Consider the following 288,358-nt stretch of genomic DNA (forward strand, 5'->3'; position numbering starts at 1 on the left):
TATTTAAAATAAAAGGTAAACATATATGCGTTTTCCTGAAATATGTAAAATAATGTACTACAGCCGGATATATGTAGAAATGTGGAAAATTTAAATTTATTTTCAGTCACTCCAAATTTCTCAATTCGAAAACATCTGAATAACATGACTATAGCTAATGAACAAACGAGGTATTTACATAGAAATCAGTCCTGGTAATAACGGCATGCATAGGACTTGCACAGCTTAAAACGTGGTACGAGAAACCACAGCTCTAAAACCATCGCACAGTCTTCATTGAAAGTTCAGAAGCTCTCACGTCACACTGACTCATGAATTAGCTTATTTCTTGGTTTAATGTGAACATGAACTTCTTTTGGGTTTTTTCTTTTCGGTGGTAATGAGGGCCCGGAATTTTACATGATATCAAAGTGCAAAACATGTACATAAATATGTAATAAAATATCAGTTAAATATGTCATTAAATACATAATATTCCTAAACTATGTTATAGTATTAGTTCACTAAATTTACAAACTTTTCTTACATTACTTTTACTATGACTTACGGTTGTGATATGAGACAGGGAAATTGTTTTAAATACCTCCGTACGTAGTGAAAAAGTCATCGTAGTTGCATTAAATAGTTTATACAGACTACTGCTTTCTAATTTTGACAGTATTAAATAATAATCAAATTAAGGCATAATAAAATACTTCAAATATTTAAAAACAATGATAAGCAGGGTATTTTACACTATGTATTGTTATAAGTAATTTCCTATTGCCCTCATGCCCTGTACATGAAACAAATAAATGTTACTAAATAAAGTTAATATAGAATCTGTCTTTGGACCTCTATAATAAATAGTACAGTAACTTTATTTTATCGTGATGCGCTCTGTGTCACCAAGTATTTTTCCATGTTTTCTACTGTGATGTTCAACATGGCAGGAAGTCACCGCTGCATGTTTTAAAAGATAAAACTAGCTGGGTGAAATATCTTCTGGGGGCTCTTCTTGTTCGGGGGACTCTTCCTGTTAGCCAATAATGATTTTATAAACACAGAGCTTGAATAACCTAGATTTGTTATAAACTTTGACCAAGTAGAGGCATCTAGCCATCCCAGATTCTGAAATAGGATTATGCAGTCGAGACACTAGGACCTACTATATTTTACAGACGATGCCAATTTTAAAGCCATCTTTTACAGTTGAAATATGTTGTAATATATGCGATTAAATTCGCCAATTATTTTACTACGCCTGTAATCTGAAAATTAAACGATCTGACCCAATTCTTACATCTTTTTTAATAATTACGTAAACATGCACAAAAATGTTGCATTCTTAACATTTTCTTATTTCTTAATTCCTTTACCCACTAGGGCCGGTTTTTTCTCTACCGCCTCAAAGGCAGTGTCCTGGAGCGTGAGACGTTTCACTCGGGGATACAACTGCGAAGGAGGACCAGTACCTCACCCAGCCGTCCTCACCTGCTATGCTGAACAAGAGATGGGAATATTGGAAGGGACAGACAAGGAAGAGGGAAGGAAGCGGTCGTGTCCTTAAGTTAGATACCATCCCGGCATTTGCCTAGAGGAGATGTGGGAAACCATAGAAAACACTTCAAGGATGGCCGAGGTGGAAATAGAAACCCGCCCTCTAGACAGCTGACCTCCCGTGGCTGAGTGGACCCCGTTCAAGCCCTCGTACAACTTTTCAAATTTCGTGGCTGAGCCGGCAATCGAACCCGGGCCTCCGGGGGTGGCAGCTAATCGCGCTAACCACTACACCACAGAGGCGGACATATTCTTCACATAATATGTAAAAATACATAATATTACCAAGAATATGTAAAAATATGTCAAATGAAACACAAGTATAACCATACAACCACAATTCGCCGACATTCTACTTTCAGTTGTCTACAAGTAAAGGAATATGTGATTAATAATTATATATGAATATGGATCCTAATAGTAAGTCTCCTGTCTCTCGTGCAACCCGCTTCATCAACTTGCAGACATGCCGTTATCGTGGTGAGACAGTAGATAGATTATAGACAACGCACGCAGCCTATACGCTTTGCCTTGTTCAGCTGTATTACGACTGTAAGGACAGCAGTGCAAATCCTAGCAATAATTTTCCTTCTTGACCATTAGTGTCTACATAAGCTCGTCGTAGGGGGGCAGTCCCTTGTAGAGTACTTTTAAATGGAGCACGTTATGTTTCTTGTAAGTGGGAATCGACGATGGGTAAAGGAAGCACTCACAGCTAAGATTACAGTCAGCTTAACGACCAGCTTGCATGTCTGGAAAAAACCGCGGTATCACAACAGTGCGTCATGCCGTGTGCTTCGCTATCTTCGCAACAGTGCTATCACAATCTTCTGAGATATATATCATTTTTATTCCTCCAGAGAAACAAGTTTCAGAAGCCATTATTTACCACTGTTCTGCGTACAAGCAAAGTCATCTCCGTACAGTCCATGAAGGGCCTTGGAAGGGTGGAAGGTAAAGGCTTCCACTATCCGTAACCTCGGCACTTGGTGGGGGGTTGTGTCCCATTTGCGGACAGTCCCATTTGCGGTCACAGCAAAATTTGTCCCATTTGCGGTCACTTCCAGTTCGGAAGTAAAAAGGAATGCGAAGAAAGACCAGTTCGTGTCCCATTTGCAATCACTTTAAAGTTATCAGCAGCTTGCTGGGGTTTTCCAACGTCCATGCAGCAGGGAGACTGCTAATTAGGCTAGACTCAGGGATTCGTGTATGTGGGGCTATGACCTTCGTGTATGTGGGGCTATGACCTTTCGCCATTCACCATCCCTCAATTGTACCTACAATTTGAGGAAAATAAATAAATAAATAAATAAATAAATAAATAAATAAATAAATAAATAAATAAATAAATAAATAAATACCGGTAATAATAATAATAATAATAATAATAATAATAATAATAATAATAATAATAATAATAATAAAAATATAACAGTAGTAGTACGGTCTCAACTATCATGCGCAGACATTCTGATTTGATGCTAATTAGGTTGCTTGAGTGTTATCCTGACGTTACATGTTACTCTGCCAGAAGGTAAAGAAACCTCTCAAGGGCGATCTATGGCTGATTTTTTAAAATTATGTTGGATAAACACTACATGGTCCGCCTCTGTGGTGTAGTGGTTAGTGTGATAAGTTGCCACCCCTGGAGGCCCGAGTTCGAATTCCCGGTCTGCCACGAAATTTGAAAATTGGTACGAGGGCTGGAACGGGGTCCACACAGCCTCCGGAGGTCAACTGAGTAGAGGGGGGTTCGATTCCCTCCTCAACCACCCTCAAAGTGGTTTTCCGTGGTTTCCCACTTCTCCTCCAGGCAAATGCCGCGATGGTACCTAACTTAAGGCCACGGCCGCCTCCTTCCCTCTTCCTTGCCTATCCCTTGCAATCTTCCCATCCCCCCCCCCCACAAGCCCCTGTTCGGCATAGGAGGTGAGGCCACCTAGGCGAGGTACTGGTCATCCTCCGCAGTTGTATCCACCAACCCAAAGTCTCACTCTCCAGGACACTGCCCTTGAGACGATAGAGGTGGGATCCCTCGCTGAGTCCGAGGGAAAAAACAACCCTGGACTGTAAACGGATTAAGAAAGAGAGAAAGAAAGAAAGAAAGAAAGACTTATTTTACTTTTAGGATCTGCTTTACGTCGTACCGACACCGATAGGTCTTATGGCGACGATGGGATAGGAAAGGGCTAGGAGTGGGAAAGAAGCGGACGTGGCCTTAATTAAGGTACAGCCCCAGCATTTGCCTGGTATGAAATTGGGAAATCACGGTAGACCATCTTCAGGGCTGCTGACACTGGGGTTCGAACCCACTATCTCCCGGATGTAAGCTCACACCTGCGCGCCTCTAACCGCACGGCCAATTCGCTCGGTAACCCTAAATGTATAACCAAAGAATTTTTACATGGGATACGAAGACAGACGCTGCCAATGGTCTACAAAAGGAGCGTATTTTAGCAAATACACCTATCTTCATAGCTGTGCGCGTGTTGAGGTGTCGAAGCGCCCGAGTAGCGTTTCGTCCGAATTCCAGGAACACCATAAGACCTAGTAGCAAAAAAGATAATAATAATAATAATAATAATAATAATAATAATAATAATAATAATAATAATAATCTATTAATAATACAACTCTCACTAATTCACCATAAACAAATGCCCCTCTAGTTATGTTATACAATAAAAAGGATATTCTAAATCATAAGATTACCCCAAACTAAATTATTAAACATTTTCAATAAGAAAAATATTTTTATAAATATTGTTAGGTTATCTAAAACATCCCAATGTACCAGTTAATGTTACTACTACTAGAACAAAAATTTCATATGAGACTGTTTTGAAAATTGTATCTGTGTTATGTATCCCACGTCAACACTAATCTCTTGTTCGCAATCTGGACAGGGTATATTTAGTTGTTCGTAATCTGGACTGTTTTCGCCTTGTCCGCAATCAAGATACAACCCAAAAAGGGTCGCAATGTCGAGGAAGTAGAGTGTTACAGCAAAACATTTATTTTGAATTTGAAGAAGTTTAACGGTTTAATACGCCCTGCTTTTGTCCTGCATTTCAAAACTCATTTGATTACACCCATAACCATCTGCTAACCCTAAATAAAAGGTACAAATAAGTCCTATTTAGTCTCCTTGTCCCGATATTAACGCATCGTACTCAAGCGGTAAACATAATTAATTTAATGAGTTTCAGCATCCGAATCCTAGCACGCAGCTATCGCCAGTTATTTAAAAGGCTGTCTGCTTGTACCAGTCCTTGCGTAGGGAATTCCATATCCCCACTGATAAGAGTGATCGCAAATGGGACAATGTCTCACCAGTCAAAACTAGTTTATTTTTGCATTCTACCTGAGTGACCGCAAATGAGACTGACCGCAAATGGGACGACACCTGGTGGGGTAGAGTGGTTAGCTTTACGCCCGGCCGCCTTTGCCGCAGGAATTATCCTGGTACTCATTTTTGGTGTAGGCTGACTGAACCTCAGGGCCATATCCCCCTCCGAAAGTGGAAATCTCGTTTCTTAAATTTTACGACTTCCTTCAAGGGCTGTAGTGCCATGGGGTATGGTTTGGTTTGGTTTGGTTTGGTTTGGTTTGGTTTGGTTTGGTTTGGTTTGGTTTGGTTTGGTTTGGTTTGGTTTGGTTTGGTTTGGTTGTACGTATAGGACAATTATTTTTCCTTCGATTTTACCAGGAAGATCTCGTATTCAGGGCTTGTATTGATAATAATGTCTAGTATTTCTGCAAAATGACAAACTGTGGCTAGGAATTCCTTTGCTATTGGCTTTACGTCGCACCGACACAGACAGCTCTTATGGCGACGATGGGACAAGAAAGGGATAGGACTGGGAAGGAAGCGGTCGTGGCCTTAATTAAGGTACAGTCCCAGCATTTGCCTGGTTGAAAATGGGAAAACACGGAAAACCATCTTCAGGGCTGCCGACAGTGGGGTTCGAACCTACTATCTCCCGACTGTAGCTATCGAGCTCGGTACTGTGGCTACGCAGAGCCTCAGTAGTGCCATTCAAGGTAGACTTCACAATTTCTACGAAACTCTATCACGTGTTATGAAATCACTATTTTCTGTTCTTGAGCTTTTCAAACCATAGGTGCTGTCGGTAAAAAATGCAAAGCAAAAAGCGATTGAAACTGAAAAGAGTTGCCTGAGGTATGCGAAGCAAGTACAGCACGACCGTGTTCAAGATTTCCCTTGCGTGAGCTGTGCGTGTATAGATTAAATATTGCTAAGATGGTGCCTGGAAGCAAGCGGAGTGAAGAGCAGAAAATTAAATCTGTGCAGCTGCAAAAAGTAGAATTAGTTTTGTGGAAAGTTAGCTTTTATGTTTACAACAATAAATATGCTAGGACCCGCCTCTGTGGTGTAGTGGTTAGTGTGATTAGCTTCCACTCCCCTACGCCCGCGTTCGATTCCCGGTTCTGCCATGAAATTGGAAAATTGGTACGAGGGCTGGAACGGGGTCCAATCAGCCTCCGGGGGTCAAATGAGTACAGAAGGCTTCGATTCCGTCATCAGCCATCCTCGAAGTGGTTTTCCGTGGTTTCCCACTTCTCCTCCAGGCAAAACGCCGGGATGGTATCTAACCTAAGACCACGGCCACTTTCTTCCCTCTTCCTTGTCTATATCTTCCAATCTTCCCATTCCCTAACAAGGCCCCTGTTCAGCATAACAGGTGAGGCCACCTTGGTGAGGTAATGGTCCTTCTCCTCAGTTGTATCCCCGACCCAATGCCTGACGCTCCAGGACACTGCCCTTGAGGCGGTAGAGGTGGGATCCCTCACTGAGTCCGAGGGAAATGCCAACCCTTGAGATTAAACGGATTAAGAAAGAAAGAAAGAAAGAAAGAAAGAAAGAAAGAAAGAAAGAAAGAAAGAAAGAAAGAAATATAGCAGGATAGCGGATAAAATTAATATTCATGGTGTGGACGCTGATTTAATCAACAGGGAAATTAAGAAATTTGTAGTAGCCAAAGCACAAACAGCAAATTGTGAAAATTTAAATGTCGAAGTAGTCAGGCACATAACTTAAAATAATTAATTCATCGACTGACAGATTACTGAGTGGAGTATTAAGCGAACTGGATATCTGCGAGTCTAAGATGATCATGTGCTATAACTCGCATAACGTCACGTCAAAATACTGCCGAAGCACTTAATGCATTGCAACTTAAAATCCATTCCCGATGCCACGTTCTCCTTTTCCTTATTATTTTCCCAACATTAAACTCAGTAAGCAAACAACATATTAGCAACAGATGATATGCCTCCACGCCCGAGATCTGCCATCTTCGTCAGGCGCGAATGCAGCTCATGGCATATGAGTGGTCGATGCAAGTATAATCACATCGTGCCAAACAAGTATACTCGCACCGTGTCAACGTGGCTTAAGTACTGCCAGATGGATTATTAAGTATATCTGCAATTAATTAGGTTGCTGAGTGGCAGACAAAGTCGAGTGGTTAATAAACTAACTTCAAATACCAAAAATTACGGACATTTTCCCGTTGGAATATTTCCAAACAGTGAAATTCGCACAAAGTCATATAGCTCATGGCTGTATACCCTAATACTACTATGGTGAACACACAAGGTTTTAATCCAACAAAATTTCTACACAGAGATTTTGGGTTTCTCACTACAGTCAACTTCTGTTGGCAAAAACAGTGAGAACAGAGCGGTTAATTCACAAGAAAGCTATGCAAACGGTGATAGACCTAACTCAGAATATCAACACTTTAGTCACCGTGGCCATTTAATAATAATAATAATAATAATAATAATAATAATAATAATAATAATAATAATAATAATACAATTGCATATATTAATTAATTTCGAGTGTCTGTCTCTAGCCGGGTGCAAGCCCTTGAAAGGCAGACCCTCCGATGAGGGTGGGCTGCATCTGCCGTGTGTAGGTAAATGCGTGTTATTGTGGTGAAGGATAGTGTTATGTGTGGTGTGTCAGTCGCAGGGATGTTGGGGACAGCACAAACACCCAGGCCCCGAGCCACTGGAATTAACCAATGAAAGTTAAAATCCCCGTCCCGGCTAGGAATCGAACTCGGGACCCTCTGAACCGAAGTCCAGTACGCTGACCATACATCCAACGAGTCGGACATTGCAGACATTGAAAACATGAACGTAAAATTCTTAGAAAAATTTTCCACCCAATACAAGAAAATGGAATTAGGATCAAAATGCGAACTGCAGACCTCAAATAGTTTCATCAATACTGTACGGAGGAGGCGTTTGAAATTTTTGGACACATTTTTAGAATTTACTCAGAAAAATATTGTTCAATGTAATAAATTCTCAAAACAGGGAGAATAAATTGGCTGGAGGAAACTTTTCTTTTTTTCTATTTGCTTTACGACGCACCGATAAAGATAGGTCTTGTGGCGACGATGGAATAGGAAAGGTCTAGGAATGGAAAGGAAGCGACCGTGGCCTTAATTACGGTACAGCCCCAGGATTTGCCTGGTGTAAAATTGGGAAACCACGGAAAACCATCTTCAGGGCTGCCGACAGTGGGGTTCGAACCCACTATCTCCCGGATGCAAGCTCACAGCTGCACGCCCCTAACCGCACTACCAACTCGCCCGGTACTGGAGGAAACAAGAGGGGACCTGAATGAATTGAACATCAGGGAAGAAATCATGAAAAATCGCAAAATCTTCATGACCTCAGTAATTATACACACATTTGTGGTGAAAACTAGCAACAGGACTGGTACGAAGTGCGCAGAACGGAAAAGGCAACACAGTGAGTTCATGAAGAGATTTTGGAAGAATAGGAACGCGAAAGTCATCAAGTCAAATAACAAGTTCCAACGCGCTCTGTGAAAGGGTATTTCGAAATAAGAAGAAGAGGTGGTGAAATCCTCAACGCCTTCGTATTCGGCCCTTGGGTGTCGGAGTTCGATTCCGGGCTGGGTCGAGGAAATATAATAGTAAAAGTTTAATTTCCTTGGCTCGGGGGCTGAGTACTTCTCTTATATCTGCATGGCTGCTGACAGTGGAATTCGAACCCACCATCTCCCGAATGCAAAATCACAGCTATGCTACCCTAACCGCATGGTTAACTTGTTCGGTTGGCATTTTTATGTTGTTGATGATGTTGTTGCTATTATTATTATTATTATTATTTCAAGGGACCTAAATTCTAGATCGTAAGCCCTAAACGTAGTAGTAGTAGTAGTAGTAGTAGTAGTAGTTAAGCAAGCTTTTAGTTTCACGGGACTAACGTAATCATATTCTCGGGATCTTCGAACCACAAAGACGTGAAGTTTTCGTTTAAAAATCCCAAAAACATTGATCGCAATCAAAACCATGATAACCTGATGAGATGGCTACGATGTCATCTGCTAACATGATCCATTAATGAATTATACATCATCATCATCATCATCATCATCAGAAGCCAACTGCCCAAAACTGTAAAAGACATGTTTGGTTCTTCCTGGAAGGCATAGGTTCGTTTCATCATCAGGCTTTCCAGAAATTTAAAAGCAATATTTCACCTCCTGGGTGGCCCTATGAAATGAGTATGATGTTAATTGGTGGAGGGTAAACACTTTTTTCCTAATTGTTTAACCTCGGACTAACACATCAAAGGTTTTCGACGTCGCAAGGATTGTAAAGGGCTAGAATTGGGAAGGTAGCGGCCGTGGCCTTAAGGTACAGCCCCAGCATTTCCCTGGTGTGAAAATGGGAAACCACGGAAAACCATCTTCAGGGCTGACGACAGTGCGCTTCGAACTTACTCTCTACAGAACGCAAGCTCACCAGACGGTTAACTTGTTCGGCATTGACGGCCTTAATTAATGCGCGCTGGGCTGAGTAGCTCAGCTGATAGAACGTTGGCCCTCTGAGCTCAAGTTGGTAGGTTCGATCCTGGGTCTTTCCAGTGGTACTTGAAGGTGCTTAAAATCAATACCAGACCCGTGTTGGCAGGCTTACGGGCACGTAAACGAACTCCTGCGGGACAAAATTCCGACACTAGGGAGTCTCCAAAAACCGTAAAAGTAGATAGTGGGATTTAAAACCAATAAAAGTATTGTTAATTAATTAATAATTCTCCATGGCTAAATGGTTAGCGTTCTGGCCTTTGTTCACAGGGGTCCCGGGTTCGATTCCCGGCAGGTTCGGGAATTTTAACCACAATTGGTTAATTCCGCTGGCACGGGGGCTGGGTGTATGTGTCGTCTTCATCATCATTTCAACTTCACCACGACGCGCAGGTCGCCTACGGGAGTCTAATCAAAAGACCTGCATCTGGCGAGCCGAACTTGTCCTCTGACACTCCCAGCACTAAAAGCCATACGCCATTTCCATTTCAGTTAATTAATTAATTCGATGGTATGGATAGAAAAATCTTTACCTTACAAACTTCTAGGACAAAGCCCCTATTAAAGTACCTAGTATTAATAACAATGTTATTGGATTACGAGCCATAAATTCTTAAGACGGTTTTTTAGATAATGAGACACCGGAATTTCATTCTGAAGGAGTTCCTTTTCATGCTGGTAAATCCATCGGCGTCCGCCTCTGTGGTGTTGTGGTTATAATAGTGTGATTAGCTGCTACCCCGGGAGGCTCGGGTTCGAATCCCGGCTCCGCCACGAAATTTGAGAAGTTGTACGAGGGTTGGAATCGGATCCGCTCAGCCTCGGGGGATCAACTGAGTAGAGGGGGGATGTTCGATTCCCACGTAAGTCATCCTCGAAGTGGTTTTCTGTGGTTTCCCATTTCTCCTCGAGGCAAATGCCGGGATAGTACCTAACTTAAGGCCATGACCATTTCATTCCCACTTACTTGTCTATCCCTTCCAATCTCACCATCCCAATCTCACCATCCTCCACAAGGCCCCTGTTCAGCATAGCAGGTGAGGTACTGGTCTTCCTCTCCAGTTGTATCTCCCCGACCCAAAGTCTCACGCTCCAGGATACTGCCCTTGAGGCGGTAGATTTAGATCTCTCGCTGAGTCCGATAGAAAATTCAATCCTGGAGGGTAAAATGATTTAAGAAGAAAAGAAAGAAAGAAAGAAAGAAAGAAAGTACCATCAAATACCGCTGAACTTAGCCGGAAACCAACCCACTAACCTGACATCTGAAGGTCAGTGCTTTACCGCCTGAGCTACTTTGACCGGCCATATAAAGGCGTGTATTATTATTATTATTATTATTATTATTATTATTATTATTTATTATTATTATTATTATTATTATTATTAAAAATACATATTTTTTCCTCACAGTGCACGAATATATCAAGTGGCTTATTTGAGTCGAATGGACAATTCTCTCAATTATTCCGAACGTAAGCGACTTTTAATTTTGTCAACAGTTCAAAAAATTACTTCATGCATTTGTCTAATAGGAAAGTGAAGGAAAATACTTGACGATCAACAGCAATTAATTTCACTCGGGAGATAGTGTGTTCGAACCCCACTGTCGGCATCCCTGATGATAGTTTCCGTCGTTTCCCATTTTCACACCAGGCAAATGCTGGGGCTGTACATTAATTAAGGTCACGGTCATTTCCTTTCCATCCTTATCACTTTCCTCTTCCATAATCGCCATAAGATCTATCTGTGTCGGTGGGATATAAACAAATTGAAAAATCAACTAAAATATCTCTGCAGAATATATGTTTATATAATAAGAGAATTGAGTTGCAGTTAAACTAATTCATACCGTTTCTTGAAGTATGTAACGTGCAACAATTAATACATATATAGCAGTCTTAAGCTGATTACCTCATGATTAGGATTTCGAGGTCCAAAATTTAAAATTAAGTGAAATTTGAATTTGTTGTCAGTGTTTTATTGGTATGAAGATACGATGAAATGAAATATACTGTATCTTGAAACACTCTGTCTGATATTATTTTTTAATGAATCATTCAATTAAACATGAATACAGAATGTTACTGAAAAGAATAACCCCTTAAGCATTGCAAAACTTGGTTACACCTTGAAATTATACTTTGAGAAAACTTGTACTGCCGACAGAATCTTGGAGTTGTTGATAGTATGTTTGACAAAATCACAGCACCACTTGTGGAAAGTAATGACTACGAGAAGTTCATCTCTGACGAATGAAAGTTTAATTCTGTTCCAAACAGAAGTTTCAGAAAATATCTGTGATGATTTAGGGGTTTTCTGCCGACATAATGTGTGAATAGTGTTTTCTGAACCATCTCTGTGTAGGAATCGCCCGGAGAACTCTTACGTTTGACATCACAGAATATTTTGGTAATGGTCCAATTTTAACACACATATAAACTACACTTCACATTTGAAGTACATCTCCTCGTAACCAGAAATGTCCTATTTGGTTTAAGTTTATAGCCAGAGACCGAGCAACTGCCTTAAAAATAGGAATCTCCTTTTTAAAATACGACAGTCCGAAACCCTATTCACTTTATCGAGTGTAAATTAAATAATATTTATAATTAACAGTTCTAAAATTTCGTAAATAAACGTAAATTACTAGGGTCTTAATTACTTTATTCTTGTGCTATTTTAAGAGTAATATGCTTTCTAAAAGTAAGCAAAGACAACATAGCAGAGTTTTCGAAACACAGTTTCCACTTCACTACGCATGTTTATCACATTACAATATCTAGGCTACTGCATGTGGTAGCAGTATGTCCTATACAATATTATGAATCTTGTAAACGCATTTACGAACTTCAAGTCTGTTTAATATGTTTATAGTCCACCTATAAATGCTACAGCAAAAAAAAAGAAAAGAATCGTAGAAATTTCTGAAGAATATACAAATGAAATGGTGATAAGATTAAGTTAAATTTAAACGAATTGTAAATAGTTTCTCCTCTTGAATATATAACAGAAAGAATACAAAATCAACAATTATTAAGAGACGTTCATGACATGAATACACAGAAGTGTTTCGTATTTACCTTGTCCAAGTAACAGCTCTTCATTTTGTTCACTGTACACTGTACACGAAGCATTTTGGTGTCTTATACTGGCTGTTAGCTGGAGACACACCGGTATATTGCCTGCACGAAGGAATGGAACTGTAGGGGTAGCTTACGTCATCTGTTTACAAGATTCAACAGTAGGGAGTTAACTTGGAACGTAGGGGCAAAAGATCTTTCTAGGTCGACGCCCTGAATAAATAGCATTTGAAAACCAAAAAAAAACTAACTTGAAACGTGGAATATTCGTTTTACTTTCAGATATTATTCGATTTTGCATAAATTCGTGGGCCAAAAACCCCAACCGCCAAGACATCAACTTCAGCGATAAGTCACTTTAGTTTTGGGAAATTAAGGGTTCTCATTTTATGTTTCCTCACTAAATAATGTTCACAAATTGTTATATGCATTTGTTTTACAAGTTGCTTTACGTCACATCGACACAGATAGATCTTATGGCGACGATGGGACAGGAAAGAGCTAGGAGTGGGAAGGTAGCGGCCGTAGCGTTAATTAAGGTACAGTCCCATCATTTGCCTGGTGTGAAAATGGGAAACCATGGAAAACCATCTTCAGGGCTGCCGACAGTAGAGATCAAACCTACTATCTCCCGGATGCAAGTTTGAAAAGCGCATTTCCAAGGGTAAATTATTCCAGTTCCCAATTCACCTTTCCCTATGCAAATATTTTTCGAAATGTGTCCCCGTTTTTTTTGCATTTTTTTCTAGGGGCTTTACGTCGCGCCGACACAGATAGGTCTTATGGCGACGAAAATGTGTCCCCTTGAATTCCAACTTTATCTCCATATCATGATCTCTCTTGCGAGCCTCCGTGGCTCAGGCGGCAGTGGGCCGGGTTCTCACCGCTGGGTTCCGAGGTTCAAATCCCAGTCAATCCATGTGAGATTTGCGCTAGAAAGCGAAAGTGGGTCAGGTTTTTCTGTAATCTTTCATTTCAGTAACACTCTCCAGTATCGTTTCATTTCATCTGTCAGTCATCATTGCCCCAGAGGAGTGCGACGGGCTTTGTCAGCCACCACAATTCCTGTTCTCGCCGCTAGATGGGGGCTGCATTCATGCCATTCCTGACCTGGTCGAATGACTGAAATCAGGCTGTGGAATTTCATTTCACCATGATCTTTCCTGCTTTTATAAACTCACCTCAAGTTCGTTCGTATACTGCCATTCCACGCCATCTCTCCACTGACAGCTCGGAACGTACCGCGTAGTCGAGCGCCTCGTCTCCTTGCTCCTGATTCTTACCAGTCCAAAGTTTGAAATAAATTTTCGTAACCGTACTCTTTCATCGAAAATCACTCAGAAGTATAATGCAGTCCGATAGCAAGCACAGGCGTTTCTGCAACGTGCCTACATTCTTCTGCATTGATTGTGGTCCCATTCTCGAAATGAAATAAGATATGCATGAACATCGGTTTGCATCAGACGACGACGAGTGTATCTGAGAACGGATGTGGTTTCGTCGATAGCCCGCCAGCTTTGTCAAGCATGAGTTTGATCAGTTAGATAAATGTCTTAACAGTTCTGGCGATTCCTTTCGATTTACGAAATATTCTAATACACATTTTTGGCAGGTAACCCGTTTTCGTTTAACTTCCCTCCTTATAATATCACAGTTTAATGACAATACTTTGAGCACCGATTACCATGCGACAGAAAATATATTATTATTATTCGTTTAGGGCCAATAAAGACCATATTAAATAAATGTTAAACATAATTAGAAGTCTTTTTTGCAGCCCAGAATCGCTGCGTTCTTCTCTTGGCAGCCTTCCGACTTTCCATCATTCAACCACTGTTCTGCTTTCGTTCTTCATGGGAGCCCTTGAAGCTGTTGATTTGTAACCGGTACTGTGTTCGATTTAAGAAGTCCTCTCACCTTAGACCAGTCTTGTTGAAGTCCTTTCTCACCTCCTGGAAAACCATTTGTCAAAAACATCTTCAGGGCTAACTAAACAAATCTTCAACTATCTGAATAATTTATTTTAAATCACTTTCATTCATTCTGATGGGGTGTCCATAGAATCTCAGTCTTCTTTTCTTCATTTTCCGGATACAGTGGCCCAGACAGAAATTTTAACTGCAGCATAAACTCTTAACCTTACAAGAATCGGGGATCTTGAAAAATTACAAGAAGTTGAAAGAATAATTTTGAGGAAAATACTGGGACCTGTAAGAAACAACAATGTCGAATTTAGACTGCGATTTTTGGACACATTTATAGAATGAATAACAATAGACTAACTAAATAAATCATCAACTATCTGAAAGATTTGTTTTGTAAATCACGTTCATTCATTCTGATGAAGTGTCCATAGAATTTCAGTCTTCTTTTCCTTCATTTTCCGGATACAGTTCTTCTTGTCCACTTACCCTATATTGCCCATTTAAAATTTTTCCACCCATTATCTTGCGAAGACCGGGTGAGTTGGCCGTGTGGTTAGGAGTTCGCAGCTGTGAGCTTGCATCCGGGAGATAGTGGGTTCGAACCCCGCTGTCGGCAGCCCTGAAGATGGTTTTCCGTGGTTTCCCATTTTCACACCAGGAAAATGCTGGGGCTCTACTTTAATTAAGGCCACGGTTGCTTCCTTCTCACTCCTGGCCCTATCCTATCCCATCGTCGCCATAAGACCTACCTGTATCGGTGTGACGTAAAGCCTATTGTAAAGTATATATCTTGTGAAGAATTTTTCTCTCAACTTTCTCAGCGTCTCTTAGACCAGCCTTTTCAGCCATTCGGAAGTATTCACTGGCATATAGACATTCTGCTTTGGCAGGCTGCCGAGAGAAGAACGCAGCGATTCCCCATCTTTTCTTGCCTGCTGTTGTTGGCTTCCCTTTCACATGTTTTAATTTCATGATTGCTATTCATTATTTTTTTTGTTTGTTTTTCGAACTGAACCTCTATGGACTGCGTGTTAACAACCAATCTCTTTTTCAGTGTCTGTGTCTTGTGCGTCTTCCGATCAGCACTTTCTTCCGCTCCTCTAATAAAAGGCCTCTCCGTTATCTGGGTTCTGTCTCCACCGTGAAACCCTTACAGCTTTTCACCATCCTTCAGAAATTAAGCCTGTCATTGACTTTATCCTCCGTAATGCCCACCTCTCTCAGATCCTTCTCACACTCTAGGAACCATCTCAACATAGATGTCTCAGATTTTAGAAAATTCTAGACTCTTTGTGAGCCGGGTCATTATGCATACGGAATATGTACCCATAAAACAGCAATCTTCTCTTTCCGATTGTTGTTGTTATCGGTTCCATCTTGCTGTATACTTGTTTATTGGATATCAGTCCAACCTGCCCGTCAACTCATCTGTTGCCCAAGATCTTCCACAGTAGCCTGCGTTCTCTTTAAAGTAGTTGATTGACTTGTCCTTTTCGATTCATGCACAGGGTCTCCGAAGCACATAAGCCTTCTATAATTATTATTGTTATTATTGTTATTATTATTATTTTTATTATTATTATTAAATATCAATTTTTGTCCTACGTGGTGCAACTCTTTCAGACACACCCCCAATGGAGGCATACACATATTGCGCTTTTACCAATCTTTAATTTCTGTCTATCCAGGGAATTGAACCCGCAACCCCGTGGATGGCAGCTAAATGTTACACTACAAAGGCGGATATTAATAACAATACTACTACTACTACTACTACTTCTAATAATAATAATAATAATAATAATAATAATAATGATAATGATGAAAATGAAAATCCGCAGCCTGTTTCCAGTTATTCGACCGGGACAGAGATGGAATGAATGGAGCCCCCCACCTACTGTAGCGGCGAGGATAGGAATTGTGCCGGCTACCGAAGCCTGTCGCACTCTCTGGGACAATGATAAATGACTCACAGATGAAATGATATTGGAGAGTGGTGCTGGAATAAAAGATGACAGGTAAAACCGGAGTATCCGGAGAAAATCCTGTTCCGCTTCCTCTTTGTCCAGCACAAATATCACATGGAGTCACCGGGATTTGAACCACGGAACTCAGCGGTGAGGGGCCGGCGCGTTTCCGCCTGAGCCACGGAGGCTCAATAACAACAACAATAATAATAATAATAATAATAATAATAATAATAATAATAATAATAATAATAATAATAATAATAAATGAATGAATGAAATTATATTGGAGAGTGTTGCTGGAATGAAAGATGACAGGGTGTAACGGTTCAAATCCCGTTACAAGATGATATCTGTATTTTATTATTTTATCTGTATTATTATTATTATTATTATTATTATTATTATTATTATTATTATTATTATTATTATTATTATTATTATTATGTCAGTATTATGATTTCATCTGTGAGATTACTATTATTTTGTTATAATTATTATTCAATTCCAGTACGCAAAGCTTGTCGCATGCGTATTTGTAATTGAGTGTATGCATATATACGTATATGTAGATTATCATTAAATACCTGTACAGTTAGAGTTTCGATGTATCAGATGTGGATGTGACGTCGTGATATTGCTGGCATTTCTGCCAAGTCATCGCCATGTCATGGCTACGTCATCGTATTTAGTTAGCACTGAGCTCACTTTCTTTGAGAAACCCAACGAGCCGGCGGCCGTTTCACAACTGTATGTAATATTTGCCGCGTTGTGGGAGTATGTCATTGTTATTTCTGGAGATTACGTAGCTGTGTCAACCAACCTCTATAAAAGGTGGGTGCATATTGTAGCGTCAGTCATTAGTTAAACGGAAGCTGAACAGTGAAGTAGTCTACTAGATGAAGAGGCCTCAGTCGGTCAGTCAAAGAGTGTGAACGAGAGAATGGAGAAGACTCAGTGAGCCATTAATCATTGGTCATTGAGATAGTGAGACCAAAGGTTGGTCGGTCACTTAGTTGAAGACACGGACGCAAGGGCTTACCATGGAGTCAGAGAGGGCAACCCTGGACCTGCCATGAGGTGATACCATATTGACTTACAAAGAAGTCAGATGATATGGAGAAGAAGCAGTCACAAGGATGTATCACCAAGTTAGGCGTGACACATCTACAGTAAACACCAGATCAAAGGAATACGTCGTAATTACACTATAAGTGTTGAAGGTACAGTCAAGTGAATCAGTGAGGGAAATATTTCGTATAAATTGTTAAATGTCCGGCCAAGAAGAATTCAAATTCATGCCTAGTTTCTTTCAGTTGCAATGTCATAATTTCATATTCTCATCTGTTTTATCGCAACAAGACTCACTATTTTTTATATATTATTTAAAGAATATATTTTGTTCTATCAAACGAATTCATAGTTTTATTTCAATGACAGTAAAATATCTTAACCTCAAAATTAATGGGGAAACCGAACGCCAATTTCCTTTTCCCAGAACTTATATGGTATGTTGTCAAAAGTAAGCTTATTACCCCACACCCTAGAGATGGTCAAGAGTCTCATTCTATTATTGCTGCACTGACTGGCAGCTGGCGCCCTTCAAATAACGTATGTGTAAGTAAGCAGGTAACAAGTAAGTGTGAGTACAAGGTCTGACGAGTGTGTATTTTATTGAATGAATATTTATTTTCATATTTTCCATTTTAAATGCAGATATTTCAGATTTTTCAATATAAATGCAGTTTTATATGTTTGTGAAATTAGTCAGCGACTTTAGGAAACTTACAAGGGAAAACCGGAGTACCTGGAAAAACACCTGTCCCACCTCCGCTTTGTCGAGCACAAATATAACATGGAGTGACCGGAATTTGAACCACGGAACTCAGCGGTAAGAATGGATAACAAAAGAAAAGGTAGCTATACATATATGAGAGAAAACAAAATGGAAAGGATGTTTCATATGACAAAAAATATATACAATAAGAAATCTCTGTCCTGGAACTTGAAATTAAGACATTATCAAACAGTGGCCCGGACAGAAATGTTATATGCAGCAGAAACTCTTAAACTTACAGAATTGGGGATGTTGAAAAATTAGAAAAAGTTGAAAGAATAATTTTGAGGAAAATACTGGGACCTGTAAGAAACAACAATGTCGAATTTAGACTACGATCAAACAGATCTATATTTAAAAGTTGAAAAATTAAAAGTGTAATGAAGAAAGAAGACTTCAGATTTTTGGACACATTTATAGAACGAATAACAATAGACTAACTAAACAAATCTCCAACTTATTGAACAGTTACATATCCAAGCCAACGTGGTTGCTTAAAATTGAAAAGGATATGAAAAACGCTGGAATTAAAATAGATACGATAGAAAACAGAACACGTTTCAGAGAAGTAACATGAAAGGCAGGATTTCAAGAGAGAAAGAAATTAACAACTGGAAGAAAATGGACTCAAGAGGAACAGGAACAACATTCTCAGAAAATGAAGGAAGGTTGGAAACGAAAAAAGTTAAATGCAAAGAAAAGTAACCAAGGTTGATTTAACGTATCCTCAAAAGGGTTATCCAAAGAAGAAGAAGAAGAAGAAGAAGAAATGAATACTGGCTACATCACACTAACTTCTTTTTATGATTTGAGGTGACAGCTGGGTGCCAAACTTCTCGTGCTAATCAGTGCAGTACTTGCAGTGAGTTGTCGCATGAGATGTTCAACATGATCCTGTTCCATCTCCAGACATACAGTGGGTGAATCCGACGTGCAACAACTTACGTCGTCCGTAGCAACTGCTCGTTACTGATTTTAGTGGCAGTCTCATGCAGTCAGACAACAAAATACCTCGGCGCTGACCAATCCATCAGTGCTGAAATTGGTGTGTCAATTCCCATCGAGCCGTATCGCTGAAATGTGGTTGAGTCCCATCACACTGGTACCACTTGCTCCGTCGAACGGCAATAACACTGCGAGAGGCTGGCATAGAAACAAGGTATACATCCGTCCGTCGAGGCATTCCGAGGCCCTAAATTCAACAGCCGATGATCCTGGCCCACACATCTGCCTGGTGTTCTAGTTATTCATGTAATTTTCCGGGAATTTCTGTGTTTCAGCACTCATATTTCGAACATATCACATTCAGTTCATTTGCATTACCCTTTTCTTACAAACTAACGCTAATTAAGGCCTAAAACCTTTAAGTCATTTACAGGAAAAGAATAACAGCATATTCGTACCGAAAGGAGAAGGGTCGTACAACGTCTTCAGCTTAGGGATTCGTACACTAAAATCCGGATCTGGGTGTTTGATTGCTGATGTTGAGGGCAGCTGAAGAAGGTTCTTTTGCAACTTTGCAGTAGTTATTCCGTCCGACCTTCCGTGTTCAACTCTGGGATTTTTCCTACCCTAAAGGTATGTTAGCCTAGTTTGCAAGACCTAAGAGGTTTTCCATTTTCATGCCTTTCATTGTTCATTCATTCCTTAGTTGATGGATGGCGATTATTGTTTTAAGGGGTTGAATAACTGGGCAACCATTTCCTCTCAACACTAATCAGAGGAAAATATGGCAGAGGTCTTTCGGAGAAAGAGTGTATGGGCCAAGAGAGGAAAGGAAAGGGCCATAAAATCGAAAAGCGCTACATGTTTCGTCAGTCTAATACTATTGGGGTCGGAAGAGAACAATAAGAATAGCAAACATCCTCAGTCCATTTCCAGTCATACGACTGGGTCAGGAATGAAGCTATCATCTAGCCTCCAGGATCAGTAGCGGAGGTTGGGAATTAGAAATAGGGACAAAAAAACGGTACATACAGCAGGAACTACCCGGGTGTATGGAATATAGCGGTGGAGGGGACGGGGGGACTATATACTGTACATCAAAACTGAAAGGAAAAAGCTACAAAATGGGTTTTAATGCTCTCTGAGCAAATTTCGGCAGAGAGGTAAAGCTGACAATTTACTAACTGAAGTGCAGTAATAACAGCTTTCTGAGATTTTGATTCAGGACTTATACAATAAAACTTTTATCAAAGGAACCATATTACACTTGTATAACAATTAAATAGACGTACGGTGTGATTGTATAATTAAAAATCATTTAGTATTTGACTACACACTAATAATAATTTCGTGTGCCTATTTCTAGCCGAGTGCAGCCCTTGTTAGGCAGACCCTCCAATGAGGGTGGGCGGTATCTGCCATGTGTAAGTAACTCCCTGTTATTGTGGTAGAAGATAGTGTTATGTGTGGTGTGTGAGTTGCAGGGATGTTGGGGAAAGCGCAAACACCCAGCCCGCGGGCCAGTGGAATTAACCAATGAAGGTTAAAATCCCCGACCCTGCCAGGAATCGAACCCTGGACCCGCTGAACCGAAGGCCAGTACGCTGACCATTCAGCCGACGAGTCATCTAGCCTCCAGCCCTAAGAAACTAACAGACACTAAAGAGACTGCCAGAGTGAAGTATGCGCGAGGCAAGGGGAATCATACCTCAGTGTCGATGACCTTGGCAAAAATATATCCCTGCTATCCTTCCTCACAGCAAAGTGTCCACTACTTGCTGTGGTGCTATACAAATCTGTAAGCCGCGACGTACATTTTTTGGGTGTTTTCGCAACTAATTTTTTTAATTAGCTGATAAGCTTATTTTAATAATTCCTAGTTTCGACCGGCTAAATTGGAATAAAAATACAATGGTTTATCCACTAAGTGGGGGAGGAGGCGACCCCCGCCCCCAATCGCCGGTACTGCCGAGAATAAGGACTGCGCCGGCTGGTGAAGTCTGTCGCACTCCTCTGGGGCAATGGTTAATGACTGACAGATGGCATTAAATGATATTGGAAAGTGTTGGTGGAATGTCGATGGCAGGGAAGGCCAGAGTACCTGGAGAACAATCTACCCCGTCTCCGCTTTGTCCAGCACAAATCTCATATGGAGTAACCGGAATTTGAACCACGGAACCCAGCGGTGAGAGGCCAGTGTGCTGCCGCTTGAGCCACGGAGTCTATGAGAACAAGAAGAAAATATTTAGAAAGGGAGGAGACTTGTCGAAGCAATGCAAAACTTACCGAGGGTTCTCGTTGTTTCCAGACCGAGCTCGATAGCTGCAGTCGCTTAAGTGCGGCCAGTATCCAGTATTCGAGAGATAGTGGGTTCGAACCCCACTGTCGGCAGCCCTCAAGATGGTTTTCCGTGGTTTCCCATTTTCACACCAGGCAAATGCTGGAGTTGTACCTTAATTAAGGCCACGGCCGCTTCCTTACCACTGCTAGCCCTTTCCTGACCTATCGTCGCTGTAAGACCCATCTTTGTCGGTGCGACGTAAAGCCAATAGCAAAATAGCGTTGTTTCCAGTCCACGGTCTGAAGCCCCTTACAAATGTAAGTTACCTCTTACGACAAGAACAAGAAGAGAAGTATGTGATATATGTTTGATATATAATTTAAGGAAATATTAGATAAATAAACCGCTAGGGAATCTGCCACATGAATAATATCCCTAAATGCAGATGATTGATTGATTGATTGATTGATTGATTGATTGATTGATTGATTGATTGATTGATTGATTGATTGAAGTCAGGTTTTGTCTTAAGTGTATTTTGATCATGACTGTTAATTATATTAGTACCAGCTGATTCCGTATTTACTCTTTGAGCATATACGTGAAAGAACGATGTAATAATTCTTCACTGATAATTGACAATATCAAATGTAGTACAAATACAATAAATGTTAAAGTGACGTAAAATCTGATTACATCTATCACATTCAATCAAAGTGTTCGTGGATGAAGGCAAACATGGTCTCATTGTCGTTATTCAAGAGATTGTGTTTATCGCATTACAGCTGAATGAACATCGCCGAACAAAAATTTAATTTCCCGTATAAAATAGAATTTATAGCATCCCTCTATGGATCTGACGTTTATGTATTCACACCGACGGCGTTAAATGGCAGGTTAAAGAGAGAGAAATGTTGCGGCAGCATGAAGAATATTTGCGGTAAGAGAGCCAAGGAAACAACATAAAGAGCAGATATATTGATTGTTGACCTTGGTTGGGATACGTTCAAATCGAACGAGTTGGCCGTGCGGTTACGGTCGCGCAGTTGTGAGTTTGCATTCAGCAGGAAGTAGGTTGGAATCCCACTGTGGGCAGCCCTGAAGATGATTTTCCGTTGTTGCCCTTTTTCACTTCAAGAAAATGCTACGGCTGTACCTTAATCAAGACCATTGCCGCTTTCTTCCCAATCTTTGCCCTTTCCTATCCCATAGTCACCATAAGACCTATCTGTGTTGGTGTGAAGTAATGCAAAGATGAACATACAAAAAGCGTTCAAATATACTGTAGTATACAATAGTTAGGGTTGTGAAGTCACGCATTCCACATAATACCGTTGTCATAAACAGTTACTCTTCAGATAATGTTGTACAGTCAGTGAGTTGTCCTATTCCTAAGATCGCCGACTCGATTCTGGCTTAGGTTACTGGTACCTCAGGGAATTTAAAGGCCATCTACGTGCGTGTCGTTAACTTCGAAACGTTAAATTACCTACGTGGTATGTTGATAAACGGGGTTAAAAGTCAGGTTGTGAGTTTCACAAATAGGGAAAGTCCTCTCAGTTTTAATTACTGCGTTGATGGGGTGAAAGTTCCTTTTGGGGATCATTGTATGTATCCAGGTGTTAATATAAGGAAAGATCTTCATTGGGGTAATCACATAAATATGATTGTAAATAAAGGGTACAGATCTCTGCACATGGTTATGAGGGTGTTTAGGGGTTGTAGTAAGGTTGTAAAGGGGAGGGCATATAAGTCTCTGGTAAGACCCCAACTAGAGTATGGTTCCAGTGTATGGGACCCTCACCAAGAATATTTGATTCAGGAACTGGAAAAAACAAAAGGAAAGCAGCTCGATTTGTTCTGGGTGATTTCCGACAAAAGAGTAGCGTTATAAAAATGTTGCAAAGTTTAGGTTGGGAAGAATTGAGAGAAAGAAGAAGAGCTGCTCGACTAAGTGGTATGTTCCGAGCTGTCAGCGGAGAGATGGCGTGGAATGACATTAGTAGACGAATAAGCTTGAATGGCGTTTATAAAAGTAGGAAAGATCACAATATGAAGATTAAGTTGGAATTCAAGAGGACAAACTGGGGCAAATATTCATTTATAGGAAGGGGAGTGAGGGACTGGAATAACTTACCAAGGGAGACGTTCAATAAATTTCCAATTTCTTTGAAATCATTTAGGAAAAGGCTAGGAAAGCAACAGATAGAGAATCTGCCACCTGGGCGACTGCCCTAAATGCACATCAGTATTGATTGATTGATGGATTGATTCCAGCATAACCCAGCATCACTTAAGAAGTGCAGCAATAATGATGGTATGCTAAGCAATTATTATTATCAACAAGAAATTAGAACGTCACCAGTGATTAATGCAAACTTAAGAGATATTTAAAAAAAGAGTTGAATTTATAGGAATCTTTCTTATGTCAGACATGTTAAACATATGTTTTATGGATGTGAATTCTCAGTCACTGTACTGTTTTAAGTGAACTCTTTAATGCTTTTCTTACTAGTATCGCTGCATTTGAATCGTTTATAGGTATATTTAAAACCCTTGAAGTCAAGAATAGTAAATTTGTGGGAAAATGAGGAAAACTGAATAATGAATTACGTAGAAAATTTTTACAAGATGCTTTACGATGCTTCTGAAACTCAAACCTCCATTCAGCATGCCGTGGAGGTATGTAACCTGCTTGTATTAATATTAACATTGTTGCTAGACTGGTTTAAAGTTCATGACTTACGGGATTTCAGAAAATAATGAAGATTTTTTTTTATCATCACAAGGCACATGTTGAACCACAATATTCATCTAGAAAAGAAACGTGTCAATTAGTCAAATAATTGCTGAAACTTAAGAAAATTGTGTTTTTATAAAAGTACACACCGTTGAATTGATTTTGAAATGAATGTACTTTTAACCAGTCAGTGATATCCCAGTCATACACGCTTTCCCAAAATCTTTGAACTTCGCCTTCATTCGGTATGTGTCCCACCAATTTTTCAAATCCTCCATTTTCTTTATATTCATTGAAATATTCTGTTTGCACGCTCCTTTCTCTGGCATCACAATGGTGCTGGGAGTACTGTTAAGAAGCTTGAGGTTGTAACTTTTAAGACCATTAATGTACTGGCTAGTATTAACTATACCAAAGTATTCCCTAGAATAGACAAAATATTTATACTGTGACGCCTCTTATCGATGATGATGATGATGATGATGATGCTTGTTGTTTTAAGGGGCCTAACATCGAAGGTCATCGGCCCCTAATGGAACGAAATGAACGACGTGAGATGTGAAGTTAAAATTTTAAGAACTATCCACTGACTAGAGTTTTTAAAAAAGGGTGATGAAGAAAAATGTGGGTGAGATTAAAACAATCAGTGGATCTAATACGCAATGCCTTATTTTCTAATAAAATAAGAGAAAATACAGGAAAACGAAGGAATAAGGCATTGCCCAGTAGTACAGATATTAACACATAATGTACGTTAGACGCTAAAATAACACATTAAAATGCTCAACACAAACTAAAATGAAGTCAATGGGATAAAATCGCAACTGACACAAAAAACACTAGGACAAAGGACATCATCACACACGAGAAAACAGACCACTATCCCTCATAAAGCGGATGACGAAGTCTACTGACTGCTCGTCATCGCGCACGCCTCTTATCAAGAGGCACTCCCTTCCCCTGAGATTCAATGAGCTGAACGTACTTCTTGAAATGTGGAGGCCACCAGGATTTATAATCAACAATACACACGTTGAGAAACCCCACAAATCAATGATTTACAGATTTTAAAACCAGACCAAAAGTTCCCAGTATCTTCATACCTATTCTTTTCATCAGACTTACGGGATTCATAGTCCGACTCGTTGGCTGAACGGTCAGCGTACTGGTCTTCGGTTCAGAGGGTCCCGGGTTCGATTCCCGTTCGGGTCGGGGATTTTAACCTTCATATTATAATTCCAATGGCGCGGGGGCTGGGTGCATGTGTTGTCTTCATCATCATTTCATCCTCATCACGACGCGCAGGTCGCCTACGGGAGTCAAATAGAAAAACCTATGTTGCAGCATTAATTTTCTCTCATACTGTGACAACGAGGAAAAGAGTGACTTAAGGAATTTTAAAATAACCGATTCATTTATCACTAATTGTGGAATTCTACAGGGGGACTAAAGTATGTCAAAATCTCAACAGATCTAATTGGTGGAGCTGGTGATTATTGAACTATCCTCTCTTGACATTAATAAGAGTACTGTAAAATGTGGAAGAAACTTCGAAGAATAAGGGTGTCAAGAGAAGAAATGAAATGTCCACAAAGGGCTTGAAAATAAAAGACATTCTAAGCCTTACAAACCTAAATATATCGGGGACGGAAGAGAAAAAAAAAGTTGACCAAGGAAGATCTGATAGAAAAGATGAAAGTCAGGAGCCTGGAATAAGTGGAAGCAATATCGCTCGTGGTAGGGCTAGGGACCCTACGGTCACTAACCCACATTCTCAAGATGAGAGCGCAAGGGGAATCCCCATTTAATCACCTCATCACATACTGTAGACGTTATACTGTACATTTATACTGACCACCCCCCCCCCCACCTTCCCCTACAGGGGGCTTAGATCAAATTGACCTTTGGTTGTGCAGCGACCTCACTCTTTCAACCTAGCCAGGCTGAGTAGCTCAGGCGGTAGAGCGCTGGTCTTCTGGGCTCAAATTAGTGGGTTCGATTCCGGTTCAGTCCAGAGCTAGTTGAACGTCAGCCTCGTGTCAGTAGATTTATCGAAATTGAAAAGAACTCATGTGAGATGAATTTCCACCACTTCGACGTCTCCGAAAACTGTAGAAGCAGCTAGTGGGACTGAAACCAATTATTATTATTATTATTATTATTATTATTATTATTATTATTATTATTTATTACGTGTAACCTAACTCACTCAGCCTAAATGATTATAATTTACTGCGGAGCTGTCTGACGGTGAGATGGTGGCCTAGAAAGACAAGCATAACGGCTGGGAGGATTTGTCGTGCTGACCACACGACACCTCGTAATCTGCAGGCTTTCGGGCTCAGCCACTATCGCTTGGTGGTCCATGGCCTTTTGAGGATGTTTCGCCATGTGGTTTGGTTTTTGGTAACCTAACCAAATCCAAATGATCCTCTCACACTGTTGCACAATGAATTGATCTTGTGCCAGATCTACGAACATTTGTGGTTTCATTTGACCACACACATTATCAATCAATCAATACTGATTTCCATTTAGGGCAGTCGCCCAGATGGCAGATTCCCTATCTGTTATTTTCCTAGCCTTTTGCTGAATGATTTCAAAGAAATTGGAAATTTATTAAACGTCTCCCGTGGTAAGTTATTCCAATCCCTAACTCTCCTTCCTATAAATGAATATTTGCCTCAGTTTGTCCTCTTGAATTCCAACTTTATCTTCATATTGTGATATTTCCTACTTTTATAAACGCCACTCAAACTTATTCGTCTACTAATGTCATTCCACGCCATCTCTCCACTGACAGCTCGGAACATACCACTTAGTCGAGCAGCTCTTCTTCTTTCTCTCAATTCTTCCCAACCCAAACTTTGCAACATTTTTATAACGCTACTCTTTTGTCGGAAATCGCCCAGAACAAATCGAGCTGCTTTTCTTTGGATTTTTTTCCAATTCTTGAATCAGGTACTCTTGGTGAGGGTCCCATACACTGGAACCATACTCTAGTTGGGGTCTTACCAGAGATTTATATGCCCTCTCCTTTACATCCTTACTACAACCCCTAAACACCCTCATAACCATGTGCAGAGATCTGTACCCTTTATTTACAATCCCATTTATGTGATTACCCCAATGAAGGTATTTCCTTATATTAACACCTAGATACTTACAATGATCCCCAACAGGATCTTTCACCCCATTAACGCAGTAATTAAAACTGAGAGGACTGTCAATTATCTGAGTCCTCAAGAACTGCGACACTTGTTGATATTATGATCTCCTCTGTCTTGATATCATTGTCTTCTCTCTATGAGTGCGTACATTATTACCACAAAATATTCACCGAAACATTTGAAACCCTTGATCTAGAGATTTTTGTCGCTGTCTAATCGAGAACAGAGGTCGAATTTGGGAAAATGAGCAAATAAAACAGGTGTAGACCTTAGAGTACTGCAATGATATATTCGAAACCGAGAAATTTAGAATGTTCTGTCAGTAATTACATTATTGTTACAACCCAGAACGCCATAAGACAAATCTGTGTCGGTGCGACGTAAAGCAAATAGCAAAAAAAATGTCTTGGAATTTGAAAATACGTGCGGTGAATATGATATTAAAATTAGCTTTTCCAAGACTAATGTGATGTTGGTAGGGAAGAACGCGGAGATTTCAATGTCAGGTTGCAAATACAGAGTTAGAACAGGTAGATCACTTCAAGTATTAGGATGTGGTTGATAGTATTGTAAGTATGATTGAATCAAGTTGCAGCAAAGCTAACGCAGAGAGCTCGCAGTTGCGATCAACAGTATTCTGTAAGGAAGACGTCAATTCCCAGACGAAACCGTCTTTACACTGGTATGCTTTCAGAAGAATTTTGCTGTACAGGAGTTAAAGTTGGGTTTCTTCGGGGTATTTTATTCATTACTTAGAAGTAACAGTCGCGAAAGTAGCAAGAATGATTGCTGGTAAAATCAGCACACGGAATGTGGATATGAAGACTAAAAAGAGAATGAAGAATGAACTTGTACGCATACACTAGTTTCGATGCGAGGACATGTGAGGCAAATAGAGGAGGAGAGGCTACCTAGGAGAATAATGGATTGGGTCATGTAAGGTAAGAAATGTAGAGGGAGACCAAGAGGACGATGGTTAGATTCAGTTTCTAATTATTTAAATATAATATGTATGGTATTAAACTCTGCCACAGTGCTAGTTACAAATAGAGGATTGTGGAGGCGTTTAGTACATTCAAAAAGTATTGCAGACTAAACGCTGAAAAGCATAATCATCTATAATGAAGATATATGTATGACTGCAACGTTGCTGGGAATCATGATTGCATTTTGAACGCATGAGTATGAAATCTCGTCACTAACAGTGCCACAGATATTGATGAGGGATTTTAGGATTAAGATTGGCGACAGACTTCTGGAACCGTTGGGAATTACTCCGATTGCTCCTTCTATCAGGAGAAAACTCTCTGCACTAAAGAAGACGTGTCAGGCGAAGGGAACGTCTAATACAGCTATAAAACTGTAACTGAGGAAGCAAGGCGATCCATTCTAGTGCAGAAAGTATCTACTACGAGTCAACATTTTCTTATTCGTGCACTCGTGAAGTTGATGTACAAATTAGAGGGCACATATTTGACATGTAAGCTAATTCAAGTGCCATAACAGAGTCTAGAAACCCAAGTTACAATATTTGATTAGCCGACGAGGATTTCTTCTATTTGCTTCAGATAAATGTTGAAACTGTCGCGGTCCCTTATTTCTTTAGCTACAGATACCATGACAGGTACTACAATGGCATGGTTAACAAACAGCAAACACTTGGAGATAATGATACATCAGATCGGGTATTTATTATATCCTAAGCACCAAAAATAAAGACTAACTTCAGTTTGCAACTGCCACCAGCATACTTAATAGACACAGGGTGGGGGTGGTGGAATAACACCCACAGAAAAGCTCTTATCGCCAACTATTCGTAATATTAGTAGCATAGAATTGAGAACGCAACTTAAGAATTTTGCTATAGTTTGCTGTAGTTCGAGGAAGATTATACAGGGCACCAATAATTAAAATGATCATCATATGCAGATAACAATGTTTTCTGTTGTCTATTTCTTTGACTATTTCCACACTTCTTCAATAAGTGGAGTGAGGAGTCACCATTTTTTGTCTAGATGTTGCAGCTATGCATTAGGACAACAAGCAAATTAAGGATTGTATTATACACTGCCTGACAAAAAGTTGAAGCACCCAGAAGAAATAGTCGGATGTCAATGATACCTCGTACCCGTACGCATCAGCGGCGGGTATGTAAATGAATAAGTTTTAATTCTCTGTGACAAAATAAAGACAAACAGTGTGCATTAGTGTTTTCGTGTTTAGTGTTGTTACCAGTCCTGGTAAGGTATATATGGGGCGTGAACTGCGACAGATGTTGAGCGATCACTATGAAGGACGCGGAGATGCCGCGTACTCGTATGAGATAGCGTTGGCAGCACCTGAGAGAGTTTACAAGGGGTATCATTATGGATCTCCACTAGGCCGGCTGGTCTAATCGTGCAATATCCAGTTTTGTGAGGCATTCGGACGTGACAGTGGCCCGATGTTGGACTGCATGGGAAAGTGAGGGCAGGCATACTCGTCGTCAAGGTTCCGGTCGAACACGTCTAACCATCACAAAGGAGGTACGCCGTATATTGCACCAAGCATATGGTAATCCCTTCACATCTGCACCTGCCATCCGAGAACAAGTAATGGGCTCCCAGCAACATTTTGTGTCGTCCCGTACCATTAGTCGGAGACTACCAGAAGCCGGACCAGGGAATTACCGTCCCATGCGTAGACTGCCCTTAAAAATATAACTCGAACAGCTACGTTTGGGGTGGTGCCGTGAGCGGAAAGCATTGACTGCTGATGAATGGCCTCGCACTGTGTTCAGCGATTTGATTGGCAGAAGTCAAAACCGATTGTGTTTAGGAATAGGCAAGTGTGTCCGCCATTATAAACAAATTTAGCCATCTAAACTGTGACCGGCATTAGGCATCGTGGCCTTGCTATTATAATGGAAACTCACCAACTCGGTGCGACTGACATTAAGAAAAGGGGCCTGTCATTATAATGATAACAGTACAACTCAATTGTGACTGGCATTAGGCATAGTGGCCCTGCTATTATAATGGAAACTCACCAACTCGGTGTGACTGACATTAAGAAAAGGGGCCTGTCATTATCATGATAACAGCACAACTCAATTGTGATTGACTATAGGAAAGGTACGTGTCATTACAATAAAAACTCCTCAACTGTAATCTGTCTGGAAGTAGGAAGGGGGCCTTACATTGTAACGAAAACTCCCCAAATCGATTGTGACCATGCTGTAGGTAATGGGGCCTGCCACCATAATGAAAATTCCCTACTCGATTGAGAATGGCAGTAGGCAACTGAGCCTGCCGTTATCATCACAACTCCGCAACTCGCACTTTACACTGGAAACAACGTATGGGAATGTTCCCTGCTGTTTCTGGATAACGCTAAGGGACATGCAATTTAAAAAATTATTATTCACTGCATGTGCAGTAATTTACTTCGATATCCGTATACAGTGTAGGTTAGTCCCTCCTTACTAATTCCAGATATACAGGAGTTGGAGAAGGATCCCATTCCTACTGTCAGTTAAAGTCGATGTGGAGAGTAATGATTACAATAGCAGACGCTCTCCTGCTGAGAGTCACTATCGATTTGTAAAATATTAATTATAATGGCAGGCACACCCTTTCTACATTGTTACAAATCGACTTCACTGAATATATATAGATCGACATACGAAGTATATGCATGTTTACAATATTGCAATCCTTCATTTACAGATTAATTGCTGCTAATCGATACATCATATGGACAAATGGATTGAAGCATAAGACGCCTCATTTAGCGGTCTAAATGGCTGGTCTTATGATATTTTCTCCTGTCTCATCTATTTATGTGTAAGAGTGAGTTAGATACATTGAATAGGGTGAAATTGGGGTAAGGTTTTATCACAGTGCATTACTTTTGGATACTTATGTGAAAACTACAAATATAGAATTTGGCTCACATATGGATACAGGGTGGGCCAATGTTCGTGTAGAATTATATGATTTTATCTTTCGTACAAGTGATTCAAACTGCGAGTTATGCGTGTACAAAGTGCAAAATGTATGCACCATCGAGAAATAGAGAGAAATCTAACGTATAAGGAATAGAGATACGACAAAACGTCATAGGACCAGAGATGCAGATCACTCCAAATTGAACTGAGATTGTGCCATCCGTTTCGTGATACGACTTACCGTTTAGCCACGAAATACCTCGAAAAGAAGGTCTGCACCACTCTAAAACTGCCTCAATATTTCGACATTTATCGGGGGTAAAAATGAAATATTTTAATATCTTGGAAGCTTTCCGTCGGTTACAGACTAAGACATATAATTTTGCAAAATTTCAATATTCTAGGTCGACAGGCAGATTATGCCACAATCTTGCTTTGGGAGGAGAGGGGGAGTTAAAATGAGGACTTTCCGGAAACTCTAGCTAACAAATATGCAGATGGTCATTATTACACCTGAAACGGATAACCATGCGAAAATTTCGCCAAACTAGTAAATGTACGAACACACGGTCATTACTATTTTATTTATATAGAAGATAGATAAGGGATCTGTTCCACATACAACACCTTATAGGCTATGTCCGCTGGACTACCAGCAGCCTCCTATCGAAAAAATGCATGTGAGAAAAAATGTAAATAGATTTCCATCGAGGTTGGGCGATTTCCAGTCAGGTTTGTCTTGTATATATTGTGGGAGAGTAAAATCACTGTTTCGGTTCCCTAAAAAGCTGCAGTCCATTCCGTCAATTTGCCATGGTATGGACCTAAAAACCTACTTTTGGATAGGTGGATACTAAATATGAATTTTGGTTGAAATATCTCCAGTAGTTTTCAAGTTATAATAAATAGGCTTTACACGCACCCGCTCTTGTGTTAAGTCCGGTGGGACTTTGACTGAAAAACATTATGTTGCTGACGCAAATGTCACACTCCATCCTCTCTACAAAAACAAGAACCAAGTACCCACAAATTAGAACTTGATTTTGTGTTTCTGGACTCAGTTTCTAGATTAACATTTGGATATTTGAGATTGTCCAAAAGGCCTAAACATGAAGACATTTTTTGGCATTGTCCGTCACAATTCTCATCACAATGAATCCACTATCATCCACGGCTTAATCACCTTTGTAAAGGCTACAGATGTGAGAACAATCTGAGAATATCCTTTATTAGCATCTTGGCTAGATATAGCTGACAGCCAACTTCCCTCTTAATTCCCTTCATGGAATCGTATCTCTTCTAGCTGCTAACAACCTTGCCAAGATTTTCAAAGTGGTACATAATTTGGGAGAAGATCTGTTTTCAGTTCTACAATATATATATAACTTGCAAAAATGGAAAAAACAAATACCATTTTAAATATCTACAGTATAAGCACATGATTAATTCGTTTCACAGTTCTATACAAAATATCACTTGTACAAACGGAATTGAACAGGCAAGTGCACTCATTGTACGAAATAACTCAGCTTTTCACACAAAAGCATGCATCAAGAGGATTGCGCGTCTATGACTGCACTCTCAAGGCGACTTTAAGAAATATTGGTATTCGAGCCTTCCTGTGTTAAACCATTGCCTACGTAATACAATATATGTATATTACCTAGGCAATGGTTAAACTCGTTCCTTACGTTATTATACAAGGCTAGGAAATGAGCAATGAGAAGTGGGGTCACCGAATTTAGTTTTCAGTTCTCCCGCTAGGATCGCCTTTCTAAGACACAAGTTTTGAAAGTAGTCTTACATGTTCAGCATGTATCTCGTGACAAGTGCTTGTGAAAATTCACTAATGTATAACTAATTATGATACTTACGGAGAAATCACATGTTCTGAATGGTGCTTATGGCCCATTTTTGTTGTAGTGCAAATAAACCGTCAATGTGATGTTAACATGTCTTGTTGGAAACTTGTTTACATGAGTATCTTGAGGTTATGAGTCGTCGTAGTACAGTCAACGTTTATACATATTTGCAGAGGTGCTGTAAAGTGTTTGTGAGGATCTATAGTTAATTTTACACACGCAAAAGTTAATACTCAAAAAATAGTCTTTGTAGTTGGTTCCCAGTTCAGATTAGCCATTTGAATCTCACATCACTGCCCTGCCTAACTTAGCTTTAACACTTTTTTGTTCAAAGGTTCGCTGTGTGTAAAATAATATGACACAGGAATCCGGCAATGCGTGGGAAGACCTTTGAACAGAATGCAGAGCAGTGTATTAGAAAGCTTGTCTTCAATACCGACAGCATTTCTCTCTGTACAGTATATCAGTCATTCCAAGTAGGTTATTCAAATTTCTCTCATAGACTAGCCTTGATGTTATTGCCATCTCATCTATGAAGTCAGTAGCAACCTTTTCATTATCGTACTGTAAATATTTATTTTCTGAAGTCAGACGAGCTCGTTCCAAAGAACACTTCCTATCTCTCCTCTGGAATGGCCAGTGTAAGTTTTGAAGATATTTTGGTGTGGTAGGTGCAAAATATTAATAGATCTTAAGAACCTGTAGTCTGTGGATAGGCGTACCTTTATAGCATTCTCTCTGAATTTACACTTTTGTTTACAAAAAGCTTGAATCTACTCAATCAAGAAATGTGTTTCAAATCACCTTGTTCAGCTAGTTTTGCAATTTAATTTAGTTGATGCTCAAGTCCATGTTGATATTTTTCATTTTTGAGTTGATGCATCCTTTCTTTTAAAGTGGTAATATTATTTGTCTGCTTCACTATAAGAGCTGTTTGTTTCCAACATTATATAACTATTCTGTTCAGTTTTAAATCGACTTTAGTGCAGTATAGTTTAAGATTAATAGAACACTTCTGTAGTCTTCCTCTTATGTGGTCTTCCTGTATGTGACTGTGTTTGAGTCCGGAAAAAAATTGAAATACTGATTGAGTGACATTCGAAAGTAGGATTTATTGTACACTAATCTGATCCCTTAAAACGTCTACTGCAAACAGTGGAATGCACACTAGGTTTCCACAGAGTTCCCAGTCTATTTCCTTGGCGAGAAATTGCCAAACAGCATTTAGTTTTAAGTTCGTCGTCTTTCAAAAATCTGTGAAATGAAATACTACATCCCTTTGAGGTCTTTGATTTACAGTAGGGAACTCTACAAAACACTACGTTTTTTATGAATTATCCGATGTTCGCATGACGTAAAAACGATCATTAATTTCAGTCACTAAATTATGATCACCCTCATTAGCACAAGAAATCTCATAAAGTACAAAAATACGTCTTGACATGCTCGCGAATGTTTGAATGAGTACTCGAACCGCGCAATTTTATGACCAAGAAGAGCGCACCTAGCGGCAAAACGATGCATTTCACGAGCCCGAGCGGGAACCAGTTTCACGACCAGCGAGGCCTTGTATTTCCTAGTCTTGTATAATAGCGTAAGCAACGGTTAAACTCGTTGCCTGCGCTCAGGCAATGGTTAAACTAGTGTCATAGAGCAGGCAGTATAAGAGGATGGAGAAAGCGTGGATAACTGCACGGCCAATTTGATGCGTCGCTCTAAGGAGCGCAGCGAGGGATCCAGTCGGTCGTGATAACGGTAAACAGTTTCATATGAACATACACCAGAGTAGGTAATGTATAGGGTCGCCTAAACTCTTACAATAGTTAACTCGAAATAAGATTGAAGTATAATTTATTTCAAGTTTACGAACGTATCGAACATAAACAAAAAAATAAATCAATGGAGAACGTGTCAGCTGGAAGAATATAACTCGTAGCCTCAAAATTTCTACAAAAATGTAATAACGTGCGGATTCCTTGCCTGAAAGAAATTAATTCCAAGAACATTAAGAGAACAGTAGCATTCTGACTAAAGTATTCTTTTAAAAGTTGTTCTGAACTTTCGCAATAGTTCTGAATGAACACCAGCGCCATCTATTAGTAATGAACATAGTACATATAAGATAATTAACAAGGTATGTTGTTCTCAGTAGTTGACAGTGCCCCAACTCACCGCCTTCGTAATGTACAGGCCGTACTGTAGAAAGCGCGCCAAGCCAATCAGCTGATCAATTGAGGCGAGCTAAGCGAATGTTATAAATTGTACTAGTGAATGTAATCCTTAAGAATTCGGAGCATTCTTAGGATAATTGTGACCGTTGAGAGATAAAAACTCATATTTAAGTATATTGCATGTTTTTCTTTAAAGTTATCACATCAGGATTTACGTAAACAGCTGTTATTAAGATAATGAGTCCTCATAGTTTAGGTTAGATATGGTTCCTTCACGTGGTGAGTAATATACAGTAAATTCAAGGGATGTAATACTTCTCGTGTAATTTATTCATTTAATTGTTATGTATAACACGTTTTTCTGGAAATATAATGTGCTACAAATTTAAATACAGAGTTTGAAAGTTCGCATTTGCCACAATGTTATGAACTTGTGCGTACCACGGCGAAAATACAACTATACAAGTAAATAGACATTCATATTTTCATTTCCTTCGTATGGGGGCAGGTTACCTTTATGAAAAACGAAAATTCCAACTGAAGAAATACCTGTTACAAATAATAAAGGTGTGTGTGTTTCATTCATTTTCCAGAGCGGATGATGGGTTCTGCTTTTTACTTTCTTGTTACACAGATTTACAACAGAGCGTTTTATTGTTGATACAGAACAAGCATAAAAGTGGACAGTAACCAATGGAACCTACTAATGGTTATTTCTTGGGTTCGTAAAGTTGAGTACGCGCTGCATTTTCTCCACAAAATTAATGCAAATAAAAACCATTCCTCGGCAGTTTACGTGAATGTGGGAAGTAACTAATAGATCAGGCTGATTGGTGCATTCATATTTGGGAAAACATGGGCTATTCCTAAACAAAAAGAAATGATACAAATGTTTGTATATACGAAAGGGTCTCAAGAAAGTCTTCGAAGGTTAGTGCCACAAGTGTCAACAATAACAACAACAAAAACCAAGAAAGCTACTGTATTTATGGCCATCTAGAGGTATGGAAGTACAGTTTATTATTGCACGTTTGTTTTCTCCATATTTGTATTAATGCAAAATAATTATTTGTTGGATACATTGACGAGTAAAACACTGAAGCTTTGACCGCGTAGATCTCACTACAAGCCTACATCTCATAGACCTGACTTACGAGTTATGATGCGATTACAGGTTTTAGTGATCTCACCTGTAATATTAATACAACATTTGTAAATATTTCGTAATAACAAAAGGTACAGACGCATCATGTCCTTGCATCACACGGGTCGGACGGAGGAAACAATCCGCGTCTTTGTGTGACGTCATCGGAGCTACAATACGGCCTGTACATAACGAAGACAGTGCCCAACTACACCTTAATTCTGAGGTGAGAATGTTTATAAAATACATTCGAACCTTAGTGTAACGAATTCATAATGCTCACCCCCGGGCATTTAGCTCCGGAATTAACGATCCGATCTGAATGATTGAGGAACTATTTGATTGGAAATATGAGATATGAGATAAAATATGACACTCGGTGGTCTTCAGTTAGTGTCCCAATCTCTTAAAATAGTGATAATTTGTGCGTTTGCCATTAATAATTCCGAAACTAAAAGATACACGAGGGTGGATAATATAGAACATGAGATGCCTTACATTCGCAAAATAAAATGGTCAGAATTTCAAAAGAATAACAGGAAGGAGAAAAGCCCGAATTTTGAATATGGAAAATGTTTGGAATAATTGACGGTCTATAAATCCGAGATGATGGTATCATAACGGTTGTCCTACGACCCATGAGCAGGTCAAAAATGTGAGAATTTTTAACTTGCTTCCTGTCGACTTCCGAATGGAAATTCCGACTCTTTGTATGGGCATCACTGAATGGCGAATCTTACGGCCCTCATAGCGGTAACATTACGGTAGACTTATGATATCAGGGCGGATGTTACATGGTGTATGAAATTTCGAAAATTGCCAAATGTTTTTACATATTACATTGTTTTGTGTCTTGTAAAGGAGAATTCGAATGGTAATGAACTGTGCCATCTCAACATTTCTCTGAATTCAACTTCACAGATTATCACCTATACATACTGTAGTCATACGACTTACTTAAGCGCACACATCAACTCGTACTTAATGATACGGAGTGGTGCGTTTCGCTCATGCCTCGGTCCCCAACCGTATTCTTTTTTTTTCTTTCAGAAAGTATATCAAAATACGGATAAAATCACAGAGAAAACAGGAAATGGAATATACTTTCTTCTATGGAACCTCATGCTGGTACGCAGTGGTTATAGTACGTCTCTCAAGAAATAATTATCAGGTATGGGCAGAAGTGTTTTAATAATATGTCATAGACTACCGTGTGCATATCTTTCAATTTTAAGCCACTTAGACTGCCTACACGTCAGTTTCGACGTTCCGATTTATTCTACCAGTTGGCAGGGTAAACTGCAACGTTCTCCAACAGAGGGACAACCACTGTATTGAGTACCCTCTCAACATACTATCCAGCACTCAATTACTATCAATAATGACCAATTGTGGCTTCAGCTTAAAGCCAATAGCTTGGTGTTGATCCCGTGTGTCCCTCGACAATAATCAACTGTTGTCGTCGGACAGAATTTTCTCCAGAACAAACACATGGTGACACTATGCCACTAGTCGCCTCATTGTGTGTTTCCCAGGCCAGCATAGCTCGTCGTTATAGCAAGTTCAATAAAACACGTACTTCAGAGACAGGATCGTAAGAAGTAACGAAACTGCTTCTTACCCGAACGACTCTGGTTCGATTCATGGTTAGGTCAAGGAATTTTGCCTGGTTCTGAGGGATGGTTCGTGATCCACTTAGCCTACATGAAGCCCCTGTGGTTGGGGCCGTTAGAATAACACTCCCTTGCTTAACTCTTGTTCCTTTCCGACTCCGACGGTATTAGAGCATTCGAGGCATTCTCTCATTTTCTCGCCCTTCTTGGCCCTTGTCTTCCTTTGACCGATAGCTTCACTTTTTGATGTATCGGATGCCTTTTATCCCTCTTTGATTAGTGTTGTATAGAGGATGGTTGCCTAGTTGTACTTCTCCTTAAAACAATAATCACCACCACCACGACCACCACCATCTAGCCTACATTAGAACAATTGAGGAGCTATCCGGTGGTGAGAAAGCGGCCCCGGTCTAGAAAGCAAAGAATAACTGCCGAGACGTTTCTCAGCGCTGACCATATGTCACCCCATAATCCCGTCCGCCTGGTGGCAATGATAGTTAATGCGTCAAGTCTACATGATCTGACACCATGGTTAGCCGGTTCGAGTCCCGTTGGTGGAAACAATCACTATCAGGGTAGGAGAGGTGGTGGTAGAAAATTTATAATACTAGATTAAGTGCCAAAAGCCTGGATTCACTTCCAAACCTTTCCACAGTGATCATATGAAAAGAGGGCATTTAAAGCTGTCGATGGTGATTCGTCTGTCGATGGGAACGTTAAGGCTTAAGGAGACCCTTTGGTGTTATTCGACACGAGTAGGCTATGTGCTAGCACTAGGTTTCACCCTCTCCCTACGTCATTACCATCATCTTACCCACAGACACGCACTGAAAGCCATACGGTACGCTAAATAAGTCAATATGTATAACAATAAAAAATGTATGTATGTACAAAGGGCAATAGGAAAGTTTTGAAATGTGAGTGAACGCTTTAGACTTTTTCAAAATAATTTCCTCACACTCAATACACTTCACTATACGTCGAAACCAGTCACTGAACCAACTCTGCCACAGTTCTTCGGTTACATTTTCACACTCTTGATCCCATGTTGCCAGAAGCTCCTCATCGGATGCAAAACTCCGCCCTTTCAGCTTCATCTTCACTCCTGGGAAGAGTGCGAAGTCACATGGGGCAAGATCAGGACTGTATGGAGGGTGATCAAGCACAGTCAACCCTGATCTGGCAAGAAAATCCATTGTTACATTAGCACGATGTGCTGGAACATTGTCGTTATGCAAGAGCCAAGTGTTGAGCCGTGACCTTGGACGGAGCTGCTTGACAGCCTAGATGACCTGAGGCAGACAAGTCTCACTGGACCAATTCTGAGTAACTGTCCTTTGTGTTTCTAGCACAACCCGAGTCAGGATGTCCCGTTTAGTGAAGAATATTGCAATCATCCTTTTCTTCACTGACCTTGACTTTCGCACAGTCACAGGAGTACCCTCACCTTCAAACAGCCACACCTTGTTCTGGGATTTTGTTGGGACATCGTAATAATAAAGCCAAGTTTCGTTACCTGTAACGATGCTACTGACGTTACGCGAAGTCCCATTTTCAAACTGTTTGAGCATCTTCCGGCACCATTTCACTCGATGTGTCCTTTGTTCCTCTGATAGTGAATAGGGCACCCAAAGGGAACAAACCTTTCTAACATGGAGATGGTCATGTAGAAATGAATGAATAGCTGGTGCAGGGATGTGGAGGATCTCTGCTACCTGCCGATATGTCAACCGCCTCTCTTGCTGCAACATTTTCCTCACAGCTTCAATGTTCTCCTCAGTCAGTGATTCAGACGGTCGCCCAGAACGAGGATCGTCTTCAACCCCAAAATTTCTGGAACTGTTTGTACCAGCGGAAAATTGTTGTCCGATGTGGACATGGACAGTCTTTCCCCAGCACAGGAGTCATTTCCTCCAGGCACTGGTCAACAGTTAGTCCACGAGCAAAATTGTAGCAGATAATTGCGCGATATTCACCTTTAGACCAAACTGACATCTTAACTTGCTTTGAATCCCACTGGTGTGAAGGTCGCGCCTTGCTGACTTCTACACCGGTTTTCACCCCTCTTTTCATCACTCACCATAACAGGGGTGTCCAGCCAACCGTTTTTGCGTATTGCAAAACTTTCCTAGTGCCCTCTGTCTGTCTGTCTGTCTGTCTGTCTGTCTGTCTGTTCCACACCTCGTTAACCACTGAAACAATTTCAGACAAACTTGGTAAACATATTATCTACTACCTGAAAAAGAAATGCTGTAGCATGACACCCCTACAACCCCTAGTGGTAGGGTGTGCAGGGGTGACAGAAAATAATAAAAGAAAACGATCAATATTGATGCAGAATCCATAGTTTGAGGGATCGCTGAGATAAAGGGTGACACTCCTGATGCCGTTTAAGTCTCTCCTTTTTGTACGTGGCACCAACACAGATAGGTCTCATGGCGACGATGGGATAGGAGAATGCTAGGAATGGGAAGGAAGCCGCCATGGCCTTAATTAAGGTACATCCCCAGCAATTGCCGGGTGTGGAGATGGGAAACCACCGGAAACCTTTTTCAAGGATGCCGATTCGAACCCACTATCTCCCGGATACAAGCTCACAGATGCGCGGCCCTAATCACATGGCCAACTCGCCCGGTCCGTTTTATTTTTTTGTTGTTTTTTTTTTTGCTAGTTGTTTTACGTCGCACCGATGCAGATAGATCTTACGGCGACGATGGGACAGGAAAGGGCTAGGAGTGGGAAGGAAGCGGCCGTGGCCTTAATTAATGTACAGCCCCAGCATTTGCCTGGTGTTAAAATGGGAAACCACGGAAAACCATTTTCAGGGCTGCCTACAGTGGGGTTCGAACCTACTATCTCCCGAATACTGGATACTGGCCGCACTTAAGCGACTGCAGCTATCGAGCTCGGTCCCGGTCCGTTTAAGTCAAAGTTTATCCCCATTACTATAGGGAAGGGGGTTGAGGAGACATGAGAAAGAAAATATCCAAAATGGTCGAGATTATTAATTCACAGTTTTCGGGGTCGTTAGGCTGTCTGGTGACAGTTCTAGTGACAGTTGGAGTTGTGCTCGTCATACCTATAGCGCAACGCGTAAATACATAACTTACACCTATCACTCATTTGTATTATTTTTTGAAAGGTTCAAGTACTTCTCAGACAATCTGGGTTTCTGCAAGGGCAAAGTTCTACGCGTAAAATAAATAATATAAAACTCAAAATTAAACCCATTTTAACTCTAAAACTTCACACATAATTAATAGGCAATGTATAGTAATAATAAGAACAATGACAATATTGTTATTGTTTTTGCGTCCCAATAACTAATTTAATGGAGACTCTAAAGTGCCAAAGTTTTGTCCCGCAGGAGTTCTATTACGTGCCAGTAAATCCAACGACACGAGGCTGACTTATGTGAGCACCTTCAAATACCACAGGATTGAGCCAGGATCCCACCTGCTAAATTGGAGTCAGAAGGCCAACGCCTCAATCGTCTGAGCGCTCAGCCCGGCAGTTGTTACTATAAATCCTAAAAATAAACCCCATAGCAGAACAGCCCTTGAAGGGCCTTGGCCTACCAAGGGACCACTGCTCAGCTCAAAGGCCTGCAGGCCTGAAGATTACGAGGTGTCGCGTGGTCAGCACGACGAATCCTCTCGGCCGTTATTCTTGGGTTTCTAGGCCGAGGCCACCATCTCACCGTCAGATAGCTCCTCAATTCTAATCACGTAGGCTGCGTGGATTTCGAACCAGTCCTCAGGTCCAGGTAAAAATACCCGACCTGGGCGCGAATCGCACCCGGGGCCTCCGGGTAAGAGGCAGGCACGCTACCCCTACACCACGGGGCCGGCCCTAAAAGTAAACATTTAAAAAATCTATCCAGGCTGTGCCGGGTACTACAGCTAATAATCCCCCTGTGGGTGGGGGCGGTAGAATAACACCCTGCCTGTCGTAAGAGGCTACTAAAAGGGGCCCCAGGGGCTCTGAACTTCGGAGCGTGGGTTGGCAACCACGGGGTCCTCAGCTGAGTCCTGGCATTGCTTCCACTTACTTGTGCCAGGCTCCTCACTTTCATCTATCCTATCTGACCTCCCTTGGTCAACTCTTGTCCTTTTCCGACCCCGACGCTATTACGTTTGCGAGGCCTAGGGAGTCTTTCATTTTCACGCCCTTCGTGGCCCTTGTCTTTCTTTGGCCGATATCTTCATTTTTCGAAGTGTCGGACCCCTTACATTTTTCGCTCTGATTAGTGTTATATAGAGGATGTTTTTTTTTTTTTTGCTAGTTGTTTTACACAGATAGGTCTTCGGCGACGATGGGACAGGAAAGGGCTAGGAGTGGGAAGGAAGCGGCCGTGGCCTTAATTAAGGTACAGCCCCAGCATTTGCCTGGTGTCAAAATGGGAAACCACGGAAAACAATTTTCAGGGCTGCCGGCAGTGGGGTTCGAACCTACTATCTCCCGAATACTGGATACTGGCCGCACTTAAGCAACTGCAGCTATCGAGCTCGGTAGAGGATGGTTGCCTAGTTGTACTTCCTCTTAAAACAATAATCACCACCACCACCACTTACAGCTAATAATAAAATCCTTCGGGCTGAGCAGCATTTGCTTGGATGACCCAGGCCCATTTGGGCTGTAGTGCCATGTGGTTTGTTTATGTAGGCAGTAATAATAGATGGTGTAGATCATGACATTTGAAGAATCATAAAGCACCAGGAAGTGATGGCATCACTGAGGAAATGATTTAGGAAATGGGAGAAGAAGGGGTACGTTTAATGCACTTCATCTGTAACAAGATATGGGACAGTGGTGTATGGCCACAAGACTGGTTCATTTCCATCTTCATTCCACTTCACAAAAAAGGATCAACAAGGAACTGCGGGAATTATCGAACAATCTCACTAATATCACATGCAAGTAAAATATTATTGCATATCATAAATGAACGTTTGAAACCTTACATTAGATATCAGCTCTCGTCAGAATAGGCTGGCGTTGTCAAGGGAAGAGGAACTAGAGAACAGATTCTAAATATACGTCAGTTGGTTGAAAAGGCACACGAAATCAACATTCCTTTGTTTCTGTGCTTCATTGACTACCAAAAGTCCTTCGATTGTGTTTTGTGGCCGAAGTTGTGGTGTGTTCTAGAGGAAATAGGAATTCCATCTCATCTCATTTCACTTATAAAAGGCTTATACGATAACAACTTGGCCAAAGTCAGAGTTGATGGTGATCTATCATCAAGTTTCAAAGTCTCCAAAGGAGTGAGACAAGGATGCATCTTATCACCTCAACTGTTTAACATCTATGGTTGAATATATCATGAGGCATGCCCTCGACAGTTGGGAAGGAGGATTTTCGATTGGTGGGAAGAGAATTAATAACCTCCATTTTTCAGACGACACCACACTTGTAGCCAGCAGTGTACAGGAGCTTGTCGAGATAATGGATCGTGTACAACAGGAAAGTCACAAACTTGGTATGGAAATTAATTGGAACAAGACAAAACTAATGATTATCAACAAAGGTGCAGAAATTCAGCTGCCACAGCACCTTAGCAATCTCCAAAGAGTCTGTCAGTTTCCTTATCTTGGTTCAATAATCGAGAATAAAAGTAGCTGCCAAAAAAATCAAACGTCGCATCATTCTAGGTCGTACAGCTTTGGCAAAATTAAAGAAGATCTGGCAAGATAGAGCAATATCTATGAATACGAAAAAAAGATTAGTCCATTCGCTTGTGTTCTCGATCTTTCTGTATGGATGCGAAACTTGGACCATAAAAGCTGAAGACAGGAACCGAATCAACGCCTTTGAAATGTGGTGCTGGAGAAGGATGTTGCAAATACCGTAGACAGCCAGGCGAACAAATGATTCTGTCATCCGGGAAATTGGAATACAAGAAAGTTTATGCCAAGTTGCGTACCAGAGAATCCTGCAATTCTTTGGTCACATTATGAGAAGAGAGGATGACAACCTGGAAAAATTAATTGTCCAAGGAAAAGTTTCTGGCACAAGGAGACGAGGACGGGTCGCAAAAATATGGGTTGATCAAGTAAGAGAGATCATGGACTTACCCTGGAGAATTACTATCCGGAAAACGCAAGTACGTACAGAATGGTATCAGCGTATAAAAGAAACAACAAAGTCCTTGGGTCACGATACTCAGTCATGAGTGGAACGACTGAAGAGAGAGAGAGAGAGATCATGACATTAATGATAAGCAGCTTAGAGTACATGCTGGATGCAGGAGTTACGTAGAAATGAAAATTTAGCACTGAGCGGCATGGAGAGCTGTATCAAGCTTGTCAATGGATTATGACTCAAACAACAACAACAAATGCAATTGATCTAAATATCATCAAAGCTACACTCGTATCCCACACAAAACAGAGTGTACAGGAATAGCATTGCCTCTTTAATCTCCCAATTACTTTCAAGTTTGTACATAATCCACACCAGGAGTTTAAGAACACTCCTCGATGCAACGAAGTTTTTAGTATAACAAGATACAAGCAGCAGGGGTTGTGTAGTCGTTGATTGTGCGGACGTACTGTCATGTCTGACAGCTTGTTAAAGTGGATAACAAGAGGAAAATTACAGGGACAAACACTGCCCCATAATCAATTTTCTCAAATAAATTGAATTTTAGGAACCTCTTAATTAAACTGTGCTGGCACACAAAATATGGGACAAATAAGTTTTAACAGTGATAAAAATAAATAATAAATTGAGAGTCAGGGAACGACAGAAAAAAAATCGTGTAATTACATTTCTGAAATACGAACATCATCATCATCATCATCATCATCATCATCGTCTGTTTACCCTCCAGGTTCGGTTTTTCCCTCGGACTTAGCGAGGGATCCCACCTCTACCGCCTCAAGGGCAGTGTCCTGGAGCTTCAGACTCTTGGACGGGGGATACAACTGGGGAGTATGACCAGTACCTCGCCCAGGCGGCCTCACCTGCTATGCTGAAACAGGGGCCTTGTGGAGGGATGGGAAGATTGGAAGGGATAGGCAAGGAAGAGGGAAGGAAGCGGCCGTGGCCTTAAGTTAGGTACCATCCCGGCATTCGCCTGGAGGAGAAGTGGGAAACCACGGAAAACCACTTCCAGGATGGCTGAGATGGGAATCGAACCCACCTCTACTCAGTTGACCTCCCGAGGCTGAGTGGACCCCGTTCCAGCCCTCGTACCACTTTTCAAATTTCGTGGCAGAGCCGGGAATCGAACCCGAGCCTCCGGGGGTGGCAGCTAATCACACTAACCACTACACCACAGAGGCGGACGAAATACGAACATGCAATTTAAAAATAACATTGGGGGTCACGCGTAACAGATATTTTTTTTTTTTTGCTAGTGGCTGTACGTCGCACCGACACATTAAGGTCTTATGGCGACGATCGGATACGAAACGGCTAGGAGTTGGAAGGAAGCGACCGTGGCCTTAATTAAGATACAGCCCCAGCATTTAACTGGTGTGAAAATGGGAAACCACGGAAAACCCTCTTCAGGGCTGTAGAAAGTGGGATTCGAACCCACTATCTCCCGGATGCAAACTCACAGCTGCGTGCCCCTAACCGCACGGCCAACTCGCCCGGTAAGAATATATTAGTATGGCTATTAAAGTATACAGTAGTTACGGATTTACATTTCAAACTCTAGGCTGTGACTTGACGAGGAACAATGTAGAGTTTTGCAGAGTCCGCAGTGAAGGTTGTAACGACCCGATATTCTAAATTCGCCATCAACATGAATCATGTGTTATATAACCAGCTTTTACCCGCGACTCTGCCCGCATCGAACAGGTTTTGTGAGTCCCAAGGGATTGCGTCTTGTAAGTTACGTAAAAAATCCACAGTTCTGGCCCTTCAGGCAAGCAACTCTATCTTAAAAACATCCTAGAGTTGTGAGCTACGAATTTTAGGTAAATAAAATGTAATAAAATATGGTAATATATTATTTATTTATTTATTTATTCCTAAAAATTACAATCCTTTTCTTAATCATCGTTATCTGGTTGATTAGATTAGCAGTTTGCCTTTTTCTACCACTACGAGCGCTAATGTGAGTCAATGCATTGTTTCACTTAAGCACCGCTACGAGCGCTAATGTGAGGCAATGCACAGTTTCACTTAAGCCCTTATAACTACGGTACAGTCCGACTTCTCGGCTGAACGGTCAGCGTACTGGCCTTCGGTTCAGAGGGTTCCGGGTTCGATTCCCGCCCGGGTCGGTGATTTTAACCTTAATTGGTTAATTTCAATGGCACGGGGGCTGGGTGTATGTGTTGTCCTCATCATCATTTCATCCTCATCACGACGCGCAGGTTGCCTACGGGTGTCAAATAGAAAGACCTGCACCTGGCGAGCCGAACCCGTCCTGGGAAATCCCGGCACTAAAAGCCATACGACATTTCATTTACTATGGTACATTGAGTGAGGACATTTTTGAAAATAAAAGAAACGCCTGAGTGTAAAAACATTTCGGAAATAATTGTATGAAATTAATTTGGCTCAAATTTGAATAAAAAAGGAAAATGAGTAACTTGTAATAAGAGATTTTAGGCTGTTTTTCCGAAACTGCGTTCAGGCCGGAAGTGATTTCCGATTTTGTTTTGTGATATGGTGATATTTAATACTCATAAAACCTTTCCGGGCCCTTTAGCCCTTCAACTTTCTGCACAGTTGAGGAAATTGCTTAATATTTCGTTTTTCGCAGTATGTGGTCCCCTGCTTTGTCTGCTAAAAAATGTTTTCAACACTGGCAAGTCAGAAAGCGAAACAGAAAGTTCAGCAGTTGAAGCTATTACAGTGAAATGGATTTGAATAAACATTGTGTAAACCTTTACTGACAAATACTATACGAGACTTGCTGGGAGATAATGTTTGGGGCTATCAGGAAACTAATTATACCCCTTACAAGAGTAAAATTACAGACACAAACATCAATACTGTAATCAATTTTCTCATATGAATGGGGTAGTTCAAAAAAATGAGTAAAGCAGCGTGAAATTAACTTTAGCAAAAATGACCGACAATGTTTTATTAGAAATTCTAAGAGTAGTTGTACAACTGCACGGACACTTATAAATAAGGAAATAGACATGAAGTATAATAATAATAATAATAATAATAATAATAATAATAATAATAATAATAATAATAATAATAATGTTATTTGTTTTACGTCCCACTAACTACTCTTTTACGGTTTTCGGAGACGCCCTGGTGCCGGCATTTAGTCCCGTAGGAGATCTTTTACGTGCCAGTAAATCTACCGACACGGAGCTGTCGTATTTGAGCACCTTCAAATACCACCGGACTGAGCCAGGATCGAACCTGCCAAGTTGGGGTTAGAAGGCCAGCGCCTTAACTGTCTGAGCCACTCAGCCCGGCAAACAGGAAGTATTGAAAAGAACCAGTGTCCATTGAAACAGACGTCTTGAATCATTTTTCCGCCGTGGTAATCAATCTTTAGGGGCTGCCTGGCCGAGGCGGTAAAGCATGTTCGGCTCGCCCGGAAGGACGTGGGTTCGAATCCCCGTCAGGAAGTCGTAAGATTTACAAAAAAAGATTTCCACTTCCGGAGGTGCACATGGCCCTCAGGTTCACTCAGTCTGCACCAAAAATGAGTACCAGGTTAATTCCTGGGGGCAAAGGCGGCCGGGCGTAGAGCTAACCACTCTACCCTCATCAAGCCTGTACCTTCCACCCCTCCAAGGGCCTTCATGGCTGGTACGGAGATGACTTTGCTTTGCTTGCTTTGGTAATCAATCTTTAGACAGAGACAAGAATCGACCTCTACCTATGCCTTAAGTCGCACAAGAAACCATTTAAGGCCAATGGGTCATATACGACCCATAGTGCTTGGATCTTATTTCTCTCGCTTCACATTTATGATCACTCAGTAATACAAAAAGGGCATTCCGGAATGGATATACTGTTATTATTTTCAAGAAATGATCCCAAGCATGTAGGCTTTGGAAAGAACTGTATAAAACCTGTTTTGAGCTTACTGAAAGACAGAGTTTTGAAATTAATTCAATTCAGAATAAAATTCGAACGTATCACTTTTATTATCCTGTTGAAATAGAGACGAATTATCAATAAAGGTATGTCTCAGTGCTTTGGAAGTGATATTTGACGCGTAATTATGTCAGTAAACGTCAAACTGAATGCTGGGGTCGAAAACGACCCATGCTGTAAATACAACACTCTCTCAATTGTTTTCGAAATTCACTTTAATTTGTAGTAAATTACTCTTAAATGAATAGACAGTACCAAAAAACATGTATTTCTAACCTTGGTCTAAAATGGGTAACAAAATACTCGTAGTTACAGAACTAATTCTAAAATAGAGGACACATTGACGGGCTCAGAGATCGCTTTCTAACGGTATGCTACATTAGTGGTACGAACTGATGATGGTGAAATCGCCGAATTTTCAAAGAATTCTATATTCTATATTTTGGGCCGAACATTTTGTAAGGCGTCTGATGCTTTATCTTGATACATCCGTACGTGTCCGCTTCCGTAGCGTTATTAGCTGCCGTACTCGGAGGATCGGGTTGGACTCCCGGTACTACCAGGGATTTAAGAATGGCAGGCATACTGCTGTGTGGTTAAAAAGGTTCATGAAGCTCACCTTAATTGGAAATATGGTTTCAGAGATATTGATCGCAAACCAACTCATTTATCTCAAAAACTTAATTTTTTTAAGCCTACGTATTTAACTCAGGCCCATCGAGGGTCATATTTTCTTTCACGTTAAAAATTTCCTATCAAATGATACCTCAATCATTCGGATCGTATCTTTGGTTCCGGAGTTTCTGTCTCGAATGTGAGCACATAATTTCAATTAATCATGCAATAAATAAATAAATAAATAAATAAATAAATAAATAAATAAATAAATAAATAAATAAATAAATAAATAAATAAACAAATCAGTCATCAATGATCTGCATTTAGGATTATCGCCTAGATAGTAGATTCCCTATCAGTTGTTTACCTAGTCTTTCCTTAAATGTTTTCAAAGAACTTAGGAATTTCGGTACACTCCGGATTGCGCGCGGCTGTGAGCTTGCATCCGGGAGATAGTAGGTTAGAGTCCCACTATCGGCAGCCCTGAAGATGGTTTTCCGTGGTTTCCCATTTTCACACCAGGCAAATGCTGGGGTTGTACCTTAATTAAGGCCACGGCCGCTTCCTTCCAACTCCTAGGCTTTTCCTATCCCATCGTCGCCATAAGACCTATCTGTGTCGGTGCGACGTAAAGCCCCTAGCAACAAAAAAAAAAAACACTCCGGGTTGAACATATGTAGCTTGATTTTATACCACTTTTCCTACTCCTGTGGGGTCGCGGGTGCGAACTGTGTCACACATGTGGATAGCCTGTTTTAAGGCTAGATTGCCTTCCTGGCGCGAAAACTATATAGAGGGATGTAATCAATAATAATAATAATAATAATAATAATAATAATAATAATAATAATAATAATAATAATAGTTATTGGATTTACGTTCCACTAACCACTTATACTGTTTTCAGAGACGCCCAGGCGCCAGAATTTAGTCCCTCGTGAGTTATTTTACGTGCCAGAAAATCTACCAACACGAGGATAACATATTTGAGCACCTTCAGATATCACCGGACTGAGCCAGGATCGAACCTGCCAAGTTGGAGTCAGATAGCCAGCGCCTCAAAGGTCTGAGCCACTCAGCTCGGCAGATGTATTCACTACTGTGTGTTTCTATAGTGGTTGATAGTGTAGTGTGTCGTCTGAATATGATGAGGAATATGTCTGGGACAAACTCAAATACCCAGTCCCCGAGCCAGAAGAATTAATCAGACGCAATTTAAATCCTCAACCCGGCCGGGAATCGAACCTGGGGCCCTTTGAATCGAAGGCCTCAACGCGGACCATTCAGTCAAAGAGTCGGTCTATTTTCATAAATTTTAAAACAATGACACCGTCATTAGTACCTAGTATATCTGCGTCATTCGCGTAACGAAATAAATAAAATTACACGCATGCAAATAGTGCGATGATTAATTTATTTTATTAGTGTTTAAAGATAATGATTTAGAACACACCTTAAATGATATTTGTCGAGCTAGCAATATGAAAGTGACCGGGGTATGAGCGACGCTAGTAATGCCATTCCTCATGCAGCCAGTCCCTGCTGTGAATGGGGTAAAAATGTTGCTCATAGGGTCGGTTGGTGCATGCATTTCAGTGGGCTTGGCAGACTGATATGTAATAGCCACTTCTGGCTCAGTGAGGAAAGTAACGGGAAACTATCTCATTCCTCATTTCCATAGTACGCCTCTTCAGTGATGCCTAGGCAATCTATGACAGCTGATGGCAGAGCTTTTGGGCTGAGGACTGAACATACATACAAACACATCACTTAACTTACAAAATCAATATCATAACACTGTAGAAGTGAATAAGGAAAGTTACTCTTGTATTCTCGAAGTAGATTTGTAGCGAAGTTTACCTGCTACCTTTCATATTATAAGAGCACACTGAAGCTAGAGGAGTCCATACTCCAGCCTTCTACTTGTGTAAGTTTGTAATGGCCTCCGTGAAGTTTTGCTGTTATGAATGGCAGCTGGCATGTGCTTGTGAATGGTTCTCCCCTCGACCCCGAGTGTATCGGAGTCTGGCTGTTGCCATGGTAACCACAGCCGCGAGGAGGGCGCGGTCCTGCACACAGACTGCCAGCGGTAATCAAATATTCAAGCCGAGGGAAGTGGAGTTGTTGCTACCGAGTCTTACTAGGCCGCTAATTGTGTTATATTTATCTTCCTTCCGGTTGCTTTAATTTACCGGAAAACCTCTGCCACTTTCACTTTTTCTTCCCATTTCTTCAACAAAGTTTATGGACCAAAATCTCTTACCGAGAGACAAGTTATTTTAATGACATACCTACTGTACATTCAAGTCACTTTCAGATATCTTTTTAGAATGAAACGGATTACAGAGAAATACAACAAGTAAGTTACTCTATCTACAAACGATGATAATAATAATAATAATAATAATAATAATAATAATAATAATAATAATAATAATAATAATAATAATGTCCGCCTCTGCGGTGTAATGGTTAATGTGATTAGCTGCCACCCCCGGAGGCCCGGGTTCCACCCCCGGCTCTGCCACAACATTTGAAAAGTGGTGCGAGGGCTGGAACGGAATCCGCTCAGCCTCGGCAGGTCAACTGGATGGAGAGGTTTCGATTCCCATCTCAGCCATCCTCCAAGTGGTTTTCCGTGGTTTCCCACTTCTCCTCCAGGCAAATGCCGGGTTGGTACAGTACCTAACTTAAGGCGACGTCCAATTCCTTCCCTCTTCCTCTTCCCATCCACCCACAAGGCCCCTGTTCAATAAAGCAGGTGATGCCGCCTGGGCGAGATATTCGTCCACCTTCCCAGTTGTCTCCCCGAGCGAAAGTCTCACGCTCCAGGACACTGCCCTTGAAGTAGGAGAGGTGGGATCCCTCGCTGAGTCCGAGGGAAAAAAACCAATCCTGGAGGGTAAACGGATTAAGGAAAAAAAGACGGAAATAATAATAATAATAATAATTATTATTATTATTATTATTATTATTATTATTATTATTATTATAGTGATAATAATAATAATTGCATGGTCTCAGTGTGCAAGAATTTTGATCTGATACAACTAAGACCACCTGCTTGTCAATTTCGACTATCCGTTTTAAACCGCGAGATGGAAGGGATATGAATCTATAAAATAATGTTATTGGTTCTAACGTCCCACAAATTACTTTTACGGTTTTAGGAGACGCTGAGGTGCCAGAATTTAGTCCCGCAGGAATTATTTTGTGCGCCAGTAAATCTACTGACACGAGGCTGACGTATTTGAGCACCTTCCAATACCACTGAACTGAGTCAGGGTCAATTTAGTATCAGAAGGCCAGTGCCTTAACCGTCTGAGCCACTCAGCCTGGCAGGATATAAATCTCTGTTGGGCGATTTATAACTGAGTTTTAATGTTAATTTTATTGGGCAAACACGAACTGCACATACGGAGATCTTTTAAATGCCGACATCGTACAACAAGGATTGCCAGATGGATCTTTTTCTGCCCTTCAAAAATACAACTACTGACTCTGAACTGCAAACTTAGGCTCCAAAGACTGACACTTTACCACTGTTCCACATGCAGCAAACGATGCAATCAATAGGAACATCCCTTTTAGCATTTGTCAGTTTCCCTACAGTAAAGCTTCATTTGGATAATAATAATAATAATAATAATAATAATAATAATAATAATAATAATAATAATAATAATAATAATAATAATAATAACTTTTCTCCTAACATCAAAATCAATTCCATCTGAACAATTCTTCTTTCTCGGGGACTGGATTTTTATGTTTGTCCCAACACTCTTCTCTTCATATTCAGGCAACACATCACACTACCAACCACCAAAGAAACTCCCAGTAGTAACTACATCCTTCCACATAAGCTTGGCGTCTGAAAGGGTAAGCGTCCGTAAAACAGGGCCTAATCCACAAGTGCGACACAGTTCGCATCCGTGACCCCACAGGTGTGGGAAAAGCGGTGGAAGAAGAATGATGTTCATGTCCTGTGAATATCATTATGAAAAAGCTGTAAAAGGATCATCAGAAAGTGAAGATATAATATCCTGTGATACTTTTTCCTAAGAAGAAGTGCAGTTGTAAAATTTGTTGTCTAGATGGTAGCAAAATATTTATATTGGTACTTACCAGATAGTTCGAAAATAATTTCTAATTCATAACTCATACTGCTACTGAAAGTTTTGAGAAAAATGTCTACCTGTCTAACAATGTCATTCCTGAAATGATACGACTTCCATGAGGAAATGACGTTCCGCAAGGTATTTATTTCTATACCAAGCTTTGAATACCTCTTTTAGTCAATTCTTCGATAGATGAGAAATACCTTGGATGCATTCTACCACTCCCACCCGCAGGGGGTTTCAAAAATGTGACCATACGTTACCACGCTCTGAGGACAATTCTCTACAATCTAAACTACTTCCGTCCGTGTCAATTTATGCCCCGATGTTTAATTAGAATTTTTAATGTTGCTAGGGGTTCAACGTCTCACTAACACATCGAAGGTTTTGGCGAAGCAAGGATAGAAAGCGGTTAGGATTGGGAAGGAATCGGCTGTGGCGTTAACTTATTTTTACTATTGGCTTTACGTCGCACCGACACAGAGAGGTCTTATGGCGACGAAGGGATAGGAAAGGCCTGGCCGTGGCCTTATAATTAGGGTACAGCTCCAGCATTTGCCTGGTGTGAAAATGGCAAACCATGGAAAACCATCTTCAAGGCTGTCGACAGTGGGGTTCGAACCACTATCTCCCGGGTGTAAGCTTACAGCCGCGCGCACCTAACCGCACGGTTAACTCGCCCGGTTTGAGGTGGCCTTAATTAAGGTATAGCCTAGATGGTAGCAAAATATTTATATTGGTACTTACCAGATAGTTCGAAAATAATTTCTAATTCATAACTCATACTGCTACTGAAAGTTTTGAGAAAAGTGTCTACCTGTCTAACAATGTCATTCCTGAAATAATATGACTTCCATGAGGAAATGACGTTCCGCAAGGTATTTATTTCTATACCAAGCTTTGAATACCTCTTTTAGTCAATTCTTCGATAGATGAGAAATACCTTGGATGCATTCTACCTACTGCCTACTGTGAAAGTGGGAAACCATGAAATAACATCTTCAGGTCTGTCGACGGTGGGATTCGAATCCGCCGTCTCCCGAATGAAAGCTCACAGCTACGCGACTCTAACCACATGGCCACTTCATTCGGTATTTAATTAAAAATTGTTGTCCACAAGTTATCATGACACCTCGTTAGGATGAAACCTGCGAATAGATCCTTTACAAATCCATCAATAGCCTTAATTCATACAAACGGATGTCAGCTCTGTGCTGAAGTTGTAATTTATTTTCCTCCTTCCGAGAGGTCTCCGGTTCCATCTCGGTTTGTATATACACTGCCGGAAAAAGAACATGCAACATCCTCATATAATGTGTTCTTCTTCCAAGACTAACAGTAGGACCTACCTTTATACATTTTTAGCGCATTTTCTTCTCACGCGAGGAAATTATTTTTGTGTTTATTTGTAGAATTGGAATGGGCTTCGGCTGGTCCGACGGCCCTGCACTCCGACCGACTAACCGAGCAGAGGACGGGTGGCCGCGGCAGATATGCCTCTGTATTTCAGATACGGAGAGGGGCTGGTCCCCATAATCGGCTGTCCTGGGAATGATTTTTCCGTGGTTTTCCATTCTCCTGCGCTAAGTCGAATGCCCGGACAGTTGGCCACAGCCGCCAACCCTCTCACCTTCTCCAATACAAAACTCCTGGCCTGAGACACGGCGTCACCGTTTAGGAGGCCCGCCTGCCCCTTCAGGGGAAGAAAGAAAACACTTAGTACTAGTAGCACTCGAAACTATCGAAATATGTTCAATATTTTTTTGGAATATGCTGGCTTCTGTTGATTTGTTTCAAGTTAAATAATTTCAGAAAGACGAGAATGGGAGTGTAGAGAAAAATAATGTATTTCCATACAGCTTCATTAATTATTTCTGTAGTCACTATTATCGGTTTTATTCCCTTGCTACCTCTCGCTGGGGAGCTTCTTCATACACGGCAAGAATAGTTTAATTAGTTTTGTTTCCTATGCAAATGTAAATAATTTTATCTGTACTCACTCTAGAGCAAGCCGTTTGAAAACATTCAGTTCTGAGCTGCACATCTACTGAAACTCTGCCCTTGTGACTTACCGTATTCATTGTCATAGCAACGCAGAAATGCAGTCTTTTAAATTGGAACAGACAATTGTTAGATATTAGGGGAGTGGAAGATATAAACATACGTTCTCCTTTGTCACACCCTCAAAATAACGGGCACGAGAAGGGTCTTAACTTTTAGCCGTGTGTCCACTATCACTGGAGTCTCGAAGTGGTAGATCACTAGTACTGAAGTCTCACAACATCCGTGGCATTAGTGTAACAGTAGGTACAGCTATGTGAAAATCCATAGCCTGTTTCCAGTCATTTTGACCGGGTCAGGAATGGAATGAATGAAGCCCACATCTAGCGGCGAGGATAGGAATTGTGCCTGCTGCCTGCTCCTCTGGGGCAATGATTAATGAATGACAGATGAAATGAAATGATATTGGAGAGTGTTGCTGGAATGAAAAATGACAGGGAAAACCGGAATACCCGGAGAATAACCCAGCTTTTTCCAGCACAAATCTCACCTGGAGTGACCGGGATTTGAACCACAGGACCCAGCGGTGAGAGGCCGGCATGCTACCGCCTGAACCACGGAGGCTAGGTACGGCTATAATGAAATTTAATTCAGAGATCGCAGTAAAAGTAAAATCCGAAACGGCAGGTATTTTGTACTGTCTGTTTTATATCGCATCGACACAGACAGATCTTGTAGCGACGATGTGATATGAAAGGGCTAGCTAGGACTTGGAAGGAAGCAACCGTGGCCAAAGCGATGGTACAGAGAGAAAATGGGAAAACTTGAATGTGAGAAAGAGAGATCGCGAGAAAATGGGAAATATCAGAAAACCATCCTCACGGCTGTTAACGGTAGGAATCAAACCCACTATCTCTCGGATGCAGACTGGTAGCTATATGACCCTTACCGCGAAGCCAAATTGCTAGGTAAACAACATAATTTTGCATTCACTGCACATATGGAGGACTTTAAGGAATATAGTTCGAATGACTGCATTCTGCACTGCGAACAGTACCAATCACAAGCGCTATTGTTAACAAGACAGGAGGAAAAACCTGGGCATAATATCGATGGCCCGTGGGAGAAATCAGTGAAATTATTCGCTTCTTTCTGTCTGAGAAGTGGCATTCTCGAGGTTAAAACATTATATCTCAGATTCTGTTTAACGGACTGAGATAAAACCAAGTGTAGGAGAATTCTGAATATCTCTACTTTAGTATTGTACCAGTAACAATAGCCCGACTTTATCAATTATTCTTAAATTGGCATGAAGCATATCTCTCCGGACAATACTGGGTAATTTACATCTAGGGCTTGGCATTGGAGGAAGGGTCCTATCTACAAGAACTTTAAAATATATTGGAGAATAGAGTTTTATTCAGAAAATGCATGTTTGTAGTGCACATCACCTTACTGTAGATACTTGCTGTCTTCAATATCGCCTAGCGGATAACCCATGATCCCAGGTCACCGTGCTGAACTAGAATGGAACTCGTTCGGCAGGCTGCTCACGTTACGATGAGAAGGGGCTGGAACACCCGAGTCGGCTCGACATGGGATTGAGCTCGAATCTTTGATGTTCTGGATGGTCTCCGACGTTCTCCGACGTTCTCCGACGTTCTCCGACGATGTTGCGGGGTATTCACTCGTCACTTAACTCACACGAGTGTCCACAATTTCACAGTCCCACGACACATTTATTTAACAGCACTGTTTAATTTAATAATGTCGTGATGTGCAGTCGAATGATCCTAATCCCTTGTTCTTGTTTTTATTTTTGCTATTGGCTTTACGTCGCACCGACACAGATAGGTCTTATGGTGACGATGGGTCACGAAAGAGCTAGGACTGGGAAGGAAGCGGCCGTGGCCTTAATTAAGGTACAGCCCCAGCATTTGCCTGGTGTGAAAATGGGAAACCGCGGAAAAACATTTTCAGGGCTGCCGACAGTGGGGTTCGAACCACTTATCTCCCGAATACTGGATACTGGCCACACTTAAGGGACTGCAGCTATCGAGCTCGGTAGACAGAATTTATAAGTCCATTAAAGATGGAGATGCGGATAGCATCGAGTTTGGAAAGAAATAAAGCACAGTTCATGAATAGAAAAAAATGAAACTAAAATTGTTCACTCACTAGGCACAGTTCGTGGTGGCTTTCCACTAAATAAAAATCGCACTTGATATTTAAAGAAATGTATGACTGCTCTAGAGTTTATCAGAGATACTGCTGTCAGTCACGGAATAAAACAGTTTGAAAAATAAGATTGGAAATGATTAAGCACAGTCCGTGGCTACACTCCACGGAAAGAGGGTGCACTTGACATAAAGTAAAATATGCGACTGCTCAAGAGTTTATCAAAGACTGCTGACAGTAACGCACAAACAATTATCACTCTGAAGAAGAAATAATACACAGTTCAGAAGGTAGTTCTGTTTGAATCGTATAATATTCACTTCAATTCATAAACTGGAAAATGTGAAAGTTGGCAAGTGATGATGATGATGATGCTTGTTGTTTTAAGGGGCCTAACATCGAAGGTCATCGGCCCAAGTTGCCAAGTACCGTTGTACATTAACACAGTGTGAATTCAGGATAAACCACTTGTGTCGTAGTACACGAGTAAACCTCTTACACTAGATAATCACTTGCATTAACATAAGTGGTAAAGTTTGAACACGTTCATAAATATTCCTATTTAATTATGAAATTATGCTGACTGGAGTTTTAAAAGAACACAGTTCATAGTATATCGCAGTAGTGTCACATTGAAATTAATAATATCTGTTCAGAGACTAAGTTCCACAATGACAACGTGGTAATAAACTAAGTTCCACATTCACGAAGTAGGTCACATCGAGAAGTTTCTTCATCCGCACAGAATATAAGTTCAACTCGACTGTTAGCAGCTAAGTCCAATACATGATTCGTCACAATCAGAGTTCCAATACGCGCATAAATTCTAAGTACAACTTGACTGATAGACTCAATGTCCATTATAAAGACTTTGTTATATATTGGAGTTTAACACGCGCATAAATTATAAGTTCAACTCGACTGTCAGAGCTTAAGTTCCACACGAAGACTTTGAACAATTCGAATATAGACTCGGTCAGCACTTCGACATGGCAGCGTGGAGAGTCAGGCTGGACTCCCAGCTATGACTGTCTGATCTGGGTCAAATGAGCTCTCCTTATATTCAGGTTGGGTTCCTACGTCATCAGATAGCGTGATCCCTCGACGGATTTACTTGATATTCACAAACAGAGGCGTTTAGGTGATCCTCTTCAAAATGACGTATCTCTTGAGTCGCTGCGATTATTATAATACTTTTTTTTTTTTGCAACGAATGTTCGCGAAGGGGTGACGGTCATATCCAGAACATATCAGGTCAGGCAGGCTACACGTGGAGTCAGGCGGGTGGCCTATCTTGTTCCTGCACGTACGTCACTCACACAGCTGTCGCTGGTTCAAGACGGCTGGCTTCTCCGAGCGTAAACAAACCAAGTTCGCCGTGCATGTCTTGCGTGCAGATGGAATACAATTAATCATCAAAAATACGGCATGTACCGCTTGTAACCTGTACAGTATTTGCAAGTACAATCACGAAAAAATGAGTAACTTTAGCGTTTATTCAGCCCAAATAGAATGACAGAGAAATATGCCGAATTATTTTTTCAAAGAAAAGGATGTATATCGTCTCCGCACCGTGTATACTAATAATCATTTGGAAATTGCGACGACAAGACACGACATTCTTATTATACAGGCTGTTCCCAAAGAAGTGGGAGGTGTAGTACATGAGAAAACAACACAAGACATCTCCATGAACACATGCCCTCCGGCCGATCGTTTACGAGTTACGCCTGTTTTAGTTGTTAGTTAGAAATGGGGGTGGGATGAGGGGTGGCAATAGCTGTATTTAGGATTAACTTTGGAGTCAGTACTACCGTTGTGATCATTGCAACATTTTGCCAGCGTGTACGTAGAATAGGAGGTAAGTATGACGGAAGAGGTGCGCAGTAACGAAACAGAGGTGTGATATCACACGGCACCCTCATATTGAAGCTGCCCTAACGAGGTAGTGGTAGATCGAAGTGTACGTTCATGCTGCGCTTCGCTGCTGGCACATCGTCAGGCCTCGTTGCTCGATGTTAGGCGATGATGAAACAAACCAGTGGATCTCAATCGGTGTCTTTACTCTCGAGCCCGGCTTCTCGCTACGCTGCTGGCTGCTATCCTCGCCACATAGATGGTCGCAAACACGTTTGTTTCCCGAGCCTGCCTCATCCCCGTCTATCCTGTAACTTGAACTGTGATTGGTTCCTTCAAGGTCACCCGATCTCCCACAATTCCTCTCTCTGCACTCCACGACGATGTGTTGTGATCACCAGCAATCTGAACCTGATGCGGTGCTGTGTGATTCGTTTCTGCTATGGATGACGATTTTAAACAAATGCTGATACCAGCTATCTTCGAACGAAATGCGATTTGGAACCAGCAGTATGCGGATCGTCATAACAGCTTCAGACTGGATAAAGTATGGAATGACGAAAAGACGAGCAGTCAGTAGCCGTCGTCATCGGTTTTATGAGGGGTAGTGGCCCGTTTTATCGTGTTTTAAAGTGGAGTTTCCATTTGGTTTTCATTTTCATTTAATTTTAACTACGCTTTCATTTTATTGACTATGTTTTTACCTTTGTGTATTTTGAATATGTTTTTTCCTTTATTTTGAATTACATATATGATTTTAAAGATTTCATATTTAATTATCTCCCTTTTTGTCACGTTCCGCTGATGAATCGAAACTAACACTCTTAGAAGATGAATGACGTTGGAAGATGAATTTTCCACTGCAACTGAGAACTGCCAACAGCGTGAGCACAGGAATGCTGTAGGGTAAAAGCTCCATGGCGAGCAGACTGGCTATTGCCAGCAGCGAGGAGTTAGGGCGAGCATCCATATGCCAACAGCGAAGCTACAGCGTAAGCTTACCCTAACAGAATCGCTGTGCACGCAGAAACTAGGAGCTAATAATATAGGAGGAGTCACGAGCGAGATATCGGGAAGTGCGGACGTGTGAATGAGCTGAGGTGCGCAATATGGGAATAACGATACAGCAATACAGGCTAAGAATTGGAAGATGGCATGGTGCAAGGCAGTGTTGGAAGGAAGGTGGAGTTGAGAGAGGAAGAGAAATTAGTGGTTATAAAGGACTGTTGGAGATTATGTTGTGTGCGACGGTTATTGCGACGCTGCTGGTGGTAGGAGGTATAGAAAAGAATCCGGGTCCAAACCAGGGACCGTTCGGCTGGGAGGAGCTTGAAGAGATCAAGAGAGTGGTGAAGGAAGCAAGCTATATGTGCTATACTAGTTGCTTTACGTCGCACCGACACAGATAGGTCTTATGGCGACGATGGGACAGGGAAGGGTTAGGAGTGGGAAGGAAGCGGCCGTGGCCTTAATTAAGGGACAGCCCCAGCATTTGCCTGGTGTGAAAATGGGAAACCACGGAAAACCATTTTCAGGACTGCCGACAGTGGGGTTCGAACCTACTATCTCCCGAATACTGGATACTGGCCGCATTTAAGCGACTGCAGCTATCGAGCTCGGTTAAGGAAGCAAGCAAAGGAGAAGAAATTAAGGAAATGATGCAGGAACACTAGGCAACCCAAATAAAGGAGATGAAGGACTTAAAAAGTTTTATAAAAGAAGAAATTGGAGGTGTAAATGACAAGTTAGCGGAGATAGAAGATGAGGCAGGGAGCTTGAAAAAGAAGGTGGTGGTACTGGAAGAGGAATTAACAGCAATGAAGAGAGAAGTGAGGTTAGCGAGGAACGAATCAGCAAGAAAAAATGTGTTTGTGTGTGGTGTACCTGAGGAAGGAACAGAATCAAAAGTGGAAATAGTATTGAAAGTGGTGGAAATAGTTTCGAACAAAATGAAGATAAACTTTTCTGAAGTTGATATAGATGATATATATATAGAGTGGGAAGGAACAAGGGACATAGGCCGGTGAAGTTAAGATTAATATCAACCCTGATGGCTGATATACTTCTGAGGAATGCTGGAAATTTGAATGGATCGAACATTTATTTGAAGGCTGAGATAGAGAAAGAAGACAGGATGCGGTTGGATGTCTATAAGCGGCATATCGATGGCCTAGAATGAAAACCTCGTATCTCACAAAGTTCTTCCTGTCCATTATTTCCCTTAAGACTGGTTACGCCTCCCAGCCACACATGAATATGCAGTCCATCAGAACAATGTTCGTTGTGTTCTTTATTCCTATGCTGACGTGTGAAGGAAAATGAACCATACCGTACCGTACTACAGGAAAGTATATCTGCGTGACGTATTTATTAACTCCTAGAGTATAATTTTTATAAGGTTCATTTTCCTTTACGCGTCGGCATAGGAAAATAAACCCAACGAACATTGTTCTGATGGACTGCATATTCATGTGTGGCTGGGAGGTGTGACCAGTCTTAACGGAAATAATGGATAGGAAGAACTTTTTGAGATACGAGGTATTCAATCTAGGCCATCGATATGTGGCGTGCTAGAGCGCAGGGATTGCGAGTCAAGATAGTGGGGAGGTGTCTGGTTACTTCAAGCAGAAATTGGTCGCGATCGTGGACACAGGAGGAACTGCTGAGGATGGAAATATGTGAGGAAGAAATGAGTTGCAGAAATCGAGAGCAGGGCGACATCAGTACGGAGAAGGAAGAGAGAAGAGGGGACTGCGGTGTCAGCGGGCAGGTAGCGAAGACAGCAGAGTCCTTGGTGAGTCAGAACAGCCCAGGAAGGAGTGAATCAACAAGTAGGACACTAGACCGAAGTGAAGTGGATACAGGTAGTGAAGAGGTGACGGGAAGGGAAAGGAGTCAGGGTAGTGACTCAACCTCCCCGAATAGGAATAATGCAGAAATAAACCTGGAGAGAAAGCAGGCGTTAAATAAGGCGAGATCCTTAAGTTTAAAAGATCTATGGGGTGGGAAAAAAGGCTCTGGCACGGAAAAGGGGAAGGATGGGGGTGAGAAGAAAGAGAGGGATGGGGTGGAGCCAAAAGGAAGAATCACGAGAAGTAAGGGGGGAAGTGGTGAAATGCAGAAGTATAGGGAGGGAATTTCAGTATCTTATTTTTTCCTACTGGCTTTACGTCGCACCGACACAGATAGGTCTTATGGCGACGATGGAACAGGAAAGGGCTAGGAGTGGGAAGGAAGTGGCCGTGGCCTTAATTAAGGTACAGCACCAGCATTTGCCTGGTGTGAAAATGGGAAACCACGGAAAACCATTTTCAGGGCTGCCGACAGTGGGGTTCGAACCTACTATCTCCCGAACACTAGATACTGGCCGCACTTAAGCGACTGCAGCTATCGAACTCGGTACACACGGCTTAACTAGGTTCAATAGTTCATAGAATTTTTCTTGGGACATACGAAAGCAGTGGGAAAATTTACTTCGGTCCTTTAGTAGATCAGGAAATAAATGGTGAAACTCTCCGTACGTTTCCCTTTTCATACATGTTGTGCACCCTAACTTTGCTTTCGCGTTTTTCTTCTTCCTCATTTGCAAATATCGCAACCGCAAATAATAAGTCCTCCTCGGAACTGGAATTCATATTTCTGTGTGAGCTGCACTTCCCCAACTGGAGAGAGCGGCGCGGTGAGGTGTGCTGTATGGACGAAGTCTCGGAAAATGGCCCGTGGAATGTTCCACAAGCTTGTTCCGCGCGGCGCGGCGCAGTTCCCTGCAGTGGGCGATTACCTTTACTCTAACTACCTTGGAAAATAACAAGCTTACTATCGAATACGTGCAATGCCTTGAAAGTTCGAGCGTGTCCGACAGTAATTGAGATGGCTTGTTAAGGCGCATGATGGAAATTTTTAATGCAGTTTACCTGCTGGTACACCAATACGACCACAGCTACTCAGCATGGGACGTGGCGTGTAAGGTTATTACCAATACTTCCCGTACAAGGTAGGACAATCTATCTGTCTGTCTGTCTGTTAGGTCATCAGCCCAGAGACTGGTTGGATCCTCAAACAGCACCACCAAAGGTTATGCGGTTATAAGGAAACCCCAAAAACCAATGGCAGCACCAACATGAGACGTACTAGGCAAGATGAGGAGTGAGGTAGTTTGCCATTGCTTTCCTCAGTGGGTCAGAAACTACTATTGCAGCACGACTGACCCTATGAGCAGCACCTTTCATAACACTCAGATGCACCAGTCATGCTCTGAATGTCATTACTCAGCACTACCCATAACCCAGCAACTTCCATATTGTCACAGCCATGGATGTTGACTGGGACTGCGGTGGAAGCTACACTTTACTCTGGCCTGTGCCAAGAGATGGATGCAGAAGTACTGCATCCATCAAGAAATGACAGCAGGCAGAGGAAAATCTATAACTCATAAAATATCGGTCGTCTGGCATATGTTGATAGGAACTTTGTGGGTTTTTTTTTTTTTTTTTTTCGGAGTATTATCAACCCTTCTCCTCATTTCTTCCCACATATTTAGGAACACCCTGTATTAGACGATTTTGTTTCCTTGCTTCCTTCATTTAATATTCCACTATCAATTCTTCGGTTGGGAACTATTTTTATCCGTGGTTCTTTCCGTGTCATTAGCTAAACTCCGTATTATACCTAAGCTTAAAACGACTCCCTGGGGAAAATATTCGGCAAACTCTTTTCCTAATTGAACATTAGAATGGCTGTTCAGGTACGAATTCGGATCTATGATTTGAAAGGAAACGTCTGGCATCTATGAAAATCGCGAGACTATAAATTGTTGTAGGTCAACATATAATATTATGTCGATACTATGGATTTGTGCCCCATTTACTGAAAGAGTCGGACTGTATTCCTCTTTGGGCTTGACTAAATATCATGTATATCCTCCCCTAAAGCGGATTAAATTGACCTGCTCAGCCTTTGCTAACAAAGGGGACTCATTCGTGTACCGAACTATGCCAACATAAACCAGTAGCATTTCAAATGCTCTTACTGGACGGACAGTTATTGGATTACGAGTCCCGTTGAGTGTACCTCATGTGTGCTTGATTTTCCAGAATACCTGGAATTAACTGCACTCCCAAAGAGCAAGCGAATTTTCGTAGTTTATCAGTGACGTAATGTGTATACCTGAGATAATAATAATAATAATAATAATAATAATAATAATAATATGAGGCGATGACCTTAGATGTTAATCCCCTTAACAACAAGCATCACAAACAATACACAATATGTTTTAATATCCACGAAAGATTTTGTAATAACGCAGTTCATACATGTATGTATATATGTTGGGTATTCAGCCCGAAGGCTGGTTGGATCCTCAACAGGTTCACCATTAGCTGCCATAGATGGCCTAGGTGTCGCTGAAGAGGCGTATTAGGGAAATTAGGAGTGAAATAGTTCCCCGTTGCTTTCCTCACTGAGCCAGAAGTTGCTATTGCACATCAGTCTGCCAAGCCCACTGAAATGCGTGCTCCAACCGACCCTATGAGCGACATTTTCACACCATTCATAGCAGGGACTGGCTGCATAAGGAATGGCATTACTAGCGTCACTCATACCTCAGCCACTTTCATATTGTCAAAGCCAAGGATGAGACAGAGACAGATCAATGAAAGTAACAATTTTATTCTAGCCCATACCAAAAGACATAGTGCACTGTAAACACTACATCTTGCCAGCAAAGGTCTAGTTCATACATAATATCCTAAAAATTAGCCTTTAATTTATTTGGTTGGAAGGGAGCTGCCTCTCATCTCCACCACATTCTAACAGTTCGGAAACTAACACTGGTTGTTGAGAGTATTTCTTGTTTTTGGCTTGTGTTCAAGATATCAACTTATTGCAGGATCGGTACAAAGGATGAAATCATCCTCATTCAAAATGTCCCGTCTTCCTTAATCTCACGCCGACATTATTCGATGGATCGCAACTTCCTCAATTCATCCTACAATGGAATGATGATTTCGTAGCATTTGCCTATGAAACAACAACACCCCTTTAAAAAAAATACTTTCAGGAATATATCGTTTTGGAATCTGCTGCATTGTAATACTTGAGGTAATAACATGAATGGGATTGTAAATAAAGGGTACAGATGTCAGCACATGGTTATGAAGATATTTAGGGGTTGTAGCAACGATGTGATGGAGTCTCTGGTAAGACCCCAGTTAACTATTGACTTTACGTCGCACCGACACAGATATGTCTTATGGAGACGATGGGAAAGGAAAGGGCTAGGACTGGGAAGGAAGCAGCCGTCGCCTAATTAAGGTACAGCCCCAGCATTTGCCTGATGTGAAAATGGGAAACCACAGAAAACCATCTTCAGGGCTGCCGACAGTGGGGTTCAAACCCACTATCTCCCGAATACTAGATACTGGCCGCACTTAAGCGACTGCAGCTATCGAGCTCGGTAAGACCCCACTTAGAGTATGACTCCAGTGTATGGGACCCTCACAAGGATTGCTTGATCGAGAACTAGAAAAAAATCCGAACAACAGCTCGATTTGTTGTGGAAGGTTTCAAATAAAATAGTAGCGTTACGAAAATACTGCAAAGTTTGGGCTGGGAAGACTTGGGAGAAAGGAGACGAGCTATTCGACTTAGTGGTATGTTCCGAGCTGTCAGTGGAGAGATGGCGCGGAATGACATTAATAGACGAATAAGTATGAGTAGTGTTTTTAAAAGCAGGGAAGATCACAATACGAAGATCAAGTTGGAATCCAAGAGGAGGAATTGGGGCAAATATTCGTTTATGGGAGGGGGAGTTAGAGATTGGAATAATTTACCAAGGGTAATGTTCAACAAATTTCCAAATTATTTGCAAGTATTTAAGAAAAGACCAGGTGAACAACAGATAGGAAATATGCAACCTGAACTACTGCACTAAATGCAGATCAGTGGTGACTGATGACTTCCGTACTGGAATTCACATGTTTTGAATCAAGAAATAAAAGAATTTTGTCACATGTTAAGAGCAAGTTTAGAGCTGAGCTTGGATAGCATTTGCTAGTGGCTTTACGTCGGACTGACACAGATAAGTCTTATGGCGACGATGGGTTTGGAAAGGCCTAGGAGTTTGAAGGAAGCAACCATGGCCTTAATTAAGGCACAGCCCCAGCATTTGCCTGGTGTGAAAATGGGAAACCACGGAAAACCATCTTCAGGGCTGCCGACAGTGGGATTCGAACCCACTATCTCCCGGATGCAAGCTCACAGCCGCGTGCCCCTAACCGCATGGCCAACTCGCCTTGTGCATAGCATTCGGAACCAGGCCATCTCCATACGGGAGTAGTAGGGGATATCAATGCCTCCACTATCCGTAAAAACAGCATTAAGCGGAATAATCTGTTTGTTGACTGTACAATAGTGAAACGTACATTCCCTTGTAAGATGTTACGATAATGCCAATGTATAATTGAAATAAAATATTTCCATTAACTCTGTGTGGACAGGGATATGCAAGTAATGTGGTCAACCGCGTGTACCTTTTAAGCACATGCCAGCTTCCCTGTCTATCTTAAATTACTGGCAGTAATCTCGGGCCCCCGATGACGGCAGCTAATAGCACTAACCGTTATAGTATGGAGGTGGACAGAGGTGGGATGAACAGGTGGGATCATGACCTTGGAAATATTACATGAAACACATCACGTTGTGCAAGGAACACCTGTCTGTTCTTTTTAATTTTTACAATTTTACACGTAGGTCTTATGGCGACGATGGGACAGGAAAGCGCTACGAGTGGGAAGGAAGCATCCGCAGCTTCTGTCAGTATCTGCCTGGTGTGAAAATGGGAAGGTTATGAATTGCACACTACCGGCCAAGTCGTTCACATTGCGCGGAAGGTTCTATTGGTTCCAATTTGGATTGGGAATTCTCCTCTTATCACAGGAAGAATCCATTGTTTTATAAAAAGTCGCAAGGTTTTGCCCACATTTATTTTCTGTATCAGAAATATTGGACTTTAAGCAAGACAGACACCCTCTGTGCCAATGTTCAACACGCAAACATTCAATTTTCTACCTTCACTTGAAATAGGCCTATAGAATTCAATACTCGTAGAAGAAGCTGGACTTCGTATTCAGACCTGCATTTTATACTTTTGATGTGCAATTTTAATCTTCAATGTGCAAAACCGTTGTGATACTATTCTAACAGTCTAACCGAAAATTTTTATTTTTTATTGATCTGTACAATGTAATTTTATCTATCAACACTTCATACACTCCACCATTTTATATGTATATTACAGCACCACATACACAGTTCACTCTTCTCATTTTTAATTTTTATTCTACAACATAATTTTGCCTTAGGACTTCGGCAACTCAAAAGCATATCTTATTTAGGCTGATGATGACCCACATAGGGTCGAAACTAGTTCCTTGATAACATTTTGTAATGTATTTATAGACATTGCAATTATTGTATTGTATTGAGTAGGTGGAATAAACTTTGTAAAATTATATGTGAAAATGGGAACCCACGGAAAACCATCTTCAGGACTGCCGATAGTGGGGTTCGAACCCCTATCTTCCGAATGCAAGCTCACAACTGCGTGCCGCTAATCGCACTGCCATCTCGCTCGGTATACCTGTCAGTTGTTTGTTTTAATGTCAATAACACACACTGTCTTCAAGTTGAAACGTACTAATCAACTTGCATCTTGGTACAGGCAAGCTCTCGCACTGCCGTTTTGTATTAAGACCTGAAAAGACTCGGGATGACATTTAATGAAGTGCGTGTGTGTGCTGTAGACATTAGAACATACAATGAAGCATAAACGGTATTCCGCGTGCTACTTGATGGTCACTTTACGTCATAGTTTTAAGATCGAGAATTCAACCCGATCATCCCGCTAGAGCAGGGCCTCTCAAACGCCCAAAATCTCACGCGTGCAAGTCGAGGCGCAAGAGCTCCGTGCACTGTGCATCGCTCCCGCTCGGCACGGCTCGGACCAACGCTTCGTCTCTAGGCTACTCGGCTAAGCTCGGCGCAACTCGGCTCAAGTTGGCTCGGATTTGGAGCTCTACGCAGCAAGTGAGGAAGAGGGAGACAGGGGGGAGCGAGCGAGACAGGCGTGGGGAAAGAGAGACCGCGCTATTGCTCCAAATCGAGGAGTGGGGGTCTGCACTCTGGACAACCAAGCGAACTCGTCTTTTGCACCGTGCACATTGCATGCACCAAGCGCACTCTTACTGTGTGAGTTTTTAACGAATCCCCGTCTTACAACACAGCCACTCGTATATGGAAACTGAACGTCAATAATTTTTGTTCTAGTGGTTTTACGTCGCACCGACACAGATAGGTTTTATGGCGACGATGGGATAGGAAAGGCCTAGGAGTTTGAAGGAAGCGGCCGCGGCCTTAATTAAGGTACAGCCCCAGCATTTGCCTGGTGTGAAAATGGAAAAGCACGGAAAACCACCTTCAGGGCTACCGACAGTGGGATTCGAACCTACTATCTCCCGGATGCAAGTTCACAGCCGCACGCCTCTAACCGCACGTCCATCTCGCCCGGTTCAAGAAATGTTGTCCTCGGGCCCACGGCAATTACCCTTAAATAATAAACAGTGCTCTAGTGCACGAGTAAATGTATCAATGTATAGACCGGTTTTTTGGCAACATGCTCCATACATAATCTTATCACACTGACGTAATCAGGTCGCCGTGAAAGTACACCTCGAACCGCAGCAAGCTGGCGATTGGCACATCTGCTCGGAGAAATCGTGATGTCTTCTAAACCAATAACATATCCATAATTCTATGCTTTCCCGCAAAGTGAAGATATTTACATGCCTTTTTCGCAGACATTCTTCTTCTTCTACGTCTTCTTCCTCTTCTCCTTCTCCTTCTCCTTCTCCTTCTTTATCTGTTTACCCTCCACGGTCGGTTTTTCCCTCGGACTCAGCGAGAGATCCCACCTCTACCGCCTCAAGGCAGTGTCCTGGAGCTTCAGACATTGCGTCGGGGGATGGAACTGGGGAGGAGGACCAGTACCTCGCCCAAGCGGCCTCACCTGATGTGCTGAACAGGGGCCTTGCGGAGGGATGGTAAGATTGGAAGGGATAGGCAAGGGATAGACAAGGAAGCGGCCGTGGCCTTAAGTTAGGTACCATCCCGGCATTTGCCTGGAGGAGAAGTGGGAACCACGGAAAACCACTTCCAGGATGGCTGAGGTGGGAATCGAACCCACCTCTACTCAGTTGACCTCCCGAGGCTGAGTGTATCCCGTTCCAGCCCTTGTACCACTTTTCAAATTTAATGGCAGAGCCGGAAATCGAACCAGGTCCTCCCGGGGGTGGCAGCTAATCACACTAACCACTACACCACAGAGGTGGACAAGCCATTTTCTCATCCAGTTAAAAATGTTTAATAAATTACCATTAGATCTAAATGTGCTACAGTTCAGTAATATTAAGCTTAGCTAGTGTATAATCAATCATCCGGTGTCTCAGTTTAGGAATATTTTGAAATTCATAATTTCGTTAAATACTGAAATAACATAATTCTAAGTATGTGTAGGCGCATTAATGGTTTTATGATCTTTGACAACGTCTAACATACTTCATGACTGATTTAAGTTAAATTTTATTCTACCGGATGACTTGACCGTGCGGTTAGGGGCGCGCAGCTGTGAGCCTGTATGCAGGAGATAGTGGGGATCGAACCCCACTGTGGGCAGCCCTGAAGATGGCTTTCCACGGTTTCCCATTTTCACACCAGAGAAATGGTGGGGCTGTACCAATTAAGTCCATGGCCTCTTCCTTCTTACTCCTAGGTCTTTCCTATCCCATGTCGCCATAGGACCTATCTGTGTCAGTGGGACATAACTCAAAATTGTAAAAAAAGAAACAAAATATTATGTTTTGTCTAATAAAATACTTGAACACATTCACTGTACCCGAGTATATTAGTATCATTCTTAATTTAAAAAAGTACAGTATGAGGTGCACATCAAAGGATCATGTGACACTTCATTAGTTGAGTAGTTTCATTGAGTACATTGTGTTTGTCGTTCACGACTAGATGCTGTGCTTGATAGAGGGCTAATACGACAGTATAATAAGCGAGCGTCTATCTCTCACCTTCTCATACGGTCGTAACATTACTCCGATAAAGCGTTAATCCTCTGCATTCACTAGCTTCCCTCTGCGATTAAACTTTGCAGAGTTCTGTTAAGTAATGAAATGGCGTATGGCTTTTAGTGCAGGGAGTGTCCGAGGACAAGTTCGGCTCGCCAGATGTAGGTCTTTTGATTTGACTCCCGTAGGCGACCTGCGCGTCGTTATGAGGATGAAATGATGATGAAGACGACACATACACCCAGTCCCCGTGCCAGCGAAATTAACCAATTAAGGTTAAGATTCCCGACTCAGCCGGGAATCGAACCCGATACCCCTGTGAACAAAGACCAGCACACTAACCATTTATCCATTGCGCCGGACACTGTTTAGTAATGAACTGTCGTATATGGAAACTGAGTGACATAAATAGGCAATTACTGCTCGATCTCATTGAACGATATTTCTCTTCTAATCAAGAAAACATGAAAATATTCAAACTTTTTCAATGGCAAAATAACCTGCGTTTCAGCCCAGTGTGGCGGTGGGCTATCAGTTGCAATACCATCCTTCCTTAAGACACAAGCGAGTACACTACTGAGACACCACTGCAAGGAATGTATGTTTGCAAGACATATTTGCGCACGCCTACAGTACAATGTATTTATGGTTCATTTTCCTTTACACTAATACATAGGAAAATAAACATAAAGAACACCTTTCTGATGGACTGCATTTGTGGTTGGAAGGCGTAACCCAGTCGTAGAGATAATACTAGAGAGGAAGAGCAATTTGACATACAAGGTTTTGTTTCTTCATCGAAGATATGTTTCTGGCATATTCATAAAATGGGTAATAATCTTTTGTCGTGATGAACTGAACCTGCTTGATGACACAGTATTCCGCCACTGCCTCAAGAACATCGCATTAACAGCGTTAATCCGTGAATCCAAAAATCATGCATACGTAATTCGAATAGGCCCTGGTCCCAATTAGTCCGGGTTAACAGGACTCGAAAGTACTACTATGACGCTGTTGTCAACCTTGACAGAAGCACTACCGAAAGGGTTCATATTTCAAAAACTTAGGATATTGGCTAACGCAAGAATAGGATTTGGATGTAGAAAACAGAACAACGTCGTCGTTGTAAGAGTTGTGCTTCATAAAATTTAACATCTGACTGCGTCACCACCTAGGAGGTACTCAGTCGTATTGAAAAACCGTGAGAAGCGTCCGGCTCCATGGCTAAATGGTTAGCATGCTGTCCTTTGGTCACAAGGGTCCCGGGTTCGATTCCCGGCAGGATCGGTAATTTTAACCATCGTTGTTTAATTCCGCTGGCATGGAGGCTTGGTGTATATTACGTCGTCTTCATCATCATTTCATCCTCATCACGACGCGCAGGTCGCCTACGAGCGACAAATCAAAAGACATGCACCTGGCGAGCCGAACTTGTCCTCGGACACTCCCGGCTCTAAAAGCCATAAGTTATCTCAAAGCTATGTCAACACCCAGGAAAGCAGCCTATTTCGGCCATATTTTACAAAATTATAAATATGTCCAGATACCACTGATAATAGGAGTCCGACTCCTTGGCTGAATGGTCGTCAGCGCTGACGCCTTTGATGATAGCGTCCGATAGGGTTCGATTCCCAGGTATTTTAATGGCACCCGATTAATTCTTCTGTTTCGAGGACTGGTGTTTGTGTTCTTCCAATACTTTCCTCTTCATATTCAGACAACGCATTACACTACCAACGACAACAGAAACAGTGATTATATCCTCCAAATACAGTTGGAATCAGGAAGGGCATCCAGTCGTAAAACAGGATCAAATCTACATGTATCACACAGCTCGCACATGCGACCCCGATGGTGTGGGAAAAACGGTAGTGGTAGAAGAAGAAAAAGAAGAGGTATACTGACCACAGAAGGCAAGAGAGGAGGGAAACGAAGACGTGGACGGAAAAGATTATCTTGGACGCAGAACCTCTGACAATACGGGGGAGCAAAACAAGGAAAAATACACTGCCATGATCTTCAAAATTCCCTGAATAGAAGGCAGAAGAAGAATTAATGGTGGAGGTATATTTTAAGGGAAATCACAACCAGGCAACCCCTCTTAAAGTTAATCAGATGGGGGGGGGGGATAGTAGAGGTTCGATCCATCAAGGACATTAAGGTAAAGACAACAGAAAGAGAAAGGTCAATATCTTCAAGGATGAGACCCTGACTTTTTAATGAAATTACACCTACAGTAGCATTAGAATCACGGACTTGACAAATTCAGAGAGATAATGAAGTACATTTAGAGACATTCCATTTCGTCAAAAAGTACTTGTAGGATTTTGAAAAATATAAACACACATGGATTTTCAATGTCCATCGCTCCAATGCTAGTTGTATGAAATAAATTATTAATATTTAGGAAACAAAGTTAGGAACGTTATTTGTGCAAATATTTTCACCCTGGAGAAATATTGTAAATTCAGTTATGAGCCTCTGAGTAACGTTGACGAAAGAGAAAACATATTTTTGTTTTCTTAAATAGCTTGTGAGATAATTGAAGTAATCATTTAAATGGACATATCCTGTATACAAATGTATAATGAATATAATTACAAAATCATCCAATTAATACGAGACTAATTAATGTTACAGGTTATACTGTGAGGCCCCTTTAGACAACAAGCATCGTCATCATCATCATCGTCATCATCATCATCATCATCATCACAGGTTATACCCGTCCATTAATTTATACCGTTAGATTTTCTCACACCACTCAGTGAAGGGCAGCTGTTTTGAGCAGGTCGCTTGTGTAAGCCATCTCAAATTACGTAACAGAAATAACAGCTGTAATATTTGCAAGGAAGGAATTTCATCTTCTGTTTTGACAATACTACTTAGGACTGGCAGAATTTTACTGGAGATGATTATCACATCCAGTTCTTCCGTGAAATCATCTCTAAATCCATGTCTTCAGAAAAAAGGCGCCACTATCCAGACATTCGGTAATACCGTGAATTTCTACTTCCCTAGATCATCTTCCATTAACAAGTCATCCTTCCAGCTCTTATTAAAAGGACAAGTACAAATTCTCCTGGTAATGGCAGTTCGCCAGAAGAAAAAAGACTGGGAATAGAGAAAGAGACAGATGAGAACCTTATTTTTGGAGTAATTTTCCGTGTCTCACGCGAAACAAGTGGTCGTGCTCTTTCACTGCCCGTACTGAATGTATATTTATTTAATGAATCCTGGTCTCAACATCATTCAAGGCAGCCACTTTTTAAGTACACCGTCTAGGTTTCTGTATAAATATAATTTACTTTTTGTCTGCAATTACACTAAGAAGATCATTTCTTTTCGACTAAAATTCTTAGAGACCAACGGTTCAGTTACTGTCTGCTTCCCATATGTGTGTATGTGTAAGTAATATGAGAAAACGACAGGACGCACTTTCATGAAACTCCTCATTGTGTTACCTTAGATTATAATTATGATGGTGATGAAGATGATGATCTAGTTGTTTAAAGGGGCCTAAACTATAGGTCATCGGCCCCTAATGTTAAGAGGTAGGATGAAATGACATAATAATTAAAATTTTAAAATGTATACACCGACTACAATTTAAAATGAATGATGATGAAAAATGAGTATGAACTTTAAATAATGAGTTGATCTAATTCGCAATGCCTTATTTTCTGATAAAATGATACAAAATATAGGTTACGGTAGAATAAGGTATTGCTTTGATGTGCAGTCATACATATTATTCAAATTAAAAGTTAAAATAACACATTCAAATACACAAACAATAACTAAAACAGAGTCAACGTATATAACATTAAAAACTAATAGAAAATACACGTTATATACGATAAAATAGGCCACGATCCCCCATAAAACGGATGATGAGGTCTGCTGACTGCTCGACATCTCGTAGGAGGAGGGAGATGGTACTCGGAAGTTTCAGACTACGGGCACAGATCAGCCAGGTCCACGCACTCCGTAAGGATGTGTACCATGGTAAGTACACATCGGCGGGGGGAAGGGGGTTCTCCCTTCAGTACGTAGGAGTGCGTTGCTATACCGTGGCCGATCCGAAGACGACATAATACCACTGCTTCTCTCCAGAGAATCCCGAAGGGAAGTCAAGTGACCTTAGATGTTGGGCTAAACTCGCATCACGATACTCGAAGAAGAAAGAGATCCGGAAATGTTAGTGTACCGGGTGGTACACCTCTACTACGCACATTCGAATTTTCCGCCTTAAAGTACTCCTCTACAGGAGAAACAGTGAACTTAAAACTGGATCTACTTAAACCTTTCCTCTGAAGATGTCATTGTGTGAATTTCGACGTGTTTTTGTTTACTATTCTCTCATATATGTCACTGCCTAAAAACTGTGATCATGCACCCTGGTGCGAAGTGAAGGAACTTTCTTGAAGAAATGTTGTACTCATAAGTTCTTGTCCTTACTAAATTTCGTTCTTTCATTTGTGGATTGGCAATATCAATCTTTCCCTCCGCCAGTTTTGAACTTAGCCAATCCAGAATTTCTGTAATAAATTTTTGACCAATCGTGTCTTTCTTCGATTTTGATGTGTAACTGTAAGCTGCCCAATAAAAGCCTGTGGGTGTGTCTTAATTATTCATGAAAGGTCTCGAAACTTCCCCGAGGGTATAAAAACTGCTGATTTTCTTGTCTCTCGGCCACTTCATCAACATCTAATCTAGTGTATGGACGTGTAGCAGGAGGCGGGAAGCGCCTCTTTCATCAGGCAACTGCTCTTCTGTAAGGTAATGGCCGGTTAACATCTTTATTTCTTGCTAGCTCAGCAGTATAACCCGCGGGAAAGGTCCGAAACTTTTACAATGTAACCTACCTTTCTAAAAATGTAAATTTGTGCCGGCTTATGTAAAAACTTCATATATCTCTAACTGTAAATCGGGGATAGAGAGTGCTTTACCCTCTCGAGTTCCCCTTCATTTTGATTTGAGGTGACTACGATTTGGTAACTGATTTTCTTCTCTTCCTTAATGTGTTAAATGTATTCATTATAGGAGTCACCTCCATAGTCTGGGATTAGCCCCTGTTTCGTCGGCCTAGTGCCTCTTAGGTTTTAAGAATGTATGTGTAGGAGTGCAAGTACACGCCTCCATTCATTTTTGCATTTTGGGCCATTTACTTAACCTGTTCTTTTCTACTAAGGCCCAGGAGGTTAGGTACAAGATACCCCCCGTTTCATTTTGTGTAAGTTGTGCCTTGAAGGCAATTAAGTGTAAAGTCTGGTATTGCCTTTAGTAGGATTGAAAAACTGAGAGCTGGTCAGCTCTTTTCAGTATTGGAAATGTGCCTCTAGGAGGCTTGACATGGCAAGGTGAGAGCAAGTGCTCCAGGTTATTAGGGGATTTCTGCCCTTTGTAAAATTATGCTCCTCTGTAAGGTGGAATGTTCAAAAGTTGTAAAACTAGGAACTTGTTCCCAAAGTGTGTTATAAGTTGAAATCTTGCATTTTTCTAAGCTGGGTACCAATGTTATCTCAGCTAGTTGTTAAGTTTTGTTGCTACTTGTTGTTCTTTTAAAAGAGAGAAAAAATAAAATTTGTTACAGTTTTAAATTAACTTTAATTTTGTAGTTAGACCCATTCACCCCGGCACCTTCTTTCATCTCTGCTGATCCACCAAACCATGGTAACAGTTATTATTATTGTTATTATTATTGTTATTATTATTATTATTATTATTATTATTATTATTATTATTATTATTATTATTATTATTATTATTATTATTAACAGGAGAGCAAGGTAAAGGCTTTTACCATGCTTGTTGCTTGCTTGATGCTTCTACCATCAGTATACTCGACATTGGGTTGGTTAGTGCTGTGCCCACCACCTTTGCCTTCGGGAATTAATCGGACTTCTGATATAGGCTGAGTGAATCCCAGGATCATGTGCCACTTCAGAAGGGGACGTTGGTTTCTGTACTTTTCGACTTCCGAGAGTGTCTTTACCTAAGCATTCCGTCTATTATACGGTGTAGCTCGTCGAATATTAGTTCTTAGAGGTTTATACTTCCACAATGAACTGTGATGTGTACCTCATTCCTCCATTTTACTCTTCTTCACTTAACCTCGTGCGTGTTGCAGGCAGCATATTTTTTCGTCACACTCACCGGCTCTCTGGTCTCAAGTGCTTATCTGCTTGCTATATAATTTCTTAAATGACAGTCAGGAAGTAATCGAACATATGTGTTCTATGACATGCCAAGATCACGCCCAAATCAAGTATATCTCTTCTACATCGAGCTTTTGTTGAAGATTCCTACTATTGGAATTGGCTACCGGCTGTTGATAACGTTACTGTCGATGTAGTCGTAGTAGTAACCATTTTTGTACCTGTTATTTCACTGAGGGTATAATTGCGGATATTCATGAGGATATTGAGTTATGTGATTGAGTCTGGCTTAAGCCTCGCCAACCTTCCCGGAGAACTACTTTGAGGTTCATATCCAGTGGTTTCAACTCCAAAGTTTCTTGGATAACAGAATGGACTTCATCACCTGTAAGGAGCTTAATACAAGTTAGTAATCCCATTGTAAAACTTTCAGTGTTCGATCTTCCTCGTGCTACATGATGCAGACTAATCTTATTAGATGTGAGATGTGTAGAACTGCTTCTTCCCTCTACTGTTCGGGGTGGAGAGATTTTCCTAACTGTGACTGCGGTGAAGTGGTGGAGACAGTTTAGAATGTAATGCAGGAAAGCCCACAGCTTGCTTTCTCGAGATCCTTGACTGAATGATTAGAAAAATTTCCACTAAAGAAAATACGAGAAATTCGCCGTACGTCAGAACTATATCCCAGTCTCCGAAGTCAAGCAATTCACCTGAAGACGCCGTCACGATAACCACGTGTAACTCAAGTGTCTGCAGTCTACCTCATTGGTCGGATTGGTAGACCAAGATCCTTAGCGGTGTCATGGAGTCATGGCATCTAAACACTTTTCTTTATTTTCTTCTAGGGTATCCTTTCATTTTTCACGATCATACATTTGAGCTTATCCGTTCGATAACCTGAATCTCTGATCTAAGGAAAATCAATTCCCGTCTATTCTAAGACCATTCTTCAAAGCTAATAACAGTAATAACAATGTTATTTACCCATCGCCGTATTAACTAATTTTGCAATCTTTAGAGATGCGGAGGTGCCGGTATTTTTCCAACGGGATTTATTGCAAGAAATATATTATATTATTAAGCCCGTATTGTTGACCTTAACAGTGTTAGGGTACTGTTGGAAAAATTCCACCTTTACAATAAAATCTTCTTTCATTCCTCTTCAGAGTAACATTATCTTAATGGATTAGTACATTAATCGGCATATGGACAGAATAAATTAGGATCACCCATTGTCTTTTAACCTGTATATTTACATACATACATACATATCTTTATTACCCACCCTATTATACACCATCGGCTTACACGTAATAAAGACAAAACAGAAAAACAAATTTCCACTACATCTCTGTTAAAACTACTTAACTAAACTAACTACCTCTACGTCTACTCAGTAACACCCCACACGTACGCGGATAGCCAAAACACACGCAGGATGCCACCGCACTACAAACTACCCTAATCACCTACATTTACCCACCATCTAAAATTTTAGTAGACTGGTCGCTGCGTCACCCCCAGTATGTAACACAAGCCCGCGAACCCTTTGACGCAGTCACCAACTTCACCATTTCAACGTGTATTTATGTATCCGTCTTTAACAATGGCTGAAAATGTCCCTATGAGGACGAAAGATGTACCACTGCATGAATTTACCTTCGTACTGACAATGCATCATTAAAATATAGCTAGTACTGCGCACATCACTGGTATGTAGTACGTTTCAATAGGCATGCCTGTTGTGCAAAGTTATATTGCATAACAAGTTCTCCCCCACCGGAAATCCAAGCATTCCACGTTACTAGCAGAAAGTCTTAACTGGCATGCTAGGAATTATTAAAACGGAAAAGCTGGCTTCCTGGCGTAGTTTGCTAGTCATTCATCTTCCATACTCAAATTTGCGAGACTGAATCCCGACATAGAAGCTGGCATTTGGAAGTACAGCCCGATAAATTTGTGCCAGTTTGAATTTCTGATACTTTAAACAGACATCGTTACAGAACAAAATTCCACTCTGCGCGCTGTCGCCTAAAACCAGAGTTTGCAAGAAAAATACACTTCTTCTTGGTCTTTTCTCCCAAATTATTGGGGTTGGTACTCGATGTTGATTCGGCTGAGGTTTACGGCCAGATGCCCTTCCTGACTGCAACAATGTGTCGAGAAATGTATTCATGATTACGTGTTTTTACAATAGTTGCCAGTGCATCGTACTGCATGTAGATGAAGAGATGTGTATAGATGAACACAAATACACAGTCCTCGAATGAAATGAATTAATAACATGCAGTTAAAATCCTCGGCCTGGCCTTCTTAATCGAAGATCATTATGTTAACCATTCATTCAAGGAGATGGACTCGAAGATTTTTTTCTACTTGTTTAATGTAGCACTACACATTAAAGGTTTTAGGCGACGGAAGGATGGGAAAAAGCTAGTAGTGGGAAGGAAGCGGCCGTGGTCTCAATTATCGTACAACCTGTGTATTTGCCTGGAGTAAAAATGGGAAACCACTGAAATCCACCTTCAGGGCTGCCGACGGTGGGATTCGAACCAACTATCTCCGGAATGCAAGCTCACAGCGACGCGTCCTTAACCGCACGGCCAACTCGCTTGGTTTCTATGTCCTCTTAAAACGAATGTCACCATCACCACCGCCACCACCACAACCACCACCCCATTTATTCACTGTAGCGAATCCTACCACGTTGACTCTAATTAGCTTAAAATTCTACTGACCTCAGCGGGGATCGAACCGCAGAACAATAGAGTAACGACTAACGGACTGCACCTCTGAGATCGTCCATTACAACCTTACTCATTTTGCTTGATCTGTTATGTCCGACTCGTTGGCTGAATGGTCAGCTTACTGGCCTTCGGTTCAGAGGGTCCCGGGTTCGATTCCCGGCCGGGTAGGGGATTTTAACCTTCAATGGTTAATTCCAATGGCTCGGGGGCTGGGTGTTTGTGCTGTCCCCAACATCCCTGCAACTCACACACCACACATAACACTATCCTCCACCACAATAACACGCAGTTACCTACACATGGCAGATGCCGCCCACCCTCACCGGAGGGTCTGCCTTACAAGGGCTGCACTCGGCTAGAAATAGCCACACGAAATTATTATTATTACTTGATCTGTTAGAAAAAGACAACGTAGCTCCAGCTTCCATTATGACGATGATGGGTTTGAATCCCACTGTAACCCCTGCGGGGTGGTGTCGGTGGTAGAATAAATCGACGGTATCCCAAGCCTGTCGTAACAGGGGTTCTCAACCTGAGAGTGTGGGTTGATGACCACCACCACAAGCTCACGTCACGTCACAAGTACAACCCCTCCTTCTCGTGGTGGAAGACGGGCAACGGCGTGTGAAGTAGGGGATGGCCTGCATGGGCGAAGTACAGTGGGAACTTTGTGTGTCCCGGCACCGCCGCGGTAGCTGTAAAGGCCCTGGAGGAACCCTGAAAAGCGAAGACGAACGGGGTTCTGGTGAACTCTGCTGAAGTCCTCAATGGCAACGAAGGCGGAAAGAAGAGTTCTTGGAACGGTGGAACTGGCAGAAGAGGCAACCAAGCTTTCCGGGGTAAATAGTATTAGCAACCACTGCCTTGTGGGGAAGGGTAGGGATCCCTAAAGACTAAGGGAGAGAACCCCGACAGGAAACTCCCGCATGCCTGGAAGCGGAAAGGGTCAATTCCCCACCAGGCTAGCGCGCTTGGGCCGATAACTCATGCTAACCCGAATAAACCTAATCAAAGAAACCGAAAAAAAACTCGGCCCTATGCTCCTCAACAGGAGTTTAAGGAATTAAGTCAAGTTAGTCACCACAACCTCACCATAGGCAGATCTAAGAATGATATTTTTATGGTTTTCACATTCACACAAGATAAATCCACGGATATTATTTTAATTGAAGCCACTGTTGCTACTTTCCCCAACATAGACAGCTCTTTCGCAGATAAAAGTCGCCGAGAATGAAATTCTGACCCAAAATGAATTAATTTTAAAAAGATAAATTTACCATCCACTCGGACCATTTCCACCTAGATATATATATAGGCGAGTGGTTTAAAATCACTGTAGCACGATGACGCAACAATGGGAAAAGGCTAGGTTTGGGAAGGTAGCGGCCGTGGCCTTAATTAACGTACAGGATTTGTCTGGTGTGGAGATGAGGAAACAATTGAAAACCCTATTCAGAGCTCCCAGTGGTGATATTCTAACCTACTACCTCTAGAATGCAAACTCACAACTACGTGACCCGTACCGTGTGGGTGGGGGCGGTAGATTAACCCACGATATTCCCTGCCAGTCGTAACAGGCGACTAACAAAGATATCAAAGGGCTTTACCCTTGAAGCGTGGGTTATTAACCACGGCTCCCCTTGCTAAGTCTGCCATTGCTTTCACTTACTTGTATCAGGCTCTTCGTCTTCATCCCCCCTAACTGACCTCCCTTGATGAACTCTAGTTCTTTTCCAACGGTATTAAGTTTCCGAGGTCCTTCATTTTCACTTCCTTCGTTGCCCTTCCCTGTCTTTTGTCGATACCTTGATCCTTCGAAGTGTCGGACCTTTTACATTTTCATTCTGATTAGTGTTAATCACTCGGTGTCGTAGATGTGCAGTTTCTTTTCTCAAGAACAATACATCGTCGCGCGTACCAACCGTAGATCATCAAAATAATACGGAATATAGAAGTGTGATACACTTGAAGCTTGCTAAATTGCTATTTGCTTTACGTCGCGCCGACACAGATAGGTCTTATGGCGACGATGGAATTAGAAAAACCTAGGAGTGGGAAGGAAGCGGCCGTGTCCTTAATTAAGTTACAGCCCCAGCATTTGCCTGGTGTGAAAATGGGAAACCACGGAAAACCATCTTCAGGGCTGCTGACAGTGAGGCTCGAACCCACTATCTCCCGATTACTGGATACTGGCCGCACTTAAGCGACTGCAGCTATCGAGCTCGGTACTTGAAGCTTGAAGATATTGAATATCTTACCTCACAAAACGCAAATACAATGCAGACTAGTGATTATCTTGTAGAAAGACTGATATTCCTCTAGCTGAGTCTGGCATTTATTCAACTTATTTGTGTCAGACTCCTTACTTTAACCTTAAGCTGCCGCTGTGGATCAGCGGTAGAATGTCGGCCTCCGGATCGCAAGATAGCGGGTTCAAACCCGGCAGAGGTAGTGGTATTTTTCAAGGGCGGAAAAAAAGTCCATTCGACACTCCATGTCGTACGATGTCGGCATGTAAAAGATCTCTGGTGACACATTTGGTGTTTACCCGAAAAAATTCATTAAATCTCAGCCATAGACGCCCAAGAGAGTTTCAGTTTACTCGGTCTGCCATCTAGTGGGGGCCTAGAGTAAAATGGAACGTCGAAATTGACGAGCAGACAGCCAGATGGCGTCAAATTGAAATGTCTGCACACGGTAGCTGAGGCCATACGATTATTATTATATTATACTTTAACCTTCCCTATCCGACCTCTCTTGTTCAATTATTGTTCTTTCCGGCACCGACGGTATTAGGTTGCCGAGGCCTAGGGAGTCTCTAATTTCCATGTCCTTTGCAACCCTTGCCTTTCTTTTCTGATATCTTCAGTTTTCAAAGTGTCGGATCTCTTCCAATTTCCCTCTCATTAGTGTCATAGAGGATATTGTACTTCCTCTTGAAACATTAATCACCACCACCGCACCACCTCTCGAAGACAGAATAAACAAATAGTTGAACTAAAATATGGACGGGATAGATTAAAGTGAGGGTAAGTGGACACATTGCAAGGCTGAGTTAGGGTCTTAGTCATCGCGGGCCGATGACCTTAGATGTTAGGCCCCTTTAAACAACAAGCATCATCATCATCATCATCATCTTAGTCATCGCTACTCCATTCTCTAATAATTAGAGCCCCCAGTGTGTTACGATATTACGTGGAGCAAAGTGATTATATCAGCCACTGTACGTATCTCTATTCTGTAATATAAAATTAACAGGACATTTTAATTCCATTCCAGCATATATTTTTTTTTCCTTTTTATGAAGCAAAATAAGAAATAAAAGGACCATATAACAAACTACCGCCTCTGTGGTGTAGTGGTTAGCGTGATTAGCTGCCACCCCCGGAGATCCGGGTTCGATTCCCGGCTCTGCCAGTAAATTTGAAAAGTGGTACGAGGGCTGGAACGGGGTCCACTCAGCCTCGGGAGGTCAACTGAGTAGAGGTGGGTTCGATTCCCACCTCAGCCACCCTCGAAGTGGTTTTCCGTGGTTTCCCACTTCCTAACTTAAGGCCACGGCCGCTTCCTTCCCTCTTCCTTGCCTATCCCATCCGATGTTCCCATCCCTCCACAAGGCCCCTGTTCAGCATAGCAGGTGAGGCCGCCTGGGCGAGGTACTGGTCAATCTCCCCAGTTGTATCCCACGACCAAGAGTCTGAAGCTCCAGGACACTGCCCTTGAGGCGGTGGAGGTGTGATCCCTCGCTGAGTCCGAGGGAAAAACCGAACCTGGAGGGTAAACAGATGATGATGATGATGATGATGATAACAAACTAAACATGTCTGCGGCACAGTTTACAAATGACTAAACGCAGTTTTAATAAGTTTCACGTGTGGCTGGGTCAGCTTAATGTCATTCAAATGGAGTCAGGATCGGAGACCACAAGTGTGTGTGTAAACAGCGGTGCCTTTTTCCTGTCGCTCGCCTGAACGTTGCAGTGAACATCAATGAACCGTGTTTCGATGTTAAAGGGGAGAGGCCATTGCTCTACAGAGCTCGCTGTTTCACAAGAAAATCGAAGTTTATCGTCGTATTATCTGGATTACTTCCCGTATTTTATCGTGATTTGGTTCTACTGCACAGTATACGAACTTCGCGGATCTGTACAATCCCCGGCAGTAAAATCATGCTTAGTACACACAGAAACACGTGGATTCGATTCTCCACCTGAAAAATTGAATATTTAGAAACACAACTTTAACACCTGGATAGACATACGGCCTCAGGGTTCACTCACACTATAAGAGAAACGAATAAAACATTAACTCCAGAATAAAAGGTCGATTAGGCATAAACACTAATCACGTTATCCGACCTGATGCCGAGATGAAATGAAATGAAATGAAATGGCGTATGGCTTTTAGTGCCGGGAGTGTCCGAGGACATGTTCGGCTCGCCAGGTGCAGGTCTTTCGATCTGACACCCGTAGGTGACCTGCGCGTCGTGATGAGGATGAAATGACGATGAAGACGACACATACACCCAGCCCCAGTGCCAGTGAAATTAACCAATGATGGTTAAAATTCCCGACCCTGCCGGGAATCGAACCCGGGACCTCTGTGACCAAAGGCCAGCACGCTAACCATTTAGCCATGGAGCCGGACGATCCCGAGATAATATTGGAAGTTTCTACCTTCTAATAGTCCAGAAGACTTTCATGTTCTGGACAGATATGGATGCTTCATATTAATCCATTCATTTCAACCTATGGCCATAAGAGTTATGAAAAATTTTACTCATTGGCACCTACTTATGCAACCATTCCGTTCGAAATTTAAAACATGTGATTCGCGTGACAGACAAGAAATGGGTCAGACGGCGTTTCTAATTTTTCTGAAATATATTAAAGAACTTTCTAAATGCAAGTGATTTTCATCGATTAATGGTATAGCCACAAAATAATTAATTCATCCACTGTTTTAGATGTTCCTAATTACCGAGCTCCATAGCTGCAGTCGCTTAAGTACGACCAGTATCCAGTATTCGGGAGATAGTGGGTTCGAATCCCACCGTCGGCAGCTCTGAAGATGGTTTTCCCTGGTTTCCCATTTTCACACCAGGCAAATGCTGGAGCTGTACCCTAATTAAGGCCCCGGGTGCTTCCTTAACACTCCTAGGCCTTTCCTATCCCATCGTCGCCATAAGACCTACCTGTGTCGGTGCGACGTAAAGCAACTTGCAAAATAAAAAACGATATTCCTAATTACATTGTACGAAAGCATAGTGGGATGAGGATTGAACTATTACGGCAACTAACATGTCCTGCTTACATAACAGAGGTGTCCCACTGTCATCTGGATGTTGTGAAGTGTCAGTGTCAGTTCAAAATGCACAAGTGTCTCAATTCAAAGTGTGTGCGATGGTTGGTCTGTGTGGAGTGGAGTGTCTGTTATGGCTTAGCGTGCAGACTGACGTAGGCAACGAGGGAAGCAGTTACCATCGAAGGAAACCACTATTGCACTTGCACAGTTTCAAGAAAACTGCTCGTAGAGGTACGGTACCAGAATGCCAGCGGTTGCACAGGATACAGTTCGGTACCTGTCAGTGGCGGCGCGTGACTTTCGTCACTGGGGGTTCAACAGAAGAAACAATTGCACCCCCCCCCCCTCCACCTCTCCCGTCGTGGGCCGTAACCTCCCAAAATAAGATGATAGAAGTTTTGAAAATGTGATCGAATACGAGAGAAGCAGACAATACATGCCGATATTTACCACATGCAAAATTAGAAATGTTTCGCAATCGACTTACCCTATGTAGACAGCTTATACAAAAAATCCATCCTGCGCTCCTTGAGGGATGCAAATTTATCTATAACTGCTTCGTTGAAGTCCACAGAGTCTCGAACCAAGTCCTTTTCAATTGACAGCATAGCAAGAGCATTAAGTCTATCCTCGGTCATTGTGCTGCGCAAGAAAGTCTTTCTTCTTTTCAGGGTTGAGAAGCACCTTTCTGCTTCAGATGTCGTCATGGGAATAGTAATAACTATATTTAAAAGTTTTATGCTTTCACCAAAGACACTCTGCAACTTATTTTCTAAAAGAAACTGCAACAAAGTCGTAGCCCCAGAAACAGTTCGAAAATCATTTCTCATGTATAATATTTCAAGTTCGGTTCTCAGTTTCGGTTTGTCGAGAAATGGGTAGGCCTCACACGCTTTGTACAGAAGTGAGTGGGGAAACTGCTTCTCAAAGCTGCCGAAATTTTCAGCTTGAAACAAGTTTGCTGCAAGAAGGTGGTTTGTGAATTGAAACCGTTCCTTTGCTTGAAGAATGACTGTGTCACAAACTTCTTTTGCCGCAACTCGTTTCGAGGTACGCAGCGGCCCTCGTGATACCTTCACTGGCGGGGGCAGTATATCATGTTTGTCAGCGATGTGGTCAATTTTATTTTCCCGAACCATTTTTATAGCAGCCTCGAAACCTGAAAGTGCGCCTTTGACTTCCAACGGATCTGAATTTCGCTTTTGTAGCTGACTGTATAAAATGTCCACATGAGGCATTATCTGATGGAAAACAGCCAACCAGAACTGAAATAACGGGTGCTCCAATTTTAAACGCAAACCTCTTGCTTGCGATATGGTGTTAGGCTGTCGAGAGGTAGTTTCTAGTTGATCCAGGCATTCAATGAGGACATCTCTGTTCTCGTAAACTACTTCAACGGTCCTTGATTTAAAATTCCACCTTGTGTTTGAAGCATGAGGTACTCTTCTACCAACCACTTCGGTCAATACACCTGATCGCTGCGGGGAGTTATTAAAGAAGCTGGGGATTTCACTTAAATCTGCAAAAAATATACGGACATCCGTATTCTGGCTTGTCGCTTGTGCCATGACTATGTTCAAAGAATGGGCATAACAGTGAACATAATGTGCATGCTTAAAATCTTCCCTGATGAGAGCTTGCACTCCTGAATGGCGACCACTCATTACATTCGCCCCATCGTAACTTTGTGAAATTAACTTATCTGGGCTATCAACAACATCGCTCAAAGAAGATTTTAAACACTCTGCTATTGTCTTAGCATCATGACTAGCGGGTGAGAGGAAACCCCAAAATCTTTCAACTGGCTTACCGTTGGGAAGAACGTAGCGCAGTACAATAACTAATTGTGCTGTAGTTGATATATCGGTGGTCTCGTCTGCGATTACCGAAATGAAGGGCGCAGTTGTGATTTCTTTCTTTATTTTCTCGCGACAGATTTCAAACATGCACAAAAGCAGTTCATTCTGAATGTCTTTCGAGGTGCCTTTGAAAACAGTAGCTTTGGACAGATGGTCCTTTAATGCAACGTCAATTTCAGAACTAAAATTAACGAGGCCTCGGAATATGCCAGGATTCGACGATTCACTTGTTTCGTCATGCCCGCGCAATGCCAACTCAAACGCGCCACAGAACTTTACACAGTCGATAATTTTTGACAGCACATAACGATTTTTCCGTACTTGATCGTTGTGTCTTCCGACAGACTGCCTGTAAGCACAATCAAGTTGCTGCCGGATATCGTGTTTTCCCAGAAGATCGAATTCTAACTGGGCAAGCATATGAGATTTAGAACTTTCGTGTTTCTTTATTTTTTGGGACAAATGTCCTAAATCTACCACTCTGACTTTGGTCCAAGTCCCTTCGCTTTCATCACTCACGAAGCATAAACACGAAAAACAAAACAACCTGTTAGTAACTTCGCACCCACAGATCCACTCGGTTCTTTTGTATATATCCATTCTGAATTTACGCACGATTTCTTTACTTTTACTTTTAGTCTGCCTCGTTATAACAAGATCAGGCATTGGGCGCCCGGCATTCTTAATCTCAAGTTTTCGCTCAAGAGCGAACATCTGGACACTGTTCAAACTCATTATGTAGCTCCTTACCTTTCCGGGGCACAAAGATTGTGGACGTAACTACAACGCACAAACACACACACACGCGCGCGCGCACACGGACAAAAGATTGTAACTTCTTTATATCCTAAAAATTAAGTTTCAGAACGGCACAACGGTGCAGAAAAACACTCACACGCTTGCACAGCGTACAAAAATGTTACGAATTATGATAATTGCTAAGTACAAACGTTTACAAACACTAGTTTCACACTTGAAAAACACGAGGAAACTATAGGAATGAATGTTCGCACTTTTCACAATGTTGGTAACTTAATTTTAAGAACTAGTGTGAGCTGGTCAATTAGCATTTTCACTGGTATTACCTTCCCGCTACTCTTTGCCTCAATGATTTTTAAGCTATGTTTCTCTCCAAAAAAGTAATTATTCCAAAGAAGGCAAATGAATAGATGTTTAGTAAGTATTGATATATTTGGGACAAGGTATCAATTGGAATTTGGCAATTTAATATGACTTTTGGTAGTAATGATGCTGTTCAACACTAGCGCTAATTATGTGCACTATTCTCTGCTGCCTGGTTAAATTCCTGTAAGGGCAACAGATGGCAGGCACATACTATTACAGTTTTCTTACCCCAACAACACGACTTGCGACAAACTTGAGAGAGTGGCATACTGCGCATGCCTACACCACGGATATTCTTTTCTGCGATATCCAGGTCTTGCCTTAATGCTGACAGACTTCCCCCCGCACCTCACTGGTCCCTTCGCATAAGTACGGACGGAGATGCCGCCTTGTATGGGGGTTCATTCCAGACGAGTCTCCAGCCACAGACTATGCGCAGCTCACATGAATTAAAAGCCAGTACGAGTATATTACGGACAGATGGGCTTAGCACGAGCTTTGAGAATGACAAGGGAATCGTGAAAATTAAGTAGCTGAGTACAATTTGATATAAACTGGAGGTGCATTGCTCCATTGCGCTATACCAGAAACCGCCACTGGTACCTGTGGAAATGCTTCCAGGAGGCTGGAAGTGTTACCAGGCGCCCTGGCACTGGCCGCCAAAGGAAAACAACCCCAGGGCAGGATCGTTTTGTATGTTTTTCAAAACTTACAAGTTACTGTAAGAACACTCAGGTGGACCTACAACAGGCTTCAGGATTACGAGTTAGTGATCGGTTAGAAACAGGCTTTCAGAGCCCATTTTGAGATCCCGACGACTCGCTCGATTACCTGAACTAAACAGACGACATATTGGCAGATTACAACTGATTATTCACACCCCTGTCTGTGAGGGTGGTAGAATACATGCACGGATCGTCTCGCCTGTCGTAAGAGGCAACTAAAAGGGGAACCAGATGTTTTAATCTTGGGAGCGTAGGTTGGCGACCAAGGGCCCAACAGTTGAGTCTGTCATTGCTTCTGATTACTTGTGCCATCTTCCTCACCTGACCTCCTTTGGTAAACTCTTGTTATTTTTCGACCCGGCGGTATTAGGTTTGCGAGCACTCTCTACTCGTTAACCTACCGTAACCTTAAATCGTTATTCACATTCAGATCGAGGAATCTAAAATTCAGTTTCTGGAAAATTAAATAAATGAATGCAATAGATATACAGTATATCAAAACTATATTAATTGAGTGAAGGGAGAAAAATACTCGTTTGCATATAGCGGTTACGTGTTGTGTCCAGTCAAGGTTTTTGTCCAGTATTAATCCTAAATCTTTAACTTTGTTTTCAGAAGTGTTAATGATTCCATTTCATGTTTTGGGGGCATATCTACTTTCCTTAAGTGACAATGGGTCTTCGATGTACCTATCATTATAGCTTGAGATTTCACGGCCTTCATTCTGAGTCCGTTTAGTCTAGTCCGCATTTCCACACGCACTAGGTCTTGATTGATTAATTTTACATATTGCTTCGTGAATACCGGTTACTTTCGTGTGAGCATAGACCTGCAAATCATCTGCGTTTTCAATATTTGATTAAATACTATTAATATAAAGGGAAAAGAGGAGAAATTGTAGAATCCTGAGGCGTACCTGTCTCAATCTGCTTCCATGAGGATGTTCTTTCCGCGATGTAAACACACTGACTACAATTTGACAGAAGATTTTTTATCCGCGTTATTACATTGGATAAAAAATTCAACGATTCTAATTTTACCAGAAGTATTGCACCCTTTAGTCGATTTATCCACACAGTCGAAAGCTTTAGTCAGATCTATTAGTATTAAAATTGTTAGCTGACCATTGTCCATAGCACATTCGGTATCATTTATTACTTTCACCAGAGCTGTTGTAGTACTGTGGTTACCGCGAAATCCTGACTGATATTTACCGAGTAAATTGCCCTCATCTACGTACATCATAATTATCTTATGAACATTTTTTTTTTTGTATCGGACGAATAATAGCTTGCTTCCACTGCGAAGGAAAAATTCCAGTCATAAGGGATGTATTTATTATGTTAGTTAAGATAGGAAGGATGATATCTAGTATATCGTTCAACATCTTAAAACTAATACCATCACAGCCAGTAGCACGCGAGCTGATAGACAGGAAGGCTTGCTTCACCTGATTGGGTGAGACATAAGAGAAATATAGTTGTTCAGTATTTGGTTTCTGATCGCATTTAATTTTATGCAGATACTGTTTTTCACTTTGTTCTTCTATCGAACTCGGTCTTGTCACAAAGTGGCTGCTGAGCTCCTCAGTATATATATCATTAGGGCAAGGCATTTGATGATTTTGCATCTTTTTTATGAAGGCCAAAATATAGCTTGAGTATATGTACATGTGTTTCATGAATTGACTGATTAAATAAGGGCAATTTGTTAGGTCATTTTTTTTCATTTTTTGACGTTTACAAGAGATAGGTCATTTTTGGAGCAATTTATGGTCATTTTTGGCATTTTTAATTGTTTTCTGGGAAGTGTTATATTTCGTTATATTTGGATATTTAATTAATATTATTTATGTTTACAATACTTGTCTATTATGTTTAACTTAGACAAATAACTTGCTCAAGAAAGAACGTAGACTTGCAACATACCCTGCTGCCACCAGTTTTCAAGGAAAGAGTATTTTCAACTCGATTGCACTTCCAAGAAAACATACTATAAGCAGTACCTGCTTCCCCTATATGTAAGACGCATAATGGACTCGCCCAAGCTGGGCATTGCTCCTTACCTTCAGCTAGATAAGAAGGAAGTCAGTCGCCCGCGTGCTGAGATTCGAGTGAATTCTTTGTTGACAAGTACTGTAAGATGCCCAAAGTTAACGGAAGTACAATTGTTAAATTAAAACAATTTGTTACACAATATGGAGAAAATATATTTTCCACTGATGGGAAAATATTATTTTGCAAAGTGTGTGATGTGCGAGTTTCAGCAGAAAAGAAGTTTACAGTTGAACATGTGTAGCGAGAAAAACATAAACGTGGTGTGCAGCGACTTGAAGATAAAATAAACCGTGGCTTACACCAGACACTACTGGGTGAATCTTCAACATTTTCTCCATTTTGTGAGAAACTGTGTACGGCATTTTTATGCGCCGATATTCCACTGAACAAATTGAACCATCCAAAGCTGCGTACATTCTTAGAAGAGGAGACTGGAAAATCTATACCAGATCCCAGAACATTAAGAAGAACCTACGTTGGAAGATGCTATGACAAAACGTTACAAGAAATAAGGATAAGGGTAGGAGACGGAAACATATGGGTATGCATAGATGAAACAACAGACAGTATTGGACGATATATAGCCAACGTTATTGTAGGCGTCCTGGAAGCAGGGAATGCTGGAGAACCATTTCTACTACATTGTGAGCAATTGGACAAAGCTAACTTGTCAACAATTAGCAAACTGTTTGACCAGTCTTTGAGGCTATTGTGGCCCGATGGCATTCGGAATGACAATGTGCTGCTTTTAATAACAGATGCAGCACCATACATGGTAAAGGCTGCAAATTCGTTACAAGCGCTCTTCTCGAAAATGGTGCATGTCACATGCCTAGCCCATGCGTTACATCGGACCGCGGAAGAGGTACGACATAATTTTCCTGAAGTTTACAAGTTAATTGGGTGCATAAAGAGAGTGTTTTTAAAAGCCCCATCTAGAGTTCTAGCATTTAAAACAGAAGCTCTTGAAATTCCCTTGCCCTTTTCACCTGTTTTGACTAGATGGGGAACGTGGATTGAGGCTTGTTGTTATTACTGCGAGAACTTTGAAGTTGTAAAGAAAGTGGTCGATTCCTTCGACAAAACTGAGGCTGGATCAATAAAAACAGCCCAGAACTCTTGGCTGACAAAGAAATTGCGGGTAAACTTTCCTACATAAAAACAAATTTCGGATCCCTTCCTAATGCAATAGGTGCTCTAGAAAAATCCCAAGTGCCGCTAGTGGAGCAGCTGCAAATTGTGTATAAAGTTGTGAATGATCTGAATCGTGTGTGTGGTAAAGTGGGTGAAGTTGTATCCATGAAATTGAATAAGGTGTTGCAAAAGAACAGTGGGTATAAAACTTTGTGTTCTATTGGTAAAGCATTGTCGGGTGAAAATTTTTCTCTTACCGACTGTGAATTGAATCCGGGAGATATTGCTTGTTTTCAGTATGCACCAATTGTTTCAGTTGAGGTAGAGAGAAGTTTTTCCATGTACAAATCGTTACTTGCAGACAATAGGCAATCGTTTTCATTTGAGAACCTACGCAAAATTTTTATTGTGCATTTCAATTCGAATTTATTGTAAACAGCCACTGAAGTTTGTTTTCTTAAATATTCTTTGTTAATTAAATGACACCTATTTGCTAGGAGAGTATTTGAAGAATATGCCAGTTCTAAAATATTTCATTTTTTTCACCAGCGTTGCAAATTGGTATTTACTTTGTTAGTAACAAAAATAATTTAAACTTAATGCATTGTCATCCATTAAAATTCTCTCTCAAATCAGCTAATTGTTTCTTAAAGGATTAATAAATAAGTGACTTACGATTAATTTATTGATCATTTTTTTTCAAATTTTGTGTCATTTTTAAACCATTTTTAGGTCATAAATGCAGTTTTAATTTTGAATTTTCTTGCTATTTTTTGGTTATTAAATGCCTTGCCCTATATATCATTAATTAGTTCGCTGCTTTCAAGAGACTTAGCTAAACCTAGATCTTTAACTGATCTCCACAGCTTAACTATGTCGTTGGTATTTAGCTGAGAGTAAGCGAAGCGAATTTTAGCGTTACAAATCATTTGTGTTACTTTGTTCCTTATCTTTTGAAACACTCAAAATTTACAGTTGAACTATCTTTATAAGATATTTTACAGGCCTTACCTCTATGAGTCATCTGTTCACGAAAGCATGGACGCCCATATGACAGTTTGTATGGGGGGAGGGGGGGCAGACCTGGGGGTATGTAGTATTTTTAATATTTTTGAAGATAAATGGCGGTTTGTAGAATAACCCATGGTATCCCCTGCCTGTTGGCGGGGAACGGTACTACCACGTCTACGTAATACTGACTTTTAAATAATTTTCTTGAAAGCAACACACCTGACTACAAAAGATTTTTGCATTTCCCTATGAGCTTGGGGGGGGGGGGCGCGGCCCCACCTTGCCCCCGAGTATGGGCGCCTTTGCACGAAAGTATTGGTCTAGCCAAGGAGCTGCTGGGCGAGTGTCCCGTGATGATTTCAGTCGGGCATGTCTATCGTACAGTGAAAACAAAACGTAACAAGTGTTGAGCTTTATCATCATCATCATTAAGATGGCGTAGAAAAAGCAACCTCAATAAAGTTACCCATGATTTTAAAATCTCTGATAGTGATAGTTTTCGGTTTATAGTTGGGGATTTTGACTGAATATACAACAAAATTATACAGCGTCATGATGGGAAATTCCAGGAACAGGAAGTTGTCCATGTGCTATGATCTTGTCGGGATTGTTTGTTACTATCAGATCAAGTAAACTGTGGGAAGTATTTGTACACATGTCATAAATAATAGGTAATAATTACAGAAACTTAGGCTTTGAAGTATTTCCTGGACGGCTAAGTTATAGAGTCCAGGATACTTCCTCATGCATACCCTTACCTGTATGCATCTATTCTTTTTTCACACATTTATTTATCTGATTATTAGGTAGTTTTTCTTTTCCTCCTGATTTATTATTATAGTCTACGTTAAATAATTCAACACGAGTGTAAATTTCAGTTAATTTCCAATTTCACCTATCTCTCTCCGATCTAAACATTTTTCTCTGATATTTCTGGTTTCGTTGCTGTCTTTTAATAGGTGTGCAACTTCCGTGACTTTATGGCATTTTTTGTCTTAATGGCTTTATTCCTCATACACTCCACATGTTTAATTACACACGTACACTAATATTTTCATAAATTCCTGTGACCGTAGGTGTTTGTCTATCTCCTCGTTGCTATATATAACATCTCAACATGAAGTACTCGTATTATTTCATTATGTATAGAGTTTAAAATCGAATGGGATTGCATATACGTTATATTTGTATGCACTTTGAAATGATTCTACTTCATGTTGCGATCCTCGTGGGTGTGACGATGAAATATTCTGTTTCATGCTGTATCCTGTAATCTCGTACTAGACAGAACGGGGACATTTATCAACTTTTGTGTTATAGTTCATGTTTATTTAGGATCACCGAAAACAACACTTCATTTTTACAATATTTTTCTACGTTAAAAATTCATTCAAGCGTACATTTCTTGCATAATTTTCATATCTGATATATTTCATACGAGAGCTGGAACCTCAATAGTGATAACTAGAGAATGTCACAAATTAATGTTTACCTTTCTAAATTTTAATAACAGAGGAACTATTAAAACTAACCCGCGGGACTGAATCTATAATTACTACGTTTAAAGTGTGCGAACTAGAATAGCCATTCCGCTCTTTTTAGTTCAGTTTTCAATCACCAGCGATAGGCATTACTACTGTAGAGTAGAAAAGCTAATGGAAATAAGAGCTTGAGGCGCTGGCTTTCTGACCCCAACTTGGCAGGTTCGATCCTGGCTCAGTCCGGTGGTATTTGAAGGTGCTCAAATACGTCAGCCTCGTGTCGGTAAATTTATTGGCAGGTAAAAGAACTCCTGCGGGACTAAATTCCGGCACCTTGGTGTCTCCGAAAACCGTAAAAGTAGTTAGTGAGACGTCAAACCGTTAACATTGAGTAAATAAGAGCCAAAACGGGGATAAAAACCTGGTAGGCTGTACCCCAGCCACTGCAGTGACGTACGTAATTGAAACGTCGAAAGTGTATTGTAATAGCTGAACCTGTTGAAATACAACGGAATACTAAGTCCCTGGTTCGGTAAAGTATAGTTTTCTGGCACTTACAAACTTTTGAGTGACGGCATTTGCTACGTATTGTTTGCAGTGGCTAAATACAGACTCCAGAATTTAACTTACAGACTGAAGTGTGTAGTACCTATTTGCAAAGAAATTTAGATCCAATGACTCTGAAATATAGTCAAATTAGAGCAACTCCTTAAATGCTACATTTATTGTCCATTGGCACGCCGGCACTATTTGCACTTTCAAACTGCCAAATAATCGAACTCGAGACATTGCTAAGCACAGCTGGCCATGGATAAATACAGGCTGGGGTAAATACACACCAACACGCTCTTAAGTCTGTGCTTGGGCTTTGCTAATCGTCATACTGAATGCAAGGCGAATACGAAACTGGCGTCTTTAAAAATTAAATGGAGGAGTTGTGTCGGATAGTGTTAAATCAATTTTAGGATTCAAAACTCACTGTCCAACACATAACCCCCTAATGATTTCGAGATCCAAACAACTGTCATGCATTTTTCATACAATTAATCTTGTTCCATCTAAAAGTCCCTGTGTAGCATTTAAGTTCCTTAATAAGATGACAATCGCTCTAGGTTTAAATTTAAGGACGTGAGGAGGCAAGCCACTTAATTTTAAGCAGTTCAGAAACTCTGTGGGAAATTCGAGAATTTCATTTTTATCTTCAGTAATTAAGTTACTTACATTGATGTATGTTCTGACTGTTCCGGGTACAAGACCTATAATTTCAGAATTGATTTCATCAGAGTGTTCGTTTTCAGGGTCAAGAATGGCAATTTTGGACAAACTTATAGCATCTTCTTGTGACTTGAATTTATTCCCGTAAATTTCGGAAACGATGTCTTGATTCACGATGATAGAGGGTGGTAAATCAATAACAGATTGCTCTGGCGATTCATGATTCACTGAAGAATAATCTCCATTACCAAGTTTTAGCAACAAAATAAATCAGCAAATTCCAATTTTTTTGGCCTTGCCCGCATATGTTTAAACAGATGAAATACTTTACATTCTAAAAGAGGATATCATTTAATACAGTTCTGAATAACAGCTTCTTTGGAAGAATGCTGAACAACAGGCAAAATCAGCCTAAAATCTCCACCTAGAGCAATAACTTTCTCTCCAAAACGAGATGGAATTACCCTTGTTGACCTGACATCATCTGCGGCTTTACCGTTCATTTTTAAAGATGAGACAGAAGTTTCATGTAATCTCAGTGGACTTTTGTAATATATACGCTGAACTCCCCTTTCCCTCCGCCCGGTCAAGGACTTTTTTCCCTTTTTTGCTTTTTCATAATCACCTTCCACTCCCGTGGGCGCTATGTCTTGCACAGTATTAGACCTATGCATAGTTTTAGATTTGACACCTAAAAGGGGAGAATTCTGTCGCCGTTTAAATGTTAGACGTCGTTCTGCACTCTCCCTACAGCCAGCCAGTCTCTTATATTACATGTTTTCTGAACATTACCATTTACTACAACTGGTGGTGAACGTTGTAAAACATCAGAATGGAAATCCAAACACTACCAGGAAAAAATAAGTTGTAAATATTCTTTCCAGTACCACAGTCAAACCTTATGTTACTATCATCTCTGTAAGCCATGAATAAACAGGGAATAACTGACCAGTACAATGTAATTCAATATGACCACCATATTCACCGTCCAGAGATAACATATTTTCGTAGTCAGTTGAATTACTAACGGCCAGTCTATAGGATGGGTCACCTACAACAAAATCTTGATGATATTCCCATACCGTTTTAATTGTCTGAAAATCCTGTAAACGTATTTCACAATGATGTTCCTGAGTACCGTACAAACAATGTGATACAGACAGAAATAAACAATTTCCATCAGCGACCATTGGGATAATTCGGCGTTCCATGGTTATAACATCGTAATGAACACGGCGACGAAGAACTGGAAATGAAACATTGCATTCAGGAGACAGTGGGATCGAAACCCACTATCAGCAGCCCTGAAGATGGCTTTCCGTTTTATCCCATTTTCACAGTAGGCTCTACCTTAAGGCCATGATCGCTTCCTTCGTAATCTTTTCCTATCTCATCGTCACCGAAAGACCCGTCTGTGTGACGTAAAACCAATAGCAAAAGGATGATTTTTCTCTGTTTTCCACTACAATTTAGCTCTTAATAAGCTGGCTCTATTACGCAGCTTGAGTGCGGAAGATTATCACCTAAATCAATTACATTATGCAGTCGAATGGTGTATGAACTTAGACCATTTTTCTAGGTTATCTATTTACGTTTCAAAGGATTAAAACTATTTCCACACAGGCTGGTGAGGAATCTCGCAGAACTCTTTTGTATCCTTGTTTATAATTTATTAGTTCGTAAGAGAATGGAGACGAGTGTAGTTTAATATTGACTACATAAGAGGATTTTATGAGATTGTCCCTCATGTGTGATTTTGACCGAGCAAGTTGGCTGCTGTGTTTGTGTCACATAGCTGTGAGCTTCAATTCCAGAAAATGTCGGGCGTTCGCTATTTTTATTTTTTTGCTATTTGCTTTACGTCGCACCGACACAGATATGTCTTATGGTGACGATGGGATAGGAAAGGCCTAGGAATTGGAAGGAAGCGGCCCTGGCCTTAATTAAGGTACAGCCCCGGCATTTGCCTGGTGCGAAAATGGGAAACCACGGAAAACCTTCTTCAGGGCTGCCGACAGTGGAGCTCGAACCCACTATCTCCCGATTACTGGATAATGGCCGCACTTAAGCAACTGCAGCTATCGAGCTTGGTATCGGGCGTTCGAACCGCATTGTTGGCAGCCTCGAAGACTAGTCTCCCCTCTATACACGATGCAGGATGAGTCTCTCCTCAATGGCAAAACTCAAATTTAAATTTCACTCCTCTCTATTCCCTTACGAACTAATAAATTATAAACAAGAATACAAAAGAGTTCTGGAGCGATGATAAGGAGGATATTAAAGCCAAAATTTACACAGTACAGGCCATGAAGGCCCTTGGAGGAGTGGAAGGTAAAGGCTTCCACCATTTTAACCTCGGCACGTGATGGGGTAGAGTGGTTAGCTCTACGCCCGGCCTTCTTTGCCCCCAGGAATTAAACTGGTACTCATTTTTGGTGTAGGCTGAGTGAACCTCAGGGCCATATGCACCTCCGGAAGTGGAAATCTCGTTTCTTAAATTTTACGACTTCCTGACGGGGATTCGAACCCACATCCTTCCGGGCGAACCGATCACGCCTTTACCGCCTCGGCCAGGCTGCCCCTAAAATTTACACAGTACTGTTTTTTAATTTCAGTTCATCAAAATGAAGGAGAACGCGTATCGTATTTCGTTGCCCCTAGCGTGCCAACCGAAGTCACTTCGAGGAACTGTTGTATCGTTATTTTTCTCTCAGCCCAGGGAAGAGACTGTTACACAACGCGCTCTCATGATCAGTCTGGCTGCAGACTGAAGTAGAAAAAGGTCTCGTACACGCCCACTACTCACACTTGCGCCTAAATTGAGTATGTTATGAGTGTTAACAAGTATTGACAGGATGCCTATATGCCTTCGTTTTGTTATCTTGTTTAGCACCTCCCTAATCAATTCCTTGCATTCCTTTGCGTTAAAGAACCGATAAAATTTTGTTTCCATCGTATATAAAGGCGTTCAAGAAAAGTCCTTCCTCATTGCCGATATATTTCCTCCATTTTTCTTCAGTACTTTCTAGAAATGCCTGTTTCTATTTCTTGATGGATACAGTATTTTTGCACCTACATCATAGCTTAGGCCCCAGTCAAATGTAGCTTCCACTGAAGTCTCATTCTCACCTAAGCTTAAGATAAAACAGAAGTTGATGAGGTATGAGTAATGCAGAGTAATGAAACTCGAAACACGATTAGTGCGTCAGAGTATTATGATAGCTGTCACTCACAGGGTCACTCGTGCTGCAATACCAATTTCTGGTCCAGTTAGAAAAGCAACGGAAACTTATTTTATAAGTTGTTTTACATCGCACCGACAGAGATATGTCTTATGGCACCGATGGGATAGGCAAGGAAGAGACCGTGGCTTTAATTAAGGTACAGCACGGCATTTGCTTGGTTTGGAAATGGTAAACCACGGGAAACCATCTTAAGGGCTGCCGACAGTGGGATTCGAACCTACCATCTCCAGAAAGCAAGCTCAGAGCTACGCGACCCTAACCGCATCGCCAAAACGCTCGGTTTGAAAACTTTGAAAACTTTAAAAACTGAGTCTAAGCATACACTATCTGACCATAATTTTTGTTGGATAGGATTGAGGTCAGTGCTATGGGCTGTCCAATCCATTATATCACGGATAATGATCACGCTGATACACACAGCCATCATCTTCAAACTGGCCTCCAACCGTACACAGTAAGCAGATGGTCAAAAGGCCCTTACATCCTTCCATCTTTAACGCACTTCTTGGTAGAATACCAAGCAGGAAAAATATCCCCGATACTGCCAATTCACCTCCGTAAAATCTGGATGGTACCTCTCCCAAGGCCACGGCCACCTCCTTCAAATTCCTATCCCGTACAATAACACCAACACTCACAGACAACACCCTCACACAGACGCACATTTAATACACCTCGCATGGGGTGCACTGGAAGAAGCAGCTACAGAACTTGTGAGCAGAGCTTGCCCGCGGACACTCCCGGCACTAAAGACCATACGCTAAAAAAATGAATATATCCCGCCGGTTTATTTGAGACTAGTTGTTTTACTCATTTTGAACGTGTTAGTCTTTGTACAATTGCAACAGTAATTTAATCGGGGGGAAATTAGTGACAGCTGAGGAGGAAGAGCACATGTCAATTAGCCACAGTCAGTCTCTTTAATGTTTCTGTTAATTAATTAATTAATTTTAAGAGCTAATCACCCGTGGCAGAATGTAAGCCTCGCAGGAAACACTAATTTGCTCCGTTACATCCAGAATAGACAAACAAACATACTACTGGACAAACATTGGTTAAAATAAATAGATGTTTAACAAATAGCCTGCACAAAAACATTTATTATTACTATTATTATTATTACTATTATTAATATTGGCCCGACTCTTTGTCTGAATGGTCAGCGATGAGGCCTTCGATTCAGAGGGTCCCAGGTTCTATTCCCAGCCGGATCGGGGATTTTATTCGCGTTTGATTAATTCCTCTGGCTCGGGGACTAGGTGTTTGTGTTTGTCCAACACTTTCATCTTCATATTCAAACAATATACTAAACTACCAACCACCACAGGAACACGCAATAGTGATTACATCCCTCCATCTAGGATTGGCGTCAGCAAGGGTATCCGGCCGTAAATCAGGGTCAAATCCACATGTGCAACACAGTTGGCACCCGCGATCCCACAAGTGTGATAAAAGCGGTAGAAAAATATTATTATTATTATTATTATTATTATTATTATTATTATTATTATTATTATTATTATTATTATTACTATTATTATTATTATTATTATTATTATTATTATTATTATTAATATTATTTTGTCATTGGCTTTACGTTGCACGGAAATATATAGATCTTATGGCGACGATGGGATAGAAAAGGGCTAGGAGTGGGAAGAAAGCAGCCGTGGCCTTCGCTAAGGTACGGTCCCAACATTTGCCTGGTGTAAAATGGGGAACCACAGAAAACCATCTTCAGAGCTGCCGACAGTGGGGTCGCTCGGTTGGCTTCATCGTGCTGCTGGAGCAAACAAATAAATAAGGAAAGTGACGGTGGGGATGATGACGGGTGTTTTAATGGGCAAAATATTGACCCCATTAACGAAGTTTAAGGTTACTTTCCATGTCCAGGTCAAGTCAATATTTTCCAAAGCCTTTGCAGACACAATGGCTTTGTCGCTGGCTTAAAAGAGATATTGGACAGAACAGAGTTCACTTGGTGTGCTGAAAACAAAGAGATGTGTGGTCATCGAATTTGCACTGTGTGCTTCACCTCTTAGTTGTCCTGTTCCATGGCTAGATGACCTTTGGTCCAGGGGTCCCAAGTGCGATTCCCGGCCAGGTCTGGGATTTTGACCTTCATTGGTTAATTCCGATGGTTCTGGGACTGCGTGTGTTTGTCGTCTTGAACACTGGAATTCATCATAGGTAAGGCTCCATCCTCGCAGACGCGCATGACGCATGTGCAGCGTCAACTCGGAACAACAGAACCAGGCCCCTTCGGAGGCCATATGCCTTTACTATTACCCAATAATCAAAATTTACCTCTTCTTAAGGTTATTTTACACCTTGAGATCCATACTCCCAGTTGATTTAATGATATCCATAATGGGTAAGTGTTGTCTTTCCCAGGGGAAGTTGTTCTTTGATATCCTATTACATGTCTGTAGTTTCGGCCTTCTATTTAGTAACGCGGCTTGTTTCACGTGGGCCTTGGAGGGATTGTTGTGACCTTGATCTGAAATTCCTCCTCATTCTTAGAATATAATCTGGTGGGTGGTGGCTCTGTGATGGGTGATGAGGGTGTTCTTCTTGTTTTTTTTAACATGGATATGTTATTGGGCAGGGGTCCATCTAGAATTAGCGTCATCAATTTCCTTACACTATTGTAACCATGGCAACAACTGTTCGTCTATGTGTAGTAGATCAGTAGCGTTATCTTCTCATTGTGCACATTCTTCCTGTAACTAATAGCATGAGAATATCTCTTATCAAGTCAACCCTTTTTTACTCCTCGGCCAGAAAACATTGAAATGGCCGGAAAACGAACCTAGGGCCTTGGAATTCACATTGTACGCCTTTTTCCTGTAAATATGAGTTTGAAAAAATCTCGTATCAGGTGGTGGTGGCGATTATTGTTTTAAGAGGAAGTACAGCTAGGCAACCCATCACCAATCTCGTATCAACCGAACCCACTTCTATTCCCCACTCCAGAATAAACATCTTTGAACTGGCCGGAAAACGAACCCAGGAGCTTGGAATAAGAGCCAGTCACGCTACCTCCACATCTTAGGGATGATTAATAACAATAATAATAAGAAGAAGATTAGTATTACATTTATATATACACGAGGTCTTTTTTTTTTTTTTTGCTTTACGTCGCACCGACACAGATAGGTCTTATGGCGACGATGGGACAGGAAAGGGCTAGGAGTGGGAAGGAAGCGGCCGTAGCCTTAATTAAGGTACAGTCCCAGCATTGCCTGGTGTGAAAATGGGAAACCACGGAAAACCATTTTCAGGGCTGACGACAGTGGGGTTCGAACCTACTATCTCCCGAATAGTGGATACTGGCCGCACTTAAGTGACTGCAGCTATCGAGCTCGGTACACACGAGGTCTAGTAGGTCGTTCATTTTCTCACAATTCATGGGCTTTACTATTCCTCTATGATTGCACTCAGTTTTTTTTTTCATTTATTGGAGTTCTTCATATCCCCTGACAGAGCTCGATAGCTGTAGTCGCTTAAGTGCGCCCAGTATCCAGTATTCAGGAGATCGTGGGTTCGAACCCCACTGTCGACAGCCCTGAATATGTTTTTCCGTGGCTTCCCATTTCCACACCAGTCAATTTCTGGGGCTGTACCTCAATTAAGGCCATGGCCGCCTCCTTCCCACTCCTAGCTCTTTCCTGCTCCATCGTCTCCATAAGACTTAGCTGTGTCGGTGCGACGCAAAGCAATCGGTAAAAAAGTCATCATCATCATCATCATCAATTGAATAGCCTCAGCTGCCATGTGCACTCATATCGATTTGATATCATTTAGACTGTCTTAGCTTTTATTCCGAAGTTCCGTTTTCCTGTACCAGATAGCAGAGAAACCTGAATCGTACTGTGCGCCATAGTCCGTATTTTAATTAATTTTGTCGCGTAAACACTAATACTGCATGTCACCAGAGATCTTCCACATGCCGACTTCGTAAGATACAGAGTGTCGAAAGTAATGTTTTTCATAGTTTCTAAAATTTTACTACCTCTGACGGGTTTGAATCCCTCGTTTCGTAGGCTGACGCTCTCACACTGGTCCTCAGAGAGAGATAGGTAATGATTCCAGTTATAGTTTAAAAAAAAAGACTTTTGCTTCTACACTGTATGGAAAAAAGGAACCAACTGTAACACTTGAATATTTTACGCTTTTGAGGTTCTGAACTACCAATATCTGTCTTACCTGCATATCTATGAACATTCGTTCTAAGGGAGTGACCACTCTGTCAGTGAGATTTCCCTCAGGACTTAAATCCCGGCGGTCCTCCACGGCTATGGCTATATGTCTTCATCGATTCAGATCGCCTCGCCGTGTGTAAGTTTATCGCAAACTCTGGTTCATATTTCACGACTTGGAAACTATTTGAGATCCCTTAAAAATCTCATGAGGTGTACACATTACATCAAGAGTAAGGAAAAGAATTCTTCCTCGAACTACTATCTTCTACTTGCTTCAAATACAACGTGTCTACGAACAAATTTATTGTGTTAAAATATTCTTCTTTTTCTTCCTCTTTCACACGCTGGTGAGGTCATGGGTATGAAATATAAGGTGGGGGAGTAAACTTCGTCTCCGCACCTAATTTCGTCCCCCTACGGATTTCAGATTTGCACGCTTGGTAGCTAATGTTTAGTCACGTGCACACGCGTAGCCTCATCCAGTTGTCTTGTTGTGAGAGATGGTTGTGTGCACCACGTTTAGTTTACGTGCAGAAGGAGGATTCATTTTTCATGCTGAGCTGAGTTAGTACAACATTCAAATTAAGAGTCTGTTATTCCTAGAGTGAGCGCTGATATGTGTATGAAATACTGGACTGCATTTCAGTCGTGTGGAGTAGTTCCTGGCGTGTAATCGCTACAGTGAGGTGTTTGGAATGAGTTACAGTAACGGCCATTGTAATAAATTAGGGAATGTTCGTAATTTCGTCCCCCTTCATTTTATTTGTTATTTATTCATTTTTTATTATTTTCAGATGAGAAAACGCAAGGAGGCTATGAAAAAGGCTATTAAGGCACTGAGGGACAAGATGATGGGAGTAGTATAATAGACGGGTTCTGGCGCCTCCTCCTCCTCCGGCTCTCGGAAGAGGCCTCCTCCTCAGCCAGTGGCCTCCTCCTCCTCCTCAGCCAGTGGCCTCCCAGTGGCCACCTCCTCCTCCTCCTCAGCCAGTGGCCTCCCAGTGGCCTCCTCCACCTCAGCCAGAGGCCTCTTCCAGTGCTGCCAACTTAACCTAACTAGCGCGAGATAAACAAAGCCACGTGCTTTTTGACAGACAACAACGCACCGCTAACCTCAGTACTGCCATCTTGACGGGCCTAAACCTCAGTAGTGCCAACTTAACCTCACAAGCGCGAGGTAAACAAAGCCACGTGCTTTTTGACAGCCACGTGCTTTTTGACAGATTTGTAAACAAAGCCACGTGCTTTTTGACAGCTGTCATCGACAACAACGCATCGCAAACCTCAGTACTACCATCTTGACGGGCCTAAACCCCAGTAGTGCCAACTTAACCTAACTAGCATGAGGTAAACAAAGCCACGTGTTTTTTGACAGCCACGTGCTTTTTGACAGACAACAACGCATCGCAAACCTCAGTACTACCATCTTGACGGGCCTAAACCCCAGTAGTGCCAACTTAACCTAACTAGCATGAGGTAAACAAAGCCACGTGTTTTTTGACAGCCACGTGCTTTTTGACAGACAACAACGCATCGCTAACCCCAGTACTGCCATCTTGACGGGAATAAACCTCAGTAGTGCCAACTTAACCTAACTAGCTCGAGATAAACAAAGCCACGTGCTTTTTGACAGCCACATGCTTTTTGACAGCTGCCATCCGCCATCTTTAAACTACAGAGCGCTGTGCTGCCCTCTTGCGTCACCTGTCATCGGCAGTGCTGCCATCTTGGCGGGCCTAAACCTTAGTGCTACCAACTTAACCTCACTAGCTCGAGATAAATCCACGTGCTTTTTGACAGCCACGTGCTTTTTTGACAGCTGTCATCCACCATCTTTAATCCATAGAGCACAGTGCTGCCCTCTTTAGCTACTTACCTTTGAAATGTGGTGGCGGATAATTTGAAAAATGCTTTTTGACAGCAGCCATCTTGCATCGCAAACCTCAGTGCTGCCCTCTTTAGCTAGATACCTGTGGTAGCAGACAATTCCACGTGACAGCAGCCATCTTTAATCAAGAGAGCACCGTGCTGCCCTCTATGTGGTGGCGGCAAATTGAAAAATTCCACGTGCTCTTGTTTGGAAACAAACTCACGTGCTTTTTTGACAGCTACCATCCACCATCTTTAATCAACAGAGCACAGTGCTGTACTCTTTAGCTAGATACCTTTGAAATGTGGTGGCGGCAATTTGAAAAATTCTATGTGCTCTTGTTGGGAAACAAAGCCACGTGCTTTTTTGACAGCTGTCATCCGCCATCTTTAATCAATAGAGCACCGTGCTGCTATCATGCGGGCAATTTCATCACCTATCACCCGCCATCTTTAATCTACAGAACACCGTGCTGCCCTCTTTATGGCTACTACCTTAAGCATGTAGTAGCGGGCAATTTGAAAAGTTCTGTTAGCTATCATCCGCCATCTTTAATCAAGAGAGCACCGTGCTGCCATCTTTAGCTAGATACCTTTGAAATGTGGTGGCGGCAAATTGAAAAATTCCACATGCTCTTGTTTGGAAACAAACTCACGTGCTTTTTGACAGCTACCATCCGCCATCTTTAATCAACAGAGCATAGTGCTGCCCTCTTTAGTTTGAAATGTGGTGGCGGCAAATTCCACATGCTCTTGTTTGGTAAACATAGCCACGTGCTTTTTTGACAGCTATCATCCGCCATCTTTAATCCAGAGAGCACCGTGCTGCCCTCTTTATCGCAGTAGATGTAAATACGTCACCTGTCATACGCAGTGCTGCTATCTTTAGCTAGATACCTTTGAAATGTGGTGGTGGATAATTTAAAAAGAAAAATTCTACAGCAGTCCTCTCTCGACGCTAATTGCATAAGATGGCGGCTATACATGACTCCTTAAGGGTGCTTACGCAAGATGGCTGCTATACACAGGTTCTTATGAGACGCCCTTGGGATGCTTGCGCAAGATGGTGGTTATACAAGGCTCCTTATGAGACACCCTAGTGATGCTTGCGCAAGATGGCGGTTGCTCTTATGAGGCGGCTTAAGGGTCCTTGCACAAGATGGCTAGAGACGCCCTAAGGATGCTTGCGCAAGATGGCGGACACAAGATGGCGGCTATACACGTCTCCTTATGAGACGCCTTAAGGGTGCTTGCGCAAGATGGCTGCTGCTCTTAGCTTAGAGGCTAACGTGTCGTGCTAGTTCGATTCATTAAATTTAGGGCTTAAATGCAAAATGTTAAATATCTCGAAAGCAGTGCACCGTAGAGCAAAACGGACAAACTTTTTCTGCCTAATACCTAGGTTCGCAGTATGAGGAACAAGAAAATCATAGTCTAATGATGGGATCAACGGTTCGGTTCCTACTTAGGCCCTTTGGCATTTGCTCTGTTTTAGCTTGTATTGAAGCGAGTCTTCGTAACATGATCAGGTTTAGCTATGGTAGAGAGTATAACGTGCCGTGCAGGTTCGATTCATTAAATTTGGAGGCTTAAATGCAAAATGTTAAATATCTCGAAAACGATGCATCGTAGAGCAAAACGGACAAAATTTTTCCGCCTAATACGTAGGTTCGTAGTATCAGGAACAAGAAAAAACATAGTCTAATGATGAGATCAACGGTTCGATTCCTACTTAAGCCCTTTGCCATTCGCAGCTATCTATTTCTACAAGATGGTGGCTGCTCTTATGAGAAACAAGATGCCTTGAGACGTCCCAGGGATGCTTACGCAAGATGGCAGACACAAAATGGTGACTATACATAGCTCCTTATGAGACGGCCTAGGGGTGCTCGCACAAGATGGCGGCTACTCTTATGAAGAAAGCTAGCTTAGAGGCTACTGCGCAAGATAACAGCTGCTGTTATGCATGTGGTGGAGGGCAATTTGAAATTCTATGTGCTTAATCAACAGAGCACCCTGCTGCCCTCTTTAGCTGAAATGTGGTGGTGGATAATTTGAAAAATTCTTTTGACAGCTATCATCTTTAAACAAAGGCGACTATACATAGGCTGTTAAGGCCTTATCATTCTCCTCCTCCTCCTCCTCCTTCTCTACCTCCTCCTCCGCCTCTTATGTCAAGGCATAGCTTTATATCGAACAAGTTTAAACCTGCATCGCGAAGGCAAGCGTGTGCAGCGATAACATTATTGTGCATGTTTAGACTTTCGAAACATAAGAAGAGTAGAATCAAACGCTGTACTCGATACGACATGTGATCAGAACATTGATTGATGCGTTCAGAAAACAAAATAAGTGATCAAGACTAGAATCGAACAATGTACTCAATACATCATGTGTTTAGAATATGTCAGGGGATACGCTTGTTCTAAGAAGATCAGATTGAAACATAACAAGACTAGAATAGAACACTGTAATCGATGTTGTTAACTTCAACATGTGATCAGAACATTGATTGATGTGTTCAGAACACAAAATAAGTGATCATGACTAGAATCGAACACTGTACTCGATACAACATGTGATCAGAACATTGATCGATGTGTTCAGAACACGAAATAAGTGATCAAGACTAGAATCGAACACTGTACTCAATACAACATGTGTTTAGAACATGTTAGGGGGTACCCTCGTTCTAAGAAGATCAGAATGAAACATAACAAGACTAGAATCGAACACTGTAATCGATGTTGTTAACCTCAACATATGATCAGAACATTGTTTGATGTGTTCAGAGCAAAAGTACAATTTTGATGATTTGCGCAGCTAACTCGCTCGGTAAACGATATAGCCAAAGTATAACTTCAAATTATTTACCTTCCATCATTCGTCTTGTGTGTAAAAATCAGTCGAACAAGTTATCGCATAAACATGGCTGAAAAAAAATCGTGATAGGGTATGGAACCCAGGGGTTACATCTTATCAGAAGGGCAAAAAGGATGAAAGGACTCTTCCTCCTCCTTACCGCACATTCCTTGGCTAAAGGGCTAATGGGCTAAAGGGCTAATGGGCTAAAGGGCTAAAGGGCTAATGGGCTAAAGGGCTAAAGGGCTAAAGGTGCAACAACCTCATCGATCGCTATCAGCAAGAACGCTTGTACTTTGTTAAGTGTAGAAAATTAATCTTTATTGGTAAATGGTTTTATGTTCAGAACAAGGAATGGAACCTAGGGGTTACGTCTTACCTAATAAAATCCCCGAGGTGCGATGAGTTACGTTTTTCGAACTAGTGTTTGGAACACTGAACTTTTCAAGATGGCAAGAGTGAGGTTAGCAATGTTCTGTTGTTGGATTTTAAATTCCGCGCTACAACATGCATAAGGTGGCAGCCCTTGAGGTTTACTCCCGTAAAGATGGCAAGAGTGAGGTTAGCAATGTTCCGTTGTTGGATTTTTAAAATTCCCCGCTATAACATGCAAAAGGTGGCAGCCTTGAGGTTTACCGCCGTAAAGATGGCAGCAGTGAGGTTAACGACGCTCCATTGTCCTTCAAAGTGAGGTTAGGGTTCGTCAAGAAGACAGCTGTCAAAAAAGCACGTGGCTATGTTTACCAAACAAGAGCACGTGGTCGTGACGTCACGGTCACGTAATCAATCCTTAGCTCGACGTCGCTAAGAGCAGCATTAGGATTAGCTATTCTTAAAAGTCTTGGGAACAGAGCAGCAGTATGAATTGCTATGTTTCAAAGCGTGTACACATCACCTATCGATTTTACATACATCGACCATCGAACTAAACTTCATCCGCTAGATCGTGCTGCTATCTTAGCATGACTTTAAAGTACAATGAATAGCCATGTTTCAAAGCGTGTACACATTACCTATCGATTTTGCACGCATCGACTCTCGTACTAAACTTCTTCCGCTAGATTGTGCTGCTATCTTAGCATGACTAAGATGCATGAACTGAAAGTACGAAGAATAACCATGTTTTAAAGCGTGTACACATTACCTATCGACTTTGCATGTATCGACTCTCGTACTAAACTTCTGCAGGAAGATTGTGCTGCTATCTTAGCATAACTTATACGCATGAACTTAAAGTACAGAGAATAGCTATGTGTCAAAGCGTGTACACATTACTTATTGATTTTGCATGCAACAAATATCGTACTAAACTTCTTCCTCTAGATTGTACTGCTATCTTAGCATAACTTATACACATGAACTTAAAAGTAGAAAGAATAGCCATGTTTCAAAGCGTGTACACATTACTTATTGATTTTGCATGCATCAAATATCGTACTAAACTCCTTCCGCTAGATTGTGCTGCTATCTTAACACAACCTATACGCATGACCTTAAAGTAAAAAGGTGTGTACACATCACCTATCGATTTTGCATGCATCGAATCTCGTACTGAACTTCGTCCGCTAGATTGTGCTGGTATCTTAGCATAACTTATACACATGAACTTAAAAGTACAAAGAATAGCCATGTTTCAAAGCGTGTACACATCAACTATCGAATTTGCATGTATTGACTCTCATACTAAACTCCTTCCGCTAGATCGTGCTGCTATCTTAGCATAACCAATACGCATGACCTTAAAGTAAAAAGAATAGCCATGTTTCAAAGCATGTACACATTACCTATCGATTTTACAAGCATCGACTCTCGTACTAAACTTCTTCCGCTAGGTTGTGCTGCTATCTTAGCATAACCTATACGCATGGCCTTAAGGTACAAAGAATAGCCATGTTTCAAAGCGTGTACACATTACCTATCGATTTTGCATGCATTGACTCTCGTACTAAACTTCTTCCGCTAGATTGTGCTGACATCTTAGCATAACTTATACACATGAACTTAAAAGTACAAAGAATAGCCATGTTTCAAAGCATGTACACGTTACCTATGGATTTTGCATGCATTGACTCTCGTACTAATCTCCTCCCGCTAGATTGTGCTGCTATCCTAGCATAACCTATACGCATGACCTTAAAGTAAAAAGAATAGCCATGTTTCAAAGTGTGTACACATCACCTATCGATTTGCATGCAACAAATATCGTACTAAACTTCTTCCGCTAGATTGTGCTGCTATCTTAGCATAACTAAGATGCATGAACTGAAAGTAAGAAGAATAACCATGTTTTAAAGCGTGTACTCATTACTTATCGATTTTACATACATCGACTCTCGTACTAAACTTCTTGCGCTAGATTGTGCCGCTATCTTAGCATAACCTGTACGCATGAACTTAAAGTACAAAGAATAGCCTTGTTTCGAAGCGTTTACACATTACCTAATGATTTTGCACGAAACGACTATCATACTAAACATTTCCCACTAGATTGTGCTAAAATCATGTAAGTGTGCTGCTATCTTAGCATAACCTATCGATTTTACATGCATCTACTATCGTACTAGACTTCTTCCGCTAGAGCATGTAGCAATCGCTTTTGAGTATCCATAACCCATGTGCATGAACTTAAAGCATAAAGATGAGCTATGTTCTAAAGCGTGTACACATCACCTATCGATAATGTATGTATCGAATATCGTACTAAACTTCTCCTGCTAGAGCGTACGAGTATCGCTTGTGCGTGCACGAACTTAAAGCATAAAGAATAGCAATGTATAAAAATCTTGTAAACAAAGCAGCAGCATTACGTATAGTTAAGATTAAATGCGTGCACACATCATGTATCCATGACGCACACAGTACTAAACTTATTCCATTAGAATGTACAAAGTTCGCATGTGTTTGTGCTGCTATCTTAGCATAGCCTATGTGAATGAACTTAAAGCTTGAAGAATAGTGATGTATAAAAATCTTGTGAACATAGCAGAGTGTTAACTACGTAGGTGTAGACATTGAACTTTACATGCTGAGGCAGCATACTACGTGACCGTGACGTCACGACCACGTGCTCTTGTTTGGTAAACATAGCCACGTGCTTTTTTGACAGCTGTCTTCTTGACGAACCCTAACCTCACTTTGAAGGACAATGGAGCGTCGTTAACCTCACTGCTGCCATCTTTACGGCGGTAAACCTCAAGGCTGCCACCTTTTGCATGTTATAGCGGGGAATTTTAAAAATCCAACAACGGAACATTGCTAACCTCACTCTTGCCATCTTTACGGGAGTAAACCTCAAGGGCTGCCACCTTATGCATGTTGTAGCGCGGAATTTAAAATCCAACAACAGAACATTGCTAACCTCACTCTTGCCATCTTGAAAAGTTCAGTGTTCCAAACACTAGTTCGAAAAACGTAACTCATCGCACCTCGGGGATTTTATTAGGTAAGACGTAACCCCTAGGTTCCATTCCTTGTTCTGAACATAAAACCATTTACCAATAAAGATTAATTTTCTACACTTAACAAAGTACAAGCGTTCTTGCTGATAGCGATCGATGAGGTTGTTGCACCTTTAGCCCTTTAGCCCTTTAGCCCATTAGCCCTTTAGCCCTTTAGCCCATTAGCCCTTTAGCCCATTAGCCCTTTAGCCAAGGAATGTGCGGTAAGGAGGAGGAAGAGTCCTTTCATCCTTTTTGCCCTTCTGATAAGATGTAACCCCTGGGTTCCATACCCTATCACGATTTTTTTTCAGCCATGTTTATGCGATAACTTGTTCGACTGATTTTTACACACAAGACGAATGATGGAAGGTAAATAATTTGAAGTTATACTTTGGCTATATCGTTTACCGAGCGAGTTAGCTGCGCAAATCATCAAAATTGTACTTTTGCTCTGAACACATCAAACAATGTTCTGATCATATGTTGAGGTTAACAACATCGATTACAGTGTTCGATTCTAGTCTTGTTATGTTTCATTCTGATCTTCTTAGAACGAGGGTACCCCCTAACATGTTCTAAACACATGTTGTATTGAGTACAGTGTTCGATTCTAGTCTTGATCACTTATTTCGTGTTCTGAACACATCGATCAATGTTCTGATCACATGTTGTATCGAGTACAGTGTTCGATTCTAGTCATGATCACTTATTTTGTGTTCTGAACACATCAATCAATGTTCTGATCACATGTTGAAGTTAACAACATCGATTACAGTGTTCTATTCTAGTCTTGTTATGTTTCAATCTGATCTTCTTAGAACAAGCGTATCCCCTGACATATTCTAAACACATGATGTATTGAGTACATTGTTCGATTCTAGTCTTGATCACTTATTTTGTTTTCTGAACGCATCAATCAATGTTCTGATCACATGTCGTATCGAGTACAGCGTTTGATTCTACTCTTCTTATGTTTCGAAAGTCTAAACATGCACAATAATGTTATCGCTGCACACGCTTGCCTTCGCGATGCAGGTTTAAACTTGTTCGATATAAAGCTATGCCTTGACATAAGAGGCGGAGGAGGAGGTAGAGAAGGAGGAGGAGGAGGAGGAGAATGATAAGGCCTTAACAGCCTATGTATAGTCGCCTTTGTTTAAAGATGATAGCTGTCAAAAGAATTTTTCAAATTATCCACCACCACATTTCAGCTAAAGAGGGCAGCAGGGTGCTCTGTTGATTAAGCACATAGAATTTCAAATTGCCCTCCACCACATGCATAACAGCAGCTGTTATCTTGCGCAGTAGCCTCTAAGCTAGCTTTCTTCATAAGAGTAGCCGCCATCTTGTGCGAGCACCCCTAGGCCGTCTCATAAGGAGCTATGTATAGTCACCATTTTGTGTCTGCCATCTTGCGTAAGCATCCCTGGGACGTCTCAAGGCATCTTGTTTCTCATAAGAGCAGCCACCATCTTGTAGAAATAGATAGCTGCGAATGGCAAAGGGCTTAAGTAGGAATCGAACCGTTGATCTCATCATTAGACTATGTTTTTTCTTGTTCCTGATACTACGAACCTACGTATTAGGCGGAAAAATTTTGTCCGTTTTGCTCTACGATGCATCGTTTTCGAGATATTTAACATTTTGCATTTAAGCCTCCAAATTTAATGAATCGAACCTGCACGGCACGTTATACTCTCTACCATAGCTAAACCTGATCATGTTACGAAGACTCGCTTCAATACAAGCTAAAACAGAGCAAATGCCAAAGGGCCTAAGTAGGAACCGAACCGTTGATCCCATCATTAGACTATGATTTTCTTGTTCCTCATACTGCGAACCTAGGTATTAGGCAGAAAAAGTTTGTCCGTTTTGCTCTACGGTGCACTGCTTTCGAGATATTTAACATTTTGCATTTAAGCCCTAAATTTAATGAATCGAACTAGCACGACACGTTAGCCTCTAAGCTAAGAGCAGCAGCCATCTTGCGCAAGCACCCTTAAGGCGTCTCATAAGGAGACGTGTATAGCCGCCATCTTGTGTCCGCCATCTTGCGCAAGCATCCTTAGGGCGTCTCTAGCCATCTTGTGCAAGGACCCTTAAGCCGCCTCATAAGAGCAACCGCCATCTTGCGCAAGCATCACTAGGGTGTCTCATAAGGAGCCTTGTATAACCACCATCTTGCGCAAGCATCCCAAGGGCGTCTCATAAGAACCTGTGTATAGCAGCCATCTTGCGTAAGCACCCTTAAGGAGTCATGTATAGCCGCCATCTTATGCAATTAGCGTCGAGAGAGGACTGCTGTAGAATTTTTCTTTTTAAATTATCCACCACCACATTTCAAAGGTATCTAGCTAAAGATAGCAGCACTGCGTATGACAGGTGACGTATTTACATCTACTGCGATAAAGAGGGCAGCACGGTGCTCTCTGGATTAAAGATGGCGGATGATAGCTGTCAAAAAAGCACGTGGCTATGTTTACCAAACAAGAGCATGTGGAATTTGCCGCCACCACATTTCAAACTAAAGAGGGCAGCACTATGCTCTGTTGATTAAAGATGGCGGATGGTAGCTGTCAAAAAGCACGTGAGTTTGTTTCCAAACAAGAGCATGTGGAATTTTTCAATTTGCCGCCACCACATTTCAAAGGTATCTAGCTAAAGATGGCAGCACGGTGCTCTCTTGATTAAAGATGGCGGATGATAGCTAACAGAACTTTTCAAATTGCCCGCTACTACATGCTTAAGGTAGTAGCCATAAAGAGGGCAGCACGGTGTTCTGTAGATTAAAGATGGCGGGTGATAGGTGATGAAATTGCCCGCATGATAGCAGCACGGTGCTCTATTGATTAAAGATGGCGGATGACAGCTGTCAAAAAAGCACGTGGCTTTGTTTCCCAACAAGAGCACATAGAATTTTTCAAATTGCCGCCACCACATTTCAAAGGTATCTAGCTAAAGAGTACAGCACTGTGCTCTGTTGATTAAAGATGGTGGATGGTAGCTGTCAAAAAAGCACGTGAGTTTGTTTCCAAACAAGAGCACGTGGAATTTTTCAATTTGCCGCCACCACATAGAGGGCAGCACGGTGCTCTCTTGATTAAAGATGGCTGCTGTCACGTGGAATTGTCTGCTACCACAGGTATCTAGCTAAAGAGGGCAGCACTGAGGTTTGCGATGCAAGATGGCTGCTGTCAAAAAGCATTTTTCAAATTATCCGCCACCACATTTCAAAGGTAAGTAGCTAAAGAGGGCAGCACTGTGCTCTATGGATTAAAGATGGTGGATGACAGCTGTCAAAAAAGCACGTGGCTGTCAAAAAGCACGTGGATTTGTTTATCTCGAGCTAGTGAGGTTAAGTTGGTAGCACTAAGGTTTAGGCCCGCCAAGATGGCAGCACTGCCGATGACAGGTGACGCAAGAGGGCAGCACAGCGCTCTGTAGTTTAAAGATGGCGGATGGCAGCTGTCAAAAAGCATGTGGCTGTCAAAAAGCACGTGGCTTTGTTTATCTCGAGCTAGTTAGGTTAAGTTGGCACTACTGAGGTTTATTCCCGTCAAGATGGCAGTACTGGGGTTAGCGATGCGTTGTTGTCTGTCAAAAAGCACGTGGCTGTCAAAAAACACGTGGCTTTGTTTACCTCATGCTAGTTAGGTTAAGTTGGCACTACTGGGGTTTAGGCCCGTCAAGATGGTAGTACTGAGGTTTGCGATGCGTTGTTGTCTGTCAAAAAGCACGTGGCTGTCAAAAAACACGTGGCTTTGTTTACCTCATGCTAGTTAGGTTAAGTTGGCACTACTGGGGTTTAGGCCCGTCAAGATGGTAGTACTGAGGTTTGCGATGCGTTGTTGTCGATGACAGCTGTCAAAAAGCACGTGGCTTTGTTTACAAATCTGTCAAAAAGCACGTGGCTGTCAAAAAGCACGTGGCTTTGTTTACCTCGCGCTTGTGAGGTTAAGTTGGCACTACTGAGGTTTAGGCCCGTCAAGATGGCAGTACTGAGGTTAGCGGTGCGTTGTTGTCTGTCAAAAAGCACGTGGCTTTGTTTATCTCGCGCTAGTTAGGTTAAGTTGGCAGCACTGGAAGAGGCCTCTGGCTGAGGTGGAGGAGGCCACTGGGAGGCCACTGGCTGAGGAGGAGGAGGAGGTGGCCACTGGGAGGCCACTGGCTGAGGAGGAGGAGGAGGCCACTGGCTGAGGAGGAGGCCTCTTCCGAGAGCCGGAGGAGGAGGAGGCGCCAGAACCCGTCTATTATACTACTGATGGGTTTAACATCGCACGAGCATCGCTGAAAGTCGATGTGAAAAAGAATACCAAGAAAATATTTTTCATAAATGACCTTCATGCAATTCATCATAGGAAAATTATTTGATAAGGTTAGAAAGGAAAAATATTTTAAAAGTAATTGTACTTTTCATCAGTTTGCTGGGGGACGATATTACGAACACAGTTTTGGTATTTTAGTTGTTGTAGTGGTCATGTTTATGTCAAATATTGACTACCTTACGTTATAACAGTTTCATTGTAACTTACCCGTAAGTGGAGAATACAGTATACAATACCCATTTCTAGCCTTGTCCATAATATTCCTGAATTTCTACAAGTCCCAATCTTCTAAGGGGGCGAAATATGGGCCCTTATGACATATGTGGACTTGACCATTTGTTACGTCCTAATGATCTTTCTATATGTGTTTCTGTGGTGGCTGGTAGTGTAATGTGTTTTGTGTTGATGACGAGGTTTGAATTTGAACGAACAAAAGCTCTAGGAATTAACCCGACGCAGTCAAAAATCGCAGTCTACCTGGTAACCGAACCCGAAGACCTCTGAACTGAAGGCTATTCACGCTGTCCATTCATCCAAGGAACCAATTAATAATAATAATAATAATAATAATAATAATAATAATAATAATAATAATAATAATAATACATTGTTTAGGATCACTGAGGTGTCAGAATATTAGCCCGCAGGAGACTTTTTAACTCCATCAGACACATTATCCATTATAGGCCTAATAATCATGGCATTTTCTAACGTGCTATCACAGTTTACAAATTCTAAAACAGTTTTAAAATCTCCTTAAATGTACCTGTTTATATTTTTATAACACCGGGACGTACAGCATATCAGTATACGGTGAAAGTAGAAAAATAAACTAACAACAGGATGCAAATATGGTTGAGGATTCACCAAATAACGCAATTCAAAGGTTAAAGGTTTATTATTTAGATTTCAACTGCATGAATTAGTTCATTTGAAAGAATAAATATCAAAGTCATGACTGAACAGTTAAGTGCGCACTTATCAGCTGGGGTATATCAAGCTCCGTGGCTAACTGGATAGAATGTTGGGTTTTATTCCAAGGGGATCACGGGTTCAATTTCCGGCTGGATTGAGGACTTTTAGCCTTAAGTAGTTAATGTTACTTGGTCGGAGGCTGTGTGTGTGTGTGTGTGTGTGTGTGTGTGTGTGTGTGTGTGTGTGTGTGACTTATTTAACATTACATTTCATTCTAGGATGGGGCACAATCTCTCAAACGTGCGGGCTATCCACGGCGTCAACTCGAAAGACTTGCACCAGGCCTCTCCGGGGTCCATTTGTCATTAATTATCTGCGATGTTATTCTGTCTGAGAAAGAAGAAAGAAAAAATCTTATATTTTTCCTCAGGATATTATCACGCAATGGCGACAAAGAATTGAATGTGGGTGAAACATTTTTGGAGGTTAGTTCTAATGATACAACATAAACTTGCCTGCTAAGAGATAACAGAAGCGACCATACTGCTGGAGAGTTGTTCTATTTCCACCAACTGTCAACAACAAAAGCATGTCACACTTGCGATGCAGTGCTGGCGAGAGATAAAAGTTAATGTACCGAAAGGCGCCATCAATTCGAAGAAGTTGGATATAGTTGTAAAACACCACGCTGTTTATGATTCAATCTGAATACGTGTTTATTTCGTACATCTTCTTCTCTTCATGCTACTAATGAGGAAGTACCTCATTGAGGTGATCATCTGGACTGAGGGCAACTACAATTTTAATCGTTTCTCAGAGTATAATTGGTCACCCGGCTATTTAGGAGTAGAACTCTGGCTTCCTGGGCTCAGAGACTGAACGGTTTCCAAATGAAGTGGTAACTGTTCTAGAAAGCATCATATTACATTCCATCTTCTGCTGCCTCAAAGCAACCCTTCGGAAAAAAATAATATGTTATTGAGCACACAGCTATCTCTCCTTCAACTCAGCTTTTCTGAAATTGTACTTAATAATAAATGTCGTATGGCTTTTAGTGCCGGGATATCCCAGGACGGGTTCGGCTCGCCAGTTGGAGTTCTTTCTATTTGACTCCCGTAGGCGACCTGCGCATCGTGATGAGGATGAAATGATGATGAAGACAACACATACACCCAGCCCCCAAGCCGTAGGAATTAACTAATTAAGGTTAAAATCCCCGACCCGGCCGGGAATCGAACCCGGGACCCTCTGAACCGAAGGCCAGACCGTTCAGCCAACGAGTCGAAATTGTACTTAAACGGTTGTAATACGGTCAAGATACTTTTCAGTGACTTAAACATTTTTGTACAATTTGATTTACGTTGCACCGACACAGATAGGTCTTACGACGACGATGTGACATAAAAGGCCTAGGAGTGGGAAGGAAGAGGCCGTGGCCTTAATTACGGTACAGCCCCAGCATTTGTCAGGTATGAAAATGGGAAACCACGGAAAACCATCTTCAGGGATGCCAACAGTAAGGGTTCAAACCCACTATCTCCCGGATGCAAGCTCACAGCTGCGCGGCCCTAACCGCACGGCCAACTCGCCCGGTAAACATCCCATAAATATCAATATACTTAATTGAAAACGTTATCATCATATATGGTTCACAGTGTGCATCCTTTCAGAAGGCCTTATTTCTTCAAAATAATTTTCTACTAGAAGGAAATATTCACGTCTGGGTTGAGGTATCGGGAAACATCATGTGGGATTGAACATGTTATCTTCAGTGCAGAAAAACAACTAATCGACTAGGACATTGAAGTAGGTCGCATATTCTTAACAAAGAATTATCTCGAATAACATTCCAGAAATACTTCAAATATAAGCCTCTTGAAAATAAAGAATAGACAATATAAATAAATAATATCTTCCTTGCTTCCTTCTTCCCTGGTTTTTGGAACTAGTTTCTTAAATAATTTAGGAACAGCATTTTGGAACATTCCAATATATTTCAGCTCTAGGTCTTAAAATTATCTTTATGATCGGTCTAAAGCACTTTGTTTTGTTTCTTGAGCGTTCCTGGGATTCCATTCCCGGTCAGATCAGGGATTTTACCTGTATCTGAGGAATGGTTCGGGGTCCACTCAGACTATGTGATTACAATTGAGGAGCTATCTGACGGTGAGATGGTGGACCCGTTCAAGAAAGCCAAGAATAACGGCCGAGAAGATTGATCGCACTGACCACACGACACCTCGTAATCTGCAGACCTTCGGGTTGAGCAGCGGTCGCTTGGTAGGCCATGGCCCTTCGATCGATACAGTTCGACTTCCATTTATGACTAGATTATGTCTCCTTACCCCTTCTTCTTCTTCCTCCACTGCCGCTTTTCCCACACCTGTAGAGTCACGGGTACAAACTGTGTCGCAGTATGGAATTGGCCCAGTTTTACGGCCGGGTGCCCTTCCTGGCGCCAAACCTACGTAGAGGTATGTAGTCACTATTGCGTGTTTCTGTGATGGTTGGTAGTGTGCTGTTTTGTCTGAATATGAAGAAGAGAGTGTTGGGACAAACACAAACAGCCAATCCTCGGGCCATAAGAATTAATCAGACTCGACTAAAATCTCCGATCCGGCTGCGAATTGAACGCAGGATCCTCTGAAACGTAGGCCACAACACTGACCATTCAGCCAAGGAGTCGGACGACTCCTTACCACCCTGATACTTCAAAATTTACCAAAACTGAGGTTTTCTGTTAAAAGCTAATCTTAAATTTCAGCAAACCTTTAGGTCTATGAAAACTTTAAGTGATCACTTTGGGGGTACGTAGTGTTCCTCACTGTTTTGCTTCTGAGATCCAATTTCGAACCGTCCCCCTTCTACTCTTCCCCCCAAGCTTGGTTCAGCAAATTTTAGATGTTTTTCTCTGGGGTCTTGGTCGCGTGAACTTATCTAATACCATGATGTAAGTTTCTAGGATACATATTCTCTATCTATCGGGTAGAATATTAATGTATTCTTTTTACAGACAATTCATTCTTCATCCAATGTCCGCGATTTAATTTCACTTGTACATTTAATGTTAACTAAAATCCATTGTATATCACACTTTAAAATAATACACTACGAATAAAACTGAATATCAGCACGTTAATTCTAGGTTGTGAAGCTTCTCAATGTAGCCGTCACACTAGACTGACAGTATCCAGTAAGCAAGTGTGTGTAGCGAGGTGAACGGGAGTGTAGTCACATGGAATGTTACTTTTCTTTTAAAGAAAAAAAATTCACAAAAATTATTTTTAGGTACCAAATAAGCACACTGTCTTGTCCGATCTTGGAAGAATATGACCCTGTCAAGCCAGAAGGCCACTAATGTGACGGAATGATGGTGATTATTATTTATTAATAACGGTATTTTCTTTACGACTCACTAACTAGTTTTACGGTTTTCGAAGACGCCGAAGTGGCGGAATTTTGCACCGCAGCAGTTCCTTTACGTGTCAGTAAATCTACCGACACAAGGCTGACGTATTTGAGCACCTTCAAATAACACCGGAATGAGCCAGGATCGAACCCGCCAAGCCTGAACCACTCAGCCCGGCGATTATTTTTAAGAGGGGTCATACACTAGCCATGCCATGTTTAGTTACCACTTGACAAAAATATGACTATTTCCTACATTATTTCAAGTAGGACATTAAAAATCAATATGATGACATATAACATCCTAACCTATGGTTAGATATACAACTAATAAAAATTTAATGTAAAGTAGCCACATTATTAATCAATAAATTGTGATATAATTATTAACCACATTCTTCTGAATTCAAACTGACAGAATATTATAGAGGATGGACTAAGATGAAATCTCCAAGTGCATTCAAATTGCTTTGGAAGATTTAAAAAATATACATATAACTTTTACATTTTCATGACCTGTTTATATCATTATATTAAGCCTAATTTTGTCGCAGGTCCGTTATTTTAGTTCATCCTCTACAGAATTCACAATTGACCAACTGTGCAAAGTTTCATTTCGATCAGACAACTGGTTCTTGTGATATCACGTGTCTTGTTTGAAAAAAATAAGTTTTTAGGAAATCGCATGTAAAGTTGTCACACACAGTTCTACTCACTGTTCGCCTTAGAAGGCTCCAGCACCTTATATTATACCCTCTGTATGGATGTTCTTGGATTATTCTTCCAGTCTTAGTCTTCGCCTAGTTCTTCTAGCCTCCAAAGTTGAGGGTTTTTTTTTTTCAGCTGAATCTATACGTACCTTGTCAAACTTGCTCAATGCGTCCACAGTTTTCTTCCCAAATTTGATTCCCAATGCCTTCAGTACTTGTAGGCTACTGCTAATTCCATCATTAAAACTGGCCACTGCACTGTAGGTTGCTATTTGAATAATTGTATTACAATTACATGATGTTTTGGGACAAATGGACCAAACTTTACAGTCGAATGACTCATTTGCATTTTAGTTTCTCCCTTTTACATCTTCTCAGTAACTCTGTTTTGCCAACCCACATATATTACTTCCAGATAATTTCACATTTCCGTGACACAATTTGCAACACTAATGTTCACTTACATTATCCACTAAAGTAGAAAAATCTATAATCCTATATGACACGCTCTCAGTATTGTTAGCATCATTGACAGGTGACCTAAGCTCCGGCCCAAGTTTCCTGGCTGATGCACTAGGCCTACTGGTTACGTCAGTAATAACATTGCTATTATCACCTCTCTCTTCATTAGAAAAGTGATTTCCAGCAAATCTCCTCTTTTTCCGTCCTGCAACGTTCCTTTTCTTAGGCACTATGATCATAATTCACAGCACAATGTAATAGGAGCATGTGGAAAGTTTCAAAACAAAATGCTACTACCGCCAAGGAGCACACAACAGAAACGTCGGAAATAGAAGTTCAAAGCTCTCCACTCTCAAAGACAACTCACTAAACCAAGGATAAAGCCATGGCCTACGTTAATACTAACCATGCAGTCGCTAAGAGATACCACACAACCGTCTGGTGCTGTGCATTAGCATCCATTGCAACATAGCCATGCCCATCACAATGTGTAAGCTGTCACTAAAATGCAAATATCTCTAAAACTATGAGGAACTTTTAATAAAACATTGTATCTGTGTTTAGAAAGCCTTAAACTTTTGTATGAGATTTTTTGTCAACTGTACGACCCCCCTTAAAGAGGAAGTACAACTGGGCAACTATCTTCTGTTAACATGAATCAGAAGAAGAATGGAAGAAAGGCTACTTAAAGAAAATACACGACGTGGTCGCAAGTGACTACGTCTATGTACCGAGTCTAGTGAAATGCAACGCATGTATCGAATGTAACAAATATATTCGTAAATCACGGAATCATTTGAATGCTTTGTTGATGCCTTGTTTGCTCTGTATCACCGTTTCGCCGAGGCTGCGCTGGACAAGCGAGGCGTGTCATAAGATGGGCTGGCATCATATGAGCGTCGGGTGTGCTATGGCCATCTTGTTGGGTACATATCTCTTTAAAGGACGGAGGTATCTCCATGAGTCTTTCAACAGTATATTCGTCATTTCAGTGATATGTATAGAATATTAACGGAGATAATGGCCACGATGTTCACTTTTAACCTCAAGATTCAACTTTCACGTAGAATTAGTAACACAGTGTTGTCACAAATAATATGTTAGTACCATCTGTGGAGTATATGTCTGTTCAGGTTTGAAATTATACCTGAAAAATTCAAACAAATGGCACGTCAGCTAACATTAGCGACTCAAACTGTACTGTGCTCGCGTTGAGACATCGTATCGCAAGCGCCATACCACCACACTTTTACCGGCGAAGCTAGAGAATGGGCATGTTTTAAACAATTGAGACAACGAGTCGAAGTAGCTACGTAACGACATGGAAACATTTTTTTAAAATTCATAGTCACAAAGCAGTAGATTTTATAATGTGGTCTGTTTACGTTGAACAGTGTTTCAGTGTATACACACCTTCGAGTGAATGTGTTTTCACGTTAAAAGAAAGTTATAGGCCTAGAATACATTATAACCCTCTCAATTCTAATACATTCAGCTGAACAAGGGATGTCGGATAAGAAATTACAAATTGGGGTCTTGAACAAGTAATTGGAAGCAACATCGGACTAATCTACTGAAACCGTGTTCACCAAACCATCCTGCATAAGTAATGCTACCTGATAGTGTTTATTTGCGTCATCCCTTACGACAGGCAGCGCATATCGTAGGTGTAACCCACCGCCCCTAACCATAGGAAGAAGTGGGAAGAGTGGAGGGTGTTTTCAAAAGTAGGATAGATATGAAGATAAAGTTTGAATTAAAAACGACAAATGGGGCAAGTATTCTTCCCGGGAAAGTAATTAGGAGTTGTAATAATTTAACGAGGGAGATTTCCTACTTCTTTGAAATTATTTAAGAAAAGTACGCAAAGAACTGTGCAGCAATCTGCCACTCAGGCGACAGTCCTACATGCAGATCAGTGATGACTGACCATGTTTGTAATCGTGTTATATTACAAGAGCTGTGTCCGACTCCAGGTTAGCGTGCTAGCCTTTGGTCACAGGGGTCCCGGGTTCGATTCCCGGCAGAGTCGGGAATTTTAACCATTATTGGTTAATTTCGCTGGCACATGAGCTGGGTGTATGTGTCGTCTTAATCATCATTCCATCTTCATCACGATACGCAGGTCGCCTACGGGAGTCAAATCAAAAGACCTGCACCTGGCGAGCCGATCATGTCCTCAGACACTCCCGGCACTAAAAGCTGCAGAGCTTGGGCAACTGGTGGGCTGTTTAAAATGTATTTTTGGTCACGTTTGTCCTTCCGAACTTGAGTTTAGGCATCCCTGTTTTCTGTAAAATCTACCTTAATATGTTCCTCATCGCATCGAGTTATCTACAAACATGAACCGTGTGTTGACCTTTAGATACTCCATAAAGTACATCCAATAATCAAAGACAAAGAGAGAAGTTCTGAGGAGTTAAAATAACATATACCGGGCTCGATAGCTGCAGTCGCAAAAGTTCAGCCAGTATCCAGTATTCGGGAGATAGTGGGTTCGAACCTCACTGTCGGTAGCCCTGAAGATGGTTTCGGTGGTTTCCCATTTTCACACCAGGCAAATGCCGGGGCTGTACCTTAATTAAAGCCACGGCCGCTTCCTTCCCAGTCCCAGCCCTTCCCTGCCCCATCGTCGCCATAAGACCTTTCTGTGCCGGTGCGACGTACAGCCAATAGCAAAAAGACATGTACCCCAACTTGGCAGGTTCGATCTTGGCTCAGTCCGGTGGTATTTGAAGGTGCTCAAATACGACAGCCCCGTGTCGGCAGATTTACTGGCACGTAAATGAACTCCTGCGGGACTAAATTCCGGCACCTCGGCGTCTCCGAAGACCTTAAAAAGTAGTTAGTGGGACGTAAAGCATATAACATTAATTAAAAAGACATGTAGACGGATTTAGAACAATAAACAATACCATAAAGTTGCCAGCCCCGTGATGTAGACGGTACCGTGTCTGTCCTTCACCCGGAAGCACTGGGTTCAATTGCCAATTTGTCTAAGGATTTCAATCGTTGACTGAGGGGTGTAACAGGCTTCACACAAACAAACCAAGCCAAAACCAAACTCCATGGCGCAACAGCCCCGAAGGACCATGGCCTACCAAGCGACCGCTGCTCAGCCCGAAGGCTTACAGTTTGCGAGGTGTGGTGTGATAAGCACGACGGATCCTCTCGGCAGTTATTCTTGGCTTTCTAGACCGTGGCTGCCATCTTGCCGTCGGATAGCTCCTCAATTGTAATCACGTAGGCTGAGTGGACCTCGAACCAGCCCTCAGATGCAGGTAAAAATCCCTGATCTGGCCGGGAATAGAAGGTTGATCCTCCGGGTAAGAGGCAGGCACGCTACCCCTACACTGCGGGGCCCGCAAGCATCACACAATCTCTTCTTAAACGAGCTAGTTGGGTCGAGTGGCTCATCCGGTAGAGCGCTGGCATTCTTAGCTCAAGTTGGCGAGTTTCGATCCCGTCTCAGCCTGAGGTGTTTGAACACCCTAGTCTTGCGTCAGTAGATATACTGCCAGGTAAAATAACACCTGCAAGACAAAATTCACGCATCTTGGCGTGTCCGAAGACTTTAGCAGAAGTAATCAAGTTTATAATGTTCACGTGACTGTCGAGGTAGAATATCCACGGGAACTCCAGTTTAATGTGAAAATGGAACAACCCGGACGTGTATTTCCGTTTCAAAATTTGAACATGCACTAGCCGAGATTCGCATCGCGACCGCTTTCTTGAGAAGATAGAGACGATGCCAGTAGTGTAAATAGGACAGTTCGGCCGCCACCTCCACCTCTGGCTCTCGGGAGAGGCCTCCACCTCCCGCGGGAAATTTGAATTTTGGCGCGAGATTTGAATTTGTAAACAAAGCCACGTGCTTTTTGACAGCTGTCATCGACAACAACGCATCGTTTTTGACAGCCACGTGCTTTTTTACAAACAACAACGCATCGCTAACCTCACTGCTGCCATCTTGACGGGCCTAAACCTCAGTGGTACCAACTTAACCTAACTAGCGCGAGATTTGAATCAGTAAACAAATCCACGTGCTTTTTTGACAACTGTCATCCGCCATCTTTAAACCACAGAGCACTGTGCTGCCCTCTTTATCGCAGTAGCTGCAAATTCGTCACCTGTCATCCGCAGTGCTGCCATCTTAACGGGCCAAAACCTTAGTGCTACCAACTTAACCTCACTAGCGCGAGATTTGAATCGGTAAACAAATCCACGTGCTTTTTTGACAGCTGCCATCGGCCATCTTTAATCCATAGAGCACAGTGCTGCCCTCTTTAGCTACTTACCTTTGAAATGTGGTGGCGGATAATTTGAAAAATGCTTTTTGACAGCAGCCATCTTTAATCCAGAGAGCACCGTGCTGCCCTCTTTAGCTAGATACCTTTGAAATGTGGTGGCAGGCAATTCCACGTGACAGTAGCCATCTTTAATCAAGGGAGCACCGTGCTGCCCTCTATGTGGTGGCGGCAAATTCCACGTGCTCTTGTTTGGAAACAAACTCACGTGCTTTTTTCTGATAAATGTCATCCGCCATCTTGCATCACAAACCTCAGTGCTGCACTCTTTAGCTAGATACCTTTGAAATGTAGTGGCGGCAATTTGAAGAATTCTATGTGCTCTTGTTTGGAAACAAAGCCACGTGCTTTTTTGACAGCTGTCATCCGCCATCTTTAATCAATAGAACACTGTGCTGCTATCATGCGGGCAATTTCGTCAGCTGTCATCCGCCATCTTTAATCCACAGGGCACCGTGCTACCCTCTTTATGACATGTAGTAGCGGGCAATTTGAAAAGTTCTGTTAGCTGTCATCCGCCATCCGCCATAGCAATCGCTTTTGTGTATCCCTAACCCATGTGCACGAACTTAAAGCACAAAGAAGAGCTATGTTCCAAAGCGTGTACACATCACCTATCGATAATGTATGTATCGACTATCGTACTAAACTTCTCCTGCCAGAGCGTACGACTATCGCTTGTGTGTGCACGAACTTAAAGCATAAAGAATAGCAAAATATAAAAATCTTGTAAACAAAGCGGCAGCATTAAGTATAGCCATGTTTAAATGCGTGTACACATCATGTACATGATGCACGCAGTACTAAACTTAATCAACTAGAGTGTACAAAGTTCGCATGTGTTTGTGCTGCTATCTTAGCATAGCCTATCTGCATGAACTTAAAGTACAAAGAATAGCGATGTTTAAAATCTTGTGAACATGGCAGCGGTAAGAATAGCAAGGTTTAAAAGCGTGCACACACCACCTTTTGATAATGCATGTATCTTCTACTAGAGCATGTGACCATCGCTTGTATCTGCTGCTATCTTAACACAACCTATGAACATGAACTTAAAGCATAAAGAATAGTTATGTGTAAAAAAATCTTGTGAACATAGCAGAATGTTAACTGCATAGGTGTAGACATTGAACTTTACATGCTGACGCTGCATACCACGTGACCGTGATGTCACAGCCACGTACTCTTGTTTAGTAAACAAAGCCACGTGCTTTCTTGACAGCTGTCGTCTTGACGGACCCTAACCTCACTTTGAAGGACAATAGAGCGTCGCTAACCTCACTGCTGCTATCTTGACGGCGGTAAACTTCAAGGCTGCCACCTTATGCATGTTATAGTGTGGAATTTAAAATCCAACAACAGAACATTGCTAACCTTACTCTTGCCATCTTTATGAGCTTAAACCTTACAGTTGCTACCTTGGTTATACGCTTTTGTGTTAGTTTACTGTTAATCGCTAAGCTGTTCGCATCATCGAAGTAGAGAGTAACAAATGTCAAGTAGATTTAAAGAAGAATCTGTTAGCAGAAGACAAAGTCCGTCATGGAAAAAAACTATTTCTAGGTATATTTGCGAAGAGTGTGGAAAAGCATTTTCCCGAAGCTATCACAAGAGACGTCATGAGATATCATGTAGGACAATTTTTCAATGCAAACATTGTAGAAGAGAGTTCAAGAACGCATACAACGCTCAACGTCATGAAGCCGCGTGTAATGTAGCTTCATCGGGAACAAAATACACAGAGCTCAACCATACTGAAGCGAACACTGATTTATGTTTAAAAAGTACACCTCTGCAAGAGATTTTTAATTCTCCCTTGTTGTCCAGGCTTGCTACAAGTTCTGTTACTAAGCACAAAATTCAAGATAAAGAGAGGCAAGATCATGATTATGATAAGGATAATGATGTTGATCAAAACAGTAATAAAGGGAAAGTAGAAGAAGAAGAAAATCTTAATATTTTATTTCCATTACAGCTTGATGATTTTACTTCATTTCCTAAGCCTACTACACGTTCTGTCGCAGTGCAAACATCTCAAGAAGAGATGCAAGGTAAAGAAGAAGGAAATTTCAACGCTTCATCGCTATCGAAACAAGTTAAGTTTGTACTTAGAAACGCTACTGCTGAAGCACGTATTACATCAAAACAAGTCCCTACACATCAACTGTCTGCATATAGACTCAAAGTTCACAACAAGCCTCTGTTACCCTATGTAGATATAAGATACTGTAAAGACCCCAACGTTCTCGTAAAACGTTTACAACTGCTAAGAGCCTATCATGATGCTGGTTACACACAGTACAAAGAAGATATTTTTGAAATAGAGCATGAATTACGTCGTGTAGGTATTATTAAGTAAGCGCTTACCCTCACCTAAGTCATCCATCTGTAGTATATAGCCGATCGAGTAGCTACATTCGTATAGATTATTTCCCAACATTCTCCCTTCCTTAGGGTGTTAACTCCGCCTCTAGTTGTAGACCCGGTCTCAAGCCCGGATAAAGAGAGGAGAGGCACCCTAGCCCTTTAGCCCTTTTGCCCATTAGCAGTTTAGCCCTTTTTCCCTTTTGCCCATTAGCCCTTTTGCCCATTAGCCCTTTAGCCCTTTAGCCTATTAGCCCTACAAGGAATGTTCGGTAATCTAATCTTCTTAGAACAAAAGTATCCCCTGACATGTTCTAAACACATGTTGGATCGAGTACAGTGTTCTATTTTAGTCTTGATTACTTATTTAGTGTTCTAAACACTTCAATCAATGTTCCGATCACATGATAAAGTTCACGGCATAGAGTGCAGTGTTTGATTCTAGTCTTGTTACGTTTCTTTTGTGATTTGCAAGTCTAAACATGCTTAATGACGTCACCACTGCAGCACGTGCTTATTCTAGCTATTCCGATGCAGGTTTAAACTTGTTCGATTGAGCTATGCCTTGACATAAGAGGAGGCCTTAACAGCTTATGTATAGCCGCTATTGTCTAAATATAGCTGCTGTGAAGAAAAAGCACATCGAATTTTTCAAATTGCCCGCCACCACATTTCAAAGGTATGAGGTTTGGTGCTGTAAAAATACCTGCACGATGCAAAGCTAGCTTTCTTCATCAGAGCAGCCACCATCTTGTGTGAGCACCTCTAGGCCGTATCAGAAGGAGCTGTGTATAGTCATCGTCTTGTCGCTGCTACCTCCCGCAAGCACCCCTAGGGCGTCTCACAAGGGCAGCAGCCATCTTGTGCAAGCGCTCTTAAGCTGTCTCATAAGAAGCTATATATAGCCGCCATCTTGTAGAAATAGATAGCTGCCAATGCCAAAGGGCCTAAGTAGGAATCGAACTGTCGATCTCATCATTAGACTATGTTTTTCTTATGTTATCATGTTCCTCATTCTGCGAACCGAGGTATTGGGCAGAAAAATTTTGTCCGTTTTACTCTACGATGCACCGTTTTCGAGATATTTAACATTTTGCATTTAAGCCCCAAATTTAATGAATCAAACTAGCATGACACGTTAGCCTCTAAGCTAGCTTTCTTCATAAGAGCAGCAGCCATCTTGCGCAAGCACCCTTAAGGCGTCTCATAAGGAGTCGTGTATAACCGCCATCTTGCGTCCGCCATCTTGCGCAAGCATCCTTAGGGAATCTCTAGCCATCTTGTGCAAAGGACCCTTAAGCCGCCTCATAAGAGCAACCGCCATCTTGCGCAAGCATCCCTAGGACGTCTCATAATGAGCCTTGTATAACCGTCATCTTGCGCAAGCATCCCAAGGGCGTCTCATAAGAACCTATTTATAGCGGTCATCTTGCATAAACACCTTTAAGGAGTCATGTATAGCCACCATCTTGTGCAATTAGCGTCGAGAGATGGCTCATGTAGAATTTTTCTTTTAAAATTATCCGCCACCATATTTCAAAAGTATGTACCTAAAGAGTGTAGCACTGAGGTTTGCGATGTAAGATGGGGGATGACAGCTGACAAAGAGCGCGTGAGTTTGTTTACTAAACAAGAGCACGTGGAATTTTTCAATTTGCCGCCACCACATTTTAAAGGTATCTAGCTAAAGATGGCAGCACGGTGCTCTTTTGATTAAAGATGGCGGATGACAGCTAACAGAACTTTTCAAATTGCCCGCTACTACATGTCATAAAGAGGGTAGCACGGTGCTCCGTGGATTAAAGATGGCGGATGACAGCTGACGAAATTGCCCGCATGATAGCAGCACAGTGCTCTATTGATTAAAGATGGCGGATGACAGCTGTCAAAAAAGCACGTGGCTTTGTTTCTAAACAAGAGCACATGGAATTTTTCAAACTGACGCCACCACATTTCAAAGGTATCCAGCTAAAGAGTGCAGCACTGAGGTTTGTGATGCAAGATGGCGGATGACAGCTATCAGAAAAAAGCACGTGAGTTTGTTTCCCAACAATAGCACGTGGAATTTGCCGCCACCACATAGAGGGCAGCACGGTGCTCTCTTGATTAAAGATGGCTGCTGTCACGTGGAATTGCCTGCCACCACATTTCAAAGGTATCTAGCTAAAGAGGGCAGCACGGTGCTCTCTGGATTAAAGATGGCGGCTGTCAAAAAGCATTTTTCAAATTATCCGCCACCACATTTCAAAGGTAAGTAGCTAAAGAGGGCAGCACTGTGCTCTATGGATTAAAGATGGCCGATGACAGCTGTCAAAAAAGCACGTGGATTTGTTTACCGATTCAAATCTCGCGCTAGTGAGGGTAAGTTGGTAGCACTAAGGTTTAGGCCCGTTAAGATGGCAGCACTGCGGATGACAGGTGACGAATTTGCAGCTACTGCGATAAAGAGGGCAGCACAGTGCTCTGTGGTTTAAAGATGGCGGATGACAGCTGTCAAAAAAGCACGTGGATTTGTTTACCGATTCAAATCTCGCGCTAGTTAGGTTAAGTTGGTACCACTGAGGTTTAGGCCCGTCAAGATGGCAGCAGTGAGGTTAGCGATGCGTTGTTGTCGATGACAGCTGTCAAAAAGCACGTGGCTTTGTTTAAAAATTCAAATCTCGCGCCAAAATTCTAATTTCCCGCCAAAATTCAAGTTTCCCGCGGGAGGTGGAGGCCTCTCCCGAGAGCCAGAGGTGGAGGTGGCGGCCGAACTGTCCTATTTACACTACTGATGCCACTTCTCCATTCGTAAGAGTATGCAGTGGGATGTAAGATTAATAACTTTATAGCTGGAGATGTCGATATCAGGGGCACCGTTTTCGGGAAACGATGATGATGATGATGATGATGATGCTTGTTGTTTTAAGGGGCCTAACATCGAAGGTCATCGGCTCCTATATCCGGGAAACAAGGTTAATTATTCCGACTGAGGAGGTCCTATGACTGATGATGGGACTCTCCTGTATCTGTAGGCTCTCTGTTTATGTGACAGTTGCTTTGGCAGGACACCGAGCTGTGGTTTACATTATTATTATTATCATTATTATTATTATTATTATTATTATTATTATTATTATTATTATTATTATTATTATTATTATTATTATTATTATTATTAACTATCAAAGTCAGAAGAAGGATCTCAACACTTCCTCAATTGTAACAGATTTTATGCAACGCCAAAGGGGTAGAGTTTTACACTAGAGAAAAGGGTTTCTTTAACATGCACGTGAATTTACCGAGATGGGTCTCTCACTTCCAAGGTGAATCCATCAGTAAATTTACAGCAATATGAAGCCTCCTCCTTAAACAAGAATGAGTGTAACACGAAGTTTAACAGCAGTTTTCCGAAATCTCATGTTCTTCATTTTTAGGTACACATAGCATATGAACTGTCATATAATTTATAAATGTATGAAATTATGCACACTCATTTCTAACTATACTGTGACACTGAAACTTCACAAATATTTACGTAGCTTTGGAATTGCACAATTTCTTAGAGAGTGTATGTCGGTGAAATTCCACGGTAATTAATTTATTAAATGTAAAATATCGTCGAGTTTTATTTAGCTATGAATATTCTATATTTAATGTACACCGAGCGAATTGGCCGTAATATTAGGGTCACACAGCTGTGAGGTTGCATTCGGGAGATAATAGGTTGGAAGCTCACTGTCGTGCTTTTCCGTGGTTTCTCATTTTAACACCTGGAAAATGTTGGGACTGTACTTTAATTAAGGCCACGACCACTACCTTCCCACTCCTAGCCCCTTACTATCCCATCGTCGCCATAAGGCTTATCTGTGCCGGTGAGAGGTAAAGAAAAGTGTGGTAAAAATTTGTTGGCAGTGATACCAGTACATTGGCAGAAGTGTGATCGTATGTGATGGCATATTTCAACGAGACAAAATTTTTAAAATACCTCTTAGAAGAGAAGTTTAAATCCATTGAACTCTAATTCACTGGAATCAGTACTTCGTAATTTAAATGAGTGCGTTCTTATTTTTAATAATACAGTAGATACAGTGGGTCAATCGCTCCCAGTATTAGACCAGACCAGCTGTCCACCGTGGACAATCGCCTCCAGAAGGGGCCGTTCTCGTTAAAGAGTATTCCTGAGAATGTTCCCACGACCTCTCGTAACCACCTGCCTATAAGTACTTTAAAATACTCAAACTCATCAAAAAACTTTCCCGCTACTATGGTGTATGGAAGTCAAGGACTACGCTACGCAACCGGTTAGGAAACATGACTTCAGCTTAGATTTGGGATTTCACAAAACGAAAATCTCACGTCTTGTCAACACTGCTGGCGTCGCGGTCTAGGAGACAGTGTGCATACCTCCCGCCCGATTCCCGGCCAGGTCAAGGATTTTTACCTGGATTTCAGGGCTGGTTCGAGGTCCACTCAGCCTACGTGATTACAACTGAGGAGCTATCTGACGGTGAGATAGCGGCCCCGGTTTGAAAGCCAAGATAAACGGCTGAGAGGGTTCGTCACATTGACCAGGCGTCACCTCGTAATTTTCAGGCCTTCAGGCTGAGCATCGGTTATTTGTTAGGCCAAGGGGTATCCTGTCAATCGGCACTAGTGTCAATCGCTCCGAGATTAAAATGTCTGAAAATCGCCTCCAGTCTATTAGATCAGACCAGCTGATCACCGTGGAAAATCGCCTCCAAGGGGGACCGTTCTCATTAAAGAGTATTGCTGAGGTTTCTCCCCACCACCTCTCTTTGTTTAAATCTAGCAGTGTTCGGCAAGCAATCTACGTACGGGGAAAGTGTTACACTAATTCTGCGAGCCCATCCGAAGTGTTCAGGTTAGGTTAGCGCTTCCCATGACTGTTCGTTGAAACTTCCATATGCAACACATCTAGAATGCACTAAATAATTATGACACTCTCAAACTCGGAGAGAAAATGAGAGGAAGTGAGGCTAGAAAGCAAGTGCAATTTTTGAAGTGAAAGGGATTGTCCTGTGGAATTTCCCGTGGTTATTCCAGCGGTCTTTTTCTCAGTGGAAGGAGTCAGACCGTGAGCCACGCGCAGGTATAAACAGTTAATGGACTGGAGCGATTTTCATACATTTCAAGCTGTCATTGGTGGCGAATCACACACTGTATATTCAGGCCCATCAGGGCTATATAGTGCCAAGGGGATTGGTTTTCTTGTCAACACTAAATCTCCGGTAGACATTAAACTGTACACAGAACACTTGAAGGTTATCAAGCAACTGGGCTGCATCGCCATAAAGTCTGAAGGCAAAGGCAATCACGTTGAGTATGTAGAAGAGAGTTCGCTTCATAAAGCACAGAGGTCGAGTCGTTTCTCAGAAGCCTCTATTAAAAGCCAGAGCGTGTGTGTCTGCAAGCGACAAAGGAGAGCAGTGGCGCTCCACGTGCAAGTCTGCGAACATTACAGTAAACCGCACACGCTCATTAAGACTTTGCGTCGGTTGTGGTAAACAGAAACAGTTCCTAATTCAAGTTAAAGGGACTACTCACTCTACAGTCTTCATTAGAAAATTAGACACACTCTACAGACATTTCGACAGCGTCTTGCAGACAGTTACTTTGTCTGCAGTGTCATCCTGAGAGAACTCGGCGAATTTTATGGCAAGTTTGATCTATGTTTATGAAAATATTATTGGTTTTCGTCTCAATAAATTCTCTTACGGTTTATCAGAGATGCTGAAGTGTCCCGTAGAAGTTCATTAACGTACTGGTAAATCAACCACACTAGACAGGAGTATTTCACTTTGCTCGGAAAGCCATCACTCTACCATTCAGCCCAGGCCCCCCTTTTTTCCTGAGCTTGGACCAGCGCAATTTTAGAAATGATTTTAAGGACTTAAAAAATTCCAGTGGAACTTTGTTGGTGTCTCGGTTACAAGCTTTGAAACAGAATTTGTATCGCGTGATAGATTTTGTCGAAATAAATTATTTAGCAGCGGTGGCAGTACGCTATCAGAATGGGAGGAGTGAAAACCTGGCAAACAGAGGTACATCAGCTGAGGTTTCGTAAAAGCATATAGGCTATTGGTGAGAGAGTGCCTATGTACGAGGGTGAGTCAATAAATAAGTCGCAAACATGTGTGTGCTTTATACCATTTGAAATTACGCGCTCAAGTTTTGCCAGCAGATGGCAGCATATGTATGCTTGTCGTACAACGTCTCGCAGGCACTCAGTCAGTCAGAGGCTGTTGGTGCACGATGGCACATGTGTTGCATCACTGTACACGAGAAGAACAGCGTGCACTTGTGCATTTTTTGTGGGCCAAAGGACTGTCCACAGAAGAAGTGCATCGCGAAATGCATCCCGCCTATGGTGAAAACTGTTTCTCGCGGAAAGCTCTGTTCAATTGGATCCAGAAGTTTAACCATAGAATGAAAAGCATCAGAGATGGGGAGCGCTTGGAACATCCACCGTACAATCCTGACTTAGCCCCCAGTGATTTTCATCTGTTTGGGCCCCTAAAAAATAATTTGGGTGGCCGTGCGGTTAGGGTCGCATAACTTACCTATCAGTTTGCATTCGGATGATAGTGGGTTCGAATCCCACAATCACCAACTCTGATATCGTCGTTGCGCCTATGTGAAGTATATGTGCTGCGGGTCAGTATTTCTCGAAAATGTTATTGATTTTCGTCTCACTAAATTCTTTTACGGTTTACCAGAGATGCTGAAGTGCCAAAATATTGTCCCGTAGGAGTTCATTAACGTAGTGGTAAATCAACCACACGAGGCAGGAGGAATTCTCGCTCTTCATAGCATATATGTGCTGCGGGTCAGTATTTCTCGAAAATCACATAGCTGTTTTCGCACACTATAGTTTTCCGTGGTTTCCCATTTTCAAACCAGGAAAATGCTGCGGCTGTACCTTAATAAAGACCACGGCTGCTATCTTTCCAATTCTAGCACTTTCCTATCCTTGCATCACCACCACTAGCAAAGAAAATTGTAGCATAGCAATTTAAGGTATTTGGACATCTTAGTACACAATAAAATTAATATCGATCAAGTGACAATTTATATTGACAGAACAATACCAGCATCTTACCTTTACATTTTTTTCCTGTTTTAAACTGTATTGGTGGTCTGTAGCAAACTTGCAAACGTGGAAGCAGAAAGGCGCAGACTGAAAATGGTCATCCTTGGATTGAGCAAGGTAAGATGGTACGAATCTGGAATTCAGAACACAAAGGAAGGATATTTGCACTTTTCTGGAGGAACAGACTCAATGCTTATTTCATCGGCGATTACAAACTCAGTTCTGGATTTCGTACCACTTAGTGATCGGATAATGTCCGGCTCCATGGCTAAATGGTTAGCGTCCTGGCCTTTGGTCACAGGGGTCCCGGGTTCGATTCCAGGCAGGGTCGGGAATTTTAACCATCATTGGTTAATTTCGCTGGCACGGGGCTGGGTGTATGTGTCGTTTTCATTATCATTTCATCCTCATCACGACGCGTAGGTCGCCTACGGGATTCAAATCAAAATACCTGCACCTGGCGATCCGAACATGTCCTCGGACACTCCCGGCACTAAAAGCCATACGCCATTTCATTTCATTTCATCGGGTAATGTTACTAACGATGCAAATATCACACCGGATAATGAATGTTGCTCAGGTCCATACACCAACCTCCGATAAAGAAGTAGAAACTCTTTTTTTTCTAAAATCTTTTCATTCCTCCCATGAAGGGAGAGGCGGGCCTCCTAGACGGTGACGCTGTCTCTCATGTCAGCAGATTTGTTACGGTGAAGATGATGTGCAGAGAAGGTGATAGGGTTGGCGGCCGTTGCCTATACTAGGAACTCTCCCGGCATTCGCCTTAGTGCAGGAGAATGAAAACCACGGAAAACCATTCTCAGGACAGCCAACGGTGGGAACCAGCCCCTCTCCGTCTCCCGAAAGAGAGACATAGAGCTACGGCAGAGCCGGAGCCACCCCTCCTCTGCTCGGTTGGTCGGTCGGATTGCAGAGTCGTCGGGCCAGCCTAAGCCCAGTGTGCAACCGCCTACCCCGGAAGTAGAATCTATCTATCAATGTTTTCATTCACCACCCTGAAGGAGTGTGGCGGGCCACCTAGAGGGTTACGCCTTCTCTATGGTTAAGAAGTAGAATCATTCTACGACACGTTAAAAGAAGCAATAAAACTCTCCAGGAAGGGAGAGATAACACTGCTCATGGGTGATTTTAATTTGAAAATGTATGCTGGTGTAGACGATAATATCGTAGGCAGCTTGCAACTGTTCGCTCTCCTATGGTTCTCATTAGAGGAGACGAAAGTTAATACCTGGGGATACATGAATATAAAATAAACTATATGTGGCTTGCCCGCAAATCGCCACGCAAATAGAATCAATTATCATTCCAAGGTTTCCCATTTCTCTATGTAATGTTTGGGCGCCAGCGTTACAGTTTTAAACAAAACTGTAAAGCAAAATATATATTCACTAGCATAGAGACTTATACTTAAATCACAGGGGTAGGATTTTAAATAATTAACCATTAAGTATCACTTGAGAAAGAAAATTAATGCAATATAAAATTTAAATGAATTTATTATACAAAAAATGAGATGAATCGGAAAAGTTCCTTTAAGCGTGGAGGAATTTAAGAATTTACGTTACTGAAATAAACTGTTGCTTGCTTTATCTAATTGAAGCTCACCAATTGCAGCTTCCGTTGAGGTAATCTATTTTCTGTGGTTACTCGTTCCCCTCTTCTCGTTGTAGAATTGGCTCCATGGACATCCTTCCTTCCTTCCTTCCTTCCTTCCTTCCTTCCTTCCTTCCTTCAGTGATATGGTTTGGGCTATCTGGACTAGCACTCCCTAATTGCCTAGTCTTTAAATTAGACATTGACCCTATACTTGTGAAAATCGATCAGCGTTGATCGTAGGAGGAGAAAATTCAGAGATATGAATTTTTCCGTTTTAGCAGAAATCTCAATCCAACTTAGCTATTCTACTGATACAATACAGACTTGTACCAAATGCCATGGACTTGAACTAAACGTAGTTCTTCGTTCAGAATAATTACTGAATATCTCACAAGCCGTAAGCATGTTTCGTCTCACGCAGATCCGACAGCATCACAGCAGCTACGCTCTGTCGAAGCGACAACACACTGTACGAAAAATAACTATGTCTCGAAGCGACCACTCACTGTCTCAAAAATCAATAAAGTAGTTGTGGTTCTCGTAGTGGAAGTCACTCGAGGGTTGCTCCGCGCTAGATAATATATCACCGGGCTCTCCCCACTCTTGATAAAAGCTCAATACCAAATCACAATATAACGTAGCATCTGATTCGTAGGTCGCATTATCATCTCCCTCTCTTCATTCTTGACAAGTAACCAGTAGGCGTGGCGATGATATAGTATCCTGGCTAGCCTTGCACGCGGGTCGCTATGGAATACCTTGTGCTCAAGGGTTAAACCCAGTGACTCATCCAACTTCCCCGCTTCAAGAATAACTTTTCCGTGTACACAAGTATGAGATGACATGACAACAACTCTGTCTCAACATGGACCATATTTACAATACATAATGAATTCCTATCCTACATAATACAATAATTTAAATAATAACTGATGTTCTAATATATACAATATGATTCAAAAAGCCTTATTTGCAAATTATTGAAGTTGAAATAAATATGCCATATAAATAATTGCCGATGGCGGATAATCTTGATATCGAGTGATATCGCGTAAAAGTATGGCTGGAGATTTAGTAGGGGACAGACTGGTACAGTTTTGTAAGGAAATGAAAATCCACAGCCTGTTTCCAGTCATTTGACCGGATCAGGAATAGATTGAATGAAGCTCCCATCTAGCGACGAGGATTGGAACTTTGTCGTCTGCCGAAGCATGTCGCTCTCCTCTGGGGCAATGATTAATGACTGACAAATGAAATGCAATGGTGCAATGTTATTGGAGAGTGTTGTTGGAATGGAAGGTGACAGGTAATACGGGAGTACCCGGATAAAATCTTGTCCCGCTTCCGCGTTGTCCAGCATAAATCTCACATGGAGTGACCAGGATTTAAACCGCGAAACCCAGCGATGAGAGGCTGGACCACTACCGCCTAAGCCGCAGAGGCTCCAGTTTTGTATGGAACTTGATCAATTTGTTTCCAACACTTTCTTCAAACTTCCTCCTTGGCGGCTTTAAATACATGGACACATGGGCACCACCCGCTAATAGCAATGAAAAGATCATAAAAAACCAAATTGATCGCATTTTGTTGAAGCAACTACTAAAGTAGTATGTGACATCCGTGAAAAAATATTCTGATGCTGATATAAATACTGATCACAGTCCTATTTATAATGGATTCTAAAATGCTACGCTTTAGAAAATTTAAAGAATTGTTAAACCTTCCAGGCACATAGATACTAGGAAGCTAATGCATTCTGAAGTGAGAAACTGTGTTGGAAATGCTCTGGAAGAGAAGATGGAAACCATAAGAATAATTATGCCATCATAGGTGGAATCAACTTGGAACTCCGTAAAATATAGTATAATTGAAATCACCCAGGAAATTCACATTGAGCACATCACCAGTAACAAAAGACAGAACTGAATGACAGATGAAATCCTAGAACTTATGAATGAAGGAAGAAAATATATAACGTCCAATACGAAATCCTGCACAAAACCATATGCAGAGAGTGCAAAGTAGTGACGGGACTAAAAACTGAAAACTAGTGAATTATTGGATGACCATTACAACCGATTGTATCCGTTTGCATTCGGTTTTACATTCGGATCTCAAATTCAGTATTGTTTCCACTTGTCAGCACTGAAATTGACGTCTTCTTTCGCCATGGAGTAAAGTCAAAGTTGATGGCAGACGCAATACTCTTTGGCACGAACCCCTTAACTGGCGCGAATTATGATGTAAACGCAAACTAAAAAAGCAAATAATAGGTTCGGATTTATTTTCCCGTCGCGGACTCTGACTCAGATTTGTATAACGATCAATGAAATGTTGTTATTTTGCAATTTATAGATAGATAAGCGCAGTTTTCATAAATACACAGTTCAAAAGAATTAGAGGAACATGCATTTGAACGTATACCATACTACACAAAACAATACCTCACACCGAGGTATATTACCTACTAAAACTTTATTCTTTACCGTTGAAGTATACAAAAGAACATCAATGGATTCTAGTTCATTTTCAGAACACAAATGGAAATGTCCAAATAGGGGCGAAAACTAAGTGATTACTGTCCTCCAGGGTGGATTTTTATCACATTTGGAGAGCTTCAGTATGGTGTATGTCCTTCACGAACATTTATCACAGCTTGGCACCTATGTGGCCTGCTCCGCGTAAGTCGACGGAGGTCACGTTCCGGTATCAGGTTCCATTCTTCAGTGAGAGCCTGTTCGAGGTCTCGGAGAGTCTGTGATGGAACAGGACGCCCACAAACAATTATGTCAAGCCTATCCCACACATGCTCGATGGGATTAAGGTCGGGACTCACTGCTGGCCATTCCATCTCTTGAATGTCCAGTTCTCGCAAGACAGCTCTGCGCGCTGCATGAGCCCTGGCATTGTCCTGCATAGTACGAATTCGAGGCCAACACCGTATGCAGCAACCAACACATGCTGTAGCAGAATCTGCTCGATTTACCCCGCAGCGGTAAGATTACCACGGACGACGACAAGATCCGTACGGCCATCGATACTGATGCCACGCCACACCATCACAGAACCTTGTCCACTCGGTCGCCTTCCTGGACAATATTTAGCATGTACTGTTCACCATGGCGTCTCCATAAATGTTCACATCTATCACGCAGTGTCAGGGGAAATCTGGACTCGTGTATGAACAACACAGGTCTCGACTGGCGAAGTTGTCAGTTGACGTGTGTACGGGTAAACAGAAGGCGAGCTGCGCGATGTTGCTGCGTTAAACGGGGCACTCGAGCAGGACCTCTGGGTCATAAGGACACTTCTTTTAACCTGTACCTTACTGTGTGGTCAGGCACCGTGACTCCAGTGACCCTCCTGAGGTCTTGTTCTCTGGCAGTTGCTGAACGACGCCGCAGTTGTGGAGTTGCCATGCGTCCACGACTTTGTCCAGCCTTCTTTGTGAACTGCCCAGTCTCACTGTAGCGATTCCACAAGCGTTGAATAACTGACGGAGAGACATTGAGATCCACAGCAACACGACGGAAAGTCCATCGTTCCTGGATCCAAGTGACGGCCCTTGCGACTTGAACCTCGTTAAGATGTCTCATGGGATGTGCTGGTTTACGTAAAACGTACTCAAATGACCGCAGTAATCTGTGTACCTCACAACGACACACGGACGCACCGCTATTCACCTTGTTTTGAGGAGTCACCTGACAGTTTAATGCATGGCTACACCTATAGATGGAGTATAACTACGATTTGACATACCCTGAATATCTAAGGTCTCAAGGTATGCTGTACGTCCATTAGAACCCCATCTGCCACATTAACGTTCACATACCACACGTTACAAAACATGATCCGCTAATTTTTTCTTTTTTTTGAACTGTGTACTTTCTATGTACTAACCATGAACCTCTTATGATTGAACATTACCTTAACTGACTGGAATTATTTTTAAATTAATACATGCAGTATTAGTTGGGCCTTTTCATTTAGTTTAGTTTGATGTATTCGCATTACTTTAATACGGGGTGTCATTACAAGAAGGTGTAAACCTAACCTTCGTCTGAATTTAACTAACATTAATTGTTCATTTATGAAAAGATTATTATTCATACATTACATTAGCTTGTTGTCAGGAACTCCAAAATGATTTTAATTTAAAATGAAACATTATGACAACAATTACTTTAATCGGGAATTTATATATATTATTTTATAGACCAATGTATTTCAGTTTACAATCACTTCACTCGAACATTGTGTAACGTTTGTTACTAGTATCTATATTTCCGCTTATATCACTACCAACAAAACAAGCATGCTATAAAAATCGATAGTATGATACAACAATCCGCATTTCAACATTCTCTTTTTGTATTTACTATCAAATGACTCATTAGTAGTTACTAGCAGTCGATCACCGCAGTAAAAACCAATTTCAAACCGAATTAAAGCTATGGAATATTTTCATTCGTTAGTCACGCTTTACATTCGGTATTTAACCGATAGTTTAAAACATTCGATGTGTCCATCGCTAGTCCAAAGAAGCCCGGGAAATACGGATTTCTGACAAATGTACAGAGAATTAAGAGAAACACGACTATTTTAACCTGCGTAAGAAAGTGAAAGTCCTTAGTGGTTCGCAATCGAAACGATATGGTCAAATTTCGAGAAATGCCAACAATAAAATCATCTTGGATGTGGAAGGGAAACTCGAAAGATTGAAGGAATGCACTGAAACTCTTTTCAATTATGACAGAAATCATCCTCCTTTACCAGATGAGAAAATTTTAAAAAATGAATTCGTGCATGCTGTAAAAGTTCAAAAGAATGGTAAGGCCACGGTTTCAGATGGCGTTTGTGCTGAAGTTATCGAAGTGATTATAGATCAAGAATTTGCCAGCCTTGTTTTCTCAGCACCGTTATTCAATAAAATATGCATCTCTAGAGAGATACCATCCAACTGGCTGAAATCAATATTCTTACCACTCCCGAAGAAGCCCAACTCTACTCAATACGATAATTATCGAATGATTAGTTTGACGTCTCATGTACTTAAAATATTCTTGCGAATCTTTCACACTTATATGTACAGGGTGATCGGAAACAACGTGAGCTGGGTATATGAGCGTTAGAGGGTTGGTCATCCTGATAAATAATTTGAAAGATATAATTCCATACGTTGCACCGTTGTCATTTTATCAGGTGCTGAAGTTAGCCAATCAGATCACTATGCGGGAGAATGAAAATGGGCTTCCCGAGGAGGACCTATCGAAAAAACACTTCGCCAGAGAAGGGTTTTGAGTATGCACCACCAAGCTGACAGAATCGCGCTACGGTGACACCATTCAACACTTTATATAATGTGTGACATTTATACCTTTAATAAATGAATTCTAGTTTCGATTATCTTGGAATCATCAATTCATACAAATATATAAATCAGAAAAGTATATGGATTAACGCACATTTTTACATAAAATTTGCCTTACAAATACACTTAAAATGGTTAATATGAGTTGCATTTCATAAAAACACGTTGAATTTTAAATGACTTCCTTAGAGTCTAAGTCACAAATAATTGGAGCACGCATGCACAATATTAAGCGAGTTTTAAAATATGACATATGTAAAACTAGTATATATATAAAATTATGATGGTGGTGCAATTCTCAGTTCTGTGAGCAATCCACTATCTAATATCGCACATTCGCTAAAGATTGGGACCCAGATTCCTACGAACAGTCAATTCCTTAAAGAATTTTATGGTATCCTTTGCACTAACTATGTATTTCTAATTTCCAGTACATTATTTGCATCGTTAACCACAAGATTTATTTTGTGGTTGGAGCAGTGGAACTATAATGCTCGAAGGTATATTTTTCCTTAACATTTCTTGTACGACACCCACTTTGCCTGCCATTGTAGATCATCCGTCAAAACCAAGTTCTACATAATTTTCTGGTGGAAAATTATAGCTAACCAAAAAATTTCCAATTGCTTCTACGATTGATGGAGCCTCTTGGGTTTCCAGTTACACAAAACCTATAAATTCTTCTTGGATATTCCCTAGGTTTTCATCGCAGAAACGTAAGCTGATAGAATACTTGTTCTTTCCCAGATACATCGGCTATTTCGTCAGCTAGGACTGCGCAGCTGTTGCTTTCTTAGCATCATTTGTTACCTATCAGTTATTTTGTTATTTTTGGCACTGTGTACGCGGCATTCCGACGACATTTCTTTGGGTTATCCTTCAATTGTTTTTCGACAGAGTCCACTCGTAAGTTCAGCAAATCGAAGAAAACCCGGTCTTTAAGAAAACGCTGATAGACTACGGTGATATCAAGATAAATGGGTGAGTTATTAACAACATCCGGTATGTGGAAGGCACTGTTGTCATAGCAATATAATTTACCCGCCCTTCAATGCATGACAAATCGCTTAGTTAAGCATAGTGAGGAGTTCGGCTTATATGCTAACCGTTCCAAAACAAAATTGAAGGTGTTCTCTAAACGGACAATACGAGAAGAACTCACGTTATAGGTAATATAGTTGAGCAAGTGTCCTCTTTCAAATACTTGGGCAACATGCTGAACGACCTATGTGATTCCAAACGAAAGATAATATCTAGAATTGAACAAGCCAGGAAACAATTAATTAAAATCAAGAAATTATTTGTAAGGTCAGCTGCAAATACTAATCCTCTGATCCGTTGCTTCATATTTTCTCTTAAATGGATGTGAAAGCTGGACCCTGGATCCAAGCATTTATAAACATATTGATGCCTTCGAGACGCCTTTACTTCATTATTGCTTCGAGTTGTGAACTCATCTCAATAATTCTTACATGGGATCTATTTACTGGTCTACCTCGTGATGGTGTCATCAGATGGCGCTAGTGTTCCCTCTGGTGTCTTAGATTATTTTTCTTTTCCCTTTTTTGTTTTTTTGTCTCTTGTATATATCTATTCTTCCTTCAAAGTATAAAATGGAGGTCAGAATCTTTCAATCTACCTTTGTCTATTATTAACATATTTACAAAAATTTGAATGTGCTTGAGTTGTCAATTCGCGCAGAGAATGTAAGTTATTGTATGTATTTAATTGCAAGCTAGGTTCAATTATTATTATTTATGTCTTGTTTGGCAGTACTCGTCCTGTGATGGGCATTCGACGACGATGACCTCATAAGCAACTGTATCGATGTTCGTGGACTCATGATTGCAGCTGATAAGGAAGACTATATTCACTGGAGAATTACACTCGGTAATGCCTGCACTGGTACAAGGTCGGGGCGGTGTCTTCTCTTCACGCTTATGTTTCTTCCTCCCGCTATAGAGCCTGTTTCGTTCGGATCTGGTAACGTACCACCTTCTTGGAATAGCCACGAGCTGCTCTTACTTCTGAAGATCGTTTCTTGAAATTCTGCTGATATATAGTTCACTATAATTCATGATATAATGAACGAAACTTCTTTTATTTCACTTAAATCGAATGATGAATGTGTCCGCTACGCACTCAAACTGGTACGTCGCCGAATGCAGAGTTGGTTTCGGCCGAAAAGGCTGGACCATGACTCTACAGCTCTGGATTTGGGAGACGGAGAGTTGCTGGTCCCCACGTTGGCTGTCTAAAGATTGGTTTTCCGTAGTTTTTCCATTCTTCTGCACTAAGGTAAATGCCGGGAATGTTCCTAGTATAGCCACGGCTACCAAACCCTTCACCTTCTCCAAACATCACCTTCACAGCTCCAAATCCCCTTTGCCTGAGAGGAGGCATAACCTTCTATGACGTCCGCCGTACCCCTTCATTTTTAGTAGTAATTAGCAGTTTCCCGCTGGCTCCGCCCGCAATGTACAAAGTATGGTGTTGTTCGTTACTATCCTCACGGATGTATTTGCAAAGTTTCGAGTTAATGAAGGAAAGCACATGGTCTGCTGTGGTAATAGAATGTAATATTATGTCAACAAAACACTTGAAAATACACCACACGAAGAAATTGAATTAAACGTTCCTTTGAACAACACTACGTGCCGAACTGTTAAAAAGTCTTTCAAAGATCTTGAGACAAATGTACTCATAACTTTTCTCATAATCTACCAATTTAAGTAGTTATTACCTCAAAAGAATGCGCTTGATCTGATGAGTGTTTTTAGACCAAAACGAACTGCGTACCTCAATTAAAACGAAGGATATGATTGATTCAATGAGAAAAAATGTTGAAGAGACGTCAAATTGAATGTGCACTCATAACTTTTCTCAGAATCAATCAATTTGAATAGTTAAGAGCTGAAACGAACGAGCTTGATCCATTGAGTGTTCTTAGGTCAAAACAAACTCCGTACCTCAATTAGAACCAAAGATATTATTGCTTCAAAGAGACAAAACATTGAAAAAGTCAAATAATTTGAGGAAGGCGGAAGTTAAGTGATTTATAGTACCTGATGACAAATCTGTGCATGAATACCTTTCAGTTAAGAAAAGAATGAAGGAAATCGACCGGATAGAATGGCCGAACTGACTGACTTCAGTTTTCATTTAAAAAAATTTTATATATAGATAACGCTAGAGCACCGAGTAAAGAAGTCTTCGGTGTAACTGAGGCTAGTTTTGGATAGCCTTGCAGTTCTACATTCGGTAGGAAGCGGGGCTGGTCCCCACCGTCGGCTGTCCTGATGATGATTTTCCGTTGATTCCCATTCTCCTGCACTAGGACAAACGCCGGAAGAGATCCATTATATAGGCCACGGCCGCTGCACCGTCACCTTCTCCGCACCTCTATTCATCTTCACAAATCTCCTTGGCTTGAGAAAGGGCGTTATCCTCTAGGAGGGTATGAAAACTTGCTAAAAGAACGCTCGAGGACCGAGCAGTCCAGCATTAGAGAAAGGCGAGCCCTGCATTCAGGAAGTGAGTGGCTTGGCGCCATCATCGGCTGTCCTGAGAATGGTTTACCATTCTCGCTTCAGGAAAATGCTGGGACGGTTCCTATCGTAAGCCCCAGCCGATACCCTCTCACCCTTTAACACACTTCAAATCACCACTTCACATCTCCACTTCACCCTCTACAACCTTCAGGGTATAAATAAAGCTTTGAAAAAATTCTGACTGTGCGGTTAAGGGCGCACAGCTGTGAGCTTGCCTCCTGGAGATAGTGGGTTTGAACCCCAGTGTCGACAGCTCTGAAGATGATTTTTCGTAGTTTCCCATTTCCACACCAGGCATATGCTAGGGCTGTACCTTAATTAAGACCACGTCTGCTTCCTTTCCACTCGTTGGCCTTTCCTATCCTATCCTATAGTCGCCATAAAACCTATCTATGTCGGTGCGACGTAAAGCAAATTGTAAAAAAACCGCTTGAGAAGTGCGTCGATTCCTTATCATAACCTTGAATATTTTGGGGAGCCGATCTTATTGGTGGACGTGTAAATGTTTTACGTACGTAGTCGCAAAAGCGAGAAAGCAATAGTCGTTCCTCCAAGGATTTATTGTTTAGAGTCGCAAGAGAGAGCAATCAATAGATGTTTTCGTATGGATCTCTGTAGCTACTCCGAGATTTAATTCTCGTTGTTTGAGCAGTCGTCAATCAGTACTATGTTTGAGAGTATGGTATTATTTCGTTGATATAACCAATCCCTATGAGATCAATATGATTACTGCATGGAAATGGGATCATTTATTGGGTAATTCACTTCACCACTACATATATTTTGTAATTGTAATTCATCTCTGAGATCAGTTTGAGTCATAATAACTCTCCTACTTTGAGGATAGACCAGACCAGGCATGTTAAGTTATCAGTATATAACTATTTTAGGGATGTTTTTAGGAACCGCTCATCATCAACTACAGTATATCAAGCCAGTTGAGTACAATTCATTGTAAAGATAATAGCACACTGGCGTTTTGTAGGGTTTTGTGTGGTTAAACTGGAATTACAAAGTAAATGTTGATGTTAGGAGAAAGCTGCATATTGTGAAACCCGTTATTTTCGGTGTGATGTTTGACGTATTTGCAGATCTGTGGAACAGGTATGTAAATATTATTTTCTGTTCAGAGAATTTAAGCTCATGAAGGCCTTGAATGGAGATCTCACTATGTGTGTAATGTTACAGGTTTTACGCCCCACTAGCTACTTTTACGGTTTTTGGAGATGACGAGATGCCGGAATTTTGTCCCGCAGGAGTTCTTTTACGAGCCAGTAAATCTGCCGACACGAGGCTGACGTATTTGAACACCTTCAAATACCAACGGTCTGAGCCAGGATCTAACCTGTCAAGTAGGGGTCAGAAGGCCAGCGCCTCAGCCATCTGAGCCACTCAACCCGGCGATCTTACTATGAAGTAATGTACAGTATGTGTATGTCCAATCGTTGTCCTGTTTTCCTACGGGGTCGGGTATGCTTTTTTTTTTTTTTTTGCTAGGGGCTTTACGTCGCACCGACACAGATAGGTCTTATGGCGACGATGGGATAGGAAAGGCCTAGGAGTTGGAAGGAAGCGGCCGTGGCCTTAATTAAGGTACAGCCCCAGCATTTGCCTGGTGTGAAAATGGGAAACCACGGAAAACCATCTTCAGGGCTGCCGATAGTGGGATTCGAACCTACTATCTCCCGGATGCAAGCTCACAGCCGCGCGCCTCTACACGCACGGCCAACTCGCCCGGTGGGTCGGGTATGAAGTCAGATAAATCTTCGTCGCATTTTTACGACTGGATGCCCTTTCTGAGGCTGAAAGCTTGTGCCGGCACATAGCCAACCGCTGTCGAATAACAGCAAGGAGTCTGCTCAAGGCTTAACATACCCATCAGACGGATACTCACAGCGTCATATACCTTCACTCCATACGAACACTACGGAGAAGTTTGGGGAATCCAGGTTTTTGGCACGCAGTCTCATAGTGATTAGAAATTGTACACCACCACTTCTCCTACCCTACGGCCTAACGTTCTGGTGGAAAAATTTGTCGTTGGCTAGCGGGACTCGAACACGCCAACCACGGTCTCAGACCACATGGCCACCAGACGTGCTTGCTAAGGAATAATAATAAATATTATTATGAAACTTAACCAGAGGTGAACAAAATAACCGGATGAAGTCCTAATCGATTACTTATTGTACTCACTATTGTAGTGCAATTTTACTTTCGTTTTAATGTTTCCAGACCATCGTGGGTACCATGTATTCACATTTATTTATTGTTTTTAATGTTGTTTTCCCTAGTGTGAAATATTTATGGCATTGTTTTTGCCAGCGTTGAAGAGTATTTTGCAAACTTAATGATCGTACGTTTACGTTTATGTTGAATTGTAGCTACTCTGTTGCAAACTGTTACATTGAATTTGAAAATCTACCCGATAAAAAAGATGCATCCTATGTTGTACTAGAGAGTTATATTCTCCCCAACGTCAATCAATATTATTCAACATATAACAGACTTTGAAATCATGAAATACAATCAAAGATCTCAAATGCACACTGTTTCAAGGAATAACAAAATGTTGACACGAGGAACACAAACTGATGGGTGCTTTCCACTTAGTTTCTGAATGTGACATATTTCCCACCTTTTGGTTTTCCTCCACATAAAACCAAAATAATCTTAAAACACTACATATATACAGTTTAACACACACAAGAACCTCCTGGCTACTATCCTTGTTACTCAGGGTAGTACTGGCATATTCTCCTTTATCTGGTTCTGCTTCTTCGTCTTTCGTGGGAAAATTCGTAAGCAAGTTTATGGAAACAGAAGGATAATGTGTTTCTTCCCACAGAAATGACACTGTATATTACTCTTACAGATCTGGACAGTGAGACCGGGTCTCAAGCATTGAAACCATTACCCATCTTTCATTAAAATAGTCTTTCTTTCCACCAGAGTCATCTTCTGAGCCTTTAAACACTCCTTGCTCCCATGTGACTTGCTGCAGAGATTACAGGTATTTCCAGGATTTTTAATGTCTCCTGAAAAACTGTTACTAGCAGTGGCCTCATTTTCTACCTCATTTAGCTTGGGTTCTAAATTTGTGAGCTTTTGACTTGCTGCACGAAATCCTCCCTGGGCAGGGATGATCCTCTGTTCACCTTCCACTTTATTCTTGAGGTATACTATCAATCCATAAAGTTTACACATTATGAATTCTCATTCACAGAAAAATGGATGGAATACCTAAGCAATATTATCTGCAGGTATTTCGGTAAAGACGACTCAACAAACGGAAACAGGAATGCCGCATACCTATGGCAAGTCAGGCCCAGAGATTCAATTGACGGAAGGTGGGATTCTAAGCGATCACAGAGCTGTAGGAGAGTGAGTCGTTGTGTTGAAGTACCCGTAACATTTTGAATCACTAGTCCAAGTAGCTCTCGAATATACAGTTCTACCAGCAATTCTTCTCTTCCGAATCTACCCTGAAGTCACTGAACTGCACTGTCTAAGTTGTCAGCTGTTGGGGGAAACTATTCATTACACCTCTGGCCCTACTCCCTTCAACAGTACCCTGGATCAAATATTGAAATTTTGCCTCTTTCTCGATGTGTGTATCGTCATGAATCCGGCGGAACTGACTCCAAAACCACTACCAGTCTCTAACCACACCAAAGAATTTTCAAAGTTCAATTTTCGGCAGTTTGAGTTTCTTCTTGGTGAAACCGAAGAAACCACCACTCACAGTTTGATAGTTTTCGTCCGCAGGTTGTCCTACGATAACACTTTTCATTTTCAAGCGAACTTCATCGACTTTACCATGATTTTCTCCTACCGTTTCGTGTTCATCTGCGTACTTTTTCCGTCACTGTCATCGAGAAGTGCTTCTAATATTTTCTCGTCAGCGTCCCTCAGTTCATTTGATAATCGCTCTAATTTAGTCAAGTTCAGTCTTGCCTTGCTAGGGTTTATTTCAGCCATCACTGCATCGTATATTTTCGTGAATAACGCACGTATCGGATTTCTAGCTTTGCTTAGTTTATCCATTTTGAGTTGCAACTCACTGCTTTGTTCACTTCGTAAAAGCTCCTGCCATGATTGCCGCTAATGTTACATGAATCTGAAAATCTACCCGATAAACAACTTCGCTGGCGGGACCTAGTGTTTACAGTGCACTATGTCTTCTGGTATGGGGTATATCAAATTTGTTATTTCCATTGATCTGTCTCATCTTTATCCTTGGCTTTGACAAAGTGAAAGTGACCGAGGCATAAGTGATGCTAGTAATACCATTCCTTCTGCAGCCAGTCCCTGTTATGAATGGTGTGAAGATATTGCTCATTGGGTCGGTTGGTGCATGCATTTCAGTGGGCTTGGCAGACTAATATGTAATAGCAACTTCTGGTTCGGTGAGGAAAGCAACGGGAAACTACCTCACTCCTCATTTCCCTAGTACGCCTCTTCGGTGATGCCTAGGCCATCTATGACAGCTGATGGCAGAGCTGTTGAGGATCCAACCAGCCTTCCGGCTGAGGATTAAACATACATACACAAATCAGAGTCACCCGACATTGTACTAGACATTGTTATAATCTTCCCAACATAAATCTACATTATTCAACAGACAACCCACTTTCAAATCATAAAATACAATCAAAGACATCATACAGTATATACACAGTTTTAATGAATAAGAAAATGTTGACACAAGGAACGCTAACTGAGGGATACTTTCCATTTAGTCTCTGATTGAAAAGGGAGGGCCATATTCTTTTGTATTTTTCCATATTTATATCTTTTAATTACTCTATTTTACAATCAGCTTATTCTCAAAATTTCTTAACTTTCTCGTGTGGAAGAATGAAAGTTTAACTTAAAATCCGATTTTAAAAAGGAATTTCTCGTGATAAATAATAGATAGCCTATACTGAAACAATTAGTCACTATAAAATGCAATAATATTATGTGATTTTGCGTTATAAAATAACTATACAGATGTACTCGTAATAATATTCGGTCTTTGATTTTCATTTCAAGAGCTTGATGTCATTCTTTCAATATTTTTATTATTTACTTCCTTCCATAAATCTGAGTTATTCAGGGTGCCGTCGTCAGTTTTCTTTGTTTTAATTTAGAACTGTTCTTATCAACTCATGACCCTATCCATATGTGATCACGAATACAAGAAATCCCTGAAATTTAAAAGAGTAATATACCGATTGAAGCAACCGACAGAAGTGTTCCAAGGGTACGGTATATTGTGACCGTTCACGGTACTTTAGATACCATATCGTGACATCCCATATCAATAATATGCCGTTTTCCGCGTCATTCTACGACGTTTAGCCGCAAAGCTAGCAGACCACAGCGCTGCACGGTATACGAACGATGCGCTGCTACTTTAGAGGACAAGAGGCTCTGTCGCGTAATGACAAGGGCGAGTCATACGCTAGCTAGCAATTAGGATGTTTCTCTCTCCTGTGCGAGTGAGTTGGAAGGAGTAAAGGGTCATGTGACAGCCCGCGAGCCATGCTTAATAAGTCGGGTTCACTTAGGGAGAAGTAACTCCCTAAATATTTGTTGGTGATTTTAGTGATACCAACCAATACCTTCATTTGTTTCAGAATTTTCAATATTAATAATAATAATAAGAATCATGTGATTATTGACTTACGCATCTAATATTCATGAATAAGAGCTTGTCATGATCAAGGAATTATTTAGTTAAAGATGACAACGAAACATCTTCCAGTTATTCAACTTATCATTGATTACGTGATCTGAATCGGTGCAGAGAATTACAGAACGTCGTCACAGGTCTGGCGAGGTGAGCCTATCCTGGAGTATGGCAAGACGCAAGTCAGTCATTGCACAAGTGGTAAATGACGCTTTGGCGATTATAATTAAACCGCCGATTCTAAGAGAATAAGATTCGATCAGTAAAATATGGAAGGTCAGAGCTATCTTTTGATATGCAGATCAACGCCGACAAACGGTTTTTTACGGAAGTGACCCCGGACATGAAGGCGTAGTTAACTCCCACTCTTGACTTTTTCCTCTGTCTTACAAAAGAAATCGGACAGGAGACCACTTACCCACTAGCTAATGTGTCTCCGTGCTGTTCAGACGTGTTAATATTTTGCACGACCTGTGAGATTGTGTAATACTTTCATTAAGTGATGAAGTACTGCAATTGTGAGATTTAAATAGCAGAAGTACTGCATAAATCATTATTTAAGCGCAGTGATTATTGACGTGCACTTATTGTGTAAATTTCGTGTATTTATAACATTTTTTATCATGGTGTAATCACCGAGGATAGTGAACGAGGAATAACCCACCTGTTATGAGCTGCGTAGCATTCAAGCTACTGTTGTATATGTTCGATGAATTCGTGTGTGGCTAGATTAATTCACTACTAGTCAAATACAGTGTAGTGTTGTGGGAGCACAATTGGAATTACAATTAGAACGTTGAAAAAGTGAATTTGTTCAGGAAATTGCGATTCACGCATAATAATAATAATAATAATAATAATAATAATAATAATAATAATAATAATAATTTGGGCAGCGTCTGCTGAAAGTACAAACGTGGATGTGAGTTGTCTTACATTGTGAGGGGATGTGAAATAAGCAAGTTAGTGACCCTTAACGTTGGATTACAGTGCAAGTGAATACGTGATAGTTCAGCAATATTGGGATAAATTTAACCATGCCTGAATGTAGTGCGTATTACAAGTTGACCCAATTATAACCATAGCGTTTTCTCCTTTGCATATTGGAACGAGTGATCGCTGGTCTGGGAAGAGAATACACGAGTCACTTACCTACCCAGCATCTCATTGTGTTGGATACCTCCAGGATTATTATGTGTGGTAAAGTCTACAAGATGAAGTTCATTCCGGAAACGAACCAAGGACCTCACGACATCAAAGGCAGCAAGATGATGGCTTAAGCTGTTATGAGTGTGCTTCCTCGGACAAGAATGATCACCCTAGATAAGTGCATTTTCAAATTTACTATGTTTGAAAGTCATTTCCCTCCTGTACATAGTTAGAATTAGCATGTCAAGTAAATTAAAAATGTGAATGATGATCGCGGGCTGTTCGAAGGGATTAAAACTTTTAGCTCGTGTAATAGTAAGTTTGCTACTGGCATGATGACCAGCAGTTAATTTAAACCCCTTGGAAAGTAATGCATGTTAGTTATAAGATTCCTGTAATGATTTATTTTTGTCTTCAAGAAGTGTTGTGATGGATGGAAGTGGTATCCATCTAGGTAATCCCAAATCTTATGATAAAATGAGATGCTCTGCCTCTTCAAAGAATACGAGGATGACTTGTATGTCATGTATAAGACGGAGCATATGAGGAGTTCAAATGATGTTTTTAGATGCGAGTATAATTTCTAGATCGTGAATTTAATATGTAAATTTTTTTCATAGAATGGCATGAATTAATATCCCTTATGTAAATATATGCGAGTGTTTGTGGTATTGAGCCGGAAGTGATGGTCGGTGAATATTTGTCGAGTGATAGTCAAGGCGATATAAATATGTGCCAGAGATAATTTATACAAAGCGTGAAGAATTGCACCACGCTAGTTATATTGGGATTAGGTTGAATAGAACCATGTGAGAATTAATATGTTAGCGTTGAGCTTGAAGAAGCCGTGTTGGCCCGAATTTTATATCGAGGCAGCTTATTAAAGAGAGATATCTTCCCCCGACTGTATGAAAGGGAGACGGACGAATGTACCGTTACGCTAGAGAAAGTGCCAGCTGGATACAAGGGCTGATGAAGCTGTGGGCACGTTACAAGCCTTGACTGTGGAGTGTTCAAAGGCCATTTACTTTCTAACAATATCCGACGGACATTTACGCATTGAGTAGCTAATTGTTACCGCGACTGAATTAATATATTAGGAACAATAGACTTCCTCCCAATTTATTTTGTTCATTCCATCCGATCTAGAAATTCAAAACATGCATCCTGCAGTGAGAAGACCATGAGTTCGACCCCCATCTAGGGCAACGTGTATCATTGCTATTATTTTTGGTAATGGAAGGACCATTCCCCCCATATAATCTTGTATATATGATAAAGGGTCATATTATATGTTTGGTAGTAGTTGAGTGTATTATTACATGTAAAATGTCGTGTTATTGTCTACGCGTCATCCATAAGCCCAGTATTATTTTATGTTAATTGATCAAATGGTATTTTTTTTAAATCCCGGCGAAATATGCCTATGCGGTTAGTTACATCTTTGTAAATAACGATGAAGTTAGTTATTAGGGCTGAACATGACTTTCAGATATCTTGGAATGTGCTTGTCATAATTAACATACTGTCTTAATCCTTGATCGCGTAATGATATGATCACAAGAAATTATAATATTTCAAAACTCCACTTCATGAATAGAAAGCTGGGATGATATCCAGAGGGGTGATCATTATAGTGCCGATTATTATGTATAATTAATTGATTAATTAATTAATAAATGCCTAACAATGTTGTGAATAATAGAGGTAGTAACAAGTGAAAGGCCTCTAAATATCGGGATTATTGGTGTGGAATACTAATTCCACAAGACAATTAAATAATAATTTCATCAATATGAATCCCGCCTTTTTTTTAATTTTTGTGATTCAGATGATATACGGCACATTTCGTTTTAGTTGTGGATGTTCTTTCTTAGTTGATAATAAATCTGATATTCATAAAACTTTAAAACATCATGCTTCTTTTTAGTAGTGACGTTGTATTCCTCTTCTATATTGAGATCCCTACTTATAAATAATTTATTAATGCCCATTAGTCCGAACGTACCATAGACCTGGAATGCTCTAAAATTATAGCCGTGGGTATTCTGAAGTAGGGATGATGAGAATTCGATTCTAGGGCCGTTCGTCGAAGATCTCATCACGTATTTTCCATTCAGCCGATGCACTCACGAATTATTATTATTATTATTATTATTATTATTATTATTATTATTATTGTTGTTAATTGTGCACTGAAGCCTCGGACAGGCACAATATGTAAATGCAATTTGACTGTGCTGTGCGCTGTTCATATTTTACAACAGTTCTAAATCTCCCTTATTTTCGTCTTGGTCAACTTTTCACTGACATCCCGATTTATCATACGCATTCTTATCAAAGTGACAATCACCACCGCTCACTACATTCTCCCTAGGTATCGATTAACTAAGGAAAATCAAGTGATCCGAAGTTTAACTAAAATCTTTAAATTCTTATAATGAAGTTTATATTTAAGTTCTTTTACAAGTTCGACGAGAATTACAATATTGCTGTACTTTCTGTAGGTCGGCTGGCAGATGAAACAATTAAGTGTACAAGTTGGAAGCAAGTGTACACGTGTTGTATTCCTTGGTGCTCTGAGCTCGTTCACGTCCTTTGTTGCCCTATTACTGCGGGGTCGGTTAACAAAGTAATGTATAGCTTCCCTTTATCAAATTACGTTGTACTTTATTGTGTGGAACAGATTCATTTACTGGGTTACAGCAAGGTGTTCCATGGAATGGAAAGGGCCGTTCATCCTAGTCTACTATACAGTACATTTCCTTCTACACGGGGCATAAATAATTCTTTCTTCATACATTAAAAGAGTGAACCGAAAGACTAAAATGTTCTTTATCAATAGGAGAGGTAACTCGGTTCCTTGGAAAAAAAAAGACTGAACTATCAGCGTTAGTTCAAACAGGTTTTCGACAATGCGTTCGTCTCTTGCTAAAAATTGCTATCAGCTGTAATTTATAGTCTAGTCGTTGGATAGGTGTACTAGGGAAATAAGGAGTGCTGGAGTTTCCCGTTGCTTTCTTTACTAAACAAGAAAATGCTAGTACATGTCAGTCTACCAAGTCCAGTGAAATTTGTACCTATGAACCGACCCTAGGAATACACATTCACACCGTTCAGAACAGGGACTTGCTTCATAAGGAATCACGTTACAAATATCGCTCATACCTCGGTCACCGTCATGTTGTCAAAGTCAAGGATGACGCAGAGACGGGTCAATGTAAAAAAAAACTTTATTCTAGCACATTAAAAACACCAGAAATGGATCTTTGCTCATTTGAACGTCTTCTTCTTCTTCTTTTTCTTCTTCTTAATATAATTTAATGTGGATGTAGCCCAGTTTTAGAGCTGGATGCCCTTCCTGACTCCTACCCTATGGGGAGGGATAAATTTACTGTTGGATGTTTCTGTGGTGACTGATAGTTTAATATGTTGTTTGCAGATGAAGAAAAGTGTAGTATGACGAAAACAAACACCCAGTCCCCAAGCCAGACGTATTAATCCACCTCTGTGGTGCAGTGGTTAGTGTAATTAGGTGCCACCCCCGGAGGCCTGGGTTAGATTCCTGGCTCTGCCACGAAATTTGAAAAGTGGTACTGGGTCCACTCAGCCTCGGAAGATCAGCTGAGTAGAGGGGCTTCGATTCCCACCTCAACCATCCTGGAAGTGGTTTTCCGTGGTTTACCACTTCTCCTCCAGGCAAATGCCGGGATGGTACCTAACTTTAGGCCACGGCCACTTCCTTCCCTCTTCATTGTCTATACCTTCCAATCTTCCCATGCTCCGCAAGGTCCCTGTTCAGCATAGCAGGTGAGGCCGCCTGGGCGAGGTACTGGTCATCTTCCCCAGTTGTATCCATGACCCAGAGTCTGAAGCTCCAGGACACTGCCCTTGAGGTGGTAGAGGTGGGATCCCTCGCTGAGTCCGAGGGAAAAACCGACCTTGGAGAGTAAACAGATAAAGAAGAAGAAGAAGAAGTTAAAATCCTGGGCTCGGCCAGGTATCGAATGTGGAACCATCTGGACCGAAGAACAATGCACAGTCCCTTCAGCCAAGGGGTCAGTGTATTAACCGACCTTGGTGGGTAAACAAATAAAGAAGAAGTTAAAATCCTGGGCTCGGCTAGATATCGAATGCGGAACCATCTGGACCGAAGAACAATGCACAGTCCCTTCAGCCAAGGAGTCAGTGTATTAAAAAACGGATCTTTTCTGAACAAGCCGAGCAAAGAAGTGTAAACTTCAAGACCACACCGAAAACTCAATCTATGCACAGATGCAGGGATATACTCGTATAAAATGTTATAGCAAATGTATGTCCAACCTTTGTCCCGTTTCTGTATGGGGTCGAGAATGAAGTGAGATGAATCTCGGCAGCGAGTTTTACGACCAGATGTCCTTCTCGACATTAACATCATTTGAGGAGTTAATGATGTGAACAACGTGAAATGATAGTAGGAATGGAGATGGTGAAACCTGGTGCCGGCACATAGTCTACTCCTGTCGAACAGCACCAAGGGGTCTAATGTTCCATTCCGACAGACGAATCATCATCAACAGCGTCATATATCCTCACTCCATATGAACACTGCGGAGAGGTTTGGAATCGAATCCAGGCTTTTGGCACGAAATCTAGTGATTATCAATTTTATTCCACCACCTGCCCTACCCTGCAGGCCAAGATTCTGAAGGTGAACTTTTTTTTTCAACGAACGGGCCTCGATCCACCTATCCAGTGTCAGAATATATCCTCTAAAGACTCAAGGCCAAATTTAGACATTTTAAAAAACAGTCTGTGTTTAATGGGCTCTTAGATAACAAAAGATACGTAGTTAAATTAATAATAATAATAATAATAATAATAATAATAATAATAATAATAATAATAATAATAATAATAAATAATATACAATATATAATATTTTAAGTGAGGGGGCAAACTTTTTGCCATGGGGGCGTTTGAGGGTTCTGTGAGGAGAAATTTTGACTTTAAATTCATTTTTTGTCTGTTCAGTTTGATCTTAAGGGGAAATATACAACATACCTATGAAAAGAGTAATTTGGCATATTTTTGGAGAGGGGTTCTAGGGTTATTTTTGGTTGTATCACACATGATACGTCCGTGACTATATCAAGTTCTGACATTTACACCATGCAGCCACCCATACCTTCCAATAGAAGAAGGCAAAACAATTACAAGAAAAACGCATAATGAATCGTGTATGACACAATAGATCACCACAATTTACACTAATTTTCTGAGCCAGGCAAAAATAAATCACATGACGTGCCATATATGATACACAGAATCGCTAAAGGATATAGTCTTCACGCTTAAAGATCATCACCACAATAATGGTATAATCTGCCTGTCTTTTAATGTGACTATTTAGTTCACGGCTCCAATGACGAATCCTGTATAATAATATCAGGCGGGAACTTCAACCAGTCAGCAAGTGTCCGTCGTTTCGGTGTTATCACTTCAGTATTAACGCACCTAAGTGCACTTGTTTTTATATAAATTCATCAGAATGGCACACTGAAACATTCATTGACACACTTGACCACAGAGCCCACAATCGATAGGACGTAACTATGTTATTCTAATGAACCCGACAGCCGACATTTTGGGAGATTGGAGCCCAAAGAATTTAAATACACATAAAAACAATACAATAAAGATTATAATAATAAATAATATACGGTATAAAAATACAGATTCTGAGGGACTCTCTAAAAATAATTCATTTTCACTTACAACTTAGAACGTGATTAGCATTCCTCTCCCTTAACCCCCACCCCCACCCCGGGAAAAGACAATAACGGCATTAACAATTACATATTTCCACTTGTTGATGTTTTTAAATCTTTGTGCTGAAAAATTTCTTCTCTGTACAGGTTAAGTACTTTTGTACTTAATTTTCTTTATATTTACGCAATTTTACTATCATTACTTATTTCATTTTGTAGTTGTCCGCCTCTGTGATGTAGTAGTTAGTGTGGTTAGCTGCCACCCCTGGAGGCCCGGGTTCGATTCCCGTCCCTGCTGCGAAATATTAAAAGTGGTATGAGGGCTGGAATGGGGTTCACTCGGTCTCGGGAGGTCAACTGAGTAGAGGGGGGTAGATTCCCTCTTCAGGCATCCTCGAAAGTGGTTTTCAGTGGTTTTCCACTTCTTCTCCAGGCAAATGCCGGGATGGTACCTAACTTAAGGTCACGGCTTCTTCTTTGCTTATCCCTTCCGACCTTCCCATCCCTCACGAGGCCCCTGTTCAGCATAGCAAGTGAGGTCGCCTGGGTGAGGTACTGCTCTTCCTCCCCAGTTGTATCCCCCGACCCAAAGTCTCATGCTCCAGGACACTGCCGTTGAGGCGATAGAGGAGGGATTCCTCGCTGAGTCCGAGGGAAAAACCAACCCTCGACGACAAACATATAATGAAAGAAAGAAAGAAAGAAAGAAAGAAAGAAAGAAAGAAAGAAAGATATTCGCTAAACAGTCAAAATAAATACAACTCGATCTCTTGATTCTTACGAAATAAATTCTGGAGTTCGAGTGATATTAATCAGTTGGCCTACTTAACATTTTTGCCACCCTGAGGCATTAACAAAATGCTGCCCCTTCACCTTCCCCTCAACGAAATTGCCGATATATGTGTGAAAATAATCGAAAGGAAGGCAACGAAGTGAATAATCAATAAACAAATTTAAAACATTTAAGAGGAAACAATACACAGAAATAACAACGTATTTAATCACCTTCAAATACCACCGGACTGAGCAAGGTTCGAACCTGCCAAATTGAAATCACAAACACAGAATTGTATAACACTCCAAACTCGATAAAGTTTTCGGTTGGTTTCACTTACGAATATTAGGTCGCTTTCTATTGGGAAGAGGTAACGGTTACATCATCGGATTTTAAGAGTTCGCTTTCAACTCACAGAAGATAAAAGTCCTGTAAGCTTTCCTTAGAAAGAGAATTACGATAGTATATTTTGATTCGTCGCAGTTTGGCTGACTTGTAGCATTCAGGGGCGCACAGGTACAAACGCAAATTCATGACCACATAGGCTCTGGGTGTATATTTTTCAAACGCTTTTGTGGAATTAACTATTCTTAAACATTTTAGACGAATCTGTTGAACCAATTAAATGGCTGGGTAGACGAACGCATTCTTGAATTAACGCCTCGTCTAGCTTAGTACTAAAACGTGAATGTAGAGCTGCAACTGATGAAGGTACCACTTCCGTTACAGTTTTTGGGAAGCTGTTTTTCATATCCTTGCATCTTTGCATGGCCGAGACGGTAAAGGAGTTCGTGATTCACCCGGAACGACGTGGGTTTGATTCCCCGTCAGGAAGTCGAAAAAGTTAAGAAACAAGATTTTCAATTTCCTGTGGTTCACTCAGCCTACACCAAAATTGAGTACCCGGTTAATTCCTAGGGGCAAAGGCTCACCATTCAGTCACAAAAAATGTTGTTTTTAATCTTTCAAGACCGTTTTAAAACTTGTAAGTTCACTTCTGCCACTGACTGTGAATAATAAATTCGTAAACTTCTTACATATGGCACAATAAAAATCTCCATTTGAAAAATAAATTTCCGCATCACCTCCTCCCATCAATTCCCACGTTAGCGCCGCAGGCCATGGCCCATGTTGGCCCATACGTAAACACAACCTTAGTATTCTTAAAGAAAGTCATTTGTATCTGAAAATTTAATATTATATTTGGAACAATCTCAAAAGTACAAGAGTCATGTACATTCCTACCCCGAAAACATCTGACTACTTCAGCCAAAGTAGAAAGAGTGATACTGTATGACGGAAAATCAATCCCTTGCAATCCATGTTGCACATAATAATAAGTATAAGAATAAGAATAATATATTGCAGGCTGAATGGCTCAGATGGTTGAGACAGGTTCGATCCTGGCTGAGTCCAGTGGTATTTTAAGGTGCTCAAATACGTCGTATCGATAGATTTACTGGCACATAAAACAACTCCTGCGGGACTAAATTCCAGCACCTCACCGCCTCCAGAAACTGTAAATGTAGTTAGTGGGATGTAAAGTCAGTAACATGATTAATAATAATAACATATCCCCTCATAAATTTGATCTTGCATTCGGGAGATAGTGAGTTCGAATTCCACCGTTGGCAGCCCTGACTATGTTTTCCATGGTTTCCCATTTTTACACTAGAAAAGTGCTGAGCCTGTAACTTAATTAAAGCCACGGCCACTAACTTCCCAAACCTAGCCCTTTCTCATCCTTGTGTCGCCGAAAACCTTCGATGTGTTCGTGCGACGTTACATCATTAGAAAAAAAGAAAACCGCAATATATATATTCTCATACTAATTGAATTGTGTCGCACATGTTTTCAAGACCGGATGTCCTTCGTGACGCAACCTAGTGAAGAGAGATATATTCACCATTACGTGTTTCGCAGATGGATGGTAATGTGGTGTGTTTTGTGCACATTATCAGGTGTGCATTGAAACATACTAACACCCTGTCTCCGACCCAGAGATAATTAGAATGGCCATTAATCTATACTCGTGAACATGCACCACTTTGTCATTCTGGAAGAGTTTCTATTTATTTTTATGTCATTAATTAATGTAAGATTTTAAATGAAATAAATAGTTTCGTGAACTGTCATTTGATTATGTAATATTTAATATATCTTCGAGGATTTATTGTATTAAAATATCTCTACGAAATATACTCTAGAAATAAAAATGAAAATCCACAGCTTGTTTCCAGTCATTGAACCGAGTCAGGAATGTAATGAATGAAGCCCTATCTAGCGGCAATAATAAGAATTGTGCCGGCTGCCTAAGCCTGTCGTAATCCTCTGGTGCAATGTTTAATGACTGACAAATGAAATAAAAGATATTGGAGAGTGGTTGCTGAAATGAAAGATGGCAGGGAAAACCGGCGTATCCGGAGAAAAGTCTGTCCCGCTTCCGCTTTGTCCAGCACAAATCTCACATGGAATGACCGGGATTTGAACCACGAAATTTGGCGCGCTCCTGCCTGAGCGACGAAGTCTGTACTCTTCAAATAACTAAAACACAATTTTAAGTCCAACTTATATGGCTTTTTAAACATAAGTATTGTTCACCTTGAGTCTAATAAAATATACAGTGTAATTCGTAATGTTATTCTTATTATTGCTTCTCCCTTTCAGACAGAGAGAGGCAAACAGGACGTAATAAGCGAGTCTTCGAACAGGGAATCAAATCGCATTTCTCCCGGGTGAATGCCACTAGCGTACTGTAGCACGAATGCCCCTGGGCTGACACTGGAGTTGTAGGCTGGTCGAGACTAAAGTCCAGATTCTTTATGGGAGGACGCAATGTTTTACAATTTCATACTTTCATTATTCACGTGAAAAGGCAATATATTTACAACGTAAATAATTTAAAAAGTTTCCTTTGCGTTTCTCATCATCATCATCATCATCATCATCTGTTTACCCTCCAGGTTCGGTTTTTCCCTCGGACTCAGCGAGGGATCTCACCTCTACCGCCTCAGGGGCAGTGTCCTGGAGCTTCAGACTCTTGGTCAGGGGATACAACTGGGGAGAATGACCAGTACCTCGCCCAGGCGGCCTCACCTGCTATGCTGAACAGGGGCCTTGTGGAGGGATGGGAAGATTGGAAGGGATAGGCAAGGAAGGGGGAAGGAAGCGGCCGTGGCCTTAAGTTAGGTACCATCCCGGCATTCGCCTGAAGGAGAAGTGGGAAACCACGGAAAACAACTTCCAGGATGGCTGAGGTGGGAATCGAACCCACCTCTACTCAGTTGACCTCCCGAGGCTGAGTGGACCCCGTTCCAGCCCTCGTACCACTTTTCAAATTTCGTGGCAGAGCCGGGCCTCCGGGGGTGGCAGCTAATCACGCTAACCACTACACCACAGTGCGTTTCTCAGGCAATAAAATATTTTGGTATCCCTTCTCTATGCTTTGTCATATTTTATGCTACCAATCGTACTGTTCGTCAACTCGTTATATGATATGACTTCTTACATCCAGCCATTTTTAATACAATGCATTTAATACACAATTTGAGACGCATGTAAGTGAGCTTGTATTATGTACAATAGACAACTACTGTATATTTCAAAGAAATGCTGGTGAGGTACATTTACCAAGAACATCACTCATTTTACACGTGTTATTTTGAACATCAGTCCGTAAACTGGTTTGATCCTACAGCGTCCTACATCGACACTAATCTGTTTGTCATAAAATGTCACCTCAGTGGCATGTTTGATCCGTCTTAGCAATGTCCGACGCATTAACTGAATGGTCAGCGTTGAGGCCTTCGGTTCAGAGGGTCCCGGGTTCGATTCCCGGCCGGGTCGGGGATTTTAATCGTGTTTGATATTTTTCTTCCTGCTCGGGGACTGGGTGTTTGTGTTTGTTCCATCATTTTCCTCCTCATATTCAGACAATACGCAACCAAACACCACATAAACTTGCAATAGTGATTACATCCTTCCATATAAGGTTGGCGTCAGGAAGGGCATCCAGCCATAAAACAGGGCCAAATCCTCACGTACGACACAGTTCGCACCCGCGACCCACAGAAGTGGGAAAAGCTGTAGAAACAGAAGAAGAATTTTGCCACCTTAGTAGTAGTAGTAGTAATAATAATAATAATAATAATAATAATAATAATAATAATAATAATAATAATAACGTGGATATAAGTTCTCAGCCCACAGTCCGGTTGGATCCTCTGGAACTACACCATCAGTTGTCAAAGATGAGCACATCGAGCCAGAACTTGCCTTTTACATATAATTCTGCCAAGCCTACTGAAGTGCACACACCAACTTACCCTGTGAACGACGTTTCCACTTCATGGAGACTGGCTGCTTAAATAATGGCATTATGAGATATTCTGGCAGAACAAGAAGTTTCGTACCACTTGGCTAACAGAAACTGAGAAGGACATTAAAGAACTAGAAATATCAGATATTCAAGATAGACGGTCTCTACGACATGGTTACGTCTCAAAACTCACGGGATAAAATTAGTTACAAGTAGTGTCAAAACTCACGACTACAAACTGGTAGCTAAAGTAAACATTCTAATGAGTCTCAAAATTCACACTCCGGACAGCAGGTGCTTTGAGATGACCGCATGAGGGATGAGGTGCGCGGTGACTCACGCTTCCCTTACGAGGATGTTGTTCTGTCACCCCAACCCACAGGGGAAAAATAATGGCTGGTGAATTAAAGAGACCGAGGTGTATTATTATTTTTATTATTATTATTATTATTATTATTATTATTATTGTTGTTGTTGTTGTTGTTGTTAAAATGTTTTTCTGTTGCCTTAAAGCTAACATAATGCATAATTTACCTTTCACATAAATTTATAATAATAACAACGTGTGGCCTCCGGGGAGGTCTGGTGCACGTCTTTACAGTTGACGCCGTTCAGGTGACCTGAACGTCTGAGAGGATGAGGCCCTACCGAGGATGAAGTCTAATACTGAAGACGGCATTAACACCCAGTATCCAAGCCATACGAATTAAGTAATGAAAGTTAAAATCTCTGACCCGACCGGAAACCGAACCGGAGACCCCCCTGGACCCCATGGACCAAAGGCCAGCATGCTAATCATTTATGCATGCAGCCGGACGACATAAAATTAAAGAAGGTACATATATTGCCCGCTGCTAGTTAAAAGAAACTGTCAGTTAGTAGTACTGCGACTTAGTTCCATTATGCGGCCAGAAGGCAGCATTTACTTGAATAAGGAATTTCATTTAGAGATGTTTAAGATCAAGACAGTTAATTCACTCATTTAGTTTCAATACTTGGAGATTCATTTGGAAAAGAAGCGTATTTCACAGTTCATACTCGACACACTTAAACCGAAAAATATTATTCATGACGCATACGAATATTGCGTGCGATATAACTGAATGATATTTGAAACTCATTCGATTATTTATATTGATTATCCATGAGGATGAAATGATGATGATGACAACGCATACACCCAGCCCCCGTGCCAGAGAAATTAACCAATGATGGTTAAAATTCCCGACCCTGCCGGCAATCGAACCCGGGACCTCTATGACCAAAGGGCAGCACGCTAACCATTTAGCCATGGAGGCGGACACTGTCAGATAATGTCACCTCTTGAAACCTAGTCAACCTGGTTAAAATGAAATGGCGTATGGCTTTTTTTTTTGTTAGTGGTTTTACGTCGCACCGACACAGATAGGTCTTATGGCGACGATGGGACAGGGAAGGGCTAGGAGTGGGAAGGAAGCGGCCATGGCCTTAATTAAGGTACAGCCCCAGCATTTGCCTAGTGTGAAAATGGGAAACCACGGAAAACCATTTTCAGGGCTGCCGACAGTGGGGTTCGAACCTACTATCTACCGAATACTGGATACTGGCCGCACTTACGCGACTGCAGCTATCGAGCTCGGTCGTATGGCTTTTAGTGCCGGGAGTGTCCGAGGACATGTTCGGCTCGCCAGGTGCAGGTCTTTTGATTTGACATCCGTAGGCGAGCTGCGGGTCGTGATGAGGATGAAATGATGATTGAAAACGACACATACACCCAGCCCCAGTGCCAGCGAAATTAACCAATGATGGTTAAAAGTCCCGACCCCGCCGGGAATCGACCCCGGGACCCCTGTAACCAAAGGCCAGCACGCTAACCATTTAGCCATGGAGCCGGACAGTCAACCTGGTGGTCATGATCGTTAAGGTGGCGTCAAGTCTATATGGTCTAAAACCGTGATTATCCGGTCCGAGTCCCGTTGGAGGAAAGCGTTTCACCATCAGAATATTGGTGGCAGGGCAGGGGAGGAGGTGGTATACAATTTCCAATCGCTAGATTTCGTGTCAAAAGTCTGAATTCAGTTCCGAACCTCTCAGCAATGTTCATATTGTGTGAGAGCATAATGAAGTTGCTGATGGTGATTCGTGCGTCGGATAGGACAGACCCCTTGGTGTTATTCGACTGGAGTAGGCTCTGTGCCGACACCGGCTTTCACCCTTTTCCTACCTCATTTATTATCACCATCTCGCACCCAGACGCGCAAATCGCCCATGGGCGTCAATTGTCTTTGGACACTCCCGGCACTGAAAGCCGCTTCACCACAAAATATCGGAATTAAACTCCACTCTCCCTTATTAGCTTTCAAGTCAAGGTAAAAATCCCTGACCTTGCCGGGAATCGAACCCGGGGCCTCCGGATGAAGAGGCAGGCACGCCACTACATCACGGGGCCGGCACAAGCATACTATAGAACTGTTGTATTTTCCTCCCAAAAAGCATGAGTTTTAAGCCTCCGTGGCTCGGGCGGCAGCATGCCGGCCTCTCACTGCTGGGTTCCGTAGTTCAAATTCCGGTCACTCCACGTGAGATTTGTGCTGGACAAAGCGGAGGCGGGACAGGTTTTTCCCCGGGTACTCCGGTTTTCCCTGTCATCTTTCATTCCAGCAACACTCTCCAATATCATTTCATTTCATTAATCAATCAGTAATCATTGCCCCAGAGGAAAGCGACAGGCCTCGGCAGCCGGCGCAATTTCGATCCTCGCCTCTAGAAGGGGGCTTCAATCATTCCATTCCTGACCGGGTCAAATGACTGGAAACAGGCTGTGGATTTTCATTTTTAAAGCATGAGTTTTAATGGTGTCCAAGCAACTCTTTGATTGTGTACACGAATTACTGATGTTTTCAAATTTTAACATTACGTCCACGGTCATTTCTGTAAAATCCTTGTGGTCACACACAGTATAGGCTATATGCTGGTGTTCTTATGAAATATATAGGCATTTACTTAGTTGGGATAGGTAAATGCCGATCCGTTACTTAAATTTGTGAGTGACTGTACAAAGAAAGGCAATACGGTCACACGTTTTGTCAGATGTGTATCATGCCACGCCCCCCTCCGAGTAGAAAGTAACGAGTGTGTAATATTCAACCCCTGTGCTGTACGTTTGAAGCTGTGCAGTAGTCCCGGCGCGGCGCACAGCGGACGTGTCAACAACACGATACGGTTACCATGACGACAGTTACCATGTGATCAGAGTTGTCTGCTTGGCCTGGCCTAGCCTGGCCGAGAGAAACACGAGCTCCTGAAAGGAGTGTGGGATGAACCGCCTACTACATCTGCCTTATCTCATCACTGCTCGAAATTACATTTTATCCCACTTTTTTTTTTTTGCGATATGTTGTTTTGCTATTTTAATTTCATGGTAACAAGTGATGTAAACAAACTTGAAAGAGATGCTTAGAGACTACATTTTCGTTTCTATGTTTTGTATAGAAGATCGTTCAATATTTTCTTAGTCGCGGTTTACAATTAAACTGTTTCAATTCTGTTAAAAGAGACAGAGAGTGGCGACGATTGCATATCAAAGATTTCATATTTGTAAATAATAATAATAATAATAATAATAATAATAATAATAATAATAATAATAATAATAATAATAATAATAATAATAATAATAATAATAATTGTTCCGATGTATCTGTGGAACAGCAGAGGTGAAAGAAGGTGCGGGGGTGAACAGGTCTCAAAATACGAAATTAAAGTTAAGGTAATTGTGTAATTGGGAGCAAGTGCTCCTGGGCATGATTGGGGTCTTCTGCCCCTTTGTTGAAATATCGTAAGGTTGGGCTTATAGCTCAAGAATTGTGTGTCTGGCTCTCGGAGCCCAAATTCTGTAACTCTGTAATTGTACATTCTCGATTTGTGTTTCGGCTACTGAGTACCTGTTACATTTGTTATTTCTTAATCTTGAAAAGAAAATATAACCTTGTTAAATTTTAAATTAACTTTAATTTCGTAGATTGAGACCTGTTCATCCCAGCACCTTCTTTCACCTCTGCACATCCACAAAACTCCGTAACAATAATAATAATAATAATAATAATAATAATAATAATAATAATAATAATGTTATTTGCTTTTCGTCCCACTAACTACTTTTACGGTCTTCGGAGACGCCGAGGTGCCGGAATTCAGTCCCTCAGGAGTTCTTTTACGTGCCAGTAAATCTACCGACACGAGGCTGTCGTATTTGCGCACCTTCAAATACCACCGGACTGAGCCAGGATCGAACCTGCCAAGTTGGGGTTAGAAGGCCAGCGCCTTAACCGTCTGAGCCACTCAGTCGGCATAATAATAATAATAATAATAATAATAATAATAATAATAATAATAATAATAATAAAGGGTAATCAAAAAGTTCCCGTTCGGCGGTCTGGCCGTACAGTCCTGAATCGGGATGCCAATCAGGAAAAATCGCCGTGAGCATAGAGATACTCATTCCAACGATGCACACGGTTGAAGATTCCCGTGTGCTAAAACACCGTGTCCTGCGACGAGTAGAAGTCCGTAACCGAATGCTGCACATCCACGTCCGACAGGAAGCATTGACCCTTCAAGACCTTTTTTTTAGGGAACCATAAAGCGTGATAATCGTATGGGGAGATGTCAGGACTATAGGAGAGGTGTCACAATTGCGTCATCTACCCCCCGCTTGTTGCCCGTGATGGATGAAGCTGGCCGCCCAGTTCGACCGGCGTCTTGTGTAACTTGGTGCAACATTTCACAACGGTGGTTTTCGACAGAAATGTTGCCCCAGTCTTTATTCTCCGACGGATGTCCACCGGTGTTTGTCCTTTGGCATCCAAAAACAGAATAACAGCACGTTGGTCCTGTTTGGACGCATTTGGTAAAAACGTCGCCATCGTTCACGTGGCCGCATTTAACGCACGCACTTCGGCACGACACGACTGCTGCACTAATCACTTTGCTTTTTTATTCGGGGGGAGGGGCTCCCGAAGCCCTCCCCCCCCCCCCCCGTGTGACCATCGACTCAATCTACATGGCCTCCGACATGCTATTAATTTCTTAGAAGAAAAGAGATAGCAGGGAAGAGTGGGAAGTGATACAAAGAGTATCTGCCGGTTTCCGAGTTAGACTCGTTACCACGGCTAGAGTTTGTGTTGGTGAGGTGGTGGTAAGGTGTGGTATTAAGGGTCAGGGAAAAACCACATACCGGTAGGCAGAAAAGAGAAAGAGCCTACATGTAAAACCGGACATCTTTTGATAGCAGATGCAAGGATGTGGGCTGGAAAAGTCCAGAGGTTGTGTTAGTTAGGAATATGTGTCATGCAATCATAACCATTTCCTTGCCATTGTCTATTATTCTGGGTATCAGTCCTTCTTGTCACTGCCGGATCGGCTCGTGTCCACTAGAGCCTGGGCTTTGGGCCACAGTTTCGTCCCATTGTCCAGCAGCCAGTAGTTCCTGGTGCCAATTCTCCGTTTGGAGAAGGGGATTAAGAGCCAAGCCTTGCGTGGCGCAAGGGGCTATCTTCTTCAGCCTGATGATGTCCCTCTTATGCGGTGCTGTTGAAACACACTTGTCACTGCAGATCTGTAACTAAGCTAAGGTTACTAATACAATATACACTGACTGACAGAGCAAATGCAACACCAAGAAGGAGTGGTCAGAACTTTATGCCAATTGCAGGGTAGACTGACGTCACTGAGGTATGCTCATGATGTGAAATGCGCCGCTGTGCTGCGCACGTAGCGAACGATAAATGGGACACGGCGTTGGCGAATGGCCCACTTCGTACCGTGATTTCTCAGCCGACAGTCATTGTAGAACGTGTTGTCGTGTGCCACAGGACACGTGTATAGCTAAGAATGCCAGGCCGCCGTCAACGGAGGCATTTCCAGCAGACAGACGACTTTACGAGGGGTATGGTGATCGGGCTGAGAAGGGCAGGTTGGTCGCTTCGTCAAATCGCAGCCGATACCCATAGGGATGTGTCCACGGTGCAGCGCCTGTGGCGAAGATGGTTGACGCAGGGACATGTGGCACGTGCGAGGGGTCCAGGCGCAGCCCGAGTGACGTCAGCATGCGAGGATCGGCGCATCCGCCGCCAAGCGGTGGCAGCCCCGCACGCTACGTCAACCACCATTCTTCAGCATGTGCAAGACACCCTGGCTGTTCCAATATCGACCAGAACAATTTACCGTCGATTGGTTGAAGGAGGACTGCACTCCCGGCGTCCGCTCAGAAGACTACCACAGCATAGACGTGCACGCCTGGCATGGTGCCGGGCTAGAGCGACTTGGATGAGGGAATGGCGGAACGTCGTGTTCTCCGATGAGTCACGCTTCTGTTCTGTCAGTGATAGTCACCGCAGACGAGTGTGGCGTCGGCGTGGAGAAAGGTCAAATCCGGCAGTAACTGTGGAGCGCCCTACCGCTAGACAACGCGGCATCATGGTTTGGGGCGCTATTGCGTATGATTCCACATCACCTCTAGTGCGTATTCAAGGCACGTTAAATGCCCACCGCTACGTGCAGCATGTGCTGCGGCCGGTGGCACTCCCGTACCTTCAGGGGCTTCCCAATGCTCTGTTTCAGCAGGATAATGCCCGCCCACACACTGCTCGCATCTCCCAACAGGCTCTACGAGGTGTACAGATGCTTCCGTGGCCAGCGTACTCTCCGGATCTCTCACCAATCGAACACGTGTGGGATCTCATTGGACGCCGTTTGCAAACTCTGCCCCAGCCTCGTACGGACGACCAACTGTGGCAAATGGTTGACAGAGAATGGAGAACCATCTCTCAGGACACCATCCGCACTCTTATTGACTCTGTACCTCGACGTGCTTCTGCGTGCATCGCCGCTCGCGGTGGTCCTACATCCTACTGAGTCGATGCCGTGCGCATTGTGTAACCTGCATATCGGTTTGAAATAAACATCAATTATTCGTCCGTGCCGTCTCTGTTTTTTCCCCAACTTTCATCCCTTTCGAACCACTCCTTCTTGGTGTTGCATTTGCTCTGTCAGTCAGTGTACATACAGATGTTCGTTGGAGTGCCGGCTTACTTGCCTGCTCTCATGTCCAGGGTTCTACCTATATATAGAGTGAAGTAACATTAATCCCTTTGCCTACATATCCATGCTTATATACCTGCATCGGAGACGCGCTATGTTGCATGTCCGCTGCAGAAACACCTTTAAACGGAAACTTTTTGATCACGCCTTACAATAATAATAATAATAATAATAATAATAATAATAATAATAATAATAATAATAATAATAATAATAATAATATTAATCCATAAATCTGCTTCACTGTCGTAGCAGGGGGAGATGAGATAATCCCACGGGCGCGTCCGAGGTGGCGGATAGCGGGGTCCTAACCGGCTAGCCGGCGGACTTGAGCGAAATAAAATAGCCCTCGCGGACCTAACATATTAAAGACGGCTGACACGCAGAAGCCGTAAACTGCCGGAACCCATCTTGAGGCTCATTGCCTTACTTGTAATATCTAGATCAACAATTGGTGGCCTCCCAATTACTTTCAACCTTTTAGCGTGGTGGAAATGTCAGCTGACAAAGAAATTGCCCCAGGATCTAGTGAGTGCTCTAGGTTTCCTCGGTCATCGAATTCTGGGGAACCGAAAATATCATGCAAGAATGTATCAGTTTTGAGGGTATACTGTATATTTAAGACTATATTGAACGATCCTTGGGTCAGTTAAACTTCATCTTGCCGGGAAAACACCTACAGTAATATCTCGCATGCCGACGTCGCACAATATGAAGTGCCGAGTGGATTTTTTTGTCCCTCGTCTTTTAATGCGTTCTTCAAAAATCCGATTAACTCTGCCGGGGTTGAGCCCTTGATCTATCACTGATCCACGGAGGCAGCTGATGTGTAATGAATTCGTGCTCTAAAACAGTTTTACAGCTATTTGGCTGCAACAAAGTATCAGTAAAGTAGTTACAGAGCACCGAACAGAGGAGCTTCGGCTAACAGCGGCTAAGTCTTTATGGTCTTAATAACAGACTGTATTGAAAATTTGCGTTCAAATCTCTTTGAACTTGTTATGAAAGTCAGCGAATATGATGATAATTAGAATTTCGAATATTAAATAATAATAGATCTAAGAGGAAGAATAATTCAATTATCTCCAGTTGTATATAAGTTGCGTAACTTATGCATTGAACCTGCGATCTAATTCCCTGAAAGTTACCAGCAAATTAATCCATAGGAACTATTAGTAATTATAAATTAATTAGTGTTGAATTCGTATGTTAAACACACACATTCTGGACAAATAACCTATGTTGTATTCCACTTCGAGATGAAACTTGTAATGTGAACAAGAAATACGACCAAAGTCCCTAGCTACAAAAAGATGACGAAAGCTTTAGTAAAACGCTGGGATATATTTCAGAAGCGCCTCATGAAACAGAAGTAGTCTTGAGTGCACTAACTCATTATACCAGTCGGAATCTTATGGACTAGGAGCCATCTGTGTTCTCAATCTGCAGGCACCGAGCTTGTAGAGTAAAAAAAGAAGAAGGGATCATCATAATAATCAGAGAACGTCGTGAGTTTCAAAGGAGTTATTGTATTTCAGACCGGATTTAAATTTTGAGAAACTTAATATTATCAATGGAAGAGACAAAACAGCTTTAGGTTACCCTTAGTTCTCAGCTGTTTTCATTTTAACTAATTCAGACTACTTCAGTCTACATAAACTCTCAAATACCGGATCAATAGCTAGCGCCATTGTCGCAGATGACGAGTTCTGACAGGCACTTCCGGAGCGATAACAACTGAATGATCGGTAGTGGTGGTGATAATTGTTTCTTAAGAGGGGAACAATTTTCTCAAATTCTGTAGAAAACGTGTCCCTTTTTCACTATTACAATTTCACCTCCAAACATGACAGAGGCACCAGAGCTTTCTCTATCGCACTCCAAATACCAATAGCAACTCTCCAATGTCTTTATAGTGCCCTCAAAGTGGTGGTCGAACAATTACCAGATGATATCAGAAGAGCACCCAGATACTGGCCAGGAAGCAGATAGTAGAGGAACAGGTCAATACATAATCTTACATATTTCGTTTCCGACTCACATAAGCTGTAAATTTACCCAACATTTACTCCTTGAAAGTAAAATTTCTCTTCCACTATGCAACTCATGTCAACAGTGTTTTGTTTTACATATAGTATTTATTCTTTGCTCTTGCTTTTTAGTCTTTGTTATTGTAACAGCGAGTTGATTATTAGAAGGAAAATAATTAAACGGGGTCAATAACACAATTATATAAATTAATCAAAGAAGTGTTTTACATGTGTACCTTTCCTTCACACTTCATTGTCTTTGTCTCTGTATTCTTCGGTGTTACAAAGAACCTACTATTATTGAATTTTGGTGAGTGTTTATTCCAAACCCGAGGCTATCCTTTGTCTGTGAATATTTTGCGTGCGTTTTCTAGTTAGGAGAATAGCTGACATTTATTTCTCGTCATCATTACCAGTGAGGTGTGTGTTCCCTTACATTTGCTCTTTTAATGTAATTAATTTAATTTATTTTTACCTCTCTCATTCTTGCCGGCCCCGTGGTGTAGGGGTAGCGGGCCTGCCTCTCATCCGAAGGCCATGGGTTCGATTTCCGGCCAAGTCAGGGATTATTACCTGGATCTGAGGGCTGGTTCGAGTTCCACTCAGCCTACGTGATTAGAATTAAGGAGCTATCTGACGGTGAGATGGCGGCCCCGGTCTAGAAAGCCAAGAATAACGGCCGAGAGGATTCGTCGTGCTGACCACACGACACCTCGTAATCTGCAGGCCTTCGGGCTGAGCAGCGGTCGCTTGGTAGGCCAAGACCTTTCAAGGGCTGTAGTGCCATGGGGTTTGGTTTGGTTATCTCATTCTTAATAAAGCAAAACTAGTTAGATGTAAGAAGGAGCTCAACAGCCATAATATGGCGAATATAATAACAATAATGCTAATGGTTTTATATCACACTAACTCCTTTTAGGTTTTTAGAGACGCTAGGTGCCACAATGTTGACCCGCAATAGTTATTTTACGTCCCAGTAAATCTGTCGTCTAAGACTGGCGCATTTAGGCACTTTCAAATACCACCACTAATTTGGCCCCGGAAAGCCAGTTCTCCACCGCCTGAACCATCAGCCCGGCCCAGTTTGAAAAAAAAATTAAACTACCTTTGACCAGCTGGATGAATTTGAGAGAGGCAGCAGCATCGGCCTAAGAGAGGTAAGTTGGACATTTCAGCACACTGCGCGCCACTTGAGCCGTTCTTACTACACCGTGCATCGGTGCAGGACGCAGTGGGAACGCGAAAGTACGCATCGCGTCGAGAATATTCGGGTAGACCCTAGCGAACCAACAGAGGGGAAGATCATTTCATCGTGCGACAGGCTGTAGGCACTCCACGGTTGTCGTTGCGCTCCATCCAGAGACATGTTGCGGCAGCTGGGGTATGCCTTTGTCCACCAGGAGGCTAGCAGGGCAGGATCCATCACCACAACGTCCTTTACGACGTCTACCATTACGACCTGAGCACGTTTGTACATCCGCCAGGAACGGGTAGCATGGCAATTTGCGGATTTACAAAAGTGGATTTCAGTGACGAATTACGGTTCTGTCTGGATTCAGAAGACCACCGAACTCAAGTGAGGAAACGTCCTGGCCAGTGCAGTGACCCAAGTTTCATTATAGAAGTTAGATATTCTCCTGAGGAAGATTCTGCCACAGCTGATGCAAATGGCCTTCCAAATCTGTTAGTTAGTTAGTTACAAATGGTCGAATTTTTTCTTCCGCCCAAACCTTCTCGATGGGCGAGAGGTCTGAGACCCTGCTGGCCAAGTCCGCAGACGATCGCAGAATGTTTTGGATGTATCGTTGCACCATTCGTGATCCTTCAATCACTAATGGTGGGAAGCGGGAATCGTAGGAAGTGTCACCCTACATCATGACACCTCTCGTTGGGTCGGTATGTCGTTGACTTCATTTCACTTGGCACCAACATTAAAATGTGGAAACCTTACTTCCACTATTCTAGCGGAGTTCAAATGTACGGAGATGGCTAAAGGGGCCCCAGGAGCTCTCAACTTGGGAGCGTGGGTTGGCGACCACGGGGCCCTCAGCTGAGTAGGGACTGACATTGCTTCCACTTACTTATGCCAGGCTTCTCACTTTTATCTATGCTATCCGACCTCCCTTCGTCAACTCTTGTTCTTTTCCGACTCCGACGGTATTAGAACACTTTCATTTTCACGCCCTTCGTGGCCTTTGTCTTTCTTTGGCCGATACCTTCATTTTTCGAAGTGTCGGATCACTTCCATTTTCTCTCTCTGATTGGTGTTATATAGAGGATGGTTGCGTAGTTGTACTTCCACTTAAAGCAATAATCACCACCACCGCCACCACCTCGCAGAGTCCGAGGGAAATCCAATACTGGACTCTAAAGGGATGAAGAAAGAAAGAGCGAATGTGGAGGCAGATTATATCTACAGAATGTTAGGCAATGCATGAAAGGCTTTCACATTTCCACGAGTGTGACATGATAACCAGATGGCCGTGTATAGTCACACACACACACACATACACACTCAGACGGTAAATATATTCAAACCTGGCGTAAAATCATATCGGCAGAAAGGAAAGATTAGCACATCGATCAGGTGGCAGTTAACGTCAAGGAGCACCTGCAATGGCATCTCATGTTACACAACCATCACTTTCTGTTAATTTCAATGCTACTGGAACGATCTAGTTTCCTAGCACGTTGCCTTCCTTTTACTCTTCTATAATGGCTTATAATGCTGATCTCATTCTCACGTACGCTCTCCTGGTTCAGATCGCGGCCAATACTTGCGCGATTTCTGAAAGAAAAATACACCTCCATTTAGTTCAGATTCCATGCAAAACTGGAGGTCACGTAGCTATGATCACTATGTCAACAGTCACGTGAAACTAAAAACTTGCTTGTTTACTTTCCCATCTTCAAAAAAATTGCAATTTTCAACTTTCAAAATGATCATCTCTCTGGAGTCAAAGTCTCACGGACTAATGGACGTCTTGATGAGAAAATAAGGCTTAGGGAACAATACTGGCAATAATTCAAAATTCCAATTTGCTGTTTATAGGAACACATTGACAGCGCCAGAAAAATCATCCATAATGGTATATATCATCTCTCTCATGCTCAGTCTGGAAACTATTCTGTGTCAATAATTCTATGCTCTTCCTCATAAAGTTTTCTTCTACAGAGAAGTTCATTGCCGAATGATAGCAGCTGACTGAAAAATTATCCTCTGCCATTCGTTAATGACATTCGCATTTCAATAATTCAACAAACATGGCTTAAAAGTCCATTGGCTTCCATACAAAGCAATATTTGGCCTATATAAAATGAATTCGGTCATGAAGCGCATTGTGGGTTTAGGCTATATTGATTTCTATAATGTATTTAACTTTGAAGAGTTGAATTTTTGTGATCCCTGCTACAGTAAGTCCTCTATCTGTTTCATAATCATTATAAAAAATAAAATCCATTGTAAATGTGTGCTAAGATAGACTGTTTTTAATTTTAATAACTCTATCTGTTTGGACTAAACGTAACTATTCTTTATAATTGTATTTACGTCACACCACACAGATAGGAATTATGTCGACGATGGGATAGGAAAGGGCTAGGACTGGAAATGAAGCGTCCGTGGCCTTAATTAAAGCCTGGTATCCGGCTGCATGGCTAAATGGTTAGCGTGCTGGCCTTTGGTCACAGTGGTCCCGGGTTCAATTCCCGGCAGGGTCAACAATTTTAACCTTAATTGGTCAATTTCTCTGGCACGGGCGCTGGGTGTATCTGCCGTCTTCATCATAATTTCATCCTCATCACGACGTGCAGGTCACCTACGGGTATCAAATCAAAAGACCTGTATCTGGCGAGCCGAACTTGTCCTCGGGCACTCCCGGCACTGAAAGCCAAACGCCATTTCATTTCATTAAGGCCTGGTGTGGAAATGGAAAACCACGGAAAAACATCTTCAGGGCTGCCGACATTGCGGTTCGAACCCACTATCTCCCGAATGCAAGCTGATAGCTATGTGTCCTAAAACTGCACAGCCAATAGTTCGGTAATAAACATAAATAACCACAGTAATAATCACTTTCGTATCATTATGCTGTTAAAAGGAATCATTTCCGTCCGCAAATCGGTAGGAATTTAGGCAGTTTCGAAGAACGTCTGCAAGCAGCGAAAAGTAAGTTCCCAGCTACGTCTTGAAGGTCCCTTTTTGAGGCTTTCTTGTATATATGTTTAGTCCTCAGTCCGAAGGCTGGTTGGATCCTCAACAGCTCCGCCATCAGCTGTCATAAATGGCCTAGGCATCACTGAAGAGGCGTACTAGGGAAATGGGGAGTGAGGTAGTTTCCCGTTGCTTTCCTCACCGAGCCAGCAGTTGCTATTACATATCAGTCTGCCAAGCCCACTGAAATGCCTGCACCAACTGACCCTATGAGCAACATTTTCACACCATTCATAGCAGGGACTGGCTGCATAAGGAATGGCATTACTAGCATCACTCATACCTCAGTCACTTTCATCTTGTCAAAGCCAAGGATAAAGCTGAGACAGATCAATGAAAGTAACAATATTGCTCTAGCCCATACCAGAAGACATAGGGCACTGTAAACACTACGTCCTGCCAGCAAAGGCATGAGGCTTTCTTATACCATTATATGTAACTGGTAACGGAGATTAGTGTTTTAAGAGGAAGTACAACTAGGCAACCACCATCTATTAACACAGATCATCAGAAAATGTTTGAAGGTCTCGGCCAATGAAATACAAAGGCATGAAGGGCGTGGAAATGAAAGACTCCCTAGGCCTCGAAACCTAATACCATCGGGGTAGAAAAAGAATCAAGAGTTGACCATGGGAGGTCGGATAGGATAGATGAAAGTGAGGAGCCTACCACAAGTAAGTGGAAGCAATGGCAGTATTCAGCTAAGTGTCCTGTGGTCGCCAACCCACGCTCCCCAAGTTAAGAGCCATGGAGCTCAATATATATATATATATCCATATGATCCTAACTTTCAAGTTCTCTATTCCATCCAGCCTCTTTATCGTATTCAATACTGACTTTGTCTTCGCGCCTGTACTAAGGCAATATTGTGAAGGTTCCTAACCAAGTCCCTGTGAGTAGAGGTGCCGGGCCGTGCTGAGTGGCTCAGATGATAGAGTGGTGGCCTTCTGAGCTCAAGTTGGTGGATACGATCCAGCTTAGTCCGATGGTATTTTTAGGTGATCAAATACAGTAGTCTCGTGTCAATAGATTTGGCACGTTAAGGAACTCCTGTGATACAAAATTCCGGCACATCGAAGACTCCGAAAACTGTAAAAGGTAAGTGTAAAGTCAATAACATTATTATTATTATTATTATTATTATTATTATTATTATTATTATTATCATATGTATGCGAATAAGGCAATTAGGAATACGCAAAGTACTTAGAAGCGTGTATTTGCCTTCCTTCGTGTCCATATTTCTTTCATTCTTTTACTGAGGCCTCCTTTCTCTTCAGACCAGCTTGTTCCAGTCTTCTTCTTGGATCTTTCCTCTCGGTCAACTTGCTATTTGTGAATTTTTGATCTGAACATTAGCCTGTTTTAGACATCTGCTGGTGTAATTCCTGCCTGTTTCAAATCGGTTTTGATTTCGGCAGTCCATTTCCTTATTGGATCGTTTTGGCTGGATGTAATTCTTGTAGATGGATCCCATGATTCCCCTAATTATTCTGCGCTCTTTTGTCTCCAGTTCTTCAAGGAGTCCATTATTGGCTTTTTGGGATAGGGTTTCGGATGCATACATAACTACTGGCTTCAAAACCGTCTCATAGTGACTTTATTTATTTATTTATTTATTTATTTATTTATTTATTTATTTATTTATTTATTTATTTATTTATTTATTTATTTATTTATTTGGGAAACCATAACAACAAGATGAAAGATTAGGGTCTACACAGTTCCGCAGTGAAAGAGATATTCACAGTGGAGTAGTACAATGCACACTTCAAAAATCTTAAATGGAAGACCAACGAAGAAAAACTAACAAAAGTAGCGGAAGAAAAGTAAAAACTAACATGACAAAATGTAAAGCATCAAAAATTTACATTCAAATTATGTCAAATTAAAACTAAAACGACGAGAAGAACTTATAGCTAGGCGCAGTAAGATAAATACTGATGATGATGCTTGCTCTTTAAAGGGGCCTCTAGGTCATAGACCCAAAGAGAAATACTGATATGACACAAATATAACGGTACAGTACAGTAAAATATAAATAAATATTACAATTTTTACAATGGAGTGGACAGAAATGAGAAGATAAAAAAGAGGAACGTGAAGGGAAGGAGCTAAGTCAAGTTGAGGAAGATTCGATTTAAGGAGGCGTATGGAAAAGTCAATTTTTTCCTGTCAGCAGATAAAGAGTTAAAGAGGGTTGGAATGTGAATACATGTGATGAGGTCGGCGGCTGAGGCCTATACTAGGAAGCGGCATGGCATTCACCTTAGTGCAGGAGAATGGAAAAACCACAGCAAACCCTTCTCAGGACAACCGATGGTGGGTACCACCCCATCTCCGAATGCAGAGCTGTAGAGCCACGGTAGAGGCGTGGCCACCGCTCCTCTGCTCGGTTAGTCGGTCGGAGTGCTGAACTGTCGGACCACTGACCAGCCGTGGCCAATTGTAGCCCGAAGCTTACCCTAGATGGCATTACGGTTGAAGGAATTATAATAATACATGTTCTGCATGTTTAAGAAAGGTGTTCTGTAAACGACCGGCATGACAGCTAGTCAATAAATATATGTAAACATGTATTATTAAATCAATATCTATTTTCTCAGTTCACTTCATAATAAAACGGATATTAATGCAAATTGTTTTTCTTCCCCCAATGAAGTTAAGCTCTGAAGAAAATAAATAATGTTCCTTTAATGAACTTAAGTTACAATTAAAATATCTGGTCGGTTAATACCATAATTGTATCATGACGAATATAAGACCAAGTGTGACGATTCAGCTATTATTATTTTTTTTGTTTTTTGTTATTTGCTTTAGGTCGCACCGACACAGATATGTAGTGATGGCAAAACTTTTCAAAATATCGGTTTTTCGATACACAGGTATTCAAATATCGATGTCATTGAAATACAGGTCTTCAAAATATCGATATACCGCCGATATATCCGTTTTTAAAATATTGGTGCTATTATCCATTATTGTAAGTCTAGTTTTACATTTCACACAATGATTAAATGATTCATTACGTTTAGGTCTAATAAGTCTTGACACAGATAAGAAAAAACAAGCTTAAAACTATGACGAAGTAACATGACTTTTCCACTACAATGACACATTATAAAAAACATTTACAGCCGAAAGATGTTATGATGCATAGAAAAACAGTATATGCAAGGTGTCTAGTAACGAGCTAATAACTTACACCGAAAAACCATATGAAAAAACTACAAACGTATAATTTGTGTATGAAGTACATCTGATAATTATCAGAGCCCTATAAAATAATAAAACATTTTCTTCCCAACTTCTTCTTCAGCACTGCAATTCCATTTGTTCGAGAAAAAAACATGATGATCTTACGTCAGTTTCCAATACCTCTTAGGTTAGCCATTTAGAAAAAGCAGCTTGGATAACAGTTCGCCATTTAATCGGTTTCTCTTTTCCGTGATGGTGTTAGTGGCCTTTGAAAACTGTCTCTCTGCTGGGACAGAGGTCGCTATAATGCTCAAGTACTGCCTAGCTAACGTGTATATCTATGGATACAAGGTATGCATGATGAATGAGTTGTGATATTATCACTATATTTACCGAAGTGAGTTGAGAAGTGAAAGTTCAAATTTCGGACCTGTAGCATGCAAACATTAAAAGGGTCTGACAAAATTAGACAGAAATATCGATATATTGGGCACAAAATATCGATATTGACAATATATTAGACCTCAAAATATCGATGTCGATATATCGATATTTCCATCTCAAAATATCGATATTTACGATATATCGATATTCGTTTGCCATCTCTAGTTACAACTAAAATATCTGGTCCGTTAATGTCATAATTGTATCATGACAAATATAAGACCAAGTGTGACGACTCAGCCATTATAGCATGGTAGTTTGTGGTTTCACCACTGCAAGCGATTATATCCAACACGTGCTCCAGTAGTTCCGGCAAGCCGGGTATAGAAAAGTTCGGGAAACGTTACTGTGCGAGAAATTTCAGAGAATAAGTTGAATTGTCTTTGCTTTCAGTTCATTTTGTGTTGTGTACTTCAAGCATGTATCTTATGTGGCTTGATTAAATTAATAGTTCAGTATGCCGTTCTGTTTTCTGCCTGGCTGTAAGTCAGGCTATTGTAGAATAGTTTATGATATGTGAATTTTTCACCACCGAAGGATAGAAATCAAATTGAAAAATGGGCCAGAGTTATTCCACAGAAGGATACTGAGTTAACGCGTAATAGCAGAATTTGTCATGTTCATTTGTCTGATGATTTTATAGTAAAATCAGATAATTTTATAGTGAATGGTGAAAAAGTGGATATCTCTCGTGTGAGATGGAAATTACATCCAGGAGCAGAACATCATGTTTTCTCTAATTTTCCGAAATACATTTCAAGTGAAATTAAGTCCCGTGAAACTCTCAACAGGAAAAGGAACCTAGACACCATCAGGAAAAGAAGAAAGAAGATTGGAGACGGGAGTGCAGCTGCGAATGGGGGATTGAAAGGTCAGTCTAATGCTGATCAATATTTGGGTCATTTTATTATACTTTCTGATGCCGAAGAAACAATATCATCGCTCAAAGGGTACCTAGAAATGCTGATCGAAATTTAATTCGAGCTAGATCCAGTCTCAGCTAAGCAAAATCGAGAATTAATTTGCTGGAGAAGTAGGTTAGAAATGCACAGGCATTTAATTGATGTGGGAGGATATATTTTTGATTTTATCAATTCCATAGAAAAAATTTCGGTTGAATCTTCAGGAGCTGGCTGTTGTCTTCAACATGTTATGGATATAATTCCCAGACTTGTTTATCATTACCTGAAGTGCCAATTTTTCTTCAGAACGAAGGAAATCCGGAGAGATTTACAATCTCGGACATCCGCCAAATCTTCACGCAAGCGTTCAAAAGTCCAGTAATCGACAAATTGAGTTGGTAAGTAGAGTATTACTGTACCTATATGTAGTTCATGGGTGTTTGTTTTAATATGCTGTGAGTTATGTACTATTTATCTGTATACGTACACTCCAGTAACCAGTGTTTTCCGCAACATGTGATGAAGGCCGTGGTTTTCATTTTCATGCATGACTCTTCCATTGTACCCTATCATGGTATTTTAATTGTAATCACACATTGTTTTTTAAAATAGAGTGTATATACTTATCAGTTACGGAGTAATACCTTTCCTCTGACTTCATTCCTAAGACCAGCTGATCGGACTCCGGAGCTTGCCCACTCTAGCGCTGCCTGGCGGGGCGCACTTGATTTCGAGGAGACCTCACATTTGTTCTTATATTCGTCATGCTTGTATGTTCCTAAATCGGACAGAACCTACATGCAGTCAAGAACCGAAGCCACAGGTTCAGGATGATAGTGTTTTGTGGTGCATGAATTGTTGACAGCACAAACACCCAGTTAAGGAAATTAACTATCTGAGATTAAACTCCCTCTACCTGGCCGAGATTTAACACCGGGACCCCGAGGTCCGAAGGCCAAGACATTGACTATTCAGCCATGGAGCCGAACACTTACAATGAATAGAAAACAGAGTATGATAAGCAAGTGGCAAGATTTTTCAATCGTAGGCATAACAAAGCCGTCTGGACTATTAGGCATATGAATATAAGATTGTCCAGGAGGTAATTAGGAATGAGAGTCAACGTGATTTCTCCAAGGGTCACTAAGTTCAACGTCTAAAAGGGTGCAGTATAAACAAACAAACTAATTTCAACAGGAATAGATGATGGGCCAGAATGAAGATGGAGTTTCGTACGGTGACATTTTTTTCGTATGAGACATAATGCCAAAACAATGATTAGGAAGTACTGGATCGAAGAGAACCAGATGTATCAGAAATCCGCCCGTAGATCACGAACTTCGACACCACGGCATGACAGACATCTTGTCCAGAAACGAGTATCAGTGACAGATCGTATCACAAATGTTAGCACAATGGTGGAATACAGGTGTGATGATGATGATGATGATGATGATGATGATGATGATGATGATGATGATGTTGTTGTCTAAAGGGGCCTAACAGCTAGATAATCGATCCCGAATACAGATGTAGAACTGTGCGATTCCACTCTTAAACGGCGTTTGCTTCGGAAAGCACTGGTTGCATCACTGCTTTTTTGAGGGATTCCCTTGACCTAATTCATCGACATCTCAGGTTACACTGGGCTTGGAAGGACACACAATGGAGTTCAGGTTGATAAAACATCGTGTTTTCGGACGAATCCCGCTTTAATTTGGACTTCAATGATGGTGTATGGGGATTAGGCGATATCGCAATGAGCAATGCAATTCGGATTGCATTGTCCAGTTTCATACTGGTCGAAGGCTAAGTCATTGGATACCGGTACTGTTCACTATCTTGGTAGCTACAATTTGAAGGTAACCTCACCAGCAACTGGTACCTTAGGGAAGATGCAGACGCTGAAATCATCCCCTTCCTTCAGCACATTGTGCTTCATGGAACCAGTGATAGCACTTATAGTGGTATTGCCTTGGAACTACCTGCAAGCCTTCGTGTGACAGATTTACCAACTGCTCAGCTAAAGCTTGAGTTTGCTACTTGTCTATTCGCGAAAACATGTAATACGGTACATATTTAAAATTATAAACTCTTTAGTACTCTAATTACTCGTTATATATACATACAAATTATTATTGTGTTTCATATCCAGTCTGTGGCACGTAGACATAGGAACTCGAAGACCATTTGCATATTCTTACTTTCTAATCCTGCAAAAGTATACTTTTGCGAATTGGAGTTATTGATACCTATAGAAATCTCTCGGTGCCCTCTATATTGCTGTGAAATTTTCCATTTGCAAACCCTGTTAAAATAGCTTAAAATGGCCATACGAAAGTTCCGTAAACTTATAAAACCTGCTAAAATTGATATGGGTGTAGATGCAAAAACCTTCTAAGCCAGTTAAAACCTGCTAAATTATATAAGAAACATGGCCGTCCTTTAGGATACTCGTGCAAATCCTGCTAAATTTTTGTCTCAAAGCAGTCAATCAGTCACCACTGATCTGCATTTAGGACAGTGGCCCAGATAACAGATTCCCTGTCTGTTGTTTACCTAACAGTTTTCTTAAATAAGTGCAAAGAATTTGGACATTTATTGAACTTGTCCTTTGGTAAATTATTCCAAACTCTAACTCCTCCCAATTTGGCCTCTTTAATTCCAACTTTATCATATTTTGATCTTTCCTACTTTTAAACACACCACTCGAACTTATTCCTCCACTTATGTCATTTTACGCCATCCCTTCACTGCCAGCTCGGAACATACCACTTAGTCGACCAGCTCTTCTCCCAAGTTTCCCAGCCCAAACTTGGCAACATTTTCGTAACGCTACTCTTTCGTCGGAAATCACCTAGAACAAATCGAGCTGCTTCCTTGTGATTTTTTTTCCAGTTCTCGAATCAGGTAATCCTGGCGAGGAACTATACACTAGTTGGGGTATTACCAGAGACTTATATGCCATTTCCTTTACATCCTTACTACAACCCATAAGTGCCATTATAACCATATGCAGAGCTCTGTACCATTTATTTACAATACCGTTCATGTGATTACCCCGATGAAGATCTTTCCTTACATTAACACCTAGGTACTTACAATGATCCCCGTTAGGAACTTTCACTCCGTCAATGCAGCAATTAAAACTGAGATGACTTTTCCTATTAACGAAACTTAAAACCTGACTTTTAACCCGGTTCATCATTATACCATTGCTTGCTGTCCATCTCACAACACTGTCGAGGTCCTTTTGCAGTTTCTCACAATGTTATAACTCATTTATTAATATACACAGTGTAACATCAACCGCAAAAAGCCTTACCTCTGATTCCAGCTTTTTATTCATATCATTTATATATATAAAGGTCCAAAAATAATGGCACGAGGAATACCCCTCTTAATGATTACAGGATCAGATAATGATTCACCTAATCTAATTCTCTGAGTTCTATTTTCTATAAATATAGCCACCCATTCAGTCACTCTTTTGTCTATTCAAATTGCACTCATTTTTGCCAGCAGTATCCCATTATCTACCCTGCCAAATGCATTACATAGGTAAATCGCGCCAAAGTCCATTTGACCTCCCGAATCAGGGATATCTGCTGTATCTTGCTAGAATCCCCCAAATTGAGCTTCAGTGGAACAACGTTTCCTAAACACGGACTACCTTCTATCGATCCAGTTATTAATTTCGCAAACATGTCTACTATAATCAGAAAGCTTACATGTAACACATGTCAAACCGACTGGCCTGTAATTTTAGGCTTGATGTTTATCAATCTTTCCCTTATACACATGGGCTACTATAGCAACTCTCCATTCATTTGGTATAGTTCCTTCATGCAAACAATAATCATATAAGTACTTTAGATATGGTACTATATCCCAACCCATTTTCTTTAGTGTCCCCAGAAATCTTATCAATTCCAGCTGCTTTTCAAGTTTTTCAACTTTGTATCTTATTGTAAATGTCTTTGTTATCGTAGGTCAATTTCAATACTTCGTTAGTATTAGCGCTGCCTTCGTGATGTACAGGCCGTACTGTAGCTCCGATGACTTCACACAAAGAGGCGAACTGTTTCCTCAGTCCGACCCGTGTAATGCAAGGACATAATACGTCTGTACCTTGTAATTATGAAATATTCACAAATGTTGTAATAATATTACGCGTGAGATCATTAAAACCTGTAATCGGATCATAACTCGTAAGTCAGTACTTTGTAATTTTAGGAGAAGTAGGTTTGAAGTGAGATCTACGTGGTCAAAGCTTGAGTGTTTTACTCGTCAATGTACCCGACAAATAATGATTATGCATTACTGTAATACAAATATGGAGATAACAAACATACTATCATAATAATAGTAGTAATAATAATAATCTTTACTTCCATACCTCTAGATAGCCATAAATACAGTAGCTTTCTAGGGTTGTTTTTCTCGACACTTCTGGCACTATCCTTCGAAGACTTTCTTAAGACACTTTCTTCCATACAAACATTTTAATCATTTTTTGTTTAAGGATAGTCCATGTTTTCCCAAACATTAATGCACTAACCAGTAAGATCTATTAGTTACTTCTCACATTCACGGAAATTGCAGAGGAATTGTTTTTACTCGCATTAATTTTGGTAAGAAAATGCAGCGCGCACTCAACATTTCTAATGCAAGAAATAACCATATGTAGGATCAGTTGGTTAATGTCCACTTTTATACTTGTTCTGTATCAACAATAAAACGCCCTGCTGTACGACTGTAACAAGAAAGTCAAAATCATTACTCATCATCAGCTGTTGAAAATGAGTGAAACATACTCCTTTGTTCTTCGTAACAGGTATTCTTTCGGTTGGTATATTCGTTTCTCATAACGGTAACCTGCCCTCACACGAAGAAAATGAAAATATTGATGTATATTTACTTGTATAGTTGTATTTTTGCAGTGGTGCGCACAAGTTCTTAGCATTGTGGCCACTGCGAACTTTCTCACATGGTATTTAATTTTTCAGCACATCATATTTCCACAGAAACGTGTTATACAATAACCATTAAATGAATAAATTCCACGAGAAGTTTTACGTCCTTTGAATTTACATTACTCACCACGTGAAGATACCATACCTAACCTAAACTATGAGGTCCCGTTATCTTAATAACAGCTGTTCACGTAAATTCAGATGTGATAAATTTGAAGAAAAAACATACGTTATACTTAAATATAAATTTCTGCCTCTCAACAGTCACAGTTATCCAAAGAATGCCCCCAATTCTTATGGATTACATTCATAAGTACAATTTATAACGTTCGCATAGCTCGCCTCAATTGAGCTGATGGGCTTGGTGCGCTTTCTACAGTACGGCCTGTATATTACGAAGGCAGTGGTATTAGTCACCTTTTCTATCCGGACATTAGCCTTGTAACCAACAATCTTTACATACTGCTGACTGAATATTTCTGCCTTTTGTAAGTCCTCGTCTACACACTTCCCTTGTTCATTAATGATTGCTGAAATGTCCTTCTTGGAACCTTTCTCTGCCTTACGGTACCTATACATACCTTTCCATTTCACTGAAATTTGTATGACTGCCAATTATATTTGCTATCATGTTATCCTTAGCTGACTTCTTGGCGAGATTCAATGTCCTAGTAAGTTCCTTCATTTGCGCCTTACTTCTACAAGCATTTCTCACTCTCTATTTCTTTCCAACCTGCACCTCCTCCTTTGTCTCTTTACTTATCTTACCACCTTTACAGGCACATGCCTGTTTTCATATTTCTCAACAATTGCTTTAAACATATCCCACAGTCTGCTTACATTTTTATTGACCGTTTTCCACTGATCATAATAACATTTTTTTAAACACCCTCATGCATGTCTTATCAGTCATGTGGTACCGCCTAATAGTCCAACTTTTACGACCTTCCTTTCCATCACATTTATTTTTAACTACGACAAAAACAGTTTGTGACCACAAATACTATCTGTTACTTCACTTTCTCTATAGAGCTCATCTGGTTTTACCAGCACCACGTCCAGAACATTCTTCTCTCTGATTGGTTTCATCACTTTCTGATTCAACTCTCCTTCCCAGACTGACATATTTGCCATTTGTTGGTCATGCTTCCTGTCGTTCGCATAACCATCCAAATTGGCATCTGTTAAATTGAGATCACCCTTCCTTGGTCTCTACACTCCAAAAACATCATGTTGCCTATTATCTTTAGATATGAGCTTTACACCTAGAATTTCATTTTGTCATCTTTAACTTCTTCGTACGGTAGCTTAAAAATTAATTCTTCTTTCACCAGAATGAATTCTCCACGACCTACCATTCCTATCCTGTCTCTAAGATAAACACTCCAGTTCTGTGAGAAAACTTCTGCATCCATTATATTATTCCTCAGCCATGATTCAACTTCGATCACAAAATCTGGTAAGTATGTATCCAATAAATTAGTTAATTCTATTCCTTTCTTTACAATACTTCTACAGTTCAACACTAACATGTTTATATCATCCCTACTTGACTATACCTTTATCACCGCTCCTTAGTCCACCACGTTTGCCTTCTAAACAAACTTCCTAACTTATACGTACCACTGCGTTTCAAGTGAGGGCCATCTCAGCGTAGATCCCTATCTCCTACCCACCAATTAAGATCAAAAAATAAACCGGGCGAGTTGGCCGTGCGGTTAGGGGCGCGCGGCTGTGAGCTTGCATCCGGGAGATAGTGGGTTCGAACCCCAGTCCTGAAGATGGTTTTCCGTGGTTTCCCATTTTCACACCAGGCAAATTCTGGGGTTGTACCTTAAGGAAGGCCACGGCCGCTTCCTTCCCACTCCTAGGCCTTTCCTATCCCATTGTCGCGATATGAACTCTTTGTGTCCGTGCGACTTAAAGCAAATAGCAAGGAAAGGAAGATCTAAAAGTCTCACTCCCAATTTCCCACATACACATTCCATAGTCTCATTTAATTCCCAAATCCACTCACTTCCTTCCCCCCCCCCCCATCCGTCCCTGCTAGTCATTGTCCCTCGCACACAGTATCCCACTGATAACAATCTCTGCTTCCTTAAACTGCTTCCATGCTGCTGTTACCAGATCCCACACATCCCCAACTATATTAGTACCTCTTCCCGCTTGTCTTATGTTATTGGTACCAACGTGGAAGATTATCACCTTCTCCTTACCCTCGTCCCTCCCTTCTATTTTCCTCAATAATGCCTGATTCCTACATAACACTCTACTCCGGTTCCCTTTCCTCCACACACTTTCCCCGCATGCCTGACAATTGAGTCACCCATGACCAGAGCCTCAACCCCACCCTCCTCATTTGATTTGCTCTTCTGTTGGTCTCCCTTAACTTCCTGATGCCTGCAGAACCCACTTCCTACTCCCTTTTCTCCCTCTCACTACCCTGATCCACCTCCATCTTCCTATCCTCTTCTCTACATTATCTTTTCCTACTGGTCCCTTTCCCCTTACCCTGCCAACCTTCTGTGACATTTCCCTAATCTCCATCTTTACTCTACTGATATGCCTGCAGTGACTAATACCGAGTCATCACCTATACCTTTCCTGAATTACGTCTTCCCGGTTACTGCAATGCATGTGAAGGAAATACTGATCTATTTTTAGAAGTGTAAATATCACCTTTTGAACAGACAATCCTCATATATAGATACTGATAATGACACCAAAGCTGAGTGTAGTGAGTAGATAGTGATGGGAATGATGATGAGGATGGTGCAGTTGCTGACCTTCAATTTCACTACACAAAAAAAAAATAATAATAATAATAATAATAATAATAATTGTGTATCCTGACCACATAGTCGATAATAATGTTCCGCTTAATTTCGAAGTTATGTAATTGCCGCCATTAGTTTTAAAATGCACGGGAATCGAATCATAAGTCATTAATACACGAATATTATTTCCGCTGAAATTAAAATCTCTTCAAACCTATGAAATGTTACAAAACCACACGCACTATTATCTGTATGGCTTCTGCGGCAGAACAAATCGCTTAATCAATAGGCACGCAGTGTTTGAGTGCAACAGCTACAATTATCTGTGAAAAAAATAAATTGGAGCGCTAAAATAATAACTCATTTTAAATGATAGTAAATTCATTTTTAAAATGAAAGAATCTAGAAACGTAACTAGAACGTATGGCATTGTGTATTGAAATATTACGTCAACTTCGGAAAACTAAATATATTTAAAAATATTATGTCACTGTGTTTAAACAGGGGAGTTTTGAATTAGTGAGTCCCGAAACTAAAAGCAGAAATCCAGATGTTAAAAGTCTCTCAGAAATGCAGAATAACCCAGAGAGCAATGGAAAGGACCATGCTAGTATTAACTCAAAAAATATATTGGAAGATTTCACTGGTACTGTCGAGAAGTAGAAATGAGTTTGGGCAGAATATCTCGTCAAACTGACTTAAGATAGTCACATAAAGGTCCTGCGTTGGATTAATTTTGCTTGTCAACGTCCTAGATGCAAACTGCACATAAAATGGGTCAATGAATCCTGATCAAGTGAAGGGAACAAGTGGTTTCAGCTTCATAAACTGTGGAAAAGAGTCGGAAAGGCCTTCATCCAGTAGTAAATTGTTATATACTAAAAATGATAATAATAAACTCCAATGAATTTAATTAGAAATTTGAAATATTTCTGTTTAAACGATAAGAATAGTATCACGAGTTGCTCAAAATGGGATGACGGTAAGTTAAAAGCGGTGGTAGTGATTATTGCTTTAATTGATGTAAGATAAACGCAGTGAGTGACCTTTTTCTAGAGCGGGCGAACTTTATAAAAATGCTGAGTGTGTGCACAGACTTGCTCGCGTACGAAAGTACAATAGGAGGAGATATCACTGCAGCTATTGCTGCCTCGTTAGGTCAGTGGCAACACTAGCTTTCTCATATTTACGTGCTGAGACTTTACTATGCTATAATTTAAAAACGAGGTGCTGATTATCCTTATACAAAAAGACAACAGTTCCACACATAATTGTTACGCAACCGTATACACACTGGCCAGTGGAAGTTAGGTTCCACGTATATCCGAAGATGCTTGAGTTTTTCTGTGAAACGAAATGATGGCTTTAACGTTAATTCTATTGTTACTTCAGCTAGTAATCTATATATATATATATATATATATATATAAGCAAGACTGTCTGGAGCGGTCTATATACAAAGGTATGAAAATGAAAATAGATATGAATTAAAGATGCGCTTCCAGGAATCTCATAAACTTACAACTTGATACCAGATAAGCTGATGACATCAGGATCACTAAAAAAATCGAAAATTCTCTAACATCCCTGAGGGTGTCACGCTGAGGAGTTTCAAATTTTGTGCTCAGCATAAGAACACATTCTGTAAATTCCTAATTTTTACCCCCTCCTCCGGATATAAAGGCAGTATTATTGGACCATTAAGTATTCTTGTATATATAAATGACATGAGTAAAGAAGTGGAATGGGAAATAATGCTTTTTTTAGGATGATGTTATTCTGTATAGAGTAATAAATAAGTTACGAGATTGTGAGCAACTGCAAAATGACTTCGATAATGTTGTTTGACAGCTGGCAATGTTATGGCTTTTAATTCAATAACTGGGAAAATCTAAAGAAAAGCAGCTTGATTTGTTCTGTGCGATTTCCGACAAAAGAGTAACGTTACAAAAATGTTGCAAAGTTTGGGCTGGGAAGACTTGGGGGAAAGAAGACGAGCTGCTCGACTAAGTGGTATGTTCCGAGGTTTCAGTGGAGAGATGGCGTGAGATGATATTAGTAGACGAATAAGTCTGAGTGGTGTTTTTAAAAGCAGGAAAGATCACAATATGAAGATAAAGTTGGAATTCAAGAGGACAAATTGGGGCAAATATTCGTTTATAGGAAGGGGAGTTAGGGATTGGAATAACTTACCAACGGAGATTTTCTATAAACTTCCAATTTCTTTTAAATAATTCAAAAAAGGCTAGGAAAACAACGGATAGGGAATATGCCACCTGGGCGACTGCCCTAAATGCAGATCAGTAGTGACTGATTGATAAATTGAAGATTATGGCACAATCTGCCAGACGAGCTAGAAAATTGAAATTGGGCGGAATTATAGCTTTTAGCCTGTAACTGACGGACAAATTCCAAGATGTTTAAATTTTTCACTCTTTACCCCCGAAATATATCGAAATATGGAGACAATTTTAATGACTGTGCAGACTTTATTTTAGAGGTATTTGGTAGCTAAAAGTTATATCACAAAACGGAGGGCACAATCTTCGTTCAATTTTAAGTGATCCATAACTTTGGCCCTATGACTTTTTGTCGTATCTGTCTCCCTTATACGTTAGATTTGGCTGTATTACTCGATTGTACGTAAATGCTGTGCTTTCTACACGTATATTTCACACACACTTATAGGAAAGATATTCTTCATATTTGGCACTCATATTGACACGAGCCAAATTTCATGATTCTGGCTTCTACATAATTACGCGAAACATGATCTAAAGTGTTAAAAATGTGCACAAATTTCACACTAATCAAAGTTTCTAACTCATTTAATCCATAAATATGGGAGATACGAAAAAATGTTATAGGACTAACCATGTAGAACGATAAAAGGGGTGACTGATGGAGCATTTTGTGTGTCGATATGATGTACCGTTTAGGAGCAGTAAATCTTGAAATGAAGGTATGCACTTATAAACGAGCCCATGCTTATTTGTCATTTTTATATATATAAAAGGAAGTCAGTCAGTTTGGAGCGATCTATATCCAATGGTATAAAATAGACGTGAATTAATGAGGCACTTCCAGACATCTTAGAAACTTACAACTTGGTACCAGAGAAGCTGATGACCTCAGGAACCCTAGGAAAATTGAGAATTGTCAACGTTCCCTGATGGGGGGCGTGCTGGGGGCTTTCAAAATTGGGACTCAGCGTAAGAACGCAGTCGGATATATTTATCCAAAGCGATAACATATAGGTTTCGTGGGCTTAAAAAAATTAAGGAAATTCCTAATTTTACCCCCTCTTCCCCGCCAAATCAAGATTGCGGCACAATCTGGCAGACGAGCTAGAAAAATGAAATTGGGCGGAATTATAGCTTTTAGCCTGTAACCGACGGACAAATTCCAAGATGTTTAAATTTTTCACTCTTTACCCCCGAAATATATCGAAATATGGAGACAATTTTAATGACTGTGCAGACTTTCCTTTAGAGGTATTTCGTAGCTAAAAGTTATATCACAAAACGAAGGGCACAATCTTCGTTCAATTTTAAGTGATCCATAACTTTGGCCCTATGACTTTTTGTCGTATCTCTCTCCCTTATACGTTAGATTTGGCTGTATTACTCGATTGTACGTAAATGCTGTGCTTTTTACACGTATATTTCACACACACTTATAGGAAAGATATTCGTCATATTTGGCACTCACATTGACACGAGTCAAATTTCATGATTCTGGCTTCCACATAATTACGCGAAACATGATCTAAAGTGTTAAAAAATGTATACAAATTTCACACTAATCAAAGTTTCTAACTCATTTAATCCATAAATATGGGAGATACGAAAAAATGTTATAGGACTAACCATGTAGAACGATAAAAGGGGTGACTGATGGAACATTTTGTGTGTCGATATGATGTACCGTTTAGGAGCAGTAAATCTTGAAATGAATGTATGCACTTATAAACGAGCCCATGCTTATTTGTCATTTTTATATATATAAAAGGAAGTCAGTCAGTTTGGAGCGATCTATATCCAATGGTATAAAATTAAAATAGACGTGAATTAATGAGGCACTTCCAGACATCTCAGAAACTTACATCTTGGTACCAGAGAAGCTGATGACCTCAGGAACCCTAGGAAAATTGAGAATTGTCAACGTTCCCTGACGGGGGGCATGCTGGGGGCTTTCAAAATTGGGACTCAGCGTAAGAACGCAGTCGGATATATTTATCCAAAGCAATAACATATAGGTTTCGTGGGCTTAAAAAAATTAAGGAAATTGATAATTTTACCCCCTCTTCCCCGCCAAATCAAGATTGCGGCACAATCTGGCAGACGAGCTAGAAAAATGAAATTTGGCGAAATTATAGCTTTTTGCCTGTAACCGACGGGAAAATTCCATGATTTTTTTACTTGTTATCCTCGAAAATATCGAATATGGATGCAATTTGAATGACTATGCAGACCTTCCTTTCGAGGTATTTGGTGGCTAAACGGTAAGCCGTATCGCAAAACGGATGGCACAATCTATGTTCAATTTGTTGTCATCTTCAACTTTGGTCTTATGGCTTTTTGTTCTGTTTCTATCCCTTATGTACGTTAGATTTGGCTGTATTTCTAGACTGTACGTAAATTATTCACATTTTACACGTATATGTCATAGTTTGACTCACTTATAGTAAAGATAGTATCATCGAATTCAGCATGTGGACCTCCCAGTGGCAATATGTGTGGCAAATGCTATGTTTCTACCTGTCACGTAAGTATCCGAATAGTAATGCAGTGTGTGAAAACTGTACCCGAATTACGCCCTATTGAACGTTTCTAACTTAATCTAACCTATAAATAGATGAAGTGCGAGAACATATCTTAGGATTAACCATGTAGATCGCTAACAGAGGCGTCTTACGGTGCAAATCCGTCTGTCGATATGACGTACCGTTAAACAGCACATAATCTGTAAATGAAGGTCTGCAGCATTTTAAACGTGCTTATACTTTCATATATCGATGTATATATATTCATTGATGTCGATTTGTAGCGATTTATAAAGGGGTGTCTGTGATTATAAATAACCGATCGTGACCGCCAGTAGGACATTAGGATGGGCGTTTGCATTTGTAATCAATTCTCCCCACATCGACTTTGATTGACAATGGGAATGGGTCCATCTCCAACTCCTGTGTATCTGGCATTATTAAGGAGGGCCTCCCCTACCCGACTGTGTCTGGCAGTAGGCAAGCTTGCCCACCATTATAAACAAATGTATCCGTCTAAATTCTGACTAGCAAATTCTGACGGCAAAGTGGCCTTCTATTTTAATCGAAACTCGCCAACTCTGGTGTGACTGGCAGTAAGCTGACTGGCATTATAAAAAGGGACCTTTCATTACAATGATAACGAACACAACTCGATTTTGACTGGCAGTAGGGATGGTGTCTGACATTATAATGAAAACTTATCAACTGGAATGTGTCTGTAAGTAGGAAAGGGGGCCTTCCATTGTAACGAAATCTCTCCAGATCGATTGCGACCGGCAGTAGGCAAGGGGGACTGTCATTATAACAACAACTTCCCAATTCGATTTTGAACGGCAGTAGGCAGGTGAGCCTGCCGTTATCATCACAACTTCGCAACTCCCACATTACATTGGAAATAACAAATGGAACCCTCCAATACTGTTTCTCGCATAACGCTAAGGGACATGCAATTAAAAAAATTCTTATTCACTGCGTACACAGAAATTTACTTCGACATGTATACAATGCAAAATGCCGTAGCAAAGTAGTAATTCAATAAAAATGAATCTTGGACAACAAAGTTGTAACATATCGATTTTTTTCCAAACGTTCTACTCAGCAAAAGTTTTCGTGAAAATATTATCCGTAGATATGTTTTTATAACAATTAAACGACACAAGTATGCACATGACATTTATATATATGATAGCGTATGGTCTCCACAAAATCATGGTGCAGGTGGAGGTGTAAATAATCTGCCTATAAATATAATTATCTGCCCCGCGGTGTAGGGGTGCGTGCCTACATCATATCCGGAGGTCCCGGGTTCGATTCCACTCAGGCTACGTGATTACAATTGAAGAGCTATATGACCCTTCGGGGCTCTTGGGCTATGAGAAATGCATCAGTAGCTTGTCGGTACTTTCAGGAATACATCTTAAAGATAAAATTATATCGGCAATCCTGAAAGGGTATTTAAATACGTAATAATAATAATAATAATAATAATAATAATAATAATAATAATAATAATAATAATAATAATAATAATAATAATAATTTCGTGTGGCTATCCCTAGCCTGGTGTAGCAGTTGTAGGGCAGACTCTCCAAGGAGGGTGGGTGGCGTCTGCCATGTATGGGAAACTGCGTGTTATTGTAGTGGAAGACAGTGTTGTATGTGGTGTATGAGAAGCAGGGGTGTTGGGGAAAGTTCAAACAGCAGTCACCGAGCCAGGTGAAATAACCATTTAAGGTAAAAATCTCCGACCCAGCCGGGAATCGAATATGAACCACCCTCTGAACCACGCTGACCGTTCAGGCAAGGTGCTGGACATTATTATTACTATTATATTCTAATAGACAATTATCATGTGCTCTAAAAATTCGACGAAACGTGTAATTTATAAACAAGCTTATTTTTCACGGTTCATTAGATAACCGACAGCAACATGGATAATGTAGCGCCGCGAACTGTTCCTCAGCCTGAGCGGGAGCAGGTTACAAAATCCCGTCCATAAATGCGCATTCGCTTTTCGATGCCTGTGTGTAACTGATGCAGTGGTGGCAGTCTGAAGGCTAATCGTATCTCCAACCGCTCAAGTGTCAGCCTTCATAAAGAGCTCCAGCATTTCAAGGAACATAATCTAGCCCTTTCAGACCTGAAAGAAAACTGGAGGCGTGAATTTTTGTTTGTATGTCAAAAACTGACTAAAATGCTCCTCAATACACATATTGATAGTTTATTTTACAAAATAAAAACTAACATTCGAAAAAAAGGACCCACACAATTGTGCGTATCAAAATTCAAAACCTCGTTGTATCACATACGATGATGCATCTTCAAAATTTACGTTCACTAACCAATGTACACACTTCATTGAATATATTCCGGTATTCAGTAAAGCTTCTAGATTAATATAAAAGCAATAAATAAATACTTACTTTTGGCACTACTGCTTCTCGCCATCTCGCCGATCAACTGTGCTTTTTAAACTCTTATTCCTTCGCCCTGGCGGTCAAGCACATACTAAAAACAATTGAAATAGACGCCACGTGTCCCGCACAATCACTGCAGTCCTGTCTAGCGCCGAAAAAACATCAAATACGGTCAGGAATAAACAAAATACGAACCCGCACAATTGTGCGTACTCGGTCTGAAAGGGCTAGAATAATGAGGATTGAGGACGTTTCTCAATGATTTCCTGACCATTTCATGTCAGCCTAAACAATCTACTAAAATCAATTCATTCTTTTCCTGTTACCAGCTCCAGACTTTGGAATTCCTTACCAGTCAGCGTCATGGACAGTGACTGATTAACTAAATTCAAGAGAACTTGCCGGGATTACCTGTTGAAAGCTATCGTACCGACTGACGTGTACACTGCACAGCTGAGTGGGTGAATGGCGATGGACTCTTGTATATGTAGACCTAGTTGATAACCAGGGGTTTCACAACCAAAGTGAACCAAGTCCATTTGGAACAGTTTAAGGAAATTGAGTCCTAAAGTTTCTGGCTCATAATTAATTCCTTGAAATTTAAATTAATTTCAGAAAATGCTCAATCTCTAGTGTATTTTCTAACTTAAATTTTGGCATACGTATGAAATGACAAGCTATTACTCCTGGTGAACAATTTCATTTTATTAAAAAGTAAATGGACGTTGTTCGCTCTGTGTGTGAATTCTAAATTATTGGATGAGAAAAAAATTACAATTAAGCAGAGTATTGAAATGTTTAATTCACTTTGTTACAGACATCATAGTCAGCACAGTCTATGCTTGTAACATAATTTAATACAAAAATAGAAATTGTGTTATATTATTTCCACATAACCATGTCAGCAGAGTTCAACTCAATCAGTGTACACAAATTCATCATTGCGATCTTCTGCGTTGTTTACGACATCACTTCACCTTGCAGTAATCTCAACTGGGAGATTCTTGAACAAGTAACAATGAATTGGAGGTATATAGGGCAAGAGGTCCATTATGTCCTTCTTCTTCGCTGCAAATATCCTTCGTTGAATTCCAAATAGGGGCTCTTGAATGACAGATGACAATGATAATAATGATCGTCGTGCACTCTTGTTTTGCTCAAGAATTACCCCCAAGAAAGATATTACTACAGTCAAAGCTTCCTTGAAAAATATTTTCAAAGGGGAATCATCCAGTAAGATATAACTTATCGAAAAAATCTAAGAGAGCTGAAAGCTGACTCCATTCTATAAGTAAAGAATTTCTGCAGGTTACCAAGTTAGAAGAGAAAACTTTATTCGGTAGACACCTGCCATTTTACATGCAGCTCTTAAATCACTGTTTATTCTAATACTGAAAGTTATTTTGGAGGCTTATACAGTAAGCAGTAAGTGACCTGTTTTTTGCAAATGTCGTTGTGGATACCAGAGGGTCCTAAAGGCAGCAAGTTCCAAAATGTGAATATAGAACAAACATCTTTCTATCCGCCACGTAAGAATCCCACAGAGTTACAATTTTCAGATTGAGTTTCCTCATTAAGTAATTGAAGTCAGATTGTGAAAACTGGGACTTTTAGTAAAGCAGAATATGACAGAGTGATAACGTTTAACGATTTAATCTGCCCCATGAGAATGTTTGCTTGTAAGCTGGTAATCAACGATACATGAATACATAAACGTAACTGTCAAACAGTGAAAAGAGGTATTTCATTAAAAGAGCTAAAAGCATTCTGTATTCGAGCATAATTACATAGTAAGTCGCTTCCAGTGCTTTTTCTGACCCTGCATGAAAATTAATAGGAAGGTTTGCGTCAGCAAATTCAGTTTGCCAAAGTTTGCGCTACTCTTTCGGGCTGGGTTAAAATTGCAAAATTCAGCTACTCTGCTGAATATAAAATCACGCGCACTAAATGGCAAAACGGAAGTCACAGTGCACGGGATCAATGAGATCTCCCAGAGAGAAAAACAGCAGAATAGAACCGTAAAATGCTCGCCATGAATAATACATACAATAATGGGTAGGAAGTCACGCTCAGTAGACACAACATGGACTACAATATCGCTATGTGAGACATGACTCTTAGCTAAATTACAGAACATCTATAAAATTATATGGCTTAAATTCACTGCACAGAACCACCACACAGGTTATTATTATTATTATTATTATTATTATTATTATTATTATTTTGCTAGTGGCTTTATGTCGCACCGTCATAAATAGGTCTTATGGCGATGATTGGATACGGAAAGGGCTAGGAGTTGGAAGGAAGCGGCCGTGCTGGTGTGAAAATGGGAAACCACGGAAAACCATCTTCAGGACTGACGACAGTGGGATTCGAACTCACTATATCCCGGATGCAAGCTCACAGCTGCGCGCTCCTAACCGCATGGCCAGCTCGCCTGGCATTATTATTATTATTATTATTATTATTATTATTATTATTATTATTATTATTATTATTATTATTATTATTATTATCATATGCGAATAAGACAATTAGGAGTACGCAAAGTACTTAAAGGCGTACATTTACCTTCCTTTATGCCCATATTCCTTTCATTCTTTTACTGTGAGCTTCGTTTCTGTCTTCAGACCAGGTGGTTCCAGTCTTCTTTGATCTTTCATCTTCGTCATCTTCCTAACTGTGAATTTTGGATATGAATATAACCCTGTTTTGAACATATTCTCGTGTAATTCTTGCCTGTTAAAAACCGATTTTGATTTCAATCAATTTTATTGTGTCTGTTTGGCTTCACTTCGGAATTCGTAGAATTCGACTATGTGTTTTGTAAGTACTCTGGACGCATTCTTTTAATACGCCCAGGGAATCTTAAGCTGCGTTTTCTAATGTCACTGTGAATATTTGTGTATTGTTCGGTTTCCTGCATGCCTCTGAGTCGGTATTGTCCATCGGCAAGTTTTGTGGGCCTAGAATATTTCTTATGATTTTACGTTGTTTTTCGTTTTTTTTTCTTTTTCAAGGTTTTCAATGTCTGCTCTCCTGTTCATTTTTTGTTTGTTTGTTACAAGTTGCTTTCCGTCGCACCGACACAGATAGGTCTTATGGTGACGATGAGACAGGAAAGGGCTAGGAGTGGGAAGGAAGCGGCCGTGGCCTTAATTAAGGTACAACCCCAGCATATGCCTGGTATGAAAATGGGAAACCACGGAAAACTATCTTCAGGGTTGCCAACAGTGGGGTTCGAACCCACTATCTCCCAAATACCGGATACTGGCTGCACTTAAGCGCCTACAGCTAACGAGCTCGGTTGTTCAAAATTAGCGTTTCTGATCCATAAAGACATTCTTGTTTAATGACTGTATGGTAATGTTTCAGTTATGTATGCTTTGAGACACATTATATTGTTGTAGATATTTTGGTTTAGTCGGTAGGTATGCAATTTCCATCTTTTGACAGCTAATTTCATTGGCTTTTGTTTCGAGGCCATTTTCCTCAATTGTTTCACCAAGATATTTAAATGGTGATACTCGCTTAATTTTGTCATATTTTGTCTTCATGAATGTTGGTGCTTGTTGTTGCAGGTCGTGTATTGTGCCTTTTCAAAACATGTCTGGAGATCGACTTTTTCCGTAATTTCTTTTAAGAGTTCAATCTGACTTTGTGATATTGAAATGTCTCGGGTTAAGATAACTAGGTCGTCTGCAGATGTTAGGCAATCCATCGGTAATTTTCCTCTGCCCAAAGTAATTGGTTGGTGAGTTTTGAGGACTAATTTCTGTTTGCTCCATTCTTGTATCACTTTTTCAAGGACGTAGTTGAAGACTAAAGGTGAGAGTCCTCCTCTTTATGTTACTCCCGTTTTGATTTCAAAGGGATCTGAGATTTCCCCCATGAATTTAATAACAGACGTATTATTATTATTATTATTATTATTATTATTATTATTATTATTATTATTATTATTATTATTATTATTATTATTATTATTATCTACTTACTACCTTTTATAGTCTTTGGAGACAATGAGGTGTCAAAATTTGTTCTTCAGTAGTTATACGTGTCGGCATATCAGAGGACATATAATTCTCTGGTAAGACCCCAACTAGAGTATGGTTCCAGTGTATGGGACCCTCACCAGGATTACCTGATTCAAGAACTGAAAATAATCCAAAGAAAAGCAGCTCGATTTGTTCTGGGTGATTTCCGACAAAAGAGTAGCTTTACAAAAATGTTGCAAAGTTTGGGTTGGGAAGAATTGAAAGAAAGAAGACGAGCTGCTCGACTAAGTGGTATGTTCCGAGCTGTCAGCGGAGAGATGGCGTGGAATGACATTAGTAGACGAATATGTTTGAGTGGCGTTTATAAAAGTAGGAAAGATCACAATATGAAGATAAAGTTGGAATTCAAGAGGACAAACTGCGGCAAATATTCATTTATAGGAAGGGGAGTTAGGGATTGGAATAACTTACCAAGGAAGGCGTTCAATAAATTTCCAATTTCTTTGAAATCATTTAGGAAAAGGCTAGGAAAACAACAGATAGGGAATCTGCCACCTGGGTGACTGCCCTAAATGCAGATCAGTATTGATTGATTGATCCATACGGGGCATGCTTATTTCATCACCTTCAAATACCATCGGATTGAGCCGAGATCAAACGAATGGATGAAAACCATAACGGTATAAGTAGCATTTTGGTCATTCAGAGAAAAAGGCATTTAAACATCTTCAACACTCATATAAAGCATGTTATTTGTAGTTATACCACCCATCACTAGAGCGCAGAATATTACCGCTATCACTTGTATCTCTTTGCTGGTGTAAAGATACATCCTCCCGGAGTTACATCCTGCACTTAACTCATTTTTTTAAAAATGTCACTTATACCGTTATGGTTTTCATCCATTCAAACCTACCTATTAAAACTCCAACTATGAGCACTTTGTTATTATTATTATTATTATTATTATTATTATTATTATTATTATTATTATTATTATTATTATTATTATTATTATTGAACAATGACTGATTTATTAGGATCTAATCTATGTTGCTTTCACAAACGTCGTTTTTGTATGAGCATCTAGCTATATCTCCCATCACTGCCGAGTAGGGAGGGGATTTTAAGGTGGAAAGTATGGTCATAAAAGGAAGGAAAAGGTTCTGAAAATGCATACAAAAAGGTGCCAAAAGGGTGTTGATGAAATCACTTTATTAAGGCTTAAACCAGTTACATGAACTTTCATTATCCCATTTACTGAATTCAAATAATTAATAAACTTGTTATATTGGATTACACATCATATTTCAATGTTTTTTTCAGTACATCGCTGACGCTTTGAGCTTGGTATATACTTATAAACTCTGCTCGACATCTATAGAAACCAATGGAGCATGTCTTTTCAGCAAACGTAAATGGAGTTTAGTCGGAGTTGCAAAGGTTTCCTCATCTGGATTGTTCTTCAAATTTAATTCTAATTTGTGTTTAGCAAATCTACCATTCTTGTACATAACACCCATTCTCCACACCTTCGTCACATCATGCAAATACTAGTTGCCATGCACTGCAAAAAGTTTGCAACATTTTTGTAACGCTACTATTTTGTCGGAAATCACCCAGAACAAATCGAGCTGCTTTTCTTTGGATTTTTTCCAGTTCTTGAATCAAGTAATCCTGGCGATGATCCCATACACTGGAACCATACTCTAGTTGGGGTCTTACCAGAGACTTATAATCCCTCTCCATTACATCCTTACTACAACCCCTAAACACTCTCATAACCATGTGCAGAGATCTATATCCTTTATTTACAATCCCATTTATGCGATTACCCCAATGAAGATCTTTCCTTACATTAACACCCAGATACCATGATCCCCAAAAGGAACTTTCACCCCATCAACGCAGTAATTAAAACTCAGAGGACTTTCCCTATTTGTGAAACTCACAACCTGACCTTTAACCCCGTTTATCATCATGCCATTGCCTATTGTCCATCTCACAACATTATCGAGGTCATTTTGCAGTTGCTCACAATTTTGTAACTTATTTATTACTCTATAGAGAATAACATCACCCGCAAAAAGCCTTACCGCTGATTCCACGTCTTTACTCAAATAATTTATATATATAAGAAAACATAAAGGTCCAATAATACTGCCTTGAGGAATTCCCCTCTTAATTATTACAGGGTCAGATAACGCTTCACCTAACGGTACTCTAATTCTCTGAGATCTATTTTCTAGAAATATAACAGCCCATTCAGTCACTCTTTTGTCAAGTCCAATTGCACTCATTTTTGCTAGTAGTCTCCCATGATCTACCCTATCAAATGCCTTAGGTAGGTAAATCTCGATACAGTCCATTTGACCTCCAGAATCCTAAATATCGGCCATACCTTGCTGGAATCCTACAAGTTGAGCTTCAGTGGAATAACCTTTCCTAGAACCGAATTGCCTTCTATCGAACCAGTTATTAATATCGCAAACATGTCTAATGTAATCAGAAATCATGCCTTCCCAAAGCTTACATAGAAACGCATGTCAAACTTACTGCCCTGTAATTTTCAGCTTTATGTCTATCACCCTTTCTTTTATATACAGGGGCTACTATAGCAACTCTCCATTCATTTGGTGTAGCTCCTTCAACCAAACTATAATCAAATAAGTACTTCAGATATGGTACTATATCCCAACCCATTATCTTTAGTATATCCACAGAAATCTTATCAATTCCAGCCGCTTTTCTAGTTTTCAACTTTTGTAACTTACTGTAAATATCATTGTTATCATACGTAAATATTAATACTTCTTTAGCAATAGTCACTCCTCTATCTGTACATTTTCCTTGTAACCGACAATCTTTACCTACTACTGACTGAATACTTCTGCCTTTTGAAGATCCTCACATACACACTCTCCTTGTTCATTAATTATTCCTGGAATGTTCTTCTTGGAACCTGTTTCTGTCTTAAAATACCTATACGTACCCTTCCATTTTCAGTAAAATTTGTATGACTGCCAATTATGCTTGCCATCATGTTATCCTTAGCTGGCTTCTTTGCTAGATTCAATTTCCTAGTAAGTTCCTTCAATTTCTCCTTACTTCCACAGCCATTTCTAACTCTATTTCTTTCCAGTCTGCACCTCCCTCTTAGTCTCTTTATTTCTCTATTATAAGGTGGGTCTTTACCATTCCTTAACACCTTTGAAGGTAAAAACCTTTTTTCACATTCCTCAACAATTGCTTTAAACCCATCCCAGAGTCTGTTTACATTCTTATTTACCGTCTTGTCATTGATTGGAATAGTTACTTCGCAAACGGTACATCAAAGAATGATGCCAACATTGAAAATTGAATTCTTCTGAAAGTGCACACAATTCCTCCTTCTTAACTTTTGGTATGATTTTGTGTTGTGATTTTGGTCTGCACTGTTAAAACTCTAACACGGCCAACAACAGGCGGAATCATTAAATTCATGCCAATACTAACCGAACTATTGCAGCATAATTAAATTTAAATTTGATTTCACAGCATCAGGTATGCTGGGAAATTAATTACCGTACTCGGCATCTCCGTAAATTATATTTTAATAACCGTTTCCGATTTAAAAATTTAAATATCCGTTGAAGAGGAGAGAAACATTCTGTCTGATCATTTAAAAACGTAGAAAAAATGTATGGGCCAAGGTACTAAAGCATGAACTAGAAGGGAAAACGTGGCAAAATGTAGTAATATTAAAAAAGGTTCAAAAGGTGAAATAAATTGTACTTATTGGCCTATGGGCGTCAAATAGAATGATCTGCACTAGACGAGCTGAACATGCCCTCGGACACTTCTAGCACTAAAAGCCAGGGCTAGAATTGGGAAGGTAGCATCCGTTGCCTTAAGGTATAGGCCTAGAATTTGTCTGGTGTGAAAACGGGAAGTCAGGGAAATCCATATTATGACTGCCTACGGTGCGATTCTAACCCACCGTCTCCCGAATGCAACCTCACAGTTACGCGACCCTAAATGCACGGCTAAGCAACTACCTCTATAACCTCGTTTAATTCAACACTTCTTACACGTAAACCAGCAGTTACCCGCGGCCTCGCTCGCGTGGATTCCGGAATTTGATAAAAGTAATCGTTCCTCGGTATAATAATTTTGTGCAGCTATTTCTAGCCGGGTGCAGCCCTCGTATGGCAGACCATCCGATGAGAGTGGGCGGCATCTGTCATGTGTAGATAACTGCGTGTTATTGTGGTGGAGGATAGTGTTATGTGTGGTGTCTGAGTTGCAGTGATGTTGGGGACAGCACAAACACCCAGCCCCCGAGCCATCGGATTTAACCAATGAAGGTGAAAATCCCCGACCGGCGGGGAATCGAACCCGGGACCCTCTGAACCGAAGGCCAGTACGCTGACTATTCAGCCAACGAGTGTTCCTCTGTAATGCACTAAGATATTATCTGAAAATCCCTCAAGTATAAAAACTCACCGAAAAATTGAGTTTCATTCACTGTGCCCCAGAAACTTTTTGTAAACGACGTTTGAGGCTGAAATGACCATGCGACAAGAATTGCACATGTGAGAAACAGTCTTCTCTTAAGTCGGGAAAAAGTGTTTATTCCAAGTACCTATTTCCAAAGCTGTAACATATTCAGTTTTTGAGATATAAGTATTCCCACAAAAATTATTCACCCCTTTATCAGGCCTTCTTCCAGCACCACTCCCACCTAAGTGGATTTTCCTTAATTTTCTTAATTTTAAAGGAGATTCCAAATACCAGTTTTCACGTCTGTAAAATCTTCATTTTTGAGGTATAAGAAGATTCAAAATACCAACTTTCACGTCCGTACAATCTTCATCTTTTGAGACATAATTATCCTAATGAACTTAATTCAACTCTCTCTTTACTTATTTTTTCCCAACAAAAAAAATATGCAATTGTTCTTTTAATTTTAAAGGAGATTCCAAATACCAATTTTCACATCTGTAACATATTTAGTTTTTGAGATATAAGTATTCTCATACGAAGAATTCAACTAATTTTTAATTCATTCGCTTCCCCCTCTTTAATTGGATTTTCTGAAAACAAAAGAATATGTGTTTGTTTACTCTGAAAGAAAATTCCAAATACAAATTTTGATGTATGTAACATCTTCAGTTTTTGAAATATAAGTATACACATAAAAAAGAATTCAACTCCTTTTTCACCACCCCGCTGCCCCTATCCGTTAGGTTGATTCCCCCTCCCAAAAACATTCGCGTTTCCTTATTTTTTAAGGAAATTCCAGATACCAAATTTAACGTCTGTAACATCTTTAGTTTTAGTGATATAAATATCTTCATACAAATAATTCAACTAATTTTCCAATTATTCCACACACGCACACCCACCTCAACACCTACAAATAGATTTTCCGGTAACAGAAGATACGTGTTTCTCTACTTTCAAAAGGAGATTTCAAATACCAATTTTCACGTCTGCAACATTTTTAGTTTTTGTGATACAAATATCATCATACAAAAAAATCAACTAATCCTTCAATTCTTTCCTTCCCCCACCCCCTTAAGGGAATTTTCCGAAAACAAAAAATGCATACTTCTTCATTTTTAAAGGAAATTTCAAATACCAATTTTCACGTCAGTAACATATTCAGTTTTTGAGATATCAGCACCCTAATAAAAATATATTAAACTCCCTTTACAGTCCTTTTTACTCCCCCCCCCTTATGTGCTTCTTCCAAAATAAAAAATACATGTTTCTTTATTTTTAAAAGATTAAAAATTCACGTCCTTAACATGATAGGTTTTAGAGGTATACTGTAGATACGCTTTTTAAAAATATACCCTCTTTTTAGTCACCCTTAAGCGGATTTTCCGAAGACAAATTATCTGTGTTTCTTCACTTTTACAGGTGACTCCAAATACCAATTTTCACGTCTGTAACATGTTACGTTTCTGAGATACTCTGTAGATATACTCATTTTAATAATTCATCCCTTTTGTCACTCCTGTTCACCATCCATTAACTGGATTTTCCAAAAAGGAAAAAGTACGCGTTTCTTTATTTTCAAAGGAGATTCCAAATACAAATTTTCATGTCTGTAACAACTTCAGTTTTTTGGGATATAAGTATCATCATAAAATGTATTCACTCTCTTTTTCAACTTTTTTCATCCCAGTTAATGGGGTTTTTCCAAAACAAAAACTACACGTTTCTTTGTTTTTAATGGAAATTGCAAATACCAATTTTTACGTCTGTAAACTTTTAAATTTTTGAGATATAGATATGCGCATTTAAACAATTCACCCCCCTTGTTCACCCCCTTAACGGTGGAATATGCAAAAATCCTCCCTTAGTGAGCACCTACACTCTAATATAAATGTATCCCCAAAATTTAATTTCTTGTGTCTAGTTGTTTTGGCTCGGCGATGATGAATCTGTCAGTCAGTCAGTCAGGACATGAGATTACTAAAACTGAGTATAACCATAATTGCCTTGGACTCTCTCTGTCGACTTCATTATTTTCCTTAGTAACCTATCATCTACCATTCACTTCACGTGACTCCACCTTCAAAGTTGAATTCATTGCTAACATAGCCTTCCTTTTTATTTTATTGCTAGTGGCTTTACGTCGCACTGACACAGATAGGTCTTATGGCGACGACGGGATAGGAATGGCGTAGGAAGTTGGAAGGAAGCGGCCATGGTCTTAATTAAGGTACAGTGCCAGCATTTGTCTGGTGTGAAAATGGGAAACCACGGAGAAACCATTTTGAGGGCTGCCGACAGTAGGATTCGAACCCACTATCTCCCGGATGCAAGCTCACAGCCGCGCACCTCTAACCGCACGGCCAACTCGCCCGTTAAACATAGCCTTCATCTCCTCATTGCGAGTACCCTTCTGCCCTTGCAGCTGCTTGGTTTTTACCATTTATCGTTCTCTCTGCTTTCATGTCTGTTACTTCCAGCTTATAAGATATTCTGTGTAAAGCCTCCATGGCTCGGGTGACAGCCCGCCGGCCCCTCACTGCTGGATCCCGTGGTTCAAATCCCGGTCATTCCGTGTGAGATTTGTGCTGGACAAAGCGGAAGTGGGACAGGTTTCTCTCCGGGTACTCTGATTTTCCCTGTCATCTTTCATTCCAGAAACACTCTCCAATATAATTTCACTTCATCTGTCAGTCATTAATCGTTGCCACAGAGGAGTGTGATATGCTTCAGCCGCTGACATAATTCCTATTCTCGCCGCTAGATGGGGCTTCATTCATTCCATTCCTGACCCGGTCAAATGATTGCGAACAGGCTGAGGATTTACATTTACAGCATAAAATATATGAAAACAGACCCATGGAAATGTAATTCCATCCGAATATTCACGTCTTTCAATAGAATACCGTTGACCTCAACTTGCTATCTGTTAATCCGATTACACTCAAAATGAGTCACCACTGATGTGCATTTAGGGCAATCGTCCAGGTGCCAGATTCCCTGTCTGTTGTTTACCTACCCCCTGTAGGTGGGGGAGGCAGACGAAGATTTCACCCACGGTATCCCCTGCCTGTCGTAAGAGGCGACTGAAAGGGGCGACCAAGGGATGAATGAATTAGAACCATGAAACTACTCTTGATTCGTACCATCATACGGGGAACACCATGGGTTGCATGTACTTGCGAGTAGTATCACTAACTTGGTACGAAATAGGTTTGTGATTCGTTGCAGTAAAAAGCCTGGCCGGGTGGATTCCAGTACCCGTGCGTTGTACCCATGTGGGCAACACCGCGGGTCTTGGCGTAGCCTGTGAGTTGTACCACTAAATGAGCGACACCGTGGGTCTGCGTTGCCTGTGATTAGTACTCACTATGTGAGGAACACCACGGGGCCCTTGGGACCGGCACCCGTGACTAGTACACCTAGGTGAGGAAACTCATCGGTTTGCGTTGGCTGTAAGTGGCGCCATTGTGTGCGAAACACCATAGGTCTGCGTTACCTGTACGAAGTACAATACTTGTGAGTAGTACCATCTTTTGTGGAACACCGTGAGTCTTCGCTACTTCTGATTAATACCCCAACATGACACATACCATGGTTCTATTTTACTCGCGACATGTACCATTCTGTGGGGCCTTACACTTGGATTTTGCACCCCCTTTAGACACCAGGCATCATTGTGCTTTATAAGTGGTTCCTTGGTCGGTAATAATGTTATTTTCGATCTCTATTGAGTCCGATCCACTGGTTTTTGTTTGTTTGTTTTGTGTTTTGTTGGGTTCCTGTCCATCCATTCATTCTTCATGACATATTTTATTTTGGTCAGTGGATGCCTTTGAAATTTTTGTTCTTTCATTTCGTACCATTAGGGGCCGATGACCTTCGATGTTAGGCCCCTTAAAACAACAAGCATCATCATCATCTGTTGTTTACCTAGTATTTTCTTAAATAATCACAAAGAATTTATAAATTTACTGAGCATCTCCCTTGGTAAATTGAAGATCCCGGTGCAAGAACCAGATAGCTCAAAAATATATTTTTTTCAGGAGACACAAGAAACTTCATAAAATAATTATATGTTGAAAAAGTAAGGGTTACTTGCGTACACTAGCTAGAAGCAGTAGTAACATACATATTGAAGTGGAAATGATACGGATTGTGTTACTGGACTCCTCTCAGTTTATTCACACAACCGCTGGAGCTGTCTTGTTTCATGCCCCGGTAAACTATAGTCCGCGCACCTTTTAGCGATATTATTTTGTACGGGTTTGTGGAGTAAGGAGGGAGCGCTTCCGGTTCCGGTTATTCTTCCAACTGAATGGAAATGAAATGTGAATTGAATCGATAATAACCGGGCGAGTTGGCCGTGCGCGTAGAGGCGCGCGGCTGTGAGCTTGCATCCGGGAGATAGTAGGCTCGAATCCCACTATCGGCAGCCCTGAAGGTGGTTTTCCGTGGTTTCCCATTTTCACACCAGGCAAATGCTGGGGCTGTACCTTAATTAAGGCCACAACCGCTTCCTTCCAACTCCTAGGCCGTTCCTATCCCATCGTCGCCATAAGACCTATCTGTGTCGGTGCGACGTAAAGCCTCTAGCAAAAAAAAAAAAAAAAGAATCGATAAAATGATCGATCAATATGAATTTTCTAAACATGTATTATCTTACGCAAACAACTGTGTCACACATACATTATTTAACATTATATAACATTTCTCGATGCAAATCTTGTTCCTAGTATGACTTCTATAGTTTGGCTTTGCTGCGTAAACAACAACAGTACTAGTACATAAAGTGTACGCCAAATGTCGCACAGCGATGCGTAAGTGATTCATAGTTAGTTTGTGTTTCAAAGGTTGCCAATACGAATCTCGAAGATAACCGAGGTGGACCGATTCAGCACTAGGGTGTGCATGTATCACTAAAAGGTGCGCGTACTGTATGTTTACTATGGGGAATGCAATAACCAGTACCATTTACCTGAGTTATCAATGTAAGATACTTTATTATATAGCACACTTACTGTGAGAGTAAATGTCGTTACAAGATTTATATACACCAAGGGAATGAGGTCTATTGTGCAGTACCAACATCATCACCGGGTGCATTATCACTCCTAGTTGAAACTATCATATTTGTAGAACCACAAACAGTCAGATGAAACATATTTCGATGCTATATCTTTAACAGCCTTTCAATCAATCAATCAATCAATCAATCAATACTGATCTGCATTTAGGGCAGTCACCCAGGTGGCAGATTCCCTATCTGTTGCTTTCCTAGCCTTTTCCGAAATGATTTCAAAGAAACTGGAAATTTATTGAACATCTCCCTTGGTAAGTTATTCCAATCCCTAACTCCCCTTCCTATAAATGAATATTTGCCCCAGTTTGTCCTCTTGAATTCTAACTTTATCTTCATATTGTGATCTTTCCTACTTTTATAAACGCCATTCAAACTTATTCGTCTACTAATGTCATTCCACGCCATCTCTCCGCTGACAGCTCGGAACATACCACTTAGTCGAGCAGCTCTTCTTCTTTCTCTCAATTCTTCCCAACCCAAACATTGCAACATTTTTGTAACGCTACTCTTTTGTCGGAAATCACCCAGAACAAATCGAGCTGCTTTTCTTTGGATTTTTTTCCAGTTCTTGAATCAGGTAATCCTGGTGAGGGTCCCATACACTGGAACCATACTCTAGTTGGGGTCTTACCAGAGACTTATATGCACTCTCCTTTACATCCTTACTACAACCCCTAAACACCCTCATAACCATGTGCAGAGATCTGTAACCTTTATTTACAATCTCATTTATGTGATTACCCCAATGAAGATCTTTCCTTTTATTAACACCTAGATACTTACAATGATCCCCAAAAGGAACTTTCACCCCATCAACGCAGTAATTAAAACTGAGAGGACTTTTCCTATTTGTGAAACTCACAACCTGACTTTTAACCCCGTTTATCATCATACCATTGCCTGCTGTCCATCTCACAACATTTTCGAGGTCACGTTGCAGTTGCTCACAATCTTGTAACTTATTTATCACTCTATAGAGAATAACATCATAACATAACATGCCTTATTAGCATTGAATTTTAAGAAACTGCGACGTAGAACACACTTGAAGGAAAGAGTAGCTCCTGCTTTCTCCAAAACAAACACAACCCTTACCATGGTACTCGCTTTGACACTGCACGACGGTCCATTGCTGTTGTATTCAACGTATCCGTATTTTGACACTGGCAACATTTCACCTTTGCCAAGACTGAAGAAGGTCTTGAAGTGAGTTATGTATCTCCCTCACTTTCGTTTCCTCTTCTCGATTACAGCAAAGCTCCGGTCGCAGTGGTCGAACATTGAACTATAGCCGCTGCAAGAAACAGGCAACTCCAGGAGCTGTCTGGGTTCATGCGCCGGTAGAAACAGTTAAATCAACACCGACAGCTTCTTTTACACTCCCACTACGCACCAAATCAGTTGAGCAGTACAGTTCTTACACCGGCAGATAGAGCTCTTTTTTATGATAGCTTACTGCAAAAATACTAAATTGACCGGTTCTTGGGCCGAGCTCTTCAATTATTCTATTCCCAAACTCCTCTTCCTATAAACGAATATTTGCCCCAAATTCTTCCTCTTGAACTCCAAAATTATCTTCATACTGTGATCTTTCTTACTTTTTAAAGGAAAAAATAAACACTGGAACAAAAGACAACCTGCTTTTTCCTTTGTAAGACCAATATAGTTGGTCCGTTATTAGGTATTATAAATTTTCCAGCTAACTCATTCCTTGTTGCCAGCGTTTCGTCCCAGTGTGCTAAGTTGGGCTCATCAGTTGGTAAATAGCACACCCACCTTCATGTCAAGGAATTACTGCTTAATTCAGATAACTTGAACCATGTGCACTGTAGTGTTTAAATGTGTTTCGGATAGTAACGGTTCGGATAACTCACTGGGTAGGAATGATCACAAAACCTTCTCCTTCTACTCGACCAGCCCAGCCTTCCAGTTTCGATGCATGCGTGTCCCACTCGTACACTAGACACGTACGGAACTTACCTCGGGAAAGTGGAATACCATATAGTCTCGCCTACACAATGGATTACATCCAAGTACCTTAAAAATAACTAGAGGTGGTAAAGTGGAAAGTCTTATAAGCAAAGTCCAAAATCAATGCACATTGAGGTACTGACGACATGGTACATGAATCGAAACACAAAGAGTCATGTATTTCTACTAAGGAATAAGAAGTGTTTCAAAGAGAGAATAAGGGATATGGCAACTACGACACTAACGAGATCACCGTAGTCGGTTCTGTAAGATAATTCAAGACCATAACCCAATAAGCTCATAGACAAGACAGAGACTACAGTAGCTGAGAATATTGCTAAGTGCAAACTCATATCACAGTCCTAAGAACTGGATATTTTTTCCAAAGAGGCTTTTTAATATGTAATGCTTTTATCTCACTTGTACAATACTGTCCTCTTCACTGGTGTTATGCGTACATCTTTCTTTAAACTCACTGTGATTTGTACGTGCACTGAGGAGTAAAGGTAGGCGAGCAACGACTTTTCCTTCTCATAGCGTGTACCTTAGATTAGGCAGCTATGGAAGCATGCCTCCTTTTAAATATTTTACTGCAATATAGACCGTCCATAACATTACAAATTTATAGTGTTGTTTCCCATTCTCGCCTGTCCCCCACCTAAGTAATGGTGCTGTATCCATGCCTGAAAGCAACTCGCTCACTCTAAAGGACTTAAACCAAATTTAGATATCCTCTAATTAACAGAATATAAGAGAACAAAGCCCATACCACCACATGAAAGGGCATTGACATCGTCTCTTAGTTTTGTTACTATATAGGACACCCTTTCATGATGGCGTTGTAAAGTTCTCCTCTCACAGTGTTCAAAGGTAACGTACCATAAAGCCGCGGTAAAACCGATAATTCACTCGTCGTTTGAAAACTCGCGTGTTAACAAGTAAAGTATTTTCGCTACAAACATGTTTTTATATTCCTTTGCCGCTCATTCTGAGTCAAAGTCTGTACGTTATTGAAAACACATTAATTCTGTTCCTCAACTAGATAACTGGTGTCCTTCTGTCTGGAGATATTACAACGTAACCTAGCCTCGACCAGCAGAAAACTTTCTGTAATACTTTATCGTGATTTTTATTATTATGACGTTTTTAAATACCCTTTCAGAATTGCTGATATAGTAATTTTATCTTGAAGATGTATTCCTTAAAGTACCGAAAAGCTACTGATGCATTTCTCATGCCTCAAGAGCCCCGAAAGGCCTTGGCCTGCCAAGCGATCGTTGCCCAAAGTCCTGCAGATTATGAGGTGTCGTGTAGTCAGCACGACGATTCCTATCGGCCGTTATTCTTGGTTTTCTAGACCGGGGCCGCTCTCCCAACGTCAGATAGCTCTTCAATTTTAATCACGTAGGCTGAGTGGAATCGAACCCGGGGCCTCCGGATATAATGTAGGCACGCTACCCCTACACCGCGGGGCGGCTAATTATCTTTATACGCAGATTATTTACACTTTCATCTATATGTTGCTAAAATCCCAGAGATTTCTCCATCAGAGTTGTGCACTGCCTTATGCCTAGAAATATCCTCAGTTAGGTCACTACCGGGCCAGTTGGCCGTGCGGTCAGGAGCACTCGGCTGTGAGCTTGCATCCGGGAGATAGTGGGTTCGAATCCCACTGTCGGCAGCTCTGAAGATGGTTTTTCGTGGTTTCTCATTTTCACACCAGGCAAATACTGGGGCAAGTTAGGTCACTAGTTTCAGTGTTACATGCATAGAGAACATTTTTCGAATGCCTGTTAGGGACAGTTTTCCTACGATTTAGCCTCCATCTATTTCAGATATACTCTTCGAAATTAGAAATACTGCATTTAGGGATTATTTAGCTTATTGTTGTGTGCATGGCCAGGTTCATACCGCTACGGGAATAGAATAGACCGCTCAGCCAGCGATTCAACGCCTAGTGTAGGGTGGTGGTAATTAACCAGACAGCCCGTTTAGGCCCTCAGTAGAGGGAATGTCACTGAATCCTTTGTACTCCAGGTTAGGGGTGGCTACCATAGGCAACTGTTTCCCACGTTGTAGGTGGCCTCTTACAACCCTAGCAGTAGGAATAAAATGCGCAGCTCAGTGCCGGGTGACGGGCCACCTTGTTTATCAGTCGCAACCCATTGATAAAATGTCAAAAATATCTGTAGTGATCAAGTCTAGGGCGTGCACCGTAAGCGACAGGCGTTAGTCACATCTGACCATCGTGTCAAATGAGCATTGATTTTAATCGCGACATTCCTACGGACTTCATTGTAATGACCTGTGTTGATTTCAGTTGGAAAAACCACAAAGACACTCTTTCTGAGGGTGTAAAATGGCAGGTGAAGAGTGAGTGTCTGTCATTATAATGAAAACTGCCCAACTCATTGACTAGAAGTAGGCAAGTGGGCCTGATATCATAACGAAAACTCCCCATCTTGATGATTGTGACTGATAGTAGGCAAAAGAGCCCTCCATTCCCTAACTCAGCCTTCACATGAGAAAAGACGTATGGTGACATTCTCGTCATGTTTCTGGGGAAATAAATAGAGGAAAATACTCCTGAGAATTTTAGGAATAAAATTATGTGTCTCGTGCTATTAGTTTCAACAGATTCAATAATTCTATATTAACACACATTACCGTGGGAAGATGTCAAGTATATACATTCCAACGTGAAGTGTTTTTGGGGTAATCCCCTGGCGTGGCGTGGTTTGAGACTGACTATAAATGCTGGCTGATTTGGAGGGAGGTATCCCATTCTGCAGTACGATTACATCCTGTGCGTGCTGTGTGTACGTCCGGCAGTGTAATTATTATTGCGCCAAAACTTGGTTAGGACAAAGACGGTGGTTATTTCAGTACGGTTGTGCTAAGTGTTACTCACTGGATCGAGGATCCATAACTTTATAGTAGTTGATCAGTCGTAGAGTCGTATTTAGACATCTTTTTTGCTAGTTGTTTTACGTCGCACCGACACAGATAGGTCTTACGGCGACGATGGGACAGGAAAGGGCTAGGAGTGGGAAGGAAGCGGCCGTGGCCTTAATTAAGGTACAGCCCCAGCATTTGCCTGGTTTGAAAATGGGAAACCACGGAAAACCATTTTCAGGGCTGCCGACAGTGGGGTTCGAACCTACTATCTCCCGAATACTGGATACTGGCCGCACTTAAGCGACTGCAGCTATCGAGCTCGGTTTTAGACATCTTCATAATGCGGTCGCGAGTATGTAATTAACGACCGGGGACAATGTCGTACAAATAGACTTCATCTCGGAGTGGAACGGGTAACCGTTCAAACTGAATTGCAAGTATAAACTAAAGCCAGTTGGGTTATTTCTGCTAAGCTGACGTGTCCGAATCAGTTGAACATGATATAGTGACATTTTTGCTTGACAGAGTAGGTAGAAGACTTCAGTTCGCAGTTCGTCTACATGTTCGTGCGCGATTAAGCAGCAATGAGGAGAACAATGATTTTCTTAAGTCAGAGTTCTACAGCAAACATTTAAGCCTGTAAAGTAAATAGAAGGGATGGTTGTGCCATGATATTCAATAATCAAGCGTTTCATTCCAGTGAAGACGTTCCTGTTACGAACCTAAGACACGAGACCTTCAGACGATATTACCAGCAGGCGTTTCATGAACGAGTCATACCCATAGAAGTTATCATTATCACCATGAACGAGCCATCCATGGAGTCTGGACGAAGAGGATCGACCCAGGACAGCAGCATCATGATGAGGGGCTAGGCAGGTGTAGTCATGGCGCGAGGGCGGAAACAAGGATGTTTTCAGGAATAAGCTAAGTGGACAAGTCTTTAGCATGCGTTAGGAATAGTAAGGTTTTCGCAGACAGATATTTGTAGTGATGTAGATAAGATTCAGTTAAGCCTTTCTGGCAGTAATGTAAATAGCAAAGATGATAGTTAAGTCCTTCAGACAGCTGTATAATACAGTGTAACGGTTCAAATCCCGTTACAAGGTGATATCTGTATTTGTATTATTATTATTATTTCATCTGTGATATTGTATTATTATTATTATTATTATTATTATTATTATTATTATTATTATTATTATTATTATTATTATATCATATGTACGTATCATATGTATGCATATGTACGTGTGTGTAGATTAACACTAAAAACATGTACAGTAAGAGTTGCTGTATATCAGATGTGGATATGACATTGCTACATTGTGCAATATTGCTGGCGTTTCTGCCAAGTCATCGCTACGTCATCGTGAGCATTGAGCGGTGAGCTCACGTTCTTGGAGATACCTACTGGGAGCCTGGGGCGATTTCGCCACAGTGTGAAACATTTGTCGCGAGGTGGGAGTAGATCATAGTTATTTCTGGTGATTTCGTAGGTGTGTCAACTGTCTATATAAGCTGGCTGCATATTGCAGCGTCAGTCATTATTCAATTGGAAGCAGAGGCCACAGTTGGTCGGAGAGTGAACGAGATGGAGAGGCCTCAGTCGGTCATTAGTTAAACGGAAGGTGTACAGTGAAGAAGTAAAATGTATAAGTGAACAGTCATTAAGTGAACGAGATGGAGAGGCCTCAGTCGGTCATTAAGTCAACGGGAGTCTACGGGAAGGAGAGGACTCAGTGATTCATTAGTCATTGGTCATTGAGAGAGTGAGGCCACAGTTGGTTGGTCACTTAGTTGAAGATACGGACGGGAAGGCTTACCACGAAGTCATAGAAGTATAGACTTTCCAAGATATCATCACATGGATACTTATTCGTCAGTTAAACAAAAAGGATAATCACCAAATTAGGCTTGAAACGCCTACAGCAAAACACCAACTCAAAGCAATACGTCGTAATTACACTTAAAGTGTTGAAGGTACAGTCAAATGAACCAGTGAGGGATAAATTTCGTGTATAATTGTTAAATGTCCGGTCGAGAAGAATTCAAACTCAGCATGATGAGATAAGGATGAGTTTGTATAAGCCCTTTTAGCCAGTAATATATTTCTACAGGACAATTGTCTGGTATATTTGTACAGTTAGTTATAATTTAAGGGATATATGGGAGTCAGGTGTAACGTAGGATTGCGGTTAGTGATATATTCAGGTATTCTTTCTGCATGCTAATACAATTTATTGCGTCGTAAGTGTCTTCAAAGGAAATTTCTAATAATCTGAGATGGTGTCTGGGAGATAGCGATGTGTGAATTTATTCTAGGTTGGGATCTGGATATTTTCTTTGCATGAATTACAGTGAGTTCAGGGAAACTGCCTACAAGCTGTGGCAACGTTGTAAGAATAAGAATTATCTGAATTTCCGACATAGCTCCTTCACTATGCACTTGACTTGAACTTGGGACTCAAGGATGGATGTTGCGCCGTAAGAAAGATGCGCCATGGTATTCGTGAGGAATTAGTACGTGTGAGTACTCTGATTTAATGAGATAGACCCTTGTGCGGTCGGGCAATTGAGCCTTTGATATTTGTGAAGGTAAATGATCCCTTATATTAGAGAGGGAATGGCCGAAAAAGTGCCCATATGCTCGCTTTGTAGAGCAGAAGAATGAATAAGCCCTTGCTCCCGTCAAGTTCGCATCAGCTGAGAGGAGCTGGGTCGAGCCAGCATGCTTGTTTACAATATTTTCTTTCTTACCCAGATAAGGAAACTTTCGTCTTGATGTCTGCATGTATTCTCATTTGTTCTGTTTCTATTGTATTATTTCAGGTAATTAATGTAATGTCAATGGTTGACACCCGTGTGTATATCTATTTATGTTGTGTATATACGTCAGATTGTCCAGTGATTGTCGTTTTATAAGTGATGTGATATGCTAGTTACCTAGAGTCATGAGTTCGTTACTATCACACTTGGTGAAACCGTGTCCACATTAATTCTGTGTTTAGTTAGGGGTAAATTTGTCCTGTGTTTTCTTTAATTTGTACAGTGATATATAATTCCCGAATGTAAGGGATGTTTTCTAGGGTTAATTATCGATCTGCGAAGCGTTATTAGTCCTACCACTGCTGTTTAATGTTTCTATGCTCTGATGTTGTACATCAAGGCTTCCACTATCAGTTTATGATGAAAATGCTGTTGGAACATTATGACGACTCAACATTTTTAGACGTACAGATTCAAGGATGGTTCATGTACGCAATGGTATATTTGTAATTTTCATGTAGATTCATTGGCTTATATGTGTCATTGCCACTTCCTGGCATTTTTAACACTGGATTTTAGTGCAATGGGTTATATCATTTTGACATTTTGAAGTTTATTGTGCTTTCGTTCACTAAATTGTTTGAATTTAAGTTGCTCCTCATTTACGCAAATATAACGCAAAATTCCTGTCCCATTAGATCCTTAAGATGATTTTAATTATTAATTGGAGGCCACCGAACCCGATACCCACGTTCTACTGCGGCTAGTTGGAGCATTTTGGACAGGATTAACAGGTAAGTTATCGATCCTTTTATATTTTCTCGACTTATCCATTCACTTGCGTCCTTATAGGGTATAGTATGAAAATGTATATTACGTCCTTTTCTATATGTTCTCCTTAATTATCAGATTTAGTATTGTATATTGATTGATTAATTTGAGTTTCAGTGGCAGTTAGTTACAGCCAAAGGAACACCTAGTCCTACTTTTAATTAACATTAAATAACTTTCAATTCAGGTTGCCTACGGGCGTCAAATAAGAAAAGACCTGCACCTGGTGAGCCGGACCCGACCTGGGATCTCCCGGCACTAAAAGCCATACGCCATTTCATTTCAACTTTCAGTTCAACTTTATCTTCCAAGTTTATTTCTTTACCAGTTCCGAAGGTACAAGTAATTTTGGATTAAGTAGCATTCACGAAGATTAGAAATTCTCTTATATTTCCAACTAATTTATTCAGGGCGAACAAGTAATAGGCCCTACTGAAAAGGAGACGCCTGGTAGCGAAGTTCATTAGATCATCATGAAGCCCGAACATAAATTCGACAAATTCAAAAGGTTCGAAAAGTTCTAGTCCTGATTCTCATCAATTTATTATGTGGATATGAAAATGAAAATTATTCATACAGGTATAAACCATTATTTCTAATCAAATTTTCATTCATATTGCTTAATAAATTCAGTTCATAACCACGTCAGTTTCAAACCGTCTGTCTTACTTGAATTAGGCTGGGTTTTTTTCCTTACTGTAAATTCATCATCGGCGTAACTGAGCGAAATTATTTTCTGCTGGAGAAACTCTGTACAGATCAAACCAGGTAGAAATCGTGTGGTGTTGTGTTTCTTGCCCAATCTTGTGAAATTTTGTTCGCGTGCCCGGAACACCATAAGGCCTCACATTGAGTCGGTTGAATACGACAATCTTCCTTTTACCTATACTGATATCTTAGGTTTAATTGTTAGATGGCATGATAGCCGAGTGACACGAGAACGTGCTCGTCACCAAGGAGGCTGTAGTTGTAATCCTTGTCAATGAATGTGGGAGTTTTGAAATGACAAGTCGATCCCCTGTACTTCGGATTCCATGCAAACAAAGGAGGTCCCGCGGCAACGATCTCCATAGCAACTGTTACGTAAAACTAAAAGCTTCCTTTGTTTTATTTTAATTGTTTTGTGTAATTGCTGCTACAGATTGTGGTACACATCCATTCTGATCGTCTAATTACATGTGTGTAGACAATAGCTATCAGTGCGTTTGAACAACTCATCAGATACAAATCATTACTTACTTTATATGAATTTTTCGCTAACCTTTTTAGAACAACATAATTTTCACACACTTCACAACTTCTTTAGACCTCAGGCATCTATTCAACGTATAACCTCTCGCACACAGGAACCATTTTATTTTGAATACTCATTCAGTGACTGTATCCTGGACCATTCATCCATTGTGAGAGATTTCGGAGTTCTTCTAACACATGGCTTAGATCCAAACGAGCACATTCATTCTATATGTGCGAAAGCCTCCAAGTGCCTTGGTCTACTTTTACACACCTCAAAATATGCATTTAATCTAAAAACACTTATGATTGTGTACTATGCTCACGTGCTGTCTGTGGTATGCTCTCCTCAACAACTTACCCTACATCATGAGCTTCAGGATGTACAGAATAGGTATAGGTTAGTACGCTTTTATTCACTTGGGTTACCACTACAGAGAATTCCCACTTACATACTTAGAGAATCAACTTGTCCTTCGTCCTCTAGAAACAAGGAGAAATGTCCTAGATATTTTCTTCCTATACTAGATTATTTCCGGGCCATAGACCTTTCTGTTATGGAAAGTCCTATGTCCTTCAAGCGCAAACTAGTGAGCCTTTGAAGAGACTTAACTTCCAACCAAATGTACACTTTCTCCTTTCATGCTCTGTTTGAAAAAATTTTTGCTTCGTTTTATGTATGAATAATACCTTATTTTCAGTTTATAGAGATTATTGTGATTATGTTCACTGTTTATGAACAGTTCTTGTTCTGTCACCTAAAATTTTAGATCAATAGTTTGTATCTTGTATAATTTTTAAAATGGGTTACCCCGTTAGAATACATAATAATAATAATAATAATAATAATAATAATAATAATAATAATAATAATAAAAACTGAATACATGACCTGCAGCAAAGAAGCCCCTAAATTCATGGAGACAAAATATGGCAAAATAAAACGGGTCCAGCAATTCAAATATCTCGGTGAAATAATTCAGGAGAATGGAATGGAAACAAAAGCCAATGAAGTTAGATGGCAAAAAATGGAAACTGTGTATAGACTCACCCAAAATATCTATAACAAAAAGTGTCTCTCCAAGCATGCTAAACTAAGACACTATAATACAGTTATAAAACCAGAATGCCTCTATGGATCAGAGACACTAATTTTGAACAGGAAAACTGATCTAGAAAATATTCAGAAAAAGGAACGCAAGATCATTAGAAAAATTTTAGGCCCAAAACTCGTAGATGAACAGTACCGCCTTAGAGGGAAACAGGAAATCAAACAATTTTCTAACATTCACAGCGACATCAGAAAACGCAGATTAAGATTCTTTGGACATATAAAAAGGATGAACCCAGATAGACTTACCAAGCAAATAGTTGAATTTTATGAAAACCGAAGTAAAGCTAAAACGGACACAATAAAATGGATTGGCGAAATTAAAACAGATCTAAAACTGGCAGGAATTACACCTGAAGACATCCAAAGCCGGGTTATCTTCAGAACCAAAGTTCATAAGTGGCAAGTTGACCAAGAGGAAAAACCAAAGAAGACCGGAACAACATGGTCTCAAGAGAGAAAAGAAGCACACAGCAAACGAATGAAGGAAGTGTGGGCACAAAGAAAGGCAAATGCCTGTCTCTAAGTACTTTGCGTAGTCCTAATGGGCTCATTCGCAATATATATATATATATATATATATATATATATATATATATATATATATATATATATATATATATAATAATCATAATAATAATAATAATAATAATAATAATAATAATAATAATAATAATAATAATAATATCTAAACGAGAAATGAATGTTTCCTCATTCATATTTTAAACTCAATGAGTATTGGTTATCGAGTGAGTTGTAGCTGTGAGTTTACAATTATGAGATGCTGAACTTGAATTATACCCTCGGCAGCCCTGAAGAAGGTGGTTTTCTTCCATATTTTCCCATTTCGAGACCAGAAAGCTACGGCAGATTAGTTGTCAGATTACTTTCAGATCCCAGGGTCATCAAAATCAGAATGTGTGTTAAACTACGAGCGTATTAATACAGTATATCGCTTCTTGATCCCACCCAAACATTGCTGAGAGTCGAATCTCACTTTACAAATAGTTACACTAATCCATATTAGTCCATACAGATTGGCTGAACAGGGAGAATTGAAGTAAACATCTCTTAAAGATAATTCTTAATGTTCTAGGTAACCCAATATACAGGGGCGGCTTTTCAGGTGAAGTAGGTGAAGTGCCACTTCACCATTTATTTTTACCAGAATGCATATTTAAAAATTTATTTTTCTTATGACATTTGTTGGTTTTACGGATTTTTTTTTTTTTTTTTTTTTTTTTGTACGGCGTTTGGAACACCAAGAGCTTGCATCACTTGATGAGAACCAGGGGAACTCACGAAAGCGCCGGCTGTCGGCCACCCAATTTACGGGGATTGAGCTTGAGTGAAGACGAGAGATTCAGCAGCTGGCTATACCTCCCAAGTGCCGCTTGGCCTTGGCGGTTGCCATGACAACTGTGACGTCACCCGCGTACTTTCCTCATAGCGGAATGTGCAAGTGAAGTAGCCGGAATATCGGAATGTTTCTTCTTCCCTGCGTCATCCTGTGTGAAGTACGAGTACTTACGCTACCTACCGTGGTTCATTCGTAATGTTGTACTGTTTTATTTAAACATGTATCCTGTTTATGACATAGTGTGTATTTTATTAGAAACACCATTTTCACGTTGGGGAAACGAAGATCAGAATGAAGTTCTACGTATTGGTCGCCCTACTGAATCACTGCAAATTTGTGCTACAAAAGAAGTGAAACATTCCAGTAAATCTTACAATCTTAGTTTCAAACGATCATGGTTGAAGGAATTTCCATGGTTGTGCTCCTCTCCAGCTCTACAGAAGTTGTTTTGTTGGCCCTGCTTGCTTTTTAGCAATAAAAATAACGTATGGGATAAAGAGGGATTTTCAGCACTTTTGAACACAACACGTTCTTTACATAAGCACTCAGACTCTGCAGAACATAATTATACAGTAAAATGCCAGCTAGATTTGAAGACTTTGTAAAGAAACCAAAATCTCTGATGCCCTGAAGGAACATGCTAGACTGTAGCCTATATAGTACAGTTCAATGAAAATGTACGTTTAAATAGGCGTTTCCTTCAGTTGGTAATGTAACTGTTCCGGTTTCTAGCGTCAGTAAATAGCTGTGCGTCGTAAATGAAAACACGACAAAATGTCCAGCTCTTTCCGAGGGTGCCGCACTTCCACAATTGTTAGTCTCCCGGTCAGATATTATCTCTACTTTGCATTGTAGAGCAAAAACAGCCACATGGTTGCCGCGCTGTGATGCTACACAGCGCTCCGGTCTGTATACATCTTTGGTCACGTGCTGGACCCTCCGCCAGTCACAGGTACGAGTACAAAACAACCAAAAACAACACGTAGTTCCTAAATCTGTCGCTCGAAACAGAACTGGTTATAGCTCTTCACTATACTTTTCAGCCACGAGCCGCCACTGCCAATATATGAATTTCTAACTACTTGTGTAGATCGTAATGACATCATCTTTTTTTGCTATGGGCTTTACGTCGCACCGACACAGATAGGTCTTATGGCGACGATGGGATAGGAAAGGCCTAGGAGTTGGAAGGAAGCGGCCGTGGTCTTAATTAAGGTACAGCCCCAGCATTTGCCTGGTGTGAAAATGGGAAACCACGGAAAACCATTTTTAGGGCGGCCGACAGTGTGATTCGAACTCACTAACTCCCGGATGCGAGCTCACAGCCGCACGGCCAACTCGCCCGGTCGTAATAACATCTAATATACCCCAAAGATGCTATTTCAGCCTACTGAGGTATGAAACTGTTTAGCGACATGGCCAATCACTCTAAATATATTCAAATTCCGCAGTTGGTGATAAACGCAAATAAACGCAAATTTCCTTGATTTAATTTCTACTTAAAGCAACCTTGTTCCCATAATTTTCACCAATATAGTGCTTAACAGATCTGCTTTATATTATTGGAAAGTTCACGTTGTCTGAATAAAGAATACTGCGAAAAGGCTTTAAGAAATCAATATCTGTACCACTACTAGGTTAAGTTTAGAAACAGTATTCGACAAGCATGAACATTTAATGTATCCTATTCCCAGTGGGAGCTGGCAGGTAGTATGCTGCTCCGCCACCGTTTAATGTAATTGGAGATAGCTCTCAGCCTTCCCGTTCACCCTCACCGGATGAAAGACGGTCGTCTTTGAAATATTTAGTGGACATTTATCTAAGTTATCATTTGGCAAGGATGAATTCGCACACATCGCTTAACCTTCATTTACAATATTAATTCTTCGTCTAAAAATGTTGAAATTTTGTCTCGTACTTCGCCTTCATCTCGGATTAGACTGACACCAGTTAAAGGCAGATGAAAATACATATTTGTTGTCTGCCAATCTCATTTTCACCGTCGGTATATCATATTTATTTATTTATTTATTGCGCACTACAGGATTTCTAATCCCAATTACAGGGGCAAATGTTTACATGTGTTTTTTATTGCTTCGACTTAGTCTAATAACCTAATATCTGAACTATTCTAATATTATATGTACGTTGAGAAAGAAATATTACATATATAATCCTTACAAGAAACAAAAAGCAAAGCAAAGTAACCTCCGTACAGGCCATGAAGGCCCTTGGAGGAGTGGAAGGTAAAGGCTTCCAGCATTGTTAACCTCGGCACGTGGTTAGAGTGATTAGCTCTACGCCCGGCCGCCTTTGCCCTCAGGAATTAACCTGGTACTCATTTTTGGTGTAGGATGAGTGAACCTCAGGGCCATATGCACCTCCGGAAGTGGAAATTTCGTTTCTTAAATTTTACGACTTCTTGACGGGGATTCGAACCAACGTCCTTCCGGGCGAACCGAGCACGCCTTTACCGCCTCGGCCAGGCAGCCCCTTCACAACAACCAAGTAGATAAAAAACATAATTTCGTATCTAAACTAGTCTAATAACCTAATATCTGAACTATTCTTATATTTACAATGAGAAAGGAACAGAATTTCACATCTAATCTAATTTAATCTTTACAAGAAAGAGTAAAATAAAATTTAAAAAATCGTGATTTCATATCTAAACTATTATTTTCTTCTAGTTCTAACACATAATTACATTTATGGTATAGGGTTTCATGATGAATGTTTATAATACATTTTGTGGTTCAAGTCAGCATTACAAATTAGAGAGTTTTCACGGAGATGGTGAAATGTTGTAAAAATAGGTCTAGAGGTTCACAGAAATCCATAGGAAGTAAATTATGAGTTCGCAAACGCTGTCATAAAGTAGTTTTAATATCCTTTTATAACTTGCCTTTTCTTGTGTCTATCCGGCTTTCTTCCAATCCTATACTTCCAAAATCAATGCTAAAGTTCTATGAATATTATACTGCAATGAGTGTTGAAGCCCGTCGTCCGTATGAAGCTCGGACACAGAGAAAAACTCGTTGAGAACTGAGAAAGAATTTAGATGAGGAGAGAGTATATTCCCAACAACACTACGTGTCCATTCTTTGAGGTGTCAGTAGTCATATAGTCCCTTTTCCAGTCATGAGGCCATGACTCGATACGCAAAAGAAAGTCACATATCCGAATCAGTAACAACAACATTGACTAAAGTTGACTACCGTTTGTTTGACAATTTGTTATGGTAGCGGCAAATTCAAATTTTAAAAAATGCATTTGAAGCATCTATATGAGATGTATCATGTTAATAAATCTAGTGTGTTTGACGAGTATCAAAAGGAACCATAGGGCTAATTTAATATGGAATTATGAGGCCACAGCTCTATAGCAACAAGCAACGCCCACGAAGAACCTACATTCCATCACATGGCACATTAATGATACACTGACCAGATGTTGGGTGTTTTATTGAGCAGGGCGGCCTTTGTAGAGCATTAGTGAAACACAAAGACTACAATACCATGATTAGTTTCTAGCCCACACTCGCTAATCCAATTACAAACTGACGTGCGTCACTTTCGGATAGGCAGACCGCTGTTTCCCTGCTCTCTTCAAAACAAAAGCATGATTTTGACACCTTTGGTCAGGTTTCGTCTTGAATGGCGGAATCAATACACACAGCTTTTTAAACACAAATTTAGTCTCAGCACATCCTTTAGCACTCTTTATTTAAATCGTTCAATGCTCTTAGAGGAACCAAACCCCATGTCTCAACAGCTCTGCAGGGCCATGGCGTTCCAAGCGAAAGCCCGAAGTCAGCACGACGGATCCTCTCGGCCGTTATTCTTGGCTTTCTAGACCGGAGCCGCCATCTCACGGTCAGATAGCTCCTCAATTGTAATCACGTAAGCTGAGTAGACTTCGAACCAGCCCTCAGATCCAGATAAAAATCCCTGAACTGCCCGGGAATCGAGCCCGCGGCACCCGGGTAAGAGGCAGGAACGCTACCCCTACACCGTGAAGCCGGCGCTGTTAGAGTAACATTGTGTTTCGAATATATGTCTAGATACCGAAAACGTGCTACCATTTCGAGGATGAATAATAACGATAATCCTTCATGACTAACGTCCGTTCAGTTGTAAAGATCACAAAAGACGTTGAAATGACATAAAACTGTATACTTGCGACAAATCAACCTCAGAAAGTAATTAAGCACGGACAGATCCCTGCTCCTGGCATCTCTTCACATGACCTATTGTATATGTGTTACTATACGCGAATACCCAAGCACAAACCACGCTACATTACAATACGAGACTTACGACATATGGACCGGAATAAACTGCGCCACGATGCATATAACTTGCCTTGGGACAGCATACGTAATTTTCAGAAGATAACTCTAAAGTAAACAAATTCAATTCATTGGTACTGGAAATATTTGACAAGCACGCACCAAAGAAACAGGTAAGAATCACTCGCCATTCATCCGCGTGGCTAACGGCTGAGATAAGATCTGGTATGGCCAGTCGTGACAAACTGTACAGACAATACAAACTGACGCATGACACAGATGATTTTGAGCGGTATAGGATTCTGAGAAACAGAACCAGGCAGCTAATCAGGAATTCTAAATATAAATACTTTCAGGAACTGATGAACACTAACAACCCGAGACAAAAATGGAGTAAATTACGTACATTAGGTACAGGTAAAACCGTAGAACAACATGTACCAAACATATCACTAGAGGCTTTAAATGATTATTTCGCACGGCCAAGAATAGCCTCTACCTCCTTCCCTAAAAGTTCACTACCCTTGTTTCAACAGCATTCTGTGCATGAGCAATTCTCTTTTAGAAATATCACTTCGAATGAAGTTAAAGGTGTTATATACTCTATTACATCTAATGCCACAGGTAATGATGACATTCCTATATCGCTGATTAAAGATATCTTGGGAGCTGTTCTGCCAATACTAACTCATATATTTAACTACTGCCTGCCAAACGGAGTGTTCCCAGATGTTTGGAAAGATGTACTAATCAGACCATCCCGAAGAGCTCCAAGTTATATTTTCCTTCAGATTATCGTCCAGAATCCATCCTACCATCCCTATCCAAGGTAATTGAACGCCTAGTTCACACACAAGTTACTGAATACCTTACGAAGCATTCCCTCTTCAATCCCCCCAATCCGGCTTCAGGAAAGGACATAGCACTGCGACAGCTTTACTACGAGTGACAGATAATATTAGACGTGCAATGGACCAACGGGACGTGACTATACTGACATAATTAGATCTCAGTAGTGCCTTCGACACTGTTAACCCTCAGTTACTACTGCACAAACTTCGAGAACTAAATTTTAATAGTGCGTCGCTTCGATTATTTTCCTCTTACCTTGAAAATCGCCGGCAACGTGTGACAGTGGGAAATGTGACTTCAGGGTGGCAAAGCAAGACCCTCGGTGTCCCTCAGGGGTCGGTCCTGGGACCGCTGTTATTTATCATCCACATTAATGATATATCAAATGCTCTTAAATTCTACAAAGTGCAAGTGTACGCAGATGATGTACAAATCTACTGTCATTCGAAACCGAGTGATATTGATACTGCAATTAATAAAATAAATTCTGATCTAAAACATCTTAGTGACTATGCAAATAAAAACAGTTTACTAATAAACCCGAATAAAACTCAAGTTATTTCTATCGGTACCAGTAAAAACCTATATTCCCTCAAGCAACGGGACATCTCCCCATTAATTTTAAACAATAAAATCATACCCTACTCTACTTCAGTGACTAACTTAGGAATTATTACGACTGAGACCCTAAATGTAATAAAGTTCACAAATGCTTATATCCTCTGAAGCGATCCTGTAATGCATTCTCGGTTCGACTTAAAGTACAACTAATTCACTCTCTTATACTACCTATACTTGACTATTGTGACACGGTGTTGACTGAAATTACCTGTGACAGTAACAAGAAACTGGACCGGAGCCTGCATAGCTGCGTAAGTTAAATATTTAATCTGCGACATGATGCTCATATATCACCATATTATAAGGAATTGTCGTGGTTTCGAGTGCACCAGCGCCGTGAATTTCACATGTTATCACTTCTGCATAAAATACTTTCCACTAGTACTCCCAACTATCTTTCTTCACCTTTTCCTTGCCGCTCTTCATATCATGACCATAATACGAGATCTGGCTCCTCTCTTACCATACCTGTAAACCGCACTGCTGCTTACAATCGCTCCTTCATAATCTCTGCGTCCGCGGCATGGAATTTGCTACCTGCGAACATTAGCGACAATCCCTCTCATCGCAAGTTTAAAGTGGCGTGCCGCGAGTATTATTTGGGTAGATCCTGCTGACTTTCTGGATAATTGTTGAGTGAATGAAAGAAAGAATGGGATGAATGAACAGATTATTGCAGTTACATCACTTAAGTGTATTTTACTTTGTGTATTTTAAAATTAAGGATTCTTTTATTGTCATTTTTAATATTATTACTATTGTTTCTGCTATTAATATTATTTGTGTTATTTGTATTTGTAAGTACTGTATAAGTTATGTACATATATACTCTTCTAGTGGTTAAGTGTAAGAGAGGGCCTTGAGCCCTAACTTCGCCACCAACAAAGACATTATCTATCTATCTATCTATCTACGGAGGTCAATAACACGCATCTACGTATTTAAAGGGAGACGATCGCTAATTAACTGTGAAATGTTTAAATTGCCATATGTTCTATAATATTTCAGATAGACGAACAAAATTCGGACATACACATTCACAATAGTTAAGATACTGCTGATGATACTTTATTGACAACGTAACATTCCAGCCAATTTTCATTCCCTTTACTTATCACACTACTTAAGTACATTTTTTTCAGAAAACCAATGAAAACCTTATTAGCTGGAAATGTTTTACTTACATTTTAATTAGATAAACTTCAGTAAGAAGTTAATATTAATTTTACCATAAAAAAAGTACATCGTGCAACTCCAGTTACGAATACGATGGATATAAGGGAGCGAAATTTAATGAAACGCAGCTCTATTTATAGGACGACAATGACTTATAACTGTGAAATGTTCAAATTGCCATAGGTTTTGTAAAATTTCAGATGGATCAACGAAATTTTGACGCACGCATTCACAATAGGTAAAGTACTGCTAGTGATACCTTATTGACAACTTAACCTTCTAGCCAATTTTCATTCCCTTTACTTAACACACCACTTAGGTATACAAACTTTGCACTGGCAAGCTGACCTAATTCCTTCACTCAGCAATGACAAATCTATTATTCTGCATTCTTTTTTATGTTCTTGAACACTCTACTCTTGAACACTCTACCAAACTTTGCCATCCTGAACTACCTAACTTACAGTCTTAGTGAAATTAAGGTTTTGTCACTATTTTCACAATCTTCTAATAAAATTTACACTGACTTATGGAGAAATTGGGTGCCGAATTTAATTAAAATCCCGTGAATATATCGGAAAAAATGCACTTACATACTGAAAATTGCAAAACTTACAATAACATGAAAGAAGAATAGAACGAGTAAGAGAAGTGTTGACGGGACATTCAAACTACCCTCCCCACAAACTTTGCACTGGCAATCTGACCTGATGCCTTCACTCAGCAATAACAAATCTATTGTTATGCATCCTAAAATTTTCGTTTTACGTTCTTGAACATCCTACCAAACTTTGCCACCCTGAACTACATAATTAACAATCATAGTGAACTGAAGATCTTGTCACTACTTTCAAGCACCAAACATCCAGAAATAAACCTGAATACTGGACGTAAACAAACATTTGCCGCTGCACGGGGCGAAGCATTCAGATAGAATACCTAAAATTACTGCCATCTTCAATGTACTAAATAACGGAGTAACTGTCGAGAATTCTTCTGAATACCAAATATAGAAAAATAACACAACATATAATTAATTTTAGTTTCCTAAATGGATTTTTATTTACATAGAAATCCGTTCCCTGGTAATATACAAGTGCAGGATTGTGAGAGACTATAAAAAAAGACCTCGATAGTGTTGTGAGATGGACACCAGAGAGTAGACTGGGTAATGTCAGATTAAAAGTTTCAAAAAGAGGAAAGGTCCTCTTTGTCTTTGTTGGGGTAATCTCTACATGTCTTCGTTGCACCTACGAAAACTGCTATATAATAATGTTTTGGGAGAAATTGTGACCCGCAGCACACATGTCATCAAGAACGGAAATTCTCTGAAATTACTCTCTCAGTATTGTAGAGGGCCGGACGTGTTGTTCCAGGGAGGGCGGCTCCTTTTCTTTCCTCACCAGGGGGGAACGGCACGGCCGGTCAGCAAGGTAGTTATAATGATGGGGCTCACATGTGGATAGGTTATCCGCCCATGTGAGCGTCCACATAGTAGACATAGTTTATTTTTATTTTGTAGGGGTGGCGCTTTCATGTGGCCCGGTTTTCCGCCCAAGTTGGCGTCCACATGGTGGATTTAGTTCATATATATATTTCTTCTTTGTGACAGCATCATGTATTTGGGCCGAAAGCCTGTAATGTTCTTCAATAAATATACTCAATACGAATACTCTCACAGTATCGAACGATAAATGACAGAATCTTATCGAGCATAGTTCTAAGCTGAAGTATTTCACATAGCGGTTTTCGCAGGCGCAACGAAGATATGGTTGTGTATTTAGGGGTTGTAGTAAGGATGTAAAAGTGAGGGTGTGCAAGTCGCTGGTACGATCACAAATAATTATGTTTAAAGTGTATGAAATCCTCACCAGAATTATTTGATGCCAGCACTGGAAAAGATGCAGAGGAAAGCAGCACGATTTGCTCTGCTGATTTGCGACAAAAGAGCAGTGTTGCGAAAATGTGCGCACTTTGAGCTGGAAAGGCTTCGGAGTAAGGAGACGAGTTGCTGGACTAAATGTTATGTTCTGAGCTGTCAGCGGACAGACGGCGAGGAATGACATTAGAAGATGAATAAGCTTGAATGGCGTTTTCTTAAAACAGGAAAGACCAGAATATGAGGAAAATTCGAAACTCGAGAGCATAAACTGTGGCAGAATATTCGTTTATGAAAAGACGAAATTAATGATTAGAATAATTTACCAGGAAGTTTTTCGAAAAAAGTCCTTCGTTTAAGGAAAAGCTAGGTATACGACTGATACGGAGTCTGCCACCTGAGCGAATGTCCTAAATACATATCAATGGTGATTTATTTATTTATTTATTTATTTATTTATTTATTTATTTATTTATTTATTTATTTATTTATTTATTTATTTATTTATTTATTGAGTATTATTATTATTTATATTAATAGTATGTCATGCCTTTGGTACAAAGGTCCCAGGTTCGATTTCCAAACGGGTCGGAGATTTTAAATTTCACTAGTTAATTGAAATAGTTTGGGGGTTGGGTGTGTGTGCCGCCTTGGTCATTAGAATTCATACCGAGCTCGATAGCTGCAGTCGCTTAAGTGCGGCCAGTATCCAGTATTCGGGAGATAGTAGGTTCGAACCCCACTATCGGCAGCCCTTTAAATGGTTTTCCGTGGTTTCCCATTTTCACACCAGGCAAATGCTGGGGCTGTACCTTAATTAAGGCCACGGCCGCTTCCTTCCCACTCCTAACCACTTCCTGTCCTATCGTCGCCATAAGACCTATCTGTGTCGGTGCGACGTAAAGCCACTAGCAAAAAAAAAATTAGAATTCATCATATAGGGTCCCATTCTCATAGACGCGCAGGTCGGCTGTACGGCGTCAACTCGAAAAATCTGAACCAGGCCTCTTCGGAGGCTACACGCCTTAAAAATTATTGTTCTTTTAAAATGTTCTATAACGAGTGAGTTGGCTCAGCGTTACAAGTCTTTTTTTTTTTTTTTTTTTGCTTTACGTCAAGTCTTATGGCGACGGTGGGATATGGAAGGACTAGGAGTGGGAAGTAAGCAGCCGTGGCCTTAATTAAGGTACAGCCCCAGCATTTTCCTGGTGTGAAAATGGGAAACCACGGAAAACCATCTTCAGGGCTGTCGACAGTGGGATTCGAACCCACTATCTCCCGGGTGCAAGCTCACAGCCGCGCGACTCTAACCACACGGCCAACTCGCCCGGTTGTTACAAGTCGTGCAGCTGTGAGTTGTATTTAAGAGGAGGTGAGTTCGAACCCCAGCGTCGACAGTCCTGAAGACCGATTTCCTTATTTTACCATTTTTCCAAATCAAATTTTGACTGTAAAGTCCACACCCGCTTCTCTCCAGTCTAACCTTTCCTTATCCCAGTGCTGCTAAAAAGCTATCAGTGTTAGAGTGACATTAAACGGCTTGCAAATAAAAGTAATGGCTTCGGACATGGAGGCGGCATATGCTCGACACGAACTCTCAATCAGTGCCTCATATAGCTCCATTTCTAAATAAACACTGTAAGTTAGAAGCAGTAATTCCTTTGCCATGTACGAACTTTAGTTCTACCCGCTTCAAATAAAAGTGATTTGATAGCAGAGAATGACTGCTGGCACTCCTGAAGGGAATGTTTTTCGCGCTTTGATAATAGAATTGCTTACTTGCTAATTGAAGTTCCTACAAGAAACTAATTTGAAATTATCTTTTTTTTTTTTGCTAGGGGCTTTACGTCGCACCGACACAGATAGGTCTTATGGCGACGATGGGATAGGAAAGGCCTAGGAGTTGGAAGGAAGCGGCCGTGGCCTTAATTAAGGTACAGCCCCAGCATTTGCCTGGTGTGAAAATGGGAAACCACGGAAAACCATTTTCAGGGCTTCCGATAGTGGGATTCGAACCTACTATCTCCCGGATGCAAGCTCACAGCCGCGCGCCTCTACGCCCACGGCCAACTTCCCGGTACTGAAATTACTTAACAGAAGACTAGGTAAACAACTAATAGGGAATCTCTCAAATGAGCGATACTCCTACATGCAGATCAATCTTGATTGAGAAGTTTTCTATGATACATTATTCTAGAACTTACAGAGAATAGTCAAAACTATGCAATATTTACTTTGATATTACAAATACGTTTTTGCTAATTAAAACTCTCATAAGGCTGGGAAATTTTCCTTAGTAAATAATTTCACAATTTATATATAGAATTGTCAAAACTGAGCAGTATATAACGTAATTAATGTCAAAAATGAAGTTCCCAAAGGAATCCACAATGAAATTTCGCTGATTGCGAATATTAAAATATTCAATCTGTTTAATTTAATTGGGGCCGATGACCTTCGATGTTAGGCCCCTTTAAACAACAAGCATCATCATCATAATTTAATGTAATTAAGGTTTCCTTCGTGGAAATGAACTCTGATATGAAAGCCGAATGCAGGCATTTATACAAAGTGGCGGTAAATATTACGCCTAGTGCACTGTCAGTGCATTTTTCATACGAGGCTTGCACCAGTCGCCAGTGCCTTAGAATAGCGTGGTAATCCAACTGATGAGCCCACTGCTACACTGAGGCCAAACGCTGGTTATCTCATAATTGAAAAAACGTGAACAGCTTTAATACTTTATCATGATTAATATTTATGTGTGTTAACGACGATGATTTTTAAGGATGTTACGTGGCAGCTAGATGCATATAATGAATGTATTTATTAAGCGTTATGTACATTTATTTTCTATACATATATATGTGTGAAAGCTGACCCCGTGGTGTAGGGGAAGCGTGCTTGTCTCTTACCCGGAGGCCCCTGGGTTCGATTCCCTGGTTTGAGGTCCACTTAGTCTACGTGATTATAATTGAGGAGCTATCTGACGGTGAGATGGCGGCCCCGGTCAAGGTAGCCAAGAATAACGGCCGCGAGGATTCGTCGTGCTGACCACACTACACCTCATAATCTGCAGGACTTCGGGCTGAGCACCGGTCCCTTGGTAGGCCATGGCCCTACGGGATTTGGTTTGGTTTGATATATGCGAGATTTAGAAGCCTGAGATAGGGAAAATTAATTACCTTCATGTTGCACATTTTTATCTTGTTCACTGTAGAATATTTAAAAGAAATCTTATAATATTCTCCCTCATGATTCCTTTGAAGGATATTCCTTTCTTAAAAATTGGAACAGAAATTACGTGAGTAGACACAATGTTCCGGGGAGTTCAATCGTAACCTGTACATTTAGAAATCTAAGAACAGTTGACATGGCCTATGACTGAAAGAACTAAATTTAAGACTGGCCATTTTAACTCCGACAGATGCTGAACTAACAAAGAAATACAGCGATGATACCCAAAAATTTGCACCTGTCTGTATCAATTCCCATTTTGATTATCCCAATTCCCTTCAGGCACCAGTTGTTCATTACATATAGCAGATGTACGCTTCCCACTTCTGAATGAACCCCGGAGCTAGAGTGGAGTGAGCTTCCAATTAATGCCAAGCTCCTAGAAATGAATGATAGAAATAAACGAAATGTAGTCATCGAGTTACATTTTAAAACTTTCACAAAACTCTGGAGGACATTCTATCTACTTCATCCGGCTATGACGTCACTCGCTTAGCCTCTTCTTATCACATCTTTTTCGAACAGCGACCTCTTTATCTCGTGAGGCGAAGCTCTTTTTTTCTTCTAATATATTTCCTTTGTCCATCCAAAGCGTGCACTCTCGGGCTCATGTTCATTCATACTGAGTCGGATATATTTCCCGCTCTTTATCAACTTTCTTTCTCTCTATCTCCCTGCTCGCGTTTCTTCAAATCTCTTCTTCTTGCCCATCTCTCGTACGTCGAACAGCATCCACCTCAATAAAGTTAGAATTAAAATCAGCTCCGCCCTTACACACATATAGGATTCTTTTCACGGATATTCTTTACCATTCCCTAGAAATCAGAATTGACTTGACATGTCACCGAGTTCGCAGGTATTTATGCTTTCTCATACTCCTTCTCAGCTGCAGCTAGATAACGTTCAACGATACTCTTCATTTGTACCAAGAGATGAATAAAGCGTTACCCTCGACAGTGAACTGAGGATATCACCTTATCAGAGTCAAGTGACCATTCTGAAAAATATTACAGACTGTGATACATCACTTTCAGGTACTCACACAGAGCCTTCTTGGGGACTGTCGATGACATTCTGAATTATCAGTGATGGCTATTCAATGGCTGCAACAATTGGACATTCCAGTGAAGATCCTGCCTTTATCTCCCATGCATACATAGAGAATGTCTGAAAATAAGTTACGGAAATTATAAAACGACATAATGTTCTGAAACAAAAATCGATCTTCGACGTATTTTATCTCCTACTACTGATATCTCACCAGATAATTAACAAAGATATGTAACTTCAGTCGTGAGCAACTTCTGTATCGGCCTATGCAGCGTGTGACCGGCCAAGTTCTCTTGCTTGATAACCTTGGGCGGTGCGCTACTGTAGCACGCTGACGTGTCGGTCGCGCAGAAGCAACCTTGCTAGTAACGACAGAATGTGATCATCATGCCCGGATAATACAGCATCTTTATTCTGATTATTATACGCTAAGTCATCCTCAACCGACTGGCGTACAAAACTATAATCCTAGTTTTTAAAATCCTCCCAGTTTCGTGTGAGAACAATGCAGTTGTTTTAAGAATCATATTGGTAAACACAGTACATTTCGTGCATGTCAACGTTCGCCAAACTGGATAATTATTACTGAAAGGACGTACTCACTTATCATAAGTTATGTAATAAAAGTAAATATTGCAAGCACTTCCTGTGGTACTGAGATGCATTTAAGGCTAAGTTTAGAACAGAGAATCACAGGGTGTAGGCTAATAAAAATAAGTTTAAATTAGTTCCGTACGTTGTTATTTTGCTTTGATAGGTATTAATCAGAAATTAATGCCAAACATCTTCTTTAGGTTATTTAGATGTCCTGACGTAATAGGCCGGGCCTTTATTTTTATTTTTTCTACTCGTTTTACGTCGCACCGACACAGATAGGTCTTATGGCGACGATGGGACAGGAAAGGGCTAGGAGTGGGAAGGAAGCGGCCGTAGCCTTAATTAAGGTACAGCCCCAGCATTTGCCTGGTGTGAAAATGGGAAACCACGGAAAACCATTTAAAGGGCTGCCGATAGTGGGGTTCGAACCTACTATCTCCCGAATACTGGATACTGGCCGCACTTAAGCGACTGCAGCTATCGAGCTCGGTGCCGGGCCTTTAAAGCTGGACTTTAGAGTCCTTGGTCCATTGTTTAGTGATAATTTTTTAATTCTTCATGTACAGTACATACTGTGAAAATTAATATTTTACTTCATTTTTATAGCGCGTTTAACTCGGCGTAGGGCAAAAGCGCGAAAACTTACAGGAAATGATGCTTTAAATTTCTCTTTCCCAATGCCCCACTTGCCCACTCTCCTCCCATACATGAGTTGAGGCACGCAATGCACTCTACTGTATTGCTTGTTATCTGCACAGCATATCTAAACAGCTAATATCACGAGGTCCTCAGTCATGCGCTAAGGTCTCTACTCCTTTCACAAGTAGAAATTCTGATCATTTCTACGTACCCCATGCAATTTTTCTGGAAAATTTTGAATGGCAATATTAACACTATTCACCACTAACGTTCTGTTGCGAATTCAGTGCACTACGACACAGGACATAAGAAATATGAACCAGATACCCCTGACGATTAATCAAACGGCTTAAGGAAAACTGGATGGCGGATCCTCTCTTACATTATTGGGTTTATTATGCCCATAAATATTCTGTGACTTATTTTCAGACACACTGTATATCTTCTGCGTATATAAATAAAGTCATGATGGTAACGTACCTGTACATTTGTTATTTCAGGAAAATTATTCGTTTCACACGGATGATGATCATCTGAAGATCCTTTTTTACTTTTTAGTGAGTGAGTGAGTTCCTAAACCTAAAAACCGACTGGGCACATTTAAACCAAACACAGCATTTGGAACCTACCCAATCAGTATTGCACCGGGCGAGTTGGCCGTGCGCGTAGAGGCGCGCGGCTGTGAGCTTGCATCCGGGAGATAGTAGGTTCGAGCCTCACTATCGGCAGCCCTGAAGATGGTTTTCCGTGGTTTCCCATTTTCACACCAGGCAAATGCTGGGGCTGTACCTTAATTAAGACTACGGCCGCTTCCTTCCAACTCCTAAGCCTTTCCTATCCCATCGTCGCCATAAGACCTATCTGTGTCGGTGCGACGTAAAGCCCCTAACAAAAAAATCAGTATTGCATTATCAGGTGTATTTGACTCTTAGGTCATCACATGGAGTAGAAATTTATGAGAAGATCAAAACTGTCATCCTTAAATATCTCCATCAATATTAGGTATATCGAATAATGTTGTAAAACTGTAATATCCGATCATTTATGCTATATACGTACTTATCGTACGATGGACAATAGCGGAGATACCTACGACAATATTGGAAATATTGACTAAAGTCCGGTGAGACACTCGGTCCATATCACTTCGGTGAGGGCTTGCAGGAGAAGAGAGGACTCTTTTTACTTTTTTCGATATAATACACAATAGGGAGATATCAACAACCGGTACTGTGAATGTTCAATCTTAACGTCACACCAATGGTCAGAGACATTACAGTATATAATTGAGAATCAGGAGCAATTTCGCATAACCTGTCTTGTTTTCTTAAGGTCCCAACATCGACTCACGATTCGTTGAAATTACGCTGTCATGCGCGCCGTTCCCCGTTAAGTTTCTTACTAACACTGTTACTACTGTCTGGTGATGTGCAAATTAATCCTGGGCCGACAATGAATAATGAGTTCTCCGTGTACTGTCAAAATATCAGGTCCATAAAAAATAAGATTACAGACTGTGAACTTCATGTTCAAGAATTAGCTGCTTTCGACGTTATCGCCTTAAGTGAAACTTGGTTGACGGATTTTGTGTTAGACTCTGAAATCCCACTCTCAAAAGAGTTTTCGTTATTCAGGGCCGATCGTAGAACAGGATCCCGGGGAGGGGGTGTTTTAATCGCTGTCAAATCTAAATGGCATGCGACCCTACGCGCCGACCTGATGAATGACTGTGAAGCTGTTTGGGTTGAAGTTACATTTCATAACATAAAATATCTTTTTGCATGTTTCTATAGACCACCTCGTTCTTATCTCAGCTATTCTGAAGCTTTTCTTTCCTCTGTGCTTAAAGCCGTTCATTCCAAAGATAACATTGTCATACTAGGAGACTTTAATCTGTCTGTCTCCTGGATTTCCCCTTCATTAGGTCAGCCTTCTAGTAGCCTTGACAAATGGTATATGGACCACTATATTACTGGACTGAACTTCAAACAGCATGTCTTGGAAAACACCTGCGGAAATAGTCTTCTTGACTACCTGCTTTCCTATAACGAGCCCTCATCTGTTTCTGTGGGACGAAATATTTTTAAATCCAACCACAAGTCCTTTGAAGCAACTTTCACTCTCACCCCTCCCCGTGCTCCGAGATGTCATCGACCTGTCCTTAGGAGCTCTGTGCCTGTGTGGCGTAAAGTTGACTGGCAGACTGTGAATCGTACCCTGTCCCTGTTACCATGGCATTTGTTGCATGTGGGTGAAGTTCAAGATGCGGTGGACTTATTTTATGATTGGACGCTTGCTGTGATTCGGGACCTCATTCCTACTCGTTCGATGTCCAGAAAATTCCCTCCATGGAAGAAGAGTGATACAAAAAGTGCTGAACTACAAAAATCGGTAGCCTGGAGACAATGGAAGAATGCACCTTCCGAGAGTAATTATAAAATATTCTCGGACCTTCGCAAACACCACAAGTACTTATTAAGGCGGGATTACTCTGACTATATTAACGGAGCCTGCATTGAAGTAAAACACAACAGTAAAAGGTTCTGGTCACTTATAAATAACAGAAGAGACAATAAACGAATACCGGAAGTAGTAACCTGGGACCAGTCTGTAGCCAGTGGAGCAGATAGATCTGAATTATTTAATGAATATTTTACCTCTAATTTTGTTAAACCTGTGCAATATGTTGAGTTTCCTAAATGTAAACCTGTTACTTCCCATAGCCTCAGTAATATTTCTACCACTGAATCTGAAGTGTACTCCCTACTTTCGTCTTTGTCAGAAAATAAACCCACTGGTCCTGATGGTCTCAGTCCTATCTTCCTTAGGAATACAGCAGTAAGTCTTTCATACCCTATTAGTGTGATATTCAATCGGTGCTTCTCAGTCGGCTACTTTCCGAGCTCCTGGAAACTTGCGTATATCACACCAGTTCTTAAAGGTGGACAGAGGTCGGATATTGCAAATTATCGCCCGGTCTCTATATTACCTGCTTTATCAATCATTTGTGAAAGGATCATCCATCAGCATTTGCTTGCGTTTACAAATCCCTATATATCCCCTCAGCAGCATGGTTTCCTTCCTGGAAGCTCCTGCGTAACTAACTTGGCTATCCTCCTCCATCATGCCACGTCTGCCATCCACGCGGGCTCTCAACTTGATGTATGCTATATCGACATCGCGAAGGCCTTTGATACCGTGGATCACACTCTTCTTGTGCACAAACTTTCTGAACGGTTTAACGTGCATGGGAGACTCCTAGCTCTAATTAATAGCTTTCTGAGCGAAAGACTACAGCGCGTTGTTCTTGATGGATGCAGTTCTTCTCTCACCACCACCCTCTCTGGTGTCCCGCAGGGTAGTGTCCTTGGTCCACTTCTTTTTGCCCTGTTTATTGATGACCTTATCGATACTGTTTCCCACCATTCATGTGAAATACTGCTCTTTGCTGATGATTGTAAAATCTTCAAGCAGATCGATTCTCCTACAGATACGATCCAATTGCAAAATGCACTTGATTCACTATCAGGCTGGTGTACTACATGGCGTCTTAAACCTCATCCCTCCAAGTGTTCCACCATTTCGTTCACACTTCGTAAATCCCCCGTTCTACAACAATATCACCTACTGAACCAACCGATTGCTCTTGTTGACAATCAAAAAGACTTAGGAGTGCATTTTGACAGTAAATTGTTGTTTGTCTCGCACATAAACAGGGTTACCTCACGTGCTATGTCACTCCTTGGTTTACTGTACAGGTTTTCTGACATCACAGATGTGAATGCCCTCCGAGCATTCTACGTTTCCTGTATCTTACCTATTGTTGAATACGCCTCTCCAGTCTGGTCCATTTCTGCTTCTTCAAACCTCTGCCACCTTGACCGTGTACAATCTTTTTTCTGTGCTATCGTCAGAGCCAGGGTCCCTGCATGTCGCAATCTAAGCACTATCCAAGTGCTTGGGAAACTGAACCTCAAGACTCTTTCTGCTCGGAGGAAAGTAGCCGACCTAAAGCTGCTATACAAAGCAGTTAATGGTCTGTTTAGGTCTCCAGATTTAGCTTCCTTATTTCCCCTCCACGTCCCATCCCGTAATACCAGAATGAAGACCCTATTCCATACTCCTTACTCCCGGCTTTCTCTCACCCAAAGGTCCCTTTCGGTACGTATTCCAGCAATGTTTAATACATTATCTATCAACAACAACCTAGATCTCTTCGTAACGTTTCCTTCCTTCTGTCATGATATTTATCATATAACTTAATTTTCCTTCTTGGTCTTTCCCGTTCTGCTCCTGTATTTACTGTAAATGTATTTTTCTTTTTTAATAACGTTGTTTATGTAAATATGTATTATATATGATTGTACAGTTTTGATTGTGTATATTCGTGTCCTTTGTAAGTATTTATATATCTTTCATTTTAGATTCATATCTGTTGTACATAGCTCAGATCGTTGTAATTCGGCGTTATGCTGTTGCTGATCCTGAATAAATAAATAAATAAATAAATAAATAAACTTTGGACAAGGAGCTGTAATGTACTACATAACTGGAAATCGTCCTCATTCTGTCTCGATTTTGTTAAGCTAGATCATAATTCGCATTACGATAATATAATAATGTTATTTGCTTTACGTCCCACTAACTACTTTTACTGCTTTCGGAGACGCCGAGGTGCCGGAATTTGGTCCCGCAGAAGTTATTTTACGTGCCAGTAAATCTACCGATACGAGGCTGACGTATTTGAGCACCTTCAAATACCACCGGACTGAGCCAGGATCGAACCTGCCAAGTTGGTGTCAGAAAGCCAGCGCCTCAACCGTCTGAGCCCCTCAGCCCGGCAATTGGCATTACTACACATACTTCTGGAGAAAATAATATGTCATATTAAACATATGAAGCCGCCTCTGTGGTGTAGTGGTTAGCGTGATTAGCTGCCACCCCCGGAGGTCCGGGTTCGATTCCCGGCTCTGCCACGAAATTTGAAAAGTGGTACGAGGGCTGGAACGGGGTCCACTCAGCCTCGGGAGGTCAATTGAGTAGAGGCGGGTTCGATTCCCACCTCAGCCATCCTCGAAGTGGTTTTCCGTGGTTTCCCACTTCACCTCCAGGCGAATGCCGGGATGGTCCCTAACTTAAGGCCACGGCCGCTTCCTTCCCTCATCCTTGCCTATCCCTTCCAATCTTCCCATCCCCCTACAAGGCCCCTGTTCACCATAGCAGGTGAGGCCGCCTGGGCGAGGTACTGGTCATACTCCCCAGTTGTATCCCACGACCAAGAGTCTGAAGCTCCAGGACACTGCCCTTGAGGCGGTAGAGATGGGATCCCTCGCTGAGTCCGAGGGAAAAACCGAACCTGGAGGGTAAACAGATGATGATGATGATGATGATGATGATTAAACATATGAACTGAAGCCACTTAACTTCGTATAAATTAATGCTAGGATATAAATAAATGCTAGGATATATATATAAACCAATATATACAATATATACAGTACGTTTTCATTTAATCCGGCTGCTTGGCTGAATGGTCAGTGTACTGGTTTTCAGTCCAAAGGATCCCTGGTTTCACCCCTGGTTGGACCAAAAATCTTAATTCTTCTGGCTCGGGGACTGGATTTTTGTGTTCGTCTCAATATATTTTTCTTCATACACAACACACACTACACTACCAACCACCACAGAATCACGCAATAGTGAATACATTCGTCCCCGTACAGTTGACGTCAGGAAGGGAATCTGTTCGTAAAACTGAGCAAAACCAATATCAAGTACCGACCCTATAAATTTGGATTAAGGGCAGGAAGCAGAAGCAGAAGAAGAAAAAGAAGATTCTTTATTTCTTATTTGTTTGATTTTAATATCTCTAATTCTGATTTGTCTATTTTTCATTTTTATTTTTAATTTTGTATTGTGTGTATTATTGTGTATGTTATCGTGTTCCTTTTCCCCAATATATGGGCGGGTTAACATGTAACCATACGCTAAATAAATAAAACTCGTCTGAACAGAGAGCCAATAGAGGATGTGCCTGGAAAAGACACAACATTACCTTCACCACCGCTTCATAGATAACACCAATTGTGGAATGATTTCCGGTACTGATCTAGATAAATAATTATTTATTGACTATTATATTATTGACTATCATTGGCTATTATAATAGTCAAAGACCGAGCTCGATAGCTGCAGTCACTTTGCGGTCAGTATCCAGTAATCAGGAGATAGTGGGTTCGAGCCCCACTGTCGGCAGACCTGAAGATGGTTTTCCGTGGTTTCCCATTTTCACACCAGGCAAATGCCGGGGCTGTACCTTAATTAAGGCCACGCCCGCTTCCTTCCAATTCCTAGGCCTTTCCTATCCCATCGTCGCCGTAAGATATATCTGTGTCGGTGCGACGTAAAGCAAATAGAAAAAAAGTCAAAGAAGAAAAATATAGAACGAATGCAATCGTCGGAAAATCATCACTGGTTGACCCCACATTTCTGTATTAATGTAAAATCCATTTAATAACCACCAGAAGGCAAATATATAAAGTGAGAGAAAGATGGATTTTAACCAGTACCTTCAATTCTGCAAATTTACGGGATGTCAACAATATCAACACCTTGTACTCTTCTACTTTCTTACCTTGATCCGAATTTTTCGGGAGTTAGATATGTCCCTTCACTATAAAACACCGATGTGGAGGGATGCATTCCCTACTGCGTGTTTCTTTGGTGGATTGCGGTACAATGTGTTATATGTAGATCAGATTTCTTTTTACTACTGGCATAACGTCACATTAACACATCGAAGGGTTCCGGCGACATAAGGATGAGAAAGGACTAGGAAAAGGAAAGTAGCGGATATGACCTTAGCTAAAGTATAGTCCCAGCATTTATCTGGTGTGACAATGGGAAACCACGCAAAATCATCTTGAGTGGTACCGATGATGGTATTCGAACCCATCATCTTCTGAATGCAATCTCACAGCTACGCGGCCCTAACCGTACGGCCAACTTTCTCGGTCTTCAGAATGGTCACTTGACTCTGATAAGTTTCCCATTTTCACATCAGGCAAACGCTGGGACTGTACTTCAAATGAATCTGGGACGACAGAGCTGAAAATATTATAAACCTTGAAATTTGAACTGTAAATTCATATTTTTGCATGAGTGCGTTAAACATTCCACTAAGTTCGCCAATGTACGCGGTTTTGAATTTTGAATTATGTTGAGAAACGCCTCCTGGACATTTTTTCTTTTACAAATTACTTTAGGTCGCACCGTCACAGATAGGTCTTATGGCGACCATGGGATAGGAAAGGGCTAGGAGTGGGAAGGAAGCAGCCGTAGCCTTAATTAAGGTACATCTTTGACATTTGCCTGAAGCTGCGCTCCTCTAACCACACGGCCAACTCGCTTGTCCTCTCCTGGATTACAGTAAAACTACTTGGTGATACGAACATGATGTCTGTCGACCGATTCTAGAAAATTCTAGGAGCAAAAGTGAGACCACCAACGGGGCTCAAGCTCTAATCACCTTCGGGTGTGTTAACGATTCCATTAGGATGACCAATGCACGCGAGAGATTCGATGTTTAATTGGTTGCATTTAGAGTCACCTGCAAGGCAATTACTGGATTACAACGAAATCACTTGACGATACCCTACGGCTATCCATTTGTTAATTTCAAGGTTAAATTTATCATAGTTTCTGTAATTGGCCAACAGGAATCACACTAGATAGCAAGTTCGATTCTCTTTTTTTTTCGAAACTTATTTGCTTTGCGTCGCACCGACACAGATAGGTCTTATGGCGACGATGGGAAAGGTAAGGCCTAGGAATGGGAGGGAACCGGCCGTGGCCTTAATTAAGGTACATCCCCAGCGTTTTCCTGATGTAAAAATGGGAAAAACCACGGAAACCATCTTCAGGGCGGCCGACAGTGGGGCTCGAACTCACTATCTCCTGGATGCAAGCTCACAGCTGCGCATCCCTAACCGCACGACCAACTCGCCCGGTGAGTTTGATTCTACCTGAGTTCAGTTTAAATGGGATAACTCTGGTCATTGGCTTCCAGCACATTATGATACTTTCCCAGACAAAATACTTACACGTCGGTGTCTCTTAAAGTACATCAGTTGAAAGAATGTTAAATTAGTCACGTTACTATTATTATTATTATTATTATTATTATTATTATTATTATTATTATTATTATTATTATTGTACCGGGCGGTACACCTCTACACCGTTTATTTAAAAGTTGCGCCAGTTGAAACTCCTCTTCTGGAGGAAGGTTGAACTTTATCTACTCTATTAATTCTCTGCTTTCTCAGAAGATGTCACCACGTGGAAAATTTTGAGTTTTTGAACTGTGTCACTTTTGATGTGTTTTTGTTTAGCTTGAAGTAAGAAGTGTGAACTTTCTCTTCTAGAGGACACTACTGAAGATCAACAATAGTGCAACCTAGTGCGGAGTCAAAGAACTATTTTGTTGAAGAAATTTTTATTTCAAATGTTTGTTCTTTGCTAAATTTCTTTCTGTTATTGTTTAAGTTGGCTGTATACCCCTCTCTTTCCCCTTGTTTTGCATGTAGCCAATCCCGAATTTCTTAAATTAATTTCTATCCAATCAGATGTATCTTCCCCCAACTTGAATCGATTGCGGGGTCCTAGCCAATAAAATAATTGTGGGCGGGTGTTTTCATTCCCCTAACGCCTAGAACCTTCCACGAGAGGTTATAAACTGCTGATTTTTGGGTCTCCGTGCCACTTCTGTTCCATCTTTCAGTGTGTTAAGTACATAGCAGGAGGCGGGAAGCGCCTCTTTCTTCGGCAGCGGTCAACAACAAGGTAATGGCCGATTAATAACTTCTTTCTTTGCTAGCTCAGCAGTTTAACTTTCGGGGCGGGTTCTAAGCGTTCAACCATGTAACCTTTTCCTAAAATGTAACTACTCTTTTCATATATTCTCTTTTAAAGCTTCATACTGGGATAGAGAGTGCTAACCCTCTCGAGCTCCCACTCATATTGTTGTGAGGTGAACTTAGTTTTCTCAATCTATTCTTCGTTAACGTAAAACAAATTGTTCTCTTCTTAAGTCACCTCTTTAGTATGGGATTAGCCCTTGTATTAACGGCCTAGCGCCAAGTAGGTCTTAATCAAAGTGTATTAGGAGTGCAAGTTCGCCTCCTCTCAAATTGTTTTAGAGGTCATTTAATTAACCTTCTTGTCATTTAATAGACCTCAGTAGGTTGGGTATTTTACCCCTGTGTATATGTCCTTTGAGGACAGCTTAAAGGTGGAGTTTGGTGTGGCCTGGGAGAGGCTTAAAATTGAGAGCGAGTGGCTCTTTTGAAAATGGTATATTGTATGCCTCGAGGAGGCTTTTCAGTGTAATTTGGAGCAAGGGCTCCTAGGTATGAATGGGGTTTTCTGCCCCTCTGTTAAAATTGTGTTTGGGGTAAAACTGAGCTGATTGCCCAAGAATTATGTTTCTGACTTTTGAAGCCCCAAATGGGGTACCTATGTAAATGTATTTTTCAATTGTGTTTCGGCTACTAAGTACCTGTTCTATTTGTTGTTACCTAATTTTGAAAAGAAAATATAACCTTGTTAAATTTTAAAATTAATTTCACTTTAGTAGCTTGAGATCTATTCACCACCCAGCACCTTCTTTCACGCATAACTACCACCAAAAACACGGTAACAATTATTATTATTATTTTGATATTTATTTTACCCGGTTCTCTGCGGTACAGGTAGGTCCTACTAAGAAACGTACTTTTTATCATCGAGAGTAGAAATTCTTCTTCCTAACATTTTACCAATTATGGGGGGTCGGCACTGTGGATTGGACCCAGTTTTATAACCAGATACTCTTTTTGACGAACTGGGCCAGGTACTGGTACTACAACCCAGTTATATCTCTAACTAGAAGTCTCACGACCCAGAACATTGCCCTTGAAGTGGTAGAGGTGGGATCCTTCACTGATTCCGAGGGAAAAACCAACCCTGGACGGTATTATTAAGAAAGTAAGAAATAAAGAAATAAAAAGAGTTAAATGATTATTTGATGTTATTAATACAAGAAAAATGGGAATAACACCACTGAGGTAGGAAACAGATGTTAGTCCAAGACAAGGCTTGGGTATGATACGCTAAGGTCGTGTGAGCACAGTGCCTTTTCACCCTCGAACCGAGTGCCCTCGATCATTTTGTATCAGGGTTTAAAACTTGACGACTTTCCTGATCCCACGTGATTTTTGAGACAAAAGTGACTCCTGTGAACTCATAAAAAGATCTAGGAGAAGTTACGACAAGGTTTACCGGCAACTTTCTTCCTGCCTATGTAACATCGCACTTCACCCACCAGGTGGCAATGATCGTTAAGGTGTCTAGTCCACTTGTCCTGAAACCGTGGTTAGCCAGTTCGAGTCCCGATGATGGGATAAATTTTAACCTTCAGAATGTTAGTCTCTAGCTTGCGTGCCGAAAGCCCGGATTCAATTCTAAACCTCTCCACAATGTTCATTTGCAGTGAGAACATATCATGCTGCTGGTGGTGATGCAGCCGTTAAGCCTTGAGCAGACTCCTTGATGTTATTCAACAGGAGTAGGTTACGTGCCGAAACGGAGGTTTTCCCCTCTCCCTACCTCATCATCACCCAACATCCAGGTTTGCAGGTCATCCGTGGGCGTCAAATAAAAAGACCTGCACCAGGTGAGCCGAACGTGTCCTCGGACACTCACGGCACTAAAAGTTTTCAATCAATCGCTACTGATCTGCATATTGTGATCTTTCCTACTTTTAAAGACATGACTCAGACTTATTCGTCTATTAATGCCATTCCACGCCATCTCTCCCCTGACAGCTCGGAACATACCATTCAGTTGAGCAACTTGTCTGCTTTCTTGCAAGGCTTTCCACCACAAAATTTGCAACAATTTTTAACGCTACTCTTTTGTCGGAAATTACCCAGAACAAATCGAGGTTATTTCCTTTGGATTTGTTCCAGTTGTTGAATCAAGTAATCCTGGTGAGCTATACGATAAATAATGTACGTTTTCGGCGACGTAGTATGGGAGAAGGCTGCTGTTGTTGTTCTTGCTTTTTGAGTCATCATTCCATATACTGGTTTGATGCAGGTCTCCGTATCCCCTTATCCTGTGTCAACCTTTTCATTTCTGGATAACTACTAGCCTACGTCCTATATTTGTTCTAATTTTCTTGTCATATTCGTATCTTTCTGTACCCCTACCACTTTTACCACCTACATTTGACTCAAAACCATCTGTACAAGTCCTGGGTGTCTCAAGATGTGTCCTATCATTCCACCTCTTTCTATGGTCAAATTCACCCACATCGATATCCTCTTACCAATTCGATTCAGTATATCTTCATTCGTGTTCCTATCTACCCATCTCACCTTCAGCATTCTTCTGTAACACCACATTACGAAAGTTTTTATTCTCTTTCTTTCTGAGCTAGTATCGTCCATGTTTCAGTTCCTTACAACGCCATGCTCAAGACGAAATTCTTAAAAAAATCTTTCTAATTCCTATATCAATGTTCGAGGTGAACAAACTTCTTTTCTTAACAAAGGGATTCCTTGCTGGTGTTTGTCTGCATTTTTTATCCTCCTTACTTCTGTCATCGTTAGTTATTTTACTACCAAAGTAACAATATTCATCTACTTCCTTTAAGACTTCATTTCCTAATCTAATATTTCCGTCATCACCTGAATTTGTACGACCGCACTCCATTACTTTTGTTTTGGTCTTATTTACGAGGGCAGATCAAAAAATAAGTTGCACTTCCCAGTTATGGCCATTTATTACACCACCTATACAACAGCAACACGACTATAACGACATACACTGTAACGTCACTTTTCCACATAGTTTCCAAGAGACTCCAAACATTTCTGTGAACGCACAACCAACTTGTCGATGCCGGATGCATAGAAATTTCCTCCAGCGTTCTGCAACCACTCGGAGACAGCGGCCTTCACCTCTTCATCGATCTAGAAACTTCGAGCACGGAACTCCGTTTTGAGCTTACCGAACAGATGAAAGTCACATGGCGCTAGGTCGGGACTGTAGGGTGGATGTTGCCAGACTTCCCACTTGAAACGCTGCAGCAGTTCTCTCGTCTGGCGGGCCTTGTGAGGTGTTGAATTATCGTGCAACAAAATCACACCGGCGCTCAATTTCCCCCCGGCGCTTCTCTTGTAATCGTTTTACGCAACGGGTGCAACGTTTGACAGTACGACGCCGCGTTGATCGTCGTTCCTTTCGGCATGAATTCCACGTGCAGCAAACACTCCATGTCAAAGAACACTGTCGCCATAACCTTACCAGCTGAAGGTTGAACCTTGGCCTTCTTTCGTTGTGATGATGAGGGGTGCAACCACTCCATTGATGTTCTCTTCGTTTCGGGGGTGAAGTGGTGGACCCACGTTTCGTCGCCTGTGACGATTCGCCGCAGAAACCCGTTGCCGTCTGCGGCATAGCGTTGCAAAAATGCCAGGGAGGATTGGAAACGTTGTCCCTTGTGCTCATCGGTGAGAAGATGTGGGACCCATCTTTGACACCGCTTACGATATCCAAGGTCCTCGTGAACAATGGCGAACACACTGCCGTACGACATGTTCAGCTGTGTCGCAATTTCTCTCAGTTTAATGCGCCGGTTCTGTCTAATGATCGCATTCACACTGTTGACCTTTGCACGGGTCCTGGACATTGCGGGCCCGCCTTCGCGATGGTTGTCCGTGATATCCGTGCGTCCGGCTTCGAATTGCTGACACCACTTTACGGTACCTTGCCGGGAAATGGCCCGCTCCCCATACACAGCACTAATTTCACGATGAATGTCCGTGCAATTCTTCCTTTTGGTCCATAGGAATCGGATTGTCACACGCACCTCATATTTGGAGTGAACGTCCGGTTGACACGCCATTGCATTTGGCCCTTATTCGCACAATACTAGACGAGACACCACAGCGACCTGTCTAACAGACGTGTGGGCAGTGTCTGTCTCTTTCTCCGCTGTGCCCACGTTTGCGACACACAGCGCGCTGCTGCGGCGCGTTAGTGCAACTAACCTTTTGATCCACCTACGTATTTTCATCTTGTATCCACCCCCAAGACTCTGTCCATACCATTCAGCAATGTATCCAGATAATTTTCAGAGTCTGATAAAGTAACAACATCATCGGCAAATCTCAGGGCTTTGATTTCCTCCCCTTGGGATTTGATTCCCTTTCCAAATTGTTCTTTGCTTTCCTTTTAGAAGGCTTGGGCAAGGAAAGTATCAGTCGTAACCTTACTTGAGGTACAGATTCATTAAAACCCTCTTTAGGACTGGCAACGGTGGGGTTCGAATCCGTCGCCTTTCAATTACCAGCTTCAGGTACAAAATCTACTCGATGCAGTCAACTTCTTTGGTGGTGGTGTAACTACTCAGTAACACACAGAATATTTCCGACGACGTAATGCGAGGATGGGAACGACCTAGGATCGGGATTGTAGCTTTTGTGACCTTATTTAAGGTTCAGCCCCAGAATTTACCTGGCGTAGAAACTTGGAAACTACGGGAAACCACCTTCATGGCTGCCAACGGTGGGATTCGAACCCACCACCTCCTGAACGAAATCTCTCAGCTATGCGAACCGAACTGCGCAACCAACTCGCACAGTGTAGTCAACTCCCTTCGTGATCCATGGGTGTGGTACATTATTTACAATAATTAAGCAAAGGTTTTTAGGCATGAATAGGTTAGAATGCAAACGTATTTGAACAAGGCGCAAGTGTAAACTAGCCGCTCTACAGTTATGTCGGAGAGTTGAGGGGTTTTGATTGTTGAGACCACTACTATTTATGCAAGTCTCGCTGCAGAATTGTTGTGCGGGTAGAAAACACTTGCGTCTTGGTTAAATACATTTGAATTCTAACCTATTCGTACTTAAAAAATCGTTTCCCTAAATATAATAAACTTGTTTTTCATCCTATGTTTCTCAATAATTCCTATATTAAATATACATTAACTATAAGTTTCTGAAGAAAGAAAAACGGGTATTATATGATTCCGCGTTAATTCTCTCATTTTATGTAACGAGTGTCGATACTGGGCTTCTTCAGGGCCACCTAATAACTTGTGGCATCGATCAGAGATTGCGTCAATTGTTTCCCGAGTAAGCATTGCGTGATGTATTCAGTGTTTGTTTAGCTAGGGTAGTCGTGTGGACACATGCAAATTTAAGCCTGCTCTGTCAACTTCAACAACCTGGTTGAGAAGCTTGCAAGATCTCAAAGCAACATGAGACACTGTCCGCTTATTAGCTTCCACCATTGCTCAGCCAAGTCTAGTTCCAGCTCTACCAGGAATTATTTATTGGTTTAAGGGTTTGAAATGGATTTCAAGTCCCGAAACATTAGATCAGATATCCAGGCATTCTCAAGAAAATCGACTTTGACAAATTCAAAGTGCAATTCCAGTTCCTTCACGTACAGAAGGAAATTCGTGGACTGTCCAATTCAAAATTACCTTCTTAGTTCCGGGAATATGGCGGAGAGGTGTAGTACGGTGAATCTTGTTCTCGGTCATCCTTGACATGTAAGACCACAATTAGAGTAGGGTTGCATTGTATGCGACCCTTACCAGGGTTGCTTGATTCGAGAACTAAAACAAAATCCAAAGAAAAGTAGCACAATCTGTTTTGGGTGATTTATGACAAAATAGTACCGGTAGTGTTACGAAAATGTTGCAAACTGTGGACTGGGAAGACTTGGGAGAAAGGAGACCAGCTGCTCGATTGAAAGGTATGTTCCGAGCTGTCAATGGAGAGATGACTTAGAATGACATTAGTAGACAAATAAGGTTGAGTGGTATTTTTTAAAGTAAGAAAGGTCACATTAAGAAAATGAAGTTGGAATTCAAGGGAAAAATTGGAGCAAATAATCGTTTATAGGAAGAGGAGTTATAGTTAGGGATTGGAATAATTTATCATAGGAGCATTGTTTTAAAAAAGACTAGGTAAACAACGGATAGGGTTGGGCGACTGCCCTAAATGAAGAAAAATTGTAATTGAAGATTGAATATTAGCTTCAACATTTTTACTCAGTCGTAAAAGTATGAACATTAATTTTGTTTAAGTAGTGTTCTTAATCCATGTTTGCACCCTTCTTTACATTAAGGGGGGGGGGGGAGACGTCAATCAATATTCTTGCTTACGAAAAATACTAGGCCTATGTATCTCCTATACCACAACTCATAATGTATTAACTGTATCCTTCAGAAATTGTCACGTGATCAGTTTGGAACTCTCTCAGTTTGGGATTAGGAGATCTCTAAGTCTTTTGTTTCCTGGAAATGTTCATAAAGTTTGTGCGCACCAATAGCAAGTTATAACATTTTCAAATTTTCATGTTTACTTTGTTTCTTTATGAGCTGGATACGTTTCTACAATTATTTTGAAATAACTTTCCTCCCCAAACTAAGAATTAAAATCTCCTAGTAAGATCGTAACATGCTGTTTTGATACCTCTTCGAATTCCTTCCCTAGAATATTCCAGAAGATTTTAACTTTATGTAGGTTTTTTGAATTATCTTCGTTAATTGTGGCGTGTTCATTTACTATTGTGTATGATATGTGGACACATATAAGAGCATGAAACTTTGTTAGAGATTGACAATCATTTTGTTCACATGAAAAGATGTATTCAGACCTGGCATGACTCAAAACTTTTTATCAGCTTTCTCTGTTAACACCCTGAAATTATAACAAACTAACTTGAATCCTTTTCCTGTCCAACATCGGTGAAATTTGTCAGTGTACCTGACTGTTATTAAGAGATTATATTCAAAGTTCCAAAGAAATGTTTTTGTTTAGTTCCGGCTTTTGGGGATTTCCAGAAGGTTCCGTTTTTTTCTTGCATGTTGGTTCATGCTTTTCAGAATCCGTTGGCCTAGTTACGCTGCATAACGGAACGGTGGATATCTCTACCGAGTTCCCACCTGGAGTAATTCTATACCGTGAAGTTTCCATCATTCATTGTTAATTTGAAGTCTGTTGGGGGGGACAAACAATCCCCTGCAGAATAGACGCCTCTTGCAACCGCTTCGCTGAAGTACAGACGCTGTTGAGTGAAGAAAGTTCGTCCGTTTTGCCTGCTGGTGGGTCCCATCGTCCTCTTCTGCCGTCGAAACCGTTGAGCATTTTCTCCAGTAACTCCCGAGAGGGAACAATTCACCGTACTGCCATCTGGGCCAGGCGGGTCAGCTGGACCTATGTTATTTAAAGAGATGTTACTCCTGTATCACCCGCCCTTTCCCTAGTTTGTGACAGGTAGAACCTGGGTTCCCAAACTCTGGACCCAAGATTGCAAGTGTTATTATTATTATTATTATTATTATTATTATAGGGGGCATGATAACCATAAGTAGCGACCCAGACGCTGCCTTTCAACTCTAACAGACGGTATTCGTATCCCAATCAATCTCGCGTTGGAATTTTCACCCAAATTTCGTATAGTGTCAGGAAGGGCATCTGGTCTTAAACGACAGGCTGAAACCCGAATTAACTAGGGTGACTCAGAGACCCCAGAAATACATACAGTATAACAAGCTGAAAATGTATTATTATTATTATTATTATTATTATTATTATTATTATTAATAATAATAATAATATCCCCGACCCCTATCATGAAACGGAACTATGGGGTATACATACATTATTATCAACATTGTCGTCATCATCACCATTAGGGTGGTTACTCTACTCTCCATTTTCGCTTTATTATACATTTTATTAAATAATTTAGCGAGTATTATTATCGTTCCCGTTCTCGTTCCGAAATTATGTCGAAGTATCTAGAGATCCTTCAGCATTGTTTGGTTTCATGGATTCAATAATTTCATTGATCCAAACTTCCTAATCCTGACAAGGGAATTTAATACTAGAGTTCTACATGATCGAGTATGAAGACCGTGGATTAAATGAAACTGTATTACACCCGGCAAAGCAACAAAAGTTCCTGTGAAGGAGTATTGTAAACTATAACCGAGTATGTCTAGTTATGCAAAACGTAGTCGCACAGTATAGTGGAAAAGTGGGTGACGTGCCAGTGGATATTAAATGTGAATATTAAATGTATAAAAGGATGAACATGGAACTTGTTCCTTTAGTGGTACTAAACAGAGCAAACGCGCTACAGAAGGAGAAGCAGCAAATATTGTTAGAGCGAAGTTACCACACTTTATAATATTAATCTTACAGTTTCGAGTTATAAATTTCAAATGCCTATGCACGCAATATACTGTATATCGTCGCTTATAAACTGTTACAAGGTTAGTGTCAAATGAAAATTATTCGCTGGAAGAAAATTAATATAAATCTGTAAAGATGATCCAAAGGTCACAGAAATTTGTAACTTATAATGAAGTAGCTCAACTAATTTTGCAAGTAAAAGAAGAACAGTTTTTGTACATATTTGTGCGAGTTAGTAACGCGATATTGAACCGCCACTTCTGGCTGTCTTCTATTAGCTATGTGGTTGGTGGTAGTGACGGTACACGCTGAGGCAAGGCCGGTGTGCTATGTCATTTTTGACCGAGTATAACCGTCGCATTAATTTTGCTGGCTGGTTTAATTCGAAACGAATCTAAACCAGTTTGTGCAGGACTCTATTTTTTTGTTACAGTTTGCTGTGCGTGACAGCGATACAGTTAGCAAGTTGCTTTACGTCGCACCGACACAGATAGGTCTTATGGCGACGATGGGACAGGGAAGGGCTAGGAGTGGGAAGGAAGCGGCCGTGGCCTTAATTAAGGTACAGCCCCAGCATTTGCCTGGTGTGAAAATGGGAAACCACGGAAAACCATTTTCAGGGCTGCCGACAGTGGGGTTCGAACCTACTATCTCCCGAATACTGGATACTGGCCGCAATTAAGCGACTGCAGCTATCGAGCTCGGTAGCGATACAGTTAGGTCTTATGGCGACGATGGAGTAGGAAAGGGCTAAGGGGGGTGAAGGAAGTTGCCGCAGCCTTAATTAAGGTACAACCCCAGCATTGTCATTATTAATCTCTTTTAAAAATAAAGAAACATGTATTTTTTATTTCCGGAAAAACCACTTAAGGTGGAGATAAAATGGACTGAAATTGACGCTGAATTATTTTTATTAGGATTCAGATATCTCCTAAACTGAAGATGTTACAGACGGGAAAATATGCATATGGAGACTTCATTACAAATTAAAAACGCGCTTTTTTCTGTTCGGAAAATCCACTTAAGGAGGGGTTGAAAAGGAGTGATGCATTGGTTGAAGTAACTTTATTATGATACATATCTATAAAAATAATATCGTAACGGCCGTGTGTCTGTACATTGACTATTTTGGCGAAATAATCGTAAGTTATCCATTTCAGGTGCAATAATGACCATCTGCATATATTTTAGGTTTCGTTTCGTGAAAGTCTTCATTTTTACCTCTCTCCGAAAATTCAAGATGGCGGTACAATCTGCCAGACTAGCCAGAAAATAAAAATTTATCAAAATTTTAGGTTATAACCTATAACCGAAGGAAAAATTCCTAGGTGTTTAAATTTTTTACTTTTCACCCCCCGTAAATATCGAAATATGGAGCCAATTTTAATGACTGTACAGACCTTCGTTTCGATGTATTTCGTGGCTAAACGGTAAGTCATATCGCAAAACGGATGTCACAAACCGAACTTAGCATGAAGAGATCTACAACATTGGTCCAGTGGCATTATGTCGTATCTCCATCCCTTATGCGTTATAAAGAGCAGCAATTCTCGATTTTACGTATATTTTGTTCTTTTTAAACGTACTTGTCATACTTTGGCACACTTATAGGAAGGACAGAGTCATGAAATTTGGCACACATATTCACACGATTCCTGGCCATATGTAAAATTTTAATAATACACCCACAAGTGTCTAACTTAATCTAAACCGTAAGTATGAGAGATGCGAGAAAATATTATAGGTCTAACCATATAGAATGATAAAACGGGCGTCTTGTGCAACTTTTTGTCGACATGATCTACCGTTTAGGAGCAGTAAATCTCAAAATGAAGGTCTACACTTATAAACGTGCCCATGCTTATCTGTCATCTATATCTTCAATCTCTGTATATAAAAGCTTAAGTCCGACTGACTGTAATCAACGCCCAGCCAAAACTACGAGACATAAAGAAATGAAATTTGTCTGATATATTTGTATCACAGTGTAGGTGCTGACTAAAGGAGGATTTTCGGATATTCCGTCGCTAAGGGGATGAAAAGAGGTGAATAGTTTAAATGAGTTCATCTATATCTCAAAAACTTCATAGTTTACAGACGTACAAACCTGGTGTTTAGAAAGTAGTTTAAAAATAAAGAAACATTATTTTTTTGTTTTCGGGAAATTCCCTTAGGGGGTTAAAAACGGTGAAAAAAGGAGTTGAATACCTTTTGTGAGGAAACTTATATCTCAAAAAGCTGAAGCTGTTGCAGACATGAAAATTGGTATTTGGAATCTCCTTTAAAAATAAATAAACACGTATTTTTGTTTTCGGAAAATCCACTTCAGGGGGTGGGGGGTGAACAGGAGCGAAGATGGGTGAATATATGAAGATGAAAATTGTAACATGTTACAGACGTAAAATTTGGATTTGTAAATCTCCTAAGAAAAGAAACACGCATGATTTTTTTCGGAAATTCCACTTTAGGGGAAGTGGAAAAGGGGTGAATTTTTAAAATGAGCATATCTATAGTACATCTCGAAAACTTACCATGTTACAGACGCGAAAATTGGTATTAAAATCTCTTTTCAAAATAAAGAAACACGCATTGTTATTTCCTGAAAAAAGCACTGAAAAAGGGGTTGAATTGTTTTCAATAGGATACTGATATCTCAAAAACTGAAGATGTTACAGACGTAGAAATTGGTATTTGGAATCTTCATTAAAAATAAATAAACACATACTTTTTGTTTTCGGAAAATCCACTTAAGGGGTTTGTAAAAAGGACATTAAAAGGGGTATAATTCCTTTTGTTAGGACACATATCTCAAAAACTAAAGATGTTACAGACCGGAAAATTGGTATTTGAGGGTACTTACGCCTCAAAAACTGAAGATGTTAGAGTCGTGAAAAATGGCATTTTGGAATCTCCTTTATAAATAAAGGAACACGTATTTTTTTGTTTTCCAAAAATCCACTTAAGGGCGGGTTTGAAAAGATGTGAAATAGGGGTTGAATTTTTTTATTATGATACATTTTTATTTGTTTTCGGTAATACCACTTAAGAGGGGTAATAATGACTGAAAATAGGTTGAAATCTTTTGATTAGGATACTGATATCTCAAAAGCTGAACGTTATAGGTGTGAAAATTGGTATTTGGAATTTCCTTTAAAAATATAGGAACACTTAATTTTTTGTTTTCGCAAAATCCACCTAAGAAAGGTGGGAGGCATGTGTGGAAGGGACTGAAAAACGGGTTGAATACCTTTTATAAGGATACTTATATATCAAAACTGAAGATGTTACAGACATGAAAATTGGTAACTTGAAACTCCTTTAACAATAAAGAAACACTTAAGGGCGGGCTTGAAAAGAAGTGAAATAGGGGTTGAAGTATTTGTATTATGATACTTATCTATACAAATAAAATTGTAACAACCGTGTGTGTACATTGACTATTTTGGCGAAATTTGTGTACAGTTATCTGTTTCAGGTGTAATAATGACCATCTGCATGTTTGTTTGGGTTTTTTGTTGTTGTTTTTTTGCTTTAGTTCCCTAAAATATTATTTGCTATCATATGTGTTCCAAATGCGTGTACAGGATTTCTCTTCTGTTACACCCACGGTATATCCTGCCTGTTGTAAAAGGTGATGAAAAGGGGCCCCAGGGGCTCTCAATTTAGGACCGTGGGTTGACGCCCACGGGGCCCTTAACTGAGTAATAAAACTCCTTCCACTTACTTGTGAAAGGCTCCTCACTTTCATCTATCCTATCCGACCTCCCATGGTCAACTCTTGCTCTTTTCCGACCCCGAAGCTATTAGAGGATTCGAGCACTAGGGAGTGTTACATGTTCACGCCCTTTATGGCCCTTGTCTTTCCTTGGCCGAAATTTTATTTTTTGGAGTGTCGTATCCCTTCTATTTTTTCTCTGATTAGCGTTATATAGAGGATGGTTAACTAGTTGTACTTCCTCTTAAAACAATAATCACCACCACCGTCACACCACCACCATCACCATCACCACCACCAGCACATCTCTTCTGTTATATAGTCTACAAATGTAGAACATACTTGCAGATTATTTTCCACTGAATCATTTCCTTGTTCATACATTGCTTTTAAAACTTTAAGTTATAACTGTTACGGGGTTACCCGTGGAATTCAGAGGTGAAAGAAGGTGCGGGCTGGAATGGGTCTAACTACAAAGCTGAGATATTGATTAAAATTGCATTAAGGGTTATATTTTCAAAAGTAGCAAAACAATTTTCACATAAAATTTCAGATTTTAACTAGTTACAACAAGTCAAATCAGGTACAATACCAGGAAAGCCAAGATTTAGAGATATTTTAACAATCTGGGCCACAAGCCCTAATTTTTACCATTTCTGAGCACTCAGCTCACAACCACATATTACCAAAGGGCAGAAATCCCCTCGTTACATGGAGCACTTGCTCCCACCTAGCACTGTCAGGCCTCCTAGAGGCACATATCCAAATACAAGAAAGAGCTGACCCGCTCTCAATTTTTCAAACCTATCAAAGGCCACAACGGACTTTACTATTAACTGCCCTCAAGGCACACTTACAAAGAAACACGGGTATCTTGTACCCAACCTAATGGGCCTTAGTAGAAAAATAATAGGTTAAGTTAATGGCCCGCAACACCAAGTAGAATGGAGGCGAGTACTTGCACTCCTACATGAAATCTTTAAAACCTAAGAGGCACTAGGCCGATGAACAGGGGCTATTACCGAACTATGGAGGTGACTCGTATAACAAAATTTAATACATTAAGGAAGAAAAAGTTACCAAAACGTAGTCACCTCAAGGCAAAAATGAAGGGGAGCTCGAGAGGGTAAAGCCCTCTCTATCCCCGATTTACAGTGAAAGTTATGTGAAGTTTTACGAAATTTTACATGTTTAAGAGATAGGTTATATAATAAAAAGGTTTTCGGACCTTCCCCGAGGGTTAAACTGCTGGGCTAGCAAGAAATAAAGATGTTAAACGGCCATTACCTTGTTGAAGAGCTACTGTTGGATGAAAGAGGCGCAATCCGCCCCCTGCTACACGTCCATACACTAAGCTAAATGTTGTTCGAGTGGCCGAGAGACAAGAAAATCAGCAGTTTTTATACTCTCGGGGAAGATTCGAGACCTTTCATGAATAATTAAGACACACCCACAGTCGTTTATTGGCTGGCTAAAAGTTACACATCATAATTGAAGAAGAAAGACACGATTGGTCAAAAATTAATTACAGAAATTCTGGATTGGCTAAGTTCAAAACTGGCGGAAAGAAAATATTTATATTGCCAACCCACAAATGAAAGAACGAAATTTAGTAAAGAACAAACTTGTGAATACAAAATTTCTTCAAATAAAGTTCTTCCACTTCGCTCCACGGTGCATGATTATAGTTTTTAGGCGGTGACATCTATGAGAGAATGATCACACTTCTTGATTAATGGAAAACAAAACAAGTTGAAATCCACGCAGTATTTACAACTTTGTAATCACAAAATTTATGGTAGTGACATCTTCTGAGAAACTAATGAGTTGATCCAGTTTTTAAAGTTCAGAGTTTCTCCTGTAGAGGAGTACTTATTGGCGGAAGATTCAAATGTGCGGCGTATAGGTGTACCAGCCGGTACAATAACAATAAAATATTGTTTTAAATAGAGGAACTCATTATGGAGGGAAAGCAACAAATGCCAAATGGACGAATTTAGTACGGAAAGACCTACAATACCTAAACATTGATCACATTGACATTTACAACCGAGATAAATTCAGAAAGTTAGTCAAGACATCTGACTCTCTCCAGTCACTAACAACTAAATCACTGCGTCCAGGAGTAGGAGTGAAATGGACTCAAGAAAGAAAAGACATCCATAGCGCTAGAATGAAAGAATACTGGGCTAAGAGGAAGAAAAGAGCTCACCAGAGTTAAGAACCACGTGGTCCATCGTAGGCCTAAACGAAGAAGAAGAAGAAGAAGAAGATGATGAACTCATTTGTACACTTGCATACGCAATTTGTTCAGGTAGTGTATACCATGAAGTCAAACCCAAAAAGTAATTTTCCTCTCCCCTGAAAAATTAATGATTTGTTGGTTACGTCCTTATAGCGGAGAGATCTTCAATTAAGCATTTTCCTGGACAAACAGCGGAAAACATAGAACATGTATGGGATATGAGGACCTGATACGACCAGGCAGACCCCCTCGGGGGATTCTAGAATTGACTACAGCTGACTCTCAGTCTTCAGGTCCCACAGGAGCGTTGAAGTGCTTACGCAGCACGTCCCGCTGCGTGGTCACGTCTTTTCTCGCGAGCTGTCGATGTTTACTGGCATGTTCTGCTGCAGACTTCTTGGGAGAATTTGATTCCTCATATATCTTCCTAGGCCCATTTATCCTGAATGCGTTTAAGGTAGTTTCCGGTCCATTTAGACCGAAGAATTTAGATATTTTGCAAATTCGGCAGAATTTTCAACATTCCAAATGACCTGGTCATAAAGTTATGGTATTCAATGGTAGCTAGCAGGATGTAATTCTAAGAGGTAAATGTATACCACCACTTTCATTACTCTAGAATTACGGAGTCGCGAACTATACTAATCTTACCGAGTCCTGAAAATATCGATTTCAACCCCCCTCCCCCACTACTCGCCATGACGTCATCGATTATTGGAACTAATTTCAAATAATACTTTCATACCTCCCCTTTCTAACCTCTTATGAACCTTATGGATATCATTTAGAATTACAAAATTATGAAGCCGAACTTAATATGCATCCTCGTGAGACGTTCGAAATTCTAACGTGATGCACAGTACATGAACGAAATGAAACATGTAGGCTATTCTACGTCCAAAACATAACACAGAAATCCCTGTGGGACCTACAGACAGATTTCACACCTGCCAAGACGACTGCTACCAAGCTAGGTGGCAACATTATCAGCGTGAGGCATTCTTAGCCACATTATTTGATTTTCATGACCGAGTTAACTGCCCTTCATATTATTCTGCCCCTCATTTGGTCTCTTTGAGGCTGAATACCTCAGCCTAGTATTAATACTCTCGAACGAAACAGGAATTAAATTCAGGGTCTCGTGATAACAAGGCCTTAGACACGTTACCTCTACTCCACCCTACTTCCTGATAAAGAAATGGGAAAATCTTCGGGAAAATCAAATGATCATAAATATGTATATTAATAAATTAAACGTCCGACTCTGTGATGTAGTGGTTAGTGTGATTAGCTGCCACCCCCGGAGGCCGAGTTCGATTCCCGGCTCTGCCACAAAATTTGAAAAGTGGTACGAGGGCTGGAACGGGGTCCAATCAGCCTCGAGAGATCAACTGAGTAGAGGTGGGTTCGATTCCCACCTCAGCCGTCCTCGAAGGGGTTTCCCGTGGTTTCCCACTTCTCCTTCAGGCAAATGCCGGGATGGTACCTAACTTAAGACCACGGCCCCTTCCTTCACTCTTCCTTGTCTATCCCTTCCAATATTCCCATCCCCCACAAGGCCTCTGTTCAGCAAAGCAGGTGAGGCCGCCTGGGCCAGATAGTGGCCCTCCTCCCCAGTTGTATCCCCGACCCAAAAGTCTGAAGCTCCAGGACACTGCCTCTGAGGAGGTAGAGGTGGGATCCCTTGCTGAATCCGAGGGAAAAACCAACCTTGGAGGAAAAGCAGATTAAGAAGAAGAAGAATAATAAATTAAACTCAAATTTATAACGATTAATTAATTTGCATCTAACGAATCGATTTCGAGAATTAAGAATTCAAAAAAGGTAGATGAAGAGAGATGCGTGGTTATCAGTAACCGGAGCAGTGTTGGGGGAGAAGTGTTTCTTTTGCTGATATCATTTTTCAAGAAACAGAAAATCATTTCAAATGAGTTAACGGACATTCTGTAATACTCAAAAATTTCTTTTGGTAGTCTTTTATTTTATTGTGTAGTAGCACAAATTGTCCTTTGATGACCTGTCACTTATTATAGGATGGAACCAATGTTTTCTTTGACGGCGAATAACCAACGCAGCACATAATTCAACAGCAGTGTTGTTATTTAACGGAACTCCTTCCATATGCAGAGCAATGGCGACGCTTTGCTACGTTACAATACACAACATACAAATAAAATCACGTCTTGCCAACATGCAAATGTGGCCATGCGCCCTGTTGTCCAGCTGCGTGAGAAGCACGCAGAAATCCAACGTGACAAAATGCAAGTGTGGCCCCAGCCTAACGGCAGCAGGCGAAGGCGGATGGAGACAGCGTTCCGGGGCGTAGAAAATAGAAGCAAGGTAGCAATTTCTTGAATTTTCTTATATAAACTTTTAAAGGACCATTATATATCGCTACTGGGAACCCACCAGGGCGTTAAAACTAAGGCTTAGAAAGAAGAAATAATCATCGAGAGCTTCTTTTCTTTTTTTTTTTTTTTTTTTTTTTTGGTATTTGCTTTACGTCGCATCGACACAGATAGGTCTTATGGAGACGATGGGATAGGAAAGGCCTAGGAATGGGAAAGAAGCGGCCGTAGCCTTAATTAAGGTACAGCCCCAGTATTTGCTTGGTGTGGAAATGGGAAACCACTGAAAACCATCTTCAGGGCTGGCGACACTGGGATTCGAACCTACTATCTCCCGGATGCAAGCTCACATCTGCGCGCCACTGACCGCACAGCCAACTCGCCTGGTCGAGTAGGGGTCTGGGTGTTTGTGTTTGCCTCAATATATAATACATCTCACTAACAAACACCACAGTAAAACGCAGTAATCAGTACATCCCTCTACATAGTATGGGCATTGGGAAGGCCATCGGGTACTAAAACTGGACCCAATCCACACCAATTGCTGACCCCAGTAAACTAAGAATATGCCAGGAAGAAAAAAGAAAAAGAAAAAGAAAAAGAATAACAATTTTTATTCTACCGGCTGAGGTCGCATATAATGTTAAAGCTCTGGTAGAGACCTGTAAACTCAAGTGGGTGTAAATTCCACCGTCTGTCATTCATTACATTCTGTTTATTTTTATTTTACTTCATTTTATCTCCAAGGAAATGGTGCACATATAAAGCCCCCCAGTCACTTCCTTTCCCTCACAATGAGAAATAATTATAAATTTGACATCAGAACAAACATCTTAGTAACACAAGTTATCAAGCCGAATGATGGAGTCGGTGGTACACTAGGCTATTGATCACAATATACAATATGCAGTCACCGAAAGTAATCAATAATAAACAACAAACGACTCTGTATCTCGATGGCAATCTCCTCATTTTAGATTGGTAAGAAATAAATAAAGACCCGTTCTGCCTGTAGTTTGAGAATACTTGTAAAAGCGAAATTCCACTCCATACATAGCGCACGTTACATAATGAATGTTTGCTCTCTCGTCAGCGTGCACCACCTACATTCAAATGGAGAGCTCCGATAAAAAAAATATTGTACCATGATGTATCTTTCCCTGTTTTACTATCACTAGCTAAATAAATATATTGGGTTTACTTTGGAACTGAGCGGCGGAATTACAAATGGAGGCACGAATCAAACGACGACCTGTGTCTGTGATTGTCCAAATATATAAACAACATAATTAATGCACGTTGATCCACAAAAATCGTGAGATTTTGAGAATTGTGAGAACTGAAAAAGGGAGTGACCTATCCTTGATGCCTAAACCTACCTTGAAACCATGATAACATAACTGATCTACCATGAGAAGAGCTCACGCAAACAATTAACTACTTGTTTCTACTACATGACTACGAAAGAACCCCTGAATTACGAATAGACAATTGGAAAGTGATACTAGGCCATACAGCAGGCATGTCAAGGTCACGCGCACGCCAGGCGAGCTGCGTGCAGGATGTCTTTACCCCCGTGCTGTCTCGGCTGGCACGCGGTAACTCAAGCGGGGAAATTCGAAGGAGATGCGCTAGGGGTGCACAGTATTCCTTCATTACGAACGAAGTGTGCTCTGGCCTGTGCCAAGAGACAGATGCAAAAGTATTGCATCCATCAAGAAATGGCAGTAGGCGGATCTAACCGCGTGATCAAAAAGTTTTCGTTTCAGGGCACTGGCTGGCGCAGTGGACATGCAACGAAGCGCGACTCCGATGGGATAGGTAAGTACGGACATGTAGACAAAGCGATTAGTGTGGCAGTCGTGTCGTGCCGTTCGTTAAATGCGGCCACGTGAACTATGGCGACGTTATTACCTAAATGCGTCCAAACAGGACCAACGTGCTGGCATTCTGTTCTTGGTTGCCGAAGGACAAACACCGGTGCAGAGCCTTCGGACAAGGAAGACTGTGTCTGTCAAAAACCACCGTTGTGGAATGGTGCACCAAGTTCCGTGCGGGTCGCTTTTTGACACAAGACGACCGTCGATCAGGGAGGCCAGCCAGCCTCACCCATTACGGGAAACAAGCGGGCGGTGGAAGAGGTGATTAGCACGGACGGGTGCATTAATGATCTCTCACCATGTGACTATCACGCATTCGGTCCCCTCACAAAAGCCTTGAAGTGACTTTTCTTGTTGGACGAGGATGTACAGCAGGCGGTTAAGGAATTCTTCACGCAGCAGCACACAGTGTTTTACCACACAGTGCGTCGGGGCGATGAGTGCCTCAATGGTCATAGCGATTTTGTCTGATTGGCACCCCGATTCAGGACTGTACGGCCGTCGAACGGAACCTTTTTTATTGCCCCTTATACAGAGTGAAGCGAAATTCGCGCACTCGTGCGTCGCAGCGCTACTCCTCACATGCCAGCAATAAAAAATGTCCCTCACAAAAGTTCGTCCTACGAGTATATCCGGCAGAAAAAGGACGTTGAAGAGTGGCAATCTGGCAACATTGTAACCTAATGTAGGGTAACTACCTCGTCAGCAGTCGTGCTGCACAGTTGGTGCAGTGGATAGAGTTTTTGGTTAGAATGTAGCAGGTCGAAGGGTCGATCGTGGATTGCGGCGTATGCTTTTTATTTCGTAAATGTAGTCCAGGTGGTATGGTATCTGGCATCTTAATCGTCAACAGCGACTGCAGTGGGTCCTATAGAAACCATTTGTACTTACATATTACGATCCTAGAAATGGACGAACAAACGTTTTAATTTGTCAGCTTTGAAAGACGCCCTTTTCACGTCGTGGGCGTGAATTTATTCGCTGTTGACGATTAAGATGCCAGATACCATACCACCTGGACTACATTTACGAATAAAACATACGCCTCACCCAGTATCGACCCCTCGACCTATTGCATGCTAACCCAAAACTCTATCCACTGCACCGACTGTACAACACGAGCAATATGTGCTGACAGATTTACTTACCCTACACGTGGTTACAGTGTTACCAGATTGCCATTCTTCAACGTCCTTTTTCTGCCGGATATACTCGCAGGACGAGCTTTTGTGAGAGACATTTTTTATTGCTGGCATGTGAGGAGTCGCGCTGCGACGCCCGAGTGCGCGAATTTTGCTTCACCCTGTATAATCAGTCCATGCCAGCCAGCGTTTTGCACAGGGTACACAACACAATATAATATGTGGTACACAAAGTGCGCTCAATAGACTTAAGGAACGTTGAAATTGGGAACAATGAAGCCACAGCCAAGAAAAGGATTCCATTTAAACTAGTTGAGAATTGTTCGAGAAGTTTTCAAGACATTCATTGTAATGTAGAAATAGGAATAATTTCTCCGAGTTTTCTTGACACTGCTAACACCCAAATGCTACATTATCATGTCGATCAATATGACCGTGAAAGCATCAATCAAAATGCAGGAATAGAAAGATTAATCCCAAACTTCTTGAGTGTACATGAGGTAATAATTCCAAAATCACTTAGATATTTGTGGAGTAGATTTACATTTCCTTTGGCTAGCGGTTTTATTTTACGGGTACAACCTCTTTTACGTCGCACCGACAGAGAGAGGTCTTATGGCGACGATCGGATAAGAAAGGGTTAGATGTGGGAAGGAAGCGGCCGTGGTAGTGGTGGTGGTGGTAGTAGTAGTGGTTATTGTTTTAAGAGGAAGTACAACTAGGCAACCATTCTCTATATATCACTAATCAGAGAGGAAAATGAACGGGATCCGACACTTCGAAGAAAAGAAGGCATCGGGCAAAGAAATACAAGGGCCACGAATGGCGTGTAAATGAAGGACTCCCCAGGCCTCGAATGCTCTAATAATGTCGGGGTTGGAAAAGAACAAGTGTTGACCAAGGGAGGTCGGAAGAGATAGATAAAAGTGAGGAGCCTGGTACAAGTAAGTGGAAGTAATGCTAAGACTCATCTATGGGCCTCGAGGTCGCCAACCCACGCTCCCAAGTTAAGAGCCTCTGGGGCCCATTTTAGTCGTCTCTTACGGCAGGCAGGGGATACCGTGGGTGTTATTCTATCGCCCCCACCCACAGGGGCAGAAGCGGCCGTGGCCTTAATTAAGGTACATTCCCAGCATTTAGCCTACCTAGTATGTAAATGGGAAACCACGGAAAACCATCTTTAGGGCTGCTGATAGTAGGGTTCGAACCAACTACCTCCCGGACGCAAGCTCACAGCTGCGCGTCCCTAACCGCACGGGCAACTCGCTCGGTGACTAGCAGGTTATCTTCGCGCTAACTCAGAAAGACTTCCGTCGATGATGGGATAGGTATGGCCGTGGCCTTATTAAAGGCACATCCCCAGAATTTACCTAGTATGAAAATGGGAAACCACGGAAGACCATCTTCAAGTCTACTAATTTTAAAGTTCAAATCCATTATCTTCCGAATCAAATCTTGCAGCTACACGGCCGTACAACACAGCCAACATACAGTCTGTCGAGTAAGAAGAAGAACAAACAACTTCATTTCTTATTAAGAAAATGAGTTTATTTTCCACTTAATCGATACATTGATATGATGCAATTATCATCAGTTCATTTAAGAAAAAATGTGTACTAGTTTCGATCGTTATATGATCATCTGCAGCAGTTTTCACAAGGTGAAGTCTAAGAAGGAGACATAGCAATGGTAACATAAAATGAAATCTTTCAAACATTGATCATAATGAGTCGAGAAACATATATATACAATGGATCAAAATCTGAATGCTGTATGTATAGTCTATGATTATGCACACTTTTGATCTTGATGCACAATTTAATAATAAATAACAATGCCATCACTCAGTTGATCACTAGACAAGTGAAGAACAAACAAACAAGAACAAATAACGACTTGCGGTATGCTGATGTTATCATATTAATTATCTTCTGAAAAAGAAATCAGGAAGACTTTCATGAGTCGAAAGATAAGTAGATCGAATCAACAAAACAAGCACCAAAGTATGATCAATGACCGGCCAAACTCATTACTTAGGAAAATCCGCTATGGGATAATATTCCATCTTAGAACACTGACCAGAAATATTCTGTCATCTAAGGTTCATGAACTACTGTATTTCAACGAATTTTCGTTCTAAGTGATGCATGTGCTGCGGGTCAGTATTGTCGCGTAACGGTATTTTGAGGCGCAACGACGATATGCACAACATGTAGAGCGTAAACAAGTTTACTTAGGTTCTCTATATACAAACACAGTGGATACTATGAACAGACTCACCGGTCGAGTTGGCCGTGCCGTTAGGGGCGCGCAGCTGCGAGCTCGCATCCGGGAGATAGTGGGTTCGAACCCCAATGTCGGCAGCCCTGAAGATGGTTTCCCGTGGTTTCCCATTTTCACACCAGGAAAATGCTGGGGCTGTATCTTAATTAAGGCCACGGCCGCTTCCTTCACATTCCTAGGCCTTTCCTCTCCCATCGTCTCCATAAAACCTATCTGTGTCGGTGCGACGTTAACCTTTAAATTCCCTGCGTGTCCATATGGACACGTATGTAATATCATCCTAATTCTTCATTGGTAACCATTCAAACTGGAAAGGGAAAGTTTCATTTTCTGTTGCTGGTTCATTGTTGAGTGGCAGTTATGAGCTTCTGAGTTGGGAGTTTAAACTTTGATGTGGAAATGATGGACATTGACACAGAGTAAGCTGCTTTCTTAGTTCATATTTGAATAAGTTTCTTATTTAGTTGTTTATGGGAGTATAAAACATTGTAGTTATTACAGGCTATGTGCCTAAATGGCAAATTATCAATTAGTCTAGTGTTCAGGACCTCGTTTATCGTACCGTGTCCATATGGGGACAGTGGGCAGATGTAGAGTCACGAATTCTATTCATTGCATTTGTGTTATATGCATAATATGTATTCGGTCATAAATATAACAGCACATATAATAATATAAATTTTATTATTACTATTATCATGAACATGACGGAGTACTACTGAAGTACTGTACTACTGTTCTATTATCAGGGACAAAGTGTTCTCTGCATTTTAGTTTTATTTTGTCAAGGACAGGTCGAAGATTCCACAGCTTGTCATTTAGATCAGTTTTGTTGCTGTCTATACAGTGGAGGAACCGAAGGATTTGTTCAAATCGGTTTCTTCTCATAGCATTCGTTACAAGTTCGTTTCTTGTATCATACTTAGAATCCCAATATAATCTTTTACTAGGGAGAGGGTTGTAACCACTTAAAATAAGGATACCAAGGAAGCAACGCATTTCTTCACAAGTTATCAACGGATTTGGACTGTTTTTGAAAACTGCATAGTTGCTTGACACTTCAACCAATGTCATCATAGAAGAATTCTTCAAAAATCTGAACTGGGATTTTTGCACAATAAATACTAAAGTCGGAATCAGGAAATGTCCTAAGATTACACTGTAAATCACGATCTACCCACTGTTTTTGCCTGTGTTTCGTCAAGTAATCAAGGTTTCGTGGCTCAGTTTCCACTTCCTTGTCAACTAGTCTCACTTCTGCTTGAGAACGAAGTTGCCGAGAATTTAGGTTGCCAGGTATGCCTCCATCCTCATCACCTGAATCTTTATCTGTCAAAATTGCTGGATCAGGAGGTGCTATAAACACTGTACCTGTTTCTGGGGTACTGTCATCTTCTTTGTAGAGAATGTCGAGAGCCTCCTGAACTGTTAGATCAGAACTTAATATCCTCGACAGCGACCTACGGAGATAATAGCGTGCGTGCTGTACAAAAAAATCATCGGCTGTACGCACCAAATGCGGTAAATGTAATGTTGGACTCTGTGTGGAATGAATGGCAATGAACTGACTGTATGCATGACAGATCTTCCATGCAGGCAGCAAGAAGTTAACTAATATCTTCTATCAATGTTTATTTGATTTTACAATAATAAGGAACTCTCAGAATACAGATTACATCGATTGTTTCCGCTAACAATATCTCTCTGGCGCATTATTTTTACAATCTCGTGTGATAAAATTATACCAGGAAATCTGTATGATACATAGAATCAATCCAGGGTAACTCATGATTAACATGATATAGTGACTATCTAAGTGCCCAGTTTGTCCATATGGACACGTTCAATTTCCCCAATTCTGTGCAATAAAATTTTTAAATAACTTAATTTTAAGTTGTTTTAAATGCATTTGAAGTTACTTTTCCCAAAACACTACTGAAAAATTCAAATAAAATAATCTGGGCAGCAAATAGCAACAAAAACAATCAACAGATTAAAGGAAGAATAACAATAGCGTAAACTGTAATGTGTAAACTTAAAAAAGTGTGTCAAAGCTATCGCATTTCTTATTCTTCCTTTGCCATAACAGATCGCACTGACATTGACTACCACCACGACAAGTGCCCTGCAATCTTCTGACAAATGCAACGATTCTTCTGTGCCGGAAATTCTCATCCGCTGCTTGTTTACATATTTAAGAACATCTTCTCTCGACACCTGTTCGTCCCTACCTCTTATGCCTGCAAGACGTAAATGCGATTCTTTCTTAACATTTGGCCGAATTAGTACATCGTATATTATTCGATGGTCATAATCAGTTCTCGACCAAAATTGTGGCCAATTGATCAAGAAACTTTTTACATTCTACGAGTACGACGGGATGCCGTTTCAGCCTCTAACTGATCACAGAATATCGAAGATCCCGTGGAACGACCATGTCACCTACAACGAGGTACTCCGTCGTGCCAAAAAATTATGGAAAGTTTTAACCTTCGCAAAACAGGAAATCAGTCTATATCGAATATATCTTCCCGAGTGACAAATAAAGCTTAATGCAGCTGATCATAGAAGGCAAGATAGAAGGAAAACATTGACGTGAGTGGAGAACGTTATCCTGAGCATGGAATCACCCACAGTAGTTCAACATCCGCGACATGGCAACTCTCATACGAGAAGCACAAAATGGGTAAAATTATACAGGACCACACGAGACCCCACACAACTTGGTTCACCCAGGGGATAGACACTGTGGTTGCACTAAGTGTTAGCGTGTAATAACCAAGATTGCATGCACTGACTCACTTTGGTAAGGGAAGACACCCATGCAATATTGGCACTCAGTCGTTCACACTGGCGAGAAAAACCACCGCTGCAATCTGTGCGGCAAGACATTTACTGGTATCACGGTCGTGGGATGATTGACCTTGTCAGGCTCTTTGTTCAACTAGACGGTATGCAAACTTACATTACTTAACCTCACTATTAGCCCAGATTCACGTGCAACCAAAATTTCGCTTCCTACTCCACTTAACCCAAACTTTACCACTTACTACCACCTCCTCATATCCAGAACACTTAACTGCATCTCACTAATCAACTAAACATTACGTCTTCACTCGATCCTTCTTCTATTTCACTTATATATCACTCATTGCTCCCTCGCCAATCTGTAGTACTCCAATGTCCGCCGAAGAGTGGGTAAAATTATACCACGATTGTTATCAACCTGCCGTGATGAGGTGGCATCGGAAGAATAAGAAGAAGAAGGTTGATAATTGATAGGCCTATTTGAATTTATTCACTCTCAGTATCTGTTGGTTGCGGAAAAACAAACTCTTATTGAAATGACAAACATACTCTTAACATCAAACAGTACTGAATGAAACCAGAAACGTGCCGCAGCAATGTCTGTGGATGCAGCAATATCAAGCTACAGCCCACACCGCGAGGGTCATTTGCCCTTTTGCAACAGCTCTTAGGGTATCGCTTAATTTTCCGTGGAACGGAATGACAGAACATCAAATCCTCTTTGACCAAGCGAGGGATATCTCACCTGTGGAAAAATTACTATGCTTGACTTGTGAGGAAAGCCATACAGATAGAGTTATATCCAAACAACCTTAACAAAGAAGACAGTGTCAGGTTGTGAAGTATGATATAAACGTAACACCACCACGCCTCAGCGCGACGCACTCCAGAAACTATCGGAAAAGGGCCGTGAGTCTGTAACTTCCCTCCCGACCACCATATCCCAGCGCGGCGATCTCTGAATCCAGTCAAGGTCTTGAATCCATTTAGTAGGAAGCGGTGAATAATCTGTTTCGTATAGCACCACTTCGTGATTCGCACAACGGACGTCCAACCCACGTTCTCTGGAGCATTTCTGTGCTTACTGTCAACAGCAGACCATCGCATGCATTTCCCTGATGAAATCCAATGAAACTTGACTCAAAGCTTGTTAAATGTATACAAGTGACATTAATCCATATTTATTTAATAATGATAATGATCCATGAAAACCTACGTTAATTGCCTTGCCTTCTGTGTACCCAAGTGTCACATATTTCATTGCAAAGAATAACTTACTAAAATGGAAGAATTCACTCATCTTCATGGATGTAAATTCAAGGTACCTTATAATCGAAACTGCATTACGTAGAATATAGAAGTGAAAAAAAAGTTCGTGATAAGAGGAGAATTGACCAGTCCCGAACTCTTCCCAGCCCTTACTACCGCTCAGGCTTAAAATCATCCTGGATTGGTGAGTACTCCTTACCTCCAAAAAAACTATTAATACGAGGCAGCATGAGTTGTCCGATTTCCTCCAAAATAGACAGACACATTCCCTCCCGCATAAAAGGTAGAGTTCTCTTCCCTCCCATTTGATATCAAATTCGCGGAGGTTTTGGTTCAATTCCCTCCAAATAAAATATACTACAAATGCTGTACATTTCCTAATGTATGTTATATATCTCGTTGTTAATTACTGTATTTTAGCAGGGTGTACCTCGTAATATAACATTTTCCATAGTATTTTTGACACATTTTCGGTGGCTACGCAATGTTAACAAATTTCCGAATTATATCTCGATTTATTACATCGGAACTTACACATTCATAGTTATGCTCAATAAACTGTTTGAACTTGATTTCAGCATTTGAATCAGTTTTAATGAAACACTCACAATTATTTTAAAATGCACGTCCATCTTTGTGAACTGTCCTTCAACGAAACCGAAACTGAATTACCTAACTCCCTCATATGAAAATAAGTTATTTGACCTCTTCACTTATAATTTTGTCACCTCAGTTATAGAAGTAACTTGCCTAGTAGAACCATAGAAATACAACTGTTATACTAAAAGCGAATACCTCGCACGCTTACTAATATCGTTTCAATGCAACCATAGAACTATTTCACCAGAAGTGAGCAGTACCTACAAAAGAAAAATCAACACAGGGCCTACGGTGCGTTCAGAAATTATTACTCTGCGTAGACTATAGTCAACACAGAGTACGCACATTGAGAACTCAGCTAGGCCTATGCTTTGGTAAGGGAAAGAAGATGGATATTTCTTCTTTTCCCTTTTCTTCTTCTCCTTCTCTTTCCTGGATTTTTTTAAAATCTATTTGGTTCGGCATTTGATGTGGATTTCACCCAGTTTTATGGATGGATGCCTGGAAATGTATTCACTATAACATGTTTTATGTAGTGTTTGGTAGTGTGATGTGTTGTATGTAGATGAAGAGAAGTGTATTCATAGGAATAAATACACCCCGTCCAATCAGGTACACATAGTAAAAATTCCCGGCCTGGTGGGTAATCGAAACCGGGCTCCTCTATACCGTGTTCAGTATGATGATCGTTCAGCTAAGGAGCCGTACACTTCTAAATAAAACCTATCATAGCTTTTTCATTACTTATAACTGTAGATGATATTTATTCCCAGAGCTAACGGCTCTCCGGAAGTGAGTTGACCGTGGGCCATTTGTTTCAAAATACTACACTGTTTTGTTTAATCAAATTATTATTTTGTCATTGTGTTCTTTATTTGCTTAGGCTATTATGGATTTGAACACTGCATTGGGCGAAGGCCTGTAAGGTTCAATAAATCTTCCTACTACCTACTACTTCTAAATAAAATTTATCCACGAGGGAATCGGGATGCTTAGGACCGGGAAGGAAATGGTCTTTGGAAACTGATTGTGACGGGCGACTGAGTCATGCTCGAGGCAGCTACATCATGGTAAAGAGAAAGAAATCCTAAATACATTCACTAGGAACCGGACACAAAAGTTCATGCTTTAGCGCCTCCGAATGAGTAAATCACGTACATCCGACAAGCCACAAATAGATGGTAGTTCAAAGAGAATGGTTTGATAGAAGCCAGCTCGTTTGCAGCTACTATGCGCGCGTGTGTACGTCGAGAAAGAGAGAAGGTAGTCAATAAAGCTCCTACTTTACTTTAAAAGCCTTTTGTAATGTCCTGCCAATCCTCTCCTAACGACTTGACATATCTCGATACGGCCTGACAGAGTAATTCTCCCTGTCGCTAAATGAAAACTCAATACGTAAAATGAACGTTCTCTAGACGGTTGGAAGGGAAGAATGACAGCATTCGTACAGAATTAAATTTACGAACATCCTCTAAACATCAAACAGTACTGCATGTCGCCACTGCAACGACAATGAATGCAGCAAGATGGAGCAACAGCCCACAACAGCAAGGAGGTCACTTGTCCTTCTGCTACAGTACTTTGGAGATCACTTAAATTTCCCTACCCTCACTGCCCAAATCTCACGCCCAGATGACCCACCTAGGAATGTTTCTGAATTACGAAAGGAGACACAGTCACTTCCGTGTCCTTGCGATAACCGGTGTTCAACGTGTTTGACAATCTAAATCACAGTGTAATAGAGGGAAAGGAACCCTAAATTCATCACTGTCAATTAAGACATCCAATAATAATAATAATAATAATAATAATAATAATAATAATAACGATGCGTGAGACGTGAAGGTGCACATTTTGAACACAGGCTGCACAATGCACTTAAACATGTGTTGTCGTCGACACTTTGCATGTTATAAAGAGGTATCTTATTTATTTATTCATTCAAAGGACACCTGGCCCTAAACTTGTGATGGTGCAGTACATACATTCAATTACACTGCAGATGTAATCTAATAAGCAATGTACATGTCTCCCGTATGTCTTCAGGGAGGCTATTGAGAATACGTACAGAGAAATTCCGTAATGAATTTGTACCAAACTTACAAGTATGTGAAAAAGAATGAAAACCTACAACCTTTTTTCCAGTCATTGATCGGGTCATGGATGTAATGAATGAATCATGTATACGCTGTTAGTACGATGAGGTCGCCACTCCCAAAGTGATTTACTAATGACTCATAGATGCTATGAAATGAGAAGGGAGAGTGTTGTCGAATGAAAGATGACAGGGAAAACCGGAGTACCCGGAGAAAAACCTGTCCCGCCTCCACTTTGTCCAGCACAAATCTCACATGGAGTGACCGGGATTTGAACCACGGTATCCAGCGGTGAGAGGCCGACGCGCTGCCGTCTGAGCCACTGAGACTCTTTACAAGCATGCATTTGGGTAAAATTAATGTTTGAATCACTTCTGGTGTGGTGCATATGGGTATCTGAATCAGTTTTACAAGAAGTATTAGAATGTATCAACTTATGTTTTTGCGTATACGCCTTGATAACTGAGGCTTTTTGACGGGGACTAGTGAGTTATAGGAAGTTACAAAATCTAAACAAATGTACAGCTGGAGTAAAAATTGGCAGATTGAAGAGTAGTTTTAATACTCTTTTGTTCAAGATATTGATTTTTTCCAAATTGCTTCTTCCTGCAACATGCCCAAGTATGGATCATTTAAGTGAGGAAGTGGTCAATAAGCGCATGATAAATCAGTCTTCAGCAGTCCATGGGTTTACTTGTATTTCAGCCTGCTCAAGATACCTATCTTATTAAAAATAGCTTTACCATGAGTGTTTCATCTAAAATTAATTCAAGAAATCTTGTCGACATAGCACGAATTATATATTGGCCATAGAGTGACAAAGTTATGTTTAAAGTATGTGTGTATATAGGTGTGTGAAAAACAATATAATTTGTCTTTGCCAGGTTGATTGTTAATCTGAAAATACATTGAATTAAGGTTTTATCGTGTTGCATTTTCTTTTCAAGGTCATAACAGGAATTAACAACGCAGAAAATATTGGTGTCATCAGCATATAAAATATATTTCAAATTTAAACAAAGAATATCATTAATAAATATAATATAATAAATAAATATAAAGATAATAGGGCCTAATACAGAACCCTATGATACACCAATTGGGCATTCAGAGGAGTCCTCTCTTCGCCCATACAATGAACAAATTGTTTTCTGCCATCGAGATACTTTCCAAACCAGTTAAGCGTAGTGCCTCTCACACCCACTGCTTCCAACTTATGAAGGAGGAAAACATGGTCCACCGTATCAAACGCTTATTTCAGATCTATGAATAGGCCAGAAGCTAGCATGCCTTTGTCCAATGCTTCTAGCAATTTAATAATATCTTCAATGACACTACAGGTATTTTTAATCGGCATGAATCTCTCGCAACCTATTTCAATAATTTTAGTCTGTATGTGTAATATGATCAGGATTAAAGGACTGGTGGGAAATGGTCAATCACTGAAGTACCGAATCCTGTGTCTATGGAGCACATCAACACCTGAAAAAGTTATCGAATAAACCCGAGTTGGTGAAAGCAGGTGTTGTTTTGTCTCACGACAACATTAGGGTGCAAATGTGATTACAGTGCTGCCTTAGAGACCACCCTGTCCTAGCAGGGCACATTCTTATATCCATCTTTTTTAAACACTGAAAAGGCGTCTAGAAACAAACAGTTTAGTACAGTGAGTTGACATATCCTAAAGTTAGACACTTAACCCGGTTTCTCCTACGGCTCGCCTTCTACGTCCTTCATATACCCTTAAAACAAATACTTATGAAGTACATCGGTAATAAATGTTCAATTATTTGCTAGTTGCTATACGTCGCACCGACACAGATAGGTCTTATGGCGACGATAGGACAGGAAAGGCCTAGGAATGGGAAGGAGGTGGCCGTGTCCTTAATTAAGGTACAGCCCCAGCATTTGCCTGGTGAGAAAATGGGAAACCACGGAAAACCTCTTCAGGGCTGCCGACGGTGGGGTTCGAACCCACGATCTCCCGCATGCGATTTCACAGCTGCGTGCTTCTAACCGCACGGCCAACTCACCCGGTTATGTTAAAATTATATGTTGCAAGTCTATAATGTGTTTTTAGAAGGCTGAGTAAATTTACATAATGAGCGGCTTTAGTAACTTATTTGTTAAGTTATCCTCATAATCTCAGAGCCATCAGTAACTAGGTCGGATATGAAAGATACTTTTCCTTCTAGAGAATGTTCCAACCCAAAGTTGTATACAAACCAGTGTTGTAAGTAACACATTGGTTTTTATTAAAATTCCTTCTTCTTCTTCTCCCTCTTTATCTGTTTACACTCCAGGTTCGGTTTTTCTCTCGCATTCAGCGAGGGATTCCACCTCTACCGCCTCAAGGGTAGTGTCCTGGAGCTTCAGACTCTGGTTCGGAGATACAATTGGGGAGGATGACCAGTACCTCGCCCAGGCGGCCTCACCTGCTATGCTGAACAGGGTCCTTGCGGGGGGTGGGGGGATGGGAGGATTGGAAGGGATAGACAAGGAAGAGGGAAGGAAGCGTCCGGGGCCTTAATTTAGGTACCATCCCGGCATTTGCCTGGAGGAGAAGTGGGAAACCACGGAAAACCACTTCCAGGACGGCTGAGGTGGGAAGCGAACCCACCTCTACTCAGTTGACCTCCCGAAGCTGAGTGGACCCCGTTCCAGCCCTCGTACCACTTTTCAAATTTCCTGGCAGAACCGGGAAACGAACCCGGGCCTCCGAGGGTGGCAACTAATCGCACTAACCACTACTCCACCTTATTAAAATTCCTTCAGATGAAAAGAAAATCTAGAACGTACTTATTGGAGAAGGGTATGTGATGTACGCTGAAAACAAAACAATAAAATACTATCCATGATTAGAAGAAGTAAAGAAGTACGTGTTTCCAGAAGTACAAGTTGGTTCAAGTACAAATGAGTCCTCTGTCTATTATAAATGGAATAAATTTGGAAATATTATAAGTAGTAATTTAGAGGTTCAGCTTTCATACTGTGGTTGTACTGATGGTATTGTAAATTAATCTGATTATCAATTGCGCTCAAACTAAATACATGTTAGAATTTAAGACTTATGTATTTTTTTTAGTCATAAACAAACCTTAATGGCATTTAGAATATATGTACGAGCACGAATTATTGTCTAGCAATAGATTCCCAAATATATAGGTATAAAAGCAAAGTAAAGCAAAGTCACCTACGTACAGGCCATGAAGGCCCTTGGAGGAGTGGAAGGTAAAGGCTTCCACCATTGTTAACCTCGGCACGTGATGGGGTAGAGCGGTTAGCTCTACGCCCGGCCGCCTTTGCCCCTAAGAATTAACCTGGTACTCATTTTTGGTGTAGTTTGAGTGAACCTCAAGGCCATATGCCCCTCCGAAAGTGGAAATCTTGTTTCTTAAATTTTATGACTTCCTGACGGGGATTCGAACCCACGTACTTCCGGGCGAGCCGAGCACGCCTTTCCCACCTCGGCCAGGCAGCCCCTATATATAGGTGTATACTGTGTAAATTGTATTTTATATATTTCACCACTACCATCTCTCTCACTTTTTCTCCGTAACTGCAATAAGGAAACAGTACTAATAACAGGAATGTTAACTGTTCTACTAGTGGCATAGTGGCCACTTCAAGCAGGTGCATCATTAGGTGTTACAGAAGCGACAGCACGGACCAGATAAAAATTCTCAATTACTGACAGTTTAAAATGTGATAGCTGAAACGAAGATTCAAAATTGTTTATTTCGTTACATCTGTATCCAAAGTTATACGTTCTGAACGAACATCCTTAAGCACACCGGTTATATACCACGATATTTGCCCTCTACAGAGCCATGCATTGCTTTACAATGCTACTAAATTGCCCTTACTACATACTATCAAATATATTTACTTCAAATTGCTACGGCATACATGACTAAACTTTGAAAGTTGACGGAAGACTTTAAAGGAAGGCTATATCCGAGTACTCATATTTGTTACTTCATGAACCTGTTGCACATTTTTTAGTGTTCCTTTCATATCAAAAGAGTTGACGTTTGCTTCATTTAAGCTATGTTTATTTATTCTATGCTCCGCCACAAGGAACATATCTGCTTCGTTTCGTCAGCATAGGCCCTTCTACTCGCAGCACGTTTTTTCTTGACTGTATATCTTCAAAAATGCGTTGATAATTTTTAAATAAAAATATCAGATAGGATACATTTCACTTTCAAGAATAATTCACACATAAGACCGGAAGCTCGGAACAGCTTTGTTCCAAGAATAATTTAGTCATGTATTCACAAAGAGGATTCGAAATATGACCAGGCTCACTGTCCAAGTCCGTTAGGAACAAACAGAGTGTCAATGGAGCCATTTATTCAAACAAAGACTGAACTAGTTACACTGATAGCGTATTTAACCCTGCTGTTCTGCTCGGGTCTACATGACCCGAAATGAATATACTTTTCGTTTCTAATTTTTTAAATACAAGATAGTTTAACGAAACTCGGTGACTTTGTTCAAAAATGCTAGTACAGCACATATTTAAAAAAAAGTGTTTAAAATAGTTCATATAGTTTAGTCTTAAACTGTAATAGTTACATGTGAAACGTTCGGATCATTATGACCCCACACAAATACGATTTCCGCAATATCGAATATTGACATTATTCTGGTAATCACTGAACTCTATTTTGTTATATTTCATGTATAGATTCTTTTAGAAAAAGAAGAGAATCCAAAACCCTTCTGTATCAGAATTAGTACGGCAACAACAAAAAACCTACGAAACGTGCACGCTACAAGTTCTGCCCATCAAGCTATGACAATAAAACAAACATGTGTGGAAAATATAATAAACATAATTTGCAAAACAAATGTCACCTACGTGTGTGCAAACTGCTGTCGGTAAGGAGAAAAGTAAGAAAATAATCGTACTAAAAAATGTTTGTTGTTTCAAATGTATGTAAGTACTTAAATAAGAAATCTTTAAATACCCTTTATAAATTGTTTGTGTACGGATTATCAACCAAGTATTGCAATAGAATAGCAATGTCGATAGCTAATAACCGTACAAAAGATGCACGTTTGTAAAAGTTGGATACGTCGGGTCATATTGACCCGAACAGTATATTCGTCAAGTAAAAGTGAACAGATCAGCAGGGTTAAACCGGTATTGGCGCTCAAGGGTAGAAAAAGATTTGCCTTTAGTGAAGTATTTCAGGTATGCACAACATCAAGTTTATCAATGAATGGGTAGTACAGGGCATGCATCGCTTACTCTACGACCATCCATCACTCCATTACAGTTGCGTGGCATGCACAGTCACGTGACTTACCCTTGTTCGTCCCAGGAGGAGGGCATCCATTTCTCCTTCCGGAGCTGCATTGATGACCGCCACCGTTGGCCTGATACTGCCAGCTTTGCTGCTTGCGCTGCTATCCATTCTTCCTAATTCTTGTAGAATTTCTGTGAAGAATACACGCGTACGATTTGAACTGAAACGACACTTCACATAGGTAATTTGTTCCTCACGTGGGAAATAGTTCAGTCATTGGACATAAACACACGACACATGGACACAAAGATACTGCGTTACGTTCACTATTCATAAATCTTCATGTTGCGCTATTTTACTAAGCTAAACGTATTAAAGCACTCGCTACTAACCAATATCAATCCTCAGTTTTAGGAAAATATTACGTTTTAACACTCCGAAAACGTGTACAAACAAGTAGATTACCTCCACGTAGGAATACAGTGCGACGTCATCTTTTTTATCCTATGTTCGTATGTACGATAACTTTAAAATATACTCGTTGCATCATGAGAACTTCCTTTTAGTATTTAAACTATTGTGTGGTCCATTGAATATTGAGACACTGTTCTTTGATAATTCGAGTAAAGTTTATATACGACTTTTGATAGATTCTAATGCTCAAACATTTGGTATGTAAACTAAGCATAATTGCGCCATTATCTTGTTTATTTATAATCAGATCAAGGTGTAATTAACTCTGAACGCTTTCGTTAATTGTTCACCATTATTCATAAGCAATAATTCAAATTTAGACCATCTTTATCAACTATTAACATTTAAGGAATATCTGGTTGTAGAATGACTTTCATAAATATCAATATTTCTTTACTTACTGGTACACGAACTATGAGCTCTAAATTGTGCCCTTATATGTTTAATAACATTTTTGCAGTGAAGTATATATATTTACTTAACAAACTGTTGGTCTCTATTGATAATGGTCTCCTTCAATACACCAGCTGTTACTGTTGAAATATTTGACTAGTAAAACAAATATCCTATTCCTACAATTATTCCTTTTATTTGGTACAGATCGTTATTAAATATATGTTGCTGTGTGTGCTTTACAGATTTCTACTGATATTCTTTTATGAAAATAGTTTAGCTCCAAAAACTGATATGTTACTTGGGATTATAAGTGTATTACGTGCCGAAGACAAATATAGTGACGTCATTGCAGTGCCAGGACACTTCAATGATAAATAAAGACTATAAAGTCTACACTGGTCTCATCTTTATGAAAATGTCAGTTTAAGATTACTTCCTTCTTCTTGTCAAAATAACTACCCCTAAAAATAGATTTCTATTTTGTAAATTTAATCTTTATATTGATTATTATCAGATTAAACAAATATCTTACTACAACGTGGCCATAATACCTAATACGTTTTGAATGAGTTTGATGTATTTCCTGCTTACGAACTTAGGTGACTGGTACTTACATCAGTAATTAATTAGCCACTATACTGTAGGCACAAGTTTAAGTTAATTTTTAGAACTCCTCCGCGACAGAATATGGACTTATTGCCTCCACGAGTAATAACAGGATGAGGCCATTTCTTTATTATATAAATCCCTACTATTATTTTTTTTCTTAACAATGAGGTACCTAATTGTTTCTGTTGCCATTTATCGTAAGAAAGGCCAGAAGAGTAAGATAAAATATGTTCAAAGTATTTTAATAATCGAGCGTTTATATTTAGGAGTTAAGTATTCAATAATTTACTCCACAATATTTTTCAAAATATCTTGTTTTGATCACATATTTCATATTCAGTGTGTTGTACCCGAAAGTAAGTATGACACAAAACTGAATGCGTTCACATTATATATTAGTAGTTGTCTCGGCTCGCGTTGTTCGGCTTTAAATTGTCTTTAGGCCTATCTCTCAACTTCAGTCAACACTAGGTTAGTAGCTTTTTAGAGATGAAAGTAACGAGCTAAAATCGCGAATCAACGTCTTCAAGTTTGTCTTTTAATAACCAAGGCTAAGTATAAATAGATCTTGTTCTTTATACAACGATCTAAGTTTTCTCTCCCAATGTGACGTACACGGTCTCCGGAAACTTCAAAGTAGTCACAGACACACACTCACCGTTTTGGCACTTCACAGTAGAATTTAATACAATTCAAGACAAACAGTCTGGAGAAAAATTATGAATGTAGGTAATGTAATGTTGTGAAATATTCAGAAAGTAGCAGCAACGTACGGCACTAAAACGAGAGCCTGATATATTACATCATTTAAGTTATGTATCTCACGAAAGACATGCTTATAGACTTCCTCCGTTTCCTTTAATATTTAACTTTATAAGCACATGAATAACTAAGACAGATACGTTTACTGAATCAACTGTGAATTCCGACATCGTGAACTAATAAGCACATCACATACTATTTTTCTGCGCACCGCAAAGGTTTTTGGAGTTATTTTTCCTTTTTTTATCGTTGTATGGTTTTATATATTCTTCACGCTGACGAATTTTCTAGTTTCAAATCTTTGCCAAGTTTTAAAAAATATAAGTCTCGTTTCAGTAAATAAGTTATTAGAATGCGAACAAACACGAATGTTAAGAATATTTTTCACTTCCTTTCTGTAGTCCGTGAGATGTATTATGCAATGAACATTTACTTAGTTTTGTTTACATATAGAAATGACTTTGAAGATACACGTTAAATTATTTTGGATCGGTGACACCGTGCTAAATTTGATAATTATTTATATAATCATCAATTAAGTGCATGGTAATTCCATTGTGATGAATAAGGCCGATCAGTTCAAATGAACTACGAATATACTCACTCACTCATTCATAAGAGTTTTTCAATGATAGCTGCTTATCCAGTCTCTGAAGTAGTTAAAAGTCTAAAGAAATACGTCATTTTTACACACTTATAAACATAACTGTCTAAGATTGAGATATATCGCATGTTTGTTCCGTTAAAAGCCACTGAGACAGTTCAAAACTTTACGGAAATGTCTTAATTCACTGTATAAACACATATAAGAACGCAATTTAAAAGTACCAGTATATCATGCGTACGTTAATTGAAAGCCATGTTTATAAAACATTTCACACTTTTACATGGACGTAGAGAAACTTTGTGAAAATAACTGAAATTTTACTGATATCTTCACAGAATACGCCATCAAAGGAAGTACATAAGTTAATAGAAAAATAAAAGGCACAGCTCACATTATTTTAACTTGTCATCCACCAGCACAAAAATGTGTTCCAAATCAATTCACTGAGTATGAATCAAGGGGAAGATAGTTGTGTCAAATAAAGGTTATTTCCTTTACTAAGTATGGAGTATTGTCCGAGGCCAGTGAGACACGAAGCACGCCTGGCAGTCGCTGATCTATGGAGATGAATGATGTCGTGTGTTTGTGTCCCAGTATCCACTTGTTGAATGCAGCCGCCGCCTCTGCCGGCTTACCATGTGCAGAGGACGGACGGACGGGTGCGGAGAGGTGTGGCAGACAAGCGCGTCGCGGCGCAGCTCGGCGCACAGAGCACAGCACAGCACGCTTTCTCTGTTCCAAACACGAAGGGCGCCGTGTCACTACCAAACCAACCCTTTCTTGTTTACACACATAATAGAGTTACTTACAACACTTGAATAATGTCCACTGGGGACAACCTCACTTCAGAAACACAGAGCAGGAAAGAGAACAAACATAAAGAGGGTTCTGATTTCAATATCCCGTCATATTTGTATTCTGAAGGCGCATTCATCGTTCTTTAACATGTAAATCTTTAATCCTACTTACAATAGGTAAGGTAAGGGTTATTCTGCCTGAAGGCAGGTCCGAACCTCCACAGAGGCGTTCCTGAGCCGGAGTTTACGTGCGGTAGGGTGGCCAGTTCCTTTCCGCTCCTTCATTCCCTTACACCCCACCAACAGCGCGTGGCAACCCATCCAACTCCTGACCACGCCCAATGTTGCTTAACTTCGGAGATCTCACGGGATCCGGTGATTCAACACGGCTACGGCCGTTGGCTACTTACATTACGTATTTCAAAATAAGGAATTAAACATTAAATGCCGTATTTTGGTTCATTTTGAACTCGATCTTAAAAAGTATGTAATGTGCATGCAAGTAAGGCAATTAATGGTGAGTGGCCTCTGAAGTGGTCTGGTACAGGTCTTTCGAGCTGACGTCACGTAGGCGATCTTAGCGTCTATGAGCATGGAGCCCTACCTAGGATGAATGCCAATGCTGAAGACGGCACACACTCACTCAGCCCCTGAGCCATTGGAATTAACCAATGAATGTTAAAATCCCCGACTCGGCTGAGAATCGAACCTGGGACTCTCTGGGCCAAAGGCCAGCACACTAACCACTCACCCATGGAGCCGGGCAATAAGGCAAGTGAAATACCAATATACACCATAAAACTAGCATGTAAATCATCATAATAATGATATTGATATTACATCCCACTAAACAAATTGTGGTTTCCAGAGACGCAGAGGTGCTCGAATTTTCTCCCCAAGGTTTTCCTTCCCATGCCGATAAATCTTCCGACACGATGTTAGTATATTTGAGTATATTTGAATACTGAGCAGGGATCAAATCCACCAGCTTGGAGTCTGAAGGTCAGTTTTTGTTTTAATTTCATGTAGCTATTTCTAGCCCGGTGCAGCCCTTGTAAGACAGACCCTCCGATGAGGATGGGTGGAATCTACCGTGTATATGAAACTGCGTGTTATTGTAGTGAGGGATAGTTTGTGTGGGGTGTGTGAGCTGCAGGGATGTTGAGGACGACACAATCACCCAGTCCCCCAGCCAAGGGAATTAACCATTTAAGGTTAAAATCCCCGACCCAGCTGACAATCGAACCCGGGGCCCCTGAACTCAAGACCACTATGCTAACCATTCATCCAAGAATCGGAACGGAATGTCAGTGATCTGCCATCAAAACTAACTCACCCTGGCATATAAATCCTAGATATGTATTTAAAAGATTTTCCAAGATCTGCCTGAAATGAAGTAACTTGCAATGTGATTATTTAGCTCATGGTTCTAATAGCCAATCCAGTATATGAATGTTAGAAACTTCATCCAATAGACAATTGCCTATCACCATACAGCATTATAATTTTCTTACTATTTTTCATTTTAAAGTTTGATTTAAATTATTATTTTAGTTTTAACAACACTATATACCAACAAAGTGGTATATTTATGGGATCACCGGCCTCGGAATTTTAGCTGAAATCATCTTTGATAATTTAGAACATGCCAGAAATTTTAACAGTAATATTTTCAGCAACATTGAATTTTGTGCCACATACCTACATGATACTGTACTTAAAATGGATGAGAACTTAGTCGACGGTGCCTTTCAAACTTAAACGCGCTTGATCCATATATCAAATTCGCTGTAGAATCAGACACTGAACACAATATCAATTTTTTAGGCTTAACGAACTCAAGACACCATAATTCCCTTATCTACAAAATTTATAGAAAACCTGCACAAACCATAAACACCATTCATCAAGACTCTTTACATCCACAAGTCCACAAACGTGCTGCATTCTACAGCATGGTTGATCGTGCATTCAATATTCCAATGTTAAAAAAGATCTTATACATTAATTATACACCATCAGAAACATAGCCAAGCCGACAGATATGATAAACACTTCATTGGCGGGATAATAAAGTCAGACACCGACTTTCCACTACCCTCACTAAAGAAGAAAAACTAACAAAACCTTATTTCCCAACTTCACTTTTAATAATCAACAGATACACCAGATTTGTAAAATTTTCAAAAACCTTGATACAAAAATTTTTCAGAAACAGACAATAATGCATCATTTCTGCACAACACAAACTCAATTAATAATAATAATAATAATAATAATAATAATAATAATAATAATAATAATAATAATAATAATAATAATAAATTCTACAGAACAGGTGTTTATATGCTTAAATGCAGTAGCTGTCCGTCCATCTATATCGAGAAAACAGGTAGAAACTTTGGCACGAGGTACTTAGAACCTGTAAATTCATGTAAATATAATAGATTTTCAGCTATGGTAAAACATATGATGGACTCAAACCATAAATTCACGAATATTGATCATCATCATCATCATCATCATCATCATCTGTTTACCCTCCAGCACACTTACCAAGACGCTGGCTAGTGCATACCGTGGAGGCCACTGCGTAGGCTACTTGGAGCCACCAGCAGTGCCAATGCACTATGAGAGAATTTGTCAAATTTTCCTAAACTGAATTGTGTATTGATCGTTTTTTGTGTTCTAAAGTTATCAACACATTTAGCTCTTCCCGCCAATTTAATATGTTAACCAATGAGAAAATGTATGCATTTATTTAAGTAACCAATCTCGGTTTTTTATTTTTATTTGATTGTTCAATGAAAATCGGGGTGCATCAGGGCTTCGGCCCAGATAAATCTAGAAACTTCCTCTCCGCTATAAAAGCTGGCACATTTCGGGCCATGTTGTCTTCGCTCCAGGCAAGAGGTTTAGAGTGTGTTCGTGGCGGAGACAGGGGGAAGGGCACCCTCGTCCATTTTAGGGAGGTCCACAAGCTAATAGTATTGGCAGCTTCTGCTTAACAACGTAATAGTCGTTGAAAGTTAGCCTCGAGTGGAGGGTTTCAAATTTCTTTCGCAATGTAACTTTTATTTCTTAATGTAAATTCTCAAACAAGTCTAAGGAACTTAACCGAACCCTCTTCTATTTCCTTTCAACTTGACATTTAGTTGACTATGATTATGTAACCTTTAAATTCATCTCTTAATTTTGTAAACTTTCTCTCCATCTCATCACCTCCATAGTACAGGCTTATTCTCTGTAACTTTGGGCCATAAGCCTACCTTAGGTTTCAATTTTCATGTGAATTTTAAGAAGTGCAAGTGTCGGCCTCCTAAGTGGTAGCAGAGCGTGGTTGGATGGGTGTGGATAAAGCCCGTTTTGACGACTACTCATAGGATTCGATACCGGACTCTAATAAAAAATCTCCGTTTTGGAATTTTCAAAATTTTGTCAGCTTTCCAGTCACTATGCCTGGTTCTCGAGAAGCCCTTGCACCGGGCTACCTGCGCAAGGAGGAATTAATCTGTGAACTTTTAATTAGGAAGGTCCAGTCTGGTGGCATGGTTCCGGCAGATATTACGAAACTTAAACAATCTTTAGAATTTCCCATCTGTACCCCGGTATTTGGGGAGAAAGATATTGATGAGGCTCTGTCCACCATCACTGACAATGCCACCGAGCTAGCGTCCGTTGTAAATTTCTTTGAAGTAAGTGATCCTTTTACAAATCAGCTTAAGCGTGTTCAAGCTAGACTGTTCCATTTTTACAATAGGGCTAGGGACCTACTGTCTCTAAAACTGAAGGATGATCTTACTAAAGAAGCTAGTAATTTAGTGGAACACCTTTCTGACATGTCTAATAGAGTTAGCCAATTGTTGTCCTGGGCCGTTAGTGCTAAAAGCGATAATACCCAAACTGTAAACTCAACAACAGAAGAATATTCTAGCAGGTCTGCTGAGAGTAGGAAATAAACTGTTACACAACAAATGTCTACCCCTTCGGAAGAAGTATCTAATCATCTTAAAATAACTTCCACCTTTCTGTATTAGTAACGCAGCGTTTGAAACTTCTCAACCTCCAATGCCGTCCCCTATTATTTCGCCAGGTTTTAGCAGTTTGTCCCACCCCTTCACCATGTTTCTTAAGGGCATCTTCAAATTTTCGATCAATTCAACTAACGATGTGATTACTTTTCTGAGATTCCTAGTTGAATTTCAGGATCATGCGTTGGTGTTCGCTCTGTCTCATTCGCAAATTCTCCAAATAATTTACCTCTTATTCTGTAGGCGTCCTCTCTGATAAAATTGTGAAGGCAATAGCTGACAGATGTATTGAAAACTTCCATGCCCATCTCCTGGCTAACGTCTTTCCAGCCAGAGCTATGTCATCTCAAATACAGAAGTACTGCTTCCGAGTCCAGAGGTTGGACGAGAAATTGACCGATTTCATCCAACACGTAAAGTTCAATACGATGGAATTCGCTCTCCATTTTCCGGAATATCAAATCGCACAGACCATTGTCGAATGAATTTCTCCATCATACAGGTCGTATTTATACTTTGGTTCTCGACCTCAAACCTTCTCTGAACTTCAGGCAATGGCAGTGTCATCTGAGGGAGTGAGGTACGCTGAAACCTTACGAGTCGCCAGGGAGCTCTCTCCGTTATCTAACAGTTCTTAGCCACCACCTCGCCAAACCTTCCCTCCGCTCAAGTTTTTATGCGTGCGTATCGGCAGAACACCTTCGGAATAAGTGTCCCCTTGTAAAAACTGGTGGAACTAATAAGGGAGCAGGCCCATCCCAGGGTTGGTTTAAGTGCGAGTCGTTCTCCCACCTCGCCAAGAATTGTACTTCACCTAACAGCACACCTTCCTATTCTGCTTCTTGTGCTGCCTCCACTAACTTAGGCGATAGGAAGTGACTAGCGCCGCCGGCTGAGTCACTGAGTTCAGCTTCACGAGACTCAGCCTACGCTAAGTCGAGTATAGAACCCTTCGAGGAAGATACCTCTCTAATTTATCCTTTGAAGGCCCATGGGAAGGCCTTAGAATTGCTTCTGAGACCCCATGATCCGTGCCATTTCCTAAAATGGAAATTAATAATGAACCCGTCACGGTGTTATTAGACTCAGGGAGCTTTAGCTCCATTATGTCTGAGGAGTGGTACTCCAAATTGAAAGTCTGTTGTAAATTCCCAGATTATTTTTTGTCCTTTAATAAATGTGTTTCGGCAAATTCTTCACCTTCAGAAATTTTAGGCTTCATTTTTGCTAAAATTCGCAGTTCAAAATTTACTCGGAAAATTAAGTTGTTTGTAGCTAAACAGTTGTCTTGCCCTGTAATATTGGGGGCCGATTTTATGTTGCATTCTTGTCTTGTGGTTGGTCTTCAGAGCAAGTCGTGCACATTCAAATTTAATAGTAACGTAAATATCCCTCTTTTAAAATGTAATTCTGAGTCATTTTAATCTATTTCGCCTACCCCTATCAATCAATCAATCAATCAATCAATCAATCAATCAATCAATCAATCAATCACTACTGATCTCCATTTAGGGCAGTCGCCCAGGTGGCAGATTCCCTATCTGTTGTTTTCGAAGCCTTTTCTTAAATGATTGCAAATAAATTGGAAATTTATTGAACATCTCCCTTGGTAAATTATTCCAATCCCTAACTTCCCTTCCTATAAACGAATATTTGCCCCAATTTGTCCTCCTGAATTCCAACTTTATCTTCATATTGTGATCTTTTCTACTTTTAAAGACACCACTCAAACTTATTCGCCTACTGATGTCATTCCACGCCACCTCTCCACTGACAGCTGGGAACATGCCACTTAGTCGAGAAGCTCATCTCCTTTCTTCCAAGTCTTCTCAGCCCAAACTTTGCAACATTTTTGTAACGCTACTCAGGTCATGGTGAAGAAATTTGTACCTGCAGGCAAGCTTGCCCCCAGATTTCATGGAACGTGTATTATCTTGGATTTCTTAACACCGGTCACACTTTTGGTGAGAAATCCAGCCACCGAAAGAATTTTTAGGGTTCAATTGTCACAAGTAAAACCCGTATGAAATCTTTGTTTTATAGTGTAGGCTGCTAAGTCATGGCAGTGAGAAAGTGGTTATATTTCTTTCCTTTACAGCTTGGAATATTAATCTACAGTATATAAGTATAGTTTCGAGGCCTTCTGTCCTGTTAAAATTGTAATATGCCTAAGATATGTTTTGTGACATTGTACCACCTGTGTACAAACCTTCCCCTCTAGGAAGATTGCTTTTCTTCCCTTGCCCGTCTGCCATTACCTTTCCCCCGACTCCAAAACCGAGCCTGCATTTCACACACTCATCCTTATCTGCACCTCTAACACAAATATAAAGAAACTCTCCGTACAAACAGTCACTGTCGCCCTGAAAATTATTGTTTCATTTCCCTAATTGTCATCTGCGGCCGGGTCACGACAACTGGAGAGTGAAGCTGGGGTAAGGTAAAGGCCCTCTCCCCGCTCTGGCCCAGTCTCCTTCATGACGGCGAACGTGAGTTCCTCTTTACCGGCAAGGGCTGAGGTGCAGTACCACAACCATTGGCGACCATTATCAGGGCTACCCCTCTCAAGGTAGAGGAAGAGATGTATCTGAGGGTTTTGGGGGCATCCGGGGACCACACCCGGGTATCGGCAGC

The sequence above is a fragment of the Anabrus simplex genome, chromosome 3 (assembly GCF_040414725.1).
Source record: "Anabrus simplex isolate iqAnaSimp1 chromosome 3, ASM4041472v1, whole genome shotgun sequence".
Classification (NCBI taxonomy): Eukaryota; Metazoa; Arthropoda; class Insecta; order Orthoptera; family Tettigoniidae; genus Anabrus; species Anabrus simplex.